Genomic DNA, 270,987 nt, shown 5'->3' on the forward strand with positions numbered 1-270,987 from the left:
TTTATACTTTGCTTCTGCCTGGCATATAATGATAAAAGAGGATGAGGAGGGAGTGAGCGGGGAATGCAAATGGTATGTCTGAACACGAATGCAAGAACAAAGCAAAAGCCTTAATGCACAAGTCTAGGAGATAGGCTGCTTTTCCCAAGAACTCACTGCTTTTTGTTGGCTTTTTCTTTCTCAGAATTCAAGCTCCTTTTCCTTCCCCTCTTGCCAGCGAGACTCCAGCTGCACAAACAGGAGGAGAAGAAAAGGGCTATTCTTGTTTGCTGCGTTCAGGAGGAGGAGACCAATGTTCACGGCCTGTCTTTCTGCATAAACTCATTCCACAAAGGTCCTGAAGCCGTCCTCTGTCTCCAGCTCTCCGCTCTGAACAGCAGGTGCTTGTTTCTACCAAATACTTCTCTCTTTTTTTGCCAGTCTTTTGAAAGATAGAGCTTGAAAGGAGGTATTGGGTGCACTGCTTTTGTAGCTCAGCTCTCCACCATCTACTCGAGCACCACATTCCGTTCTTCTACTCTCTCCATAGTGTATGATGTTGACAGAGGAATCTAAAACATTTTGATTTTGAGATTGGCTGCTTTTTATAAGCAAGAAGTTGAACTCTCGGCCCTCCCTCTGATGCAGAGAATGAAATCTAGCTAATTTAACTTGCAACTAAGATGCTAATAATTATTCTGCGAAGCATTTTTCAGCTGAGGGGTGCGAGTTGTCCCTGGCATTCGTTGTGTTCTGTGTGGTTCTTGCCGCTTCCTTGAGCAGCAATGTCCGGTATTACTGTTGTATCTTGTGATCCACTGGTGTCACAACCCTGTGCAGGACACAGCCCGGCTGCGCTGGAAAGGGACACTTGCGTTTTTGTCTAGAGCGAGTAAAGCTGGAAACTGCTGCTTTTGAAGCCTGGGGAGGCTTTGAAATTCGAATGGGCTGGCTTGGGACCCACCTCCTTTTGACTCTTGCTTTCTTTCCTATTTTGTGTGTGTGCTTTTTTTAAAAAATTTGGATCCTTTGCCTTTTTTTGCCTGCTCTGATCTCTGCTTTCCACTATTTTTTGACTGTCCAGGATGCCTTTCAGTCTTTAAGCAGATCTCTTACCCTGAACTTCCCTGTCCAACCTGTGCCTTCTTAGCGCCCACATATCATAGCTCCTCCTTTCTGCAGATCAGTGAAGTTTAGCTCTGTAACCCCTCTCTTGAGGTCTTTAAGTCAGCTGGAGCCCAGTCTAACTAAATCTTGGCACTGCTTCTTGGGACAAACACCTTTTCAATAGGCTTTTGTATGTGGCAGGCTCCCCCCTCCTCTCTGGCTGAAAGCAAACGAAATGCCAGGGGTGCTGTTGAGTCTTGTTGCGGTCTTTGTGCCAATCATTTCCATTGTTTCTTTGTGTCGCTTTCCCATTTTCCGTGGCCCCAGCTCCCTCCACAATGCAGCCCACAGACCAGGGCTCTGTACTACACAGTATCTTGTTCTTGCAAATGTGAGATCAGCCGCAGCTTTCAAAACAAGTGATGCCATAAATGAACTGAGCTGCATTTATTCGTGTGGGTTCCTTAAAAACCTCTCTGTGTTGTTAATCTTCTGTGCCTGCTTTGATGATTGAGTGCTGTTTGGGCTGCTGTATCCGCCCATCTTCGTGTGCCACTGGCCGGCTTGTGTGACTTTTAGAAAACGCTTGGAACTCAAGACTAGGTAGACATTTAAGCAGAAATTGAGGATTGTCAGCCTAGCTAAGATCTCAAAGTTCCATGAGTGTGGTGTGTGAGTTAAAAATGATTTCTTGATTAGCTGTTATTTGGTGGAGTCTTGAAACCAAGTACTGCACAGCTTATCTTCTAAACCAAAGTCCTCCTTCCCCAGGCTCTGCTGGATGCTCCCCCAGCCCTGTCGCACTGCAGTGCTTTGCTAAAACGGAGCCCAAGAGGGGAGTGAGAGCAAGGGGGTGTAAGGAATGGAGGGAGAGGGGGGTCTCAAGCTCAGCTTCTCCACAAAACATCTCTTGCTGCTCTAAGTGCCGCCCTGGGGATTAGAGCACCCCGGCACTGCTTACCTCCCGATTCCTCCGGAGTTCAATTACTTTCCCATAAATAGTTCCCTTCCTTATTGTTTCTTAGTGACTGAATAAAAATAGAAAACAGTGTCAGCTCCGAGGCGTGGGGAGCACGCTGCAGACCTTGCGTTTCACAGGGTGCCGTCTGGGGGATTCTTCGGTCTCACTCGAGATCCCACGCTGCCCTGAAATCCACGTGTCTGGCCCAGCTGCTTCACAGAGGCTCAACTGATATTTTGCAAGGTTTAAAACATCCTCAGCTTGTTTCTTGTCCATAATTGGCTAAAAGATGTCCCTGACAAGGACCAGAAGGGACCGTCTGCTCTGCTGCTGTCCCGTTCCTGCCAATACCGAGGAGCCTGACGAGCAGATGTCTGTGGGAGCGTGGCTCTGCACCAGACTCCTGGCCACTGGGATGGACTGGGAGCCACGACATTTGCCCCCTGCGTGCGATGCCAAGCACAAGCAACACTGCTCCAGTGTGAAAACCCTCAGACTAAAGGCTGAGAATAGGCTCTGCAGAATGGTGAAGAGCATCTCCCTGTTCCTGCAGAGGGTGTCCTGCAGCACCATTTCCCCAGGCGCACAATGAGCGCAAGGACTTTTACTCCAACTGCAGCAGCATTAATTCCGTATCTAATTTTCCTTAGACCTTCAGACAGCATGGTGCCTGGACAGAGCTCCTGCCTGCAAGGATGCTAATGGGATCAAGGCGAGCACGTTTGCATCAGGTAACATTCCTGTAAGGAAAGTTCCTATTTCTACCCATGTCTACTTGAACACAAACCCAGCTCCTTTTCACGCACCACAGCACAAGGGCTCTGTCAAACCCAGCCTGTTTTTCTTTCACGTGTTGCCTCCTGCATGTGAGCATTGGCAGTTGCTCTTGTCATTCTCTTTCCAGGCTGTTTACTGCCTAGATTTGTGCAATAGCTTGTGAAATGTTCATGTGCTTGCTGAGCCACAGCCCACGAGTTGCAAAGCTCAACTGACTTCACGGAAACAGAGCTTTGTGTTTGAGGGTGGTCACGGCTCAGGCACAGACTGCTGAGCGAAAGGGCAGCCCCCAGCCTCAGAGAAACACCCTGATCTGGGAAAATGTCATGAAATTTTGAGAGAGGAGCATCTGCTCCACAATAGCCCCATCCCCAGGGCAGGAGCACCCAGGTGTGTGCGGGGCAGAGATTTTGCTGGGTGTAGTTTTGGCTGAGGAGCATTAGCAATAGATGGCTTGTGTAAGAACACGGCAGAAATGGTCCTGCATAACAACCCGGGAGGAACTTTCAAATAATCCCCTTGTGTTACTTAGAACAAGTTGCAGCAAGACTATTTTTAACTGGAACGAGCCCAGCCTTGTCTCGGCTCCTTTCCCTGCTCTTTTTTTTTTTGGCTTGTTTCCCCCACGAGCGCTATATCAAAGTTAATTTGACTGTCCTGGCCAGGCTATTCCTGTTGCCTGTTCTGCCTCCTCCCAAACACCAACTGCAGCCAGTTTTCCTTCACCGACTTGTCTCCCCCCGGCACCACGCTCTGCGCTCAGCCAGTTCATGTGCTCTGCAGGGGAAAACCGACGGGTGAAGCTTCCCCGTGTCAATGACCTTCCTTAGATAAGCAACCCCGACGGGGACTTTGCCCCCACCCCGAGTTCTCAGGAAATACGTTTCTCTACTTGCACAACCTGCTGCTCTTCCCACCCCCGCAGGGCACCAGCAGCTTTTGCGAGCAACGAGCGCTGCTGCAGCGGAGCCGCCGGGAGCGGGGAAGGAGCATCCCGGCCGTGCGGAGCCAGGTACGGGCTGCGTGGATCCAGGTACGGGCAGTGCAGCCGCGGCCCTGGGTTCACGTTCCTTATCCGCCTCTGCTCTTTCGTTCTTTCCTCTTTCCACTTACGCTCTTCCCAAACTCCCTGATCTCCCGCCTGCAGCTTTCGTGCTCCGGCCACTTCCACCCGCTGCCGCGACTCGCACCGCGCTCTGCTCCCCCGGGCAGCGATCGCTGAACCGGGACCGAGCGTTAACCCGCGCCCGCAGCGGCGGATTCGCGCCCCCCAGCCCCGGCCGCTTCCATTCTGCTCCAGCCCAGGGGGGGACGGGGGAGTGTGGGCGGAGCGTGGCCTTGCGGCCTCTCCCATTCCACCTCGGGCGGCGTCACGTGGGCGGAAAGCGGAAGCGGCTGAGGCAGCGAGGACCCGGGTGGGCGGAGGGGCGGCGGGCGCTTCCCGGGAAGCGGGGGCTGAGGGGCCCGGTTTGCAATGGGGGGACCATAGGGTTCCTCGGAGGGGCCGCCACCCCCCGGCCACGCCGCCCTTGGGGCCCCTGCGCTCGCCGCGGCCTTGCTGGGTGATGCCGGGACGCGGGGGAGGCGGCCGGTGTGGCAGCCCGGCTGTGGCGCTGGGGTTCGCTCCCCGCGCTGCTCCTTCTCAAACTTTTCTAAATGAAACAGCAGGAAATTGTTTAAGACTTCAGAAGCATTACGGCTGCATGATAGTGGGTATTGGGAGGTGGGGTTATGGGTGGGGGTGAGAGTGACCAGGCCTGTGGGGCAATGGCAGCTCCTGCCTGCGGGAGGGACCCCGGGCTGAGCTGGGTCTGTGTGTCCCCGCAGCGTGAGCGGCCATGGAGAGGATGCAGCAGGTCGTCGGGCGGGCCAGAGCCGCCTTCAGGTCTGGCCGGTGCCGCTCGCTGGAGTTCAGGTTGCAGCAGCTGAAGGGCCTGGAGCGGATGGTGCGGGAGAGGGAGCAGGAGATCCTGGCAGCCATCCATGCGGATCTGCACAAGGTCAGGGGCGGCGGGAGGTTTCTCCCTTCTGTGTGTGGATCATGGTCAGCCCTGAGGAACATGGAAACCCCAGGGGCTGCCTTTGCGGTGCCAGGTGGCTGTTGCTGATGTTCCCCTTTGTCTTGGATGATTTTGCCCTGCCGTGGTGGGTGCAAGAGGTGAGTGTCTTTGCTGTCCTCTTCCCAAGCTCCCTGTCATTGCAGAGCGGGCCCAACGCATTCAGCCATGAGATCCTGGGCTTGCTGGGGGAGCTGGCCCTGACTATGGACAAGCTGAAGTCCTGGGCAGCCCCCCAGACCGTGAAGAAGAACCTGCTGACACTGCGGGACGAGGCGTACATCTGCCCCGAGCCGCTGGGGGTGGTGCTGATCATCGGCGCCTGGAACTACCCCTTTGTCCTGGTCATGCAGCCTTTGGTGGGGGCCATCGCAGCAGGTGGGGACCCAGGGCAACCCCATCTTTCATGGGGTCATGGGTGGGCGCTCCAGAAAGCGGTGTGTGAGGGCTCAGGGGCTGCGCTGGGTTTGTCTTTCAGGCAATGCCGTGGTGGTGAAGCCGTCAGAGATCAGTGAGAACACGGCTCGGCTGTTGGCCGATCTCCTCCCCCAGTACCTTGACCCGGTGAGTGCAGCCCCATGATTGTCTTGGCACCTGTTGTGTTTTCAAAGGGTTCCTGCTTGTTGGAGTCAAATCAGTTGCCCATTCTCTCCAAAGGAGCATCAGGAGGAGATACGGAAGGGATTGAATTACTCTTAGAGTACAGAGACATGTTGATATGTTCTTCCTGTGTTTGTGTAACCTAACGTGCTTATGTAACATTACTGCAACGTGACAGTGTTTGGACATACGTAACCCTGTGAAGAGGTGTGTGTGTGTGTGCTGCAATAGTTGTTCTCTTGGACACTGTGCTGGGGTTACCTCTAGGTAAGCACAAATTTGCATTGGATGCAGCTGTGCTCGGCCCTTCCTGAGAACCGGCTGCTGTTTGCTCAGTGACGCTGTGTCCTGGGTTTTCATGTCCTGCCGAACCACCATCATAGCAGGAGGGGTTGTTTCTCTTCGGTTTGTCTGGCAGTTGTGTCGTCTGTCGCACTGTGTTGCTGAGGCTGTGGCTCTGACAGCAGAGTCCCGCTGTGGGGTTCCCTCCGGGGAGTTAGTGCTGTCTCTAAGCGAGGGGCAAGAGCTGAGGAAGGAGGTGGCCTTTGTTAGAGCCCAGTGGTTGTGTGTGCCCTTGGTCTTAAAGTGTGGGAGAAACTCTCCAGCCCTGGCCTCAACTTTATTTCTTTTAGTTCATGAGGCTCAATACAGCAAGTGAAATGTCATTTCAGGGGAAGGAGCAGAAATTCCCTCTGTTAGCATTCTTTTTTGTCCAGATCCTAGTGTAGCTCACAAGAGAGTGCCCCGCGCAGAGCTGATCCCATAATGTATTTGCTTTAAATCAAGGTAACTATAAGGCTCTTGTTTGTCGTGCAGGAGCTGTACCCCGTGGTCACTGGAGGAGTACCCGAGACCACCGAGCTGCTCAAGGAGCGCTTTGATCACATCCTCTACACCGGCAGCTCCGCCGTGGGCAAAATCGTGATGGCAGCGGCCGCCAAGCACCTGACGCCCGTCACCCTGGAGCTGGGCGGGAAGAGCCCCTGCTACATCGACAAGGACTGTGACCTGACCGTCGCCTGCAGGTCAGGCTGGTGGAGCCCTCAGTGGGCTCTTGTCCCCAGACCGTGGGTGTTGCTCAGGGACGCTCAGCTGGGCTGTGGGGTCTGGAAGGGGCTGACTGCAGAGAAACCATCTCCCTTTGTCCGGCAGGCGGATAACGTGGGGGAAATACATGAACTGTGGGCAAACGTGCATCGCCCCAGACTACATCCTCTGCGACCCGTCCATCCAGAGCAAGGTGGTGGAGAACATCAAGGCGACTCTGCAGGTGAGCGTGGAGTCCCTCGTGCTGCGGGAGTTGTCCCCGTTGCAGCCCGGGCCTGAGTTCGGTGTCTGCAGCCCTGGAGCTGTGGCTGTGGGGAAGTTGTTGAGGGGTTTGGTTCTGCTGTGCCCTTTGGCAGGAATTCTATGGGGAAGATGTGAAGTCGTCTCCGGATTACGAAAGGATCGTGAACAAGCGTCACTTCCAGAGGATCGTGGGCCTGCTGAAGGGGCAGAAGATCGCTCACGGGGGAGAGGCTGATGAGGCCACCTGCTTCATAGGTGCTTCTGGCAGCTGTTGGGGGGCAGGTGGCAGCGGGTGCCTTTGGGGGCTGCGTGTGTCTGTGACTTGGTGGGTGTTGCATGCAAGCAGTGCCCAGGACAAGGTTCTGTGATGGGCCACGTTCTTCTGTCCTGCTCACACCATCTCTTGCCCTTGTTTGCCTCAGCACCGACCATCCTCACCGACGTTTCTCCAGAGTCAAAGGTGATGGAAGAGGAAATCTTTGGACCGGTCCTTCCCATTCTGACTGTGAAGAGCGTGGAGGAAGCCATTGAGTTCATCAACTGTCGGGAGAAGCCCCTTGCCCTGTACGTCTTCTCCAACAACAAGAAGGTGGGTCTGAGCTGTGCTCCCCTGCGGAGGTGTCTCTGTGCTGTTCCTTCCTGAACGTGGCCGGTCCCGGTCACAGCTCCATGCAGGGACCATATTCGCCCGTTTTTGCTTCTGAATCACAGCATTTGGCTCATGGGGATGCTGAGCATCCCCAGAGCTGCTGGAGGCTCCCTGGCTCCTGCTGAAGTGCTTTGCATTTGCGTTATTTGTGAAGTAGAAGGCTAAAAGGCTAAATTTCCTCTTTGGTGCCTCGTAGTCTTTTTTGATTAGTTTAGTTCATTTTAATGCATTGCTGGGGAGGCAAACTCCTGGGCTTCCAACTTTCCCCTCCTTCCTCTGAGCTTTCCCACTGTCTTTGTGTTGAGGTTTCATGGAGAGGGCTCGTCTGGGTTGTCACTTGGAGGAGATGAACCCAATGGGCCATCCTGCACGGTTAGTGTTCTGGTCTCTTCTGGGAACTCTAATGTTCTGTTTGGTTTTGTCTTTCTTTTGTCAGTTAATCAAAAGAGTCATCTCAGAAACCTCCAGTGGGGGTGTTACTGGCAACGATGTCATCATGCATTTCTTCCTCTCAACCTTACCCTTTGGTGGTGTCGGTAAGTTACTGCTGCTCCTGAAATGTTGTCACTTGATTCACAGAGTGAGCAGGGAACGGCAGCAGCTGGTTTGTGTCCAGGTCGCCCTGCGCCTGTCGCAGCCGCAGGGTCTCTGTCTCACAGCTCTCGATAATAAATGCTGGGGGTACATTAGGAAAGGGGCCAAAAGAGAAAAACCCTTGGGTGTGTTTTTGGGAAGAGATGGAAGCGTTTAGTGCATACTGATGTGAAAGATGCATTGGTTGCGATGGGACTGATCAGCAGTAATTGCAGGAGGAAGGGTGGGAGCTTGGAGAGAGGTGGAACAGGTTACGGAACAGCTTGCAGGATCTTTGCAGAGAGGGTTTGGGTGTTGCAGTGCTCACAACCTGACTGAACCAGCAGAATGAGCTGTCCTGGAATTGTTAAACAGAGGCATAACTACGGGGCTCCTCAGGAAACCCTCTCACACAGCACTGGTGGGATCTCAGAGCCTTGGCGTGGTGCTTGGAGAGGGAGCTAAGCCCAGGGAGGAGCTGGAGACAGCTCTGCGGCACAGGGAACAGCACGCACAGGGACACAACAGAGTACTGGAGAATATGAAGTGAAACTGGGATGGGGAAGAAGAAGGACGGAGGACAGACGGACATCTTAGAGACTGAGAAATGCTGCAGAGAGGAAGCAGCAGTTGTCCTCTCTGAAGGAATATAGAGGAGAAGTTGTGCTTTAACCTGTAGCGAGGCAGATGCAAGAGAGGCAACAGGCACGGCTGCTGACAAGCAACTGGAATTTTCCTGTGTTGCTTCTTGCCCTGCTGGTGGCCTCCAGTGGCCAAAGGTTTGACTGACCGAGCCCCTGGGTTGTGTCCCTCAGGGAACAGCGGGATGGGCGCCTACCACGGCAAGCACAGCTTTGACACCTTCTCCCACCGCCGCGCCTGCCTGATCAAGGACCTGAAGATGGAGAGTACGAACAAACTGCGGTACCCACCTGGCAGCCAGAAGAAGGTGGATTTGGCCAAGTTCTTCCTCCTGAAGCAGTTTAACAAGTGCCGAGCGGGACTGGTGACCTTCGCCGTGCTCATCTCGGTCCTGCTGGGGATCGCAACAGTGGTGGTGGCGAAGGTGAGCTCTGGCCCTTTGCTCTCTGCATGAGCATGCGTGCAATTCCCTGAACTTTGGCAAGTTCCCTCTTGCCAGCTGCAGTCCTTTCTTAGAGCCCGGCCTGGTTTATCTGTCTTGAGACTCAATATCTGTCCCGCCTGAAATTACCAAGATCTGCTTCTCACTCTTGCAAGTGCTGTCTAGACTAGAAATGTCCTCACAGAAGTGTCCCTGGCTGCTGTGCTGTTGTTGCTCTGCCTTGGTGCGTGACACCACTGGGGAGCTCCCTCCAGAGGCAGAACTCGGGACGTTTTGGGCAGGTCTTGAGAGCAATTCCTGATTCCTGGTCTTTCTTCAACGGTGTTCTGCGCTGCTCCACAGCCTGGCGGGTCTGTGCCGCAGGGCTGTCCCCCAAACTCCAGGGAGGTGTCAGGGTGGATCAGGACTCTGCCCCTCGGTCTGCTCGGTGCTGTCAGTGCTGTGAGGTGACGTGCTGGAGTCCCGCAAGCTGGGGGAATAACCTGCTGTGTGTCTGAGCCCAGGAGAGGGTGCAAGAGCCGACAACTGGCTCAGGCCTTGAAGCCCCAGCCAGGGAGGGAGCCAGGCCCTGTGTAGCTGAACGCCTTCTCAGCAAAGTGGGGAAACTCGCGGCATCGTGAAATCCTTTGGGTTTTCTCAGAACCACCAGTCTGTGCTGAAGAGCAAAGCCCTCTTGCTGGTGCTGGCGGTTCAGAGCCTGGGCAGGCGCAGGCTGTGGTAAGGAGGAGCAGGTTTCAGAGCTCTGCTGTGGCTGTCACGCTGAGGTAGGAGCCTTTTTCTTCTCCTGTGTGTAGACCTGAGTAGAGATTGGGCAAAGCTTAATTAGAGTATTAACGTGGGGCTTGTTTTCCCTGAAGCCAGAGCGCGATGCTTTCCCTGTCCACAATAACCAGCAGTCAGTGCATGCCGAGGGGGCAGGAGAAGGGCGAACTGGACCCTGGGGACGTCACCCTGAGCGGAAGGGCTTTGCTTCAGGCTGCTCTACAGAGTTGGTTTTCCTTTTTTCAGCAAATCCTTCACAGGACATTGGTGTTGTGTTTTGCTTTCACAGATGGTTTACTTCTGAAGTGAGGAAAAGGCACCATATACAAGTCATACCCTGAGCGCTCGCCTTGGGTCTGTTTCCTTAAGCTGAGAAGTCACTTTTTCTTTTGTGCTGGGTTATTTCAGTGGGCTGTCGAGCGCAAGGAGTAGCCTGAGAGAGACACTAACCAAGCGAAGGCTCGGACTCCTTTACTAAAACGCTGCGCTGAAACAGAGGGACCAGTGGGCACCAGCTCTCCAAAGGAGGACGCAGAGCAAGAAATAGCATCCCTACCTCCACCCTGTGCCGCGGCTCCCAGAGATACACGCACTGTGTCTGGCACCAAACTGCTCCCCACCCTTCAGCGACAAACAGGAGCTCGAGTCTCGGCCATGACTCTTGACGGTGTTTTCCCTGCAGTTTTTGGGATGGTCGGTTGTGCTGCGAACAGCCACACTCTTGGTGATGAGCCTGAGACAGACCTGTGCTGGTTTTTACCAATCGTGTTAGTTGTGAATCAACCTCGCGAGGTTCCCACTTGCTGTTTAATTGAGGTGAAATATTCGTGGATCCCTATGAGCCAGGATCATCCGTGGCTGGTCAGGAGATGCAGCTGACAGCCTTTTTGAGGCTCTGGGTTTCATCGTGTGCCTGTAACAGTTAGAAAATGACAAAGATGGTACCTGCACTGCCTGTATTTTGCTGATAAAGGTGTTTTATGCTCATCCAAAAGAATTTCCAGACCTGTTTAGAGAAGTGGGAATTGCAAAGTGCCTTCTTGTGGGTTCATCCACGTGGACGCCCAAGCCCTGCACAGCCACCCACTTGGTCCCCTACTGGGACCAGGGAGAAAATCAGAACAGTAAAAGTGACAAAACTTGTAGGTTGAGATAAAGTTTCATAGGTAAAGTGAAACCTGGGCGCACGAGCGAGCAAATTAAGGGATTTATTCGCTGCTTCCCCTCGTTGGGCGGATGTTCAGCCATCCCCGGGAATGCTGGGCTCCATCACATGTGACAGCACCACCCTGCGATGAAGAAACTTAGCGACTATGATGAAAATTAACTCCATCCCAGCCAAAACCAGTACAAACCCATTCTGGTCCAAGGGAAAACGATTGATGAAAGAGTGTGTCCTCCTGTGTGTTTGAGCTGCTGGGTCTGCTGTAATCTTGCATTGGGAGATAATATGGGGCTTGGGGCAAGGATGCTGGAGAAATTTAAGGGGAAAGTAACTTAGAAGTATTAATGTTTAAGTAAGACAAAATTTAAAATTATTAAATGCAATTACTCACTATAGAGTAGAAAGTTATATTTACTGTGCAATTGGTGGGATTTCATCATGTCTGGTGAAAATCCATGTGCTAAGCCTTTTTAATAATGATGCATTTTGCAAGTACTAAATAAACAATTTAAATAACAGAGCACGGTGACTCCCTGCAGTCTCCTGGGAATCCTGCCCGTCCTTCGCCTCTCTCGGCTCTGGCCACAACGTCACACACGTTGCCAGGTGCCTCCGTCCCGCACAAGGCTGCGTGTCCCCAGTGCGGTGACCCCTGCTCGTGGGGTGGGATCCCCCGGAGCCAGGCAAGGCTGGGGCTGCTTCTCCTCTGCAAATCCACCCCCCAGCTGCCTCTCATCTGCTGGCACCACCATCCTGGGGTTTGTTCAGATCTGGATGACAACGGGGGCTGTGTTGGGCTGCAGCCGGGTTTTGGACGCGCTGCCCCGGCCTTGTGTGCCCAACTTGGGCAAAGCCACGTGGCCTCTTGCAATCCCGTGTGGGTGGCTGAGTCCCTACCCCATCTGAATGCAGGATGGTGGATACATCTGGATGTCTCTGGGTAAAGGGCAGTTTGTATTTGGCAAGAGCCCTGGGTCTGGGCCAGCTCTGTGCTCGTGGGAGGAGAGATGGCTCCGAGCCGTGTCAGGGGAAGGGCTTGCGCCTGCTCACACTCGCTGCAGGAGAACAGCGGAGAGAGAGGCTCCTCTGAAGGTAACTTGCTTCTTTACCTTCTTTTTTAATGAGTCATCTGTTTCTCGGTCAGGATCGGGGCAGTCGCGCCGCTGTGTCAGGGGGCAGGGGAGGGCAGAGTTTAATGCTTGCGAGGGGTCCTTGGTGTCTCCTTTGGTCAGGCAGGTCTCTCGTCCTCACCGAAAGCGAGAGGCGGCTCCCTGGAAGCAAAATGAAACCTCTGCGATGTTTTGTCATGTTTGTGCCAAGCCACATGAGGATCTTGTGGTTATGGGGAAGACGGGTGGAGGCTGAATCTGGGCACGCAGCTCTGCTTCCAGCCCAGCCCGCGGTTATCTCCGTGTTTTGGCGCCTTGAGAGCAGAGGGTGGGGTGGCTGGTGGGTTTAAGGGTGTCCCTGAGCTAGGAGAAAATCTACAAGCCATCTGGTTGCCATGGGAGGTGCCCAATGCTGGGGCATGGGAGGGGGTGGTCCCCAAGCAGGCAACCACAGAAGGAGGAGAACATCTCCCAGCCTTGCTCCAGGTGCAACATCTCTTAGTGGTGGCCCCATGTTGAGTGTTCCCAGGCCTGAGCAGCCCTTGATGGCCCCATAGTGACCTGGGTCTGTGTGTCCCCGCAGCGTGAGCGGCCATGGAGAGGATGCAGCAGGTCGTCGGGCGGGCCAGAGCCGCCTTCAGGTCTGGCCGGTGCCGCTCGCTGGAGTTCAGGTTGCAGCAGCTGAAGGGCCTGGAGCGGATGGTGCGGGAGAGGGAGCAGGAGATCCTGGCAGCCATCCATGCGGATCTGCACAAGGTCAGGGGCGGCGGGAGGTTTCTCCCTTCTGTGTGTGGATCATGGTCAGCCCTGAGGAACATGGAAACCCCAGGGGCTGCCTTTGCGGTGCCAGGTGGCTGTTGCTGATGTTCCCCTTTGTCTTGGATGATTTTGCCCTGCCGTGGCGGGTGCAAGAGGTGAGTGTCTTTGCTGTCCTCTTCCCAAGCTCCCTGTCATTGCAGAGCGGGCCCAACGCATTCAGCCATGAGATCCTGGGCTTGCTGGGGGAGCTGGCCCTGGCCATGGACAAGCTGAAGTCCTGGGCAGCCCCCCAGCCCGTGAAGAAGAACCTGCTGACACTGCGGGACGAGGCGTACATCTGCCCCGAGCCGCTGGGGGTGGTGCTGATCATCGGCGCCTGGAACTACCCCTTTGTCCTGGTCATGCAGCCTTTGGTGGGGGCCATCGCAGCAGGTGGGGACCCGCCACATCCCGTCCTTCGTGGGGCCGTGGGCAGAAACTGTGGCAGCGGCGAGTGAGGAGCTTCAGGGGCTTCAGTGGGTTTGTCTTGCAGGCAACGCCGCAGTGGTGAAGCCGTCAGAGATCAGCGAGAACACGGCTCGGCTGGTGGCCGATCTCCTCCCCCAGTACCTTGACCCAGTGAGTGCGGCCCCATGTCGGTCCCCAGGTTTCTCTGCTGCAGTGATGCGCTGGGTTCGGGTGACCCAGACACCCTGGTCCCACAGGAGCTGTACCCCGTGGTCACTGGAGGAGTACCCGAGACCACCGAGCTGCTCAAGGAGCGCTTTGATCACATCCTCTACACCGGCAACTCCGCTGTGGGCAAAATCGTGATGGCAGCGGCCGCCAAGCACCTGACGCCCGTCACCCTGGAGCTGGGCGGGAAGAGCCCCTGCTACATCGACAAGGACTGTGACCTGACCGTCGCCTGCAGGTCAGGCTGGTGGAGCCCTCAGTGGGCTCTTGTCCCCAGACCGTGGGTGTTGCTCAGGGACGCTCAGCTGGGCTGTGGGGTCTGGAAGGGGCTGACTGCAGAGAAACCATCTCCCTTTGTCCGGCAGGCGGATAACGTGGGGGAAATACATGAACTGTGGGCAAACGTGCATCGCCCCAGACTACATCCTCTGCGACCCGTCCATCCAGAGCAAGGTGGTGGAGAACATCAAGGCGACTCTGCAGGTGAGCGTGGAGTCCCTCGTGCTGCGGGAGTTGTCCCCGTTGCAGCCCGGGCCTGAGTTCGGTGTCTGCAGCCCTGGAGCTGTGGCTGTGGGGAGGTGTGTTGAGGGGTTTGGTTCTGCTGTGCCCTTTGGCAGGAATTCTATGGGGAAGATGTGAAGTCGTCTCCGGATTACGAAAGGATCGTGAACAAGCGTCACTTCCAGAGGATCGTGGGCCTGCTGAAGGGGCAGAAGATCGCTCACGGGGGAGAGGCTGATGAGGCCACCTGCTTCATAGGTGCTTCTGGCAGCTGTTGGGGGGCAGGTGGCAGCGGGTGCCTTTGGGGGCTGCGTGTGTCTGTGACTTGGTGGGTGTTGCATGCAAGCAGTGCCCAGGACAAGGTTCTGTGATGGGCCACGTTCTTCTGTCCTGCTCACACCATCTCTTGCCCTTGTTTGCCTCAGCACCGACCATCCTCACCGACGTTTCTCCAGAGTCAAAGGTGATGGAAGAGGAAATCTTTGGACCGGTCCTTCCCATTCTGACCGTGAAGAGCGTGGAGGAAGCCATTGAGTTCATCAACTGTCGGGAGAAGCCCCTTGCCCTGTACGTCTTCTCCAACAACAAGAAGGTGGGTCTGGGCTGTGCTCCCCTGCGGAGGTGTCTCTGTGCTGTTCCTTCCTGAATGTGGCCGGTCCCGGTCACAGCTCCATGCAGGGACCATATTGGCCCGTTTTTGCTTCTGAATCACAGCATTTGGCTCGGGGGATGCCGAGTGTCCCCAGAGCTGCTGGAGGCTCCCAGGTTCTGCTGAAAGCCCCTGGGTTTGCAGAGCTCCCGTGTGTCTCCCACCCACACTGGTGATTGCTGGTTCCTTGCACATCTCCTGCCCCTGCTCCAGGCTCTGTTGTGCCAGCTTAGGAATTTAGGTCAGGCCTTTGCCCCCACACAACTGCCCTCAGCGCGGGTGGGAGGGCTGAGGAGCACCCAGGCTCTGGCCAATGCGCTACCACCTCCAGCCCATCCTGCTGAGATGGAGCCTTTTCATTTCATGGCTGTTCCAGCTGGACAGATCTTGTCCTTAAGTGATATAAACCTGCCCTGTCTCAGGGAACAAGGCACAGCCTGCTTCCAGAAAGGTGGACACGGGCCTCACCCTGACACCCCCATCTCTTGTGGACAGCATGGTGTTGGTGGCCTCTCTTGATTTCCCTCTGTTCTGTGCCAGCTGATCAGACGGGTGATATCGGAGACCTCCAGTGGTGGCATGACGGCCAACGACGTCCTCGTGCACTCCTTTGTTCTGCACATGCCCTTCGGTGGCGTGGGTGAGTCCCTACCCGTCCCTTATGCTTGGCCTCAGCCTTCCCACAGCAGGTCCCCTCCATCTGGAAATTCAGGAAATTTCGGCTGTGCTTTCTCATTAATACTATTTGCACTGGTGGCTTCCGTTGCAAAAAGGCTCATTAGTCATGGAAGCAGTGTGGTGGTCCATCTGTCCACAGCTCTGGTTCTGCTGTGGGATGAAGTTGCCCATGGCCAAGTGGCTGGTTGAGTTTCCACGGTCACTGCAGAGCAGCTGCTCTAGGTGTGAGAAGCACCACGACCAAGCTTTACGTGTGTCCTGGGGGCCGCTAAACAGAATTTAAGAGATGCAGCTGTCACCGTGCACGGTGTGACCCGCCTGGGTTGTGTCCCTCAGGGAACAGCGGGATGGGCGCCTACCACGGCAAGCACAGCTTTGACACCTTCTCCCACCGCCGCGCCTGCCTGATCAAGGACCTGAAGATGGAGAGTACGAACAAACTGCGGTACCCACCTGGCAGCCAGAAGAAGGTGGATTTGGCCAAGTTCTTCCTCCTGAAGCGGTTTAACAAGGGCCGAGTGGGACTGGTGATCTTGGCCGTGCTGGGGATTGTGGCAGCGGTGGTGGCAAAGGTGAGCCCTGGCTCTGTCCCCTGCGCCCCACCTGGTCTCAGCTTCCATCACCCTGTTCCCTCTGGCTCTGCTCCCTCCCTGTGCGACTCATCCTGATTTCTGTGCTTCTCCAGATGGTGTCCGCTGGATGAGAGGGGTGACCAGCACCCAGCAGCACACCGGACCCGTAACCCATCACTCACGCCTTGCAGTCCTCCTGCTGAACGTTCTTTTCTGCAATTTCTTTTCTTCCAAAGCAGCCAACGCACTGAAGAGGTAGAAGCAAATATAACACACCTAAAGCAGAGAAGCTCTGACCTGGGCGTTCCAGTTGCTGCTGAAACTCCAGAATTGATGCAGACATACAGCCGGTCATGCAGCAGCAGGTGGAAGGAGGCAGAATCTGCCCCGCTCTGCAAACAGGAGCCCAGCTGAAAGCTCTTGGGGAATCATTTGCCACAAGGATATCAAAACAAAGCCAGTTGTTACTGAGCCGGTTGTCTACGTAACGTCTCACATGATCCCTATCAAAAGGTTTTTCACAACAGCAATAAGCCTAACAAAGTGTGGGTCTTATTGGTGGGGACAGTCGAGACTGGTTGTCCCCAGCAGAGAGGGAAAGAGCCTCTGGGAACCTGCAGCATCCCGGCCTTGAAAGGACTCGCGACAGGGTGATGTCTCGTTGTAGGGGAACACACCTTCAGCCACCGAGGTGTGCGGAGGCTCCCAGAGGTGACAACCAAAGTTTTCTGAGTGGTGGCCACACTCTGCCCAAGGACTCAAGGAGCATCAGGGACTGTGGCACTGCTGGTGCACTGTTTGGGGCTGCTGGGGACAACAACAGGGACATGAGTGTGATCAGAGCCCCAGGTCTGGGAAGTCCTTGGTCTGAGCAGCCAGCATTCTCGTCTGTAATTTGATTTTGATTTTTTTACTGATTTACTGATGAGCTTTTACCTCTGAACGTGTAAGTGACAGCTGACCTCGAGCCTTGCTGAATAAACCCCGTGTGTTACTGTGGCGGCCGCCTCGGGCAGGGCAAGACCTGCGTGTCCTGGGTTCCCATAGGGGCTGCAGCCCCCAGGTTGGACTGCGCTGACCTGAGCCCGGCCCTCAACCCCCTCCTAAAGGAGCAGCCCCGGTCCAGCAGGGTTTATTCTTTATTTGACGTTTGTCACGGAGCAGCAGTGTGAGCCGGGCTGTGCTCGGCTCCGGTCGGGGGGTGATAGCAGCAGCGTGGGCTGGATGGGGTCACTCCCCAACTCGGGGTGCCCAAAGCAGCGTTTTGGGTGTTGGAGCAGCCACAGGGCCCGTTCCCATGTCTGAGCAGATGCTGCCGAATGTGCTGACCCTTTGGCTGCCGTGGGATAGGCGTGTGCTGGGTTCTTGCGCTGGCCAGGCTGTGCTTTGTACATCCATCTGTCAGGAGGGGGTTTGTCCCAAAAACAAAGTCCGCAGCGTCCCTGTTGTCAGTCAGTGTTTGCTGGTTGTCAGCTTTATGGCAATGCTGAGCACGAGGACGGCGATGGCAGCAGCTGCCGCCAGCCCACGCCGGACGAGCAGCTCCTTGGTGACCACGGCGGTGACCGGAGGGGACGTGGCTGGTGTGGCTTCCTGGGCCTCCAGCTGGTACGTCGGTCCCTCCGTCCTGGTGATGCCCGTGAGCACGACACCGTTCTGTGCATCCACTCCCGCTGCAAGGAGAGGGGGCAGTGTCACCGAGGGCTTTTCGGGGATTGAGGGGTTTCTTGGGAGGGTTTTGTCTGAGGTCTGAAAGCACTTTATGCGCAGCACAGAGATCTCCAGCCCTCGGCAGAGCTTCGGTGGGACAGGGTGTCTGCAAGGTGAGACCTACCCAAGGTGCCCCAGGTTGTCCCCGTGCCACATCCCATCACCCTCCCAAGCCCACCCTTGTGATCACTGTTTTCCCAATAACTGAAGGCATCCCTGGTGTTATGCTGCACCCCCACTTCATGGGCTTGTTCCTGGCTTATGTGACTCCTTGGGGACCCTCCTGGACCCAAACCCCCCACCCCGCGCAGTGCCCAGCTCCTGGCCGTACCTACGCACCCCCGCAGCGCCGTGGCAGGGGGGTAAGTGTGGGCTGGGGCGTCTGGCCCCACACTGGGAGGGGCCTTGCAGGAGGATTCGGGGCCTGGGCTTGGCTCCTCCAGCGATGGTCGGGTCACTCCTGCACGGCGCTGAGCCTGGGGAGGGAACACGGTGGGTTTATTCAGCAGTTCGTGGTGCAAGAAAACCCCACCCGGCAAAGCCAACTTGTCATCTCTCGTGAGGTTCATCTGGCTGGAAATGGCACAGGCGGCTGAAAGATGCCTGAGATGAGAGATGGAAACCTCAGAGCTGGGGCACAAGGCGATGCTCAGGACTGTAGGGTTGATGTACACCTCTGTCACCCTGTCTGCTTTGAGCTTCATGTCCCCAGCCCAGGGTGGCACAGGGTGCACAGGGACACTTTGAGGCTGTCGAGTGCACATATGGGGAGGAGCTGAATCCATGGACATGGCCACAGTCCCAAACACGGGAGTGCTGTGTTTTGCTGGGGACCCAGGGCAGCCTGCAGGGTTGAGCCCGTGGTGCTGTCTGATCCCGCTGTGATCCCAGCCACAGCTCCAAGGACCTTTCCCCTGGTGGGGCACAGTGCCGCGGGTGCGTGTGTTACCTCCTCGGCCACCTTCCTCCAGTCCATGCGGGAGATGTAGACGACGAAGCAGGTGCAGAGGATGGAGACGCAGACCAGCATGCTGAGCCACAGGCCTGCGGGTGGCACACAGGTGTCAGCCGGGCACCACGGCTGCACCAGACCCAGCCAAGATGGCATGTCGGGACGGCGAGCCAGGAAAGGGGACGTCACCGAGGTCAGCGGGGACATGGGGACGGGGTGGCGGTGGGTGCGTGCTGTGTGGCTGCCTGGCAGACTTGGCAGCGGTTGCTTTATCCCAGCAAAATTAAAAGCTCTCAGCAGTTGTAGGGACCATCCCAGTCCACCCCAGTGTGCCCAGTCCCCAGGCGGGAGGGTCATGGGAAGCCATCGGTGGGGCTGGGGGTGACCTGCATCTACCTGCGGGGGGTTTTGGGGAATGCAGAGGCTGGGGGTTGGTACCTATGACACCGATCCTGGCCACGAAGAGCAGCACGGCTGCCAGGGGCAGGCCCACGCCGTAGTAGCTCACGGCGTTGAGGATGGCACCGAATTTCTGCTTGCCTACGCCGCGGAGCACCCCGCTGCAGGCACCCTGCGGAGACAGGGAGAGCAGCTGGGGCCAGGGCCGGGACCCCCACCTGCGCCAAATTCGGGGCTCTGCCAGGTGGACCAGCTCCCCATCTCTGCCCAGTTATTTCTGTGTCCCTGCCCAGTCCTATGGGTCATTGTTTTTTTAATGCATTTGGTGTTCTCCAAGGGGTGACCCCAGGAGCTCTGCAGGGTCCTAGTGCCCACCCTCGACCAACCAACCTGTCACTCAGCACTGAGGTCCCCTCCTGAAAATAGCAGCATCCCCAGGACTTACACACATGGCCTCAAACAAGTGGAAGACAACGTAGACTGGCATGACCCAGGCCACCAAGTCAACGATCTCCCTGGGGACAGAGACAAGACAATGATGGCTTTTGGGAACCGACCTCTGTGCACTGAGGCTGGGACAGGGGCACTCACTTGTCACTGGTGAAGATGTATCCCAGCACATCCTTCGTGGCCGCTAAAGTGGCCCCAATGGCTACGCAAAACCCCCCTGAAAAACAGCAAAGTGCTGCTCCCAGCCCAGCTGTGATGGGGAACTGGGGGGCAGCTGAAGGGAGAAGAGGGGACACGGACAGGGGACACAGGCAGGGGATTGCGAACGCTCCCTGCTCTTGCTCTGGAGCCTTGGTGAAGGCTCCTTTGCGCGGGCAGCCTGACCTGTGCAGAGGAGGCTGATGGAGGACGATCTCTTGGCCGTCTGGACGTCGCCAGCACCCAGCGCGTTCCCCACCTGCACGCTGGCGGCCATGCCCAGCCCCAGCGGGATCTGTAACCACAGAGCTGGGGCTCGCGTGTGCGTCCGGGCGATGGGGACATCGCAGTGACAGCGGAATAACCACCCGGCAGAGAGGGGGACCGAGTTCGGGATTTAGTTTGATGGGACAAGGGGTGATGGTTTTAAACTAAAGGAGGGGAGATTCAGGCTGGACACAAGGAAGAAATTGTTCCCCCTGAGGGTGGTGAGAGCCTGGCCCTGGTTGGGCAGGGAGGTGGTGGATGAACCATCCCTGGAGACATCCCAGGCCAGGCTGGACGGGGCTCTGAGCAACCTGAGCTGGTGAAGATGTCCCTGCAGGGGTGGCACTGGGGGAGCTTTGAAGGTCCCTTCAACCCAAACTATTCAGTGATTTTATGATTCTAATTTAAAGCACCTCAGCAGGAGGGATCGGCAGGAGCAGGGATGGGCTTAAGTGCAGAGGAGTAAGACTGAGGTTTGGTGGAGCTGATTTTTGCTGGGTGTCTGGTCTGAAATAACAACCCTCAACCCTTACCATGAACGCGACCACGGACACCTCATAGATGATGGACTGGGCAGAGAGCTCGACGACGCTCAGCAGGCCTAGGGGAACGGAGAGGGTCAGCACTGGGCTTGGGTGCCCAGCGAGAGCTGCTTTTGGCCCCCACGACTGCCGTGGACACCCCTCTGGCTCACACCCTGTCCAGCTCCTTGTGGTTTCCCCTCTCCACTGACCTATCAAGAAGCTCCCGATTTCGTAGGTCCACCACTCGATGCACATCATGAGCATGCTGGGGATCGCCAGGGAGGTGAAGCTGTCCCACTCCAGCAGGCACTCGCTGGACCAGCCTGCAGAGAGGAGGAATGTCACCTGGAGGATGACCAGACCGGCCACGTGTTACCTCCTCGAGAGCCCCTGAGGCAGCTGGAGGTGCCGTTCCTGTTTGCAGAGCCACCAGGGCAACGCTCCTTAGCTCCATAGCACCTGAGCAGCAGAACACGAACATACGAGCTCTGCTAATGCCATCCTGTGGGCCACAGAGCAGTGCAACCCTCAGCCCATCCCTCCCGGAGAGGAGCACCTAAGAACAACCTCGTGCTTATGTCTGTGCTCATCCGGCTCTGGGGCTGAGCACCACAGAGCCTCAGCAGAAAGTTTCATTTCTGCAGAGTTAATGTTCACTGCCCGTCAGGATGCTCTGCCAGCGCCTCGCGCATGACGTGCTGCCACCGAAGCAGCACCACGTTCCCGGGGTGGACTGGGCTGAGGTTAATATTTCACCACCAGGACTAACAGAATTCACTTGATAGAACTGGTGGAAAATTCACGAACGTTCAGGTAAAGCGGAAACCGGAGGGAGCTGCAGAGATGCTCTTACCTCCCCAGGTCTTCACATGGAGCTTCTTGCCTATAATGTACAGGAACAAGAAAATGGTTTGTGAATATTGAGCAACGGTGTTGGCCCAGGCAGAGCCCCTGCAAAGGGAAGGAGAAAGGTGGTTGGCACGCTGCTCACACCTCTCTGGCCTCGCAGAACCGGAGCATAAGGTCCCACTGTGCCCCTGCGAGCGCAGGTGGTGCCAACGTCCCATAGAAGCCCTTCCCAGTGCCAGGTGTCACGTTTTCCCCTCCATGGGATGCAGGCACTACTCACGTGATGCCAAAGTGAAGCACATAGAGGAAGATGCAGTTTGCGATCACATTGACGATGTTGCCAACAATCCCGCTCAGCACCACCGGCCACATGATCATCTGCAAAGAGGAGGAGATGGGGCTGCAGTGGCTCCGCAAAAGCTTCAGGACGCGCAAAGGTCCCCACTAGACCTGTGCTCAGCAGCTTTCCCATCAAAAAATAATCTTCCAGTGGTGTTTCCCACTTGGAAAATGAGTGTATTAGAGGTAAATCCCTGGCGTTGGGAAGTGGGAAGGGAGGACCATCAGGCAGATGGATACAGCTGGCTGTGAGTTGGGGTGATCTCCAGGGTCAGAGCTGCTCTGGGGCACCTGGGCTGTGGTGGGATTAACGCTGCCTCTCCTCAAGGAACAGCACAAAAACCCCAGGTGTGTGTCAAGGGGAGCCCGGAGCCGCCTGTCCGTGGGTGCGAGGGCTGCAGGACACACCTGGTTCTGCAGGTATCGTGTCTCCAGGTTATACAGAAAAACTGCCTGAAAAGGAAATTGGTGGATGTGGTGAGGCCAGCACCGAGCAGGGGCTGTGCTGCTGCGGTGGAGAACAGAGTCATAGAATAGTTTGGGTTGGAAGGGACCTTCCAAGCTCATCCAGTGCCACCCCTGCCATGAACAGGGACATCTTCACCAGCTCAGGTTGCTCAGAGCCCCATCCAGCCTGGCCTGGGATGTCTCCAGGAATGGGGCATCCACCACCCCTCTGAACAACCTGGGCTGGTGTTTCACCATTTTAATTGTAAAAACTTCCTTTCTGTTGTCTAGGAGCAGGATGGCTGGTCCCCATGCACAGCCAGCATCCAGGGTTCCCGCAGGGACTCACCGGCAGAGCGGGGACAAACGCCATCACGTAGCGCTGGGTCAACCTGGGGGGACACAAGCGGTGCAGTCAGTGCGGAGCCACCGTCCCCCAAGCTGTGTTGTGCAGGGAGGGATGACGTGATGGTGTCTGGGCCACGGGACCACCCGACCTGGAGACCTCGGGGTCCTGGCGGATGAGGAGCAGGAGCTGCTCGATGTTGATGAGGATGGCGCAGCAGGGGAAGCAGCAGAGCAGGAGGATGAGGATGGCGCGCTGCAGGATCACCCCCACGCGCAGCAGGTTCTTGCTGCCGTACGTCTGCAAGGTGAGAGGGGGGTGAGCCCTGCACGGAGCAGCCCTGACCACCCTGGGGACCACCCGGGGAAGGATTTGGTGTTATATTTCAAGGGGATATGGAGCTCCCTGTTCTGGGATGGCTGCCTGGGGATGAGTTTTCCCCATTCACAGGCATAGCCAGGGATCTGGGCAGTGTCTGGGCAGCATCAGCTGATGCTGGAAAATCCCGTGTCTCCAGGATGAGTGCCAGCATCTCTTACCCACCTGTGATATCAAGGTGTCACATGCTGAAGACAAACCGTAACCTACAGAGATGGCAGTGACGTTTATAACCTGGAAGCAGGAGTTAAAAAAAAAGCAGCAGATGTAAGCGTTTAAAAATTTTAGGTGGGGAGAGGGGCCAAAAGGAAAAATGGGAGTCTGAAATCTCTGTCCCTGTCTGCCTTCGTTCCCATATCTCGTCCCAGTGTCAGCGGGTGAGAGCTGGTGCCGGGAATGCTTACAGCGATGGCCAGCGTGACGGACGCCAGCTCGACCTTGCCCAGGTGGCCACAGAATATGGAGCTGATGAGGTGTATCAGGAAGATCAGCAGCTGGATCAGGATCTAAGTGCAGGGAAGAGGAGAGAGGGAGGTTAGCAGAGCAGGCTGTGCTGGAGGGACCTTTGGGATAGAGAGCAGGATGGGAAGGTAGCTGTGTGCCTACAGCGGGGTGCATATAACCAGCCAAGCTCCCCAATCTCCCCAGCACATCAGGTGAAGCTGCCCTGAGGTTTTGAGCCCTTTGCCAGGTGTTTAGCAGCCCTCTGTCTCTTCCAGGAGGTGTTGGGCTGCGCTGCCCGAAAATCCCACTCCCCAGGGTCCCTGTGCCATCGGGCTGTGGTCACAGCCCCCCAGCACACCATCCTCCCAGGCTCCTTACCAGCGGCCCCGCCAGCACCAGCAGCTTCTTTGCCTCCTCCCAGAAGTTGTCCGGGACCAGGCGCTGCAGCCAGCGGCGTTTCTTCCCGGCTGTGATCTCCTGCTGGCTGGTGGCCATTGCCGCACCAAAGCCCTTCTCCTCGGGGACACTCGCCTGCTTCGTGCCGCCGCTCTGCCAGGGGAGTGACACAACCCTCTTCCTCCGTGCTGGGTTAAACCCCCCAGGGTGAGCAATGTGTAACCATGGTGGGGTGAACTTCAGCCGGGACCGGACGAGCTGACCGCCCACTCCTTGCTGCTGCGACGGGGATGGGGAGCACCAGCAGTGGGTCAGGGCAGGACAATAAGGGTCTGTGCACCGTGGAGGAGCTAGGACGTGCAATGCAAGGGATTGAGCCTTCCCAAATTGCCCCCACCAGCCCTCATACCTCTCTTCTGCTTTGCCATGGCTCTGCCAGCCATGGGGCTGGACGGTCATCCTCTTCTTCCAGCAGTGACGGAGGGTTCATGGGTCCGTGTGTGGTGTCCCGTGAGCTGCTGCCGGCAGTGACGGGGCTGCTGCCTGTCCCGGCCCCTCTCATCACAACACGGAGGTGGCCAAGACAAGCGCCTCCAGTTGTCAGCCTCGCACAGCGTCAGGTTTCACCGGCACTGCTCGACCAGGACAAATATAGCGGTGTGCCTCGTCCCAGCGCGGGGCAGGGAGGTGGAGAGGAGCTGCCACCGTGAGACCCTCTCCTGCAGGGCAGAAGGTGGTCTGCAGTGGGATGGGGCAGCCCATGGGGCAGAGCAAGGCGGGCTTCCTCTTATCCCAAGCTCCCATCCCAAAACTAGTGAGACTCTGAGTCTGCCACATCCTCCCCACATCTGGGCAGAGGCTGCTGAGACAGAGGTTGACAGCTGGTTCAAGCTCACTTGTGTCACATCTTTTCATTCCCAGCCCACAGGTAACCAACACCATGTGCCAGGAGAGCTGTGGGGTGGCAGGGAGATGCTGTGCAGATTGTACGTGGTTTCATCTCCAACAACTGAACGTGTGCCACACCACGGTGGCTTCACTGCTGTCACACAGCTGCAGGTAAGAGCGTGGGATGGCTCCCAGGGGCTGGGGTGGGCAGGCAGCGCTGGGGTGTTTGCATTAAGCCATATGGCAGTTCCTTGATGGCTCTGTAGGGCTGTGCATCCAATCACCCTCCTGTGCAGCTCATTAATGGTGTGGGAGCAACCCAGGACCACAAACCCTGCTTTTGTACGTGAGGGGAGCAGCGTGCTCTGTCAGTCCAGCTAAAAACAAGCCCCTGGTTGATGCTGCACCCAGACCCAACCCCAAACAGTGGGGCTGGGAGGCTGAAGCTGAGCCCTGTGTGAGCCCATCACGCTGCACAAACCAGGCACATATTTCCCTCTCACAGCTCAGTTGTGCCAATGACCGGGGTCATGTTCACACCACAGTAACAGCCCAACATTTACTCAGAAAACTTTATTGTATCAAAAATCCCACCCTACGAAAGTGCAAAGAAGAATTGCTTTAGGCCCTGCGCCGACCACGCTGCAGGGAGAGCAGGGCCAGCACCCAGCACCCGGTGCAGGCAGAGCAGCCGGCCATCTCCCGGCAAAACTGGCATCTGTCTGCGCTGCCGCAGCAGTAACCAGTGCGCTCTGCCACACTGAGATACTGGCACAGATTGGTGTGTGAGGGAATGTGCTGTGGGCAGCAGGAGCCTCTGCCATTAGCAAATGACATGGACAAACACCCCCAGACAGCAGGACAGCAGCACAAGGTCCTTGTCTCCTTCCTGGGCCAGTCCCAGGACACAAATGGCAACCCAGTGCAGGAGAGGGACCAGCAGGACAGCAGCACAAGGTCCTTGTCTCCTTCCTGGGCCAGTGCCAGGACACAAGTGACAACCCAGTGCAGGAGAGGGACCAGCTCTCAAGCACTTTCTTCCCAGGTGCTGCATCCTCACTCCCTTCAAGGGCTCTGCGTCTGGGATAAAACATTGTGAGCTAACCAAAAACCGAGCAAAGTGACTCTTTCCAAGGACCCGAGGGGGAATTCCTTCCCCCGCACCGTCCTCGTGGGACATCACCACACGTGTCCTGCTCTGCGCACAGCTCCCCAGTGCCACTGGCTCTACCCATTGCCGCTCAGGACCCGCACCAGTACGCCCAGCAGCAGGACAGCCACGGCGGCGGTGGCAGCCAGAGCACGGCGGATGATCAGGGCCCTCCATGGCACGACGGGAGCAGCAGGGACGACAACGGACTCCTCCTGCATGATGAGCTGGACATCAGGTTGCCTCTCGCCCCCCGCCATGCTCGCAGGCAGGACCGCGGTGTCCGCGGTGTCCGTGTCAACCGAGACGTAATCTGTGGGACACGGAGGTGAGCGCTGCAGTGTTAGGATCTCAGTCTGGCGCTGCGCTAGTGACAGTCCTAAGGGTCCCTTCCCAAGGCTCAAGGACATGGGGACATGCCCAGAGCAGATGTTCCTAGGTAAGGCAAACAGGCTCTTCCGTGGCACAGCAATGGTAGTGACAGGGCGACCAGGGTATCTTGTAGCCCATTGCTAAGTACAGAAGTGCCACTGGCCTGGGACCAGCACCAGACCCTGTCCTTTTTCCAGCCATCTGGGCCAGCAGGACAGACACAGCTGCCATGCTACAAAGGAAAGGAAGGGTTGGGTGGAGAATTTGGGCTCCCTCCCTGTTCTCAGCCCTGGTTACATACCCACAGCAGATGTTTTGGTAGCAGCTGTGCCATTGGAGTTCACGTCTTCCAGCTGTTTTTTCAGCCCAGCTCGCACTTGAGCCTAAAAACACACAGAAAAATGGCTTTTCTCAGAGCAAAGGTGTCCTGCCCAGCCAAGCAAACCTGAGCCTCCTCCCAAAGCAAACGGGCTCAGCACCGAACTGCTCCTCTGCTACAGGAGAGGGACAGATCCCATTTCACTTTTGCCTTCCCAGAGGCCTGTGGCACTGTCCTGGGACAGGAACTCGCCTATAACGCTGTTTAAGAGCTACTAGAGAGATGCACAAGTCTCACCTCATCTGCAGCTTTCTTCCAATCAATGCGCACGACAAAAGTGAAGAAGGACAGGGCTTGCAGAGAGATGCAAACGATCATCCCTACCCACAGACCTGCAGCGATGGAGAGTTGTTTCAGGGGGAGCTTGAAGAGATCCTGGTTTTACCAGATGCTGCCAAAACACCCAAGGACTCCATGGGGTCAGATATTGCCCCATGTCTAACCCAGACTTGATGTTCCCGAGACAAAACAGCTCCTGGGAGGTCCTATGCTGGGACCAAGCTTGGATTTACTGGAACATCTCAGCCTCGATTTGAAGGAGGCTACTGAGCCTCTGCTAGACACTTTAGTGTGCAACTCAGCCCCACCGACACAAAGGAAGAGCTGATCACAATTCCAGGCTCAAGACAGAGGGTTTGGCCCAACAGAAGCAGCACCAGCAGCTCATATGATGTCAAACAGAAGTCACACGTACCCAGCACCCCCATCTTGGCTGCAAACATCAGGGAGATGCCAATGGGGAGGCCGACGGCGTAATAGCCGACGGCATTGGCAATAGCACCCATCTTCTGCTTCCCTGTGCCCCGCAACACACCGCCACAGGTCGCCTAGGAGAGCAGGCAGAGGGGTCAATCCACGGGAAAGCACGTGCTATGGAAGGTAACGCCACAGGAACTCTGGGGTACGACCTGGGGATCCCACAGCACTGTCCCGCAGAGCCAAGAGGGGCTTTGTGCTCTCCATTGCACCCCAACCTGCAGGGATGCGGGGATACTCACTGCTGCTGCATCAAACAAGTGGAATGGAGCAAAGATGGTCACCACTTTGGACACCAGGATAACGATCTCCCTGTTGGGAAGATGGATGTGCTGGTCAGTGAAAGCAGCACAGGCTGGTCCCAAGGGACTCTGGTTCTGCCACATCTCCCTCAGACAGCAAAGCCGGATCCCAGCTCATGAGACCCACGGGGACCCGGGCAGCTTGGGTACCACCATGTTAGTGTCCCAGTGCCAGCCCCAGTGCCACCATTATCTGTGCTGCCCAGCGACACTGGGCAGTGGGGAGGAACCCTTGAGGAACACGGTTGCCAGATGGAGGTTTATGAACTCTTGTCAGCAGCTTCTGGGATATAAATCACATCCCCTGAGAAGGTAACAATACTCAAAAGAAAGCTGTTAACCCACTTGTCATTGGTGAAGATGTATCCCACCACGCCCTTTAGGGTTCCCAGTAACGTTGCAACCACCACAGCAAAAACTTCTGAAAGAAAAAGAAGTAAGTCATATTGCTTCGCCACAAGGGCAGCAAGTCCTGCTCCTTTTCCCCTCCTCATGCCCTGGCTGACCTGCGCACAGCAGCGCGGTGATGCAGGAGGTCTTGGCTTGCACCATGTCCCCCGATCCCAAGGCATTGCCCACTCTGACGCTCACGGCCACACTGAAGCCCAGAGGCACCTGAGAAGCAGGAGACAAGGAGGAGGTGAGTGGCGACAGAGCCTGCATCAACGTTGTTCCTCCCCAGTAGGGACTTAAATTTGTATTGCTGCAGGAAAGGGATTTCCCGTGTGCAGCACAGCCCTGGATGAGCACAGCAGGTCCGAGAGTCATCACCTGCCTGGGACCAACACCTGCATCCCTCCCCAGCCCTGGTCCACCGGGCCATTGCTTGGGGGATCCTCCCAAGCTGACCTTGGTTTAATTCACCCAGCCCTTACCATGTACGCCGCAGAGGAGAGCTCGTAGATGACAGACTGTGCGCCCAGCTCCACCACACTGAGCAGCCCTGCGAAAAATCCACCACATCCTTTGTTATGACAGAATTAAACTCCTCCTCTGCTGACAAGGAGGCAGCAACTACAGGGTCCCCAGCAGAACCAACCCTGCAGTGAGGAGGCTGCTGGCAGGAGGTGCTCTGGGGACACAGGCGCAGCCACCAGAGCAGGGATGGCTGGAACGTGACCTGCTGAACCGGAGGAAACAGAAGATTTGGACTCGCCTGCCAAGAAGCTCCCAATCTCAAAGGTCCACCACTCAATACACATCATGAGCATGCCAGGTACCGCCAGCCGGATGAAGGAGCCCCAGTCCAGGAGACAGTCCCCGGTCCAACCTGCAGTGAGGAGCAGTAAAATGAATGCTTGCTGTCCCTCCCCTCCTCCACAGACCTGCACTGCGGCTGCTGGTGACAGTGCCAGAACCCCAGCACCAGCCACTGGTATTATAAAGGATGAAGATGTGACCAGTACCTCCCCACGTCTCTACATGGATCTTCTTCCACCACACATAAAGGAAGAGGAGAATGGCCTGGGTGTACTGAGAAACAGTGTTGGCCCAGGCGGAGCCCCTGGGGAGACAGACAGACACATTTCAAACATCCTCCTCCACCATCTCAGCTACAGCAGGAGGAACCCGGTGGCACCCATACACGCCTTGCTGCAGATATGGGGCAGATCCCTCCAGCTTCATCCTCCCAGGTGGGTTGGCTGGGGGCACAGGACAGCAGAACTGAGCCCTCAGGACACCCCCAGCGCCCTGAGCAAAGCCTGTCACCACCTCCGCTCACACTTACACCATGCCCAGCTTCAGCACGTACAGGAACAAGGCGTTCATGGCCAGATTGAGGATGTTGGCTGCGATCCCTGTCAAAATCTGAGGCAAAATGATGGCCTGGAAGCCAAGGAGAGATTTTTGGAGTTTGTTTCCCCAGCACTGCCCAAGCTCCCATGCAGTGAACACAGGGGACACCTTCATCACCACCCAGGGAGAAAGCCAAGGCGGCAGCTCCTGTTCCAGGCAAAGCTGGACCGGGTTAGACATGCAGATGGCAGCGTGCAGGGCTCAGTGCTGCTGCAATCAACCCAGTGCAGAGTTGGGAGGCAGTAGTGGGGAAATGCAGCAAGCTAAGGGTGATTCCCACGAGTTCTCCAGGCCCAGCTGAGGGTTGTGCATCACATATCACCCAGCACAGCTCTCCCCAGAACAGGATGAACTTAGATGCCCAACTTTATCCGTGTTCCTGGGAATATCTTTAACCTATTGCCCAGAACCTGGTTAGTTATACAATACCTGACTTAGCAAATATCTTGTCTGCAGCTGGTACAGAAACGCCGCCTGCAAAAGTCAGGATTCATTTCATCAGCATTGCTGCACTGTGGTTCAACAGCCAGCTACCGTTCAACACACAGGTAGGTCCTTCCCTCAGCTCCTTCCCCCAGCTTCTTGGGGTGCCTGACACCCCATTCCTGAGTTCTGTTTGAACTGTGGTATCAGCCAGGAGCATCCCCAAGCCAGGATTAACCACAGGCACCTCCCGTTCCCACTGGGAAGAGACCAGTTTCCCAATAAGCAATCTCCCACGCTTCCTTATCAGCATGAGGGAGCCTGGAAACCTTGGAAACAAGTATTAACTTGTACTTATTCCCCAGGGAAGTCCCTCCAGAGGCAGAGCGACCAGCCAGGGCCCAGCAGCTCTGAGTGTTTGCAACAAGCAGCTGGGAGGTAAGAACAAGGCCTGGAGCACCCAGTTCCAATGTCCATCCCCAGTTACTTGTGCAGAGACATGCCCTGCAGTAAAAGCCTTTGCACAGCAAGATGAACAAGGGCATGTTTGCTGGTCCAGCAGCTGCTGGCCAGTGCACACCTGTTAAAGTCCAAGAGCAAGGGGCAGGTTGTAAAACCCTAAACCATGCTGTTCTGTGATCTCCAGAGCAAAGAACCTCCCTCCTTTCCCCAAATGTCACTGGGGGATATGGAGCTTCTAATAGTTTTAGCAGCAACTTACAGGAAGCGCTGGGATAAAGATCATCACGTAGATCTGAGTTAACCTGGAAAGAGAGTTGTTTCCCCAGTTAATGACACAGCAGAGCCAAGCCAAGCAGCCTCATACCCAAGCTCCACAGAGCCTTGATTCCAACACAACACGGCAAACCAGCCCCAGCCAAACGCCTGGTCCAGAAGGGCTCGACCGCATCCCTGACCTGGAGACCTCGGGGTCCTGTCGGAGGAGCAGGAGGATCCGCTCGGTGTTGACGAAGAGCGCCCAGCACGGGAAGCAGCACAGCAGCAGGATGAGGATCCCCCGCTGCAGGATGGTGCCCACCTGCTTCAGGTTCTTGCCACCGTACGTCTGAGTCGGGAAAGAGGACCAAGGTGAGCATCACAAGGAACCAGAGGGGCCGGGGCGGCGATGGGCTGGTTCAGTGCATTTCCCATGCCCTACAGTGACTCGTGACAGGCTGGTTGGGTACAACTGGCCCTCAGGGGGATTGCACATCCCTTTTCTACCTAGGCACAACCTGGGAAAGCCACAGGGAGGGAGCAGGCTCCATCCAGGACATCTGTAGCCCTGTGTTGGCTGGAAGTTGCCACTGTCCCACCCTTTGTGCACAGATCACAGGAGAGACGCCATCAACCTAGCCCTGCTAGACACGAGAAAGGGGGAGCTGCTACTGACCTGGGACATCAGCGTGTCGCATGCTGAGGCTAAACCAGAGCCGATGGAGATGCCCGTCACGTTGATAACCTGGAGGAGAGACAAAGGACGTGGGTTGCAAGGGAGGGTGACAGGGGACCTGGCTCAAAGCATCGTGTTCCTCCCATCTGGGTGGGGACACAGTTCTGCTGTGAGTTTTTGGGAGGTTTCCAGCCCTTCTCTATTTCTCAGAATAACATGTTCTTGTTACCTAAACAGCCTCGTCTCTGGTGTGGAAAAGAATCCTCTGGCAAGGGCTGAATATCTAAAGGACCACAAACAGTGCTGATCCTGGCCACACGCTAGGTCTGGTGGGTTCTAAGAGCTTGTCCTAGGCTCCAGCTCCCTGCCCAGGTCTGGCCTTGCACTGGCACAGCCACTGACTGCTCAGTTCCCATCTCCTGCCTGCGCTCAGGGCAAAAGAAAGAGCAGTTTGCTGGATGAGATGTTCACCTCCCATCAGGCTCTGCTTACACACAGGGTCCTCACATATGCATTCCTACAAGTTTGGGGTTTTTTTTCTTCCTTTTTTTATTTTTTTTGGTGATGTGTAACTTACATGTTCTAGATCAGAGGGGAACCAGAGCAATACGTACGGACACGGCCAGCGTCACAGCATCCAGCTCGGCTTTCCCCAGGTGGCCACAGAAGATGGAGCTGACTACACTGATCAGGAACCCCAGCAGCTGGGCGACAAACTAGGATGAGAGGAGGAGGAGACGGTGAGATGAGGACTGGTTAGGACTGCAGGAACACCGCTCCTCCCTCTGACCTTGGACTATGCACATTCGGGGTTCCTGGTGTCACCGCGGCTCTGCTGTCCTGGGAACCCATCCCTGCTCCCCACGGCTGCTGCTCCAGAACTTGCACAGGCTTTCGGTGATTTTGTCTTTCAAAGCAAGCCTCTATCTGCCCTGTGGTGTTTTGGTGCCACACAGCCAATCTCCCACATGACCTTGTTTATGTGTGGCTTAACAGCTTCACTAGAAGTCCTCTTTTCCAGGATGAAAGATGCATAGAGAGGGAAAAATCAAAAATCCTTATGTCTTTCTGCACTTCTGTGCATCTAGGAAATCTCCCCTCCCAAACCACAATGTCTTCTCTTCCTAGAGAGATGCCAAGTCTAGTCTGCTTGTTGCTTAGCTTAGCGATGCTGTAGCAGAGATTACACTCCAGACCTCATTTCCCCTTGGCAAGGGGACAGCTCCTCTACAGGCATCTGAGGCACGGATCATGGCACAGCTAGAAGCAGATGGTAGGAGTTAGAGACATTAATACCCACGGAAGGGTGGGCATGGTTGGGGACCATGCCCGGGGTCTGTTCACACTCCTTTCCACCCAGCAGCTGGCAAGCCAAGAGCACAGCGCTGCTGGAGAACCAGCTCCTGCAGGGTCAGAGGAAGAACTGAATAAAAACCTCCTCTCCAGCCCTCCCACCGCTGCCTGCAGATGCAGTTCATCTCCTGCCAGGCCTGGGCATGCTCGACCTGCTGCTGGGAGTAATTCCCGCTCGAAGGATCTGTACCTCCACAATCGTTCAGTGCAGGGTTTGCCATGAAATGAGCATTAGCTAATGACAGCTGTAGGTTTTGTTATGAGGTTATCTGTGCACATGGAGAACCAGGCTGTGCTGCAGATGGAAAGGTTGAGGGCACCGAGCTAGGAGTGATGTATTCAGCTACAGAAACCGAAACCCATCTATACTTCCTCTGCTGCCCATTCACAGCAGGTTGGTGCTTTGATGTCAGGGAGGGCATCTCTGAGTTCATCAGTTGGTACTTATTTACCAGATAGATTAGAAAATGCAAAGCACAAAGCTTTACGTGTAATGGATTTAGACCAGGGCTGTGGTGCACGCTCCCCTCTGCAAAATGTGACTCCCATGGGATGTGTGCCCTGGCAGACAAACAGCAGCCTGGGGAGGATTTTGGGACAGCAGGCTGTAAGGTACCTTTGTACCCAGAGTCTGCTGGAAGGCCTGCCCAAGGAGCTGGTGTCCAGCTAACCGACCTGCTTGTCACCCAAGGGGTAAGGGGCAGTGCTGGAGCCACAGACTCATTCCTCAGAGCAATTTAACAACTTATCCCCCCCTCCCCAAATCCACTGCTCTTCTTTCAGAGCCACGTTGGAGCAAAGCACATGGACCGAGCTGGACAGCAACAGGAATTGCTGTGGTAAGGAATAAGCTCTTGGATGACAATTAAGGAACAAATGGTGGAGGTTAAAGTCTGGCTGTGCCTCCGGCAGGCACGGCCGGCGGGAGGGAGCGGAGCCATGTGCAGGGGAGCTGGAACCCCGTGCGGAACGGCGATCCGGGGCCTGATGGCTTCTCCCAGCCCGGGATACGCTGCCAGGCTCCCGGTGCCCGAGCGCCGCGGTGCTCGCCGTGCCGGGGCGATCCCCGGCTCTCACCTCCGCACCGCCGCCGTTCCCCCCCGGGGCTGCCGCCGCTCCGGCGGGGAGTGGGGTCCTGTCCCCATCCCCTGTGTCCCCCCGCCCGCTCCCGGCTCTCACCACGGGCCCCGCCAGCCGGGCCAGCTCGCAGCTCTCCCGCCGTGCGCCCGCGGGCAGGAGGCGCCGGGCGCCCCGCAGGCACCGCGCTGCTGCTCCCGCCGCCGCCATGGGCCGCTCCGCCCGCCGCCTCCGCACACGCCTTATGGGCACGGCCGGGGCCGCTCCCGCCCCCGGGGCTACCGGCGGTGGGCGGTGCGGGCCGGCACGGTGGGACAGGGGTCGCCCCGGGCGCCGGCTTAGGGCTGGGGACCCGCCGCCGGCCGAGGAGCGGCAGCCCCAGCCCCGTGCGCCGGCCCTGGGTCGGGGGGCGCTCCGAGGGAGGAAGGAGCAGGGGATTCCGCACACACAGAGCGCACAGTGGGGATTTGGGGGGTTGGGGACCCCCCTATTTGTTAAACATAGAATCATAGGATCTAGCCCTAAACTATGTCCCTAAGAGCCTCATCTACACATCTGTTCAACCCCTCCAGGGATGGTGACTCCACCACTGCCCTGGTCAGCCTGTTCCAATGCTTCACAGCCCTTTCCACGAAGAAAAGTGTCTTAATATTCACTCTGAACCTTCCTTGGCACAACTTGAGGCCATTTCCCCTCTTCCTATCACTTGGGAGAACAGGCCAACACCCTCCATGCTACAACCTCCTTTCCAATAGCTCTAGAGAGCACAGAATCACAGCATCATTTTGTTTGGAAGGAGCTTGTAACCAACATCTAGAGCACCCCTACATGTTGGCTGAGGGGTGGGGACCCCCCGGGGATCCCACACACACTGACCAGGGGGTCACCAGCAAGAGTGCAGGAGCTTGTAACCAAGTAGCTGTAATCAAACCTATTTCTGATGCACAGAAAATTACAGCGCCAAGTGGGGCTTGGTTTTACAGCTGTTCAAACGTTGCCTCGGTGCCTTATAGCTGCAGTGTCACCATGCAGAAATGTCAAGTCTCGTTAATATTTCACTTACCCCCTTGCTCCTTCAGGTATAAGCTGACATAATGAAAAATTGTGCAGTAGTAGTGATGAGTCATAGCTGCTCTGATTTTATTAATATGAGCCGTGATGGAATCAGTGTATTCCAGGACAAAAGAGTGCCTGATGCTGCTGCGTTCTGGTCTGAGCTCCTCCTGATGTTGCTGGTAGTCAAGGGGGAAAGAACAACTTGCAACATCCACCTGGAGTTGTTTCTTCAAGAACTGCGAGTACAAGTGTAGCCAGAGGATTCCGTTCGCAGATCACCAAAACCTTTTCACAAATGGGTAAGGAACAACGTGAAGTTCAATGTAAAGTTTGGGAGTGTATTTTAACTTTGGAACAGTTTCTTCTTCCTTTGGTGCTGTTCACATCACCGTGACCCACGGCTGGGCTCCGGGAAACACTCTGCTCCTCTCTATCGGGGCAAAGGAGAGGAACAAACTGACTTGCAGAATGCACACATGCAGGGCCAACGTTTTCAGACACAGATACTTCAAGTCAGATTCTTATATTAATGTTTCAGAGACTTAAGGCCTTTCTTGCCCTGGGTGCTGAGTGCTCACACCACCCGGCGTGCGCAGTTGCAGATGAGACTGCTCACCACTGAAAAGAGGCTAAATAGAGAATTTGCAAGCTGGTGTTAAGACAGCTAGTGTGTAAACCTCAGACACATCTTCTGAGGGTGGAAAATGGACAGAACAAATGATAGATAAGGTGTCACTCCAATCTTGGGCTATAGAAAAAGCAGCAAATTTTGCTGGCGGTTGCTCCGAAGTGCATGAGTTTGTGCAGGGCTCAGTGAACCAGGGCTGCGTGTTTTCTCCGTGATCCTTCCATCCCTGTGGCTGACAGAGCAGCGGGACGGTTGGGTGCTGGTGCTGTGCTGCCTGTGGGACAGCACTTTATCAGCAGTGATGAAGAAATACAAGTAGTTAGCGGCAAACAATGTGTGTCCTGGCTGGTAGTGTGACCGCGGCCGCCAGCCTGGCTGCGAGAAGGCCAGCGGGTTCCTGCAGTGCTGTTATCTCACGGGGAGGCAGGAGGGGCAGTGATAAGGCTCAGACGGTGCCTTCATGTTCCTCGACAAGCAGTGTGAGCATGAGCCCCTTTGAAGTTTACTTGTGACCCTGCTGAGATCAATACCCTGGGCTGGCAAAGAGGAGGTAGAGAATCAGGCAGAAACCTGGGGGAAAGGGCTTTGAAAAGAATAGTGGGAACTTTAAAAAGGCTTAGGGGAGAAATGTTACCTCCTGGCTACAGGAGCCAGGTAGTGGACTGGTGCCTGGAGAGCCAAACACATAAGATGGTCTGTGGTTGAAACCCTCTTGTGTTTTGCTGCTGCTGTCTGAAATAAAGTATATTTGCTTTCAGAAGAGCTGTTTTCTGTGATCATGTTTGGATCCCAGTCTTGCTGGGAAGGAGCATGGGCACTCCAGGACCTGGCCTGATGAGCGGGGGTGCCCTGAGGTCGCCCCCATTGCCAGCACACCCCTGGCTCTGCCTGAGCCTCCCCGCTCTCAGATGAGCCTGTGAGCCACCGAGGGGAACGTGGGTCGGTGCGAACTTGCAGGCAGAGCCTCGCACTGGATGCCGGCACGTTTGGTCCTTCACCTTCTGTGATGGGGACAAGGACCTTGCCAGCTGCCCGGTGAAATTCAGTGAGGCTCATGTGCTAGAGCCCCCAGACAGGTGGGGAGGGTCAAAGGTACCCCTGGCCTCACACCGAACTGCCCTCAGCCAGCGGATATTAACAACATTGCAACACCGGCTAGAGGAATTCAAAGGGTCAAATTCCTTTGGAGTGGAACATCATTGAACTCGGTCATTTTAGACCTCCAGTGAATTTGGAGCAGGGCTGGGGAAGGCTGATCCCTCACCACAGACCTGTTTGAAGGAGTTAATGTGTGACGGCTACGAACCATCTGGAGCAGGCGGCTGGTCCTGCTGGAGCTGGTTTCAGCAGCCGGGACCTGTGCAGTTCTCAGCGATGCTGATGGGAATCCAGAAGAAAGCAGCTGACGGGAGGAGGATTTCAGTTTCTTGCATCATCTGTAGAGCAGAATTAGACCATTTTTTTTCTGCAGATTCCCAGCAGGATGACTACCCAGGGCTTTCTCTAGATATGTATGGCCATATTGTGAAATGCAGCCAACATCCTGTTAATAAAATGTACCCCACAAATATACCGTGTCTGGAACCATTGCAATTAAGAGCTACCAAATCAGAAAAATGTCAGAACACAATGGATTTATGTCAAATGCCCAACTATATTAAGAGCGTCCCTTTCTTTTAAGAGACATTGCTGCTGGCTGATGTCCAGATACCGTGGAAAATCCATTCTCCTCCATGCTATCTGGAGTTCTGAATACAGCTAAATTAAAAACTAAAGAGCCTTTTGCAATCAAATTAGTTTTTATTTAAGCACCACAGCATAGGATCAGATGATCAAAGCCCTCATGGATACAGCACATGAATTTGGGCCTTTTCAACGGGGAGAATGAACCAGAACACCCGTCTTTAAATAGCTCCCCTTGTGTGATGGTCTGACAGCAAAGGAAGTTACTGTATTCTAGAGCAGTGAGTGCATCAGCAAAACATGCAAATGATTTTAGACTATAGTGACCCTTACTGCAGGGCAGCCTCTCTACTGGGTGCACAGGGATCCTTTTTTTCTGTTTAACCCCATGTAAATGCTCTGAGGTCCATCCTACAGATCAACGAGGCTTCCTTGGACCCAGGAGAATTCACATTCCACCACTGCCTGCATCTCCAAGGTATAATTAATGTTGAATAACGTCAAGAACCGTAATGCCTAATATTGTTTTAAATGCTGCTGGCTGGGGATGCAGCTGCTGCACTGAAGCGCTAACAGGACTTGCAGTGACATGGTGACCAGAAAGGTTGAACTCTTGCCTGTGAAGCAGGACAGCGGGCAGCTCTCAGTGGTTTCTAATAATCCCGGGTGTTGTTCTTACTGCTAGTTTTTGGCATAGACAGTCACACAAACGGGTCTGTTCACACCACTACTTGTCCTAGCTTGCTCGTGCAGACATGCCTCTGTAAGAGAAGCTCGACACCGACGTTTACAACGGCTGGAATTTGTCCAAAAGGCAATTACCTGTTTAAAAAGAAAAGCAATGAGAAATTCAGTGTCTCGCTGGCAGCCGCACGCTTTGCACGGTCCCTGTGCCTGCACTGCTGCGCGGCCACCGCTGTGTGCTGCTGCCTGCCCGCGGTCTCTGCCGCCTGCGCTGGGATCGACCTGGAAGATCCACGGTAACCGCGATGGGGTTTCTTTCTGCTGTTGGTAAATCGGATTTTTCTGCTGTTTAAAAAGCGCGCTGAGCGCATCTTTCTTTTCTTCTTTTTGCTGCCATGGGTTTAATTTGCTTGAGCTGATTGATGAGTGTATATCGCACAGCTTGGGGTCATCGAGGGGTGGGAACGGGCCCCCTTTTCCGGCCGCTTTTCCGGGCTCGGCACTTTCACCCTGACGCATTTCCCCAGTTTTTATCCTAATAAACACTGCTTGTTGGGGAAACAAACCCAGGCAAACAAATATTTGGCAGATGCTTTGGCAAAATATTTGCTAATTATTTAGCGAAAAATACAACATATAGTAGTCAAAGGGGACGCAGTGTGAAAAACAGTACTTAGGAGAAATGAATCGGAGTCAGGGATGTGCAGATTGGCAGCCCTGCAAGGGTTCACATGGTTTAACCTCAGCTTAGTCCCCTCTCATTGTGATGTTGTTCGCTAAGAACAGCTGTTTTCTCATTTTATTTTGCTGTTGTTTAAGAAAGATAAACGCTTTTTACTTGCTCTGTATTCCAGAGCATCTTAGTTCAGCTTTGTTCACTAAAAAAAGGGGCCAGACAAATTGACTGCAGCCACAAGTATTATTTTTACAACAGAATATTTATATTGCCACATGGGTTGGTTGAGTTCAGGGGTGCGGACTAAAAAAACAGCTTCCCTGCCCTGAAGAGCCCAAATACTTAATTAAGGCAGATAAGGCAGGACAAATAAAAACAAGACAAAACTCCTCTTGCTTTGATCCAGCTCTAGGGAGCAGGTCCTGGCGAAAGAAAAGAGAGATTGTAAAGCTGTAATAACAATAATAAGGATAATTAATTGTATTTATAAAGCATCCCCTAATGGCTCTGGATGCCGTACAACAATTTTAAATACAACTGAACGCAGCAAGAAGAAGCAGCCGAATGAGAAGGCAAATAAGGAAGTGTCGTAAAAGTACAGGTGTCTTTTGCAGTAGCTAGCAAGATTTCGGAGTGCTGCTTTGGGGCTTTTTCGAAAGGAAAAACGGAGGCGGTGTCCAACCTGCGTGCACACGTTGTGTCCGTGCAGCTGCGGGGCTGCAGAGGAGACCAAAAGGCTCCAAATTCAGCCCCCAGCTCCTAATTTGTACCCAGCCTTGCACATCCTTACACATTTATTTTGTTTTTACTGGTGTGTGTGTGCGTGCAGAGCTGTTTGCGAGCAGGGTCAGTGGGTCAGGCTGTGCCGGATGGACACACAGACATCAGCCTAAAGTGCCCAAGGATCCGTTCTGCAGTAAATTCTGCAGGCTTGCAGATGACAGGCTTTGATTACAAAGAGCAAATCCATTTTAAAGCCTGGTTTGCATGTCACCGTTTATGCTTTATTTCCTTTCTGTATTCCAGCCAGCTAGACAGTGTAATTCAACGCAGCCGAATTTACTTGTGTTTACACTTCTGGATTGGCTTTCAGTTGTTTTTCCGCCTGCCATTGATAAGGGTAAACACGTATTTACATTAGATTTTGGAAACAAAGAAGGGAAGAGCTCTTTGTAAAGCTTGCTCGGGCCGGCTGGGCGCTGTGATTTACGGACGGGTGTCCCAGCCAGGGGAGGGTGTTTGTACCGGGAGCGGGGACTCAGGGTGGGTGACGCGGGGCTGTGACCGGGACAGAGCCGAGGCTGGAGACCCCTCCTTGGGCTGTCGGTACCGGTTCACCCCCCGGGGCAAACGGGCCCTGCGGGGGGGCTGAGGCGCGGGGAGGCTCCCCCGGGGCTTTACCCACGGCCGAGCCCGGCGCCCACCGGCGCGTGGGAAGCCGCGAGGTGTTCGTGGGTGACCCCGGGGTGCTCGTGGGTGACCTCAGCGGGTCCCGGGGCGGAGGGGCCGGGCCGGGCGCTGGGCGGTGCTGCCGGAGGCGGGGGCGGGCGCGGGGGGCAGCGCGTCGCGGCAGCGCCCCCTGGCGGGGCGGGGCTGGGCTCGGCCGGCGCGGGCTGCGGCGGCTGCGGGCGGAGCGGGGAGCGGAGCGGGGAACGGAGCGGGGCGGGATGGCGGGCGCCCTGTCGGAGGTGCTGGGCGAGGTGCTGGTGACCGCGGATGGGGAGGAGGTGGCCGTGTCGGCGCTGGCCGCCCGGGGGGTCTCGCTGGTGGGGCTTTACTTCGGCTGCAGCCTCGGCGGCCCCTGCGCGCAGCTCGGCGCCAGCCTGGCCGCCTTCTACGGGCGCTTCAGGGGGGAGGCGGCGGCGGCCGGCGGGCAGCGCCTCGAGATCGTCTTCGTGTCGGCCGAGCAGGAGCAGCAGCAGTGGCAGGAGGCCGTGCGGGCCATGCCCTGGCTGGCGCTGCCCTTCGCCGACAAGCACCGCAAGGTGAGACCGCGGGGTGGGTGTTTGCGGGGGGAGCCCCCGGGCTTTGTCTGTGGCCGGCGGGGCTCGGCCGGGCCCCCCCGCGCCGCCGGGGCGGGTCCCGCGTGGCGGCGGGCGCGTGGCGCGGGGTGGGCGCCTTCCAGAAAGTTCCCGGGGGGAGCGGGTGTGGGTGTATAGGGGGGGCGCTCAGCCGGTGTCCCGCGGGGCGACGCCGCCTCGCCCGGTGTCCCCGGTGCCCCGCAGGCTCCGTGCTCCGCGGGTGGGAGCTGAGCGGGGGAGCCCCCGCCTGGGGGTCGCGGTTTCGGGGAAGCGGGGGGCGCTCGGGTCCCTTTGGGCAGCGGGGCGGCCCCCGCGGGACGTGGCTCCTACGAGTCCAAATTTGGGACCGCACTCTGCCCCTCCGCCCGAGGGAAGGAGGCCTCGGGAAGGGCTCCCGTGGGCTGCGGGCACAGAAGGGGCCGTGGGCTCCACCAGCCGTGCGAGGGCATCGGGTGCTGGGGAGTGAACTGGAGCCGCTGTCGAGGCTGCCAGGTGAGCTGGTGCGATGGTGTTAATTATTTGTCTTCATCGAGCAGCCGGTGCGTTCAGTGCTCTACAAGTTGCAGCCTCTTTATCTGAAGAGTTTAATCCGAAAGGCAGAGATATGGGACAAAAAGCGCTCCGTGAGCCCCAGCCAGGGCCGGCGGGGAGGGACAGGAAGACAAGGGCTGGGCTTTCCATCCCAGCGAGCTCACAGCCTTGGGAGCTTTAAAAAAAGAAGTCTTTACGGCTCTAATCTCTGGAAGCTATTGAGGAAGAATTCAGAAGATGGTGCCCCACAGTGCCGTTTCTAAACATCTTTCGGGCGAGTGATTGCGCAGCCGGTCTGAAAGCCGCTCCCCGTGACAGCAGGGACTGGGGGACCCCGGTACCCGTGGGGCTGGCTGGGCCCCCTCCGGCACATTTGGGCTCTGCGAGGCTGTGTGGTGACAGGAGGGACCATTCCTCCCTGAACCAGGGTCTGGACCATCCATGCTGGCACGTTCGTTAAGCAGAGGAGTCGTTTAAGGGAAAGCTGGCTGTGCTGTGTGATCTTCCCTCTGCTCAGAAGAGCTGTAGCTGGTTTGAAACCTACATTTGGCTTGGTTTTTTTGCTCGTTTGCTGTGGGTTTTGGTTGCTAAGCCCCCAGTTATGCAAAGGCTCTTGTGTGTTTAACGCCGTGCACATGGATGGTGCTGCCAAAGGGCCCCAGTTTGCCCCTTTGGAGTCCAGACACTTCTAACTGGGAGCCTGCATGAGTGGTCACAGCTTGGGCTCTGAGGTCAGTTTCATTATCGTGGGGATTTGTGACAGAAGCTTCATCCTTCAGAGAAATCACAGTTTCATTCCGGTTTCCTTAAAACCCTTTTCCTACAGGGATGTGAAAATATTGTGGTTGCTGTTAGTAGCTGGTCATTTCCCTACAGAATATCTCAGATTATTTAGGTGGTGGGATTTTTGCATGCTGTATTTGCCTTAAAAATTCTGCTGCAATGTGGTTTACATGGTTGGGAAATCATAGAAGAGGAAGGTGGCGTTAATTTCACATGCCAGCCAATGCTTCCATCTATTAGCTTGCAAGAAAACATGAAATAAAAAGATTATGGGGTCTTAAACTCTTATTCCAAGAAGCCCTGAGTTAAATTCAGGATTATTTTTGTGCAGAGTGTAAAGTAATTGAAGCTTGTGCTGTATATTTTCAAAACTAAGCAGATGTGATGTGGCTTTGGAGGAAGCTTAATCTGTGGATAACAGAGAACCTATTTGTAAGTTATAAGGGCAATTATGTCAGGATATCAGATTTCTAAACAGGAGATTTATAACCTGAAGTGCAGGCAGTTGGAAGTTTCCTTGTATAATAGGCTGATTTTTAAATAGTTGGGTTAATGACCGGACTCTCCAGAAAAGAACAAACTTTCTGTTTTTCAGAAACATGCCAGCAAAAGCTGTGAGTGTCCAGCATATGTTCGATACCTCGCAGGCTTAATTTGTTCAGAAACAAAAAGCATTAGAAAAACGTAGGCAGTCCTTTTGAGTTATGGTTCCTTTGCACTAAGGGCTGCTCCTCAACCCGATGTGAGACAAGCCCCACAGAATTATATAGATTTATGGGAAGAAAGGGATCTTGCAGATGCAGAGCAGAGATAACAGAGAGATGGGAGCGCTGGGCTGGGAGCTGAGCTCTGATCTGAGCTCTCAGCCCATGGAAAGGCTGGGGACCCTCTGTCCTTGAAGGTTCAGGGCTTGCCTGCGTGAAACTGCGGCCGACGGGGTCTCATATTGGTGATTATTGGGCTCCAAGAGCTCCAGAGGTCCCTTCCAGTCCCTTCCCATTGCGACTTGGTTCATTTATTTACTGAGGTTATGAAAGCTTTGGGGAGAGGTGTTTTCCCATCCCATATTGGCTGTAGCATCATTATTGCCCAGAATTATTCAATAATATGGTTATTACGGTCCTGATTTCCCACTGAAACATTTATCAGTGTGCACCTTGTCTTTTCTCCAGCGTTCTCTGGGATTTTTTCGTGTTTCTCCCTCTTCTGAAGCCCAGGCATGGAATGCTGATCGATCTTGAAAACCAGGCTCCTTTCTGGGCATGCAGTTAAAATTCCCACAGTCTTAAAAGTCAAATAGCATCTTGCTCTCAGGGTTATTGGTGTAAGTAGTTTGGGTTGTCAGAGCAAACAGCCACTCTTCTTTGGATGCCTCAGTAACTCAATAATGCCGGGGTGCAGTTACCAAGGGCATTACAGCCTGTGCGTCTTGCTACGACCGGTTGAATTTGGGTAACTTTAGCATACGGCAATTTCTGTCTCCAAACCAGTAATAAAAGAGAGCAGCACAAGTCAGCAAACATCTGGATGTGGGGAAAGCCTTTGATTAATGAGGAGGATGGCGTTGTGCCTCCGTCTGAGCCCCAGCCAGCCGGATTATTGGGTTTTATTTTCAAGAACAAAACCATAACGCGCCAAATGGGATTGGAGGATTTTAACGCGTGATGCACATCCCTCAATTAAGCCGTCGGGCCCCGGATTCGGATAGCTACACGCAGCTGTCGATAATTGATTTGCCTTCCGATAACGCCTGGTGTTGCTGAGCCGAACTGGGGGGAGGGATGTTGCCCTGTGTCTTTTGTTTCGTTTGGGGTTTGGGTTTAACATCACCCTGTTGTTATCTGTTGGCGTGAACAGCTGCTCGAGTTCTGGCGGGTTGATTTAATAACAGCTTTAATTCCCCATTGCTACCGAGAAGCTCGGGAATGTAAACAGCCCCCATCTGCCTACGTGCCCTTGTGTTGCCATCACCCATAATGGGGCAGCCCCCAGCTATTGGGGGGACCCCAGACTTCTGGTGAGCTCCAGACCCCCACGCTCGGGGTGATTTTTGGGTCACATTTAAGGGCTTTCGGCACACAGGCTTTTGGAGCAGAACGGGAGGGTGTTGTGCTGCGTTGCTGTGGGGCATCTTGGTAATTTCTGCCAAAAACGCCTAAATTTGGCCACGTTCTATGTGGAGCAGGTCCTGTCACACGGGCCCATGTGCGAGAGGGAGGAAGGAAGGTCCAGGTGCTGATGGAGAAAGGGTTGATACATGGGTCTGCACCGGGAGAGAAGCGGTTTCTCTTTTGCTGTTATTTGCCTTTGCTTTTGTTTTTACGTGTTACTTGGCCCAGTCGTCTTCCTCATTCCTTTTAAGCTTGACTTTCCCACTTAGTCGCTGTGCTTTGCTTCTCGTTTTGGGTTTACTTTCCGCGGTATTTACACATCTGCTTGAGTGTTGCCCTTCTTGAGAACGCAAAGATGCTGCTCTGCTTTTAAATAAATGCAAAACTTGTTGAATATCTTTCTCTGATACCCAAAAAAGGGGCATTTTCTTTCCCTCTGCTTAAAAACATTGTCTACTGCAGGAGCCTCCCCTAATAAGGTACCAGGTTTTTTGGTAGGGTTTGTGCAAGAAATGGTGGGGAGGAGGTAGAAATGTCGTTAAATTAGACTGTGCACATTTTTGGGGGGAGGAAAAACCCTTGATTGCTGTTTAAGACGTACCCTTTTTTTACAGGGAATTGTAACTTTTCTTTTTGAAATCACCATCTGCTGAGATCTGGGAGGCAAGTGGTCAGCACAGATGTGGGATTTGTCTGACAGAGAATTTAGTAAATCACTTGAAGCAGCTTTTGAGTTTCATCATATAAAAATATCTAGGTAATCACTTTCAGCTGTATTCCCGACTTCGCGTTTCTGGGGTGGGAATGTATACGAAATCTTTGGCTCACGGAGATGCAGATTTGAAAAATATGGTCTTTTTATGACATAAGGCTATTGAGTAAGAAGCAAGGCATTAGCAGCACCAACTGCTTCTTTGTTTGCTTTGAAACTCGCTGGTTCTGAAACATAAGAAAGGGAGATGTATGAAAGGAGCGGAGAGAAGCCTCTGTGCTGTTTTTCATTGTGGCATCTTAATCCAGATGTTGAAATGAAAACGCTCATTTAAAAATGCGTGCTTGACAATTTCATTTGTTACTCTCAGGTTGCAGAATCAAGCCAAGCAACTTTGCTTTTTAAAGTAATCAGCGCGTGGTTCTTCTCCAAAAATGCATTCTTTTAGGAGCTGAACGTGTGAGAGCTTTACAAAAGAAGGTACAAAATACTGGAGTGTTTTTCTGTGTGATTTTGGAGAAGTACAGCAGTGGACTTCGGTTATGACTGAGGAATAAGCTGTTCAGTATTTCCACATTGTGCGGATGCCATAGGAGCCAAAACGTCCTCAAATTCTTGGTTTTGATGCTGCTTTTCAGAATTACTTCTGAGTATATTTTGCAGCTTTGCAGTGACCCTCCATGCAATTAGCAATCACCTCTCCTGCCTCATCCTTCAGTGAAACCCTGGGAAGCATCCATTGCTATCAGGAAACTGCAAACCTGGGGCTGTGGTTTAAATCCAGGTCCTGCAATAATTGCAAAACCCACTGACGCCCTCCAAGGATGGATTTTCCTGTATATCTGAACTGTGGCCTGCCCAAGTGCTTTCCTTGGAGAATTAGTGTTTTAGATGTCTTGCTGATGTGTCATCTGCTGTGCTGTTCATGCTTCAGTCAGTGATTGCCCACGTTTGAAGGCCAGCTCTGAAAGTCCTTGGGCATCTTGTAATCATCAGATGCCCCTTTGGAGGTCTTTCCATCATCAGGTGCCCCCTTGGAGGTCTTTCCACCATCAGGTGCCCCCTCGGACATCTTTCCACCATCAGGTGCCCCCTTGGAGATCTTTCCACCATCAGGTGCCCCCTTGGAGATCTTTCCACCATCAGGTGCCCCCTTGGAGATCTTTCCATCATCAGGTGCCCCCTTGGAGATCTTTCCATCATCAGATGCCCCCTTGGACATCTTTCCATCATCAGGTGCCCCCTTGGAGATCTTTCCATCATCAGGTGCCCTTTGGAGATCTTTCCATCATCAGATGCCCCCTTGGACATCTTTCCATCATCAGATCCTCCCGACTCTGCAATGGGGAGAAGCAGCCAGACCTTTTGCTGCTCGTACACGGTTGGGTCTTGGACTGGGCTCTGCAAGTCCTGTCCTAAAAACTGCCATCAGGATTGCAACGCCTTTGGACAGTGCCTTCTTCAAACAGTTTGATAACGCTTTAGTTTGGAATGCATTAAGCTGCCTTGTTTAATACTATAAACAATCCTTTTGTACCATTGCCTATAGGTACTTGCTGTAGGTATTTCTTACTATGGGGAAAGTTCGGGTGGAATTCATGGTGAGTTCATTGTACGGGCTTTGAGAGTCCAGGGGGTTTGGAGTGTTTCAGTCCTCTCTCATGGACTCTATTGAATGTTCCAAAGCGGGGTTGGCTCATGCGCTGGGGTAGGGTTTCACTTCTGAATTGCATCTGGGTAGAGCTCTCTGGTTTGCATTCCTGTTGCGGTATGGTTTTAATCTAAGTCAAGGCAGAAGATATTGCACTTTTTGGCGATCAGGCTGGGGGATTCTTGCCCCAGTCCCATGCACCCTGCTCCCCGACGAGGTGGATTCGACGTAGCGATCGCCTGCTCCTCGTTGCTGGAATTTTGATGTGAAATGTAGGGATGTAGAGAAACTGAGGGCGCACGGGAGGCTCTGGTGCAGCGGGCTGAGCTCTGAATTCAGGAAAACAAGTTGGAGCAGCGCTTGTCTGAGCGTTTGCTTGATGAGAGCCCGGTGCTGTGTGTGGGTTGCTGCTGCCTCCTCTCCTTCCCCTCCCACTTTTTATCAGGGAAACAAGTTCCAAGCAAAATATTCCAAAGTGATATTTAATTACTCTTTAAAATGCAACTATTTGTCTTATCAGCCATGTGGATTTCTCTCCGCTGCTTTGATTTGACAGTTAGTAGTTTGTCATTTTTAAGAAGCTTACGCACTGCAGGAATCTGTGATATTTTTCTTTTAATGCTTTTGAAAGTAGAGATGTTGAATTAACTGCGGCTTTGAACTATTCACGGATAATTTCAGGCCCCCTGCTTTCAACAAATAACAAGCTGACTCCTGAGCTTTCGGGATGGGTTGAATGCTGAATTATCACGACTTTTTAGCTGCGTGTCTTCTCTAAGCCGGTTCCATGGCACATCAGAGCGTAATGCACGATGGATGTGAAACATTTTTCTAGACGGATCGCTTTGTGCTCCTGCCATCTCCAGATAAGAACGATTAGGAAGCGGGGAGTGATGCCAGCGTGGGGAGGGCGCTTGGATTCGTTACGACTTGGGCTTCTTGCACATTAATTACCCGGTTCCTGGGGTGGGAGCGCCCGGGTGTTCAGCAGGGGACGGGGTTTTGTCCCTGGTGCTCTCTGCAGTGTCCTCTGTGCTGGCCGGGGCTGCTGCTTCTCTGCTGGGGCTCTGTAGGTAAAATACAACACAATCAGAGTTAAATCTATAGGTTGTAAGGTAAAGACATGGCCAGTGGAGAAATGGGTAGCAGGACGAGTTGACAAGTAAGCAAACAGGTGTATTAAATTCTCTCGTGGGAAAGCGAATTATACAAGTATTTCAGATTACGACACGAGCGTCTCGTGTGATGGCTGGTCGCGTTTTCATCATCTCGGTTTTCCAAAGAAAATGTGGTGTCGTATTGATTTGGCTTAGAGAACACACAGTTAACGGAAGGGTGGAACTAAAAAGATGCGAGAATGTTTTCTGCATACTCTCACATCTGCCTTTCAACGCCGTGAACAATTGCAACCGACAATTAATATGTAGAGAATTTGTGGTCTTTATTCAGTGTGACTGACTGCTTCGGTTGCGTCAGGGCTTTGGCTGAGCTTTTGCAATCCGATCAGCCCCCTGCTTGGAGCCCAGCAAGTCCTTCTGGCCTCCAAACAGAGCGATGGAGCCCCCGGTGGGGAGCGGGGAGGTGGGTCCTGGGGGGGGTGAGGAGCATCAACGCCAAGTAGAACCTGGTTCATAAAGGATGCGCTTCACATGAGAGGTGCAGAGACCAGGGGTGGTGCAGGGAGGCAGAGCATCTTCAGTGGGGGGAAGCGAAGTCGGGGCGAGCAAACCGGGAAGCCTGGAGCAGCAGGGAGACGTTGCTGTGTGTACTTTGCACCCTGTGAAGATCTTGCAGCAGTTTTCTGCCCAGCCAAGGAGAGAAACTCCAGGGTCCTCCGACAACATTTTGCAACTGTGGCTAAATCCAGCTTAACTTTAAAATACTTCAACAGAGAAAAGATGCAAAGATCCCTATTTAAAATGGATTTGCCAAGGGTTACCAGGTTGCTGTTTGGTGTCTGTGGCATAGAAAACAGCTGGTGGCATCTTCAGGTGCAGGTGGGGGCTCAGTGTGGCTGGTCCTGGGGTCCCACTGGAGGGGTCTCTGCGAGGCTGCGCTTTGGCAGCAAAGGGAGCGTTGTGTTATGTTTCAGTGCGAGGATTTAACAATCTGGGTGAGAATTACGTAATGTTTGCAGAAGAGAGTAGAAGGCAACTGGAATGAATCGCAACCACGCCGGAGAGAGAAATTCTAGTTCTCCCTCCTCCCCAAGAGGTTCCCACCGGAGAGGTGAAGTCATCGCCATTACTTCATTAGCGTTAATTCAGGATGCTGACAAACGGGCCCTCTTGATTTGTGCCGGCCCGATTGAAGGGACCGCGGCACGGCTCTCGCCCCGTGCCCGGGCAGCGCCGCGGGGTTGGCAGGAGCTGCCGCCGCGCTGATTCAGCTCAGCCTTTCCCTCTGAACCGCCTGCCAGCTCCGAGGTGGCTTTTATATAAATCCCGCTGTGCAGAAGCTGCTGGTAGATGGACCAGCGAGTGCAAGCAGCAGCTTCTGCTCGCCAGGACCTCTCCATCAACACCGCGGTTGTTAATGGTACCCGGCGGCGTGAGCCCGGCTTCCAGAGCACACGCACGGGTGGAGAATCTCGCCCTCGCGCCATCGCTGCGCGAGTCCCCTTTGGAAAGAGTGTGAAATTTATTGTAATACGCGCCGAGGATCTTGCGGCGGGATCCGAGCCGCTAAACCCTCTAAACCTGAGCCCGCGGCTTCATTGACAGGGCCTCTCGCTTTCCGCGGCTCCAAGCTTATGGTTTCACTGCTCCAATATTTTTCCATACATGGAAGCATTCCTGCCCCAGCCTGGGCTAATCCTGACATGCCACTGCATCTGGATGTTAGCTCGTTTCTCGCAGCTGACACCATGCAAAGGCAGATGTCTGAAGTTACTTTTGTTTAAATAGACTTAATTCAACCAGCAAAAGTGCCACCCCATAGGTAACGTGGGAGAAAAAGAAAAAAATGGAGTGTTTTTCCATTTTAAATGTGTGTAAGGTGCTCTGCGATGCTCTGCTGAAAGGCCCTGCGTGAGGGCCATGCCTTTGAATAAAAAAGCTGGAGACCTTTGCCACCTGTGGGGAAGGAATTGGAGCTGAAACAGTGAGACCCAGGCAATTGAACCTGAACAGATGTCGGCTCTCCGCCACTTTGATGGTTCAAAAGGATTATTCTGCCTCTCCAAAAAAAAAGGAACACAGTGATTTTATTAGCGTTGCCAGGGATCTCGGCTCCATCCCCTCCTGCTTGTTAGGAGTTTGCATGCTGGGCTGTTGATGTGCGTGGAGCTTTGGTCCTGGGCTGTGCTGTTGTGTTTGCAGTTCAGTGTCCCCTTGTCTGGTCCTCCCTGGGCTACTGGACACACCATCAGTCCCAGTTTGTCCTCCCTTCGCTTGGCTGCTGCTGTGTGCAGGAATAAGGTGACTTGAGCGCAACAGGGAGCAACGCAGCAAAGGTAAAACTGGTTTTAAACGAGCCCAGTTGTGTTATGGCACGGCGAGGAGAGTACAATTTCCAGGTTTGCTCGTGGAGCTTTGAGGCAGCTGAAACCTCCTTTGCATGGCTTTTTCAGCCCCCAAGAAGAGCTGTTGGGGTTTGTGATGTCCCCAGCCCCACCGAGGGACCCTCAGCCCCTCTGTTTGCCCCTCCATGTGCAGGCCAGGGTCTGGGCGACAGCAGCACCGTGGTCCTCGTCCTTGCACACGTACTGGGCTCTGATGGGATTTCAGCATCAGACGGGTCACCAGGGTCCTCGTCCTTGCACATGTACTGGGCTCTGATGGGATTTCAGCATCAGACGGGTCACCAGGGTGTTACAAGTGTCTTCCCCACCCTGTTTTCCTGGCTGCTGTTCTGTCGCTCTCGAGTGAGTCAAATCGAAGGGCACCAGGCGACAAATCCTGCCTTGCAAGTACAGCCTGGGTGCTCAGCTTGCAGGAATGCACTCCTTTTATCAACTGATAGCTGGTGATTTGAGAGGGCAGGGAGCTGTGCTTATTTCCTTCTGAGATGTTGATGACTCTACAAGCTTATTTTTTAGGGTGCTTTTTGATTTGGGTTTGTGGCTGTAAGGCAGAGGTTGCATTGCTGTAATGTTTGAGGCTACTTCTAATGAGCTTTTCCCTGTAATCTCGGTGCTCGGGAGCTTTGCAGATGGCTTCATGCATTACAGAGGAGTCCTGATGTCTTCATCGGATGGGTAGGGAAACTGAAGCAAGAGGGGTTTGGGGACTGGATGCCCCAGACACATGAATTTGAGCTCTGAGTTGTGCTTTATTTCCCCGCCGCAGCCATTGCCCCCCGCTGCTGCCGCCGCCGTGCCGCACGCTTCCAAAATCGCTTCGTTCCAGCCTTAGAAAAGACCCATTTTTGTGTCCTGGGCGCTGGATTTCACAGATACAGAAGGGGAAGGTCTTAATGCCTGCAGCTTGATCTGCTAATCGGAAAGCATGGGACGTTTTTCCTAGCGAGGTTTGCTACCCGGGTTTCTCAATGCAAGTTTGCACAAGTGTGTTTTGTTCCTACGATGGGTCGTGGCAGCTGGATACCTCCCACCAAGATTACTGATAGTTAGGTCTGATTTTGGCGGAGACACACAGCAATAAATAAATTAAATAAGCGGGGGAGTTTCAGAGAGTAGTGCAGATGGTGGGAAACTGAGGGCAGGGACTGTTTAAGCGCTAACGTATGGCACAGCTTTGACTCCTTTCCTTTTTAGAGGTATGGAAGTAGCTATGGGCTGCTGTACAGGCGATTTTACCTCCACCTTGTCTTCAAAGACCTGCAGGCCACCATTATCATGATGTTTTCTGGGGATCCCCTTCTCTGTGTTAATTCACTGTGTCTCCTGACTGATGGTTCAATTATTGTGGGTGACGGGAACGTCCAGATCCCCACTTAGCAGAAGGTGTTTATCACTGGGGTGGTGCACCCAGGTGATGTCTGCCACCCCGGCTGCCCCCAGGGTGGGTTTTTGCCTAGAGAGGCAGTTTTTAAGGCAGATAATTGCCACCTTGTGAAGCAGAAGGGCTGGGAAGGGCTGTGTTGGGAAGAGCTGTCTCGGCAGAAGGACGGTGAGCGTGGGAGGAGTGGATGGATGGATGGATGGATGGATGGATGGATGGATGGATGGATGGATGGAGATGTGAGCACCAGGCTGGAGCAAAGAGCTTTGTCTCACCTGCACTTTGCTCCAGACAGCCTGGATTTGAATTGCAGGAAGGCTCCAGATTTTAATCCGTTTTAAAAATTAAGCACCCTGGGAGCCCTGCGTGTTTTATGTTGCTTTTTGGCTGCCCCGCGTTGGGCTGCGTCCAACCTCCTCTTCTTGATGTTCTTCTCTGCAAGGATTTGCAGTCTTCACAGCTGAAAAAGTGGAGTTGTCTACCCACTGACTCTCTAGATAAAGAGACCACAGAAAACTACCTCTGTCTGTGGCCATCCCTCTAATTATTCAAATAATTACCCCAGGCAGAGCCTGCAGCCCCACCGGTGGCTCAGGGTCTGTTCTGTTCAGGACAGGAGTGCCCCATGGGACGTAAATCATGTCACTGTTTGCAGATGATGTAACTGGCAAAGATCAGGGATTTTTAGGATTTCTTTGCCAGAAAGTGGCGGTGGTGATTGCCAGGCTTAGTAATGAGGAATTTGAAGTTGTGATTCACCCCTCAATCTGTGTCTTAAGTATGCGGTGGTAAAGCTAGGAAAATCTGTGTATGTACAAAGCGTTTCCTCTTAGGGAGCTGAGAAACCCTAAAGGTACAGCAATTGTTTAATTGAGATTGATATATGCTCAGAACGTGCCAACTCATGTCTTTTGTGGGGAAAACTCAATCGCTCAATAGAAATGTCTTCTCATCCTGACACACTGAAGAGAAAATGAGGTCAAATCCATTGAAAAGAAAAATTCCCGACATTTTTTTTGGTGATCTGCTCCAATGGCTGTTCGGGCCGGTGGAGATGGCTCTTGGTGGGGAAGGTCATTGGTGAGAAGCAGCTCCTGGGAAGGAACGTGGTTCTTTGCTGATGCTCAGGCTTCTGGCATTTAGTTTGCTCTTTTGCTTTTTAATTACCCCAACAATTAGCACAGTTACAGATTGCGCGTCTTGCCTTTGCTGTTGTGTGTGCGCACAGCTTTGCTGGCCCCGAGGATAAACAGCCCCGTGCAGAAGCGCATGGGCGCTGCGGAGACGTCGCTGTGCATCCATCCGTGAATCGCCGTGCGTGTGGATGTTCGCTCTCAGCATCCGCAGCCGCTGGGACGCTGCCCTGAGCAGCTCGTGCACAGCACCGTGCTTTGCTTTGCAACGGAGAAATAAACTTACCAGCAGAGTCAATTATCCTGTTAAACATCATTCTCTATTTTATCAGCGCTGGGAAGCTCTGGGATCATCCTCCATAAGTGCTGGATGCTCTTGCGTTGCTTATATTCACATAGTTATTATACATGCGTTACAATTATTGAAAATTTTGACATACTAAGAAATAATTGATGTTATAATTTTTTAGTTTCTTACTTACATCTACTAATTATTAGTTAAATAGAAACTAAGCACTCTGCTTCTAAACAATGTGTTACTCCGTCTTCTCTCTCCCTCTTGGCTTGCGGAAGGATCTAAAACTTTAAAACTATCCCCTTGGTTTGCAGGTGGTTAGAAAGCATTTGTCACATCCGTTGGTTAACGATGGATACGTCATTTATAACTCAATCACAGCATACATTAATTTAGCAGCTTCTCTTCAGCTTGTGCTGCCTGAGTGCACCTACAAACACGCAAACGATGGGCAAAGGAAAGCTGTGCCCGCTGCTTTCCTCCACTTGATAAATGATTATAATCAACCTCGTGATGTTTGAAGGTGAATCAAAGCCAATGGGTGACCCTGGGGTGTTGGTGCTTCGTTCAGAGCTTCCAGCCATAGGAACCGGTGTGTAGTTCCCGTGGTTGTCATGCCACGCTGGCACTTGGTTTCAAAGTTAGGAACTACCATTTACTCGCACGTTTTCGGCGTTTCTCGTACCTGCTGGTGAAAGCACCGACCGGCAGGGAGGTGGATATTGATGGGAGCAGCAGCGCAGAGCCTGTTGTTGAGGTGAATGAACAATCTCGCTCCAGCTTCCCCGGTGGGAGCCGCCAAAGAGCACTGCAGGGCTTTTCCCCCCTTGCTTAACTAAATATTACTAAAGAAAATAAGTTTAATCAAGTCCAGACCTTTTCGCAGGAATTGCCGTGCTCTTTCCCCACCCCGTGCTCTCCTTCCCCTCGCCTGTTGTGTTGGAAGAGCCTCGTTCGCTTGGTGGGGTTTAAAGATCCTGTAGTGATTGAAGAGAGGAGCCAAATCCCCGGGGTTTTGCTGCTGTTCCTCCTCTTTCCTGCCTGTCCCAGCCCGTCCGAGCCTGATTTCTGCTCAGGTACGAGCTCTTTCCCATCCTGTTCACGCTCCACTTACTGAAAGAGGTTGGAGCCAGATGTTTTTTCTGCAGAAAATACAATTTCATTGGAGAGAAGCAGGAGTTTGTAAAACAATCTGTGGCATTAGTAGCACCTCAACTCCTGCACAACCTCCCTGCCCCCTTCTCAAGTCTGATTTCTGTTCTTTGTGGGGTGGTCAGTAGGTCAGAGAGGTTCTCCTGCCCCTCTGCTCTGCCCTGATGAGACCACACCTGGAATATTGTGTCCAGTTGTGGCCCCTCAGTTCCAGAAGGACAGGGAACTGCTGGAGAGAGTCCAGCGCAGGGCAACAAAGATGCTGAAGGGAGTGGAGCATCTCCCGTGTGAGGAAAGGCTGAGGGAGCTGGGGCTCTGGAGCTGGAGAAGAGGAGACTGAGGGGTGACCTCATTAATGTTTACAGATATCTAAAGGGTGAGTGTCAGGAGGATGGAGCCAGGCTCTTCTCGGTGACAACCAACGGTAGGACAAGGAGTAATGGGTTCAAACTGGAACACAAAAGGTTCCGCTTAAATTTGAGAAGAAACTTCTTCCTGGTGAGGGTGGCAGAGCCTGACCCAGGCTGCCCAGGGAGGTTGTGGAGTCTCCTTCTGTGCAGACATTCAAACCCGCCTGGACACCTTCCTGTGGAACCTCAGCTGGGTGTTCCTGCTCCATGGGGGGATTGCACTGGGTGAGCTTTTGAGGTCCCTTCCAATCCCTGACGTTCTGTGATTCTTTGAAAGCTGAAATTTCCATTGCTTCTGATGCCAGGCACTCTAGCAGGGTTGCTTGCCCTTGGATGCAGTTCAAGAAAGCATCGTTCCTTTTCTCTATTGTCATCAGAGGGAGGGGAAGACCTTCCCTGCACAGCCCTGCTGCCAAGAGAAGGTGCCCATGGATGCTCCTCAGACCCACCGCGCTAGAAATGTGGATTAGGAAAGATCTTGGTGGTAGGGAAGCTGAAGCATTTGTGTCCTCAAGAAAACATACTTCAACTTGGGAAAAAAAAACAACAACACAAAAACCCCAAAACAAAACAAAAAAATCCCCTCCAGACCAACAACAAACCGAACAAAACCAAACAAAAATAATAAAAAAGCCCCAAACCAAAACCAACCAAACCAACCCAAAGCAGTGATCTGAAGTTGAAAGCATCTTTGTCCTGTGCTTTAGGTTTGTACATTTGTACGTTTAGTGGCATAAGGACTTCCAAGAGACTCGTACCGTGATGGTTTTATTTTAGTAAACGCTGCTGAAGTCAGGGGTTTTAGTTAAAAACCTCCTGGGCCCAAGAGCGGCTTAAAAACTGGGGTGATTTGGGGTCTGCCTTGGGCTGTTCTGCTCTGCCAGGTACCGACACACGGGTGCAGTTACCAAGGGGACAGACGGGAGAGGAAATCCAATTATAGTGTGTAGATTTTAAAAAATATGTTCTTTTAGAACTAAAATGGGAAAAAGCGAAAGCAAAATATGTCTAAGAAGAAGAAGAAGAAGAAAGCCCAGACATAACTTTCTGCTGCTTGCAGGAGAAGCTGGACCGGGTGTTTTCTGGGTGCTCTCCGTGCATGTCTGTGGGATCTCTTCAGTCTTGGTGGTGATCTCTTCAATCTTGGTGATGATCTCTTCAGTCTTGGTGATGATATCTTTAACCTTCGTGATGTGCATCATATAAGTAGATTCTGTTGGGCAAACTGAAGTGTCTCTACTTCCTAGATCTCCACCTGATTTACCTGACCTCTCCTTATCCCCTGCCTTGCCTTGGCATAATGAAACTACAACAGGTTGTTGGGGGAAAACTCGTTTTCCTAGAGAGAATATAGAGGCTCGCTACATTTTTAGAGAAAATGTTTGAGCTTTACTGGCAGAGGAACCGGCCGAGCAAGTTAGCTGTGGCTTTGAGATGTTAGCTTTGTGGCTTTTGTCTACCAGAGCCCAGGCAGTATTTGATGTGCAAACATGTTTTCAGACATTTCTCATAGAGAAGGTGTTGGCAGGTCTGTTGTTAACACCCTTGCCTTTAGGCTCAAACTATTGAAAATTCAAGTTCAGCTTGAATCTCATTTCAATGGCTTGGAAGACTGCAATCTGATGGGCTGAAAAATCTTGTCCAACTCCAACCCTTATTAGGAGCTTAATCTGAAGTGCAGCCAAAGCCAAATAAGGGGGAGGGGAAAGGAAAAAAAAGGACAGTAAAATGGAACAAGAAATGTGCATCCAATTTACAGTACTCCTCTGCAACCTTAATTCAGCCCCCTGTATGCGTTATGATGCAGTTTCTAATTACGGGATCACGCATGGTTTTTTTCCATGGCACCCCTGCCCTCGCTGCTCGGGGAGGGCAGCTGGGGTGGTTTGGTGAGGGATGGGGTTGTATGCATAGGAAAACCAGCAAGGGTAAAGCGATGGTTAAGGAGACGGGATTCCTGCTCTGCTCTGCCGCAGGGCTCGTGTATGGCGCCGGGTAAATTGCTTTTCATGCACAACGAGGGACTCGATTTCCTGGGTCCCCAGGCTGAGCTACACAAGTGCCAAGTGCTCCTGCTGCAGATGATCTCATGGGGAGTCGGTACGTCAAACACTTAAAATGCTGCTCGGTGCCATTTATTTTTTAGAAAGGGAGCTGCAGGCTGATTCTGGAACAGGGTGCCCAGAGCTTCTCTGTGCTTCTTTTCTTTGGCTGTAAACCGGAGGTGTTGTGAACGTAGGACTTTATGAAAATAAATACATGGTAGTTTGAGAAGTATCCCAGTCTGCAGCGGCAAGACGCCTTCATTTTTGCCTTGGAGCGGCACATGAAACATGTGAAGTGAGGAGGGCTGAGTGCCGCGCGTTAACAACTGCTCGGAATCCAAAACTGAATAATTCCTCGCTTGTCGAGCATCTTCTGTTCTCGGTACGAGCTGCGTCAGGGCTGCGCACACGTGGTACGTGGCCATGCTTGGAGAGACCCTACGCAAGCGGGCCAGATTAGAGCTGCAGAGAAAACTCATTCCCAGCACATCCTCGCTTTTCAGGGCTTGGCAACGGGAGTATTTTCTTAATGCAGCCATTCAGATGTAATATGGTATAAATTACAGGGCTGGGCGAATAAGGATTTGTGTGCGGAGGGTACAGGCGTCGCCGTGTAGCAAACCTTACAACGAGGAGGAGGTCGAACGCCTTGATCCTGAAGGTTGTCGTTAATTTGCTTTTCTGTAGCAGAAAGTGGGAAGTTTTTGCGTCATCCAGGGAGGACGTGGTGTGTAGTTCAGGCTGCTGACACCACGTGTCTGCTTTTGGCTTATCTGACCGTGGGTTTCATTTGATCTTTGGGTTGGACCGCTGTTGTGCGTTGGAGCCTCGCTTGCAAAATAGCTCCTGTGTCCATCGAAGAAAGAGGTTTTGAGGAAGTTTTTTTTTCCTGTGGTTTTATGGAAGTCTATACCGTCGTCTGTCTCTAAGGAAGATGTGACGCACGATGGCTTTGCAGCTGTGCAGCTCGAGAGAGGTGCGTAGCTGTCCCAGGGATGCTCCTTACACGAGGTTTGTGAAGTCGAGAGGTGGCCAGCGTGCCTCCCCCTTCTCCAGCACCCCTTGGACTTGGTTCCAGCGTATCTCCTTCCCCTCAACACACAGATGAGGACCTGCAAAGCTCTCTGCAGGAGGAGCAGCACGTTTCGTACCAGCCTGGCAAGAAGAGCCCGTCAGCCGTGGCGCTGGGAGGACGGGCTGCGCTCCGCCGGGCTCTTCAGGGCTCCGCGAGGTTCTGAACGCAGCTCGCTTAAATCAGCAGATGCTGTCAGGCATGCACAGGCTAAATCTTGCTCTAATTCACTAATTATAAAAATTCCTGGCAGGAGCTCCGTGTGAGTCAGCTACCAAAAAAAAACCTACTTATGAAAAAAAAAAAAGAAGTTTATGGTAGAAGGCTGATTTTAGCATGCAAAAAGAAGGAAGCTGAAGCTCTCTGTAAACCACTTGGTTACTTGGCGTTTGCCCAGCGTGGCTGTGTCTGGAGAGTGTGGCGAGGGGACAGGCAGAGCGGTGAGAGCCAAGGGCTTGTCCCTCCCTGCCCGCGGGTCTCTGAAGCTGGTGGTGCTGCAGGGCATTTATGGACGGATGGACGGATGGACGGACGGACAGGTTCCTTTCCCCTGCCTCAGGACAGGCAGTGCCCACCGCGGGAGCTGGTGTGGGGACATGGCAGCCCCGTCCCTGCCAGCCCTGGGGACGGGAGGGAGATGCTGCTTGCCCGCTCAGGCTTTACCTTTCATTGGGGAACCGAGGAGGCCCGGGATCTGGGCAGGTCTTGAATTATCTGCAGAAGATGTTCGCAGCGCTGTCTCCTATGGGAGCTGCCTTTTTTTTTAGCTTTATAAATGTTAGGTTTTCTTTTACTGTTGTTGTAAAACCCACATAACTAATTTCCCTTGGAATCTTTTGCAGGCGTCTGCTCTGAGTGTGTTTTGGCCTCGCCGCCCAGTGCTGGTTTTGAATCCCAGTCTCAGTGGTGGGAAGATTTTAGAATTAATGCCAGTTGTATTTTTTTTTAAATAGAATCACAGCGTCCGCCTGCGGGTTTTAAACAAATATCATTGGCTTTATGTTTTTCTTGCAAGTAGCCGGTGTCCAAAGGGTGTGTAGCCAACAACAGCAGTTCGGCAAGGATGCAGCTTTTCCCCTTTGTCAAGAACGACTTTGTATTTATTTTGGTGACCTCGTGTGCGCCTCCCCGACCCCACTGCCGTGCCGATGTTCTGATCCACCGCAGTAGGAGCGATACCTGGCTTTGCGTGGAGCTGAGCTGGGTGGCAGCCTGTCGAGGGTTTAGATTGCGGGGTGACAATAAAACCCTGGCAGATATATTGTTAACCCCCTCTCCCCCCCCACTTCCCCATTTTGCCCCTCCCTCTCCCCCCTTCCCACTCAGGACAGGGGATTGGGAGGGGAAGAAGGACAGAGAGAAGAGAGTTGGAAAAATTAGAAATGTTTTACTAATGCTACTAATAAGAATAGAGAAAATAACACAAAATATACAAAACCAATCTTGAAAGTCTCAGCAACTGCAGAGCCGGCACCCAAACTCCTGGACTGGATTCTGCAGCCAGCCGGAGCTGGATTCAGTCTCTCACTGGGCCTCAGTTCGCAGGGACGACTCGCAAGGTCCTCTCCTAATGTCGGCCATAAGCAGAAGGGACGAAGAAGGAAAAAGGGGATGAGATCCTCGTGATCTCCCACTTTTATATGAAGTATTCACGTGAATGGGATGTTATACACAGTTGGTCAGTGTCTTGGTCACCAGTTGCCCCTCTCCCGAGGTGTCCATCCATGCTTAGCAATAACTTTGCATTCCATTGCTATGTTTACCAAAACATGTATCTGGTTCTCCAGGAAAATGCAGCTAATATGAAGCTTTAGCTGACAGGCAAATTCACTAAAAGAGAAACTTGGTTTTTAACAAAACCAGGACACAGCCTCAGCAGCGAGTGATTTCAAATCACACCTGGGGAATATGGAGTGGGAAACCACCCTGGCCGGTGCCTCTGGGGATGGATGCGTCTTTACAGGATTGACTTCTCAGCTGGGCAAAATGTCTTTACTTGCGCTGAATTTTGTGCCTGTGCTGGCTCCCTTCTCGCTCTTGCATTAGTAGAGGAATGAGGAGCGAGCAGGAGGGCTCTGTGGTGGTTGCACCGGCAGGAACACCCGGCAGTTGATTTTGGTGGGTTAAGGTTGGTATAAACGTGCCTTTCACCTGGGATGGGAGAGGGAGGCAGAAATCCTGAAAACACATTTGTATCTGCATGAAGCTTCTGTACCTGAAGAGCTGTGGGTATTCTAGAAGAGGTTTTTATTTATTCCTTGGAGTCTGGAGTCTAGAAAGCACGTGTTGGCCACGTAAACCCTCAGCTTTGCCATAAATCTGTGTTTTGGCAGTGCTTGTCCAAATGCCGTATTATCCAGATAGGAATAGATAGGGGATTAAAGCAGAATCCTTTGCTATTTATGGACTCCTTTGGGGAATACGTTGTAATATTCTTTCGAATTGACAAAGAGGTAACCACAACAACCCAGTGCCGCACATGCTAAATCTTCCCTTGGCCCCCCTGTGGACCTGCTGAGGGGAAGGGGGGATGCGGGGAGACATTTCAGCTTCTCGATCTGAAAGAGCGTTGCTCTTCAACCATCTGCCACCTGACGATTCCCCGGCATTCACAACAGAATGTGGGACACGTGCGTATTTTGTTTTCCACAAATGGGCTGGATTTGGAGCTTTAAATCTCTCATAAACAAGTGCAGACTTGGAAAATATTAGTTATTTTGTACTGTCTGTTGCAGCATCTTTCTGTAGAAGTAGAAGTAGCTGAGTCCTTCCCCCCCATTTCCTAAGTGTCTTGGCAAACCAAAGTCCTGCGCATCCCAACGTTGTCCCCGTTGGTGTGGTGGTGGAGGAGCCCGAGCCTGGAAGGGCTCAGTGGAGCTCAGACCATCCTGACACCCTTCAGTGAACTGAGCGGCAAGAAGTTACCCAAAGAAAGGCTTTTCTCCTCTTTTTGAGGTTGTCCATAATCCAGAACGTTGTGTATTTGTGCGCGGGATTTACCTTTCGGTCTCCAGCTCCGCTCAATGGAGCGAGTGGGTCGTCAACCCTCCTGGAGAAAACACAAAGACCCGGTCCAGCTGTGTTTGAGTTTTACGCTGCTGTATATTGGGGCCCTGTAGAGGGGTCTGTGCAGGTTGGACCTTGTCCCTCGGCTGTGTCCTGGCAAGCACAGAACAGCCGGGCCCTTGGACATCCCATGGTTTGCCCACCGCCTTGCAAAACCGTGTGTAGTTCATAACGTGCAGAACGAACGCCGCAAACTTCATAAACTGCAGACAAGCAAAGTTTTAGCGTAGGGATGCATCTTTACAGACCAGCTGGCTCTGGTTTGGTTTCTCCAGGCTTGGGAGTTTCCCAATTTTGGGTGTTTTTTCCAACTGCCCAACCCCTGGGTTGTGTGTTCCAGGGGGGTCGGGGTTTGCTTGTTGTGCTCCGCGGTGGAGAGAGCAATGCAGAGACTCCGAAATGCTGGTTTCCCTTACAAAACCCTCTCACTTTTTATCCAGGAGCAGCAGGTTTGCTCTCGGGGATGGAGCACCCCTCGCTCCGCAGGGCTCAACGCAGCCCGTTCTTGTCTGTCTGCACTGAGAAACACCAAAAATCAGGAGCAAGTGGATGACCGGTGCTCTCTCTCCTTTACGTGCCCATTTAATTGGGCAATACGCATGGCCTTGCCTTTCTGTTTACCTTAGGGTTTGTTATGACAAAGGAGATGGATTTTTCCTGGCTCTTGCACATATATAATAGTGTGTAAACCAGGGTGTTGCAGTACACGGTGTGAATCCCGCCATGACCTGGGAGCTCGGGCTCTTTGGTGCAGCCCCCAGTGTCAACTCGTCTACCTGCACCTTCAGCCCTTCTTGTCCTCTCCTCTTAGTACAAACAAATTGCCCTCTAATCTTGGGATGATTCTTTTCCCAGATTTTTCCCAGAGTCTCCGAGCTCTTATTTGCCACCTGGGGAACTGGAATTTTTCCCCTGTGCATCCTAATTCCCCGGGTGATTTCTGTGATTTATCAGTGCTAGCTTGTCAACAGAGACTTGGAATAAAAGGCTTTGTAGTGTGCTGCTTAGCTGGCTGTATAAACATGAAAGCACCGAGTTTTTAACTAGCTCGCTCGCATGGCTTTCCTCTGCAAAGCTTCAGCCAAAACACTCCGCTAGATAAAAGAGATGCTGAGAAAGTCCAGGTCAGCTGGAGATTGTCTGAGAAGGGCTGTAACATTGATCTTTGTTTTGGTTTTACTTTTATTTCTTGTAACTTCTCAGTAAGAGCGGGGAAAGAGGATAAATTGTTTTCATCTTTCGGTGGTCAAAGATGAAGATGGATGAGGCAGTGGGCTGCCTGGAAGGAGCTGTTAAGTAGGAGCCCAGCTGTGTCCCTCCCCTCCTGCATCTCGGGTGATGTTGGCTCCGCGGTTCCTGCGTCCCAGCTGCCCTTCCCCACACCCCTCCTCAAATATCTGAGCTGGTGAGTGATTGCCTTGAGTTTTCTGAGCTCTTTGAACTCGAATAAATGAGGAGGGCCCTGGGGATGAGGCCTCTCATCAGCCGCTCGCCTTTCACCTCCGAGGGCAGGGCTTGGCGTCAGGTGTGGCATTAAACGCAGAGGCTTTGCTGCCCCTTAGGTCGCGTCTTGCTAAGCCTGACCGAGTCACCGGGTGTTCGCCATCGCCTGTGCAAACCCAGGACACCAGAGTTTTAGATCTGAGCATCATCCCGTAAGGTAAGCCTGGAAGGAAAAGAGATGGGCAAAAGTAGTAGTAGAATGACAGAAAAAAATGATATCCTGATTATCAAGTAGAGAAATAATCGGATATGGTGAGCAGTGATTTGTGTACTGAAGACAACACTTAGAAGCAGACAGAATGGCATGTTTTGCCGATTTTACTTGTGACCTTATTTGGGAGGTCGATAAAGATGCATTTAAAAAGTGTGAAACAGTTCCCAATACAGTCTGCGATTGGGTCCATAGCTTGTTCTGCTGATGTTGGAAACCAGCTTGGAGTTACAAATAGATTAGGGAAGGTTCTGGAGGAGCATATTGTTTAGAAAGCCGTTTCAAAGTTGAGAAACATTGGAAGAAGTAGCATGGGATGTTATTAGTGGTTTTTGCTCTCAGACTGACAGTAGTCTTAATAGCAAATAAAGGGTAAAGGAGGCTTTGGGGAGAAGGCAGCGTGGTGTTTGGGTTCAGGCTCTGGGATTTCAGGGTCTTCGTTTGCCGTTCTTTGTGCAAGTTTGCACGCTCAGGAATGTGTCTCATCTGCGTCCCAGGTTCAGGTCTGCGGGGAGAAGTTTGTGGTAAGCTTTGGACACTATTCACCCCTTTTTGGGCGGGCACGGGAGGGGTGTCCCGCTGGGAAGTGGGATTTTGGGGCTGGCATCTGTGAGAGCAAAGGCACGGTGCTCGTGGTCGGGGGTGCACTGTGAATTCTGCTTGTAAAAGTGGAGTCGGTTCATCAGCACGCGGTGTTGAAAATGCGAGACCCTCCGAAATGGTTGTGTCAGAGCCCCAATATTGTGTCCTGGCCGTGAGAAAAACGCTGTATTTGAGGCAGGGGGAAGGTGCTGCTGTTTGGCACCCACGCAGGTGTAATTAGGACAACTTCACATGGCGGATGTGAAGCTGCCGCGCTGGGGCAGAGCAGGAGCGGGGCTGGATGTGCCCCAAAACCCGGGGCAGCAAGTCCTGCGTCCTCTGGATGATTGAGAGGCTCCCAGCACCCTGTCCTCGCACAACACTCTCTTCACGCTGTCATTTGGTTAACGAGCCACTGAAGAAGGTGCAGGCGAGGATTTCCGGGCCCTTGTGTTTGTTATGGCACCGCTGGGGAGGGAGCATCGGGGAAACGCTCAGCTTTCCACCCAACAGATGGGGCTCCCTGTGGTGCTGCAGTGGCTGGACTTGAGTTTTGAAGCAGCCAGAATATTCCCTACAAAACCACGCTACTGCTGGAATAGCCCTGGCTGGTGTCCGTAGTGTCAGTAAGAGGGGCCTGAAGCTTGAGTAGGCCAATGTACTCACCCTAAGCCAAAATGTTTGGGGTGGGGAGGAGGCGGTGGGTGCATGGCGGAGCGGCTGCCTTCCTCCCTTTGATGTGCTGTGGGGTACGTAACGAGCATCTGCCCTCTAAGAGAAAACAGATTTGAGTTACAAAGTTGGGAAAAAAGGAAAAAAAGAGGGAGCAATTTTGCTTAATCATTTTCACACAGATCCAGAGGCGTTTGTGTCAGAGCGGGCGGCATCTGCTGCAAGGGCGGCCTTGGCCGCTCCGAGTTCTCCTGCAGTCCAGGCAGAGATGGGTGTTCCAGATGCTGTTCCCAGCAATTGGATCAATGACATGCTTATTCAGACCTTTCATCTTTTTAAAGAAAGAAAGTAGATCGTATTTCTTAAGATCATCTAAAGCATCAAGGATCTGTGATCCCTTTTTTGCCGGGGTAGATGTCACAGGTTAATTTTTCCCCATTCAGGGTCTGGACGCTGCATGAGATGCAGAACAAAATTCCACAAAGCGAACCGGAATTAAGTTGCAGGTTTAGTTCTCATTAGTGTAAAATCATAAAATCTGGTGTTTCTGATGTCTGCAAGGAGAGAAGGAGAATTAACTCCTGGAGAATGTAACTGGAGGATACTTAAAAGGCAAATTGTTCGCGTACTTTCTTTAAAATTTGCATGAGTGTAGTAAAAGGTCAGCGTAACTGCGGAGTCTTCTCCTCAGATCCTGGCTGGCTGGTGGCTGATTGCAGGAGCCTGTTGCTAAGTGTTCCTGGAAACGGAATAGAGATGAAGCAAGATAATTGTACAAGAAGGAGGTGGGGGGGGAATCTTGGAGCTCGCGGCCGAACCGCAGAGCTGCCAAACGAGATGAGTATGTTGGAGTTCGACTTGGTGGCTGAATTGAATCAGTTCTGACCCAAGGGTGGAGAAAGGGGTGACCGAGCTTGAAATTCCGTGGCAGATCCTTGGAAAAATTTGCTTGGGCGAGAGCGGGTGATTTTGTTGCGTTTCCCATGGCCGGTCCAGCTCCAAACCCGTCGGTTCCTCGGGATGGGGAGGCAGATCCTGCTCCTCGGCGCTTTGTGCTCTTTCCCTGGATAAAATCTCTGTTCTGCAGTGTGGGTTTTGTTAGCCTGGGTTCTTCTGGAGGGTCGGTAGTCACGGAAAGGAGTGGGCTAAAAGAAGAACGCAAACAAATAAATCCAGGTCTTGAGTAATGCAGAAAGCCCTCAACTCCAGATGATGTAGAACAGTATTTTCTACCCGTCTCTGGCCAGCCTCCCCTCTGAAGAACAAACTGCTGGTTGTTCTGGATGCTGCAGAATCGGATAAACCCCCATGCAGTTCCTTTTTATTGCTGAGAAGACAAGGAAGCAAAAATTCCTCCCTAACTTTGGTCGTCCTCTATTTGAAGGTCTTGTAAAAACACCACAGACTTTCCCTGTCTCCATGGATCGATTTCCTGGAAACAGTTTTAATAACTGTTTCTGGAGTGATTTCCACCATCCCAGAGCTTTTTACAAACTCTGAATATAGTAACAACTGAAACGCAGCCACATCAGAGGGAGGTCGCTGCCAGCACACAGCAGCCTTCGGCGTTTTATGAAAGAGCACACGACCGGCTCTTCATTTTGCACAGAACCTCCCTCTTGCCCCGAAAAAGCAGGGTGACCATGAGCCAGCACTGGGCCCTTGTGGCCAGGAAGGCCAATGGTACCTGGGGTGGGTTAGAAGGGGGTGGTCAGTAGGTCAGAGAGGTTCTCCTGCCCCACTACTCTGCCCTAGTGAGACCACATCTGGAATATTGTGTCCAGTTGTGGCCCCTCAGTTCCAGAAGGACAGGGAACTGCTGGAGAGAGTCCAGCACAGGGCAGCAAAGATGCTGAAGGGAGTGGAGCATCTCCCGTGTGAGGAAAGGCTGAGGGAGCGGGGGCTCTGGAGCTGGAGAAGAGGAGACTGAGGGGTGACCTCATTGATGTTTACAGATATCTAAAGGGTGAGTGTCAGGAGGATGGAGCCAGGCTCTTCTTGGTGACAACCAATGAGAGGACATGGGGTAATGGGTTCAAACTGGAACACAGGAGGTTCCACTTAAATTTGAGAAGAAACTTCTTCTCAGTGAGGGTGACAGAGCCTGGCCCAGGCTGCCCAGGGAGGCTGTGGAGTCTCCTTCTCTGCAGACATTCAAACCCGCCTGGACCCCTTCCTGTGGAACCTCAGCTGGGTGTTCCTGCTCCATGGGGGGATTGCACTGGATGAGCTTTCCAGGTCCCTTCCAATCTGTGATTCTGTGTGATTCTGTGAAAAGATGAGGTAGCACCCCCGCCATCCAGCCCTCTACATCTCCTCCTTGAAGCCTGCGATCCCCGGCTCCAGCCAGGGGGAATTAATACCCCGCGTCTTATCTGACATTTTCAACACCCCCGTGGGATTCGCGGTGTCACCGGCTCCTGGCACCAGCCCCTGGTTGTGACAAGGGGGACGCAGTGCCCGAGCTCCTGCCTTCCCGGTGCCGTATTTCACCCGTGGGCTCTTGCCTTGCTGTGAGACTGTATATTTTGTAACTTCCATCAAAGTCAGGATGTAGCTGGAGCTTTTTGACCTTGCTACTGATTTATCGCTGTCACTGTTTGTCTTTTTAATTGGTTTGTCGGTACAAGACGTACCGCCCAGGGTTTGAAATAGAAGAGGAAGCCCCAGCCTCCTATCTTCTTGTTTCTCCCTGGTTGGTGGCTCTGGATCCAGGACCCTCTTGTGTCTCGGTGCTGGGTTTTGCGGGGCAAATCGGGTTCCCCTGTGTGTCCTGCACCTGCCCACTGTGTATTTCACAAATCCCCCATCCCCTCAGACCCCTCGGGCTCACCCAGCGCTGGTTGTTGGTCCGATTGTGCAAGGTTCCCTTTCAGATTAACCACTGAAAACAAACCAGAAACCACGCTAATACAGCGTTGTGTGTATTAAACAACAACAAAAAAAATAATCCAAATTTTTCCCTGCGGGTTTAAAAGGGTTTTGTGTTTGGTGGGAACTCTGTCTAAACTCAGGGCTTTTCAGAAGCGCTTGTTTCTTAATGACCAGGGATTGCAAGGTGCTCAAGATTGCTACCAGTGCTCGGTGCCTTGGAGCCAACGGTAGCGGCACAAAGGAAGGAGACCTGGTGGAGCGTGTGGTGGTGCTGGCAGCCGTCCCGCTCCCGGTGACGGATGAGCCCGGGGACCGAGAGACACCCTGAACTTCAATTCTACGTCCCAGGCTGCCACCCCTCCCCATAAACAGATGGGAAAAATATCCCTTCCCTGTAGAGAGAGGGAAATCATTATTTTTTCTTATTACCTTTGTGTTTACATAGCTGTTTCTTACTCAGTGCTAGTCATTTGCAGGTGTAATTTATAGGGGCCACGTATGATACACTTCTAACATGTGTCTTAAATTTTTCCCACAAACTCCCTCCGTCCTCATTGCTTTTTATGTGTTTGTCTTGCTGTCTTACCTACTAGGAAAGAGTGGAAAAAATGCCAGTGAAAACAGGTAACAGAAAGTGGGTTTGAGGTGCTGGCAGAGCCGCTGGGTTCTGCACCCACCTTTGTGGGAGAACAGTTCTTTATGATGTATCTTGAGATGCTCACATGCAAGCCTGATTTTAAGAGGTAAAGCAAGGTGTGCACATGGAGAGGAAAAATAATATATATTTGAAATGCACGGAGGTGTATTTCCTAGTTCTGGGTATGATGCTTACATTGTGGATTGTGTTTTGAATGCAATTTGAGGAACACCTGGGAAAAAAGAGGTTTCTAAAAGACATCCTCGTTGTGTTGATAGACCAGCCTGTCTTGTAGCATCCTCCCTGCATGATTTGCTGCCTGCCTTATTATCTGTATGCTTAGACAAATGCTCCTTCACCCTGATCGTGGGATCAAATCAAGCTGCCAAGCCCAGCGCCGCTTTGAAACTTGCACGTACAAACCAACCAGGTCACCTTGTGTGTCAGCTCCGGGCCCTGGGGCTTCGCTCTCCATAGATCACGTTAACCGCTCTTCAGTCCTGCTCAAATTAAATGTTTTCTTATCAGACGGGGGCTGCGGAGCATCCAACCTGTCAGCCAGCGTGTGCGTCCGGACGGAGGCGGCTCGTGCTGTGTGCCAACCGTATGCTGCGTCACCCCAAATCAAACGCTCAGCTCGCAGTCGGTTGGATGGGAAATAACAAAGAGCGACGGTGCCAGGTGACCAGGACGATAAGAGGAAGATGAAGGGCTGGGATGTGAGGTTGGGCTGGCCCGGGTCCCTCACCCCGGGGCTTTGGCCGCGGAACTTTTCAGGGGAACAAAGCGCAGCCCACGGCTGCCAGAAAACCCCGCGGAGAGGATTTCCTCCTGTTTCGGCTCCAGAGCTTTCGCTGTCGTGTTTTCACGGCTGGGAAGAACAAAAGCTGAGGGGTCAGCTCCTGCCAGGGGCTCCGCAGGCCGGGCCGTGCTGTGCTGGGCTCCCACCATGGAGCCAAAAGCAAGGAGAGGGTGGAGGTGACAAACAGGACTTCGGGTTTGTTGTATATTGTGCTTGCGCTGTAACATGAGTGGTGAGGGGACCCTGCAGCAGCTGAGTACTGCGGGAAACTGGTCCTAAGGTTGGTTTTAACTGGGTTTTATCCCACCACAGGCAGCGTGGGGACCGATAACGCAGCAGCTTGGCTGTCACCGGTCCATCCGTGCCAGCAGCCCCGGTGCCCTGCGCTGTCAATCTTGTTTATTGCAATTCCAAATCCTCCTTCCTCAGCTCATTAACGTTCTCAGAGCAGACGTCTCTCACCATTGTGTTTTGTAATTAGGTTTTGATTTGCTTTCAGAGAGAAACAGCAGCACAATAGATGCTAATTCATCCCAAGCCTTGCTCCATCTCCTCCGCGTCGCAAGGTCAGACCTTGACGTGCACCATCTGCCCCCGGCGCGTCCCTCGCGGTTGGGCTGCGTGTCATTCCTGCTCCGCATCCCCTTCGGTTAAGGGGGTTCCCTTACGGACGAAGGGAAAGAAGCAGCTAAAGAGACCTGGAAGAGCAGCCTTCGCTTGAGCTGAGTTTGAATCACAGAGACAGGCGTGACCTGGGTTTAAATCTCTGGGGCAGCCTGCTCTCTGCAGAGCCTGGGTGGCCCCTGGTGCTTGTAAACCCTTTAAGGCACGATGTAAAAGCCTCAATTTAACATTGCAAGCGAGCGAGGACAGAGAGGTTCCCCGCAGTGCCGGGCTGTGGGAGCGGGGCGGTGGGAATGGCCGTGGCTGTCTGTCCAGCCCGGAGCCGCTCTGTGCGGTGGAGATGGGCTCTGCCGGTCACAAGGGTGCTTTACCACCCAAATCCTGCTTGTGGATTCCTCGGGCAGCCTTCGTGTTCCAGCCTATGGCTCTGGAAGGAGAGAGAGACAAGAGCTGAGCTCGTGTCTGTAATGGAAACCCTGCTGTGTTTTCGTGGGGCTGCTGGAGAATGGGGTCTGTCCAACACCTCCCCGGAGGAACTGCCCAGACCCTGGAGTTAGATTTCTAGAAGAAAATTAGCTTTGTGTTTCGTTTAGGAGAAAGCCGCAGCCATCTGTGTTAGGAACATGTTCATTATTGCTGAGGGACCTGCTTTTGAGCTTTGTCTGGGTGTCCCTGGTCAGGGGGACCCAGGGGGTGCAGGGGCAGGTGCCTCCGAATCCTCTGCATCTCCTGACCAGAGCCAGCTCCATATCCTATGGAGGATGGATGTACAGGACCTTTTACAGTCCAGGCTCAAACAACGGGGCAGAAACGCATCCCCCAGCGAGGGTGGGGGGACCACCTTCCCACCCGCCCGGGCTCATTTCACCGCAAGCAATTTGCTTTATCTTTGGCAGCGTTAACCGCTGCGCCTCAGGATTTATGTTAGCAAGCGAATGCGACCAAGGGCTGATAAATCAGTCAGCACAACCAAAAATAGCGCCTGGCAGCTGTTGGGAGACGGGGATCCCTTCCCCGTCAGTACGCGGCGGAGCAGGAGGGGGTTTCATCCCTCGGCCGGGTGCCAGCCCTGCGCAGAAACAGCCCTGGGCTCCTGGGGACACCTCTCGTCTGACACCTTTATCTGGAAAAATTACTGCGGCTGCCTGCAGACTTCTCCATAACGTGCCTCTTGGACAGACCTTTCCAAGTCACCAGGGTGGGGGATATAACCAAACCGCCTGCCGGTGTGGGGAGCGGCTTTGCGAGCGATGCTGCGTGGCCTGACGACTTGGGATCGCAGGTCCTAAGTGATCATTTTCAAGCCTCTCGTGACCGGTCATGGGTGGAGTCGCAGAGGGAGCCCAGGCTGTGGTTTCCAGGTCCTCCAGCACCGCGTGGTGATGCTTTGCGCAGGGATAAGGTTACCGGAGGAATCTGGTGACTCTGGTTTTTCCACTGGACTGCGGCACTTAACCACCTGCACAGGAGCCAGGGAGGTTTCTGTGAAGCTGATCAGCCCATACGATCTTTATTTCCTTGCTCCTTCTCCAGCGGCCGTTCTGGGGTGAGGATGGAGTTTAGCAGGCGTGCGGCTTGAACCAGGAGCGAAGGGCGCTCCGAGAGGATCAGCTGCTTTTGGGCTGAATAGTCCGTAGATTATTTCCACATCTGTGTTAGCTTTGGCTTGATCCCGCAGATTTGCAACAGCTGTTGGGAAGCGGAGCAGAGATCCCCTCTTTAAATGGATGATCAAATCCTTGGAGTGCGGACTGTGTTATTTCTATGTCATCCTCTTCACGGCAGGAAAAACATCTTTTCAAAGTTGCTGAGGCAGCACTCTGCCCTGCAGCCTGAGCTATCATCCCGTCATCCTGCGGTTTCGGAGCAAGTCGTAATTTGCTTTCCGCATCCCACGCCCAGCCCGACGCGGGACCCTTTGCGAGGTGGGCGGTTGTGCAGGTACGTGTACCAAAAGTGCCTGTTTTATTTTCTCTGGGCTCCCTTTCCTGCCTGGACCACAACGAGCGGAGTGGGACCAAGGAGGAGCTCATCTGCTTTCCAGAGTCCGCGTGTCTGCAAAGCCTCGGTGTTTTACACTGAGAAAAAGCAAGCGGTGTGATAGTTTACCACAAGACGGATTAGGTCATCCTGGTGTTCAGAGGCTTTAGGTGGAGATGGGATGTTATTGCTCAGCTGCAAAAAAAGTGGCGTGGTGTGGGAATCCCACAGCGAGCTGTCTTATCCAAAAAGCCCAGCTAAAATGAGCCAGGCTTATTTCCTATCAAGGTTCTGCTCTTTCAAGGTCCTAGGAGATGGAGATTAATAAAATCTTCCTAGATGGGCGTTAGCGCTTTCCGTCAGACCCAGGAGGGTTTTGTGAACGCCCTGTTGAAAGCCGGCTGGCTCACACCACTCATTTGGGTTTATCTTTTGTAAAAAGGTATTGGAAGAAATATTTAATACAGTGCTGTTAAAACCTGAGTGTGGACGTGACTTTCTCCCTCAGCTCCATCTCTGGTGAGCAAACTAAGGGCTCTGGACGTTGCCTCCCATTCCTGCTCTCATTTGCCTGGTGCCCAGATCGTTGCCTCTTTGGAAATCGGGGATGGGGATACACAGAGCTGCAGCCTCTTCTTCTGGGGGGGAATCTGGGTCCATTTTCCATACTGATGGAAGCAGCAATACGTTGTGTGAGGGTTTCTCCAGCTCTCGTGGGTGGGATTGTCCGTCCCCTCCTGCCTTTTGCTGGGTTTTATTCTCCAAACGCCAACGAGTTGTAACTGCCTGGAGCCCGAGGGGCTTTGCAGAGCAGAGCTTAGGGGAAGGAAGGTTGTGATTCATTTCCTTCCTTTCTGGCTCTCGGCTGTGGTTTGGCTTTTGTTTAAGAGTTTGATCATTTACTGCTTGAAATTCTTGGAGAAATGTAAGTAAAGGTGGCGATGGCAGCAGCGCAGCAGGGAGACTGGAGCCAGCCAACATCTGCAGCCTTTGTCACCTCGTTCCTCCCCATCCCCGGGAGCTTCTGTACGTGAGTTAAGCTCCAGACTGCCCTGTGCCAGCAGCACGTGCTGAGAAACGTCAGCCCAGGAGTGTGTGACACCCAGAGCATCGGTCACCGCCATCGCTGCAAAACACAGCGACCATCAGACAGCAACATCTGGAGCGGGACATCCAAAATGTGGCCGTCGTGGCAGCGTGGGATGGACGAGTTGGGCTCCGTGGCCCCTGGGCTGGTGTCAAACCCGTCAGTCGGCTCCAGGGAACAAACCCGGGAAGCCTCATTTGCAGAGGAATTGTGTTTCTGTGTATTGGCCTTGTTTTCAGCGCGGCTGTGTCTTGGCAGGGATTGCTGGTTTGTTTAATTAACATTGAAATGGGAGGGGAGGAAACAGCCAGGGAAGTGTTACAAATTACTTCAGAACAGTGGCGTTAAAGATATTTGTGCTTACCAATGTCTTCTAAACAAAGACCTCAAAGTATTGTAAATATTTAGCTCCATTTCACTTGCAAAGAGGCGAGTGCAACAGGAGGAGAAGCTTTTCTGGTGCTCATGGGTAAGGCCATGAGACAAACGCTGGTCTTGCCCGTGGCACCGAGGGGACAGTGGTGACAGATTGTGTCTGTGTGGGCACTGGGGGTCCAGACTGGCCCAGCAGCTCTGCAGAGATGTCCTCACATGCCTTCGGATCCCTTGCTGAAGCACCAACTCTACCCCTTTGCTTAGTTCCTATCTGAAAGATGCTAACGCCCCAAAATCTTCCTCTTTGCGCTGCCAAGTTCACCTTTCTTCTCTCCCCTCCGATCTCTTTTACAGCTGAAGCTGTGGAACAAGTACAGAGTCTCCAATGTTCCTTCCCTGATATTTATCGATGCCACCACCGGGAAGGTGGTTTGCAGGAACGGCCTCCTGGTCATCCGAGATGACCCCGAAGGTAAGAATGGAGTCCTCTCTGACAGAGAAACGTGGGCACATGGCTGCCCATTCATTTTAATTGCCTTGGGGGGGGAAAGGAAACAAACAACTGTTGTTATACTTAACTAATCAAGGCACTGTATTATTTTCAGCATAAAATTTTCTGCATTATTCCTGCCAGATCTTGTGTTTTGGTTTTGCCTGTTGAAAAGAACAAAGATTTCCCCTCCAGGTTTTTTTGTCTGAAGTGCTAATGAGGAAAAAGTCAGAATAACCGAAACATTAGGTTTGGATTTTTCCCTGCTGGAGGCACATGGACAGAGAGACCCAGGGCCCAGAGTTGCCATACCTTGGGAGCAGAATCCTTCCAGGATACTGAGCACGACTTTATCACTGACATCACACTTTAAGGATAACAAATTCCCCGTTATTTACAAATGCAACAGAAAAATGTTACTGTTCTCCATTTCGGAGGTTTACTGTGCTGGGGGTTGATGTTAAATCCACGTTCTTCCGATCTGCAAAAGCAAACCGAGTAAAATGTGTGCCCGTACTCACAGCCTCATCATTCATCCATGGACATGTATAACCCCTCCATCGTTTCTTCACGCGGTAGACACCGAGTGCGGTGCCTGAGTGTTTAATTCAGGTGGCAGGAACTGTGCAGCGAGTGCAACCGTGGCCTGAGCCATCTGGGACGTTTCCTCCTGTCTGGCTGAGCAGGGATGTGCTGCTCGGGGAGCTGGCAGCAGACGGTGCCGAGCATGTGGCTGTGTGTACGCACACATGCTTGCGTTGGGGTGCAGAGGGTTAGTCTAAGTTTAGTTTGTATGTATAAAAATCTATATATAAACCACCTTTTATATATAAGGTTTTATAAATAAATAAGTATATATATATATAAATGAGGGTAGTATCGCTACAAGGCGAATAGTCTGACTGCATTCCTGAGCACGTACCACCTTGCCTTATGAAAACAAACGCTGTAGATAAGGAAAAGGTGCCTCACCAGGCACAGAACCAGAGCAGGCTTGGTCAAGCCAAAGGTGCCTGTTTGAAAGAGGTGGCCCTGGCTCTGCTGCAGATCGTGGCTTCCCCGGCTCCCCCATACCTTTGCAGAATGCGGGTGGGGGTTTTTTTTGGTGGTACTTTTTGAAATTGTGAATACTGCTTGTGCATCTTGCTGTTTTGTGTCTCCTCTCCACTCCCATCCCAACCACTCCCCAGGTCTGGAGTTCCCCTGGGGGCCAAAACCCTTCAGTGAAGTTGTTGCTGGGCCTCTGCTAAGGAACAACGGCCAGACGCTAGACAGCAGCGCCCTGGAGGGCTCACACGTTGGCGTCTATTTCTCTGCACACTGGGTGAGTGTAGATGCTTGGAAGAGCAGTTGGAGTGAGCTTGGGGTGCCCTGGGGATCCCCCTGTGGCCTTGGGATAATAAAGACCTCGGGCCGGTTGGCGTTGAAGCAGTTGAACCTCCAGTCATTCTGGTAGAAGCCGCACCATTGTGGTGGCCTGTCACCCTCAGCTGGCCTTTCCAAAGGGGAAAAGTGGCCAGATTTTAAAAATGGATGAGGTTTTGTGGGCACCTTATGGGCCATAAGCCTCAGCCACAGCCAGGGCTGCTGCTCCAGCACAGACGAGGTGACATCTGGCTTTTCCTGGTCACTGGAGACAATGTCCTTATACACGTGTTGTGTTTTGCAGTGCCCGCCGTGCCGGAGCCTCACCAGGGTGCTGGTGGAGTCCTACCAAAAAATCAAGGAGGCGGGACAGAAGTTTGAGATCCTCTTCGTTAGTGCGGACAGGTAGGGAAGGCATTGACGCCCCGTGCAGGCAGAGCTGGCTCTTCCCCAACCGGGAAGCTCTGGGCATTGCTGGAGATTTGATTTGAGGAGGAAATTTGATTTGAGGAGGAAATTTGATTCGGGGTATCACAGATTGGCCGTGATATCAGAAAGGCTGCCTGAATCTTTGCCTTCTGCCCAGCAGCAAAGCGCAACAGGAGGCTATAACGCAAGGAGCAGCTCTGTGTTTCACTTTGTGGCTTGTGGGTCTGAAGGATGCTTGAGCTGCTGCTCTCACCATGAGCTGACATTCAGAGTTTGGAATATTTCTGGGGGGGAAGAATGCACCATGGATGCCTTCTTGAGGCCCTAGGGGATTTAAAATTGGTCTAGCGCTCCCCAGGTTGTGTCTGCCAGCAGCCCTCGCTGGTGGGCTTTGGTGGAAGGGATTAAGGGCTTTGCGGGCCAGGTATTTAATGAAGAAAGAGCCTTGCGAGACAGATCCCGTGCCCTGTTCCCCTCGCACAGGTCAGAGGACTCCTTCAAGCAGTATTTCAGCGAGATGCCCTGGGTAGCCGTGCCCTACGCCGACGAGGCCAGGCGGTCGCGCCTGAATCGACTCTACGGCATACAAGGTAGGACGGGCCGTGCCGCCGCACAGTTCTGCTCCTCTCAGTGAATATTTGTAACGTCTCCTTTTGTTTAACTAAAACACAAAAGCAGCAAAGCACAGCACAGTGCCCTAGGCAGAGCCGCTTCGTGTTCCTGCTCTCCACAAACTCACATTCCTACCACCTGCCAGGCAGGCTGTTAGTTGAAACAGGACTTCCATAAACAACCTAATTCTTCCTGGAAACTTGGAAACTGTTTTTGGCTTGGATGTTTTTTTGCCTAATTACGGATTTATTTATTTTGCTTTTTCTTGGAGGTTTGAATTTCTTTTTCTTGCTGTTTTATGTATCGCAAAGGCAGGCCATCGTTCTCTGCAGGGGCTGAGGGAGATGGCATCTGGTTTGTGTTAGTGACATGAGTTACAGAGGAGCGTGTGTTTGATGTAAACCATGGCTGCGCCTTTACTGTACGTGCCAGTGCCAGAATTCCAGCAGCCCCGGCTGCTCGGAGGGGCAGGGGAGGGCTCTGGCTGTCTGGGTGGCTTCAAAGGGTCCCAAAGGCTGTAAAAACTCGCAGCAGCCCCCCGGGGACTGGCACCTTGTTCCTGCAGGGCACAAACTGCCGTGCAGGGACGTGCGAGGTGAACAGCTCGCAAGGAGCTCTTCGGTACGCACGTGTGGGTTCTCCCTGTGGTTAAAAGGTCTTTTTGCAACTTAACGGTTTCTTACCCGTTTCAGTGTGGCGTTGGTGAGGTGGGCACAGGCTGGTTTGTGAGGTCTGCAGGTGGGGAAGGGACAGAGGAGGAGGGGGAGTGTTGCCAGAGGTGGCCCAGGGCTTGGGGACAGTGGCAGGGCAAATAATCCCTCCTCGGAGTCCCCTCCGAACCCCCCTTCTGGGTGAGCTCAGGTGCCGTCGCTCAGCTCCTTTCCCTGACCTTAAACCGAGAATAACCATTCACCTGCTTTAAATAGCCATCAGTTTGCTGCTTAATTACCTTCCCATGAGGGAAGAGCTTTCCAAGTTCATCCGTCTTTTCCCCAGCCCTCTCACAAACCTCTCCAGCGCCGGTTTCAGCTGCAGGACTGCTGCCCGTCTTGCTGTAAATAAGGTGTCGAGCCCTGGAAACCGGAGCAGCAGGCATGCTGTAGCCAGGGAAACAGCGACAACAGCTTTCCCTCTGACTCCAGCCGCTGGCTCCTTAAATGTCTCTCTTCATTGTGTGCTGACGTGAAAATGTCAATATTTGCTGTCACCCAGGCCCTGACCCCTTCCCCTGCCAGGGAGTTCCCATGCTACCCCCCGTTTCAGCTGCTCTCTCAAGGATGCCGACCCTGGGATTTGGGCATTTTGGAGTGCAAACCCTTCTGCGTATCTGTCGTGGTTTTCCTCTGGGAACCTCTGTCCAAGGAGGATTCCACAGAGTCACATCAAACTGTGCAGACGGGCTGAGCGGCACCTTGTCCGTGGCGTTGCTGTCCCACCTCCTTCCCCGCCCGGGAGCTGTGCAGGCTTTGCAAAGCTGGGCTTGTGTCTCTGCACCACGGTCTGGAGCAGGGTGCTGGGACCCCTGCTCTGCTCCCCAGGGGGTCTGCGTTGTCATTGACCCCCGCACGGGCAGCAATTGAGGATCCTCCGCACCGGTGTTGGGGTTGCCCACCTGTTTGCGGTCAGGCTGCCGCACCGCCGGGGGCGAAATCTTTCTACAAACACAGCGAGACGTCGCGGGCTCAGCTCATCGCCACTGGTGGTTATTCCACCTATGTGGAAAACAGGATCTGTGTAGTCTCACTTGTGTTTCCCCACATCCGTGGCTCTGATGCTGCGAAGCATCTTCGTAGCCCATTGAGCTGCAGCTCTGAGCCAGCGAGAGCACGTAGCTCATTCAGCATCCCGGTTACGGTCCCGGTGCTGCGTTGGGTGGTGAGCAGTGTGCACGTGGGGTGGTTTTCCTACTGTTTTTTGTAAGGCTGGGAGCTGAAACAACAGCAGAGCTTGTCTTCTCCAACTGCTTTAAGTTCCCGAGTGGTGGAAAGTAGCAAGAGAGTCAAATCTCGTGTTGTTTTAGTGCTGCGTTGGCCCCTACAGCACTCAAAAACTCAGTGTAAAATGCAAGTTGAGTTATTGGCCTTTATTTGGGTTTACTTGAATGCCTCTATTCATAACCCCTGCGCAGTCAGTGGGCTGGACCGTACCCACCTATATTAAATTGCCTCTGGGTGCAGCACTATCTCGAAGAGACTCATGTCTTGCGTCCTGGCTGCTTAGAAATAATTCTCCGTTTTGTTTGCTGCTCCTGGGCTGCGTGGTCCTGCCTCGGGTGCAATCCCCTGACAGATGAGATTTCCGTGTCAGATATGAGTTTTAATATATAAATAAGTAGAAATATCGCCAGGTTCAGTAACAAATCATTTGGCCTCCGTGTTTTCATAAAATGCTGGCCCCGTGGGAACCGAATCCATTTTCTAATGCGTAAAATCAAACTGAGCCCGTCTATGCTAATTCTCATCCAAAGCTTATACAATATTCATTGCAGAGTGTGTGATCCGTGATTCTTCTTGATAAGTAAATTCTGGTGTTATGACTCATGGCAATTACCAGGGCCCCCAAAAGGCACTAAAATAACGTGTAGTGGCTGGGATGAGCAGGAATGGGGGAAGTATTGAGGTTAGTGGGTGTGCGTGAGGTTACAGAGGGTTCCCCAGTGCTGCTGCTCTGCGTCCTGTGCAAAAAGGATGCGTTTGCCAGGGGAGCAGTAACAAGGTTCACCATGCTAAATCCAGCATGAATTATCTTAAAAATCTTTGTTTTCCGAGTCACTTTTGTGTTTGCAGTTGGAGGTTGGGCTGGGTGCTCTGGGGGATGTGTGTGAGTCCACATACAAAAATCAGGTAAAGTCTGAATGGTTTGAATAGCGGCTCTGGGATCGCACAGCGATCTGTATCTAAATCAGGCGCTTAATTTTCTCAGATCAGCAAAGCTCATTTGAAATCCCTGCCTTGGAATGAGCTGCATTGTTCGGGCGACGGGGAGGGGTCTGGAGAGGATGGAAAAGGCGGCATTTGGAATCGTAAATGGATAAAGACCTGAATCCTGTGGGATGCCAATGGCTGCGCTTCTCCTGGCTTCAGTAGCACTTTGTGCCTCGAAGGGCAGGGCCGGGGTGTGATTTCCCAATTCCTTCCACGCTGTTTAACCCATCCCTGCCCTAGAGCTATTTGGAATACCAGCAGGTAATGAATAAGCCTTTTTTGTGATACAAAAAGGTTTTCTTGGCATACCCTTAGGATTTGCAAGCCCAGCCGTCCCCTGCACCAGCCCCGGCACACCGGCAGGAATGTGAGCGGCGCTGCCGGGCTGGAATGAGGGGAATGCGGCTGCTCGCCCGGACCTGCAGGCAGGCTGGGACAGACAGACATGTATTTCCTAGAGAAATGCCTAGAATTCAGGGCACTTGTGAGTAACCCACTGTCGGACAAACACGGGAGCACATGAACGCTGGTCGCTTGACCCATCTCTTGGGTTCTGATCCCAAACTCCCACCTCGTCCTTCCTCGTGGGATGTCTCTTTGCTTCCTTGAAGAGAGAGGAATGGTGTGCTTTCCAGATGAAGACACCAACCTGAGCCACGTGTGTTGACTCTCCCGGGTCTGTTTGGTGGCCAGAAAGCATCACTGGTGCTTTATCAGATGGGGCAGTCAGCAGCTGGTGTCCACCCGGCCAGGTTCGAACAGGGGACTTGGGCTAAATCTCTGCTGCGAGCACGTTCGCCCCTCTTTTCCAACAGCAGCGGCCAAGCGAGGTGGGTGCCCCGTTCATTTGCGAGCGTTGGATGCGGTTTACGTGTGACAATTCTGCTGCGTTAGTCTGCAGGATCCCACTCCGCCTCCCCTCGCAGAGGCCTCTGCTTTCTTCTGTGTTTTTTGGGGGGATCCATGGCCCTGAGCACTAAATCAGTGCTGGTCTGGGGGCCTTCCCTCCACCATTGGTGTCAGATGCCTATGTGGTGCAAAAAGCATCCGAACCAGGTAATACTGTTTGTGACTGGTCAGACACAGCCCTGTGCTCTGGAAATGGATGGGTGGTTAGCGCTGAGGAGGGGCGTGGGGGTTCACGGAGGAGTTCATGGCTGCAAAATATATGGTGTTGGTTCTGGGAAGGAACACACCCTGCTTCTGGCTGCCATTGTCTGCAGTCTGCCCTGCAGAAAGGTTTGTGTGTTCCTGTGGACCGGAGCTGGGCTGTTCCAGCGGCAGCCGCGTCTCAGCACGAGGGCGACGGTGCCTGCGGGGCAGCGCCGGTCCCACTGCGCTCAGAGGCGCCTGTCCCGTGCTTCGAAAGAGGGGATGTGTGAGGAGGGTCTCTGCCTGGTCCCTTTGCATCCAGGAGCATCAGCGTCCGATGGCGGTGACGTCTGCCTGCGCTCGGGCAGGGACAGGCAATGCCAGAGCCTGAATTCCAGCGCTCTGCAAGGATGGAAACAGGATCCCAGGACCCCAGTTGTGCACCGGTGCAAGCTGCGGAGAGGCAGCGGCTCGCTGGGCTCCCGCGAGAGCTGGGGCAATAGGAAAGGGCTTTTCTCCCCGCGCCCTGGTTTGTATTTTGTCTGATCCTCCCCATTTTTTCCCATCGCAGGCATCCCGACCCTCATCGTGCTGGACCCCAAGGGGGAGGTGATCACGCGGCAGGGCCGGGTGGAGGTGCTGAACGACGTCGAATGCCGCGAGTTCCCCTGGCACCCCAAGCCCGTGCTGGAGCTGACGGACTCCAACGCCGTGCAGCTCAACGAGGGGCCCTGCCTCGTCCTCTTCGTAGGTACGGAGCATCCTGGGGGAGCACAGCTGTCCCGTGGTGGGGTTTGCTGGAGAACCCCCCAGTCCCCGAGCCTGCCGGGATGGCGGGGGGCCTGGCTTGGGGCAGCGCTCTGCCCCGCTTCCTCGCACACCCTTTGTGAGCAGCGCACCCTCCTCCGCAGCGCTGATAACGCGGCTCTCGCTCTTTCCCTTCTTCCCTTTCAGATTTCCTTTTGACCCTGACTATTTATTCAGCGGAGCCCAGCGGGGAACGTAAGCACAGAGCCAAAAATACTCCCCTGGCGCGGGGCGGACCGGCCGGCCACGCCAAGCGTGATTGATTGGGGCCGGCGCTGCAGGCCTCTGGCAAGAGTTATTTTTATCTTGCTCTGAGCAAAGTTTTTCTATCACCTTGTTGCGAACCGGGGCTCTCGCTCAGCGCTGGAGGGGATGCCCGGCCTTGGTGAGATGTGCCGGGGCTGAGATGAAGCTGGTGCTGCACCGAGGCAGGAATTGGGGATGGGAGCTCCTGTTGGCCCATGTCCTGCTGGGAGACCCCCCCAGCAGAGCGGTGCCCACGCTGTGCGAGTGGCAGCACCCCCAGGAGAAGAGAGGCTGAGCAAGAGCCGGTTGGGAGTAAATCCTGACCGATCTCCATCTGTCCCCGGAGAGGCTGGGGCTGGGTTAGCCAGAGTGTGCAGGGCTGCCTGGAGCGCTGCCAGCAGCGCTTGTTTGGAGAAGAATCAATCCTTGCAGGCACTCCACAGCTCTGAGGGTTTCTCACTGTGGCAGGCAGGGGACAGACCCCAAAATACAACGTCTCTGGTGTCCCCCGCTTTGCTTTGAGAAGCCAGAGAGGAGTGCAGAGCAGGGACAGAGAGCGCGTCGGGTGGTGACACTGGGGACGACCAGAGCAGCACGAGCCGGATGTGACTGGGAGACCAGGGGCTGCTCTTCTGCCTTTTTTTAATGCCAAAAGTTGTCCCTGAATTGAAATGGTTTCATTTCGATGCTGCTCAAGGACGCAGTCTTTCCTCTTCCCAGCTCGGTATTTGAACTTCAGTGGTGGCTGGTGTTTGATTGATGTTGCCATCTCTTTCTGCTCTACCTCTGTCAAATCAAAGCTGCCTTCAGAGCGCTGCTGCCGCAGAGACTCGAGCAGAAAAGCTGCTGAGCAGCCGTCCCGAGGCGGAGGGATGGTGGGTGGCGGGCAGAGGTGGCAGGCAGCCTCAGATCAGCACGTTCGTTTGGTCTTCAAAACATCCCGACGCTTCTCAAACTGCAAAGCGGCTTTTTTGTGCCTGTTTGTCCCTTCGCTTCATTGGCGGCACCAGGGAGTGAGCAGGGAAGTATTTCGGGAGCAGGAGCTGCTCTTCTGTTACGTGTTTCCCTGTCTCACATGAAAAGCGCGTTTCAGTTGCTCCCTAATTGCTACAGAGCCGCGCGGCTTTGAAGTTTGGCGCTGCGCATCCGGGCTCTGGTTTCCTGCGCGGGGCTGCTGTGGGACAGAGCTGCCAGTGCCCGCCCGCTTTGCATGCCTTTGATCCTAACCTCCTTTTTGACTCGCCTCTTTTGTTTTGCTTCCCCACCTCTGTGCCCTGCAGATTCAGAGGATGACGGGGAGTCAGAGGCAGCGAAACAACTGATTCAACCCATAGCTGAAAAAATCATCGCCAAGTACAAAGCCAAAGAGGAGGAGGCACCGTTGCTCTTCTTCGTGGCGGGCGAGGTAAGCGGAGGAGAGCACAGGGCTGCATCCTGCTGTGTCTTTGTACGAGGACGGACTTTAGTTGGGTACTGCTATCGCCACCTTTCAGGTGGGTATACTGAGGCACGGAGCTATTGCAGGTGGTTGGGGATGGCAGAGCAGAGCTGGACCTGAGTCCTTGCTCAGTCCCCGTGCTCAGGGCTGGATATTAGTGCTGGTGAAGGGGTCCAGCTGTGTTTGCTCAGAGGTGGAAATGCCTGATGGAGGGTGAGGGAGCGCTGGGGATGGGCAGAGCAGCACTGGGTGGGGCAGGAGGGAGCAGGAGCTGCCACGCTGGGGCTACCAGCCCCACGCTGCACTGCGCCCTCAAACCCTGCGGCCGTGCGGGCAGGAGTCGTGGCTGGGCAGGGGGAGAGAAGCCAAGGTTTGGGGTTTGGGTTCAGCCTGGCCCCAGCAGTGCTGCCCTTGGGTGCTGCCGCCTCCTTCTTCCTCAGGAGGAAGGCAGGGATGGGTGCTCCAGCCTCCCAGCCTGCCAGAGAAAATGGGACATGAGAAAATTGGGCTCTCCTGGCCTCCCTTTCCCCCACACAGGCACTGCAGCAGGTTTGACTGTGAGGAAGGTTTTAGTGTAAGGGTCAACAAAAATCTCCCGGTCCCCGCTAGCCCCGTGGTTCCCTCCCACGGCACCGCTCGGGTCTGCGCAGGTGGCGGCCGCTGCGTGGCCGTGCGGCTGCTCCGTCCCCCGCGCCCACGTCACAGCCGCAGTGCGCAGCGAGCGGGGCCCTCCAAAGCCACCCTGTGCACAAAAGGGTCCCCACGCTGCACCCCAGCCCCCCGCCAGGCAAACCGCCGCCTCCCGCAGCCCTGTCACCCCCTCCAAGCAGGTCCCGCTCCCGCCGCAGTAACGGGTCTCTGAGCATCCCAGCTCAGCCTCGCGCCCCTGAATGAGCCCCTTGTTGGAAAGGCTGGTTTGGGAGGGTCCATGACCTGCCCCCCTCCCCCAGAGCCTGTGAAGCATTTTGCTCCCTCTCGCCGGCTGTAGCTGAAACATTGCTGCTATTCATCCGGCTCCCGACGTCCCTGTGGCGGCCGGGCCGAAGAATGGGGAGCGTCCAGCACGTCCCATTCATCCGTCACCTCAATAGCCGGGAGCGCTGGCCCCGGGTCTCGCTGGCCCCTGTGCACAAAGCAGCTCGGCCGGAGCAGGCGCCTCCCATTCGTCTCCCGATGCCGTCTGGGCTGGTTTCGCATTGATTAAAGATAGGTTTTGGTCCCCTTGCAGCAATCGGAGAAAGGATGAGGCATCCCAACACCTGGCAGGAAGGGTGGGGGCAGCTGAGCACCCCGGCCCCGCTCGTCCTTCCCTGCCACGTGGTCCGGCTGCGCCAGAAACCCCTGCAATGGAAGGGGAGGCGCGACAGCCGCCGCAGAGCCACCAGCCTGATTGATTCCTGTCACTGCCCTCGGAAGGGGGCTCAGAGAAACGCCCCATTTGCGATGCTGCGCATTGTGCACTTGGCCGGGAGCGAGAGCTCAATCGCGCCGGCTTTGGGTTTTGCACCACACAGCCTTGGTAGAGCCAGATGGGTCTTTCCCTGTTGCCCGGTGTGGTGTCTGGCCGAAAGGAGGGCACCCCCGCCCCTGTGCAGCCTGCTGCTGGGGGGCCTGTGCCTCTGTGTGCCCTCAGACGCTGGAGTCTGCTGGGGGTGTTCAGCGTTGGCTCAAAGCCCGGCCTTTCAGCCCATTCCCCTTTTCTGCTTTGCTCCGGTGTGCACCTGGGTCTGTTCAGCCTCCACCATGGTGCACGGTGAGGCTGCGGCTGTGCCGGCAGAGAGCTGCCGAGTCCCCGCGTTTGGCGCTTGTCCCCAGCTCCTGAGCTGTGGATGCTGAAATCTCTTCTGCCCCAGAGGCTCTGGGGTGGCCTGGGGAAGCAGCTCAGTCTGGGGGTGCTGGGAGCTGCGCCGGGTGCGGAAAGGGTGGGAAGAGCGCACGATCCCATCCTGCCCTTTGTCTCTTCCGACCAAAATGATTCTGTGATGGGACAAGAGGAAATGGCCTCAAGTTGAACCAGGGGAGGTTGAGGTTGGATCTTGGGAACAATTTCTTCCCGGAAAGGGCTGTTGGGTGTTGGAACAGGCTGCCCAGGGCAGTGCTGGAGTCACCGTCCCTGGAGGGGTTGAACAGATGTAGAGATGAGATTCTTAGGGACATGGGTCAGTGCTGGTGTTGGGTGAGCAGTTGGGCTCGATCTTGAGGGCCTTTGCCAACCACAATGATTCTGTGATAGCACAAGAGGAAATGAGCCCAGTTTGGTTTTGACACAAACCGCAGGCAGCAAGGCGGGTGCTGCCCGCTGTACCCGGGTTCTGCAGCACTGGGGCAAGGCCCAGGCTCTCGGGAGGAATTTCTGGGCTGGACAGTGGTGTGGAAGCAGCAAACTGCTCCTGGTTGTCCCGGTACTGCTGACAGCTCCTCCCTCCCTCTTGTTTTGGCCTCCAGGACGACATGACCGACTCCCTGCGGGATTACACCAACCTGCCCGAGGCTGCGCCCCTGCTCACCATCCTGGACATGTCGGCCCGGGCCAAGTACGTGATGGATGTGGAGGAGATCACACCTGAGATCGTGGAAGCCTTTGTCAGCGACTTTCTAGCAGACAAGCTAAAACCTGAGCCCATCTAAGGGGGCTTCTGCACCAACAGACGTTATTTAAAACTAGGTCTCTCTTCGGCCGCTCGTGGATTCTCCAGCGTGTCCTCACGCCCGACCCAGTATCCAACCTCCTTGTGGTGCCTTGTTTTACGCAGTGAATCCTTCTCCTAAGCAAACTCCTTGAGATGCACTTTCAGCAGGGAGTCGTTGGCGTTTGGAGACTTCGCTTGTGCTTCATGGTGATATATTCTCTAATAACCAGGCCAGAACTGTTCCCGTATCGTTATTTTATAGACGGCACTAGCTAGCAGGCAGATCTTTTTTGCATGGTGTTCTTCCCAACGTATGCATCAGGCAGTGGATGGGTTTCTCGGGGCTCTTTTCTTTTTCTTCCCCTTCTTTCCTTTCCCACCGCCCCTGCTGACTAAATGACTTTAAGGAAGCAATAAGGAAACTGTCCCCTTTGGCCCCGGCCTGTCCTCCTTTTCCCCATGCCCAGTGCCCTGTTGAGGCCAAGACAAAGTCTTAACTGCTGACAACCTCTGAAAGGCCACGGCGCAGCCGAGCTCTTCCTCCTGGGGTGGGACCTTTCTGGGTGTGATTCCCACCTCCCACCCCGAGCACTGGTGGTTGTGCATGTTGGGGGGACATTCCCGTCCCCCTTTTTGGAGTCAGGAGGAAATCCAGCACCCCCGGGCTGCCCTCGCCTCTCCCTTGTGCTCTCCCCATCCCCTCTCTCCTCTGGTATGGATTGTCCTGTCCTCTCTATGTTAGTTGATTGAGCTGTTTTTCATAGGTGTGTCCCAAACCCAACGTTAATGGTGCTGTTCTTTTAAAAAATAACCAAAAAAAAAAAAAAATCCTTCCCTAACCCAAGCAGCACAGCCAAGCCCCCCAAAAGTGACATTGTAAAAACTGTACATGGTGATTGGAACTTTGTAATAAAAACCGTTATAATAAGCTCGTCCCCGGAGGTGCCGCTTGCTGTGTCCCGCCGTGGGGAGAGGGGGCCGTCCTGAGACCTCCGTGGAAAGAGAGGAGCCCCCAGCCCACCCAGGGTAGGTGTCGGTTCCCCTCATGGCGTTTCACTGCACATCACCCAGGGCTGGTGACACCCATGAGCTGTTTGGGGACACCATGGAGCAGCAGCATGGCCTTGCTGCCCCACACTGTGCCCACGTACTCCCTGGGCTCTGCTCACCCCCAGCCAAGGGTCCCTGGGATGGGGGCATCCAGAGGGGTGTGTGAAGAGCTGGTGTTGTGTGAGGCTCCGCTTTTCCTTGCAGCTTGTCAGGCAGCAGTGGCGGGATTGTGGCCACTCCGCTTTTATTGCTGTTGCAGGAACCCACCTGGGCTGGGAAAAAGAACCACACAAATCCTCATGTGTGTGGGTTTCAGAGGCTCCTGTGTTCAGTGGCGATTCACTGACCTGTGGGGTCACCTGTCCCAGGGAGGACAGAAGCAGAATTTGGGCAGTGAGCAACCTACCCTTAATTAATCTATATCCCCTTTACTGGAGATTTTTGAGGAAATACTCTTTTCAGTGAGTCACCTGCACCGCAGGGTGAAGGTCTCCGCAGTGAGCTCTGTGGGGCTGGACTTGGTGGTGGCGTTGCCCAGGTGGGGACAGACACCAGGGACAGACACCATCACGTGTGCTGGAGCTCAGAGACCCCAAATGGCAGCCAGCTCAGTGTGGGGCAGGCACCCTGGCAGGGTCACAGAGCATGGGGGTTTGGGTAAGCACAGGCAGCTATTATTTGGCCTTTCTCACCCCAAAACCAGTAGCGGTGAGGCCGTGCAGCCCAGGGCTGGGAGAGGAAGGACACATGCGCTGTCAGGGGCATCCGGGCCAGGCCGGGACAAACGCTGCTGCGGCAGCTGTGCCCTGACCCCGCGGGGGGAGCCGAGACCCCCCCCCAGATCTGCTGGGTGGGCCTGGAGGGGCTGCGACAGGAGGGAGGGAGAAAAGCTGAAGAGCCGGGCAGTGGGAGGTGGCTGCTGGCGAGGGCCACCCCGCCGCCCATTCCCTTCTCTCTAGCATCACCGTGCGGCCACAGCGCCGTGGGCTGGCCCGGGAGCCCAGCGCTCGTCAGGCACAGCTCCAACCCTGCCAGAGCTGTTTAACATCCACTTACTGCAAACCAAACAGCACGAGCTGCTCTTTTATTAACAACACAGCGTGCCAAAGGGAAGAGATGCTTCTTCAGCACCCGATCCTCAGCGGTTTATCCCACTACAGGGAGCGTCTGCCTTTCGTCCTCCCGCTGGTGCCTCCGCAGCAGCTGTCTCTTCCCCTCAAACAGCAGGATGCCCGCGGCAATGGCAGAGTTCAGGCTGTCAATGCCTGGCACCACGGAAATGACCAGTCTCTTCCCCCCGGTGCTGGCTGCGAGGTGAAGCGCCTCCAGACTCAGGCCGTGGGTCTCCCCACCGATCACCACGGCCACTGGAGTCTGCGTCCAGTCCTCATAGTAACACTGCGTGGCCAGGTTTGGGACAGAGACATTGTCCGCTCCCTCCTCATCCTCGTGCTCCGGAGCACACGTGGGTTTGGATTTCCCGGGAGCAGAGCCGGCCCTGCCAGCTGCCCTCGGCACAGACGCGGCCTCGTCCCGAGCACCTGGGTCCTTGTTGTCAGCCACGCAGACCCGGATGCCGGCAGGAAGGTTGCTGGGAACAGATTCCCAGTCCAGGTTGGCGAGGACGGGCAGACGGAAGTGAGCGCCCATCCCTGCGCGGAGCACCTTGGGCTCCCATGGATCCACGCAGCCTGCAGTGGATGGGAGAGAAACAGCCACGCTGCGGCAGCTCCCACAAAGCTGGATCCAGCAGCAAATCACATCTGGGCTCTCTCATCACCTTCCAGCGCCTCTTATTCCCTGCATTACCCCCAAATGACTCAAACTAAAATTTTCCCCCCAAGGAAAGGCTCTTACCTTTGGTGAGCAGCACCCTCTCACAGCCAGCGCCTGCTGCAGATCTCAGAATAGTCCCCAGGTTCCCTGGATCTCGGATGTTGTCACAGATGAGGAGCAGTGGCAAGGAGCAGCTCAGCTGGGCGGCAGGGTAAGACATCTTGGTGTGGTCGGGCTTGGAGAAGATCCCTGAGGAGACAAAGCGCCAACAGGCTCTGGCTGACACACCCAGAGGAGAGGCTGTCTCCGATTTAGTTGGCCCAAATGTCACTGAAGACTAAGAACGTCGCTTAAAAGAAGTTTGAGAAGAGTTTGTCACTTTACAAGATAATATCCCAGCAGAGCTGGAGCAACGCACTATTAACAATGAGCATCAGCACCTTCAGTGCCCTCTGGGCGCCACTTTCCCTGCTACCAGGCCAAAGCAAAGGGAATTCTCTCAAATTATGCCACTCTCAACAAGCTGCCAGAACGTCTACAGCAGGCTTATGAAGAGACTCATTATCCACTTATTAAGTGTGAAATAAGTTTCCCTTTGAGCAATGTTGTGACTGTTTCTAAGGCAACTCACCTATAAGCCCCTGAGGAGTCACAAGGTCAGACCAGCTCTTAATCTCCTCAAATTTCACCTTAACTAAGTTGGCTCGTTTTAGTGCTGCCTCGGGCAGCTCCTTCAGGTGCCCCACAGTGCTGAAGAAGAGAGTCTGCAGCACTGCTCCTGCCTCCAGAGCATCCTTGATCAGCCTCTGACCCTCCAGCAGAACCTTCCCGTGATGATCCCGAAACTTCTTCGACTTGGCGATGGTCACCACTTTTCTGCAGAGGAGTTAATGAGAGAAAACGGCTGTGACAGTGGCAAAACCTTCAGTCTGATGTTTGCCCGTCACTGAATCATAGAATCATTGTGGTTGGAAAAGGCCCTCAAGATCACTGAGTGTCGAAACATTACCCCACCCTGGCACTGCCCCATGTCCTTGAGAACCTCATGTCCGTCTGTCCAGCCCTCCAGGGATGGTGACTCCAGCACTGCCCTGGGCAGCCTGTTCCAATGCCCCACAGCCCTTTGGGGAAGAAATTGTTCCCCACATCCAACCTCAACCTCCCCTGGCACAACTTGAGGCCGTTACTTCTGCTCCTGGCGCTTGTTCCTGGGGAGCAGAGCCCAACCCCTCTTGGCTCCAACATCCTTTCAGGCAGTTGTAGATTTGTCTGCTCCAAGTCTCCAGAGCAGCGGTAACAGGCACCGCGGTGCCAGTCCCACCCAGAGCCCCCAGTAATCGGCGTTTGCCTCAAATTCCGAAGACCCGACACGGGCGGTTCCGCGGGCCCAGGCGGACACACGCACCCGCCCGGTGGGTCGCAGCCTCACCCCAGCCTCTTGTCACCGGGCGCCGCCTTCTCGTACCACAGCCCCGGCCCGGCCGCGCTCCGCTCCACCGCTGGAGGAGGAGGTGGCGGCGGCGGCTCCCGGGAGCTCCGCTGCGCCTCGGCCGCTGCATTCCGCTCCTTCTGCGGCGGCAGCACCCGCACGGGGCTCCTCCGCAGCGCCCGCACCCCGCGCCGCCCCAGCGCGGCCTCCCCGGCCCGGCCCAGCACCAGCACCGGCACCACCCGCCGCAGCGCCGCCATCTTGGCGCGACAGGCGCGCCGCGCGTGACGTCATCTCCCGGCGCCAGAGGGCGAACCGGGGCGGCTCGCGACCATGGCGGGGCGGCGCGCGCTGCACTTCGTGTTCAAAGTCGGGGATCGCGCGCGGACCGCGCGTTTTTTCCGCGAGCTGCTGGGCATGAGCGTGAGCACGAGCGCGGGGCGGGGCCTGAGCGGCGGGGGTGGGTCCCCTCCCCTCGGCCCCGCTGTCCCGGAGCGGCGGCTCCTCCGCGGTCCCGGTGGCCCTGAGGGGTGAGAGGCGGCTCCGCCACCGCCTCCGGGGCCGCCAGCGCGGGGTGGGGCGGGTGTGGCGGCTGCCGAGGGGCCCGGGACGCGTTGACCCGATTCTCGCCCAATTCGGCAGGTGCTGCGGCACGAGGAGTTCTCGGAGGGCTGCAAGGCGACCTGCAACGGGTGAGTCACGGAACCGCGGGATGGCAGGGGTTAAAGGGCCCTGGAAAGCTCATCCAGTGCAATCCCCCCGGAGCAGGAACACCCAGCTGAGGTTCCACAGGAAGGTGTCCAGGCGGGTTTGAATGTCTGCAGAGAAGGAGACTCCACAGCCTCCCTGGGCAGCCTGGGCCAGGCTCTGCCACCCTCACCATGAAGAAGTTTCTTCTCATATTTAAGTTGAACCTCCTGTGTTCCAGTTGGTATCCAGTATTCCAGTTTGTCCCCCTCCTCACCCGCCACCCCAGTGCCCGTATTTACACCTGGCACGGGCCCGTTTGGGTTTGGTTTGGTTTTTCTTCAGTACTTCCCTTGAAATCAAAACCTTCCCTTTTTGTGCAGGTACGGCGTTTACACCGAATCACAAGTATTGCTGTATGACACCTATAGGCTTCATAAAATTATTTATAAACCTTCCTTCAGTTACGTTGTTTTTGTTCCAGGCCTTATGATGGAAAATGGAGCAAAACGATGGTGGGGTATGGGCCAGAAGACAATCACTTTGTTGCGGAACTGACTTACAATTACGGTGTTGGAGAATATCGCCTGGGCAATGACTTTCTGGTAAGGACCACACTCGGCAGCGAAATCTTCCTTCGTACAATCACCTTTTTTACTTTCATGGTTAGGAGTCTGTTCAACATATAGGTTATACCAGTAGCTTTTTTATGCTGTTTGGCCCCTTAAATACTTTTTGGTTTTGTATTTGTCTCCAAGTTGGAAGGGCAAAGACTGGAGCAGCTTTGTGCTCACTTGGGATGTAGGAAATGCTTCCTCGAGCTGCTGTGTGTATAGGACACTGGTATTTGCTGCCACACCTGAGGTGGAGTGGTTGACCAAGAAGGGTTCACTGTAGGAAAACAACTCTTTTATGTGTTATTACTTAGCTCTTTGTTTTTTACTAACTGACAGCCAATGAAGATATTGTGTTTCGTCTATGAATACGTGTAATTGTGTTTTCTCATTGTTGCCCCTGAGCTAATATTGCTCCCCCAGTTTTTGGGGTGTCGGGGAACAGCCGCACGCAGCCACAGACCCAGCAGGACAGCGAGGAACTCGCTTTTCCATTTCTGTACAGTGCATTGAATCAGAGTTTTAAGTTCCTTTTGGTGTGAAATGTGTAGATGAATGCATCCCTAATCTATGTGGGTTGCCCCCTAAGACTGTTTCATAGGAGCAAGATACCTGGTTCTCAGGAGATCGTATGGTTCATCAAAACTAATTTGGTTTATTTCTGCTTGTTTGTAGAGGCAAGTTATTGAAAAGTAGGACTTGGGCACCATCCACCCTGTGAATTCTGTGTGTCCATTCTGTTCTCCCCAGGGCATAACGCTGGTGTCCAGCCGGGCTGTGAGCAACGCTAAGAAGCTGGGGTGGCCCCTCAAAGAAGTTACAACCGGTATTTTTGAAGCTGAAGCCCCAGGGGGATACAAGTTCTACTTGGAAGACAAGGAACAGCTCAAGCAAGGTGAAACATGCGCCTTTGCTCCTGTTGGTGTTCAAGAGAGATTTACCGGTGGGATGTTGGAATGGGCTGTGCGTTTGTCTCTGTGGAATTTTACAAAACAGAGCGGGCTTTTGTTATTTCCCTTCTCAAGAATGTAGAACTGAGTTTAAAACTATAATATATTTGTAACTGACTTCACATTATTGCAATTTTATAGATCCTGTGCTGAAGGTAACGTTGGGTGTTTCCGATCTGCAGAAGTCTGTTAACTACTGGTCCGGTTTGCTCGGGATGAAAATATATGAGAAGGATGAGGCAAAACAAAGGGCTCTGCTGGGCTATGCAGATAACCAGGTTTGTCCTTAGAAAACTTCCTAGGTCTGATTTTTAAGAGTTGTATCTCATGATAGAAACCTCTCCTTTCTTTGGAACAAAAACTCTTAATTAAAAGTAACCGTGCACTTAATTCTGTGCACGTTAATTAAAGCTTGTGTACGTTTAACTGCATTTTTTTAAAACAAAAGCTGTGGTTTGCTCTAGTAATTCTGGCTTGTTGGGAAATATGCATATGGGTGGTTTTGAAATCATCCGCACAAGTGAAAAGGGGGAGTGAATGTAACGCTGAGAGCAGCGTCCTTGCAAGTCAGGTTTTCTTTCCTGTTTCAGTGCAAGCTGGAGCTGAAGACCGTTGGAGGAGCGGTGGATCACGGGACGGCGTTTGGGCGGATTGCCTTCTCCTGCCCAAAGGACGAGGTAGCAATCATATTTCCCTTACCCCTTTCCTTATGCAGAGCTGCCTAGCAGGAGCTTAATTTCTAGTACCAGCAAAGTATCTCAGATGTGAACAAAATAATACTGAGAAGATACTTTGGTTAAATTTCTCGCAGTGGGAGCGCGATGGCGTTGTGGGTAGCGGGGAACTGTAAATGAGAACAATCAGAAGGCATCCGGTCTTCATCTGGCTAGGGTTCATTTTTGCTTGTTTTCTCTTCAAGTTGCCAAACATTGAAACACTGATGAAAAAGGAGAATCAGAGAATTTTAACACCTCTGGTTAGCTTGGACACACCTGGCAAAGCCACAGTGCAAGTGATTATATTGGCTGATCCTGTGAGTAATATTGGAAATAGCGATTAAATTAGATTGAAATTTCTCTCTCCCGGGTATCTAACTTGCCTGCTCTTACATTTCCTTTAGGATGGCCATGAAATCTGTTTTGTGGGAGATGAAGCATTTAGAGATCTGTCCAAGGTGGATCCTAACGGTGACAAATTGTTAGACGATGTAAGTGATGCCGTCTGCACGTTCCTTGTCTTCCCGATGATAACTACCTGTAGAATCTGATTTTCGCTCCACGTGGAGTTTTTCTGAGAAGCAAGTCCTACAGTCTCATAGCTCAGGTTGCGTTCTTGCTAAGAAAACCAAATCAAGTTTTAAAATTCACTCCTGGCTGGCGTTTTCCAGCCTCGCTGTTGGGGATGTGTCTTGTTGGATGCATCAACAAAGCCTTGGTGTAAGTTCCTACGGGAGCGGTTTGTGAGCTGCAGTAACACCAGCGCAGAGGCTCCGGTGTGGAGCGTGAGCTCTGTGGGAAGGCTGTGTTTCAACTATGCAGTTTTACTATTGTATTACCATCTCTTTATTTGCTGCGGCGGAAAGAATTGATTTTCAGCGCCTGCTTTCCTTACTAGTATGTAAGAAAATTGAGTTATCCATCAGAACAGCTTTCCTCCAAATTAGAAAGTGTCCTTGTGATTGGTTTGGGTTTGTGGGCAAGGCTGGTGAGCGTGAGCAGCTGGGTGTGCGGCGACTCAGTTGCCGTTCTGAACATGTGGACGCTTTTCTTTGTGCAGGCCATGGCAGCGGACAACAGCGACAAGTGGTTTGCTGCGCAAAAAAAGAAGAAGGCTGCCGCTTAGCTGGAGAAGAGGACTAGACTGCGCGTTCGTGCCTTGCTTTTCATCTGAGAAAAACGTTAATCCTGTGTAATCTGTTGCGTTACCCCTTCCTGTAAGAGGGGGCCGTAATGTCTCATGCTGGTTTGTTTGATTTACGCTTGTGTCTCTTGCTGCACGTCTCTCCTTTCAAGCAAAGGTCACGTTCTCCTGCAGAAAAATGAGGCTGTGCCGTAAGGAGCTGGTTGAGCACGTGGCTTCAAAAACGGGCCATCCGTTAAGGGGAAAACCTGACATTCCTGTGTTATGCTTGAAAAATAGGTTGCTAGATTAATCACAGCGTCTAATTATCTAATTGGCTTTAGCCGTCTGGGGTTTGCAGCTTGGAGAGATTTTCAGGTGGCCGTGGCTGTATCGCAGGAAGGGCTGTGCATGGAGACCTCGAGCAGCTCAACTCTCAGTGCACGCCTGATTCTTGGGAACAGAAAAATTATCTCGCTAAAACACGTGAATATTCTAGTTGGGAACAAACCCCCTTTCCATTCCAAGGTGTTTCCCCAACGTCTGGGGTGAAGTATTCACCGGAGAAGCCCGTGGTGTGTTTCTCACTGGGCACACGTCATTGATACGGAGGTATCGTGCCTGTCTCCTGATGGCAGCACACGGGCCGTGTCCTGGGGTGCATGGCAGCGCTGCGCTGGCTGCTGAGGTGCTGGGAGGTGATTTGGAATTAACTAATCATGGTTTTGCAATTAAGCTTTTGATGAGAAATTGCCTTTGGAAGTAACAGTTCGGGGTTCGTTCCGTTGGAATGAAGTCACTCTGCTTTTGCTAGCGGAATAAGGGCTGGGAATTCAGGGAGTGAGTGGCAGCGCTGTCCGTGTCAGGCACGCCGCCGGCTGTGTCATCATGCTTGATGAAAACCTGGAATAACTCGCAGGGAAAGGAGGCAAAATCAGCAGCGTTGGCGGTTCCCCAGGCGTGTCCGCACATGCAGTCGACGTTGTGAGTTCCAACAGCAAAAAGTTCCTCACTGCGGTTTTGTTGTTGGAGCTTTTTGGTTCAAGTTCCTCACTGTGATTTTGTTGTTCGAGATGTTTTGGTTCAAGTTCAGTGATGATTTTTCAGTCGTGTACCGTTGCGGTTGCAAATGTCACGTGTGAGCTGCCGCTCGCCAGTGTCACCCTGAACCCAATAAAAGCGATGTGGAAGGACGCTCTGAGTGCCCGCCTTCATTCCAGCCCCCCGCCACGGCGCCGCACTCCCGTTTCTCTCCCGTCTAATTACGTTCTCGGTTTTCCTGCGCACTAATTAATCCCGCGATGGGCAGGCAACGCCACCCCCCCGGGCCGCCAGGGGGCGCTGCGGAGAGGGAGGGGGGCGTGGCCTCCAGCATGGCGTCAGAGCGCGCCGAGGCGCACTGCGGAGAGGGGCGTGGCTTCCCGCATGACGTCAGAGCGCGCCAAGGCGCGGGCCGGTCACGCCGCCATGGAGCCCGGTGGGTGCGGGAGAGGGGCCGGGGGCGGCGGGGGGAGCCGGGGCGGGCCGGGCCGCGGTAACGGTGTCTCCACGCAGGGCCGTGGGGCGTGTGCGAGGAGACGGCGATCCTGCAGGGCGGGTTCCTGCTGGCCGCCCGGCTCAGCCAGCGGCCGCTGCGGGAGCTGCGCAAAGCCGAGTGGCCACGCGTGGGACCCCCCATCACCGACGCGCTGGGGGAGATCGGGGCCCGCTGTCCTTCGCCGCTGCAGCACAACGCCTGGAAGAAGGAGGCCGTGGCCATGGTCTGGGCTAAAGTCCTGCTGCCGGGCTCTGCCGCCGACTCGCTGGACGAGGGCTGGAAGGAGGACGGGTTCTTCTCCGTGGGCAGGATGATCCCCGACGTTAACCGCACCATCCTCTTCGAGCTGGTCAAGGCCCTCGGTGCGCCCCGGCTCTTCGTGCAGCTGCTGCTGGCGCTGCCCCGCGACATGTGCCAGAGCGAGCTGGAGCACATGGTGGAGTACATCGCCAGCGAGACATCCCCGTCGGACATCACGTTCTTCTTGGACGTGTGGTGGGAGGTGATGAAACACAAGGAGGGACAGGAAGATGCAACGGTCTCTGCATTCAGTGCTCTCATACACCAGCACGGGTGCGAGTCCTCTCTGGATGATGGTCTCCACCCTGCAAAGAGGTTCAAGGGTGACCCTGCCTCTCTGAATGACCCCCCCGCTGCCACCAGCCTGCTCACAATCCTGATGGAAGGGTTAAAGCAAACCTATGGGAGCATCACCCTGCCCCGCATGAGGTCCTACGCCTTGGCCAACCTGGTGGAGCTGCTGTCGGTGTTCGCTGAGCTGGAGCCGGAGCGCAGCCCCGTCCCCATCGCAGAGTACCTGGACAAGGTGAGCTCTGTGGTCAGCCTCTGGAGCAGAGACACTGAGAGCCAGTTCCACCACAACAGAATGGATGAGAAGGTGAAGGAAGCAGAGAGGAGCATGAGCCTCTTGTCCACCACCAAGCTGTCTCGTGAGGAGCTCGTTGTTGGCTTGGAATTTCTCTGCAGCTTGTTGCGTGCCTGGGGAGAGGAGCTGCAGGGCACCCTGAGCAGCCCTGAGGGGCTCTGCTATGAGAGCTACCGGCTCCTGGACACTCTCACTGCTTTTGGGAAGAACCTGGTTTGCTTCTCAGAGTGTAGAGACCTGGGTGAGGATGAGACACGAGTAGTGTTGGACCTGACACGGATCACCAAGGACTTCCTCAGGGAAGTCAGCGCCAGCCTGAAGAACAAGGCTTTGGACGCCAACCTTGTGCCTTCAGTTGCCATGACAATCATTGAGCACAAGCTGGACCGACACATGGAGATGTGCTCTGTTTTTGCATCGCAAACAACCTGGGCCTTTTCGAAGGATTGGCTCGACTGCCTTGTGAAAAACAAAGCTCTCTTCCAGAAACCAGAGCTGGTTTTGAAGTTGCTGGAGACACTGGTGAACTTTGCCATGTCCCGCCAAGACAAAGAGGCCCGAGAGCTGCAGATACAGGTGACCCAAGCCATTGTGGAGTGTTACACCGAGCTTTCGTTAACTGACAAAAACAACGTGATCTCGGGCGTCCTGACGTCCTGGGGTGGGCCAGGTCTGTCCCGCAACTTGCAGGTTGTCCTGGAAGGTTTCCAGGATGATCTGAATGTGACATTCAACCAGATCGTGTCAGATCAAGGCCTGACCGGGGCCGTGGCTTCTGTGGCCAGGCTTGCGCTGCTGTACCCCGAGGCCACGGTGAAGCAGGTTTGTAATCTTGCTGTCGTCAACCTGGGGGCTCACCGGTTCCTCGCACAGATCCTCTGCTCCTTCCCAGCGCTGAGCTTCCCGGAGCCCCACGGCGAGCCGGGCCGACCGTGCACCCTGGTGGTGAGGGCTCTGGAGGAGGCGGTGTGGGGCAGGCTTTCCTCTGCGAGGGAGGAGCAGCAGTTCCTCGAATTCCTGGCCTTTCTCATGCAGCCAAACTCAGCTGTCCCGCTGGTGTCACCTGCAGAGGTGACCAAAGCCTTTGTCCTTCCCTATTTGACATCAGACTCTGCTCAAATTGAGCTGAGCCTGCAGATCCTCGGTAAGGTTTTGGGGATACAGTCCTGTTCGGAAGAGCACTGGATCAAGTCCTGTCACCCGTTCCCACTTCTCCTCAGCCTCTGCAAGCTTCTAGATGGTTACACGAGGTATTGGCATCGGAATAGGGACCAGCCCTTCCCTTCGCTGGAGACCAAGGACCTGCTGCTGGACGTTCTGTGCCAGCTCTGCGAGGTGCTGGGACCAGAAGCCGCCCCCTCCCCTGAGCTGTGGGTCCAGTCGCTGGCTTGGCTTCACAGGAGGGTGTCATCGCTGGACTGGACTGTTGGTCTCCGTCTGAAAAAGCTTTACGGAGACCACTTCAAGAATGAGGTCCCGGCAACGCTGTTTGAGATCTGCAGGCTTCCTGAGGACGAGTGGACATCCCGGCCTTTGCCAGCTTACGGGCTGGGCAGTGGGCTCCTGGCGTGGATGGAGTGCTGCTGCGTGTCCACAGCGCTCAGGGACACGATGCTGGAGCTCCTCACGGTCAACGTGGACAACCCTGAAGAAGTGAATCTCTTCAGCAAAGGCTTCCTGGTGGCCCTCGTTCAGGTCCTCCCTTGGTGCAGCCGCAGCGAATGGAAGAGGCTCACGCACGTGGTGGAAAACCTGCTGCAGAGGCAAGTCCTGCACGTGCCCTACACGCTGGAGTACGTGCAGTATATGCCCTTGCTCAACCTCCGCCCGTTTGCCGGCCACCTCCAGCTCTCCGTGCTCCTCCTGAGGGGTTTCCAGCTCCTCTGCAGCTCCAGCTGTTCCACCTGGCTGCCGGCAGACGCTTGGCTGCACGTGGTCCAGCTCTACTGCAGCAGCCTCACGGACCTGCTGGGCTCCCTCAAGAGCATCGCGGGGTCCCCATCACACCCCACCGAGGACAAGGTGTCCTTCGCGCAGGAGGTGTCCTTCGTCTGCATCCAGATGTTCTGTCACCTGCTGCACGTCGCTGCCATGCTGCCGGAGAAGGGCTGCGGCGAGCCACTGGTGGTGGTGGCTTTGGAGATCCTCTCGCAGTACGAGACGTTCAGCAGCGCAGACACGTCCCCCAGCAACGCGCTGCGGAGAGCCAACGAGAGGCACTTTCTGGAGTCCATCACGGACAACGGCAGCGACGCCGCCCTGCGCAGCACCCTCCTGCAGAAGCTCAGCAAGATGGGAGCCCGCTCGGCGGAGGAGCTGGCGTGAGAACCGCAGAGGAGAGCATGGACCCTGCTGCAGGGGCCCTGTGCCTGGAAAGGTGTAAGATCTGTAATAAACCGTATCTGTTTTTCTCTTTTGAACTCATTTCCTCCCACTGTGTTTTCTTCCAAGCAGCGAAGGGGCTGCGTAAGGATGGGGAGGAGCAGCCACTCTGATTTTCCAGCTGTGCAAACAGCTGCTGGCCGCGCAGCTCCAGCTGTGCCTGCTGGCGCTCTGGGTTTATACAGAGACTCCCGGCAGCCTCCGGCATCAGGGAAATCATCTCCCTCCGCCTGCCCCGTGCTGCTCTGTCCCCGTCCCGGGCGCGTCGCTGGGTTCACACGTGGAGGTGCGTGGGGTGAGCTCAGGGCTCACAGGTGTCTGTCAGTCCCCGAGCGCTGCTCCCAATCCTTCCCGCAGGCGGGGGTGCAGCGGGAACCCGCGTGGTCACACCCGCACCCCGAAACGAATGGCACGTGTGGGAGACGGCCCGTGGCGTGACTCAGAGAGGAAATCTTTATTGGTCTCCTGATAGGTGCAGTGGTAAATAGGGCAGTGTTAGTGCAAAATGAGATGCCTCATTGGCTTTTTTTTTTTTTGACCTTACATAAGGCACATTACTTGCAATGAAAACAGCGAGATACAAACATTTTTAACAGGTAGCAAGCGTTTTATAACATCTGCTGGTCTCGATCGTTAGTGCGACAGTAATGTTTCTGCACGGTGGAGAAGGCCCTTTTATTTTATTCTTTCCAGAACACATCCGTGGCTGGGACATCTGACACCTAGAAGACCTCAGCCCTTCCAGCTGTGGTTTGTAGACAGAACGAAAGGCACCAAGTGGCCACAGGTCTCTGGGCACAGGGGTGCAGGGGCTGTGCTGGTGTGGTACCTGCCCCGGGACAGGGACCCCGGAGGCTGCAGGGAAGGGACCGAACTGCTGCTGTCTGACCTGCCCACACCTGCGAGGCTTGGGGACCCCATTTCGCTGTGACCGAAGGTGGAAATGGGCTGATCTGGTGAAGGACACAGCTCGGTCCCCTGCTCTGGGGTTGCTGGTTCCTCCTGCAGATGACTTTAAATACCCGTTGGGGGGATGCAGGGCAGATAAAAGCCACTGCAGTTTGGGGAGGGGGTTGGAAGCTGCATCCCCTGCCACGAAGGGCTCTGCGTAGTGCCCGTGTGTTGGTGGGATGAGGACTCGGCAGTCTCCTGTCCCCATCCTGCCCGTCAGCCGTGGGCACTTTGCCCTGCACATGTTCTAGGATAGCAGAACCGTCCCTCTGTCCTGGTGTAAACTTCTCTCCCCTCCAGCCCCACTGGGGACACTGGAGCCCCCCAACGCTGGGACCACCAGCCACAGACACCAGCCAGTTGTAGTGAAAAGCACCTTTGGGTAAGTGGAGTCTGAAAAGCCTGGAGCCCAGCAGCGGGAGGCGAGCGGCCGAACGCGGCTGTGGTGTGGAGGCGAAGTCGGGAAAGGTCAGAACGGGCTGTGCAGCACTTTGCCGCGGCTCTGCTCAAAGCTGGAGGCTGTAAACCAGAACCGGAATGAGCTGGAGCTGCGGTGGGTCCGGCCCACGGCTCCCCTGGTCCCCAGTGCCGCTGCCCGGGGCTGGGCGCGCTCCAGCATCACCTCCAGGCTCCTTCACAGCCCCCTCGGTGCTGGGGTCAGCCCTGAAAGATGGGGGGTGTAACAAACCCCTCTCATGTGACCATCAGTTCAGTGCCACGGTGTTTAATCCCAGGCGGAATGTTGTGCTGATGGGCAGATCTCCTCCTCGCTGGCTCTGGCTCCCGCATGGGGACACACACCAGGCACTGGTGCAGTGTGGGGACAAATCCTTCCCAGCCCTCGGGCACGGCAGTGGGGAGGGCAAAGCTGCTTCCAGCGGTGACAGCCCAGTGGTATGGCTGCGTCCACCGCTCTGCTGCTGCACAGTCCCCGCAGTGCCGACGGTGAGGGTGGAAGAGCCGGGGGGTTCTGACCCATCTCCAGCCCCCGCGCTGGGCCGCCGCTGCCATTATCTGCTCTTGTGGGCGGGCGAGCTGCCGTAGAGCTGGGCGGCTTTGCGGCAGATGAGCCTGAACCAGTAGAGCTGGGGGGCGATGAGGGAGGCGTTGGCGATGTTGCAGTGCATGGGGATGCGGAAAGGCACCAGGTAAACGGGGATCCCCGCCTGCCTGGCGTAGGCCGCGTACATGAAAGGGAAGAGGAGGATACGGCAGAGGAAGAAGGTCACCAGGATGAGGATCCCGTTCACCTTGTGCAGGAGCGTGTCCTGCATTTTGAGCTGGGGGAGCAACGAAGAAGGCAAAAGTGAGGTGAGCAGCACCCCAAGGCCCCTCAGGCACCGAGCACCCAGCCGGGGTGGATGGGGGAGCAGGAGTGCGGGGTGGGAAGGGATGGAGGGGGGCAGAGGGCTGGGGCAGGAGGGTGCGTGGTGGAGGGGGTACAGACAACACCAGGACATGGCACAGCCCCCAGTTTGGGGATGCCCCTGGGCTTGCTGCTTACTGGGGAAAAGGGATGGGACCCTAACAGGAGGAAGGCAGCTCTGTGGGGTAGCTTGGGGTTACAGCTATGGGGCTACCCCCATTTTGAGATCCCCCCCCAGCCCAGCTCTGTGAACAGGGGCTGATGGAGAAGGGCAGCCTGGGGCAGGGAAGGGGCACAAACTGCTGTAGGCTTCCCAGCCCCGAGCCCCGTCCCTCCTCACCCACCTGCATGAGGATTTTGCCCAGCGATACGAAAGGTGTGCTCAGCTCTGCTGTGAAGATGCAGCCCACGAAGAAGTCCCCCAGCTCTCCCCTGAAGTGCTGGAAATAAAGACAGCAGGGAACACGGGGTCCTCCCGGAGGGGTGGCCGGGAGCTCACACTGAGCATCTCCATGGGATCAGGGGCGCCCGACTGGCAGAGATGCTTTGCCAGACACAGCATTGACCGTGAGCACTTGCAGATGGGTGTCACAGCCGCCATGCCCGGCCCTTACCTGGGTGATGGGGGTGAGGACGATGAGGATGAAGAGGTGGTGGGTCACCATCAGCCGTTCCTGCAGGAGGAAGCTCCGGATGCTGGCCAGAGAGTGCTTCTTCTCAGCAATTCCCTTGTCCCGGCTCTTGTGCCAGTGGCAGAGGTACATGACGTAAATGTCGTAGGTCATGTAGGGAACCAGGACCCAGATGTACTCGACCGCCAGCCAGTGCCTGGGGAGGAGCAGCACACACGGGCATCGCGACGGCTCGGAGCACCTCGCGATGCTCTAGAGGCTGGAAGAGAACCTTTAGGTTTGAAATAGCAGCAGCGGATTTGGGAGCCGATGGTAAGCTGCGAGGTTTTAACGCGATTTGGCTCTGCAGGGAGCAGGTACCTGGTACGGGGAGGACGGCTCCGTGCCAGGCGCCGAGCTGGGCTGAGTGCAAACACGGCGCTAACGGGAGGATGGTGATTAGCCCTGCGGCCGGGTGTTTGCGGTGGGGACGGGGGGCACAGCACCACTGGGATCCTGCACTAATCCAACGCCTCTGCTGCAGGGAATCCCCTCCCTTAAGCCCTGGGACACCCAGAGCTGACCCTGGTAGGAATAAAACCCAGGTGCCAGCCGCAACTGCCTAACCCCAGGGGACATTTGGGAAGCACCCGGAGACCTCAGAGTTAATTAGAGATGCCTGGCCCAGACTTTGGAGTGTGAAGTGCAAAATATCCAATAGAGGCAATAAACCCCCATGAGACGTTTTTGTCTGTTGGGAAATAATTGCAGGCAGCTGCCTGTTCCCAAAGCATGTCGGAATCCCGGTTGCACAACCCGGGCAGCAGCAAGCGCTGCTCCGCGGGGAGACCGGGCTCCTGAAAGAGTCCTGAGTGAAATCACACTCAAAAAAAAAAAGAATACATAGCTTGGGGCCCAAATAAATCTGCTTTTGCTCTCCTGCCGACTCACAAAAAATGTTGTTGCCCGTGTTCCTGTTTTGGATAGAAAGACGTAAGTGATGTAAAGCAGGGAGGGGAAGTGACCAGCTATTGTGTTTGCAAAACCTGCCCAGGGCTTTGGAGGGAAATTATAGTGCCAGCAATAAAATGATTGTCTGCTTGTGTAAATAAATTGGCAATTTTTGCTGCAACCTTTGTGATGCTTCCTGGCTCTGTGTCTTGCTGTCATTCTCCAAAGCCTTCCCTGCTGAGCACTGGGCTGTGTTTCCTCCAGATTCAAAGAAAATCTGGGTCTCTGACCACAAAGTGTTTTAGAGCAAAAAGGTAACACATTGGACTGCAATTTGGATAGACCTTGCTAGCTAGAGCAAGGCAGGACATTTCACATCTGTGTATTAAGAAGTCTGCAATGACCGAGAGGGCAGCCCTCCCTGAAATCTGGTGGGATGGTCAAATTCCAGCTCAGCATAATTATATTCTTCCCTCCGACAATTTTCTCTGCTGTTCTGGATAACAGCTCTGGTTTGAAGTCTTCTGACCCAGATTGCGCTATCACTGCTGCCCAGAGCTGCTTCTGGGGCAGTTTGTCTCAGAGCACTGAGGACAAGGTGATGTGATTTTCCTCCAGAGCCAAATCCATACTGATCGTCTTGTTTCTGGACTCCTTCAGAATCCATTGAGCACAGAGAAGGCGATGCACCTCTAAAATCCATTCTCATTAGGCCTGCTTGACTCATTAGCAATTTCAGCTTCCAGCAAGGGTATTCCCTACCCCTTTAGAAGCAATGATGTCTTCATTTTTTGCTTGTATATTGCCCATGTTAGAGCCCATCCCCAGGAGACCCTCAATGCTGGCAGAGCAGCCCCAGCTCTGAGAGCGCTGAACAAACCGGCGCCTTTTGGGGGTGCACAGCAGCCCATTGCCCCACCCGACGCTGAGGAAAAGGGAACATGAAACTGGTTTCTGTTTTTTTCTCTCCCCTTTTCACGTGTGAGCCTTTGGCATAAAACAGGCACAATGTCCACGTGCTGCCCACAGGACAGCGAAGCTATCGGACAATTACCTGTCGTGCACCACGTCCTTGCAGTTAAGGACAACTATGATCCCCGATACCGTAGCCATCGTGGCTTGGACCGTTGACACCAACCTGAAACCAAGAGAGAGGAAATGGGTCACCCCAAATGTCACCCCAGCAGGGCCGCGGAGCAGGAGTGGCCCCAGCGCGGTTGCACCAGCAGAGCTGTTGGCACCAGACGCCCACTCCGTGCACACCCCGAACGCCTCGTCGCGGCGAGGAGCAGCTCTGTCCCCAGCCCAGGCAGCGTGGGACGGGACGGGGTGGCTGTGCCAGGCGCTGTCACCCGGGGACACGGAGCGGGGGATGTTTCCAAGGTCTCGTCCCTTCCACGCCCGTGGATCAGCGGTAACTCTGCCCGGTTCCTCACGAGCAGAGGGGGAGCAGCACCGGAGCATCCCCGCTCCCCGGGAGGGTACCGAGGGTTCGGCCGGGCAGAACCACCCCCGGCTCCTGCTCCCCGCGGGGGTCTGGGCTCGGCACTGCTCGGGCTCCGGCCTCCCCGCTCGCAGCTCCCCCCGCCGGGGCTCGGAGCTCTTGGCCCGCCCGGATCGCTCCCGGTCCCGGCCCGGTGGCGATGGCGAACCGCCGCTCTCCGGGTCGCCTCCCGCCGATCCCGCCCGTACCTGCCGCTGAGGAGGATGCGGTCCTTGAGGCTCCATCCCGGGGCGGCCCAGCGCAGCAACCGGATGCAGAAGGCGAAGAGCCCCGGGAAGAAGGCGGAGGCGAGGGCCAGCGTCCGCCACATGGGGACGACCGCCGCCGCGCTGCCGACCGCCGCCGCTTGTCAACGGCGGGCCAGGCGGCAGGAGGGTCGGGCTCGGCACGGAGCGGCACGGCTCGGCTCGGTACCGACCAGGCTCGGTAAGGACCGGGCTCACCACGAATCGGGCTCGGCACGAACCGGCCCCGCCGCGCCCGCTCCCGCCGCCGGGACGCGCCCCGCTCCGCCGGGCGGCAGGCCCCGCCCCCGCCGCATGGAAACCCCGCCCCCGCACCAGACCACGCCCACGAAGAACCCCGCCCACCCTCTAGACCCCGCCCCTTCGGCCGGCGCGGCGGAGGGGGTGTGTCCTTCCGCATCCCGGCATGCCCCGCGGCCCGGAAGCGGCGGCCGCCATGGAGGAGGACGAGCCGGAGCTGGAGGGTGGGCTGGAGGCGCTGGAGCTGGCGCCCGCCGTGCAGGCCGCCATCGAGCAGGTGCGCCGGGGCCGCCGCCGCGGGACGGGCGGGGTCGGCTGGTTCTCGGTGGGGCAGGGCCCTCCCGGTGAGGGGCCGGGTGCGGGCGCGGCCCGGTGCCCGCTCTGTGAGGGTCCCAGCGGGCTCTGCCCCCCAGCGAGCTCCGGGCCTTCCGTTGCTGGGCCCCGCGGAGCCCCAGGATGGATGGTCCTGGGGGCAGAGCCCATTGAGCCCGGTTGCCGCCACTCGGCATCCCCGGGTCACCTCAGTGCCGGGGGTGTCACCGTCCCCGCAGTGCCAGCCTGGGCCTGCGCTGCCCGCAGCCGAGCACATCGCACCCCATCGCTTCCCCGTGGCTGAGGGACACGGGACATGTCTGTTCAGGCTCCTCTTTGTGCCCTCGGTGTGTAAAGCATCTCAGTGGTGTCAAGCGGTGCTTGACTTGCCTGGAGTCAGGGTAACCTGAATGTCTCGGCTTTTGTGATCATTATTATGTTCCAGCCCATGTTGTCCAGTGTTCTCTGAAACCCTGTGTGGCACTTGGAGCCCAGCAAAGTCCATGAGAACTCAGGGTAAAATCGTGTGTTGGTTGGAACCCGTGGCAGAGCTTGTGCCGACTTTGGCCAACCCTTCAGCATGAGGAGCTCTGTCCCATAGCAGGGCTGCAGGCAGACACAGGAGCTGGCTCGCTAAGTATCACTCAAGAAAGTTTTCTCACTCTCTTTGAGTCTTGCAGATCACTTTTGGTGGCTCTACCGAGAGAACTAGGGCAGAGCCAGTAAGCGCAGCACCAGAAGGTGAGGAAGGTTTCAGTTTCTTTGTGGGGGCTGTGCCAGATTTGGAATATTGTTGCTTCAAAGAGACACCGCACACAGTCCGTCTTTGCACGGATTTGGCGCACCTGAGTAATTTTTGCTGAAACCTTGAGAATTGCTAAATTAAATGCCAGCTTCTAAAGGAGACCTGGACCTCGTCTGGAAAAAAAAGAATCCTCTGCCTGTATGTTTGAAAGCCAGAGAAGCCTGGTGTGCTTTCTGGCATTGTACAACAAAATGGCTTTTTAATCAAGCAGGAAATGCCTCTTCAAAGTAAAACACATCTCTTAGAGACAGTCTTGACTTGAGGTTGTGAGCAATGGAGAATCCACCATATCCCTGGCTGAGTTCTTGTAACAGGCAGTAAGACTGTAGGCAGATATTCCCATCCTGAGCAAGGGGAGGTGTTGAGGGTGGCACTGCCTCCTGCCTCTCATCACTTCCCAACCCAATAATCATCTTGTTCCCCTGAGTGTTCCTTCGTCAGCTTTGGGCAGAACCTGCCAGTTTCTGGTTAAATGAGCAGAACTGGCTGAGCTGACTGCTGCCCGGAGCGATGTCAGAGCACACACAGCCTTGTTGCTCCACCAAACCTGGGGTGGTTGTTTCTGATTAACAACTAGGACAAAGACCTGGGAGTAGCAACCTCTTGAGCCGGTACAGCTGCCTGCAGCCTTGATCTCTATCTGCAGTTTGGGAGAGGAGTTCCTGACTGGCCTTTATCTTCCACACCCCTTGCATCAGCTACTCGTAATGCTGGTGAGATCTGGGGTTAATGGAACCTGCAGGATCTGAGAGCCCAGAGCAGGACAGGCTGGTTGTGGTGCTGTGGGGTGATGTCGGAGTGGCCTCATGCATATTGAGCTGCTGCCTGCTTCTTGGCCGCAGGAGTAGCTTTGGGAAAGCTGCCAAAGAGGCCTCTTTCAGGGAGAGGTTTCTCTCATTTAAATGATCTGGAAAAAAACACTGCTTTTACACTGTGAAATGTGTTGAATGGTGTAAATGCTGAGTGTGCCCAGGTCACGCAGGTTTCTGTGAGGGCTTTCGGTGACCGGGGTGACGTGTGGAGGTGATGCTGCGGGGTGAGCTATACTTTACTGGCCAGGGTTTGACCATGGATCACAGAGCTAGTGGCTGTATAAATACAGAGTGAATATGGTAGCAGAGAAGGGAACGCAGCATATTTTAGTCTGCGAGGACAAAAAGCAAAGCCTGGCAGGCACGCTTGTATCGTTTGATCAACTTCTGAGGAGAGATGAGATCTGTTGGCACCACAGCTGCTCTTTTCTGTTTCCCGTGGGCAGGAAGAATCATTCAGCAGATTCTGTTTCTCTCCTTCTTTTTCATGTGAAAGTGGCAAACCCAAGTCTCCGGGGAACTTGTGCAACCATTTCTTAATTCATCGTGTTTCATGTGACACGGCTGTGAAAAGCAAATCCTCCGTCTGTCACCACGGGGCCTTGCAAAGCCCAGGCAGAGAGAAGGGAGCTGCCTTGGTGGGAGGGTTTCATTTCCAGACACCAGCAGAAGCATCGCAATGGTTTGGGATGCATAATTAATGCCTTGCATGTCACAGGAATTCCTTGCACATGATGGGTTATGCTGGGGCTGTATGTGGAATCTATATGTATATTATCTGCCTTTACCCAGGCTGATACCCGCAGGAATTTTAATAGATCAGAGATCTCCAAACCACGGAACTGCTGCACTCCTGGCCGCTCTCTTTGCACACTTGTTAGAACAACGCTGGGTGACGCCATCGGAACTGGGTGCTGAAGTAATTAAAGCAGGAGATACTGCTTTAAGTTACAGAAGTTCACCGTGATGGATTGCTGATTGTATTTGTTTTGCTCCCTTTCTCCAGGTGTTTCCCAGCCAAGATCCCCTGGACAGAGCAGATTTTAATGCTGTGGAGTACATTAACACTCTCTTTCCCACTGAGCAAGTAAGTAATTCCTGCAATGTGGCCCTCTCAGAGCGAGGGGTAACTTGATAGTAAGTGACAGAAGGCGTGCTTAAACCTGCACCCAAACCGTTTCTTTCAAACGGTAGCACAGGTAATAAGACTATAACAATAATCACTTCTTAAATTTGCGTCTCACAAGCTTCTCTGTCATGATGTAGTTTCTTTCTACCCAAAGTGCTTGCTGCAGTAAAAGTCCTGCTTTGATCTGTAGAAATAAGTTTTCTGTATAGAGGTTTCTCTTGCAGTAAATTTCATAACTTCCCTTATATTCATCATTGACCCCTCAGCGGTTTCAACCAAATAAGACAAGTGTTGCCTGTGAAATGTCACTCGAGGGACATCCGTGTCTGAAACATCTTGTTTCTTTTGCGGTGCGAAGACTGAGGTTGCCGTGGGCTCATATCTGTACTTTATGTGCCCCATATCAGCTCCAGGGGCAGTTTTGGACTAAGCTATCGCAAAAAGCAGGTGTTTCTGCAGCTGGAGGTTGGGTTGTGTGCAGCTCTGACATTTACCATGGTTAAGATCCTCTGCAGCATTGGCTTTTTTGGCTTTCAGCTGTTTCTAGGCAGTTTGCTGGTGGTGCTGGCTTGGCTCTTTTCCCTCTGCCGGTACTGGAGTCATTTCCCTGCCATAGCTCCAGCAGCAGCTGTGTCTCCATGCCTGTGCTGGACGTCTGGGCTCTGCAGGAGGGTTTTTTGCCCAGGGAAGGTCCCCATTGCCACTGGAGGTCACTGTCACCACGTCTGCTGACAGGGCCGGGCTCAGGGCACCCTGTGTGCCTGGTGCTGGGTGGGCACTGGGAGCCCTGGGACCCATGGAGTTGCACCCTGTCCCATCTCTTGAAGCTCTTCATTAGAGACGTGATTGTCCCCCTGTGCTGGGTGCTGCTGAGGCCTCACCTCAAATTCTGGGGTCAGTTTTGGGCCCCTAACACCAAGAAAGCTTTTGAGGTGCTGGAGCGAGTTGAGAGAAGGGAACGGAGCTGGTGAGGGGCTGGAGCACAAGTGTGATGGGAGCGGCTGAGGGACCTGGGGGGTTCAGCTGGAGAACAGGAGCTGAGGGGAGACCTTCTGATCTCTGAACTGCCTGAAAGGAGCTTGGAGCCAGGGGGGGTCGGGCTCTGCTCCCCAGGAACAAGCGCCAGGAGCAGAGGAAACGGCCTCAAGTTGCGCCAGGGGAGGTTGAGGTTGGATCTGGGGAACAATTTCTTCCCCAAAGGGCTGTGGGGCATTGGAACAGGCTGCCCAGGGCAGTGCTGGAGTCACCATCCCTGGAGGGTTGGACAGACGGACATGAGGTTCTCAGGGACATGGGGCAGTGCCAGGGTTGGGTGTCACAGTAAAGGTTCCTCATTTCCCTTCTCTCTTTTTTTTGTTCTTCATCTTGTAGTCTTTGGCAAACATTGATGAAGTTGTGAACAAAATCAGATTGAAAATAAGGTAAATATTTCTGCATTTCATTGCATCTCAAGTGGCGAATAGTCTGATTGTCACCGCGGCTTCATAAATACAACATTTGCACTATAGCTGGTAGGAATTAATTTGCTTAAAAGGCTTGAATAGGGTCACTCACAAATCTAACAGTGAGACAGAGACAAAAATTACTCACTGTAACTATAATTCTCTTTTTATACCTTGTCCGTGTTGTATAATACGTGCCTTTCGGGTTATTTTAGCTGATGGTTTGCAAAGTAGAGCTTTGAAAAAACCAATAAACTAAGAATGAACAAGTATGACATTTTAATACAGTTTTAAGGCTCAGAGAACAAGCTACCCAGAAGATTGTGTTGCTGACAATTTAATCTGTTTGTGAGGTCAAAGTAGCAATTGTAAAAGCTCTCATTATGTATATTTTTATTGCCGTTATTGGTACTAAAAATACAAAATAAATATAAGTAAGTGTACAGGAAATACTTACATTTTCTGTGCCGTCTGGCATTACCAACCTGAAATGATTGAGACAGTACTTTAATATGTGGAAAGTCAAAATGGAAACGGACGAGGGATAACTGACAATATTACTTAAGGGAAGAGAAATGCAGCAAGCCCTGATTAAATTAGGAAATGGGTGGTTATTTTTGCAGCAGGACTTTTAAATTATGGAAGATAGCAATGCCCTACAGAGAGAGAAAGGGAAAAACCCGGTGAGTTTAGCATTGGCAGCACCAGCTTTTTTATTTTAAATCAGTTCTGTCGCTCTCAGGGTTCCCACAAATCGTTTGGGTCAGGCACACAGGGAATGAGTTTGACATCTTAGATTCTTTTCTCCAGGAGGCTGGATGACAACATTCGAACTGTCGTGCGAGGACAGACCAACGTGGGACAGGATGGCAGGCAGGTGTGTGTGTCTCGTCTCCGGTAATGCCGAGGGTTCTCGTCTGGCAGCTCTAAATTGGGGCAGAAACCCGCTTGCATAGTCAGGGAGGTGTTTCTGGGTCCTGACTGTGCGAGCCGCTCACTGAACAGCTGCTGTAACCCGCCTCTGATCGCCCTGCAAAGGGAAGTGAATGAGAAATTGATTTAAAAATCAAAAGCAAAACCAGGAGGCTTGCGGTTGTGCCGCTAATGATAAAATGAACGGGATTAAATAGGTACAAGCACATTTGCTACTGAGTAAGGATCAATAAAAGGATACTTAGCCTTTTAACGAGGTTGTTTGCTGAAGTATCCCAGGTTGCCTGTGACTAAGCCTGATGACCAGCTGCCAGTTCATCTTGCACATCTCATTCAGCTGTCAGGTTTTCGCTTGTATTTTGCTTGACAGATGTGTTTGCTCAGGGTGCAGTATTGAACAGCACGGCCACGGCTGCAGCGTTTGTGAACACTGAGCTTGCTCTGTTGCAGAATATGCCTAATCAAACTAACTTTTAAGTTGCGTTCTCATCTTCTAGCTGTATTCTTTTGTTTGAATAACCTGTTTTAGCATGAGTAGCCCAACTTGGCCTGAGTGGCGGTCAGGCGTTATCTGATTTTGGGGTAACACCCAGCGCTGCTGCATTTCCTGTACCTGTTCTGGTTTAGAACAGGAACATTGATGTCTTGAGTCATCAGCCATTCTGCTTCCCTTGTTGTCAACATTGACTCATCTTCTTAATACCAGATTTAAGACTAGGTTGCTGGGATGGGATCATCATTCCCTCACCAGCGTGGCTGTATTTTCCCAGTAGCCACTGGTTACTAATCCCACCTCTGCCACAGAGTCCATGGCCCTGAGTGAACTATTTAACTGCTCTGTGCCTTCGTATTGCTTGCAAAAAATGCAAGAATTGAGTGTTTTTGTGGTTCCCTCACTGCTGCTGTTAAACTGGGGATGTGCTTGGGATGTGGTGTAACCACGAGTGGAGCTGCCCATAATCACCATGTGGGCATGAGATCCAGAATCAAGTGGGGAGGCAATTACACAAATTGAGAAGGGAGTGGAAACTTGTGCGGTACTTGGCGAGTTTGGGTATGATTGGGAAGCTGTTTGGGCCCATTTTGGGTGACAAATTTAGAGCAGACTGCAAAAAAGCAGGATCACAAAGAGCTCTGGCTGAGAATTGCCTGAATTGCCTCAGGATCGCAGGTACTGAGGATGAACGTGGTGAGAGATGAGCAAGCAGTACCATGGTCAGTTGTGCTTGCAGGATAATAAAAGTCTCTCTGTGCTGTGAGTGTTCGGGGAACTTTGTTTAGAGCTTTGCTTTATGTCTGTGCTTTCTCACTCTTTAATCCCTTCGAAGTTCTCCAAAGCACGTACAACCGGACTTGGACAAAATCCTGCTCTGAACCACAGGGGAGGCAGATCTGGCCGTGCAGCCCTTCGGTTAATTTGGTTGCAAAGGAGCCAATTAAACTTCTATCCAAGTAAAAACCTTCAAGCATGCATGTGTGTGTGATGTGTCTGTGCAGGGCTGCTTTCACGTGGCCTGGAGCTGCAGTTAATCACCCATATTCCTGTATGTAGCTGTGAATTTTCCCATTTTCCATCACTTTACTGCTTTTCACGGTAGAAATGGACTTGAAGAGACACCTGAGCTTGTGGTTGCACAACATGGGCTAAGACCCAAGAGTCTCCCAGAATGTCACAGTTGTTTCTTTCTTTCAGAGGTCCTAATAAGTACTGAAACCATTCAGTTATTGAAAGTGTTCATTCTCTGGTAAGAAAAATTGTTTGAATCTGAAATGCTGAAGTCTTTCGCACCGTTTCGCACTTGCAGTTTGAGTGCGAATTGCTAGAATATGAGTGTTAAGAGTGGCAGGACTTGGCTTGGCCTCAAGGTTTGAAGGAATAAAGGAGTGTCAGCGAGCTCAGGCCTTGTGTGTGGGCTGGTTGGAGGCACCCGCAGCACAGGAGTCATTTACAGTGCTGGGGAATGCTTGGGTTGCACTGCAGTTTGAGACAGAATCTTGTATTTGTTTGCCCAGAAGCAGACAGAGGAAGCGTAGAGGAAGCATCTCCTGCCACCCCCTGCGCTGTTTCTCTGAGTAGTTTATCTTGTGTGTAGGCGGGGACTGAGGCAGCCTTTTGGTATGCTAAGAAATTCTTTTGAAACAACTGAAAACAAGGTGCCTTTAAGACAGCTCAGTGCTGGGAGCTGGTGCTACTGAAAGGGGCTTTTCTTCTTATTTACCTTTTCTGGTAGTAGTTTGTAGTTTGGTCCCACAATAAAAATAGTTTATTCCTTCTAGTGATCTTATTAAATTTGTCAGAAATTTGTATCCTCAAGACCAATATCTCCTTGCAAAGTTTGGTAAGTGTACACAGGGATAGGTATTGTCATCTTGCAAAGCCCAAGATCGTTATTGCATTTTATCATATTAACCACAACTGCAAACCACTCTTGATGAATAAACGGTTGGCAACCAGCTTCTGCAATAGGCTTGAAACAGCAAAATGTTTAATCTTCAGATACCTTGTCCCATTTATAACTCTTTCTTGCCATGTGAGGTGTCTATAGCCTGTAATAAGCAGCCAACCAGCTTTTGAAGAAGCTGTTCCTGGCTTTTGACTTATTTTCACCCCTTGACACGCTGAGAATGATGCAATCCATCATGCCCTTGAAAACACACGCTGTAAATAAAAACGCATCTGAACTGTGATGTTGCAGCCACTTGGATTTCAGTGGGAGCTCAGGGTCTTTGTGTGTTTATTGCAAGGTTGGACATGGAAGGTGTTTTGCAAAAGCCTCTTTGGTCACGTTCTCTCGTAACAACTCACGATGCAAACTGTGATCAGCGATTCCCAGAACTGCCTGGTGTTGGAACTGGATGTGATGTTCTTGCCTGGAGAGTGAAGAATGGTTTTCATAAACATCCTTTCAGTCTCTGCCTTCCTTCCAAAGGAAACATAAACCTCAGATACAGCGGTAGGAGAAAAAACAAATTCTTGTTGAAGTCAAAGCAAGGCAGGGGGGGTTTCCCTGCTGAGCTCTGTTCTCAGTTGTCCTGGGGCTGTGGAGCTGCTCATCTCCTTTACCGATAGCATGTTCAGAGGCTGATGATACCAGGCAGGTTGCTAGAAGACAAACTGAGGGTATTAAACCTTTAGCAGCTTGGTTTTTCTTTGGGGAAGGGGTCAGTTGAGCCCAGCAAAGCAGCTTTCCCGCTGTGGAGGAGCTGGGCTTTGCTGGGCCTTGTTGGGAGCTGCAGCTTCGCGGCCGTCCAGGAGAGGGGAGCCCAGCCTTGGTTTTGAGACCAGAGCGATGTTTTGCTGATAATTGATGGTGAGGGAGCGCTGCCAGGGGAGACATGGCTGAATAGTGTTATTCACCCAGTTAGAACGATCTAAATCCCAGTTGGACCCAGCGGGGAATGCGCAGTATGCAGCTGTGGAAATGTGCGCTCCGTGCTCCGTGAGGAAGAGGAGGCCTTGGGCACAGCACATTCAAAATGTTGATTGCAGATCCAGCCCTGGTGTCCCTGTGATCGAGTCTCTCGTCCTGTCTGGCTGATTGGGTAGCAGTGGTGACGCTGGGGACACTTTTGTGCTCCACTGGGTGCTGAGATGATCGAACGGGTCTTCAAAGTGAATTGTAGATACGACAAAGATGTAACAGCAGCATTTTATGGTCAGTTTTTAACTTAACTGTTTCCCAAATAGTCTTGATCACACACACTTTTGTATAAAATAGTATTTAGGTGTCTGAACAAGGGGATTCTAAGTCTGAAAATGGTCGATCAAATAGACGTGGCCCCAAAAGAGTTATTTCGACATCTCTAAGGACAGGAACGCTCCCTTCTCCACGGAGCGTAACGTTTCCCAGTTCAAAGCATCTGCCTATTTGAAATTTTGCCCTAGAATTTCCTCCAAATGCAAAAGGCTTAAAATAGTCTGGCTCATTTGGCTTCCCCTTCCTGGTGCGATATTTCAGCAAAATCTGTAGACAATACCGCGAACTTCAGAAATTGTCTCACTAATGATCCTTTTATGGAAGGAAACGACAGTCGTGGGTGGAACATTCCTCTGCAGGGCGTAACGGAGCTTTTCCTTGGGAGTCCCAGACTCGGGCTGTTTCGGATGCCTTGGGAGAGGCTGGGAATGCAGGAGCTGCCGAGGTTCAGCTGTAACAATACACGGGTCCAGCTGTGCCTGCAGCTTCTGGGGAGCCAGAACGACCTGGTTTTTCCTCCGTTAGGTTTTTCTCAGAGCTGCTGCTGAGCGGGACTCTGGGCTGACCTTGCGAAGAGCCACAGTCCAGTTGTGGCATCATTTCCCCTCTGCCCCAGGGTGTCGTATAAAAAGTTCCCATAGGTTTTTCCACTGAGCGTTTAACACGCTCTGTATGGTTTCATTTGTCACTCTTCAGTTGTGTTTATTGCTGAACCTTCTGCATGGGCTGGCTGTAATTTTTTTGACAGTTGCTGACATGTCTGTACTGGTTGTTTGGCTGAAGCTGCTTCACCTACCAGGGTTTTGTCCTTGGAATGAAGTGGCCTCTGCATTTTCGGTCTAATTTAACCCTTGATGGTACCTGTGTGACCAGGATGTGGGTGCTTGGGTCAGGAAAGGTGAGGCAGCTTTATACGAAATCTATTTTGGAAGGAATATAGAATTAAAGAGGAATCCCAAGGTGGATTGTGGATCCCAAATGGATTTGTGATTTCATAGTTTGAATCTTAAATATATTTTTGTTATCTCTGGTCCATTTTTCCTGCCCTGTGCACGCACATGCATAAAGTAAATGACTAGAACTGAATGAGTAAAGATTGTGCTTTAAAGAAAAGCTTGGTTTATTGCTTAGTATCTCCTACTTTGTTAGGGCCTGACTCAGTTAGTGCTAGAACAAAGTTAAGCGTTAAGGAGGAGAGGGATGTTTTCTGGGCTGGGAAAAGCTTTGCATGTTTCTCACGGCTGAAGATGCTGCTTGATAACTGGGGTTGCTTTGCTTGGCTCCTGCTTCTTTGCTCTGTGAGAACAGTAACAGTATATTTTTTTCATGACTACAGCAGTGCAAGAAGAGCGATGGCAGCTGCCGTGGCTAAAGAATACAGATATAATCTCACTGCCCAGCCTGAACCCAGCACAGCAGCAGAGTTCAATTAACCATCCCCTCCTCTGGTAACCGGTGCCGTCCTTCCTCGTTGCGTGTAAAAATAAACATCCGAGCTCCGCAGCTGTGGGGAGCTGTGCCTGCCCTGCCCTGCGCGCGCTGCGGTGTCTGTGGAAGGAGGAGGATGTGTCTGGCGTAGAAAAATACCCCCAGGTTATTGGGTTTGACAAGGTCATAGATGGAAATATGTGAAATACTTTTTTTAAAAATTTCTTTAAATAGAGATCACGAAACGCTTTGCAGAATCGCTATAGGGAGGAAGAGAGAGGAGGGTGGGCGGTGAGCAGAGGACAGTGATGTGGGTGCCCGTGGTGGTGAGCAGGGCACGGTCCTCTCCTGCTCGCGGGTCATCCCAGCTCCTCCAGTGCCCTGAGCTGTGGGGCAGCTGGGGATGGTGCATTGGGCTCGGTGGTTTGTCCTCTCCTCAGCTCTGGGTGCTTCAGCCTCTTCTGACCTTCACCGGTTTGCGTGGAGGCGGCTTTGCTGACTGCAGGTTCTGTTTCACGCTAAACTGAGATAGTGTCTTCAGCTGTCCCACCATAGGCACTTTTATTTCCTTTTATTTATTAATTTAAATGTGTCTTTACTTCCTTTGCGTCCTCGGCTGCAGTGCCCAGGCAGGGCTCACACAGTTGGCATTGATGTGTCTCTGCTGTATCACCAACCTCAGCCTTCAGAGCAGCCGGGGAAAATCACCGCAAGCTCTCAACTAGTGAAGTCTAAGCCTATAAAATATTTGGAGGCTTTTTTGTGACACAATCCCCGATGTTGTAGGTACCATCTTTCACTTGCATTAATTCTCTCTTGCATGGCTACGCTTTATCTCCTGTTGTTTTGATGAATGGGCCATTATTCTGAAATATGAGCAGACTGGTGTTAGATCTCAGGGCATTTCAAGATGGTGAGTGGATGAGGGTTAAATATTATGTCTTAAGCTGTGTAATTTTATATATTTAAAAAAAAAGGTCATGACACAGACTCTGTAAGACTCCAGTCGAGTGATTAAAGTCCCATAATATTCTTTTGTAACCAATGAATAATAAACAGAAGTTGAGCTGCCAAAATAAATCAAAAGTGAGTTTCATTTAGTCATTTCCCTAGTGAATTATGACAGTTGGACAATGCCCTTCCCATCTAAGAGACGCAGTGAGCTTTTTTTTCTAGCCTAGCACATATTTATTGCAAAGGGTTTCAGGTGAATGGCATGCCAAGAAGAAATAGTGCTGTTTGTTATCCCGCTGGCTACCGGGCATGAAAACTGGCATCTGCAAGTGTATGAAGAGGTCAGGCATAACTTTTACCACCTGCTGCAAAGCCTGGCTCAATGCAGAAGCAAGTCTGAGCTTGACCTTGCCTTGTGCTTCTGTGTGTTGAGGCGGTGGATGCTCCTTGTCGCTGTCCTGAGGCTGGAGACCGGGTCTCATTTTGGGCTGGTGAAAGGAAACGTTCTTGTGCTGGTGGCTTTGAAGGCAGCGCAAGTTGCAAAATAAGAGCGAGCTGTTCCCAGCCAGTGCCGTTTGGTTTTCATGCCAGCAAAGCGAGAAGCCCAGCCTGAAAATAGAAACGCTGACAACAGGCAGGAGATTTTGTCTCGGGTCTCTTTTTTTAGTATTTTCTTTCTCTTAGGCTTTGCTTAGAGGTTTGTACAACTTACACAATTTACGTTGAAATGGCCGTGGCACTCTGGTGCACATTACATGCGTGACTAAAGGCTGGGCAGTGAGATACAACCCGACAGCTCATGGGGCGTTGGAGCAGCACGGGAACACAGCTCAGGAGTTAAATTGCAGGGTTTCAACCAGCAAACCTGGAAATCACCTCTCACTTCACCTCCCAGTGTTCATGGAGATGTTCAGCACCGGGGGGTTGATTTCTAAGCACCATGTGGGGGGTTAAGTGAAGGGGCAATAGGAGCAATTTTAAGCTTGTTGCAGTGCTGGACATAATCTGCTTTGCTGATTTAAAGTGCAGCCTTAGTGGTGAGGCCTGGAGCTGGTAACAGAAAACTCTGTTCTTTGGTGACAATGGCAGTGGTTATGTAGCATTTGATGAACTCCTCGGATAGAGGAGTATGAGCCCTTGGGCTCTGTGTGCCCAGGGCCATCGCTGGCGCGGCCGCGGTGCCGCGTCACCCTGAGCTGTAAAACCAAAGAGTTTTCTCTAAAATGAAATCACACAAAGAATCAGGGTGTATTTCCACCCTTTCTCAACCTGGAGGGACTCATTTGTGGCAGAAATTGTGAGGCTGGTCACAGCGCACAAGGCTTGCTTTGAAATCTCTGCAGCTGAGACTCCGTGGGGAATTGGGGATGGGAACTTATTTTTAGTCGTGGTCTAGGTTCTCATTGATCTGGGTTACGAGTGTGGCAGCAAATGAAAGAAGCATTAACGCTCTGTATTCAAGAGTGGGGACCGATCCAGGAGCATTAAATTCTCAGCATCCTGACCACAGCCCAATTTGTAACATTAAAAATACATTTGGATGCTGTGAATTTGGCAGATGTGCCAAGTGTCTATAAAATCCTTAGTAGAGGGCAGCTTTCTGATGTGAGCAATAACATCCAATTGAAACGTATATTGGCTAGAATCAAATAAAACTAGCACATTTCTAGCACAACACCAGTCAGCATATGGAAACTATCGAGGTATTTTAACCATAACTGGGGACAGAATAGTTGTTAATTCAGTCCCCAAGCAAGCAAACTCTGAACATTTGCTTTTTACCCCAGTCTTGTAGTGATACACAGGCCTCTCTCAATTCCTCTCTTTCCATATTTCCAACTACCTCAAAATTTGCTTGCACGAGGTTCCTGATAAAGAGAATAAAGAGATATTTAGAAATCAGCACACCCACTAATGAGGAGGAGGCTCCATCCGCCCGCAGTGGCCGTGAGGATTCGGACAGACCCACTGTAACTCACTGAATTGTTTTCTTGGCTTGACTATTGTTGCTAATGCTGGTTTTGTGAGTGTTAATGTCAGCCTGGTGCTGTAAATCCCTGGAACGTAACCTTTTGAGAGGACGCATCGCTTCAAAATGGGATGAATTAGATGTGGTCTCGTCACACCTCTTACTTGGGTTATTTTCTTTCCTCTTTTTGCTGCTTGGAAGATCCGGTGTGAAAAGGTGGCAGGAGTGATGACTGCAGGCTGACCTGGGAAGTTGCTCGGGGTAATGCCAAGTAAAGCGGTTTTTTTAGGCCGTCTTTTTCTTAGTGATTCACGCTTTACCTTTACTCCTGATGGTTTTTCACTGGCGTGTTCGGACTTTCCCTGTAGCATCTGGAGGTGAAGAAGGTTGGAGACCCGCAGCTGATACAAGTGCTGTGTTTTTTCCCTCTGGCTTTGGAGAATTTGATTGAAACCCGCGTAGCGGAGAATCAGACACACTACACCAGCAGAGGAGGAAGGTGATACGGAGCCGAAACCCGCCTTGTATTGAGTGTTCTGTCTGGAGTCTCTCGCTGGTCCTGCCCTCTGCTAAATTTACTGGTTGGGGAGCAGCCGGGTGCCCTGGGGACAAACGTTAGGGACTGACGGACGGGGTGAGCGATGGCTCTGCCTCTCTCGGGCGGTCGAGTCCTCCCCGTGCCGGGCATTCAGGGACCTCGGAGATTGCATAAAGTTTAATAAATAATGCTGATGGGTTAATTGTAGCTTGCAGGCTCAGTCATTAATTAGAGTCATATGGTGTTTTTCCAGTACATCGCAACCTTAATTTCAACACCCTCATTTCATATAACCACGACGGATTCTGTCTCTGGTCTCTCTTATTTATTTGGGCTCCTCTGCCCCCGAAATGAACTGTTCTTGTAGGAGAGGAAACACAATAACTTTTGTGCTCGTTTGGGGTGCATACATTTACATGTTTCCCAGTTGCACTGGCGAGGAGATCAATAAATTAGTGATGCGAGGTGAAGGCCGCGTCGAGCCGCAGATGTGAGATTGCTGGATGTCGTTCATCACCTAAACCAGTTTTGCTGGAATAAAAGCAATTCTGAGTCTCTCTGTTGTTTTGCTTTGAGAATTTCTGTCCAAAATTAACCATCTATTTATAAAATAATAACGAATGCGCTAAGAAAATTCCTTTAAAATTCAGGATTAACTGTCTTACTGGGAGCAGAGTGTGAAATGAATTCTCCCCAGTGCAGCTACGGTTTCCCCTCCACCATTTTACAGGTGAAAGAAGGATCGTTAGATACATTAATAAACTTCTGTATTAGACCTACTTTCATGCCCTAGATGCTGGTTTATAATCCCTTAATAATGAACACCATTGATCAAATACAAGGTGTTTTCTCAAAAGTCAAATTTACATTTCCTTGGGTTTGCTCTTTGCTTTACTCCATCTTTACAGCAACCAGGATGGTGATTTGTTCCATTATTGGTTAGTTTTCTTTATTTCCTTCCTCTACATTCAATATTTTACTTTCAGGTGTTACAGTTGGAGTGTTACAGCCCACGAGGGTTCATTGTTTTATTTAAAAAGAACCATAGGAAAGTTTAATTGGGGTTTTATGTAAGAAGTAACACTTCTAATTTGGTTCTGAACTTCCCATCAGGTCGACTTTGACAGTGCCCTCTTGACTTTTCACACAGTGTTACTTTCAGCAAATCTATGTAAGTTTGAAGAGATGTTTTAATCTCTAAATGTAGACTATATAAAAACCAAGCAGGCTGATGAATTAGTGTGTCCTGACTCAAATAAGGAATAGGCAGCTCTTTTTTGGGAGGGCAGCTAAAGATTTATGTCTTAATGGCTGAGCAAGTATTTGGAAGCAAGTTTTGCGACGTAAAACGAGTGTTTATGAGCAACCCGGATTTGCTCAGGTCTGAGTTTGCTCTCGAGTTCCGTGCGTGTTTATCTCAAATATCCAGTGAGTCCTGTGAGATGGCCTTGGCCGTGGGGGTGAAGGGGGGTAACGGCTCTTGTTGGGGAATGGTTTTGTCGGCTGCTGAAATCCTCATCTCTTCTGGGGATCGAGCAGCTCTGCCTTCCCTGGGACGGCGCGCAGCAATCAGCGTCTCACATTAGTGCTGAAGCAAAGGGAAAAGCAGCAATTGGCCTCTGTGAAGAATTTTGGTTGGGCTTTATTTTTCGCAGAGCTCTCCAAATTGCAGAATATGCGGGACGGTTACTTGCTTAATAACCCACTTGAGTAACGTGCTGCAGCCACGGGCCCGGGTACAGAGACGTAGTGAAATCTGTCGAAAGGAGCATTCTTTAGTCCTTTGGTTTGCACTTAATCCGCATGCCTTTCGATGGAAGAGAAGGGAAATTCTTACTCTGAAACGTGGCTGAAGGAGAAGGTAGGTGGTGGTTGTTTCTGATCTGGTTTCCCCTGCAGCACATTAGTGTGTCCCTCATCACTACACGATGGTGGTGTGACGCTAACAAAGCGTTAACTTTCACATCATTCAGAAGATATTTCAGAGTTTTTTTGTTTTTCCCCCTCTGGAAAATGAATTATAAAACGTTTCCAACTCTTCTACTTTTATTATAACGCAGCTATGTTCCAGCAAAAGCTCCTGGCAGATTGTTCGCTTGTACGTTTCCAAATGAAGATGTGTTAAATTTATTGGCTGAAGGAGCTTGTAGCTTGTGCTGTAACCTTGGTCATGGGACTGGATATAAACCCAGAGGGACGGGAGCCCATTTAACAGCGGGAAACAAAGCGGAGCTGGAAATATTATCAGACTGGGAAGGCAAAACGTGTTGAATTACTCCATAAGTCGAATTTTGGACACGTGATTTGGGACACGCGGCTTCGCTCGTGGAGTCCACGTGTGGTTCACGCTGGTTGTGTGAGGTCGGGATGCACCGCGGTTCTATAAAGGGGAGCAGGTGCCCCAAGAAGCTTTCAGAAAATAGCACAGAAATCCAGGCAAGGTCCGTTTCCCATGCTCGACCCCCTTCGCCTGCTGAACCCAAGGATAATATCCCGCTAATTCAGTGAGAGCTTTAGACAAGCACTCAGTGTCCTATATGTAATGTTGCGTATTTTTTATTTAGATTTAACGGTGAGCATAGAGGTTTTGCGAAGGTTTCATTTTCCTTCTCTAAATACATGTCGATCGACAGTAAGTTCTATGTGTTTTTCCACACTGAGAGAATCCAAATTTATTGCAGTAACCTTAAACCTATTCATAGTTCATATTACAGAAGGGCTTTCAGAGAATATATTGATCAGCTTTTGCCAGAGCGTTATTGTAAAATGGATGCTGAAAATCTCGCCTACTCAGGTTAAAAATCCCAACGTGCTACATTGACTTTTGATGTGCTGACCGTAATTTCTTTGTAAAAAATCAGCTCCCAGCCCAGGGGCTGTAGGTGCAACCGTGTGTTTCTGAGAAGGTGAAAACCGAATGCAGGTTTTCTTCCCACTCCGATCTTGTTTCTTTTCCAGGCCCTGGAAGAAGCCCAGGCGGCCATTCAACAGCTCTTTGGGAAGATTAAGGATATTAAAGACAAGGCTGAAAAATCTGAACAAATGGTGAGCGGCAGTTTCTTTCTTGTCTTTGAAAGGGGGGACACTGACTTTTGCTTCCAATTCTCATTAAGAAGGGGACATTTTTGTCTTTGGTTCTGCTGACTGGTGGGTAATTTGCTGTCAAGCGTGTGTTGAACCTGCACCCGTGTCCACGTGTTAACGTGGCTGTAGAGCTAACGCATCTCTAATCCCAAAAAGAGGAGAGCATGTTCCTTATCTCCTTAGTATTTTGTTGCTGTGGCTTGATATTTAACCAGAATCTTGGTGTTTTTGTTTTCATTCATTAGGTTAAAGAAATCACACGAGATATCAAGCAGCTGGATCACGCCAAGCGGCATCTGACCACCTCCATCACCACCCTCAACCACCTGCACATGCTGGCGGGGGGTGTGGATTCACTCGAGTAAGTAACGCCAATTTGTGGTGGTACTCGGGTGGCACAGCTGAGTTCTCCAGTTTGGTGCAGTGCTCTGAATGGGTCTGTAACAGCTGCTTGTTGTTCTGGAGGGAAGTTTGCTTAAGGGGTTCCAGTCTTGATTTTTGCTGGCAGATGTTGCTCTGAGTGACCTGCAACCTGTGTTGCTGTATTTAGCGGTTTGCGGCCATTGATTGCTCGAATTGCTGTGTTGATCCTTGGCGATAAGGACTCCGGCCTTATTAAAGAGTAAGCTAGCCTGTCAAGTTTAGTGTCTTCATTGCGATGTTCTCTTCAGGGATTTGGGGGATTTTTATCAGTTTTATGTCTTAAACTGAAGTGAGCTTACTATTTCAGCAAGGTCTACTCTAGTTCTGAGAATGAATTCAAAGCAGCCTTACAGCTTGTACTGTGCATGAAGTGGGGTTAGATGTGTCTCATAATCCTTCATGGTTTTCTTTAATGTGCTTGAGGAACACACAAGCTAAGGAAATTCAGTTTTTTACATATTGCATCTGTGAAGCATTGTAGCAAATCCTGCATGAACGCTGGGTTGTTTGGAATAGAATTTTACTTAGCCTCTATTGGAATGGTCCTAAAGGATGAAGTAAAAATAAACAAACTTGATATTTTTTTCCGCCGGTTCCCTGTGAAAGTTATTAACAGAAAAGTCAAGGCTAACAGCTTTCCAGCATAATGATTCTCCTCCCTGTGAAGCCTTAACTCGCACTTTGTGTGTGATGACGAATGGCTTAACTCGGGTCATTATAGTGAAATAACATTCACTGCCTCCGGCCCCACGCTGGGAAGCGGATGCATTCAGTAGTTTACATGTTCTTTGCCAAGTGTTGCTTTTGACATTTCTGCTCTTTGAGGCATTGTTAGATGTGCGCTGGATTGGTTTATTTTAGCGTAGGTTAAGTGAAATTTTAAGGCTGCGTTGGAATGTTAATGAAGAGTTGTGTATTTTAGAAAAATAAAGGCCGATAGGGACTGGCATGACGCAGCGTGGATGAGGTAACCCGTGGAATTACCACCCAGGATTTTTGTTGAACCTGCCTTTGTAAATGTTCCATTTCCTCTGCAGGGCTATGACCAGGAGGAGACAATACGGGGAAGTTGCCAACCTCCTCCAAGGTGTCGTGAATGTGTTAGAGCACTTCAACAAATACATGGGGATTCCTCAGATTCGACAGCTTTCCGAAAGGTAAAGTGATCGAACCCTGAGCGCTCGCATGCCTGCTGTGAAGGAGGGACAGAAAATGCATTAGGTAGAACGGGTTTCTCAAGGATGTAAAGGCTGGACATGGTCCTTTGAGCTTCTTTCCAGCCAAAACAAACAAGTTAAAATTGGACAGAGTTTGCTCAAGTCTTGAGCAGCCTATTCTGTTAAATATCAGTAATCAGTACAGATGTAATCCATGAATGATATGCGCTTCTAGTTGATGAGGTTTGTAATTTACCTACCTGGAGTCATTTGTGGAAGTGCAAATTCTTTTGAGATCTTCACGTACAGGAGTTTGTGGTGAACCCTAAGGCGATGCTCTCTCCTGCCTTCTTAACAGCGCAGTGATGCGGTTCAGCAGCATGGCATGAAGCAGAAATATATACGTTAACATCGTGGTGCTCGGGGCCCCTTTCAGCCCAGCCTTGCTGCTGTCGAATTGCTGTCAGAGCACAGAGCTGCCCCAGGCTTTGGGCAGTCAGGGTTTCTTTTGGTGCATTTGCCACACTCAGTTATTCTGAGCACCTTGAGTTTCTTCTGAGCACCTTGAGTTTCTTCTGCCAAACCCGCTCCCATTGCCCAGTTCTGCTGAGATTTGAGGTTTACAACAGATCTTCCCAAAACCACCTGCAGCGCTGCTCTAAACATTTGTGCTGAGCATATATAGGCTTGATTTTGTGAAGTTACATGTTGGAATTTGATGAGTTTAGGTGCAGCTCCAGCAGCCGGTGCCCACCGTTCTCAGCAGCAGGTGGGGGCTCAGCGGTCACTGAGCCACACATCTCCTGGGGTCTTGATTTTGTTTGGGATGTGACTGTTGGGTGTCACCCCTGTTCTAGGGGCCAAAACCTCCTGTTCCTGCATTACAGCTGGCCTGATTTCTCTCACATCACCCATGTTGTTTGCTTTACAGTCCGTCGTGGTGCTGAGCGCAGCTCAGAGGCGAAAACAGCCTAATAACATTAGGGATGAACCTTCTTAATGACAGGACCATACCTGATAGTGTTTGTTTTCAGTGTGAGAATTGCAGATCTGTCAGCACCATCCCCTTGATGCCAAAGATGACTTTGCTCGTTACAGAGGAGCCTTCCAGGCACAGTCATTAATGAATTTTTCTGGTGACTCCCTGTGCTAAGACAGCAGCTGGCTGCCTGTGCTGTTTAGTGATGGAAACAGTGTTTGAGTGATTTGTTTGTAATATTTTCATGTAAATCTGTTGGACTTTTCTTTACGGTATAGATCCCTCTTCCAAAAAACCCAGATGGAATCCATGAGACGGAGCGAAAGAAAAATCCACCCTCAATCTAGAGAGAGAGATGGGGCTTTGTTTCAACAAAGCGTTTGACTATAAGCATTTGCTTAAATGAACACGAACATCAAGGAAATATAAACATATGTCAGTGCTTTTCTGAGTGTAGGCTGTTGTCTATTCCAACCTCGTGCTCAGAAAGATAACTTGCTTCATTTTCTTCCAGAGTGGTAATGCCCTTGGGCAGAAACCTGCTGTCATTTGGCCATTTTAAGGCCAAATATAATTTAAGCCTTAGTGCAGAATTCTGGCTGGGTTTCCCTTTCTGATGGATGATTATTTAATACTTTTGCAGTTGCTGATAACTGGAGAAAACAATTCATGCTGCTGCTAAAAAGCCCAGTGGTTTCGAGTCACGCCAGAGAGACTGGCAAGGACACGGAGGAAAACTTCTTTTGTTTTATTCTCCCTCTGAGATAAGGATCTGAAAAGCTCAAGAAAGTCTGTTCCTCCTATTTTTAGCATTGCCTCGACAGGGTTTTCCTTCCAGTGTTTACACAGGGAGAGTTGCACCATCTGGTAGCGATAGAAGCGGCTGCTTGTGGGGCGAAAGGAGAGCTGCGCGGGGCGGTGTGGGACGGCTTTCCTGCTCTGACAGTCGCTCCAGGGAGGTCTACGGCTCGGGAATATCTGCTCTGCAGTTTGACTACTACACGTGTACGTATTAGGGCCCAATTTGGAGTTGGCTTTTCCTCTCTCTGTGCTTGGAAATGCTTCCACGATTCGTGCAAAATCAAAGGGATTTTGCCTCTCTGTGGAACTGCTGGGGTTTGATATCTCCTGAATTGGGTTTAATGGGACAAGTGAAGCCTCTTGGATGTTTGCAAAGGCAAGAAATGCTTTACTAGGTGTTGGCACAGACCCGTGACAGTAACCAAAGTCTGTTATATACAATAACTCTATTATATACACTGCTAAACAAGCAGATTCTGTTGCTTTCTTTAATAAAGAGCCTCTTTTTCTTGGTGTGAATGGCGTGAAGCCAAATACGAATGGGACACCATGAGAAGTTCCTGCCTGGTGGTGTTGGATGTGCTCTTTGTCATGGGCTGTTCCATTTACGTTCCTGCTCCTAGATGCTGTGAAAAGTGAAAACTAGTAATGTGTTTTTCCTGCTGTTTTCCTGTCCTGTCCCTTTTAAAATAACCAGACAAAACCCCACTGCAAGGATTCATTGGAAACCTGACCGAACTCTCAATTAATTGACTTCTTGTGCGAATCCCACTGAGTGTTGACATAAAAATGTCACAGCTCACATCCAAATGTAGATATTTTCCTAATCGTGTTCCTAAAACAACTTCTCATATGGCGCATTGGAAGTTGTTTGTTGTAGTAAACAAGAATATGCTGTTATCTCTTGATCCTCTTCTGTTTTCTGCCTGTGGAGGGGAGGGTACAATTAGTGGTCACAAACCCACTCATGAAAGTGGTCGTGAAAGCTTAGCAGATAGTGGAAAAAAGCCTGGAGAGTATTTAGGAGAAAGATGATTACAAGTTTGCCACAGAAAAACAGGCTTGCTCAGCCTCTTTTTATCTCAGCAAGCTGCCAGGCGTAGCTCAAGATTTCTAGTAGCTTTGGCTGAAGGAATTGTGGTTTCTAGTGATTTAATGTCATTTGAAACATAACAGTGGGTTTTCTTTGGTTTTTGTTTTTAAAGGCGGGGGAAACAGAGAACAAAAGCCACTAATAATAAAACAAAAGTCGGAGGAACAGAAATGGCTGATGCGGGGGTCAGCAAAGGTTTTGGCACATGCGAGCAGCCCCAGCACGAGGCGGTTCCTGCTGCGGCGGGAGGGATAGCGCTCATCAAACCCACCTGAGAAGAGATCCCACGTCTGCTATCAGAGATCCCACATCTGCTATCAGAGATCCCAAATCCACATCTCAGAGATCCCACATCTGCTATCAGAGATCCCAAATCCACATCTCAGAGATCCCAAATCTGCTATCAGAGATCCCAAATCCACATCTCAGAGATCCCACATCTCAGAGATCCCAAAGCTGGTATCAGAGATTCCACATCTGGTATCAGAGATCCCACATCTCAGAGATCCCAGATCCATATCTCAGAGATCCCAAATCTGCTATCAGAGATCTCACATCTGGTATCAGAGATTCCAAACCTGGTATCAGAGATCCCACATCTCAGAGATCCCAAATCCGCTATCAGAGATCCCAAATCTGCTATCAGAGATCCCAAATCCACATCTCAGAGATCCCAAATCTACTATCAGAGATCTCACATCTGGTATCAGAGATCCCACATCTGCTATCAGAGATCCCACATCTCAGAGATCCCACATCTGCTATCAGAGATCCCACATCTCAGAGATCCCAAATCTGCTATCAGAGATCTCACATGTGGTATCAGAGATCCCACAGAGATCCCACATCTGCTATCAGAGATCACACATCTCAGAGGTCCCAAATCTGCTATCAGAGGTCCCACATCTCAGAGATCCCAAATCTGCTATTAGAGATCACACATCTCAGAGATCCCAAACCTGTTACCAGATCCCCAACGTGTTACCAGCCCAGAGCGCCCGAGGCTGCTGAGCCTTAGCAGTTAATTCACTCTCCACGAGTGGTTAAACACGCTCTGTACATGTGCAGAACTGGTCCTTCAGGAGTGAATCCAGCCGCAGGTCGAGGCTTTTTCCGCTGCGTTTTCCACCCCGTGAGGATTATTCTGCATTACGGCGGGGCTCACGGCTTTCCACAGGGAGCGAGGTGCCTTCCCGTGTTCTCTGCCTAAAGCGACCGCTCTCGGAAGAGGCAGCACAAAGGTTTCCATGTTTCTAAGTGGGTTCCTATGTAAAGAGCGATAGTTCGTGGGAGGGCGGTGAGGCTCCTTGTTGTTGCTCACACCTTCCTAAACATTTGGCTACTTTGATGCCTATTCCCTATCCTTATCTTATAAAGAAAAGACTAAATCTCATTTTGCTGGTTTGCTTTTGAGAGATTTTAAAGCAGGACATATTTTTTTTTTTAATATATATTTTAACATGCCACTTCAGCGAGGCGTTCCTGCAAGTTTCTTAAATTAAGGATATGAGAATCCCCGTTAAGACTGTCCGTAAGTACTTTTCTGAATCAGAGCCTAAACCAACAAAGCCCGCGGACAGGGCTTTTAACTGCCTGACAGTGCCTGTGTTACGTTTGTTCAGTCTTTAGGAATCCAGCTGCTGCTCTTTCTTCAGTGCCTCCCTGTGCTCGTGCAGCTGTCGTCGAACGGGAAGGTCCCTATAGCTGGTTGTAAGGAGAGAAAAACCACTAACACATCCAGTTTATACAAACTCATTCATTTCTGCGACTCCTAATACTAAAGGCTTCTTGTTTCTCTGTTATTTAAAAGATACAAGTTTTCAGTCCATGTTTAGTGTCTTGTTTTCTTCTTTGTTTCCTAAGGTTGGAAGGGTTTGGTTCTGTGATGGCTTCTCACATGAATTACTGGTGTTTATGCAATTTAGGCAGGATTATACCTGTAGTTGTGGCTGCTGGGCTGAGTTTCTCCTTAATGCTTAAGTTTCCCACTCTTATTTCAACATATTAGTGAATCCCTTTTGTTTTACGGTTCCGAAGGTGTTAACTGGGGATCTGTTACACCTGGAGGGGTAGAGGAGTTTCTAAAGGTTCCTGTGAAGCAAAGAGCTTAAGTGAGAATGAAGTTTGACATTGCAGGCAGGAAGCTTTTCCAGCAAAATCCCTATCAATAAATCCTGGATAAGGCAGCTCATACATCCAGTTAAATCACAGATATAAAGTTATATTTCAACCGTTGCTTTTAAAGGACTAGAATTTGCATTTGGCACCATTAAAGATCATTCCTTGATAAGGTGGAGGAGTCTTAAACAAAAAAAAATGTCCACATTCTTCTCCTCACAGTCTGAACAAACATTTTCAGAAAGTAAATGTAGCCGCTCTTTGTAACAAATCAATCTAATGGAAAAACCCACTGCTTTGAATGATCATTTTAGACCTTAAGGCATTTCCAGTATAATAAAAAGTGATGGAAGAATTCAAGGGCTGCAGTGGGGTTTAAGTGCTTAACTGTTTATTTTGGCTCTTTCTAGCACGTGTAGGCATTTCCATTTCCCTAGAAGTACCAATTAAGCCATATTGACTTTTATTTCTGGAAATTGGAAGCTTTATTCTCTCAGCTAAATAAAGAGCAAGATTGTGGTTTGTTCAGAACTTTTTCACCCATTTCGTACCTTCGCTCTTTTGTGCTGCTTAAGACGTGGAGGATTTATAGGGTAAAACCGCTGCCAACAACGTTCACGTGGATGCATTTAAAAGTGGGTCAGTGCACCTGGAGCCGCGAAAGGTTCGCGGCGAAGATTGAGACATCGTGGAGCTTTTTCCGTGTCAGAAATGTACTTATGTTGAAATGCGATCAACACGTGTAAAGATCAGTTGATCACGTTGGCATTAAAGGAACCCTACTGATCTCTCAGCTGATTAACTGGGCCTTATTCACACACCAAACTGCAGCAAGGACGGTTCTGCCGGAGCTCAGGCTGTAGAGCTGGAGTTGTCATCCCGGCATGGTTCAGGGAGCAAACTCTCCCAGTTTGACATACAGACCTTATTGTGGAGATTTTTCTTTAGCTTGCTCTCTTTTTTGTCCCTTTAAAACCTTTGTGTAGCTGTGTTTCAGTCTGCTCTGTAGGAAAGTTTGCAGCCGTGGCACAAGTTGTTGTCCCCTCCGCAGGGTGAAGGCGGCGCAGAACGAGCTGGGCCAGCAGATCCTGGCTGACTTTGAGGAGGCTTTTCCTTCCCAAGGTACAAAGGTAAAGTTCTCACTTCCCCTCTTCCTCCCATTGAAAAGTGTTGCTGAAAACCATTCAATGTAATCGTCATCGGGTTTAATCCCATTTTACTTATAGCTTGGATCTCTCTCTGTTTCAGGAGTTATTTTAGAAAGCAAATGAGAATCCCGGACTGAAGGTCTAAGGCACCAAATGTGCTTCCCCAAAATTATGCATCCAGATGTTTGCAAACAATTTTGGGGGAGGTGTGAATTTGAATTTATTTCAAAGCCAATACTAGTTCTGTCTTCCTCTGCTGGTTTCTTCATCAAACTAACGAGTTCAGGAATGAGGGAACTATTTGGAGAACAGAGCTTTGATGAAGGGCAAATCCATGTCCACATGGAGCAACATCAAAAGAGCATTTTTTTAAAAATGCTTCTAAATTTTCTGCCTTCTCCACTAACGTCATGATATGCACCAAACAGACCAGCAGATGCTACTCTAAGTGTAGCAAACTGATCATCTCTAGGCTGCTTTTTTCCCCCATTAAAATGACCTTCAGGTTTGCAAACAAGAGGTTTGCTTGTCCCACTTGTCAGCTGCTTCTTTTAACTGTTCTTCAGAATATGTGCACTGATGAAAAGCTTTGTAAGAAGTGATGGGGCAGCAGTTCTTTCTGTAGACGGAGCAGCTGCCCTTCTGCAGTGAGGAGCTTCCTGGCTCTTGAGCTCCAGAACAGTTTTACAGCCAGTGGAATGGAGGCTGCTCAGTTTTCATCCAACAGAGCATAAAGAATTGATAATAAAGGGTAACAGCAGAAGCATCGAAAAAGAGCGATGGGAAAGGATAAAAACAAGAGAACCTGGATGCAGTACAATTTACAATCACCGGTTCAGCTATTTAACCTTAAATCATTTGTTCCTGTTTATTTCGACAGAGGCCTGGTGGACCCAGCAATGTCCTGCGTGATGCGTGTCTGGTCGCCAACGTCCTGGATCCCAGAATCAAACAGGAAATCATCAAGAAATTTATTAAACAACACCTCTCGGAGTACCTGGTCCTTTTCCAGGAAAACCAAGATGTAAGGGAAGCTTGGCAAGCGACATTTGGATGTTGCCTTTTGCTCCGTTGGTGTTCACAAAGTTCCCGTTTCCCCGGGTTGCTGTGGTGAAGAGTTCTGAGCTGGTGGCTCTCGGCTGTGACGTGGCCTGAGGAGCTGGGAGGCAACGTCCCCTCTGCCAGGGTGATTTCCTCCCCAGCTCTGCAAGTGTTTTCTCCTCCTATCATAAATATATACATTCAAGGGAGATATATATTGTTTACCCTGGAAAGGGTTAAAAAATCAGACTCTGAAAATTGCAAACCCCAAAACGTTTAAAAACAACACCACCTCCCATCAAACAAACAAAAATACCCAAAATGCATAAGAAGGCGGGGAAGGATTTCGAGGAAGTGGGTTAATCTTTGTAGTTAATTTTTAAACTTCCTGTCTTGATGCTAACAGCTCTTTTAAAATTTACTGTAATCATCTTGGACTTGGGGAAAAAAAATCCCCAATAACCAAACAAAACCCACTTTGGTTCAAAACGATTTTGAAATTTTGACATTTTGTGACAGAGAGGAGAAAAAGGCTAAAATGCTTCATTTTAAATAGCATTTTCCATCAAAGATTTTTGGTTTGATCTTTCTCCTTAATGATGAGAAAACACTAATATTAGGGGGGAAATAATCACATCCTGCTCAGGTAGTATCAATTCTTGTAGAAGTTTGTGAGTCCACAGTCCCCAGAGTGTGAAAAACAGCTGAACGTGAGAATCCAGGAATTCCTGCGTTCCCATCCCACTGTTAACTTTGATTTCTCTGTCTGCGAAACAAGGAGGGTGGGAAGAAATAAATTATTACTGAGTTTTCAATAGTACCCCCATGATTTAGGAGTCGTGCTATCCTCATTATCAACAGGACTTGCTCTCTTAATTGGCACAAGATGATGTTTGCAGTCTGGCATGTGTTTAAGCGCTTTGAAGAACGACTGTTAGCATTCAAAGTATTATTAATAGTGGTCAAGCCGGCTTTGATCGATCGCCCAAGCCGCTCCGCGGAGCTGCGGCAGCGCCGTTAAGCAGCCAGGCTGGATGTGAGCAGCTGCCGTTGCTAAGGATGCTGTTCTCCGTCTTCTTTCAGGTGGCGTGGCTGGATAAGATCGACAGGCGCTACGCTTGGATCAAGCGTCAGCTGGTGGACTACGAGGAGAAGTACGGGCGCATGTTCCCGCAGGAGTGGTGCATGACGGAGCGCATCGCCGTGGAGTTCTGCCACGTCACCAGGTGAGCGCCTTAAACACAGCAGGTTGGCTCGTCTGCCGCCTGATTGATCGGATATCCATTTGTCCATAGACAAGTATCTGTGTAGAGTTGTCTGTGGTTAAAAGCGAGTGGAGAGTGAGGACCCTATGAAGTGTCACTACAACAGCAAGTGCTGTTTGTTGAGAGAGTGAGGTGATGTGGAAATCAGTTTTCAGCGTAACAAAGGTAAAAATCAGTTGTATTAGAAGCCAAGTGAAGTAGCGTGAGCTGACCGCGCTGTGACCGCCTCTCCCCAAGCTCTTTGCTCACCAGCTGCGTCGCAGTAGCACCATCGCCTTTGTTCTGGGACCCCAACAGGGACACTGCGCTTCCCGAGCTTTGGTGCTGCGGGGTGCACTGGGTGTCAGGAGATGGGGTCCTGTTACCCACAAAGCTATAAACATCTGTGGTTTTGTTCAGAGTGTGATCCATAAAGCAGTTTTATGCCAGAGAGCATCTTAGGAATTAGCTTGAATTTTGTGGTGAAAATGTCGCTAGGGAATAGACTAAACTACAAAGTTAGGTTTCAGACCTTTCTATTTATCGAAAACCACATCTCTTTTTTTCCTGTTTTCACCCTCTCTCTTTCAGGACAGAGCTGGCTAAGATAATGCGCACAAGAGCAAAGGAGATTGAGGTGAAATTGCTTTTGTTTGCAATTCAGAGGACAACCAACTTTGAAGGACTTCTAGCAAAACGCTTCTCAGGTTGCACCCTCGCCGATGGGACAGCGGTAAGGGGATTTCTAAAGAGTCCACAGCTGCTTCGGGTGGAAAAAGCTCCCTCTCACACGTGGCTGTGGCAATGGGAAGTGGCAGGTTAGACCAGGCTCAGTGGGTTGTAGTTGGGAAGGTGACTCTTGATCTTGCAGAGTGTGGTAAAGAAGATGGCATAAAGCTCAAAAAACTACACTGTTTATATGCTTTTTTGATTCTCCTGGGCACTGTGCTGTTTGCTATGGAGAACCACCAAGTAATATGGCATGGTGACTGCATTATAATGTTTGTTCTCTGCGTGTCGATGACACATTAGAACTAAAAGTCCCTTCTTCTCTTCATTTCCAGTTACCACACGTTCACCACACGGTACCAGCTCTCAATCCCACACTGTCTGCTGGGTTAGTCTTATTTTCAGGGGCATTGGTAGCTTCTACTTTTCAGTGTCTCATTTGGTAGATCGTAAAGGCAGAGCCAAGAGAAACAGCTCAGTGAGTATCTCTGGGCTTTTTCTGCCTGCAGTCTCAGCCAAAAGCTCTGCCAGCCAAGTGTCCTGGGAGCACAGAGTCCACGTGTGGCTCAGAAGCCACTGGTTTGAGGTTGGCTTCTCTGTCCAGCTGGTGTCTTCAAGCCTTCTTGGATGTGCTAATTCAGCCTACCAGGCAATCCTGCTGAAGCTGTTTGCAATTTACTGCGGATCAGTAGGTGCTGCTAATTAAAAAGAGGAGTCCTGTAAGGTTTTCCTTCTGACTGAATTTAGATCTCTCAAGGATATGGCTTTATTTTTTTGACAAATTTCATACGAAATTTGCAGCTTTAATTAAATTGGCTTCGCTGGGTTGTTATCCCTTTGGAGAAAGTAGGTACAGAAATTGTTATCACTGAGAATAACAAAAGTGGAACGCGTGGCTTGAAATGAAAGAAAATCCTCTTTGTCCCTCTTTGTGAGCTGCCTAGAGGCTATGACAGTCTGGATGTCACCATCTGACCTGTTTTGTATACAAAATGAAGGCCATAATTATAAATAGCTGTCTGGGGAGTGCACAGCGAGGACAAGCAGTGATGCAGGATTCACCGCAATAGCAGTTTTGGGATCTGCTGTCGCGGGTCCTCTTGGCAGAGACCACTTGCTTTGGCATGTGTGGTTTGAGAGAGTGGAAATCCAGCACTGGTCAGAACGCACTTTCCAGGGACGGTTCAGGCGGGGTGGGTGATTGTGTGTGCAAGAAGAGGAGGCTGCAAGAGGGTGCTGAAGGTGAAGGGTGCTGGTGGAGCGATGGAGAGGGAGCCAGACCCCGCGGTAATGTGCTCTGGTCTTTTTGGAGAGGCGCAGCCTCTGCAGTCACCTCCATGCTTGAAGGGCTTAGTAAAGCAAAACTGTGTGTTAGAGGGGTCAAAACGGACCATTCTCTGAGGAGATTCCTCTTTTTTTTAACAGAAGAAACCAGAAGTGCCACCTCCCTCCACCAACCCATTTCTAGAGGATGAAACTGGGACAGAGACAGATGAAATTGTGATTGAGAAAAGTGATACAGACAAAGTAAGTCTTTGAAGTTCTCCAGTTGTCAGGGGGGCCGTCTCTGTGTCAAAATCTCTGGTGGTGCCTAAGCTTTTCCCATCTCATTGATTTGAAAGGTTTGTTTTTCGCAGCAATTAATTTAGCGCAGTTTTGGTCCTTTGTGCAGCGTACAGGCTCCCAGTACGACCATGGTTTGCTCTGGCTCACTTCCCTGAAACCAAAGCAATCTTTATTTCAGTTAATAATGTGGAGACAACCGTGCCACGTGAGAGTGAGTTGGATCCTGTTCTAACCCGTGCAGCAACAGCTCAAAAGTAACTATAGGATTTCTGTCAAAGAAAGATGAACTAGCGTAGTTGGGTTTTCAGACCCCAGGAGAAGCTCCCACTGCAAGGAGTTGCGATTTGTATTTTGCTTTGTCAGCCAAACAAACAAAGTCTGGAATCACCAGGCAACTCATTGAACTTTCAAGTGTCAGTTTCAGATTTTCGCTCCTAATATATTACTTCTGGGATTTTTTATCTCTATAGCGTTTTTCAATCCAGTACCTCTGCAAAGCAGGCAACATCTCACTGCTTGTAAAAGCTCTGCTTTCCAAAGCCCTCTGCAAACATTAAAGGACTGAATAGCAAAAGCAATTGTTTTAATTGGCACCAGTATCAAAGCCTGTAAGGCCCGTAGTTTTTACTCACCAGACAGACGTTTTCTAAGTGCTCAGTTGTGCGTTGCTCAGGGCAGGTACCTCTTTGTTTGGGGAGTTCATAGCCCTGTCAATGGGCCACTTACGGGTGGTACCTGATGGGTGACCAGGGCCCCAGGACCCACTCCTGTCTGTGTTTTTGGGGTGGTAGGTGCTCACCAGCACAGCTGGGTGCAGCACATCCCCTCCAGATTAGCACACAAGCAGGGCAGCTCCCTTCTCCTGGATGGGAAAGGTTGAAGATGAAGAGTTTCGAGTGGTAAAGTTCTTCCGAGACACTAGTCCTGAGAATTTGAGACACTTGGGAGTGTAAGAGGGAGCACAAGAGTTGGGGGAAGGGGGATCCATGTTAAAAAAGAACCTCTTTTAGTGATCCTAACAGTTCATTTTAATCTGTTTACTTTGGATAGTAATGAAAGGAAACTGGGCCAGCTGCAGACCTCCTTACTGTGACAACAGTAACCTTTTATTATTTCCATCAAACTCGAGGAGGAAATAGCTTAAACATCTGCAGCTTTTGGACAGGATCGCACACTCAAAAATACAGCTTCGCTGCTACTGTTAAAAGATTTAGTATTCTCTCCACCAGACATGCTGGGAGCAGCGCGGTGCAAAGACACCCAGAAAACCAGTCCTGCAGTAGGAGCTGGCTGTTCCAGCCTGGTAAATCGTAAACATCATGAATCTGCAACCTTTGCCATCCTGGGGACTTGGCGACCAGCAGGTTTCTGTAATTCCCACCTATTGTTTTCCTCCTGGCTCCGGTGAGCAGAGGGGCTGGGGCACCGGGCAGTGGCTCTGTCCCAAAGCTGTAAAAACACACATTCTCCAGCCGTGCTGTTGTGAGAAGGTTAATGAAGGCAGCCTCATAGAGGTGGTCTGCCATCCATAAAACCACTTGCTCGTTTTTGGCTTGCGCTTCCCTTGTCATTCTGCGCTATTTTCGCAAGTGACTTTGCGCCACCTCCTCTGTCACTTAGGAGAGCGTGTCCTTTAGGTTCTCTTGTTTTGCTTTTCTTATTCTAAAAAACAGCTGGAAAAATTCATCTCCTCGTTGGCTGGGAGCTGCTCCTGGCTTTTTGCGGAGAGGCAGGAATTCCATTGCCGATCACCGCAGCCCTCTTCGCAGGCTTTGCAGTGAAAAATCGCCGGCATGCCGGGAAGCAACAAGAAAAATTGTCTATCAGTGAAAACAAAATCAAGCTGTGGGGTGAAAATGAGCTTAAAGGCACTGCCCAACCTGATACTTAAACGTGCACAAATTTAAGCATGCGAGTAGTCCCGGTAGCTTCAGTGTGATGTGTTTGGCCACTGTGTAGAGTGCAGCACTAAAGTAAAATGAGAGTAAACCGGATGACTCCCCAATGGCGTATGTGCTTAATGCTCTAAATGTGATTTTAAAATAGAAGTCTCTGCATCCTCAGAAACTTGTTTCACAGTGAAAGCAGTCCTGTAATGTTGCCTGTATAATTCCAGTTCCTCCGGTAATTGTGTTCTGTTTATCTAAATAAAATTCGTCCAGATGAAATCTGGAACTTTGAGTTATTAATGTTCTAAAATGTAGGGATTTTTTCAGTGCTGCTTCCAAATGACTGCTGCATTTCATTTCAGAGGTGGCTAGTGGAGTCCTGTTAGTGTTCAAAGGGTATGGCAAAGTTTTATTTACCAACTGCATTAAGATTCTTCTACTGAAATCTGTTATCATGCAGCAGGCTTCTCTTTAATGATAAGAATATTTTACAAGTGAAAAGATATTTCCTTGGAACAATAACAGCTCCGTAAGAGCAAGGGGAGACTTGGACACGCTGGGGCTGTGTATACTGTCCATTACATACTGTCAATGATTTGATAGTAGATTTATGTGTTGTGGTGTTTCTAAAGATTTAGATCCTTCTGGGCTGTTACGTTAATATTTCTCCTAGGTCTTAAACCAACACTCTGAATGTTTCCTTACAGCCAAAGAAGCCAAAGGTCCCTGACAATCCTTTCCATGGCATTGTTTCCAAGTGCTTTGAGCCTCACCTTTATGTGTATATCGAGTCCCAGGACAAGTGAGTAACCAGCACGCTCTTTTGGGTTTGTTTTTGAGTGTGCATTGCAATTGGATTGAGCTGAAGTCTGTACTCAAGCTGCAGAAAATTAATTTATTGCAAGTGTGTTTTCTGATCTCAGCAGGAGCAGTTTTTGTGGTTCGAGAAAGAACAAGTGGGGCCTTTTCTTGGGCAGAAATGAGCGTCCGGAGCGCTGTGGGTGTCGGGTTGTCTGTAATTGCGAAGGCCGGCAGGAGCGGTGCCCGTTGCTGTTCTGCGGAAGAGGCTTTAGTGCTTCTGAAATTGCTTCTGTTCCCTCTGCAATTCCCACTGCAGACAAATGCTTTTCTTTCGTCTCATGTCTTCCACAAATAGCAGGTTTGCTTCTTCTGTAAAATACACATGTGGCTTCGTGGCAGAGGAGTTTGAAGATTTGCTTTGTAGAAATAAGTTATTTGAGATCCTTAGATGAAAGCTGCTGTAGATGAGCTGGCGGTACGATAACATTATCATCGCTCACAGATTGGGCTTTAATCCACAGAACCCTTCTTCATCTTCCTCTTTGACTTGCGGCAAAATAACTGGAATGAAAGCAGCTTTCAGCTTAGAGCTCTGAGAAGTTTTGAGAGCTATCACCTTGTTTTTCTTGTGCACCTCGATTCATACCATGGTTTAAATAACAACTGCAGAGCCAGTGGGGAAAGGGCATAGTTGAAAAAGGTTTACTATGGTCTTTTAGTGCAGGTTAGTGGCTGGGAAGGAGAAAGAGGAGCCGGTTGCATGTAACTCGTCTGTCTATGCCCTTCTATTTTCCAAGGACTTACACATGAGAGAGTGAACAACTCGAGGCTCATACTGCCCTGATTTTTCCATCTTGAAAATGGTTTCCTATGTCGCATCAACATTTTATGCTTAAAAAGAAAAGAAACAATAAAATTAAACCTTGCACAAGGTCTGTCGTGCTGGGTTTAGGTTCCGCTCTGCAGTTTAACAAAGGGAACAGATATTTTCTCTGAGCACTAACTTGTATGAATATTTCTTCCCTTCTCACTGGGGGCTGTTTTATTCACCATTTCCATAATTCTACCCCACTGTTCTCCTGGCCCTTTCTGTTGATTTCTTTTTGTCCTTTTCTTTTCCAATCTTGAGATGTTTTATATTAGCTTTATAGCCACGGGCTGCAAGGAGTTCAAAGAGAAACTGCCATAGTATTCCCCATGCTGACCCTGCCTACCGAAAATTGCGCTCCTTCATTATTTTCTGTCTTCTTCCTCCTTTGATTGAACTTTTGGGGAATCTGTTGCTGATGTCTGAAAGTGAGGAGTTGCTTAGGTAATTAATTGTATATTTGGGCTCTGAATAGTGTGACGGTTTTGTTCGTCATTGCCTCAGGTCTGTGGCAGAAAGCAGCCCAGACCTTTTCTCCTGAAAAATTGTTTCCATACCCATTTAAAGAAGCACATTGCCAAAATCTGCAGCGATTCAAGAGGAGACACCTGAAAGAAACACTTTGAAGACGCTGCTGTCTGCCCTTAGCTGCGGTGTAAATAGCAGATTTCTGAGCAGCGAAGCAGGTTTCATTTCTGCCCCTTTGGGATCGGTGTCTTGAGCTCTTTGTGATGTGTTGGAGCCGGATTTGCAGCCCTGGGAGGACGCAGAGCTGTGCTTAAACCTGAGAAAATGCACATGTGCATTCGGATGGTTTGGAAAACGGGCTCTTTGTGCCCCTGGAAACTGTCCTACCAGGTGTCTCAGTGCTGTTGTCCTTCCCGTACCCACCGGATACCGACTGTTCACAGCCTGACTTAGCGAGCACCGTGTTCTTCTCTTGTGCTGCTCAGGAGTTGCCTGGTTCCTCTCGTTGCCAGAGATGCAGGAAAAACACTGAGTAGGTTGAGTGAAAGCAAAAAGCAAGAGGAATATAGGAATTAAAGGACTTAAGACGCAGAGTAACATTCCCTTTATATGATTTCATATTTTCTCGTGGTTATATTTGGAGAGTTCTTGCTCCCAATAAATACACTACTGTTAGGAAATACCACATCTGCGTTACCAGAGAATCTGCTGTGAGCTTTTTTGCAGAGCCTATGTAGAGAAAATGTCCATTTTCTGTAGCTCTCCCACCTTCTCCGTGCTTCATCTCCTGCCAAATTCTTTGTGCTTCCGTTGTACCACGCACCGGTTGTAAGAATTCGTGTTGTATTTGGGCCAACTGAGACTGATGTGTAAGTGATTGACATCGACTGAGGTGTTCATTAATAATATATTAGTTCCGTTAGCACACAATATCCTGAATTTTTGCTTGTATCGGAAGAGCAATCCTTTGACAGGCCGTTTGTCCAGGTTGGGATCAGAACACAGCACTGTTCCCCCAGCTATTCTGGACAGCTGCGTTTGCTCCCGCATCCCAGTCAACAAGACCTTGGGGAACCAGGAAAATGTAGATACATTTCATTTTGTTCATCCGGGAAAACGTAGATACATTTCACTTTGCCTCGAAGAAGAGGAGAACATGTGGATAAGCATAAAGACACAAAACCCGCTGACATTCCTCGCCGCGTCTTGAGACTGAGAGAATGCAACAAAAGGAAAAGCGGCTGGTGAATGCTACAAAAGCTCCACTTTTTCTCAGATGGAGCAGCGCAGAGGTGGAAATGCAACTGGTTGATTTGGTGGGGCTTTTGATGAGGACCGAGCTGCGGCCGCTTTGCTGGAGAAGCCGATGGGACGTGCAGCACGTGGAGCCCCCGGCAGCAGCGGCTGCTGGGGTCCTGCAGCTCCAGAGGGACATTTTCCTTCTCTGTGGCCGAACACGATCAGTGCTTCGGTTCAGCCTTCAATTGCTCGTGCCAGGGTAGAGATTTATCACGTCGGTTGAGCAGCCTGATGTTTTTACAGTTCTTGTAACAAAGCCGAGGAACTGTGTGTATCTGTGGAATCGGAGCTATGTAAAGTGCTCACAGCAGCAAGCAATAAGCATGAAAAAAGGGGCTACTTATCTTTGCAATAGCCTTTGAGCCTAGCTTAAGCCAAGGCTTAAGGTTAAGCTTCATGATTTAAAGCCCTGATATTGCAAGCACATGTCTGTAGGTGAGTTTGGCGCAGCGGATCATCCAGGGTAGGAGCTGGTCCCTTTGCAGCAATCTGTCAGGGAAGAGCCAGGTCACCTTTTCTACTTGTGTCGAGCTGGAATCAGTGGTTTTTTGTTCCACAAGACTAAAAGAAAGAAAGGGGCAAGTGGAGCCGAGACTGGTGTTAAACAGGAGTATAAAATCCAGGAACTTCTTGACTCCTTTTGGTCAGCAGAGTTGCCATCCTGTCATCTGAAATGTCTTTATATTCCTCAAAAGACTTCCTTGTGGAAGTTTGTGTGCATTAGTGTGTCTGGGGGAGGAGGTTTATTGCTGTAATTTAGTTCGTCTGTGCTGAGCTCCGATGTCGGGAGGGCTGCTCTTGGTTCCTGACACGGATGTGCTGTCTCTGGGGGAGTAGGAGCAGAGGAACACCCCAGGATCAGGAGGCTTCTCTGGTCCTGTGGTGATGGTTCTGGCCCTCTGCCATGCTAAAAAGCCTTTTTGTCATGATGAAATGGTGGAGTGGAGTTTATTGTTGCTTAAAACTCAAAATATTTGAGTGAGGACCAGGTTATAATGAATCACTTGAGACAACAGGAGGGCTTTTTGTGCTTTTAAAAGGAGTTTGAGTCGGAAGCGCGCTTTGCGCTCACGCTAAATAAAACCTCTTTAAAGGATGTGTGAGGTTCTGCAAAACCAGGTGGTATCCAAATGGGACCAAGAAATGGCCAATTGCAGACACCATTCTGAACACATCCCTTGAAAAGCCGTATTCCCCGGGCTCTGCGCCGGAGGCCGGTGATTTGGGAAGCCCGACTGTTACATTTGCCGGTGCCAGGAATGAAACTCGAGCGTACGCTTTATGCACTTGCATCAAATGTGCTGAACCCAGCCCTGGCAGGTTTGTGAGCTTTTATGTGCGACTGGAGAACAGATTGAAGCTGCCACTAAAACTCTGGAGTACAAAAGGTCGTTGCTCATCGGTCCCATTGCATTATTGCGTGAGCTTTGTGCTGAGAGGGTGGAGATAAGAAAGGGCTGGAAAACCCAGCTGCTAAAACCTAAATGCATTTGATGGTGTGTCACAAGCATCTGGTTTGAAGCGTTATTCTCTCTCTTCCCCCCATTTCCTCCTCTAACATACTAAAATATCTTTCTGTTGTTCCCCTACATCAGGAATCTCGGCGAGCTGATCGACAGGTTTGTGGCTGATTTCAAGGCTCAGGGTCCCCCCAAGCCCAACGTGGACGAAGGAGGCGCCGTCCTGCCCAGCTGCGCCGACCTCTTTGTGTACTACAAGAAGTGCATGGTGCAGTGCTCCCAGCTCAGCACCGGCGAGCCCATGATCGCCCTCACCACCATCTTCCAGAAGTACCTTCGGGAATACGCCTGGAAAATTCTCTCTGGAAACCTGCCCAAGTGAGTTTCCCTTCCCAAACGGTCTCAGCCGTCTGGCGAGACACCCCAGGGAGGAGCGGATGCTTTGTAGAAATAATGAATAAATACCTCCTGGTGGACTCTTGTGTTTCAGTGTCAAAGCAACATGACTGCATTTACTTCACTATTTCCTCAAAAGTTCAAATCATTGCACTGAGAAACAGGGAGAGACCGAATGGACAGTCACGGTATTGTTTTTCTTCTCATGGTCCCTGGCAAATAGCTTCATATTTCGCTTTGATTAGCAGTCAGATTTGCAGTTTCTTGAGGTTCCTTTTGAAACACCAGCCCACGTCTCTTCAGAGAGGTCTGGCTTTCAGAATTGCACTTGCCCTGCCACTCGAGCAACAAAGTCGTGCTGTCTTAGCTCAGCATTATACGTATCATAATTTACAATCAAGGTGGTTTATTTGCGTGATGCTAAAGTGCTTCTTGTAACTCCCTCTGCTCTGTAACTTCTTCCATATGTATGAATAAAATACGTAGATGTAAATCCAGTGCAAGTAAAGGAAATCGTTACGGGTTTACACCGATATGGGTAAGTTTGCGGGCTAAAGGAGCTCCCTGAGATATTGCCAACCTTAGCTACAGATATTTTATATGCTATTTACCGTCTCCAGTTTGTTTCCCTGGTAAACCTGGGAGCAGCAGAATGAATTTCTGAGACCAGTAAAATCTTTTACAGATGGAAGGGGAAAGGGTTCTATCCAGACAAGTGGAAAGATAAATTTAATGTGCGTTCTCCATCAGACCTCAGTTGCATTCTTTGTACACATTTTTTTGTGTGCTCCATTTTTGCTGTCCAAGATAAATATCACTGTCCTATTTTTTTTAATGGATTTGGATTATAGAGTTGAGAGGTAGGGAATTTCCTGACTCTAAACTGTTCTGAGTCCTTCTTTGTTGATACGCAGCCATTAATCACTTGAAGATGGTGGAAAGAAGCCGTATCTTTTCTAATTTACTGTGTCGATATCATCAGTTTTTAAAACAGGTTACCAAAGTTTCAAATGCATGTTGACATCTGTTTAGGACGGAGAAGATAAATATGACAATGTGCCTGATAGCTACTGAGATTTTTCTGTAATCTTTAATTGGTTTTGAGTAACCGGCGATGAAGGTGAAGGTAACCGGGGCAAGCTGTTCCACTCGCATCCTGATCCACCGTGTTGTGAATGATGGAGTTGTCCTTTGCCTGAAGACTTGACACAAAGTTCTGTTTGTCTTTCTAAAAGGTATTCCTCGACAAATATAGCAGCTGTGGTTTGATGTAGAGCGGCGCTGACCTGTGTTGCACAGCGCGTTGGACTTTGTGGTCATCAGGGCTTTTTATGGCGTTGAAACCTTGCGGTAATTCTGCACCCCTCAAGCCTTATGGGTTTTGTCTATTTTCTGTTTCTTTTTCCAGGACGACCAGCAGCAGCGGCGGGCTCACCATCACTAGTTTGCTGAAAGAAAAGGAAGGCTCCGAAGTGGCCAAGTTTACTTTAGAAGAGCTCTGCCTCATCTGCAGCATCCTCAGCACCGCTGAGTACTGTTTGGCCACCACCCAGCAGGTGAGCACCCCTGGGGGGCACCCAGCAGCACCCTCCTCTATCACAAGGTGCTGGGGGAGTCAGAAATACTAAAATATCCCTGGTGGTGTCTGCTGCACGTAGCATCCCGTTGATTATTGAGCTCTGCATTATTAAACCTATATTTCAAAGAAAGAAAAGTATTGATTTTTGCTCTTTCTACCCGAGAAAAGTAATTTGCTTGTAATCCTGCTTTGCAACGTAAGTTTTGGATTCAATCCTTTTGTACTTGTTATGTAATTTGTTTTGGATTGGGGACCAATTGTTTTTAAAGACTCTTCTCGCAGTTCGTGATCCCTTTTTTATAAAAAGAAGAAAACCAGTAATTCAAAATAGGTTTGGGAAAATGCTTGCATGAAATATTGGGGCAAAGTGAAGAGAGGCGATATTGATGCTGATATGGTTTGCAGCCGCAATGCTTCTTCCATCCAGGTGCTTTCAAAATGCGGTGGGTTAGTAGATGAGCTGCGATGTTTGGCCGTACCAAGGCCTCTCCACCACGAGAACTGGCAATCCTCCTCCTCTGCAGTTTGGGCACAGACAGGGTGTTGGAAAACATCTTTATTAGCAGGACAGGTGCCACGGTGTTAAGCTGGGACATTAGCATGTCAGACTAGAGTTACACAGATGACCTTGGAGGTGACTCCTCTGAGGACGCGGTGCCGCCGTAGCCCATCCTGGCAGATCCGTTTGGGGTGTCCAACAAGGAGAGACATCCACCATTCACTGCCGGAGTTTGGGATATAGTCTGGGCTTAGATTAGGTTTTAAGAAGCTGACTTTTCCAGGACATAATTTTTCAAAAATCGTAATTTCAAATAAGAAATCTGACCTTTCTGTTGCTTGTTTTGTTTCTTAACAGCTGGAAGAGAAACTCAAAGAAAAAGTGGACGCAAGTCTAGTGGAGAGAATCAACCTGACGGGAGAGATGGACACGTTCAGCATGTACGTTCAGCAGGTGCATCCTCCCAGAATATCTCAAACATCCCAGTTTGTCAGCCAGATGGTGCTGGAGTAATACAAGCCCAAGATCCCGGTGTGGTAGGACCCACCCAGACACGAAGCCTTAGGCGCAAGCGTTTCCCTGGTGAAGGAATGGTCGCACTCTGGCCAGTCCCAGAGCAGCAGGACAGACTTCAGATGTAGTTGTTCCCCATCGTCCTCGCCAAAGGAGCGAGAGCACTGGAAAGGGGAAAGGAAATAGTGAGTTTCCATTTGAAACATCATTTGCATCTTGGCAGCTCAGGGAGGTGGCTGTTACATTTCAAGAAAGGAAGCTATTTCGGTACATTCCTTCCTGCTTTAACTTCCTACTGTTAATCAGCAGCCTTGTCAGTATGATCAAACCCCATTTCAGATGACATAAAAGACCGATCCAATCTTATATTTGGGGATTATAATTGAGAGAAGATTATGACTCATTAAAATAACTTTTCACGTAACGATGCTAAAAATACTCCCCTCTAACATCCTCTCCTCTCCACCACTGACAAACAGATTGAATATTCTTTGAGAGGAAAAAAATAATAGTTTTGCTTCACATCAGACAAACTAAAACCTTGGCAAAGCTGGGAAAATAGTCCCTATCACCAGCTCTCCTTCTCCCTGAAACTGAGAGTCAGCCCAGGCAGCAGAAAGACCTTTTAGAGACTTCCTTCCCGCTGTTCCTCCTCTCTTGCTCCAGTGGGCAGGATCCCGCTGAATCCCCATCCAGGTTTTTCACGTGGTCTCGGGCTCCGTTCCAGGCTGCAGAGACTCCCTTCCTTTAGATATTTCTCAGAGCTGTTTAAGAGCGAATCCTTGACCAAAACCTGGGGTTGCCATGTCCACTAAGCCAAAGCAAGCAAGGTAGCTGGGGACTAGAAATAAAATACGCCATATGATGGGTTTTTCCCAAGTCAAGGGTAAGTTCTGTGTTTTCTTGTGGCGTCTCTGGCAGGAGCCACCTCCCCTGTGCCGCTGCTCTGTTTGCACAGTGCCCGTCTCACGAGGTGGTCGATCATAGGAGGCCAATATGACACGTTTTGGGAATTGTTTAAATGTATAGTTCACGTCTGCCTTTTTGGACAGCTTTAAAGTTAAACTGACAGGCCTGATGTATCTTGTAACAAAGGCTTTTTAATTGACTTTCAGTCTGTTCCAGGATAGTGCTTTGTCCAGCCTTCTGTCAGTGTAAGTCAGAGCTATAAACCTCTCTGGCGTTTGCTCATTCAACATCAAACAAGTTGTTTCTTCTGGGATTTGATGTCTTGTTAACCAAGGTCATAAAGAAAGTGATAAAACGTTGCTGCTGAAGCCTGGAAAGTGCTGCTTCCTTCGCAGAAAGGATGTGCAGAGCCACCCCAATGTATATAAAGGGATCAGCCCTGGGGGGGTTTTACCCTTGGGGTGATGAAGCATTTTCTTTGGGAAATGTGGAAAAGATAATGAGCTCTTCTTGGAGCTCAACAGGTGGAAAGATTTGCTGTGTAAATCCAGAAATCCACGGTTCCCACCCCCCTCGCCCTATTGATCTGTAGTGAGATTATGGGCAGCGTTCAGAGACCCCCTGAAGGTCTGAAGTGTTGAGTTTACTATAGTAAGAACTTACTATACTACAACTTTACTACTGCTTCCCAATCCATCGGCTTCTGTGTGTCTGTCAGGGATTGCGTGGGGATTCATTAACAGCCACTGAATTCCTGTTCTGTGCTGCCCGAGGCGAAGGCTCAAAGTGGCTTCTAGCAGCACCAGGATCCAAACCCTCCTGCATGTCACGGTGCTTTGCGTTTGCAACACGCTTCTTGCTGCACCGTTACCCATCTACAGCAGGTATTTATTTGAAAACACAGACAAACAGGTTTCTCTCCCTATTTGTAGTTTTGTGGCTTTTAGACGAGAGCCCGTAGTTGGTGACGCAGCTTGGGACAGACTCCTGACGTGCGGAGACTGGTGATGAAATCGCTTGCTTTCCCCTGCGAGGGTTGTGTTTCATTTTGGTGCTGAACCACAGCTCTTTCCTCCGAGTGGCTGCCAGCTGTGCAGCACTCAGCTGTGCCCAGGGGACGGTGGTTTCACTCCGGCTCCCTTGGCATCGCTCGAGCTGGTGGAATCCCCCAAGGGAGTAAATCCCGTAGCGCCCAGCAGAAGCACCAGCAGAAACAATCACAGGCTTTTTTCTATCCCAGTGCACGTTTCAGATCATGTAACTTGGAGCCAGTGGTCACTTCATCTCCCTATTAATTTTTCCAACTGATTTTGGATGAGTTTGCCTTTACGAACAAATTATTGCTCTGAAGGAACAGGCTTTGCTTGGCATCCTGTGCCAGTCTTTGTGTGCTCTAGGAAGGGGAGCAGCCAACTTCTGCGGCTTGTGAAGAACACCACCCAGACCCCGGCAGCGCTTATACCGTATCTCAATGAGGATGCTTAAAAATATTTGAAATAGTGAATTCCAGAGTTGTACCCAGAACTGCACAAAGAAAACGAGGGGGAGGAAAGATGATTTGAGGAAGCGCTGGTCACATTTCTTACAGGTCTGTGATTCCCATCTGTGCTTCCATCATGAGAAGAGTAAAGGGAAAATCCAGTTCTTACCTATCTAATCCTGAAGTTGTAAACAGGCATGTGTGGCAGATTTAAAGTTTACACTGGTTTTTAAACTGTACTTAGTGAAACGGTCACTTATTGCTTCTAGCAGAAGTTGTCTGTAATGTGGGTGCTGGGTTACATGCCCCTGAGTGTGGCCTGTTGGTTTAGGATCAGTTGCACCTTTGTGCACGTTGTAATATAGTGGCATCAAATACGTCTCTAAGCAATATCAAGCTGTTTAAAACAGGAGGAGGGAGGGAAATGTGTTTGCCTAATTTGGCCTTTAGCCTGGTGTATGTCTCTGCGAAACCCCAGCGATGGATGGCGGCAGTCCTAGACATAGTGTAAATAAGACATCTGCCTGCTCTGCTCAAACGGGAGGCACGTTCAGAACTCACACAGATGTACTTTGTAAAATCCTCTTTGCAAGTTTTCGTAAGTGGAGAGATGATAAAATGTTAGTTTTATGCAGACTGGATTAAATTTGAAGCCAAGTCCCGCTCTGGGCTCAGTACTCGGGGGGTTTTCCTCTTTCTGGTGCGTGGGTGGGGGGGTTACCCCATCTGACACCCTTGATCTCCAGCTCCTTCGATGTGTCAGCGCAGAGAAAGGTCAACTATAAAAATGTCGTGTCCACACTAAAGCTGGTTGTGCAGCTCCCTGATGAACAAACAGCGTGCAGAGCTTCCCGGGTTCTATTCCGTACGAGTTTTATCGGTGTGTGATCACAGCCCAACGCTACTGTCAGCTTGGAGGTGATTTCCCTGCTCTCACAGTCAGACCCGCCGGTTCTGGCGCTGTGCTGCTGAGCACTCGTCTCAAACTCCTGCTTGACGTTGATTTTCTTTTGCAGTGTGATCTCCAACAGCATCCAGCTGTTAGTGCAGGACCTGGACGCAGCCTGCGACCCTGCCCTGACCGCCATGAGCAAGGTAGGGGATGGATTTGCTTCGGGAACGGGGACTCTTGTTTGCGTTGATCGCTTGATTTCACTATTGACCTGTCCTTTCATGCTGCCTTGAGACTAAGCCATATATTGATTTCTTGCTTTTTAGAGCAGCAATTGCTGTATTTATATATATATCCTTCACTCCAAAACCTCTTATTATTCAGATTAGAGCTTTTGGTCTTTTGCAGCGCAGCAAAACACACAGACAATTAAATACTTTCTGTAAGTACATAAGACTTTCTCTTTCCTCTCCTAATGCTACTGAGAGCCTTTAAAATTGGGAAAACTTTTGTTAGTGTGAAATCTCAAATGCACCTTCTGGTTTGCTATCCGCTTTGTGTTCTTTTTGATTTGACTAGCCTGCTTGTTTGTGGCTGTTAAATGGAGGTACTCAAAGGGGAGTATGGAACTGAGATTGAGCCCCGTTGCTTCTGTGATCCTCTCAGGGACATATGGAGCCGTTCCTAGAGAGGCCCATGTGATTAGTGCTTAAGGATTTTGTTGCAGTTACACTGCTGGCTTCTATACATTTGAAATGCAGAGCGGGGTTTTCTTGCCAAAGTATTGTGAAAACCCAGACTGCTTCAGGCAGAGGTGAAGACAACAAAAGTGGATTGAACTTTTTTTCTTTTTAATTAGAAATATTAAACAGAGAGCTCCATTTTTGTAGGATCAACACACTGTCTCGCTGCCATGAATTTTAATAGCTTTCTGCTCTATGATGTATTCCAGCTGTAACCAGCCCCGCCACCCCCAGCTAATATTGGAAGTGGAATGCAGCTGGTAATAAAGCTTGTACGTGTTCCAAAGGAAAAGAGGATTTCTTTTTCCCCAGTAAAATAACAGGGTTAGGAAGGGCTCGGCGCTTCAGGTGGTGCGTGTGCTGTGTCGGTCCCTCAGATCTCAACCTACGCGGCGCAGCAGTAGTTGAATCACTTCGCTCTGACTGTTTATACCCAAGTAAACCACAACCTTGAGAAAGCAGCAGCTGGTAGGCCATTTATTTTTGTCTTTGGAGCACTGGTAAAATGCAGCACATGTGATGGGGCTGATGATATATAAACAAGTTAAGTGTTATGAAATTAGCTAAATAAATACTTGTCACTCGTGCACACATTCCTCTATTTGCATCAGACAGAGTTGCTTCTATGTGATTTTTACTAGACCTGGGTTTGGTGCAAGGTTTTTTTCCTTCACCCTCCTCCTCCTTTTCCTTCAAGGCTGGGTTATTCTCACAGTTGAATAGGAAACGCATATAATTACTTAAAAGCAGAGTTAGTATTTGGAATTGTAAAATTTCAGGCTGTATGAAAGGCGAAAAGACTGTGTGGCAGATCCATTCCAATTTTCCTGTACTGGGAAGGCACGTCCCTGCTCCATTAGGGCTCTTCCTTTGTTTAGCTGCTTTTCATTTACTTCATTCTAGTGTCCTCCAAGATTGAACATTCCCAGTCCTTTGGATTCTGGAGCTTTTTTCCCCTTGCAAAAATGTTCAGTAAATACAGAGGTAAATTAAGAAATACTTAAAGCTCTAAATCCACTTTGGCTGCAGGCCACTTTGAGAGATTTAACACAGAAAATGGCATCATGGAAATTGCTTTCAGCTGGGAATGGTGCTCAGTTTCCCCGATTCTTTACCTTGTGTGTTCTGGAAGAAATGGAAAATGACAAGAAGGCCCCATATTACCCAATTTGTAGGCAGTAATCTTTCCTCAAACTCTACAGCAGGTGTAGAATGCTGAGACAAAGCTGTAGATGGGGAGCTGGGATGTGGGGTGGGAGAGGAATTGGCCCTGAACTCCTGTTGTCATATTCTGGATAACAAAGCGCTGTGAATGTGTTGTGCTGATCTGTAGCGGGCACTTAAATTGCTTGATGTGCTTTATTTTTAATTGCTGGGATGAGGGAACCGCTCATCTACATGGGATGTTTTCGTCCCAATTAAGTTTATGGATTGCGCTGGGTAAGGTTTGATTTACTGCTGAATTAAGCATCGATTTATATGCAAAACTGTGCTTGTAAGTGGGGCTGGGGGACATTTTAGTGACTCATGTCGATCACTTGCTGGCTTTTTATATTTTGCTAAAACATTCTGGCACAGCTGCAATTTCCTCACAACTCAGTGGACAACAGCGAGCGCTTGAAGACGGAGCTCTAATAATCACTCCAGTACATACAAGAAGAGCCCCGAGAGCAGAGCAATCAGAGCTGCCAGCTGCTAATTAACAGTCAGCATGAGGGCGTTTTAACCATCGCACAAGGTGCGGTGGGCGATGGCGCAAACCAGAACTCGTGTCGGAAAACAAGGGTGGTGGTTTCAGAGGCGGCAGCACCGCTGGTTCCCCTTCCCTCCCACCTCCTGCCCGAGCACACGAGGTCGAGGGAGGAGATGCTGGTTTCGGATGCTCCCCGTGCCCAGTCTGGAACCAGTGACGACCCCGGCAATGGGATAAGACTGGGCATGGGGAGACTCAGAGATCAATTAATCCTCCGTTAAATCACGAAGCAGCTCCTGTTGCTGGAGACCCATATCAGTGCTGGACGCGGAGAAGGGACCTGCTGGTTCCTTTTTTGGCTTGGCCACCCCCCTCCCAGCTCTCTGGGGACACAGAGACACGTGGGGACATGGGGACCCACAGCCGGGCACCCTTGAGCCCCCGCCGTGCCCAGAAGGTAACGCAGCCCTTGCGATGTGCAAACCTCCCCAGTCCTGCTCAGGGTTTCTCTCCTCCTCTCCCTTTTAAGAGAACACCCTAAAATCTTGACAATCCTGTGTTTCTGTTGTGAAAACCAGCTCTGGTCCTGCCGTGTCCCCCACGTCCTCGCGGGGTGCGGGTGCCTTTTGGCTGTGCCGGGGCACCCTGAGCGCGGGGCTTCGCTGCTCCTGCTTTGGGCTCCTTTTCAGCGTGTGTATGTAGTCTGTGTGGATATCCCAAGAAAAACATAGGACGAGGGAAAAAGAGGAATAAATTTAAAATGACAGGAGCAAAGCTTTACCAGAAGAGTTGGGCTCGTGTTTCTTTTGATGGCTTTTCAGTATGTGTACTACGTCTTTCATTGCAGCTACTGGTCTCCTTCTTTTTCCTTGGGTGAAACACACCCACATGCACACACAAAGGGCTATTTTTGCTGTTCATGCTTTAAAGGTTTGGTTGTAAAGTATTACTTTTGGAACGAATACCAACAAAATGAAAAAGCTACTGTTTTATTGTTGTTGCAATAACTCATCTCGGCAGTTCCTTCCCACTTTCTGGCCGTTCCTCCCGTATGGGGATGGTCTGTTTGTTGAGGATCGCGCTCTGTCGAGAAGCGCCAGCCCTGGGAGTGTGTGAGTCCATCGGGGAGACAGGCACAAAGTGTTTTCTTCCAATGCAACAGGTACCACGAGCAGCAGAAAAGCAGTTTTCTCTTGAGCAGTCTTCTGTACGAAAGTAAAATGGAATGAAAGCTGTAGAGCAGGAGGTGAGAGCGCTGGCCCTTCCAGCCAGCCGGGTATTGCAAGATGAGCAGCTGGGGGTTGGTTGGGTTGGTTTAAATGAGGACAGCTTTGGTAGGACACATGGGCACTCTCTCAGACACTGCGGTTTTGCAGAGAATTTGGCTTTTCTTGCCCGTTAAGTCACTTATGCTGCGCGTTGTTTGGGTGGAATCGAATCAGCTGCGTTGCAGGGGACAAGGTAACCGTCATTAAATTAAAACCTTACATGCAAAATCCAGAACTTGAGAAGACAAGTTTGAGGAAAAACACCCCTTTGAGATGAAAAGCTCATCTCCTGCATGTGCCCCATCTCCTGTCCCAATTTCACATCCATTTGCTTCCTGTTTCATCTCCAGCACGAGGAACAGCATCTCCAAACAGCTTGTGGGAGCACATTGCAGAGCGCGCGGCCTGTGAACAATAGCAGAGCTCAAGCACTTCTCAGGATGCTCCTGTTGCTCCTCAGCCGCTGGTATATACACAGGCACTTGGCCAGGCCTTACCCAGTTACCTCTTGAGCTTTTCTTCATGTGTCTTATCCCATGTACTCCCCATATTCTGCAAATCAGGCTCAGAGAAATTCAAGACAGTCGCACATCTGGCTCACAGGGGCTATTCGGTTGCGTTTCTGCTGACGGTAAATGAAAGCAAAATGGGAGGTTGAGTAACTCTTCTTGTTTTGTTGGGTTTTTTGGGGTTTTTTTTACATGCATTTGGGCTGAGCTGAAGTTGGCACCCCAGCTTGTACTGTTTTCAGTGTGAGCTACACTGGTGTAGAGCGCTTTGGACTTTAAGACTGTTTCTACCTCTTCCATCTATCTGTCATCAGTCTCACCAGTATTAAAGTCTTGGCTGCTATACAGGAGTCCAGACTTTGCAAGCTTGCAGATATTTTCTCAAATGCCTGTAATCAGGATTTATATGGGCACTTCATCCCAGCAAACTGGAAACTGTTAAATATTAAGGCAGTCTGGCGTGCTCCGAAAGCTTTTTTAATCCTCGTGGTCCCTGTTTGTGGAGGTTGCTGGTCCCGATCTCTCTCTGCTCTGTTGCAGAAAGGACCGTTGTGGGTTTTCTTTGTATTTTGTCATGGAAGGGTTTTGCTCAATCACTATCGTGACCTTGGTGGTGAATTGCGGGGGCGTCTCTTGATGATTCCTTAGAGATCTTTAGGCAGGAAGTTTGTCCAGTTTTCCTTACCTATTGCTTGAATCTTAATGAATTAAACAGTCTTCTCGGTTGTTTTTTCCCCTTTGTGCAGATGCAGTGGCAGAACGTGGAACACGTTGGTGACCAGAGTCCTTATGTCACCTCGGTGATTCTCCACATCAAACAGAACGTCCCCATCATCCGCGACAATCTGGCCTCCACGAGAAAGTATTTCACTCAGTTCTGTATAAAATTTGCAAAGTAAGTTACCAACAGGGCACAGAGTTTATCTTGGTCTCTGGTTCTCGGTGGTCTGTCCGTAGATGTTAAATTTGCTTTCCAGCTGCCTCGCCATCCAGGTGGGGTGGGACAGCAAACACCAGCAGCTGGAGAGGTTAAAAGATACTTGAATTTCTTGCCTTGAGCTTCCTGCTGAGACTGATTTTCTCAGACGTTTGTATTGATTGGTTCCTTTTCACGTGCCTAAACCATCCCATGAAATATTGTGATGATCACTGTCCGCTCTTTGCCAAGTACAGGTTTGGGGTTGGATGTCTGAAAAAGGCTTTGAACGTCTGAGTGTGGACACGACTCTTGCTATGGGAACCTATTTTCCTCCCAGTGATAAGAGGCTGTGGTGCTTCCACATTCTGAGAAATGCGCTTCATCATTTGCCTCAAAATGACTTTTATAATAGGTATAGCACTGTAAGGAGGGCTTGTGTGACGAGTATGTTCTACTTTCACAGTCTAAAAGCTGCTTTTCTGTGCCAAAATAGTTCAGTAAGGGAGGGGAAGCAGACATTCTGATTTTGGGGAATATTATGAGCGTCTTCCTGGCAAGTCACTTAATGTTTGTGGAGCAATAGAGAACTGGAGGGTGAAACAGAAATTCCCCTTGCTGCTGGATCCAGGGTTGAGGGTGCAACTCTCCGGCATCTCTTGGACATCCAAACTTTGAAGCTGTGTGTATCCGAAACAAAAATTCAGTTCTTTGGGAAGATACTTTGGACTCTTCCCTGCTTGCCTGTGGCCAGCTGAGCTCTGCGTGCCAACGGCCCCAGAAAAACCCTCGGGAGGGCTCTGCCAGTTGTAGCTGCTGCTTTTGGTGCTGCATGTGACTGTGCTGGTGGACTTGGGAGCAGCACCGTGCGGATCATGTGTCACTCTAAAATACCTTAACGTTTCATTCATCTCTAATAAGCTAATCATCCTGAAATAAACCGTGTGGCCTGGCAGTGACTGTGTGGGTTGGAGAGCGGAGCTTCAGCAGGGAGGATGCAGGAGGCTCCCGAAACCACGAGCTGTCGCAGCAGGGAGCCCGGCTGGAGAGTTTCGTTCCCTCTCGCTATCTCAGGGTACTCGTTAGTTTGCATTAAGGAGCAGTTACTGATAAATCATATTATAACGTTGCCCGTAATCACCGTTTGAAATGGTGTCTCAGTGAAAATTTATTGCACTTAAGCCTTCTATGTGGTTACGCTTGAATTTTATATCACTAACACAGTGATAAATAAAAAACCCCATTTACTCAGCTGTTCACAGAACGCTCTTAATACCTCAGCTTAGTTGCCTGCCTTTTAACTTTATTGCTGAGCACATACCAAATAAACTCCGGATAAAATACTCAGCTCTCACATTTGAGAAAAATTCACATGTGAGCCGAGTGCCTTCATCCCAATTTGTGCTGTAGAGCAGCACAGAGACCCACAAAACTACCACTCTGCTCCAAAGCCTTTTTAGCACAGCTACAGCTCCCATCCCAGCGCAGTAACATTAAGACACAGTCCTGCGTTCGCTGTGCTTTGGATCAAATGCAGAAATGAAAATTTGCTTCCTGAAGATTGTTTTTGCAAGATACATAGAGCCTTTCTGTACAACTTGGTTTTAAGGAGAACTAGCCCGGTGCTAAGGGTGCGCTCATCTACTTAAAACGCTGGTGCCATTTCAATGCATACAAACGTTTATATTTTGAAAGGTCTGAATTCTTATGGAATACGCTGGCCTGCCCAATATAAATACCTGGCTTTTAGTGTGCTCCACGCTGAAAATCCTTGTAACAGGCATTGTGCTTGTCTGCATACTGATGCCTGTATCTTTTTGAACCGCCAGCCACTTCTCAGCTCTAATGGGTTGTGTAAAGCGCTCGTGTTGAGTTACAGGACCACGGGGGAGAAGGCATCTAAAGTCACTAAATTTAAAACTGAGGGATCTGAGCCAAGTCTGGAAAGAAGAAAAACGGCCATCAGAAATCGCATCAATCCTCAAACCCAATTTGTCATTTTTGCTTTGTTTTGACCGAGACGTAACTCTGACTGCCTTGAAACGGCGAGGAGCAGGAGGCACCGCGGGCAGGGTGAGGGGCTCTGTTCTCACCGCACCTCGCTCCTTATCCTTTGAAATCAAAAACCACAGCGGTGGAGCCGTAGCCGCTACGCCGGGATGTGTTTGGAAAGTCTGTGACCTGACCTCAGCGAGGAAGAGATTAGAACCAGGAGGCAGGAAAAACAAACAGCTCTGCCCCTCGCCAAGAAGCGGCCGGTCCGTCACGCAGGGCCAGGCGTGGTGGGTGACGGGAGCAGCGTCCTCCCAGCTCTGCAGCGTGATCTTAGCGAGCTGGGTGGAAGAAGATGGTGATGAGGAGGCTCCTGGGGGTTTAGAGCTGAGCTCAGCCTGGGCGAGCCTGCGAGGGCTGGTCCCGCCTGGGAGGAGGGCGTAAAGCAAAACCCGTCTCAGCTGCGGTGACACCAGGATGCTTTGGATGGTGGCCTGGAGGAGCTCGTGTCCCGCCAGATGGACAGACAGACAGTGGTTACATCTGTCTGCCGTGCTTGGGAAGGTGTTGTGTTTGATGCATCGTCGGTGCAGGGGATTAGGAAAACCCAGGCTTTGGCAGAGCTGGGGACGGGAGCCGCTCAGATGCCGTGGTTGCTGGGTTTGTGATCTGTCTTGTGCTGCATTATTGTTTCACTGGGGACTTGTCTGCTTCCCTGGAGGCTTTGCTGCATTCAGTTTTATAGCCACAAATGAATTCTGGCATCCAATCTAGCTGTGTGAATGTGCAGGTAGTCGAGGCATTTAGAGTACAAACACGCGTACAGAGCGTTACCATTGAATGCACGCATATTATTCACCTCAGGATTGCTGCTGCGTGCTCAGAGAGCCAAGCGTTGAGTCCAGCCCAGGCAGGAGGCTCTGGTGAATTTTCCAGTTGAGTGCAACTGCTCTCGATGGTCTCTGCTAGTTAAATAAAAAAGAAAAAAGGGAAAAATATACCAGAGCAGCCCTTAGATCTTATGGTTTGTCTTGTCTATCCTGCTGGAGTTGGGAAGCTGTTTCTAATAAGGCAGCGTGAAATAACAGGCATGTGGGGATAGAGGGTCGCTTTACCCTCTGCATTGCTCGTGGGTGGCCTGGGAATTGTTTCATGCAAGACAGAATGCTGTCTATGGCAGACCATGTGGTTATATAGAAAATAGGATTTAAAAAAAAAGAGGGGAGGGGGTCCTTTGGTGGCTGGTCTGCCACCCTGCAGAAAGGAAGGGTTGTTGCCCTGTTCTCATACGCATCAGCTCCACGCCTGACCTTACAGGGTGAGGGAGGCTTGGACCTACGTGCAAGATCAAAGGTACAATTAATCTCTTCTGCTCTTCCGCTGGTAGCAAGCTGCTGCATCCAGAGCACATTGATCATGTTATAGGATTGCCTGAGCTCCAGCTGTGCTTGGCGCTCGCTAATTGCCCTCTGGGAATTAGTTGTGCACCCGAAAAATGGACTTCTAAACCAGATAAGTTACATCTCTGCTGCAATGCTTTCGTGCAAGAGGAGACAGGGCTTGATTTCCTCTTCTAATTTATATTTTGTTGCCAAGGTCGTTTCTCTGGTGGTGGCCAAATTCAGAGCTGTTTGGGGCAGCCCAGTAGCTGGTTCTCAAGAGTAGTTTGAAATTGTTCTCCAGGAAAAGATGATTCACTTAGAGAGGTCGTGGCTGTGTCTGAGGGAAGGGAAGGAGCCTTCACTTGGACGGACTCTTCCTCGAACCATTTCTTTCGATTTGCTCAGCAGCTTGGCATGCTCTGTGCCTGAGTTACACTTTTGTCATTCTTCCATGAGAAAGGGCAAAAAATAAATGTCCTGACTCGGAAAACAGGTGGCAGGACAAACAAGTTGCTGTCCATGCTCCTTGCTTTGCGGGAAGGAAACAGATGCAAAGGGGAAACCACCCGCTTAGATCATCACCGTAAACAGCACCTCGTTCAAAAGGAGAGAAAGCAGACTGACTTACCTGAACTTGAGATAAAGTCATTAAATTCTAAGACCTGCCACCAGGTCGCAGATAAGGTCCTGGAAATGTGAGCCTGGTAGGCGCTCAGCCAAAGGCGTGAAAGAAGCAGAGCACGTGAAAAAATAAGGCAGCAGGAGGAAGACAAGAGGACGAGCGGTGTGGTCCTAAGGACGCGGTTTGTGTTGCTCACACTGGTCCCTCTCCTCGTGTCCGGCCCCTGGTTTGTCCTGGGGCCGCGGCTCGACGGGGTCGGTGGGGCAGGAGCTTGTCTTGCAGGTTCTCAGCCTGCACTTCTCCAAAAGGGAGGTTCTGCTTCTCCACCAAGAGAATGAAACTACTGCAAAGCCTAAAATCAACAAGCCAAGGGGGACACTCTGGAGTACATGGGCTAAGATGATGAATATTGGGCTTCTGTCCTTCCCAAATTCTCCCCGGTTTAGTGCATGTTCCTTTCTGAGTCTGAAGTCCATGTCAGTGAAATCGGGTGTTGGTGTTTTTCTTTTCACTAAACTTTTTCTTGTGTTGATTGTGTTGGCAAGAAGTGCTCTGGAAAAGTGCCTTTGTGTGAACGTCCGGGGCCCGGCAAACCTCCCGCCTTGGCTGGACCTCGAGTTCAGTGTGGAACATGCACGTTATGGAATTACTGGTGTGCGGTAAAATGTAGGGTCTGGATACAATCAGGATACTTCCACTCCGTGAACAGCTGTGCTAATCCTGGAGTGTTGCTGGTTTTATTACGTACCATAGTTTGTTTGCTTGTTCTCAACCTTCTACTGGAATACTTCATGTATAGTTTACAGCAATTTATTTACATAGAGTATGTGTGCAACTTATCAGTTAACTTAGAGATTGGTATGGATTAAAGCAAAAGCATCATACCTCAGGTTGGTTTGTTTGTTATTTAGTGGATTTAACGTGGTTGGAGTCAGCTTGAGAACGAGGCACTCACAGTGTCTGGAAAGCCATCCCGGTTGGTTTTTGCACGCTGTGTTACCCAGAGGACTGTATGACTCCAAATCTCTGTAGTTGTATCATTTTCTCTCTCTCCTCTGCAGCTCCTTCATCCCCAAGTTCATTAACCACCTCTTCAAGTGCAAACCTATCAGCATGGTGGGTGCAGAACAGGTAAGAAAAAGTAATTGCACTGGCTGTGATTCAGTTCCGAAGTGTTTGTTACCGTCAGACTGTGGGTGCAGCTGCAGGGTGACCCCCCATCTCCCACCCTGCCCATGGGCTGGGACCCCACTGCTCTGCGAGGATGAGGCCTGGATGAGGCAGCTTTCAGCTGTCCCCACACATACAGCTGCTCCCCCGTGGGATGATTCAGAATAATAAAAGCAGGATCGTCCCTAATGGGACTGCTGTGAACTTCAAATCGGTGCCTTAAAAGCCGCTTGGGTTTTAGGGATCAAAGATGGGTTCTGAGCGGTGTGTGTCTGCAAAATGAAACAGGAGCTTTACGTCAAACCTTTCCTCTTTCTTAATGGAAAGCAAATGAGTGAAGCGCAGTTTCTGCTCATCTTGTGCGATGAGCAATAACCTGAGAGTGATTAAATGAAGTCTTTTCTTAAATAAGCATCTAAAGTGATGAACCGGTTGCCAGCATTGGGATTGTGTCTGATGTTAAAAGGTTTTGATATTACCGTATTGGAATAACAGGCCCAGTTCGGTTCTTTAAGGCAGACTGGGAACATTTTTATTAGCCCGATTCACAGCGAGTGTGTCTGATGAAAGTGGGACATCCCTTCGGGGTTCGGTGTGCAGAGATCTTCACAAGCTGCTCTCCTCTCTCTGCACCATGTAGGTCCTCAGTTGCTTCAGCATCTTTTGAACGCTGCCCTGGTCACTCACCAGCATCTTTCTGCACGTGTTTCTCTCCCCTGGTGCAAATGTTACTGTAGAATTCGCTTTCCCGGTCCTACATACGGCTTTTCCTGCTCTTTGCTAATTATCACATTGGAAAACTGGGCACTGGGGTCGTATTTATGGAGGTGTCTGCTGCCGGGAACAAGACCTCTGGGGTTTTTCACTTTCTGTGGGTTTGTGTCTCTGACTTAACAACAATTCTCCATCTCGGCGAGCTTTGGCAGCGAATTGGCAACGCCTGGGACAGGTGATGGGGAAACGGGTGATGGGACAGAGCCTGCGAGTGCTATGGCTGCGGAATGCGCAGAGCTCCTGCTACACATGAGAGGGTTCGTGTGGGAAAGATGTGAATTCCTGGGAGAATCTCCCGTCTGTGGGGTCCCTGGTAGACACGCAGGATCCAGCTGTGACAGCGGGGCTGGCGCCGGGCTGCAGCAGCTCCAGGGCGCACAGACCTGCTGGTTGTGCTGTGGTTTCCTGGCTCCCCAGGGTGAGATTGATGCCATCGGTTCATCTCACACAAACCGCGGAACAGGCAGCGCATGGCGATGAGACGCTGCCCCAGATAACGGGGTCCAGATTGGAGCCGACGCGACCCAGCGCTCCCTCCTCGGCTCAGTCCTTTGCATTTGAGATGAATTCCCACGTGTCCGAAAGCCGTAAATAATTCATGTTGTGATGGCTGGAGGTTCTACGGTGCCCGTCACGTTGTGTGTTGCTCCAGAACAAGCTTCCACCTGCTTCTGGGAGCCCTTTGGCAGCAACTGTGCCGGCAGCCCGGCGAGTTTTCACGCTCGCTGCTGTGTCAATAAATTGTGCTCCTCGTCATCTAGTTTGATTTCAGGTTTCTGCCCTTCACTGGTTTTGTCTCACCTCTTCAAACATACCTTGTGCAATCAGAAGAGTGCAGTATTTAGGGTGATTTTGCTCTAAGAAACCTTAACCCACAGCATTTTGTTCATCAGACAGTGCTTGTCTGTCTGAGCTAAATTTCATGGCTGCTGCTTATTTAGCTGCTGATCTGGTAAAAAGCAACATGCAGGTTGTGAGTTTCAGTGTACCCGTGAGCACAGGGTATTGAGCAGTTCTTCATGTAGCTGTATTGTGTTGCAGTTTTCTTATTAGAGAAAAAGAATCAAGTGGTTAAGTAAATGCAGCAAACTTGCCCTAATGGGTGGCTGGGAGCAGGAGGAAGCATGACGTTAATTCATTTGGCATCAGTATCTAAGTAACGATATGGCTACAGGTGATGGATATGGTTTCACTTTATCCTGTGGAGGGGAAGAGGGCTGGAAATCCGTGCCTAATGTGCCAGATGTTGAGCTGCCATAAGTCATTTCAAGCCAGCAGAGCAGCGCTTGGTTAAAATCAACGAATGGTGCCGATCTGTAGCCGCGGGTGATCGTGTGTCCTTGAGCATCATTATGTGGGTCAGTCCCTCCCGCTCCTGCAGCCCCGTTACCAGGATTCCGTTCAATGCGGGAAGTGTTAAACTCGTAAGGATGTTGGGTTATTATAGTGGCTAATGGAGCTTGGTGCAAGGGGCCTGAATAACAGGGTGTGATGAACTCTTGCAGCTGCTGCTGGACACTCACTCGCTGAAGATGGTTCTCCTGGATCTGCCCTCCATCGGGTCCCAGGTGGTGAGGAAGGCTCCTGCCAGCTACACGAAGATAGTGGTGAAAGGCATGACTCGGGCTGAAATGATCCTGAAGGTAACTCAAGACTTTTGATAACCTGCCAGCCAGACTGCTGGACTGGGAATCGGAGCGAGCGAATTCCAGGGGGCCCTTCCTTTGAACGCGGCAAAATCTGCAATCGCACATGAACGTACGCGAGCTCGTCCGGGTGTGCTGCCAGCTGTTCTATAGAACTGGCTCGTTTGCCTTGGGTTTGCCCCCACGCTCTTTTAGCATCACATTTGAGTTTTCATCCTCATTTTTCAAGGTAACCAAGGGCTCAGTTTCTGCTTACTAGGAGATGTGGGGCACCAGATTCCCTCAGGAGCTTGTGAAAATCAGAGCTAGCATCTGTAAGTGTCTGCTGCGGGGCAAACCCTCCAGTTCAGGTTACTCCAGGCCTTTGTGCAGACTCCCATCGCGCCGGGGAGCCAAGCCGGGCTTGAGTCACCTGTTTACTGTCTAGTGTAACAGCCAGTGCAAACATGTCTGGGTTACTGTATTCACCAGAGTCCTTTTTCATTTTCCAGACCTGGTGCCTGGAAAATGACCCAAAAGCGATGTGTTGTCTTCGTAAAAAGTAACAAGCAAAGCAGTGTCCCTTTCCCCGCTGTTGCTGGAGTAAGAAGTGAGGTTTGATCCCAGTGTAACCCTCAGGGGCGATGGGATTGTCCCCTGCTCCCCACCAGTGCTGGGAAAATGTTCCTGTGGGTGACTTAGAGGGACATGGGGACAGGTGGGACAGAAATGAGTTCTGTGGTTCCATGCTTTTGGAGTAAGGTGACTGAGATGTTAGTAGATACATTAAAGCAAGTCTAAGTTTTCTTAGGAATGACCTGAAGACAAATACCCTGGTACTGCTAACAGAGGAACAGGGCAGACTGGTGCCTGTCACATACTGAAACAGATCTTTCCTTGGGTTTTGTGTAAGAATTGGAAAAGTCAGGGACTTAATTTGTCTGCCCTTAACATCACGTTGGCTTCACAGGGCAGGGGGCACAGGCTGGGGGTGCTGCTGGTCCCTGTCAGTGCTATTTCAGACGTCCCTGCTGCACAAAGCACTTCTGGCCCCAGGTGAGAGCTTGTGTCGGTGTAACAAGTAATTAAACAGCGATACCAGGCACATAGCGGTGCGGCTCATTCCATAGGAGCATCCCTGAGCCTGTCGATGGCACAAACAAATTCATTCAGCCCCACAGCGCAGCTACAGGCGGGGAGGAGGGTGCTGGGGTCCGCACGTCCTGCAGAGCTCTTTCCTTGCTGCGCTGTCTGAAGTTCCAGCTTTTCATCTTGGCAGAAGATTTTTACAAGGGTTGTAAATTAAGGCTTTATAAGTGTATACATGGCTATGATGTTTCATTGGTCTGAAGTGCAGGGAAAGAAAGAAATGTCTCGGTGACAGAATACAGTGTGGGGTGAGCTGGGTCAGTGGAAACATATGGAAATGTTTTCAGAGACGGGGCAGAACGGTGTGCACACACGTTCACACACACACGGCTCCCCAGGGAGATGGGTTTGCTGCCCGGCGTTATCAAAAGATGTGTTCTCTGTGGAGCCTGCTGCTTATGTAATGAGAATATAACAATGAATAATCATCTTTCCAGCTTCAAGGCCATTTGAATTTTTTTCCGTGGCTTGCCTGGGACTAAGAGGGTGTGAGCTCCGGGGCAGGTGTCAGCGGGGGGGTCACAGCCTCTTCCTTATTGCTTAAGCATTATATTTTAGGAGAAGCCAGTCCTGCTGTCACTCATGTACTTGAGTTGACTCAGTGCTGGTTTTAACTCGTAGACTTTGCCCGATCTCTTTTATTTCTTGTCTTGGCAGGTGGTTATGGCCCCACATGAGCCGCCGGTTGTGTTTGTCGACAATTACATCAAGCTCCTCGCTGACTGCAGCACAGACACTTTCCAGAAGATACTAGACATGAAGGTTAGAACCAGTCCTACAAAATTTCTGCTCCTCCGCTAGCGCTGCTTTAAGATAGTTGGGGATGTTTTTCTGTAGAAATATAGAGGGGTTTGGGAGTGGGAAGAGCACTCTAAGGCCAGAGTATCCTCTGTGCTCTGAGACAAACAGTTTTTCAGTTCATTTAGTGTGCTCAGAGCTGCTCTGACTCCCAGGGCTGGGTTCAGTGGTCTTGGGATCACCCAGAGATCTACACACAGCTCTTGGGTGAATGAAAGGCTGTGGTTTGAAACGGGCTTTCCCGCAGCTGTTCCCGTGCACGCCCGTTCCCAGATGGATGGAGTCCAGCCTGATTTCTCTCTCCTTTGCTCCCGCAGGGCCTGAAGCGGAGCGAGCAGAGCAGCATGCTGGATCTGTTCCGCCTGCGCCTACCCGCTCCCCCCTCGGGCACCGAGAACTCCGGCTCCCTGTCGCTGAGCGCACCCACGCCCGAGCAGGAGTCCTCGCGGATACGGAAACTGGAGAAACTCATCAAAAAAAGACTCTGAGTGAGCAGAAGGAAACTCTGTTGCTCAGGACTGGCTGCAGTGATCGGGGGTGAAGCTCGTCAGATTTATGATTTATGGCGTGCAGCTGAAAAATCTGTGTCCGTCACTCCCATGCCCTGTGATCTTTTAACCATTCAGACCAGGGGAGGATCTGACCAAGGTGTTTGCCCTTAGCTTAGCAGGAATGAAACCCAGGACATGCCTGGGGCCACGTGGTGGAGAAAGCAGAGGTATTGGGAAGTCAGCAGCTATAAAAACGGTTTAGGTGGATTCAAAGAATATCTGGCTGTGATTCACTCGTGTCCCAGCCTTCAGCCTGGCTGAGCTCCTGCAGCAGCGCCGAGGATTTGGCCTGAGAGTTTGGTGTTTCTGCTCACTCCCTGCTGCAGAGTTGTTGCTCTGTTTCATTATTTATTGGGGAGGGGGGACCAACCCCAAACCGTCACCACCACCAAAAAACCCCCAACCCTTTAATAGCTGGGATCCAGGCATCTGCAGCTCAGCTGCATTAACGAGATGCCCAGGAGAGAATCCCAGAGCAGGTTTCTCCTCTGCTCCCAGGACAGGCACGTACATAAACCACCAGTCAGACAGCACGGCAAATCCTTTTCAAAAGAGGAGGAAAGGGCTGAATTAATGCTTGCTGCACCTTGGCAAACCTCCTGCCAACCAGCCGGCAGCCTCGGTCGCTGTAGAGCTTAAAGGCCAAACCAGACATGTGCAGAGTTCGTCTCCAGCTGCTTGTTACTGCTCTCGCGTGTGCTGGACTCGCCCGCTGTCCTTGCCCTGCAAAGAGAGATGCTGGAAATGTTGAACCGTTTCCCAGGACAGGCTGCTCACACCAGCCTCAGCCTTTGAGAGCCTTCCTCTCCTTCTCCTCCTCTGAGCCTCAGCTTGCAGCAGTACGGAGAGGAGGAGAACCAGAGGTGAGGTATTTTGGATAACACAGCCCCCCTTCCTGGGGGAAGGCAGCTGTCGAGAGCCGGAGCGGCGACGTCCGTCGTAGAGCAGCAGTAACAACGCTGGTGGGGAGCGACGGCAGTTTCTCATCGCTCCAATCGCACAAATCTTCCCAAGTCTGCTGTTGCTTTCCTTTCCCGATTTCACGTCAGGTGACAAGAGAAGGAGCAGTGGCCGAAAACACGTTGGGATGACGAAGGGCCGTTCCCCCAGGATGGATTATCTCAAGATGCACGTGCAGGATGGTTCACACGTTATCAAACGCGATAGCCGGGGAGGAGGGAACATGGGTTTGCACAGATTCATTATTCCCATGGAGGGATGAATAATTTATTTGAGATTAATTTTTCTTTGCTCTGTCTATGGCTGACTCTCTTAACTAAATTAGGAATAGCTGAAGATGATGTTCGAGTTATCGTCGCGTGTCTTTCCCCGAAGGCTTCCCCCGTTTCATTCTCTACATTTCATTCTGGAGATAAGAGGAAATAAAAGACAAAATGAAGTTTTAGTTTCAGCCTTTGAAGAATGCGACAGGTCTGGGTGTTTGGAATTCCACTTTCAGAGGGAAGTCTGTGTTTTTCTGCTTATGGTATAAGGGTTTTGTCCCCCGGCTCTTGGGGATTTATCAGATTTGGCACGTCTGTATGCGTATGTTAACTGTTTGGGGTTTGTGTGTCCGGGGAATAAAGGATGATTTTTTTTTTTCTGTGCAAAATGCTACTTTTTACAGTTTTTGGCTGAAGTGTAATTCTGGCTGTATGTCGGAGCGTGACATTAAAATGAATTCAGTGATGATCGATGTTCATGGGCTGGGTGTTTTCTGTATGACCGCCACGCTGCAAACCCCCCGGGGCCGGACCTGACCCCAGTCCCACAGTTCCCAGGGCTCCTCCTGTCCCTCTCCTTCCATTCCTTCTGCAGCTTCTCTTTTCTGGCTTTTCCACCTTCCGCTGCTCCAACTCAGCACTGGCAGTGTCTGCGTTCGCAGCAGCTCCCACACCATGCGGGCGATTCAGCAGAGCCGACTTTGTCCCCCTAAATAATCAGATCATTTCTGATGACTTCAACAGCTGGAGAGATTTCTGAAAGATCCTAAATTTTTCCTTTGAAAATTAATTAAGAGGTAGCGCCTTCTTTTCTTCCACTATTCATGACGTAGGAGGAGTTTCTTTCACTTGGAGAATTAGTGACTCATTTGCTTTTCTCCTGCCAGTCCTGCCCCCTCCGCCCTTGGGCAGGAGCAGCCCACGCAGGGCGATGTGGGTGTTTATTTCTTTTGCCAGATTTACAGCCGCGGCTTCCAGTGTCGGAGCCGCGATGGCCAGGTCTCCACCAGCCTTTCCTTGGCCACGGGCAGCAGACGCGGATGCGCACGGCTCTGCTGAGCTGAGGGCAATGAGCTGAAACATTTGTCTGTGTCAGGAAAGGCTTTGGCAAAAGGCGTTTCTCTGTGCGCCTGCTCCGCTGGGGTCGGTTACAGCAGCTCGTGCTGCCCTCACCCAAAATTTCCAGGTTACAGCCTGCGCTCGTTCCCTTCTCCCAGCCAGGGCAGCTCCAAGCCGGAGTCCAGGTGGGCTCAAGGACTTTGCTGGCCTTGTCCTTGAGAGATCAGGGGTGGCAGGGGCCTGGGGCTGGGCTATAAAACTGATCAGAATTCAGCAACTGAGCGATGTGCCGTCAGAGTTCACCCTGCAGCCAGACCCCTCTTCATTCCCACCAATCCCCCTGCTCAGAACTGCGTGACTCCCACGCCCCACGGGTCCATGGTGGTCCAGGGACCAGCCTGGCGTTCCCATCGTTTGGAAATAATTTTCCATCGTTATCAAATAACACAGGGTCCTTCTGATTTGTTTCCCCCCCACCCACAGCAATGACCCCCACACCACATCAATGTGCCTATTGTTACTTGCTGATTCAGCTGAGCGCACCCTGCCCTGGTGGAGAGTCCTTTATGGAAGGAGGATCCTGATAAGACACCGGTATCTGCTCTGTCCTGGCTGTGCGTAGGCAGTTGAAATGTAAATAACGTGGACAAACAGGCTGTGATGTACAGGGAAAAGATTTCCAGTGCCATTGGGGATTGCACAGATTGGTATGGTTTGAGAGGTTTACAAAGAGGATTTCCGAGGGGACAGAGTACACACACCTTAAAAGCAGGGCCGCTGTGTACAGTGGCTATCGATAGTACTTTAGTTATCCAGTAGTTAAAACTGGTTAAACGCTTCCTTTTCATGCTAGCAGGCGAATCTGCAGCTCTGGATGTCGGTGCTGCAGGGGCTCCTCATGTCCAAGCCAGGTGTGAGGCAGGACGGGCTGTGGGGCCCCTGGGCTGCTCCATTTCACCTGCCAAGCCCAGAAACGAGAGCCTGTAAGGGCACAAAAAAATTGTCGTTTGTGTTAAGCCACACACCTAAGTGAGAGGTTTTTTGCTGGTAAATAAAGAGCAGCAAGATTTCCAGCTCTGCCCACCCCGGCAGGGCCGGCTGCAGCCCCCGTAGCTCCCCGGGCACCGAGACCCCTGGCACTCGGACCCTGCTCCCCACAGAGCAGCCCTGGGGACACCCACAGCCCCCGGAGGCGGCTGCTGGGGGGTGCCACAGGTGTCCCCCCCGCTAAATTGCACCAACACGGTTATTGGCGGTGTGGTTTTTAGCCCAGGAGCTGCACGGCAGCTCTGAAATAAGGATCGCGTTCATCTGGAAACTGCTCCAGCGCCTTCTGAGGCGTCTAATTTCATAAAGGGCTTTTATGGGAGATTTTGGAGTGGGGAGCGATCAGCTTTCCCATCGCTTGCAGAGACCAGAACCTCTCTTTTTTTTGGGATGCATTTAAATCAAAAGGAAGCAAACACCTGTCCAGCACATTTGCCCAGACCCCAAAGATTTCAATCAAAATTTTTAATGTTCTTTTTCTTTCCATCTGCATTTTTCAGCGAAGACAAACAGCCTCATAGTATTTCTTCAAAGGAATGTAAATTCCTTGAGGAAGTCTCCGGAGTTCCCAGCACCACATAGCTGCAAACCACAGACGCCTACGGCTGAAAGCTCTGCTCTGCTTTTAATTTTGGGGCAGGGAAGGAATTCTTTTCAGGGCTCTGGGCTCACTTGTGCCGGGCCCATCAGGCCAGACTGCTTGTTGCTGCACAGGGAGTGTTGACTTTGGCCACTGCAGGCAGTTGCTTTCCCTCCGCCAGAGTATTCCCCCACCGAATCTGATGACACGGCGCAATTATTTCATTAGGATTTTCCAAAAAACGTTCCCTCAGTCTCCTCTAGTGCTAGAAAAACCTTTTCCCTCTGTTTTCTTGTTTCAGCTTCAGCAGCTTGGCCTGAAGAGTGCAATTAAGTGTGGTAGCGCTGCTGCCCAAGTCTGAATCCTTGGCGGAGGGGTGATGAGAAAGAGCAGCCTGGGGGGGGGAACTGTGAATTTGAAGGGTGTTGTTAAACATCCAGGGGTGAGGGAAGCCTGAAAGCTGCTGCTTTGCAGCCCAAACAAGGCCCCTGTTTCTGCTGCGAGCTGCCTGCTGAGAAAGCCCGGGCAGCTGCTGCAGGGGCTGAGCAATGGGACAGGGCAGCCGAACCGCAGAGGGACCAGTGTCCCCCTGCTCCCACCCCAGTCCTGCCCCAGTGCCCTGTACTTGTGCCAGCATCAACCACTGTGGTCTGTCCCAGGCCAAACTGCCCCTTGCTTTGGGCAGAGAGGGGGTCAGGCCTGGTCTCAGTGAAAATGCTTTGCTTAATAAATCTGGTGACACTATTAATAATTCCCCGTTGCTTTTCTGTACCCTCCAGCCCAGGCAGCTGTGGGGCTGGGAGCGGGGGTGCAGGGATGGTGGCACTGGGATGATGGGGTGCTGGGGTGATGGAGCACTGGTGGGAGATGGGACGGCGCTGGGAGGAGGTGGGGGGATCAGGCTCCGCCCCTGCTTTCCCCGCCCCTCGCCCCGCCCCTCCGCGGTTGGCCCCGCCCCTCCCGCCGCCGCCCGGGGCAGCCGGCGCAGGGCGCGGAGCGGCGGTGGGCGCGGGTTCCGCCATGGTCGGGCGGCTCAGCCTGCGGGAGGTTCCCGACCTCCCGGACATGAGGAAACGGGGCGACGCGGGGCTCGACAGCCCCGACTCCGGGCTGCCCCCCAGCCCTGGGCCCGCCCCCTCTCCCTGGCTTCTCTCCTCGGGCAGCCCCGACCGCGTCGCGACCAACGGTGTACCGGAGCCTGACCCGCCCGCGCCCGCCGCCGCGGTGAGTACCGGCCCCCTCACCCCTTCTGCCGCCGAAGTGCGGGACCCTCCGCCCAGGGCTGCAGCCCGGGGCAGCCGCCCGTCCCAGGCTCGGTCCCACCGCAGCAGGTGCTGGGCCCGGTGTCCCGGGGGCTCCCGGTGGCGGGGGGAGCGGAGCTGCCGCTCGGAGCCCGCCGCGATCATCCCTCGGGAACCGCTTCTCCCCGGCCCTCCCGCCCCGGCAGCGCTCCGGGCACCGCAGCGTCCTGCGGGGAGGAGAGGGTGGAAGACCGGCCCGGCGGTGCCGCGGGTACGGAGGGGGCGGCAGCGGGGCGGACAGGTGGGAAACAACCGGCCCCCGTTTATCCCTTAACGGCCCCGTAGCGGGAGGGACCCCCTTGGGGCATCGGGGCCATGGGGGGTAAAGGGGACCCGGCGGTGATTTCTAAAGCCTCCGGCTTTGGGGTGGCTCCTGCTGCTGCACGGGGAGCCCGTGTCGCTCCTGCCCCAGGTTGGGACATCGTCGCAGCACGTCTTTGGAAATCCCAGTGGAAAATGAGCTCACGTTATTCCAGAGACTGACCGGAGTAGGAAGTTTGTATGTTGAACTATGGTTTCAGTTAATAGTATCAGATAGAGCTGTGCTAGTTTTTGCAAAATGATGTTTGAATGTTGGTGCTGAGCTGTTGATACAAATACTTTGGGAACTACAGGTCTAGAGGAAAGATCCCTTTCCTACAGGAGTGCTGCTGTGAAATTGGAAAAGGCCATAGGGGAAGCGTGTGTTGAACAGCAGAGATTGCCACAGCCCACTCGTCCCTGGATAGTAAAGCACATGGGCAGAGGTGGCTTCAAAGATGTGGGTTACTTTCCTTTGGGGCCACTTTGGCTTCCTCTGGCTGTGGGATGTTGCTGGGCTGGTGTCGGCTCACGGCGCTGCCCATCCAGGACAGGAGCACCAGGGCGCTCCACGAATCACTGCTCGGCAGGAATGAGTTAGTCCTTCCCAACGGATCGTGAGTGAATTAGGTTGGATTTAATGCCTTTGAGTAGTCGCCGTGGCGAGAAAGGAGGAGGTTGCTCACGGTGAGACGCCCTGCAATAATTTCCTACTGTGATCCGCCCATGTGGATATCTGATGAACCAGCAAGGAGAGCTCTTTTATACGCTTTTATAATGTTCCCTATAAATTGAATGTGAGCTCAGCAAATGAGCTGTAGTTCATGCTGTAGGAAGCTGTCCTGCACCAAGGGACTGTATTTCTCTCCCATTTCCCAGGGTGGCTCCTCTGAATTAAGCTCCCTGAGTTAGGACTTGGAAAAATAGACGTTGCCACATCCTTGGCCAGACCCGCGGGTTGCACCTGTAGGCATGTCTCAACTAGCAGATCCTCTTGTGCGTAATGTGAACCTGGGCAGCTCTGTCCCAAGGGCTGCATAAATGCATTTTCTTGAAAGTATACCGGATTGTGACATAAGTGGGATTATTTTTTGCATTTTTTGCAGAATTGCGTGTTCTCTCCCAGCCCTGTTCTTTCCAGCTGCCCTCCAAGGTTGTGTCCTTTATCCTTTGGCGAAGGAGTTGAGTTCGACCCTTTACCACCAAAGGAAATAAGGTAAATATTGCGTTCCAGTCACCTAGTTTTGAAGGACTTAGCATGTCAATGAGTAGTTAGGCCTTATCAGTGCCTGTGAGTCAAGTTAATTTATTTGCAGAGCTATTGTTCCTTGCAGCTGTACATTCCTGGACCTGGACATTTGTACAGCCTGAAGGAGTGTTCTGCCTCTTTTAATCCTATATGGTTTTTTTCCAGGAAGACTTTCCTGTGTTTTACTCTCCCTCTTCTACTTCTTTGCACTGCTCCAAAATGTTGCCTTTCAACTGATTAACTAGAAGGTAATCATGAGGGAAGATCTTCAAAGCAGCCATCTTTCTAGGACTGTTTTATTAGTGGAAAGGAATTTTGCTCTCGTAACCTCATGGTTTTATAATAAGCACTTTCTGTCTTATCAGCTGTGGCTGGTTGTGTGAACTAAGAGAAAAGTTAATATTCAGAGAGTGCATAATTATTTTTTTTTAATGCGCTGCATCACTTCACAGCCTGTGAATTATTCCTTTGAACATCGTGATTTGCAGTAATGAGAAATGAAGGCTCCCAGGTGATTACTGCGCAAGCAGAGGTAGGCTGATGCTATCAAAGAGAAGCATTAGTGGGGAGGGTATGAAGAGCTGCTGGTGAAGGGCAGGAGCCTGCACCGTGGCTGGGATTGAAGACAGCGCCGTGGGAAAGCAAACACAGAGTTGTCACAGTGTGCAGGAGATGAAAACTTTCTTTTGCGATCCATGCACAGAGGATTTTCTTACCAGCAGAGTTTGATGTGCACATTGTAGTATTTTCCTGCCAGCTGAATCTTCTGAAGTTTGCCTTCAGAGAGAGCCCCATGCCAGGAGCGATAGCAGCGAACGCTTATGTGACTCTTGGCGGAGAAGAAATGAGAAAATAACGTGTCCTTCCATGGACTTGGTATTCCAAGGAATTAGGATGCTTATGTGCAAAGCCTAAATGTGGTTCTAGGCCTCTGGGTTTAGACATGGGAGTTTGAAGGAGGTTCTTAGGTTCACAGAGCTCAGGCTTCACATGATGGGCATGAGGACGGAGAAGGTGTTTGGTAGCACTGGCAGCTGGACAAAATACTGACAGTGTTGCGCGTGTTGCTGACATAAAGCTTTTCCTTCTTCCCATAAATGAGCAAGACACCAGCAGCAGCGTTTTTGTGATGCGGCTGTGCCTGTGCTGAGGTGGCAAATGCAGGGCTGAAGAGCCACCCAGGTACCCAACAGCTCTGCTTTCCAAAAAATTGAGCCTGCTGCTCCGGAGCAGAGCTCACACGCATCTCTGTTGTATTTCAGGTACACGTCCTCGGTTAAATATGAGTCAGAGAAGCACTTCATCGATGACATCTACATGCCAGTGGGCTTAAGCGTTTCCTCTTGCAGTCAGACGGTCATCTGTGTCCCCAACTGCACGTGGCGCAATTACAAAGCAGAGGTCCGCTTTGAGCCCCGTAACAAGCCCCAGCGTTTCACCAGCACCACCATCATCTACCCGAAGCACGCCAAGACTGTGTACACTACCACGCTGGATTACAACTGCCGTAAGGCCGTGCGGCGGTTCCTCTCCAGCATAGAGCTGGAAACGTCGGAGAACCTTGGGAACGACTGTGTCCTGGATGGTTGCTGACTGACAGCTGTCTCTCTTGCTCCGATCCATCCAGTCCTGTGCTAACCCTCCACTAGCTAAAGCGGGTGCAGACCCCAACTTTCCGGTCAGGCTAAGGGAACCTTACCTGTCGCCACCTCTTTCTCAGCTCTTAATTTCTGCTTTAAGCATCAGAGTGGCCTGAATGCAGTTTTCTGTGGGAACATAACTTAGTAAGGAACCTTGTTTCTTTGCCTTTGAAGTTGTGAGTTCCCTCCCCTTCCCTGCAGTGCCGTTATCAGATAAAAATAAAGGGAAGTATTTTCCCAGGAAAAAACAAAATTGGCAGGTAAGAAAGAATGTGGGGTAGTGCCTGGCAGGTGGAAATCCATTTGGTGCTTTGTGGTGATGTGCAAAAATAAGGGTGGTTCACTCTCTTGCAGAGAATCTACCAGGTCATTTGGTTACAGATCGCCAGAGCTGTCATTCATTTCAGTTTAGATTGCGAGACTGTTTTCTCTAGAAGAACCATCTCTTGGAAATTGCTGGAAAAAGCTAAGAGAGAAAAATCTCAAATTCTGCATTCAGCAGGTAGAAAAATTTTACCCTATGGCATTCGTGTGTGGTTTGAAAGTTTTGAGTTGGAAAGAAGAGAGATTCTGAGTGGAGCAGGAGATAAACTCCTTTGCAGCTCCAGGCAGCAGAGAAGGGGTCAGGTAGATCAAGTTCTTTAGATGAATGGCACGATGTGTCTTCTGTACCTATAATGACTTGTATAGCGCTGCAGTCTGACGCACTAGCATTTGTGTGCGTGTGGTAGGACTTGGAATGAAGAATATCAGGCCAAAAATTATCCCTGTATTGTTGGAAAGTCAGGACTTGACAGTGCAGTGGTGGAAAAATACCACCAGTGTCTATTTTTTACCGATGTTGTCCTGTCTGCACTAAGGGAGTTGTAACTGGGCAAGTTTCAGAAAATGTGCCATGTATACAGGGACCTGGAGTTGAAAAGGAGATGCTGGGATCTGGTGGGAGAGACACTGTTGTAGAGGTTGTGAAGAGGTAGATGGTGCAAGGGATGGGCAAATTTTTATTGCGTAGCAAAGTCCACAGCTGCAGCTCTGCTTCTCTGTCATTGCAAAGGTCCGTGTCCTCTCTGGATGTAATATTCAGGACGTTGCTGGGATGGGGCAGTATTTGCCTGTCTGTAGGCTGCTGTATAACCCCTCCAGTCCCAAGCAGCTGATGAGTTTGGGGACCAAAGGGAATAATTTCAGATACTATGAAAGGCCACCTGGATGTTACGTGCATTAATTTGTCATGCGCTTTGATGAAAATAAGACTGAGAGGTTTATTACTTAACCTATATGATTTTTTCTGTATTGATGGAGAGCAGCGTAGTATGGAGAGCACCTACTTTGGGGAACGTGGCTTACACTGGCGGCGAGCATGGTGTAGCAGCTCAGAAACACTTTGTAGACTTGACTTAGCTGGCCACAGCTTTTCCATGTATTCCAAAACTCCTCTGAGGTGCAGGTCGCCTTCTGGTGCAACTTCAGCCCTGGACCTGCTTTTAAAGAGGACTTTTCTAGTGCACAGCCTCGAGGGTGGATTTTGTCAGGGGCGAGTTAGAAACTCTAGAGCCTGTTCTTGAGCTGTACTTAACGTGTGTTTGTGCAAGTGTGATGAACGGTGTGGAAGTGTGTTCTGGTGTGAACTGAAATGATGTGGGGGACTGAAAACGCAGCAGGAAGGAAAGCTTGAGTTTGTGTGCTTTGGGGTTTTTTGTTGTTTTGGTTTTTTACTTATTTATTGGCTCAAAACAAAATGTCCTTAATCTTTGGTGCTTGCCTCAGAAAACCAGGGTGACAGAGGATGCCAAAGTCAAGTGGGTGTTGCTCCAGAGTTGTTAAGAGCAGCACAGTCTTCACTGACTACAGTATTTAGGACATGTGCCTTAAATATATGTCGCGATTCTCCCCCAAACATTGCCCCAAGACATACTTGTTGTATAACGCAAGGCACAACTCGGCCCCTTGGTGCGTGGGGTTTCAAAAGGACAGAACTCTTGTTTTGGGGAGGCTGTTCCATCACGGCGCGCTTTGCAGTTTCGTGTACCTTGCTCCTGAAGCACCTGGTGCTGGTCACTGTTGGACACAGGACACTGGAAGAACTCGGACCCTGGATCGCTCCGGCAATGCTCTTCCAATTAATTCGTTTGCAGGAGACCTGAGAGATTATTTTAAGTTGTAACCATTAATTGTCTCTAGTTAAATTAGAAATTAAATGACCCTTACACTATGGTTTTAAGATAAAGCACCTGATTTTTATAAAGCAAACAAAATGATGTGCCTCTTAAACATGTTTTAATTGGTAGAGATACCTTTTAAATTATTGATGTTTCAACATTTGCAAAGCTCTGATTGGCTCTGTGCAAGTGTTCTGATGTCTGTGACGTTTCCCACCCCCTCCCTTCTAATTTTCATTTTGTCTTTTACTTTATTGGTAATAAATGATCTGAAAACCATTATGTAGGGAAGTCTCTTTATTTTTAATTCAAAGCTTTTGGGTGTTTATTATGGTGTTTACTTAGTAATAAATACATAATATATCCTGCCAATCCCAGCTCCCCTCTTGTTTCTCTTGTATCACGTGTTGCTGTTGTTTACATGATCAAGGAAGGTGTTTCCTATATAAAACTGTGTATTTTAAAAAGATAAAGCGGTTTTATCGGTTTAGTAAGACACTTGAAAAAGTGCCTTGAAAACAGCTGAAAATCCTCTCCAGTGTGTATTGGAGTCTTTAATCTGCTATAGTTTTATTTTTAAAGAGAGTTTCTGGTATGAATTTCTGCATATCCTGCAAGTGAAGCCCTTATTCTTTTCAAATACAACAAATATTTAACCAGACAGGAATTTATTTTAAATTTTGGTTACAAATGTGGATGCTAAAATTCTACTTTAGTAAATACAGCATAAAAATATGACTAGAATGTGTTATGCATTAAAATTATTAAAATAGATGGTTACAACGGTTGTTCTGAGAGAAACGCTGTGGTGTTTTTCTGGATGCTTAATCTGTTCTTTCAACCCTTCCCAATTTGCAGGCGTGCTGATTTTGTTAGTATCTCTGGCCGAGTAGAAATGGATGCAACTGAACATCAATTAATTAATTCATAATGGGATTTTTTGCTTACTTTTTATTGTTCATCTGGTTATCTGCTTGCAAGAGCTCTAGATTTGCATGTAATGACATTATTGGAATCTGGGGAGCTGTGAAGCTATTCTAAAGCACGCCGCTGCTCCTGTGAAAGTCTGTGCAAGCATTTCAGTGTCGTGCAGTGTTTAAAGTATTAAACAGGAGAAAAGCCATATACGCACATCAGTTGCTGTATAATAACCAGTCTATTTGAAGAGCCATTAAGAAAAAACTTCAAAAATCATACCAGTATGTTTCAGGAGAACTGCAGGAAAAACTTTTGCTCCTTTCAGATGTGCCATCCAACTTGCAAATAGTTCCTTTAGTCTGGCCTGGGCTGGTTTCCTTTAGTATTGTAGAGACACTTTGTATGAAGTTCCTTTACTATGAGTAGTTGAAGTAGGGGAGTACAAGGCTTGATTTTTAATTCATACTGGCCAAAGGGGCTTCTGGTTGGTAAGTACCACAACAAGGATAACCCCACTGTTCTAAATGTGTTCACGTTTCCTTGTGTGTGTGCTGCGCTTCTCCAGAATGTCAAATCTGAGGGTTTGATACAATTCATTTTTATAACAAAATAAAATACCTAGCAATTAGATCACAAGCCAAGACACAAGTGCTGGATTCCAATCCCGCTTGGGCAGATGGCGCAGTTTCATGTACCAGGTAAGTTTGTGTGCCTGTGAATCATTTCAGCCTTGTTCAGCTGCCCACACTCCATGTCCCCACCTGCCACAGGGCTGTGCTGATTTCAGGACCAGCAATTCACCAGGCAGACACCTGAAAAGTTCAAGTGCAATGCAGTGCATATAATTTTGAAATAAACCAACAGCAATAACTAGGGATACTCCAGAACAAAGGGGCAGTGCGGAAAGGAGTGCTTTTAATTGCTGAAGTAGTCTGAGGTGCACCCATACTTTAACTAACAGGTTGGTTTGGTTTTAAAATACAAATGTCCTGTTTTCCACGCAGATATAGGACGGTGAGCAATTAGTACTAATCTATAGAACTCGTGAGATTTTGGGTGACACCACTGGTTGCAGCTTTGAGGCTCTGCTGGCTCGTTCAGCATTCAGGACCAGTTCACACTTGCTCCCCCCGGAAAACAACTGCAGAAATCTTCTTTACGTGCTGTGTGAGCGCGGCTTGTGCGTGACGGCCTGCGGGGAAGCAACGGGGAGCGTCTGACAGTTGGGCACGGCTCAGCGGGCAGATGTTGTCGGATATACGACTCGTACCGAGCCCGTCTGTTCATCTTGTAGATCCGCAGCCTTTCTTCCTCTGCTGCAGGATCTTCGAGAATCCCGTCCCATCGAAGGCTTTTGTTAAGCTGAGCAGAAAGACCTTGATCTGTTTGTTTAGAGTCCGAAGTGGTGGAAGTTGATACCGCAGCCTTGTTTATTACTTCTGCATCCTCCTGATTGTTGTCTGCGTTATTTTGGGCTGAGTTAGGGTTCCTCCCAGGATCTGGGGTTGCAAGCGATGGAGGGGAGCGGGACTGCTGCTTTCTGGTTTTGCGGTGCTGTTTATCTGTTAAAAAGATAAACGCTGTTAGCAAAAATGTCTGCGTTGCCTCTGAGGCTTTCCTGCCTATTTCACAAAGAGGATGATGAGACAAGTTCTTGCTGTGCCTTCACGTGCCCATTAATAAGAAGCCAAATCGATAAGGAAATATCAATGGCCTGAAAGTCTTATTTTTAAGTGGGAAACATATTTATCTGAATGGCTAACATAATGATTCTCACACCTGTAAAATGTATTTATTGAGGCTGTTAATGCATTAATAGCACTTCTACACTGGCATCAGGTTCGCTCTGCTTGCCTAACTCAATTGAGGCAGGAAATTGATTCTTAGTTGTTGGGGATTTTTTTAAGCTGTTATCCATTAATACTGCAAGCAATGTGATGTTTGCTTTTTTTTTTTAATTGTACAATTTCTGGAAACACTCATGCACCTTCTGTACTAAGATACTGGAAGTGAACAGCTCTTCCTTTGCATGGAAGATTTTTTGAAATGAACCTCCCCTTTCTGTAGCTATAACTGATGGGAAGTTAGATCAGTGCCGTGACTCATGCCCATGGAATGTCAAATATTTAAACTGTAACACTGTAGCTCACCAAAAGAAAACCACTAAATATTTACAGCATCCCAAATCTTAGGCAGTTCAGGAAATTTCCTACTTCTTGACAGCTGTCTTATGCCTCCTACTGCTTATGCTGTGTAGTTACATGTACTCCATCTTTTCCTTTTTTTGGACAGATTTGTGGCTATATGTGGCAGCATACGTATGAACAGGCTGTAGGTTCAGTGAAAGGTTTTAAAGTGCAAAGATGATTTCCTAGGGAACCTGTTTCTTTCTCTCTGCGGCAGGATGGAGGGAGAGCCCAGCACCACGTCCTCCGGCCGACACAACCGTGAATCCCAGCTGCACGCACTGCGCGTCCCTTCATGTCAACTGCACAAACGCCACGTTGAGCAGTGATCAGGTACCACCCTGGTGCACATGTGGCTTTGCCCAATCACCCCTTCCTTCCTCGGGACCCCTGGACCCTGTGTGGGGTGTTTGGGGACAGCTGCGGGGAGCGTGGCGGCTTTGTGGGGGACGGTGGCCTTTGCCCGCGGCTGCTGTGGCAGCCAGCCCAGCTCACCTGCCCGCACAGTGGTGGTTGCACTTCTACATGGTGGCTGCTGCTTCTTCTTTCCCCGTGGTGGCTTCACGCTGCGCGGTGGAGGGGGGCACGGGCAGCCCTTCGTCCCCCGCCGCCTGCCCGCCACAGCAGGGCTGGCATGGCCCCCCACGGCTGTCCCCGGGCCTGGCAAGGAGCGAGGGGAGAAGATCAGCAGCCCAGCCAAGCCTCCCTCCTTGTCTATCACCCCCTCCATCTTCCCTCACTGCCTGTCCCCTCCACCTCTCCTCAGCACCTCCTTTCCCTTCAGCACCTTCCCCCTCCACTTCCCCCCAGTGCTTCACACCCCCTCAGTGCCTTCCCCCTCCATCTCCCCTCAGGTTTTGCCCTTCCAGCTCCTGTCCCCACTACACCTTCCACCTCCCCTCAGCTCTTCCCCTCAGTGCCTTCCCCCTCCACCTCCCCTCCCCTCAGTGCCTTCCCCCTCTACCTCTCCTCTGCTCAGTGCCTTCCCCCTCCATCTCCCCTCCGCTCCTTCCCTTCCACCTCACCTTCCCCCTTCACCTCTCCTCCCTTCAGTGCCTTCTCCTCCATCTCACCGCCACCTTCCTCCATCCTTCCCCCCTCAGCTCCCGCCCTTCAGCGAGGTCTCCAGGGCAGCCATGGTGCAGCAAGCCTGGACCTGCCCACTTGGCCAGGGGCCCAGCGCCATTGCTCCGTGTGAACCGCCCTGTCCGGCACAGGTTTCCTCCCCTGTGTCATCTGCATGTGGCAATATTGGGGCTTGCCTGAGGTAATATGGCCACACCAGAAAGTATTGGCTTGTGAAACATTGCAGGGCTGCGGGATTTGCAGCGCAAAACACAAAAATCAAACCTGAATCCATTGCAGGGAGAGCAGCTCTCAGGGCCCTGCCCGCCCTTTCCTCAGCCCCCAGCTCTGCAAATGAAGGCACTGAAGGAAACTCCCCTCTCCCTGCCCTCCACCCTTTCCCACACCAGAGCAGCAAATGTACATGTGAAACAGCTTTCTGAGGTGGCAATAGCCCTCCTGAGTGTTTTGGGACGGGGCAACGCTCAAATCTCCAGCCCTTGCTGCTGCATTGTGGTGTCTGTGTGTTTTGTTGGCCCCAGCACCAAGGGAGATGAGTACATCGCATTCTGAGGTGAGCCTGGACAAAAACATTCACGAGAACTCTAGCAACAGTCACTGAAGCAACGCACTGCTTATTTATCCTCCTCTCCCTGGAAATAGAGTGGAGGTTTAACCCTGGTTTGGTGGCTTTCTTCCCCCTCCCTGCCTGTTTCTTTCCTCCTCTCCTTCTGATCTATTTAGACGTGAAATTCGGCAGACGCCGGCGGTTGCGTTCAGACAGGTTGTGATGAAATCAGGCTCCCGGGAGGCTGCTCCCGCGGCGGCTCCCGGGGCTGCAGGCAGCACTTCTCCGGCTGCCGCTAATGGGCTGATTTCAAAGTGTCAACAGCAGGGTTTCGCCGTGATGGTTATTACTAATGCTGTACAGCAGCCAGCAGGTCTCCAAAGCCCGCGTGTAGATGAAAGGGACGGTGACACAGGGCAAAAAGGCAAGGAAAACAGGAACGGCAGCGATGGGATGTAAATAATTCATCCAGACTGAAGAGTATAGTATTTTTAGAGAACAGCTGAGGGGATTACTTGTAGCTGCTGGTGGTTGTAGTTAATTTTATTATCATAAAACCTGACTTGCCAGCCAAAATTAGAGCCCAGTAGTAGGGCTGGCCTGAGCTACACGGAAAGAAAATCGGCTGCTGCAGCTGGGTGGGTGCTGAGGTGCCCCCCAGCAGCAGATAATTTTATTCAGAAAGGGCATAATCCCCAGGCAAATGCTTTACACTCTCACTGCTTTCTGTTGCTTTTCTCCTTGTCCCATATTTCTGTTTAAACCGAGTCTAAAACTCTGCTGTGCCCGGCACCACCAGGCTCCAGTCCCAGTGGATGTTCTATGGGCAATTCACAGTGAAAATACTGAGAACAAACTTTCCACAATCCTCCGAAGGTTTCTCTTTGTCTTGACAGCCGGCATCTTTTAAAAATAAGCATATTGTGATTTCATAAAACCGAAGTTCAATTTGTAAACCCTTGCCAGGCAGGGTAATTGCATTCAAGCAGTAGATCTAACAGCCCTTATACATGTGGATTAGATTTGTCTTTCAATTTGCTTGAATATTCTTACTGCCCTCTTTAATTTTAGCTTGAATGTAAAATGAAGTAAAGGTACCACTGTACTTGTTTTCTTTGGTGAGACAGGGGTCTTATGGTGACCCCCAATTTAGTATAAAATCTGGGTAATGCAACAGGCAGGTGCCTCTGAGAAGAGATTTGTGAACATGCCTTATATACTGACTGGAAAAATTAGTAATTTCATAAGCAACTATGTAGATCTGGTGACATGAGGAAGAATGGGGAGTTTGTCTTTAAAACAGGTTAAAAAGCAGCTATGAATCATCGGTATTCTTTAAACGTTTCCTTTGTCTTATATATTCTTGAGCAGGCATACTCAAAGAAGCAAGATTTATTTTGTTCAGATTAGGGAGTGGATCATTGACCTTTTTCTCGAGGAATGAACTTAGAGGGACGAGTGAAAATGGAATCACTGAGGACCAAACAGGAGAGAATTGTGCTGAGAGTAACAGCTTGGAGAGCAATCCTGGCCCTGCTGCGGGCTGCAGAGCAGCTGGACTGAGCTGGGGCGGTCAGGGCGATGCGAAGTGACAGGGCTGCCAAATGTCACCTGGCCAATTTTGAGCCTGTGTCCCTAGGAAACGGTCTTTCAGAGATAACCAAAGGGCAAACTGCCTGGTTGCTTATTCTATGTGTTTAAAATAGCTCATACTAAATACTCATTATTATTCGTGTATTGAAACACCAACTGTCCACCTCAAATTCTTGTGTCAAATGCTGAAGGGAGAGATGATGAGAATCCTTACCTGTGATCTAACCAGAAGCAAGGGCCGAGCTGTGGAAAGCAGAGCAGCAACACAACATCTCAGCTTTGACTGCCTGGCAGGACAGGGCTGAGAGCAGGAGCCCAGACCCCTGGGTACCAGTCTGGTGTCCAAACTGGGAATCATTTGCTGCAGTTTGGGCTGCTTTTAAGCATCCTGAGTTCTTCTGGAGGACATGGCCATGAGTTTAACATCTCTCCAAAAATGGTGGTCTTTATTTTTCGTTCCTTGAGAAGTGTGCCTGTCCAAGGGTGATAGAGAAAGGCTGCTCCCCAGCAAGCAATTATGTGCAGTGCTGGAAGGAGCCTGGATCAGCTCAGGGCATCAGCACTGCAACTGTCAGCCTCCCAGCTCGGCCTGCGGGAGAAGGCGGCTCTCTGTTACGGTCCTTGTCATGTGTATATTTAAAATCTCTGGCAGCTGTGATCTGGTGAATAATTCAGTGGAACCCATCATCGATAAAAGAGAAATTTTGAAGGGTTCTATGGGTGGAATTGGAAGTGCCTGCTTTCTGAGAAACGAGTATATTAAAAATTGACTTCCCGCTATCAAGCTAAAAGTCATATTTAGCCTTTTAAAATTTTTAATGTAATGTCATATTTATTCTCTGTGACTTCCAGCTATCAAGGCTCAGCCTTGCAGTCGGACTCTGAAGCATCTGTGGTTCTGTGGGGAACCTGACGAGCAAATTCAACAGCAGAATGGATAGAGGCTCTGAGATGTGTGTCGTTCCCTGTGCCTATTGCTCCCACCAGCACAGCTGGTTAAATAAGGTAATTTATCTTTTTCCTGAAGTCGTTTGAACCATGTGCTTAATTTATTTATATTATTGACTGTGTGGAGAATTACCCTGGTGCGAAATGTCATCTTCGAGTGCTTTCTTCCCCAGGAATACAGGCTCTGTATTAATGCAAGCACTGTTTCCTCTGATGAATTTTTCAACACTTGCCTAAACCAAAAAGCAAAACATATACTCAGACTTGAATTAGATTTAGGTAAAAAGTGGCTCAGGGTTCCTAAGATCATCCTGTGAGGTCGGTGGGTGTGTGTAAATGACAGGGCTTGCAGGGCCGCCGCGTTTCTCAAGAGCCTGCTCTGAACAGGCAGTAAAAGCACCAGCGGAGGATCTCTCTTCTCTTCCTTTCTGTTTTCTTTCTCCCATGTTCTCTCCCTCCCTTCCTGTCACATGGCAAATTTACTCCCTGCATCCACTGGACGTTTAGACAGTAATGAGCCCTAATTTCTGCGTTCACAGGCTTGTGCAAAGGAATAATTGTTTTCCTGTGATTTTCTGGTGACTCACTGTGTGATCCCAGGCTGTCACCTCTTCCCTGTCCCCACCCTCTCTGTGCTGCATCGGACAGTAATGAGCATTTGTACAGCTCTCCAACATGCAAAATGAGACCTATTTTATTATGATAAACCGTGAGGGAGTGGGCTACAAGCGGTTGCTGGAAGTGGAAGAAAAGCCCCGCCAGCCTCCCGGTCCATCCCTCACTGCGCAGCCAGTTGGTGGAAGGAGCTTGGCCGGGTTTATCTTGGCATGTTGTGTCCATGTTGTGTCCACACTGTGCAAAAGCGACACCGAATTTTGCTGCTGATCCCAGACATCCTTCTGTAGCTGGTGTCTGCTGTTAGGATCGCTCTGCACATTTGGGCCCTTAATTTTTGTAAGTTATGAGCTCCCTGCGGTGTTCCCAGGCCCAGCAGCTCATCTGGCTTTGCTACAGGGTGTTCCTGTTCTGAAGTTTCTTTTTCCTTCAAAATGTTTGTTTCAGGGCTGGTGTTTGCTGTGATTTGTTTGTTTTGTGCAGTTGTGGTTTATTTTATTTTATTTTATTTTATTTTATTTTATTTTATTTTATTTTATTTTATTTTGCTTTGGGGTTTTGCATTTGGGTTTTTTTCTTGTTGTGGTTGTTGTTGTTGCTGTTGTTTTGGGAGGATTTGTTTTGTTTGGGTTTGTTCTGTTGTTGGGGCTTGTGTTTGGCTCTTTCTGTTTTGTTTTTAGATGTGTGTTGTCTGTTTGCTGCTGTTTTTTTTCCTTCTACCGGCTTTCCTTGTTTGTAGATTGTGTTTCTTTTTTTTTCAGTGAGTTTTGATTCTGCTCTGGGGGTTCCGGGCCGCTCCCAGCCCACACCTGCCCGCACTCCCGCCGGGCGGCTCCGCTCCGACCCCCGGAACTCCGGACCGGGCCTTGGCGGCGGCCGGCGGGGCGTGTGCAGCGCGGCGCCGCCAGGGGGTGCCCGGGCCCGCGGGGGGGCGCGGAGCGGAACCCGGAGCGGAGCAGCCCGGGGCGCGGAGCGGGCGGCGCCGCCGGGGCTGGAGGCGGCGGAGCGGCGCAGGTGCGCTCCGTTTCCGCGTTGTCCCGGCGTGGGGTGCGCGGAGGGGGGGACGGTGGCTCCGCGTCCCGGCGTGGCCCGTGGCGGAGCCGGCAGCGAGGCCGGGCCGGAGGGCAGGTGGGTGCGCGGGGGGCCGGCGCGGCGGGAGGCGGGCGGTGCTCAGCCCGCTGCGCTCTGCCCGGGGGACGCACGGAGGCTTCGTGCGGAGTTTGGAGCAGAGTTTCAGGTGTTTGTGCTCGCTGGCTGCCTGCACACCTCACTGTGTCCGGGGCCGGGGGGGTATGGCCCCTTCTGGCGAGCTGGGACAGGGGAGCAGCTTTGCGGGTGCCTGGGGCACCCAGAGTCGGAGCTCCACTGGTGGGAGAATCTTACCTAAAATGCTGCAGAAATGACTCTGGAAATACAGCCAGGTGAACTGCACAAGGCTGGATTTAGGTGGAATTCAGCCTCCTGCAGGTAACTGAATAATGTGACACAGGTGTGGGGGGAAACAAGCCAGAAGTGGGAGGCAGAAGGCAACGCACTCCATCGAGAAGTGATCAGCCCCAATGTACTTTTGAGAGCTGTTGAGCTTGTGCAGGTCATTGTGTGGTGGGAGCAGCCACGTGCATCCCATGCAGGATGGATTGTCGTGATCCTTTTGGGTGCTCTGACATGGGGTGATGGGTGCCCTTGTATGTGCAGGTAAGAATGCTGTGCCCGCTCCCAGGATTTTCAGTTTGCTGCAGCTTGCGTCAGGTACTCCCCCGGGCATGGTCAAAGTCCATGGATTTCTTTTTGCACATACTGACGACCTTCAAGGTGATAAAGGTCTTGGTGTTGCTACTGCCTGTGCTTGTCTGTTGTTCAAAGATGCCTAAAAGATCCTCAGATGCCTAAAACCAATGCTGTAGTTTAAGGATGCTGAGAAAGGATATTTCATCCCCCATGAGATGCGATGGCAGGCCTGTGGCTCGGAGCTGTGCTGGATAAGTTTTTGGCGAGGTCTGGGGTCAGACTGCTCGGCAGAGTTTCTCCACCAGCTCTGAAATGGTGCTTTTCCTGGTTCAGTTGAGGTTACCTGCAAAATAGGCTGGCATGTGGTTCTCCTGTGAGGATTCCTTGACAAACGCTGGCCCGTGCTCAGTATTTCCTATGTCCAAGTCTTTCTAAGAAACTCGATGCTTCTCTGCGGGCTGGGAGGTGCCACCCTGCCAACCTCCACCCAGGAGGCCTCCTGAGCTTTTTAGCATATCAGAATAGTGAAATGAGTCTCTCTAATTGGCCATTTAGATGCTAATTTACTTCTCCTAGGCCTATGCCAGATCAACCTGCCCCAGAATGTGAGTCAGAAAGAGCCTGCTGTCTTCATGAATTATTCACTTTGCACAACGCACCTGCCTGGCTGGGGATCAGAAGGAAATAGGGCCAAAGCCTGATAAATAAAGATACACCTTGGCAGGTGGAACAGTGCTGGCTTTCCTCCCCAGCATTGCAGGGTGCTGGGGAGCCGGCAGACTGGCTTTGCTTGGGCAAAAACTGGTTCTTTATAGCTTACCATATATCAAGTAGCCACGCTAATAAGTGCCTCTCATTAATACAGGATTGTTGGTACCGTGTGTTGGTTTTCCTGTGGAGCTGATTTTATCTTCCTGCTCACAGGACTGGCATGGACCTCCAGGGTATTGTATTTTATAAGCTTTTTAACAAGCTCAGTCTTAAAAGCAGTGAGGCTTCTTGCCACTGCTGCTAGGTTTGTGAAGCAGCTCTCATGCGTGGGGAACCTTCTTTGTTTCACCCCCCTCATCTTCACTCGTTCCTTTTCCGACTTGGCCTTTTGTGATAATGACACCTCTCGCTTTTCTATGTGCTGTGTTTAGTTTGGGCTGGGCCAACCACATCCGAGTACACGGCTCTGAATTATGTTTTCCCTATTTTGCTGGCACTGGTACTGCTTAGATTGAGCTTTCCTGGTGAGACAGACTGGAGAAAGTCTGTCTGATTGAGTTCTTAAGTTGTTGTCCCAAAGCTTGCCAAGGCTTTGTGGTGTTTGTTTGGACATTGTGTTTTCCTTGTCTCTGTTGGCCCAAGCCGCAGAACTGCAAGTCGAGTCTGATCATATTGAATTCCTTGTGTCGCTTGGCTCCCCATCTGCTGCTGAGGCTTTGCGCTCTGGTGGGGATTTGTCACAGGAAGAAACGGCAAAAGGCCGTTTCTCAGCTGGGTGCTGTGCACCAGCCAGCTCCCTCCCTTCCTGAGAACGAGGAGCAGGAAGGCGATGAGAATCCTTCGGCTCCACGTGTGCCTCCTGCCCTCATAGCCCCTCTGAAATGTCGATGCCCACAGCAGGCGCTTTGCTGATGGAGGAGCTGACAAACTGCTAGAGATGGGTGTGAAGAGGCAGTTCTAAGTGCTTAGTGTGTGAAAGAACTCTTATAAAGCCCTGACTGCGGCCAGCGCTTACACAGGCACAGTTCCTGCCCTTCGCTGGCTCCGAGACTTGGCTGGATCTTCAAAGTCAAGTGTGTGTCTTCTGCCACGCTTCTACAGCCCCGAGGGTTATTCTGTCACTTTAAAGTTGTCGTGTGCTTTGAAATACAACTGTGGCACTAGGATCTTTAAAACATGAGGGAAAGGCTTGTGTCTGGACTAAATAGCATTTCTCTCCCTGCTGTGACTGGGAGGAAAAGGGACTGGCCGGCGGTGGGTGGGAGGCTGCGTCTGGGTTAACCTTATCCATCTCCACTAGTCATTTATCCTCTGTCATAGCAACAAGAGCAAACACTCCCTTAGTTGCTAAGGTTTCCCAGGCATAATGGGGTCTGGTGCACGGAGCAGAGAGTAATTACTCTGCCTCTTTGAGGGAGCAGCAGCAAAAAGGGAAAACAGGGCAGCACGGTACCTGGTGCAGGCTGGGAGTCCTGGGGGAGGTGACGCCCTCAAAGCAGGCGAGTTAATTACACCGGCACAGCTCGGCTGGGAATTGGGAACTCGTCTCCGGCCAAATGTTTAATTTTTATTTTTTAAATGAAGTATTTAAAAAAAAATTGCCTAATTAATTTCCTATAAAACCAAATTAATATAGACACCAAGTGCTTAGCTGAAATAACCAGGCAAATGAAAGCTGACTGGAGAGCTCCTTGTGGGCCCGTATAGGACATTTTTGTATTTGCAGGGCTCCGAGGAATTCGTGCTTTATGGGCACCTGTAATCAGCCCCGCTGCAGGAGGGCTCGTGCAGGCTGTGCCTTCGCTGCCATGAGGAGGTGTTTCTGCTGCAATCACTACCTCAATGTCAACAAGACCCTTCACTTGTAACTTTGATGTAGTCAAGGTAAAGTCAAAATGTTTTTGAGGTGGAGGAGTGGGGAGGGGATTTTGTGTAGTGAGATGATGCTGGAAGGGCACATGAGCTGAAAAAGCAAGCTGATAAATTTGGGACAGAAGGATGCTGAGGGTGTTAAGTAGAGTGCTACAGCCTGGCTCAGGGAGTGCGCGATCCAGGACTCTCCGGAGGCTGGGAGGATGTTCTGGAAAAGCATTACTGTGTTGTGCTCTGTTCTTATGCTCCTCTTTAGGATCTGCTCTTGGAGCTGGTCTGATAGCAGGTACCGTGCTTGCTGGAGCATTGACGTGACCCACTATGACTGTGCTCCGCGTGAAGATACGTGATACTCATGTTGCTATTCTGCTGATAAAACTGGCCTTCTTTCATAGGAAAGCCTGAAATTGTTGGAAGAGTGTCACGTCAAAGGGCCATGTCCACATGCTGCTGTTAGCAGGGGCTAGATATGGGACATGACAACAGCGCAACCTGCTGCCATCGCAGTCACCGGTGATGGTGCCGAATGTGCTGGGTGTTGGAGTGGAGATTGGGAGTATGTTCAGAAACACCTCCCGCTGCTGTTGTGCTGCTTTGGGATGATGTGCTGGCCGCAGGACCCATGGCTGTGTGGCTCGGTGAGGGGAGTGTAAGAGTGTTCGCCTGTCTCCTGCCTGTGCCCATGGGATGTGCACCCCACCTTCATCTTCCAGGCCCAGGGTGAAGGGTCCTGCTCCCTTTGCCATCTTGTGGTCACCCTGCAGGGACGTGGGACCAGTCAGCAGTGTCACCCTGTGCTGTTCCCTTTGCTTAGACCCCACTGGGAGACTTCTCCTTTGCAGACTGAAGCCCTGTTCTCAGGTGTCTTGTTCGGTGGCTGCAGAGCCCACATCTCATCACGGAGACGGCAGAAGCAGCGTGATGTCAGGGCTGCAGGCAGAGATGTGCTCAGCTGTGCGTCCTCCCAAATGCCCTGGCCCCATGCAAAGGGCTGGCTCGCTGCAGGGCAGCTCCTTCCTCGTAGTGCTCCCCAGGCTTCTGTGCCAAGGGCAGCCAGGTGGACGCAGATTTAATGAGCTTTTGTTTCACATGACTTCCTCCATCATAGGAAAGGAACAAACAGGTGGAGGGCTTTTAAAGCAGGTCATAGAGTATTGATAAGAGCTCCCTTTTAATTAATTCAGGTAAAAAGCAGGATCTCGGAGTGGGAGGTTTTTCTTCTGTAACACTGAGTACTTGTGCTTCCCCTTTATTCTGGATGCAGTGTACCTGCAGCTGGCCCAAGAGCTGGGGGTTTCTCTTGTGCTCTCGCTGCTGGAGACCAGCTGCCTCTGCCCTTCGTTAGCTTGGAGAGAGGTGCAGAGGGCAGGGAGGAGACGGCTCGGTCAGGTAGGTGCTAACTGGGGTATTTTTGAGAGAGAATGCAGTGAAGCCTGACTGCAAGAGAGGGATGTTCCACCACCGCCCTGGCTGGCGTGGCTTTGCTATCTTGGTGTTTCTGATTAGGCTGATTTCACGGTACTTCTTGTCCTGTACAGAGATAAGAGGGAGGATGCTTCATGCCTTCCAGATACTGGTGCCATTTCTCTGGCATCGTTCCAGTGGCCATGCAAGATATTCCTTTCCCTCCAGTCCTGCTAGTGCTCCTGTTTCTGTCCCAGCAGACCGTGTACTGCAGTCCCATGTCATTCTTCTTTCCTGTTATGAGGTAGTTGTGTCAAACCACAGCGGGGTTTTTTCAGAGGCAAAGGTGCAAAACCCCCTGCAATGCCAGTTTACATCAGAGGGAGCAGCAGACACCCAGTGCTGCGGGAAGAAAATGCTCCTATAAATGTTTTAGGGAATAATCTATCAGAAAACCATTTTGGGATATGATGGATCTCTAGGCTGCATTTTGTTTTCCTTCTGTCTTGGCAGATGCTACTCAGGCAATGGTGGAGAACAGAAAGCGTATGCTGAGTAACAAGAGGCAAAAGAGCATGACACTGCTTGTTTTTGTTCAGTCATGCTGAGAAAAGCGCAGTGTGGTAGGAGGCTGGAGAATGTGTTCAGGTCTCTCCTGAGAAAAACGCTCAGCTGATGTGCTCTATTCTAACTTGCCTTCAGCTCTGTTAGAGCAGATAAAGCTCCGCAGAGGGGGGACAGATGTATTCAGTGCTTCTTTCCACCCTGAAAGCACAGCTGCTGGCAGAGCAAACTCCTCTGCCCTGACTGTGGTATGGGGCTCATCTCCAGCTCTGGCTTTTATGCTAAACATGGCACAGCTGCCAAGCGCCCGTCGTGTCGGTGCGGCTGTGTGCGTTCGGCCGCGCCAGCGGACGCGGAGTGTGTGGGCTGTGCTGCTCTTCAGGTGTGCATGAGTGGGAGGGAAGAGTACGTGGTATATCTCCAGAGTAATTTAATATATGCATTTGTGTGGGGAGGTACATGTGCGTATAATCCTGTTAACAACACATCACAGGCTTGGAAAATCTCTGGAAAATCCAAGGTTAGCAATTCTGCGTGAAACTGTAGCTTCTTCTCTGTTTCTAACGCTGGCATGGGGGCGGGAGCCTCCGTATTCTTTTGCTGTTAATTCTTGATTGCTCCCCTGTGAGCGAGCTGCTGTGGGATGTGTGTGGGGACTGCGTTATTGCCTCGCTTGAGATCGTGAAGAAGATGAAAAGTGCAGGTGTTCTGGGACAGAATGGAAATGCAAACCCACAGCTTGTGGGGTACTGAGCAGAGCAGGGAAAGTAGTTGGTAAACTGAAGATGCCAGGGTTCATGGGTTTCTTCTAAGTGTGATGCCTTTCAAAAATGATCGCCTTAACTAATGCAGTAAAAGTTTAAAAAATGATGTGTGACACTTCTGCCTGTCCTACCTGTCTCAACTCTGTGCTGAACCTTCCTTGCAGCCTCCCATCTCTGTGCCTCCCTTTGCTGTATGCTCAGACTGTGCTGCTGAACATTGTAATGAATTGTTAGAGCCTTCACCCTTTTTATACATCTGTCCTTCTGCGCTGAAAGAAGTCTGTGCTTTGTGTGGAATTCCTCCTCTTCTCTCCTACCTGTTGTGTAAGCGCTGAGTTTTCAGACTCTCTCCAGAAACTGGATGGTCAGAGTGGAGGGAACTGATTCATTGCTGGTCACCGCTGTGGCTCTCAAGGCTGGTGTGGGGTTTGGCAGGAGACAGCTGCCAGTTCTCTGACACAGGTTAGTGTTTGGGTATGGGAGGGTGTGTGTGACACATGTGAGCTCAGCCTAGGGAGAGAGGGTGGATTTGCGCAAGCTGAGCGCCTGCCTAAGAGGCCAAGACCGCGCAGCCTGCGATGCCGCCGTGCCTGGCACGGCAACAGAAAGCTCGGTGTGGCAGCCGCAGATAGCGAGCTCGGTGCGGCACGCTGAACCGCGGCACCGCTGGGGTGAGCGTGCTGCGGGCTGAGACTGGGACACATGTTTTCTTGGGAACCGCTGCACGGTTTGCAGGTGATATGCCCTGCGTGCTGTTGTACCTGATTGGTGTTTGCCAAACAGCATTAAACACCTTATCTCTGCCCAGCAGGTATGGTTTCAAAGCCAGCAAGTGTCTCTTCTGGGGAAGGTAAGGATTATTATGCATTAGGGCTTGTGAGATGCTTGCTGTGCTGGAGAGCAAGGCCAGCACAGGGCCCCAGTGGCCTGATGGATAAGATGGTGGGTTTGAGTCCCAGCTGCGGTGACTCACCACCTCCCAACAGGTGCCTATGAGAACCTGGATGGGGAATGCAGGAACTGAGGAGCAGGGGGCAGCCTTATGCTCAGCCGAGAAGGAGGAGGGTCCATTCCGCAATGGGAATGGACCGGACTGAACCTTCCGAATAGGGCAAGCAAAACCAAACTACAACATTGTGGAAGGCGGTTAGAGGTGACTCGGTCACCCTCCATCAAAACAGCCACTGCAAATCAAAAGCGGTGGTGGCAAGAGCCTCCTTCCTTAAGGCAACAAGAAGGGTCAATGTGATATGCAACCCCGCACACGTTCAGAGCTGCCTTTACTGATCACGGTGAAATTGTTGTTGATCACAAGGAACCGCTGGTGTGATCGTGCCTGTTACAGGAGCTGCAGTAGGAGATGTGCTGCAAGAGATGCTGTCTTAGACATCAGAGAATGCAAACAAGCTGCTATTGTAGGCTGTAGTTATAAATATCAGGCTATTATGGAGGCAGTTTTAATGAACGAACTGACTTGCCGCTATTCATGCTGATTGTCATGTGGGTTTTTGTTTGTTACCCCATTAAGAGGTTAAAAGAAAAGGCAACTGTAGCTTCTTTGTGTCCTTTAGGGTGGCATTGCCTGTCTGTGCCGCAGTGTTGGGGTTCTGGACGTGATGAGGCGGAGATTATTCTTACAAGCAATGCTTTTCTCTAGTTTGAAATGAAAAATCAGAACTGACAAAGAGTCTCTGGCTTTTTTTTCAGAGCACCATAAAATCTAAACTTCCAGCCTTGTCTTCAAGGTATTTGAAGATGCTTATTGGCTTATGTTTTATGAGGATGATGGTATGTTTTTATGGCTGTCTGTGGGTGACAGTCTGTCTGCTTCCGCTGTGTGTGACACCAGCAGATCACTGCTGTTTTGCTTGCCCGAGCAGTGGCCCTTTGGGATGGTTAATAAGGCTGTGCCAAGCGCTGCCTTGTGCTTTCTTGAGGCTGGAGTGGCAGCTGTGCTCAGTGCTGGCATTTGCTTCTTACAGGTGTGATCCTGCGGCTCCTCCCCAGCCCGGTGCCATGGCCGACACGATTTTCAGCAGCGGGACGGGACAGTGGGTATGTCCCAACGACCGGCAGCTCGCGCTGCGCGCCAAGTGAGTCCTCACCCCCCTCCTCCCCTTCCAGCCTCATCTCTGCCCTGAATGGTTTCCCGGCATCACTGCGGAGTGCTGACCCACCAGCCTCATCCACAGCCTGAATATAATTGATCGCATCCCTCAGCTGCCAGCGTTCTTTTGTTTTAGGGACTTGTCATTTGATCTCATTTTCTCCTGAAGTTAAATTACTGCATAACCTAAGTACAAAAGGGATGGAGATGAGTCAACCACAGGAATTGCATTTATTTTTTTGGATGTTTTCCTTCTCTGGCAGCCAGTACTCTGCCACTTCTTGTCTGAACGTCTGGGGTCAGCTTGCTGTGGAGTGTTAGAAAATAGGGGATCAACCTGTGTCTGAGGAGAGTGCCCGAGTGTGAACAGTGAGCGCTGCTGCCACTTCTCCAGCCTTCACCTGAAAGCCTTGTTAAAACAGCTGTGTCTGATAGCGCCCTGCGTTCTGCTCGCAGCTGTGACTTTATCCAGTGACCTCTAAAGCCATGCTGAATGGTAATTAATTGAGCTGTGAAAGCTTCTGCCTGTCCCCAAGTGAGCTGAGGAGAAATGTCAGCTGCTGGTGTGAGGCACAGAAAGTGGCTTGCTAAAGTCCTCATGCAGGCCTGGGTTAGACCAATGGAGGACGTTGCCAAATTTATATTTCTAAACATGCCTGGTGATTTGTGTTTGAACTGAGGACCTTAGAAATATGTGATCTGGAGGGAGGAAGGTGCAGATAATCCCTGTGTTCTGGAGTCTGCTGTTGGCATTTGTGGTGTCTGGTGTCAGATCCCACCTCTGCAAGAGTTCCCCCAGGACAGCCAGCCCCAGGGACATCGGTTGTTTTTACGAGTGGTAAAATACAAACTGGAGCAGAAGGGGGAATGAGAGGGCAGGGAGAGATGGCACAGCGCTTGGTGCTGCTGGAGGAGTGACATGGTGAGAAGACATTCTCACTTTGGACATTAGCCAGGGAAGGCTGATGCAGGCTCTGTGTGCCTGGCAGGTTGGGCCTGTGGGGCAGGTCAAGGGTTTCGTGCTTTCCTTTCACAGCTCAGTTCTTCCCTCTTCTCCCTCCCACAGGCTCCAGACGGGTTGGTCAGTGCACACATTCCAGACTGAGAAGCAGAGGAAGATGCAGGCTCTGAGCCCACAAGAACTTGAGGTCATTCTGGAAGTCATCCGCAAGGCAGAGAGGTTGGACATCATTGAGCAGCAGCGCATCGGGTATGGTCACGTTCATTTGTCCGCTTTCCTCTGAAGGAAAGGTCAGTGCAGACAGAGGAGCGGCTCTCCTGGCTGCTTGAGCTCAGCCTGCATCAGTCTGAGCATATCTTAGGTCAGTTATTTTCCCCTCCCACGTTGCTTGTTTGGAGGAGATGAACATTGGGAAAGATGTGATTTTTCCTTCTCTTCATGTTTTCTTTGAGCCTTGGCGCTTGCTGTGGTTGCAGCCACTGGCACAGTCCCTGGTAAATGCCGCCTGTGTGATGGCAGCTGGGCCAGCGGCTCTGGAAGAGGCTGGGGAAGATGCTGAGGTGTGCCCACGGCTAGTGGACGGCACGGCTCAGAAACCACTGCTGGCAGCCCAGTTAGGCTTTCCCTTGTCTGCAGCAGCCCCCTGGGATTTTTCCTGAAGTAGGGAATGAGTTTATGTTCTAGTTGGCTGAGCCCTCTGGAAGGGGGTTGCTAGCTTGCATTATTTAATTTACAGGCATCCTTTTGCTGCTGTAGATTTCCATTTGCTTTCAGTCCTGCTGGAGGTCTGGCCTCCGCTGTGTCTGTGGTCGTCCTACGCTGACTGCCTTTCAGGCTGGGGAGCTGTTTCCCAGCAGCGTTATGTGTTTGTGAGACAGGAAACCCCAGTGACTCCCATCCTGCGTCCAGCAGGCCCAGCTTCCCACCCCTGCGCTTCGCTCTGTGCCTGTGCAGTGCACAGGAGTGTTAACGAGAACTGGCAGTGACGTTTGTGTGATATGTGGGAGGCCCCAGCAGCGCCAGGAGCAGCTGGTGACCCTGAGGGGCTGTTCCTTCCTGTGGGGTTCTTGGTGTAGCTGCAGAAAGCGATGGCCTCGCAGTTTCCCTGCTGAAGCGTTCTCTGAAATGCCTTGGTTAACTCCTGGGAGTTCTCTTGTGCTGAAGTCAAGGCTCATAAATCCACTAATGACGGCTCAGCCCGGCTGTGCTGTCTGACCTCATCACCACAGGCTGTACCTCTTTCAAACAGACCTTGCCTGCCTCTCAGTACAGGACTTGGTTGATGGGACATCAGCACTAATGAGAAAGGGGGTTGCATGGGTAGCAGGACTGTGTTTTCTCCCTGAGCTGCATGCACGTGTGTGGCTGCAGCTGGTCACTGCTTCTGATGAATGGCCCGGCTGTTATCGTCCCCATCTACAAATGGATGCCTGAGCATTGCCAAGCAGCGATCGCATGACAGCAGCCTCGCTCTGCATGCTCTCCACATCCTGCATCCTAATTGCTTATCCCGCCTTCCTTCCCTTTCGGAGTCCTGCTGCTATGGACATTGTGCATACATATGTGCTTCTGTCTTCTAAGCAGGCTGTCGAGCAAAGCAGGGAGCAGTTACTGGCATTCCTGTGCTGCAGTCAGGCTCATTTTGGTCTGATGGCTTCAGTCTGGCCTTTCTGCCTGCAGTGCTGTTTTCAGGGAGTATATGTAAAAACAGAGCAGGGCTTGGCAGTTCTGAGCCCTTTCCCGGTGCTGTCTGACTTTCCCTGAGCTGAGCACTGAATGCTTTTCTTGCTCTCCAAGCAAGAAGTCCTTGTACTGAGACTGTGTGGCCTCGGTGACACTGAGCTCCTGGAGGGTGTGGGACCAGTCCCCACTTGTGAGCTGTTTGCCCTGCACCCACCATCTGAGTCAGACTTGTCAGTGGTATTTGCAGTTTTGATTATTCTGAGCTTGGTGAGCGTTGGTAGATGGATTTTACAGAGGTTTGTATCCCCTGAAGACCAAGAGCCAGCTGATAGGAAACACTGATTGCAGAGGCTGAAGTGAAAGTCCATGTTGGTCCCAGCAAGGAGCCCAGAACCACACAGAAGCAAAGGCAGCTGAGTCTGGAGCACATCTGTATGTTTTAGGCCTTGGTGCCATGGGCTTCAGTTCCCAAGGTGAGTCCTGTGACCTCTGCTCTGTCCCATTCCCCGCAGGCGCCTGGTGGAGCGGCTGGAGAACATGAGGAAGAATGCGATGGGGAACGGCCTCTCCCAGTGTCTGCTCTGCAGTGAACTGCTTGGGCTGCTGGGCAGCACCTCGGTCTTTTGTCAGGATTGCAAAAAGGTGGGTTTGGTCACACAGATTCTGCCTGTTCCCAGTAGCAAATCTGTCTAGAAAAGATCACTAGGCCTCTGGGGAGCTGGATAGCTCTTCAGAGTTAACTTATCTTAGCCTGCTTGTCTAGGTTGGTGCTGTCAAATCATCAGGTTTTCTTTTCCACACTGATTATCTTATTCTTTGGGATCCTAAAGTCCCTAAACTGCACTGCATCCAGGAATGTGTCTCTTCAGAGGACTCAAGTCTATGTTCAAGTTCCAAAGCAGTGTCAGGTTTCCAGCCTGTGTTTGTGTATGTTGTTGGCAGGACATGCGGGTGCTGTTTGAGAGGCAGCATCGGTTTGCAGGGGAACTCCTGTTCTACCAGTGCCCCGTGGGACGATCATTTCTTGTCTAGACTCTGCATCCAAGGGGTTAATCTGGATTGCTGTGGAGATGATGATCTCCAAGGCAACCACCTTATCCTCTCTCTGCTGGGAGGCTGTTTTTCCTGCACTTGAAGCCCATCTTTCCTTGGGGAGGTACCTCTGTGAGTGACTTTGCCTCAGCGTGTTGCCTTCGGAGAGCTGAGGGTACTTGCTGGGTGCAGGAGTGTTTCTGAGCTGCTGCTGGCAGGGTGGAAGGGAACAGCCTGTGCTGGCTCTGTCCCTTGCCCGTGTCACCCAGCTCATCACTGAGGAGAAGCACTGGGCAGGGAGCTGCTGGGAGCTGCGCTGCCTTTGCTATCGAGTGAGATCCTCCACTGGATCCAAGTTGCAGAAGGCACTTGACTGAGGCAGGGGTTGCACAGAAAATTGCTTGTAAGGCAGTGACTGAGAAAATCAACACAAATCTTTAAACCTCTGGGTTCAAAGCAGGGAGAAAGTAGTTTTGTAGGAAGGGCTGGGGAAGGAAGCAGCAGGGAGGTCTGTGCCATACAAGGTCTGTTTGAAATGGGAGCTCCAGGGCAGCTCTTGGGGAGCAGCGTGGGCTCTGCACACACACGTCTGCAGAACTCGGGCTGGGTGGCAGACAGGAGGCGGCTGGCCGCTTCCTGCATTTCAAGCACGCAGAATAACAGGATGTGCTGTGCTCTTGCTGCCTTCCCTTGGCAGTTCTGCCCTCACCTTGTCAGAAGCCAGCGAGGTCACGTTGCTACAGCACTCTCTGACCTCCTCCTCGTGAGCTTTGTACAGTCGTGAGGAGGCACGAGCTGCACAGACACTTCCGTGCCCTGTACGTTTGTGGTTGCGGGTGACAACCCCCGGCTGGTGGGGCTGTGTGAGCCCAGCGCTCTGGGACGGCTCTCACAATTTTTTTTATTTTGTGGTTATTCCCTTTTTCCCTGTAGTCTGTTGGGCAGTTCAGGAGGATTCATAGCAAGGGCGATTTAAGGTGAGACCCTACTTTCGCAGTGTGTGTTTTGCAGCTGCTTTCAGCTTGGCTGCACTTTTCAGGTGCGTGTGAGCTCAGGGTGATGCTGATGGGGTGCCCTGGGCTTCTCCCCTTGCTGCGTTTTGACGTCGGGGGCTCGGGGAACAGTCAACCCTTCGGCAGAGCACACAGGGTGGGCTGTTACTTTAAGCTTGTTCCCTCTTGTCCAGGGGTATCCATCATTTGTGCAGTGTTGTATGCAATAAGCAATGACTTGTCAGGGAATTATGGATTTTTAAAGTTCATATTTTTCCTTGCTAGTTTTGCTCTGTTAGCATCTCGTTGCAGCCTGTTTAATTCAATAACAGGAGTTGTTTGTAATGATGCATCTGAAATGTAGCAAAGAACTTACCTTCAGCAAGTCCCTTCTACTGCATAGGACTTCTATATTTCCTGTAGCTTGGTGGATTTTTGAAGCACCATCTTCTGGTTTATGGAGAATATTTTTGATATTAGTATTTATTACCTTAGAAATAAGTGCATTATGGCAAGACAAAGATGTATGCAAATCCAGGTGTGTTAACAATAGCGGTAGATAAAGCGCAATGTGTCATTTGCCATGCAGGAGGTATCAGTATAATCTATAAAAGGTGAAGTATAAGCGGGAGAAGAAAGTGCTTTATCGTGTACTTAGTGAGGAATGGGGCTGCGTTTAATGTCCTTGATTTTTATGTCTTCTTCTGAGGGATTGTGAGCGATGCTCAATTTTCCTGCTAGTCTGCAGAGAAGGGGAGGAGGAAAGCCCATTTTTATATTGGAACTTTCAAAATTTATGGCCGGCGATAAAATCTCTTGGAAGCTTCCACTAGAGGGAGTGATTGAATGTGCTATACGTGTGGGGATTGGGATCTTTGAGGGTATTTAAGGTGAGTTGCTCCATCAGGGTTTGGTTGGAAGGAAGGAGAATTTGGGGTAGCTCAGGTGGTGTCTGCTAATTGCATCTGCAGTCCCCCTTGGCTTGGGTAGCGCCATGTTGAGTATCAATGCACTAGACCCAAGAGGTTGTTCCTTATTTCTCTGGGGGGATGAGGATGAGGACAAGAACAGAGATGGAGAGGGGCACCAACCTCTGTGGGGCTGCTGCTGCTGCCTCTGCTCTTTGTGCAGCAGGAGTTGGGGACAGAACTGTCTCCAGACTATGCTGGCCAGAAGAGTTGGGTACCTTTATTTGTGTGATGAAGCCATTGCCTCGGGTACCATTTTTCTGCCACTCTCCTTCTCCAGGGCTGAGTGAGCCGCTGTGACTTTTGTCGCTGGACACAGATCTCCTGGCTCAGAGGAGCAGCCTGGTTAGGGGGATATGTTAAACCTTAGCTGGGGGGATTAAGTTCACATGTCTCTCTAAGCAAGGTTTTGCTCTCCAGGGCTCTTTTGTGAGTGGCTTTTGCTCTGTGAGGATCAAAGAACTCATTCCATTTCTCATTCAAGCTGTAAGCCAAGCCTGATACACATCAGCTTCATTATATAATATTAGGTGATTCAGGTTGTAAATGGCTTGTAATGCCAGCGGAGACGTGAAATTTCCCTCGTGGAGCAACAGAGGCCGTGCGGCGCTATCAGGCGTTCTGCTCGGGAAACGTGCACGTTGGCACGGCCGTGCCCGCATCCTGAGCAGCCACAAATCCACAGCTGCCCAGCGTGTGCCAAAAGGGAGGGGAGACCATGGGGTGAGGGGAGGAGAGGCTTTCCAGTCCTGCACAAACTCACGCTCGTTTTGTCCTTGGTTACAGCTGCTTTCTGTGCCACACTGATTTGGTTTTAGGATTTAGATGAATAAAAGAAATGCTCTAGAGCCTGTTGCTCACGGGTTTGATTTGCCCTGTCCAGTTCTCACCCTGCAGTCAAGGACTGCACTGTAGATTTGCCGTTGCCTCATGTCACTATGGTCCTGAAGCAGCTTCCTGCAATTGTGCCATGTTTAGGTTTTTAAAGCAAGAAAACCAGAACTGTTGGGACAGATGCTTCTTAACCTTCTCTCTCGCATGGACTCTGTGGCTGTGGGCAGCTGCTAACGCCACCTTTTTTCTTCTTTTTTTCTTCTCTACTTGTTTCAGAAAGTTTGTACCAAGTGTGGAATAGAAACCTTTGGAGCTCAGAAACGTCATCTTTGGTTGTGCAAGATCTGCAGTGAACAGAGAGAGGTAAAATGCAGCTGTGGAGAGATGGGGCTCAGTAGCATGTGCCTACCTGCCCCACGTCTGTGCTGGGTGTGTGTGCTCGTCCCTGTCCCTTCTCTTCCATGGGGAGAGGAGCTTGGGATGGGCTTTGGGAGGCTTGGCTGGAGGCCAAGCAGGGTCAATGAATACACACAGTGATGGCAACTTTGCTTTTTGAGGGGGTGGAGGGGAAAAAATCCACCAGTCCCTACAGCCTGTGTGGCTTTGTGGGGATTTTCTATTTGTGGTCATAAAGAGACTGTTAACTTCTGCTGCTGAGCTCTTTCCCTTCTAGCTCTGTGGCAAATAAACTTGGCTAACACTGGTTCTTTAATACAACTGGGGACTTCTAGAGCATAGCTGCAATGTTTGTCCCTCTAAAAATAACTAGGATTGCAGCTTTTAAGTCTGTTTGCCTCCCTGCCTGCGAAATCCCATAACTTGCCAGCATGTGAGGCTTCCAGTGCAGGTCCCTACGTTTTTGTATCCTTCATCCTTGACTTTACACTGCAAAAGTAATAGCCTGCTTCAATTTCTGTCTGCCAGCCAGCATCCACCAACATCAGGCTTGCTGCTCTACAGTGAAGTCAGTGAATTTGTTCTGTGGTTGCAGAAGGATTTTCAGTTGTTCCCATCAATTTATTTTGGGCTTTTGCTTGTGGTCCTTGAACATCAGTCCAGTACAGGTACTTCTGACCACTGCAACCAACTGTGAAGCCGGGGTGCTTTACTAAATCAAGTTTTGAAGTGTCATGAGAGCATTTCTGTGAGTGTTTGAGACACTGATTTTTTTTTTATACTGGTTGTGGAGACTTAGCATTGCTAAGGTTTTATGTAGGAGAGGTTTGTCTGTGTGGGAGCACTGGCAAAGTTCTTGTTCAGGTAAGATGAGAGGTACATAGATGCTGCTGGGCTTTAACTTCTGAACAGCAGTCTGGGTAGGACAGGCAGAAAGCATTCTAGCTCCTTGGATATTGCTAATAATTTCATATACCGAATCATCCAGGTGTTTTGAATTCCAAATGAAGGTCCCAAAATGGAGAGCGAGGAAGGCCAGGATATACTCTGTGTTCTGCAGGGAGATGGGTGTGGGGCTAAAATTGACTTTATTTCTTTTATTTTATTATTTCTGTATATTTCACATCCCACACTGTATAATTGGGTTTTTCCCTATTTCTTATAAAAATGAGGAGCTGTGGTCACTGGGCAGAGAACATTGACCTGTCCAGTAAGTGTTATGAGTGGCCAGTGTGTGTGAGGGTACGGTCACCTTCAGAGCTCGCTCTCTCCGTGAAACCTGAGATAACAGCCAAAGTGCTCCCCTAATGAAAATGAATGAAACTTGCCCTCTTAGACTAACTAAAAAATTGCCTCATCTTACCTCCCTGCCCTAAGCTTCCTCCTTTTATTTTAATTCTCTTTAAGGATGGTTCAGGTCCATCTCCTTTTCTATTTGTGGTGATGCTGGTGCCCTGACTAGGAGAAGGTTGGAAGAGTCACAGTGTGGACACGCAGACAGTCATCGAGTCATATATCCTGTCTTTCCACATGCTCTACTTTTTATCCAGGGGGAAGGCAGGGAAGCATTGAGAATTAGCAGAAGCCTTGAGGCATGTCGGCCAGGGCAGGGAAGCTGAAGCAATATCAGAATAAATGCCTGGAAAGTGGCTTTGATCAGCTCCTCTGTCAGAGTCTGTGTGAGGAGGAGATGGGGCTCTTAGGCTGCTGGCTGGTACCAGTGCAGTTCTTGGAGCTGGTTCAGGTGTCATGATATTACAGGGTATGCACTAAACTACCAGGTTTCTTTTAAGGGCTTGTGTTCGCAACCAGTTCCTTGTTGCCATCTGTTTCTGTGGTCTGGATCTGTCTTGTGTTGCCATCTGCTCTGGACCAAACCCATTTGGCCATGCTCTTTGCTGAAGGTTGCTTTTGCTATCGATGAGCACAGATGGATGTCTGCTCTTTGGTTCAGGTATTCCCATTTCTGCCTAACCTGCATGGTGAATTGGTATCGGCACCATTTCATTTCCCGGGATGAAGGCAGGGAGCTTCAGGAACCCACTGAAGCACTTTGGGTTGTGCGATGTAGTAACAAGCCAATATCACCCTCCTCTCCCCTTCCTCGTGCACAGTGTCTGAGAAAGGTTCTTTAGCCCATGCCAACAAAGCACATGCTTAAGTAGGCTTGTCCTAAGCCACAGAGCTCTGGCAACATCTCCCAACTTGTTGGGCTGTGCTCAGACCACTAAATGTGGCTGTCTCCATTAGGTGAATGTTTGGTGCTGGTCAGGAGTGCCCCCCACAGCAGATGTGTTGAGATGTGGTGTTTCCAAGCAAGGTGATTCCCTCCACATCAGCGCTTTGATCACCACCTAATTTTCTGAGCCACTGCTCAAGCTATTTGGGGGTGATATTTGTGAAGCTCTCAGCTCTGTTAGTGAGTCTGTCAGGCACTGAAATAAGAAAGTGCGGTCATTTGGAAACCTGGGTGGACAAAATAATGTCGTCTGGAGTTAATAAGTGTCATCTGGCTGTGACAAGAGCCTAGGACTAGAATTGTCCCCTTTAGCCTTTGGCAGGCACTGAGCGAGCACGTGAGTCTTGTGGCCCACCAGGATCCCGAGCCAGGATGGTGAGGTTGGACATTCACACACACCAGCTAACGTGTGCAGCATTGTTCACACATCCTGAAGCTTTCACCCCTCCATCTTCCATGTTATTATTTGTCCCTGTAGGCTTGATTTAAGCCAGCGTAAGTTCAGTGACACATAGTAGTCGTCGTCTTGCTGTGTGGACAGAGTCTGTGCTGGCTTCAGTTATGATTAAATCATCAGTATGCCGGGGTCAAAATGAAGACCAAAGTAACAGTCTCTTGTTTACATCAGTTTTTCAGCTGGAGTAGAATGTTTGATGCCCACAGGTCCCTTTCAGCCTCAGCCACTCAGAAGTGTTCTTTGCTGCTTTTGGTTTCCTTGAAAACCTCCTCTGGGAAGGCTGTGCTGCGTAGCGATGAGGAACAAGTTGCTCTGACACTGTCTTATTTCTGGAGAGTGGAGCTGATTAATGGATTCTGCCTGCTGCTTGCGTCCCAGTGCTCCAGAAGCGAAACAGCGTGTTCGGCAGCACTTGAGCTGCTGAGCATGATGGGTGCACATGGGGTGAGGGTCTCCAAGGTACCAGAGAGGTGCTGGGAGGAAAGTACTGTGTTCTGACAGAGCCTGGATGATCCTGATGGCAAAGAGAACATCTCTAAGGACCAGCAGACACCCCTGTGCTGTATGCACATCTCTTCTTCCTGGAGTAAGGTAGACATCATCTGCTCTAGGCCAGAACTGGCCTGTTGGAGATACCGCTTGTCCCAGTTGTTTGCAAAAGTGTGTACTAAAATCACCCTTTTCTTCTGGGATTCCAGGGATATTTTCCTTTGCCATGTCTTCTGAGGGTGGTAGAATTAAACCAGGTGTGGATTGTGTTCTCTTGTCCCTGCAAACAAGGGTAGAAGCAGATTTAGTCAAGCTCACATGCCCTTTTGGGGGCAAAAATCTCTTCTTCCCTCCTCCATGTGCTGATCCCTGACTGCAGCAAACGTTGGCCACGGGTTTGCAGTGAGCCTCTTTGCTAATTTGGCAGTAAAGCAGTGATGCACCCACGGGAATGAGAGTGCAAGGCAGGAAGGGAGCAGGTCCTCCAGCAAAACAAGCTTATTGCAGCGGCTGTCAGAGGAGCAAAACTGCCTGGGAGGAGCTGCGGTGCAGCTGGAACGATTCCCTGCTGCCAGGCCTCTGGCAGAGCACGTGAGCTGGAGAACAGCTTGGGCAGCAATGCCCGTGTTGAATTGGTCGCGTGTCGCTGAGATCCGCCCGTCACCTCCTGGCCTGAAGGGGACATGGGACCTGCTGCGTTTTGTCAAATCCCTGCCCAGCCATTCAACACAGCCTTGTTTGGACTGATACGGCCAGGTTCTGCAAAGAACCTTCCTGAATTACCACTTTATAGCTATATATGTTTTTTTATATCCGTAATTAGCGATGCTATCATCGTAATTAAAATCCTCTTGGAAGCGTTTGTGCGCATTTACATTTGAATTGACACATCCAAAATTGTAGCGATAATGAAAACAGTTTAAGTAGGGTGGGGGGAGATAGCTTTTTTTTTTAAACCCCATCAAATAGGAAAGAGAGTGTCAGCTATCGGGGACCTGTTAAAGTTTTAATTTGCCCCTTCTGCTTCCCTTTCCCTTTAATTTCTTCTCCTTCACTAAATGGCATTTTCATGGCTGGCTGCATTTCGTGGTTTATCACAATAAACCATGCAGAGGAAGATTATTGGGCTGAAGGAACAGAGTCGTCTCCTCCCTTTTTGCCCCAAGGGCTTCCCTTTTCACAGACTCATACCCTTTTGGACATTAGAAACCGACATAGCCCAGGGTTATTCCTGCCTGACATGGTGATTTCTTGACAAAATACCATGGTGATGGAGGGGAGTGTTTATTTTGGGTGACTCTGGATGGAATCGAAGTGATGTGCACCTGTTTGCAATTCAAAGAACTCATCAATAGCCTGCCGTATGATTTTAGGGGGTGGTAGCGAGTGGTTAGACTCAAAATAGTGTCCTCTAGAATAGAGCCACAGGAAAAAAGAGGCTTGATTGAGAGGGGAATGATAAATGGTTGGAGGCTGGCAGCCATTGCAGCTCGAGAAACGTTGGGGTCAGAGGTGCAATAGATTTTGCTATTCCAGAAACAAAGCTCCAAATAGCAATTTCACTGCCTTTTAATTTTCTTCATCCTCAAGTGCTGAATGTGGGAGTCGACAACAGATTGCTGTAAATAATGTAATTGGAAATCTCTGTGTTATGGAAAAGCAGATGAATGCAAGTAACGAAGCTGAAGAGCGCTCGCTCTTTCTCCCCGACAGCGGTTTGCAACGTGCTGGAGTCCCGGGGCCAGGACAAAGTGAGTGTGTGGGCACACGGGCTGCGTGAGGACGATGGCAACCACGTCCTCCCGGGGTGGTGGCATTTGCAGGTGCCTTTCTCTCCATTTAAGCATTGTAGCCCACGAAAACCTGCTCCCTTGCCTTTCAGCTGCTGGGGGCTCGAGGCATTAATGCTGGTTATCAGCATGGGATGCTAAAGCTGCCTGTTTTCCTCCCGCCCAGCCCGCACTGCTGCGAAGGAAGGGGCTGCAGGAGAACAGCTACAGCCTGGTGAACAGAACGTGACTTTGCAGCAAAGAGCCTCTCTAAGCATCTCTGCCTGGGGAGCTCGTGGCTTGGTGAAGCAAATTCTAGGGTGACTGCAAGTATTTGTTGTGATTCCTTCAGCTGTGACCCCATCCCTTCAGCAGCAAGTCCTAATGTTTTCTCTGTTTAGGAGCTTGTTTTAGCACTTGTCTGTTCAGAGGAGAAGGGTGAAGCCTGAGCAATAATAACACGCATCTCACCGGGGCCCAGTGATTCTCCGTTAGGTCCCATTTACAGGCTGCACTTGAATGTGCTAGGTAAAAATACGCATCTGTTTCTGACTGTCTCATCCTGTAGCTGTAATGATGGCTTGATGCAACTTTAATAGGTATATTATCAGGGTTATAAAAGGCATTGAGCTCTCTGGACTTGTCATGGCCATGGCTGTTAAATTGGTTTGAAGTAATAAAAAGAGGAGTCTGTTGCTAAAGTAGCTCTTTGCCTCCATGTCCTCCCCTGCTTTGCTTTAAGGTAGTTCAGGTGTCAGGGGATGCAGAGGGACAGGAGCTTGAAGGGTGTCAATATTTAGCGCAGATTTGGTTGTTTTTGGCTGGCCCAGGTGCTGTGGCTGCTCTGTCCCAAACTGGGATAATGCAGATCCTGATCTTTACCCCTCTCTGTCAAGCACTCAGAGTGAGGGATGATGAATTTACTTAAAATGGGATTGTTGTAAGAGACTGGCTGGCGGTTCCTCTCCGTGATGAAGTTCCAGCTCCACCCAAGCTCAGGCTGCCGTGGGGGCAGAATTTCACCTTATGTGCCAACGGGACTGCTGGGAGCAAAACTCTCTTTTCCTTGGAAGGAGCAAACTCCTGCTAATAAATAAGAGTATTATTCTTTAATCACTGTCATAGATTTATTAATTTAAAAGCAAGCAAGAGCTTTGCTGTCGGGCCACTCTTGCAATCAATGAAACTACCATCAATAGCAGTCAGCAGCATCGATTTGTTTTGATGCATGAATGCTAAAGCTAACCTGTGTGCCCATGTGCAGAGCAGAATGTGAACCACGGCGCTTTTGGAGGGAGCGCGCTGCTGCCCCGGGGGGAGCAGAGGTACTGAATTAATATAGCAGAGAGCATCTTGCTGCAGCTGTTTCAGAGCTGATCTCAAAACAATTTCATTGCTGCTGTAACGAGACCGAACTCTATTAGAAGCACCAATTTATAGTGAATATATATGCATAGGATCAATTTTATACTAGTATTGCTGCATCAGAGCCGGGTGTATTATATCATTAACTCTTTCTGTAACTGGACTTGCTTTGGGGTAGTGAGAAACCTTGGGGTGACCAGCCTTTTCTTACAGCAAGTCTTGCTGTGTCTGATTGGTTTTATGGTGTGCCTAAATTGTAGTTCGCCTGAAGATAATAGGTCTCTCCAGTGCTTCAAATTAAATTACAGATGTTGCAAGGTCTGTTCAGAGAAGGACTGCGAGAAAGAGTTGTTTCCTGCCCAGTGCTTTGTGCAGGGAAGCTCTATGTGTCTCCCGGCTGCCCGGTGTGCGCAGGGGATGGACCCCCAGCCCTCCTCGAGCCGTGGTGCTGATCGGGGCGCAGACCTTGTGGCCACGGCTGTCCCTGGTCTGCCCACAGTTGTCCCCGTTCTGCCCGCGGTGTCCTGCACGTGCAGCTGTGCCCAGCGCCTCCTGCTTTCCAGAGACTGGGGCTGGTGGCTCCTGCATCGTGCATCTGCACCTGAGTTGTGGTGAGCTTCACTTCGCGTAGAGACATCCATCCCAGATTTTAAAAGTATATTGAAGTCCCCGATTCTGGGGTTTGTGGTGATAACAGAGCATGTTCTTCCAGGTCTGTGTGGTACACTGACGAGTGCTGTTGTACAAGCTGTACCAAATGCTCTGCAGTCCCTATGTGCTAGCAGAGGGGACAGAAGCAGCCGTGTCAGCTTGTGCCTCAACTGGCTGGGTCACAGGTTTTGCTGTTTGCACATCGGTGAAGGAGCTGGGAAAGTGTCCTGCCTGCCAAGGCCCCCGCTGTAGAAGAGCTTGCAGCCATCTCTCCTTTGGGGAATCGACTTCCCAGCAGGAAAACGTTGGTGTAATTACAGGGTGCTCTCACTTCCTTGTTTCTAGCTCCTTCTGTGGTGCACACAAGCATCTCTTGCACTCTTACAGTAACTGGTGTGTGTGCTGGATCACGGTGATGCTGTGCTTTCTTCTGCTGGCTGCTCTTCTTTTAAAAAGCAAACTAGCAGGTTCCCCTCCAAATTCAAAGCACTTGGTGTCCAAGACCCCGAACACAGAGATTTTAGCTCTCTGTGTTGATGACTCTGGACTAGGAACCAGGCAACCTGCTGAGTAATCTCCTCCCATCAGTGGCATGGTGATGGTGGTGTCCTGCTTTTTGTGCCTGCATGAGAAGAATTTCTCGTGAGTGCCAGATGTTGTCACTGCCCTCTGCTTTGATTAAGCCCTAAATGCAAATTTCAAACTGATTACTGTAATTAGGGATATCTGCATATTCACCCTTTGCCATCATGGTGATACTATTATGCAAAATGCTTTGGGAACTTAGAGTAGAACACTGATGATCTCCTTCACTCTGAACAGAAGCTCAAGGTTTCTACCCTACTGCATGAAATAGAAAATTATATTTTTACTATATTAACTTATTTTTGCCCTGACTGTCTCATTAGCTCATTATTAGACTGCTGGAAGGCACAAAAGAATTAGGTTTTGAGAGGCCATTTCTCCTTGTCTGAGCTGCCATCCTTTTGCCTTCCTCTGGCTCACAGCAGGCTTTATATTAAATATACTTAATAGAGCTCCTTCATCATAACCTGCATTAAAACTAAATTGGAGAGTAGAGGGTGTTCTTACAGGAAATACTGTAGTTTAGCGCTTGTGGTCTGTTTCCTGCTGCAGGTTCAGGTTATTTGAGAGTCATTCTTCTCGTTCTGGGATTTTCAGGCACACTCGTTAAAGGATCTGGCTTAGCCTAAATGGGTCTGTGAAACCAACAACTTCAAGGTTGTGCCATTTGGTGCCACAGGAGATGGTGTTGCTGCTGTCCTGGCATTGCTGCCCGCGTCCCTCAGCTGCTGTTGCTTGGTGACCCTGCAAAGTGATGTGACCCAGGCTGAGGGACCTGGCCCAGGAGGAGACTAGTCGGAACTCGCTGCCCTGAAAGGCTTGTTTTACTCTATGTACAGCACGTGCTTTTGCTATTGCCACCCATGGCACCTGCCTGCTCTCTCCAGGAAGCTCTTTTTGTGGATTCCATATGGGAAAGCAACAGATGCGGAATCTGAACTGCTCACTGCTTAGTGCAGGCCAGGGAACTGCATCCCAGTGTCCTTGTAGTGAGCCTGGGAATGTGGGTTTGGCTCAAACGTGGCATCAGAGAAACATCTAGTTTTGAGCTGGAGAACACAAGAAGCTCCGTGGTTTGCATGGTCAGTCTGTGCCTGTTGCTCATTCAGAGTCGTGGTTTTTAGTGGTGGAAGGAGGATGGAGGTGAAGCTTGGCTGATGGCATGGAGGGATTTGGGATGCTGTGGTGGTTGCCCGGTGCAGGGGACCCGGTGTGCTGTGTGAGCTGGAAGGTGACGTGACCGCAGGCTGTGTTTGAGCGGGGTCGAGATAGCTCAGAGGGGATGGCTGGGCTGGGGAGCTCATGTGGGGCTGGTTGTGCTCTTTTGCTGTAAAAACCCAGGCTTGAGGTGTTGTGTCTCCATCTCCAACAGGTTTGGAAGAGGTCTGGTGCGTGGTTCTACAAAGGGCTGCCCAAGTACATCAAGCCTTTGAAGAGCAGCGGCAAATCCAGTGAGCCGCCTTCGCAGCCGTGGCAAAGCGAGCCAGCCGTGCCGGAGGCAGAGAGCATGGGGACCAACCGATCCTTCAGCTGGGCCAGGGGAAAAGGTTGGTTGTCTGCTCCATGCTCAGAAAGCGAGTAGGGAGGAGGGGAGAAGGACCTGCTGTTGCTAGCAGGATTCAGCTAACAGGGGAGGCTCTCTGTTAGAAATAAGGCATAGTCGAGAGAATGTAACATGTTTCCCATGTGGGCAGTGGCGAGTTTTGTTTGCTCTAGTATATTTGTCTTGTTTCAGTGTTATTTAAGTGCACATTGGTGGCCCAGACCAATCCCAGTCCTCCTGGACTCCCTGTGCGATGCCTGGAGCCTACAGGGGGTGAAACAGCAGCTCGGCGTTGAGGAGCTGGGCACTTGGGGTCGTTAGCACAGCAGTGGATGGATGCTGCAGAATTAAAGCTGCTGGTGGTCTGCTTTGATTTCCCTTTGTTCCTTTCTGGTGTGGATTAGCAGAACTATCTGGCCTCTGTCGCCTTCTGTCTTTTCCTATTAGACCCTTTCAATTGGAGAAGACCTCTTCAGTGTACCAGCAGCATACGCTCTTCCACAGCAAGTTAAATCTTATCAGCAGTGCAAGGGGAAATAACGTTTTAATAGAGGACTCAGGAGGGTCAGGTTTACAAGCCTCTTCAGGCCCCAGCTAGGAGAGCAGTCCCAGGCCTACTGTAACTTTTGTAATTAAAGACAAATTAGATCAACAATAGATGGTTGTGCTTCCCTCCAGGAGATGCTTGGAAGGAGGTGTCTTAGCAAATGAATTGATTGATGAGGTATTTTGTGTTCACACGATACAAAAACCATGATAAGTCAGAGATGTTGAGCCCAGACCTGACCTACATTTTAGTTCAGCTTTATAGCTGAGTTTTGTTTTGACAGAAGGCCTCCCCCCAGATACTGGCAGGAGCAGGGGGAGAACAGCAGCGTGGCCTTTGGTCAGCTTTGGTGTGGGTGGTGAACTGCCTTTCTCCCTCTGCTCTGCTTTTTGGCTGTCTGTTGTTTTGTGGGTTGGATAATATTAACTTACAGTTTTATTTTCTGGTGCTTTCTTGTTACCCTTCTCTCTTTGGCCGCCTGTCCTCTGGACATCTGTCTGTGCGCACTACGGGCTGTAATTCATCCCTGAGACTGGGAACTTGAACACCTCACCCCTCTGATCAATTCTTTGTCACCTGCCAGTTCTGGGACTTCTGCTGTTTGTCACTGAAACCTCAGCACCGTGCAGGGCAGCCGCCTTCCCCCGTGGAGATGATGTAGCTGTGATATTGCCGACGTAAATCTGCAGCCGGCCGTAGTCTGAGCTTTATGAGGCCGTGGCTGACGAGGCCGCCTGTCTAACCTCTGCGTGGCTGATAGCGTGTGTCAGCTCACGCCTCGTACGCCTTCGTCTGAGCGCGTCCTCTCGGCACTGAGTAAAGCCCTGTTGCGTGTTTGGCAGGATGTTCTCGGGAATGAGCTCTGGCATTTAATGTGCCTGATGCTGACAGGCTGCTCTCAGTGGGGTTTCTGTTATCTTGGCCAGCCCTGTCTAACCGCACCGCTCGCCTCCCGAGGTGATGGAGGAGCCGACTCTCAGCTATTAAGGGATTCAAGTCAGGTGGGACCAGCTCAGGTGTAGCCGTGTCCCAGCACAGCCCCTGCAGAGCTTGGGAAAGAGGAGCCAGGGCTGTCCTTTGGACATCCTCCATGCCAGGAGCTGCCTTCCCGCAGGGATGTGACAAACCTTGAGTGTCCTTTTTTCCCCCTCAAAAAGAAGGGATCAGAGCCAGGCCCTGGGTACCGGCCGCCCCTCCTGCAGGAGGGTGGGAAGGCAGCGGGACCGCAGGAACGTGCCTCTTGGAAGAAAAGCCAAACCCACCAGGAAGAAGTTTTATTTTTACATACCCATTATTTCTCTTCTGCTCACTGACACTGGGATTTGCCATTGCCTTTAGTTTTTCTGTAATAAACAAGCAGTTGCCATGGGAACCCTGCTATTAGTTAAGGCACAAATGTATTGTCACGGGGAGAATAGCAGTAATATTTCTCGTGCTGGGGAGCAGCTCTGCTCCGTGTGGCGGAATGTGGGTGGGTTTCTGCACCGGGTCAGGTGGGATGGGGCCGTCGGGGTGGGGAGCAACACTCAGCAGGGCTTTCCTTCCCTTGAACTCCGAGTTCTGCAGCAAAAAAATGTAAAGCATCTGGGTGGAGAAAAAAATAGAGAAGTGTGATCCCTGAGCTGTTGCACTGTTTGGGATGGGGGCTGCTCTGCTTGGTCTCTGGTGGTTTCTCCTGTTGCAATGGACTCTGGTCCTCTTGCGACGTGCTGAGCTCGGCGCTATAGAGACACAGGAGCAGCGGGTTTGTCTGGATGCCAAATCCCCGAGTGATGGAGCAAAGGGGAGTGTGCTGGGGCAGGCCGAGCATGTTGCTGGTCACTGAGGGCTCATCCAACGAGTTTGGGCAGTGCCGAAGCTGTACGTGTGCTGTTTCTGTAGGGGAAAGCAGGTGGGTCTGGTCCCATCCTACTGCTTGTAGATGTCCCTCAGTCACTCAGTGAGAAGCTTGGGTTGCAATTAAATGCTTCATCTTCAACTCTTCCTCCCGCAGTGACCGGGAGCTGTTGGTCTCACGGTGTTTGCAAAGGCTGATGATACGGGTGCCACGGGGGAAGCTCTTTGCCCAAGGGCATGTGTGGCAGTCCAGAGCTGTTGCTGCAGGACGCCTGTGTGTGCCCATGGGGGTTTTTTCCTGTATTTTTGGCATCTTCAAGAAATGCCAAGCTTGATGTGTGCAGGGACTGAGCTCTGTGCTGCGATGGGCAAAACACATGCATTAATAGTAGAGCACAACCCCAGCAATTTATCCCTTCCCTTGGCCTCGGCACAGCCTCCCCGCATCTGCTGCTGGGGTTAAGTGCAGCCCGGCAATTCTCTGCCATTCCCGGTGTCTCTCTGTGCCATGAGGCTCCGGTACCTCTGGCTCGGAGGTTGAACCACGTGTCGGAGGGATCGCTGGCTCCGGCAGCAGCCGCGGGGGTTCAGGCCCTTGATGACTGACCCATTCCCTGTGGCAATAGTGCTTTTCTTGCAAGTTTTATCTCAGCATATTTTTTTTATGAGCTTTTTTTCAGTCAGCTGGAGATGGAGAGGGATAAATCTGTTACGTTCTCTGAGAGTACAGCCATCCAACGGCTCTTATTGATATATCAGCAACTGCTGGAACACCAGATTTATGACTTCTGGGCTCTGGAAAGTGCCAGCAGAAGGTCTGGGAGCTTTGGGAGAAAAATTGCCTTAAAGGGAAACATTGGTGCAATGGGTAGAATACATTCTTATTGGCAGCAGAGGGAATGAAAGCAGACAGGACTGCTCCTGTGGTGCCAGTGCCTTTGTGTCATTAATAATTTCCTCCTCTTGCACTGGTCCTCTCTGAGCTGCTGAATGGTAGAAGGGAAGGCAGCTAAAGTCACCCCCACTGAGTCACTGGGGCCTTCTCCAAATAAATCCTGACTTCCAGCATTTTTAAAGGATTCATGCAGGAAGGAGCTGTTCTAAAGCGATGGGTTTTATGAATCCAGGAGGCCAAAAGAAGATGATGCCCAAGGGGGACAGGAGTGCATTTGCTGAGGGAATTGGGCAATGGAATGGTCAGAATGATTCTCACAGCTGAGATTTGGATTTTGTAGCAAAGAGCCTGGTGTGGATGGGTTGTTGTTAACAGTATTTGTGTAGACCCCACCTCTCCTGAAGAGCTCTTGGAAGCAGTGAAGCTGCCATTAAGATGGCAAAGCCCAAAGCCAAACCTTTGCTCTGAGGACTTTCAGCCAGAAGCGCAACCCCCCTGTTCATAATGGGGCTTCGCTCTGCCCGGCTCAGCTCGCAGCCCCTTTCACCGCAGGTCTCAAGTCCCATTTGTGACGGTGCCCAGGGGACACTGGTGCCTGGGGGTGCAGCATGGGCAGCCCCCCCTCTGCACAGCGCTTCCCAGCAGCGCAGCAGCTGCCCGGGCAGCTCCAATAACACTGCAATAACACTGACAGCCAGCTTTAATATCCTCAGAGATGTTAACTCCAGAAAAGCACTGTTTCAGATAATAATTTTTTTATTTTTTAATAAATATTTCGTGTAGTACAGAGCGCTACGTGAATACAGGAGTGTCTGCAGAGGTCCTTGGCAGAAATGTTTGGCAACTTGTGCTCGTCTGTGTGGGCGCAGGGACACCCCATCCTCCCGCCCTGGGCAGCGTTAAAGGGTTTGCAGCTCTGCGAACCTCGTGTAGTGAATTTTAGCGCTGATGCAGAGAGGTGAGCTGACAGATCTCTTTGCAGCCCCACGGTTGTCACCTTGTGCCACGTGCTTCGCCCCTGCGCCCCACAGCACAGTGGGGCCAGACACCATGGATGACGGGAAAAGGGTTTGATCAGCAGCAGGATGGGGAACTCATCTCTTATAGAGCTTACAAGTACATGCTGGTGAATGTAAAGAAATAGTTGGGGCTTTTTCTGCAGCAGAGACTGTAGGTCGCAGTGTTGTCTGCCCTGTGCCCCACTGGAGCCAATATTGTACACTTCTACCAGGAGTTGTGACCCACTGTTTGAAATGACTTCTGGGCTGCCAGGAGAGCTGATACTTGCCTTGGTCAGACGAACAAATGCTGTGGGTGCAATCCCTCAAACAAAAACCAGCTGTTTTCTCATTGCTTTCCTCCTCACCCCGATCATTTCTGTTCTGAGACCAGGTCATTACAAAAACCCAGGAGATGTAAGAACACCCTTCTCATTTTACCCAGAGCAGCTGGCAGTCGAGTTATCTTTTACACTGGTGTAAGCAGGAGAGGTACTTGCATAATTGCCTGGAAAAGTGGAAATAACCTGCCAATTTGGGAAATTGTGGCTGGCAAAGTGAGGCTCCTTCAGCTCTTGTGGAAACTGTGGAGGGTGGAAAGCATCAGGATTAGGGCCGGAATTCAGGGAGGGAAAAAAGAGAAGAAAAAAAAGCAACCTTGAAATGGGGCAACAGTCTCCTTGAGGAAGAGGAGCGACCCTTGTTTTTATGCCGTGGGGGCATGGGAATAATACAGTGCTGGGCCGTGTGCTGATGGGGATGTGTCTGCTGAATGGACAATGAGCTAATAAAGCTGGTTCTTTGTGTAATCGCTGCAGGGTTTTTTATTTAATGTGCTTGGTATTTATTTGGTGGTTTCCTTGTAGATCCTGGAGCCTCTACAGAGACCCTGCTGCACTTGCAATGCAGTTTGGAGCCAGCCAGCCCCCTCCTCACGTTACCCACGCCAGCCAAGCCGTGGGGCTCTGGGGCTGGGAGCTTTGAGCAGCAAAGAACAGCACAGGAATGGTGTGGTCCCTGTGGTCCCAGTCAGGTTTAGGAGAAAAGCACCGATGGTGTGTGCATCTGCTTCAGCTGCTGGCACCACCAGAAGTGTGTGTGATGGAGTTATAAATCATCTGTGAAAAGTAAAAGCACATCATGTTTGAGAGGAAGGGCGAACAGCTGTGGGGGAACTGCAGGTAGGGCTCCTTTTGGAGAGGGAGACCATGATCAGCGAGTCAGCATTTGCTTGTGTTTTATTTGGATCCATCTGGCACCCTCTTCGGTAAGTGTTATGAACATTGTGAATAACTGTCTCTCTCCTCCCCCCGATCTTTTCTGCAGTGGTTTCTAGCGACAGCGAGAGTGACTCGGAGTTCAGTTCCTCCAGCCTGGACGACAAGTCGTTACCTGCTGGGTCAAAAGGCTCGCAAGGCAGAAAGCACCGACCAGGACTGGGTGAGGAGTTGCTGTTCCTCGTGGCTGGAGGGTGGGAAGTGTAAAGTGCTTGAACGTCTGGCTCATGGTATGGTGGGTTTTGGCTCAGCCACCTGCCTGCCCCACGCTGGTCCAGCCCACTGGCTTTAGCTGTGCCAAGTGAGGATCTGGTCCCTTCTCACTGGAACAGGAGCAATGGTCAAACTGGTGGTGGGTCACCCCATTCCTTGCAGCCTTTCAGGATCTGGCACTTGGCAGCATGTCTCTGCTCAGCTCCTTGCTCCTGACTTCATAGCACCAGCATTGATGGTGCCTTTTTAGGAGCAAAACAGAGGAATTGGGCTTAGACCCTGTTCCAAGGGTCCCTGGCTGGGAGCGGGGAGGCTGCTACACTCTTAGAACCTGGCCCAGCATCTGCATCCTCCTCTCCCTCCCACAGCAGCATCTCTGTTGTGTCCCCGCAGCACCCATCAGGGAGCCCAGCCCAGCCGTGGGCAGCGTGCTGGGGAGCACCCACTCCCCAACGCTCTCGGGGAGCTGCAGCAGCCTGAGCAGCGAGCAGGGGGCTGCCCCCAGCGCCATGGAGAGCTGCCAGAGCAACCAGCCAGCAGATGGGCGCAACAGCGACGCTGTCAGCAGGGCCCCTGGTAAGCTGAACCTTCTTTCTGAGCAGATCTGTGATTCTGGGACCAAATTGCCCAAAAGCACAGCTTTCTCCAAGGCACACCTGGCAAAGCCGCGGCCTGGGATCACCTTTCCCTGCTGCTTTTCTCATGGCAGGTGCTGTCACAGTGTTACAGCTCATTCCTTCCCTCTTCCCTGAGTGCAGAATCTGTTCTGCGATGTGAGTAACTGTCTGGGGTGGGAGCTGCCTACACCACCCCCACAAGCAGCCGTAGCCAGGTCTGTCCCCCTGCAAAGGCCCTGAGCTCTGATCTGCCCTGCAGCACAACAGATTGAGCTTTCACTGGAGCAAAGCAGAAGTCCAGCAGCTTTATGAGACTGAATAAAAACTGTCCTCATGTTAGATGGCTCTTAAAGCCAAACATGGCTCTTCCCAGAACTCTGCAGTGCAAAAAAAAAAAAACACCAAAAAAGATACTTTTTCCCCCTCAACAACCTTGGAACAATTAAGTGACTGTGAGAGCAGAGGCTGCTATCACATCTGATCTGGAGCAGCTGAAAGAGATGCAAATGTGTTCTCTCTGCAGTTCCCGCTAATCTATTCAATAACCCCTTAAGTTATCGTTTAGCGCCGCTCCCTCCAGAGCGTTCCTGCCGCCCTGTGAACCACCACTCCTTTTGTTCCTGAGCCTGTTTTGTGCTGTGCATATTGAGGCGTAAATTGGATTAGAGGGAGCAGGTTTATCCCTTAGTGCAACATGGAGCCATAGTCCCTCTCCCCATGCTTCCCGCTAGAAATACCCAACATAAAATTGCTTCTCTGTTCTTCCATCACTTCCCAAGTTTGAGGGATTTGCAGTTTTCTTTAATTTTACTTTTTGCAAAGTAACTCAGATGAGTGATACTTCTGCTCTGTCTCTCTCTGGATTATAGTGCTGCCCCAGGCTGGGAGGTTTGTTTTAAGCCCCTACTGGCTGTGGCGTTAGAGACGGCTGAGCCCCGATGTGTGTTGGCTCTGGTGCCTACGGGAACTGCACAGCAGGTTCTGCAAGATCGTTGCAATAGGACAAGGGGTAATGCCTTTAACTAAAAGAGAGAAGATTCAGGCGAGACATGAGGAAGAAATTGTTGCCCCTGAGGGTGGTGAGAGCCTGGCCCAGGTTGCCCAGAGAGGTGGTGGATGAACCATCCCTGGAGACATCCCAGGCCAGGCAGGACGGGGCTCTGAGCAACCTGAGCTGGTGAAGGTGTCCCTACTCATAGCCGGGGTGGCACTGGATGAGCTTTGAAGGTCCCTTAACCCGAGCCGTTCTGTGATTTTATGATTCTAGACTTGAAGCAGGTGGTGCTGGACAGTGGGTGTGACCCCTTGGGTGCTTTTTCTGCTGGTGCTCCGTGGCCATGCTGAGGTCCGATGGGTACACACCTGGACAGTGTGTTTGTGCAGCACTCAACACTTAGAGCTTTCCTACCAGCTGTTTGAACTAACTGCTGCCTGGCCATGACAGCACAAACAATATCTCAGAGGCAGAAAATGCCTTTTTCCTGCTAAAAAACTTGCATGCAAAGCTTGGCACAAGGAGTTAATGCTTTCCAGTGAGATCTCTCCTTGCTAGGCAGGGGAAAGCTAGAAATGACATGTATTTAAAAAATGAAAACCAGAATAATCTCATGAGCCCTGTTAAAACAGTCCCTGAGATGCAGAGAGGATCCTGCTAAGGAAAAGGTTAAGCCAGATTGGCTGGCTAGAGAATATCTGTAAAGATCTTCATTATGTTTGGGGTCATTTATTATATTTCCCAGTTCCTGCAGAAGGGGCTGCTCTGCTCTGCTCAGCCGCGGTGCCTCGGTAGGAGGGTTCCACGGCCCCAGGAGCTGGGGAGGGAGTCGGGGTGGCAGCGACAAGTGTTTCTGGTGGGGGAATGGAGCTGGTGGTGGTTGCAGTCGGCAGGGGCGGCCTTGGGAGCTGCTGGAGGGTGGCAACAAGGGTTCTGTGTCATGTCCCATCAGGGAACCAGCCACCAGCTCTGCCAAAGGTCTCGGCGAGGAGGTGAGGCTGGAAGCTGAGCGTGTGGTGTGAGGCAGGTGACGTGCCTACGTTGGGTTTGCTGTGGCTGTGTGCTCTGCCCCACGGTGTGGGTCGTCTTCAGCACCTCGAGGTGGGGAGGGGAGAAGGAAAGTGAGGTCGTTTTCCCTCTCCACAGGGGTGAGCATGGTCGGTGTTTGTTTATTCCTACAGCACTTAACGTGCCCAGCTGGAGAGACACTGCCACAATGTGATCTGTGCAGCGAACTATTGGCAATCACAATCTATTACATATGAATTTAGTAATCAGCATTTCACAGTGATATGAGTTGTGTGGCCTCATGTTCTGTGCAGCTCCGTAGCCAGTGGTTTGAGCAGATCAGACATCCAGGAGGCTGCAATAGCGAATGGCCTGTGCTTTGCCAGCAGAAAATAAAGAGAAAAGCAAAACCAGTGCTGTAGCCCCTTAGGAAGTGTCCTACTGTCCAGAGGGGCTCTGCCAAAGAGCAGAGGCCGCTCCGGCTGTTCATGTCTTTAGAGGGTGCTGGAGGTGATGGATGCTCTGTGTCAAAAGTGGCAAAACTCTTGGCTGCATCCACCTGCCCTTGGGACAGTCCCTGTGCTCCACTCTGACCCGAAACCAGAGCAAGGGGCAAAGATCCTTTCTCATTTAAATTGCTGATCCCCCAGCTGCAGACTGAGGACATTAAAAGGAGATTTTGCTATAGTTTTTCTGAAAGACTCTGCAACTTTATAACACTGCATTGGGAGCAAATTTGTGCTTTGTATTAGCACCTCAGGTGTTGTTCTACCGGTGACTTTCTTTTCGCTTCTTTTTCTCACCTCTGCTCTAATTCTGCTCTCAAGTGCGACTTTGCAGAACACTTTAGCATCCTTAAATCCCAGGCTACAGCTAGAACAGGGAATTAGGGAGTGGTACTGCAAATGCAGCTGCCCTGATAGTCCACAGCCCTTTAAGCCTGAAGGCCAAGATGACAGCGTGGTTGTGCGGTCAAGGGAAAACAAGCAGCTATTAAGCAGAGGGTGTAGGTTTCCAGTGTGTTGCTCTGGCTCCGGCTGGGGTTTGGTGAGGCAGATAATGAAGCCTGGGGTTTGTCATAAAATGACTCATTGTCAGAGCTGCATTGGGATTTAGGCAACCTTAGCCCACGAGCCAAAGTTGCAGAAGAGAGTGGTGAGTTGAGAGGCTGCCATTTTTTTATATATGTATATATATATATGTATATATATATGTATTTACCACCTATTTTCAAGCCCTTTCAAAAGCAGCATCATTTCTGAGTGTCTGGTGTTTCTTCTTCTTCTGAAGCTCTGGTTCCTGAAGGTGCCCGCTCTGACCTGATACCTGTTAAGAAGAAGGTCATGCTCTGGTTTTCCTGGAGAATATTTTATCCTAAGGAGAATGAAATTTGCACACAGAAAAGAAACACAATCTTTCTTTTTCCCCTCACTTGCCCCCAGCTAGGGACGTGACTCACCTTGTTCTGGCCGTAGAGCTAAATATGTTAAGAGGTTCCTCAGTTTCAAAAGAGCAAAATGCTCCCTATTGTTAATTATGACATCTTTATTAAAGAAAAGGGAATATTAAACAGAATTAATCAGTATCGTACAGTGGTTTTCATAAGCCCATGGAGAGCTTTTAATGGAGACAACATCTTTAAGCTTGGACCTGGCTGCTGCAGGGGGTAAATGAAGAGCAAAAGGCATCTCAGATGAGTACCAAGTTCTGCTTTGGTGGGTCCCACTTAATAGCACTGTCCTCAGTGTCTTCTGAGGAACAGGTCAGTCCCGTTTGGTATTTTGTGGATCACCTGAGCAACTCGCTGGTAGGGAACGGTGAGTGAGCTCGGCGTGGGCTGTGGGGCTGGAGAAAGCTGTGATTTGTGCTTCAAAGAGGAGGTTTGAGGAACAGCCACAAGATAAGCTAATGAACGAGTAGTCTACATCTGAGTGCAAATCCCAGTCTCCACATCTCTGCTTGTTTGCCAGTGCGCTGTCTAAATCATTAATACTTCAAGAGTGGCACAGCAGCTGGCAGTTAAACAGAGCCATGTTAAATAGCGGTGGTGCTGATCTGGGAGCTGAGGCGATGATGGCAGCACGTGGTGGGGCGTAGGAACCGCTGTGGCTCGTGGTGATGGGGTGAGACCGGCTGGAAGGACCAGGAGGTCAGCAGGTCCGTCCTGGACCCTTCTCCCAGGGTGCTGGAGCTTCTGGATACCTGCCCGTGGCTGCTGCTTGGCAGCTGTCACGGGAGAGGCTGCGGAGAGCTGAGCAAAGGGCCTGGAGCTGAGAGATGGGCAGGAAACACTGCTTCCAGCTCTCCTCATTTGGGGAGATTTATGCCCTGTCTTTCAGGAATTCACTGGATTTAGAAATGAGGTGGTGTCACTCTCTCCGTGCCTCCCTGGCTGGGGTAGACATCAACTTTTGCTCATAAATATGCAAGCTGTTAATACATGAGACAGGCAGAGCCATTCTGCATTATTCTCAGGGCATCTTTGAAGTTAAAGCATTAACAACTTCGTTTTTTTCATTCCCTTCTGTTTCTCAGATGTCTGCTTTGCTCCCTCAGGGACGATGAGTAGGTAACATTTTGCTTCAGCGGGTCTAACTACTCCATTCCACGTAGGAAAAAAAATTGTCCTAACAGTAATTAGGCTCCGAATGGGATAGTAATTTCTTTAATGACTTTTCTTCACGGCAGTCTTTGGGGAGGTGACTTTTGTTTTCCTGCGCTTGGTGAGAAAGTCGCTTAAATGTTTTCAGGCTGCTCGCTCCCTCATCTGTGCGATCTGCAGCCAAACAGCGTAGTCTCGCAGGGCTGGCTTTGCAGTGAAATAGGTGGGTATTTGGCTGCATTTATACATAAAATGTGTTTTCGGGTAGTGGCAGCATTAGGAAGTGATTCAAGGTTTGCATTCTCGATACAATGCGTATGTAAATATGAACCTCAGAAGAAGCACAGGCCTCGTTCCATGTTTTAAGGAATTAAAGTATTTTTGTCCTCGAGTGGTAGAACCAAAACGTTTTCATCTCTTTTGAGCCCGCCTTGGAGTTAAGTGAATAAAGGCTTGAGGACGTAAAAAATAAATTACTTTCACTATTTCTGTAATTCTTTATGGAGTTTTAAATTGAAGACTTTTTCCTTGAAAATAGAGGAATGACAAAGACTCATTCTCTTGCCACTTTCACTCAATATATCTGGAAACAAGTCTGCTGCTGAAGATGAAACTCCTATTTTTGTGCCTTTTTTCACATTACAGAGGTCTGTGCTTTGGTCTTTGATCAAACAGCCTGTCTGGCCTCCTGCCCCCATGTCCTCAGACTTATTCTCTGCCATTTGCAATACATTTACTCCTTGCGCTTCCAACTTTCTATTCAGCGTTTTGCACAAGGCACTGAGGGCGATAGTTGATGTAATCTTTCAAAACAAAGCATAGGGGAAGGAGCATGGGAGGTCAGTAACACAGAAGTTAAAAGTCTGGATTTTGGAGTCTTTGTAAGTATGTTGAGAGGTTTGATGGCACGGGAGGTTATCTTTCAGCTGGAACGTCGGCCAGGAGCGGGTGGGAGGAATTTGCAGGACTCCCTGTGCCTTCTGCATGAACATAGTGGCTGGAAATACCTCCTGTCCTTTCTCCAGGAGTCAAGGTAATTTGTGGCCTCTTCAGTTCAGGGTGGGACAAATTCGTACCAGCCCACCACCACCTTAGAGCCTCCCCATTGCCAGCCCTACCTGTCACCCCCTGCACGTCCCAGCACACCCCGAGTTTCATCAGGGGCTGCTGGAGTGATGAGCTCAGGACCGTTTAGTCGTGAGCCAGGGTGTCTTGTGCAGCAGAACATCGCTCTCCTGTGCCCGTCCCCAGACATGGGCGACATTCTGCTGTGGCTCCTGTCCACGGCCTGGGCATGTGGGGACAAGGGGGTCACAGGGAAGCCCTGTTGTGTGGCATATAGGTGCTGTCACCTGGTTTGGAAACCTCTGAGAGCTGAGGCTTGGCTTTCTGACTTGGCCCTCTGAGTGAAGTGTGTAGCAGAGGACTAGTTCTAGCAGTACAACTCCTTTCTCCTTCTTTCCTCATTTCTTTCCCCTGTCTTTTCTTTAATAAAGTTTAATGGGCCCTGACTGCTGACAGAGTGTGGAGTAATGATGCACAGACGTTCTCTTCATTATTATTTTTAGGAAGCATTTAAAGTGGCACTGAGCGTGGAAAAGCAACCTAAAATAACTTTGGCAAGTCTCTCACTTCTTTCCAATCAAAACTTTTGTCTTTGTATATTTTGAAGGCAAACGGTCCGTCCACACCAGAATGCGATGCTGATGAAGGTGAAGACGGAGCTGCTTTGTGTGGATCCACCACTCGCCCCTTGCCAACTCCTGTAGACCTCATTCCAGATGACAGTTGCTGCTGGTGGTGACTTTATGATGCCGGCTCTTGCACAGGCGTCAGCAACACGATGGCACCTGGGAAAGCGCCTGCCTGTCCTCGCTGCCTCGCTGACCTGCTCTGTGGTTCGGTCTGGTCTCCCCTTCCGACTGACACACACTTTGGGGTGCTGCTCGGAGAGGGGTGCGGTGCTGCCGTGTGGTCCAGAGCCGTGTTTGGGGAAAGGGCCACACAAAGTGCTCACGGGAGCTGCAGAAAGGTGCATCACCTCTCCTGTCTCTGGCTTGCCCAGCCCAGCGCTGCATTCAGCTCCTGGCTTTGCCGTCCTCAGAAGAAGGGGAAATTCACCCCAATGCCCACGAAGTGGGGTGTGAGGAGACCACAGCCCTTCTGCTGCGTCTCAGTCCAGGGGTGTCTTTCCCTCTGGGAATCCCAAGGGTGAGACCAGGGCTTCGATTTGCACTTGATGCCCAGGGTGCCACCTCTTGTGTTTCTTGTCGTCGTCATTCTGGTTTGAGTCGGTATGTGTTTGCTGGTGGCATCCCAAACGAGCTGGTGAAGTTGTCTTCTCGTTCACTTCCCCTGAGGTCTCTGTCTGCTCAGGGAGACACTTTAGTTCATGAAGAAGCTCTTAAAGAAGTTTGCTATGAATTTTCAGTCTCCTGGCTCTGTGTGTGTCCTGTGGTGAGGGTGATGCTTTGGTAGGGGGGTCATGGGGACTGTGTGTGCTGCAGCTCCTGAGAACGCCCACCACCCCATGACCCAGCCACCTGCCTTTGTGCACCCAAATTGGATAAAAGCTTTCAAATTACTTCATCTTGTTAAGCTGTGCAGATTTCTTCTCCCACATACACACCTCTTACATGAGCAGAGGCCTTTGGTGTCATCGTGAGTCAGACCATAGAAAGCTGTGTGCCCCAGTCCTGTTTATTCTCTGGGATGGTCAATTTTCTTATCTGTCAGGCCTTGGAGGGAAAATGAAATTACTTGACACATCTAGAGCCATTAAATCTTTGAAGGCCTGAACAAAACCCACACTAGGCAAGTAGGAGTCTCTGGATTTTTATTAAATGCTTTGGATTTGACCCGTCTTTTGCTGAAAAAACAAAGGATTTCAGAAAGTTCCCCCTGAAATCATAGCTTTAAAGGCAATTTGTGTCTGTTAATGTCAGCCTTTCCCTTGGTTATTACTCTTTTGTTCTGTTCTTTGCTGCCGGGCGCTTTGTGTGCATGTAGTATATACTCTTACAAATGGCTGCAGTATGAAGATAAATGAGATTGGGTGCTGAAACGCTCTAACAGGAGATCGGAAATCAATCCTTGGCTTTCTTGCTAAATGAGCATGGTCCAACAGAGGACCATTCTCCTACTGCTGTTCCATCTAACATGCTGTGGCTGGTTGCTGGGGAAATCCTTCTAGCTCTTCCTCCGTGATCTGTTTCTGCCCTTTTAAAAAGGAAAATGAAACCTGTGGGTGATGTGGACTCTTTGAGATGACGTGAAGAGGAACCACTCAACATGAGCTTCACAACATCAGCGGTGGAGAGAGCAGGGGATGAAGGTGAGGGATCCACTGAGGGATACTTCATGTCGTGGTCTGTGTTGTTTAAACCTGGCCATTGAGACTCCGCCAGCTGCATTTCTGAAAGGGGAAATGCCAAAATTATTAGCTGTTTCTGGACAAGTAAATCCAGAAGTCGGCTTTTGCTGGAATACCGGTATGATTTCAGAGCTGAAGTCCCGCTGTTTCTTCTGAGAGCTGTAGGGTCTTCAATTTCAGAAGCGTTTTTCCACCAAAAAAAGTCCTGTCTTGCCTTGGAGCTCTTGACAGCCCCGCTGAGGCTGCCTTGCTCACACTGTCATTACCGTGGTGCCTCAGACAGCCTGGCCTGCCAGCCCGAGTTAATGCCTTAGAAGAAGGAAAAGGAAAAAAGACGCTTAAAAAATGACTCAATTTCCTTTAAACCCGTTACTTTCCCATCAAAAACTCGATGCCAAGTTGGAAAGAGTTTTTAAAATTGAGCATGGCATTTCTAACTCTCTTGATTTTCTCGTGCTTCATTCCAGGGCAGGTCAGGCATGTTTTCCCCCCCACCTCGTGTCCCAGTGCTGCAGATTGTCAGCTCTGCACAGGGACCTGCTCATGCTTGCTGGCTTACTGTGCCCCTTTGAGGCATGAATTTGGTTTTTAAATGAGACTGGGTTTTGTAAAACACTCTCAGAGAGAAATTTGGGACTGCCTTTGTACCGGTGAGACTGGAAACTTTTCTTTCTTACCTCTGTATTTCACCTCCATGGAGTAATTCCACCTGGGTTCGAACCAGAGCTGTTCAGTCATCTGTGGAAAGAGTCCTCTTGGATCTAGCCCAGGAGAATGCGATCTAGTCACGTTTGAATGGGATAGAGGAACATCCTCAGCTCTGTGCACGTATTTTTTGTTAAAGATCACTTTCTCCTTTGTTGCATCTCTCTTGGTTGTGTTTTGTAGCTTTGGTTGGAATATTATCCGAAACCTGTACCCGTTGACTGCCTTTTGAGGTGGCTCAAGGTGCGCAAGAAGGTCTCAGTGAATGGTGTTCAGTCTGCTCTGGTCGTTTGTGTTTCTTTTATTATTTTGTTGTTCTTGTCTCGATCCCTTGTAACTTTTATGTAGTGTTTTACTACTGGAAACAATAAAGCTTTGGCTCAGAAACAACTGCTTGCCGTTCTTGAAACAGTAAGAAGTTCTTTTTCCATTCCCAGGTTGCAGATACTCTCCAAATCCTTGGGCGGGCTCCAGCGAGGAAAGAAAATAATCCAGCCGGTGGAATGGTGATTCACACGGCTGGAGCGTAATTGAATTCTGCATTTGAAAGTCATCTTTTGTCTTGCCCCTCTTTGGTACCTTGTGCTGGCAATGGCACAAGGCACAGGTCTGCTCCTCAACCCCTGTGTGGAAGGTTTTGAGTGTTGTAACCACTAAGCATAAAGCAGCACCGATTGTCATTTTGTCAAGTGCCGTCCCCATGGCCTCCCAAGGCTTGTCACTCGCTCCGGTTTGACAATTGGGGTCCATTTAGCTTTGCCGACAGAGAAGCGTCTCCGCATTGTTCGCCAAGCGTGTGCGGCCCTGGCTGCTCCACGTTCCCTTCCACTTGGCATTCAGCTTCAAGGTTTCAAATGGCTTTTTAATCTGTTTTTGCTTTTCCCATTTTAAAAGCGCCTCGATAATTGCTGTTGGGATTGTTTTGCTGGGGAACTGCCATTAGTCCAAGGATGGAGTGTCTCAAGGACTATCCACCTCTGTTGTTCCTTCCCCGCTCCGCTTGCCATGACAACAACCAGTAGATGGGAAAGTTGACTGCAGGATCTCTCTGAGTCAAAAACACTGGCCGTGAACTGCCAAGTTTCCATGTTTGGTTTTCACAGCGATAGTTTGAGGGGAAGGGGGATGTTTTCTCTGTGGGAACAGTGTGTAGTAGTGCAACGTGGCTGAAGGAAACGATCTCCCATTGTTTAGACAATGTGTTTCTGCCATTACTGAATCAGACGGGCGTCCTGGACTCTCAGCTGGAGTGTCTGGACAGTGGCACTAAATGGCAGGTAATCTGTTCAGATGGCTGAAGTTTATGTGTGAAATAAAACTTCCCAGCAGTTGTTCTTCTCCCTTCCTCCCCAGCCCTCCCAGAAGACGTTTTGCTCCAGGGAAGGCGTTTGGCAGCAGCGATGTCTCACCAGCCCACCTCTCTCATTTCTCCTGCCACCGCTCCCATCGCTTTGTCATCTCCGTGATGCAGACTGCTCTTCCGCTCAAAGCGCCTCGTTTCCTCAGGTGGGTGCGATTGAAGGAGAGTTCAGGGAAGTTCTTCTGAAGGGCTGATGCTGCTATCAAATAATGAGACTTCCAGCAAGCGACAGGTAAGAGTCTTGTGGGAAACCTTTGTCTTGAGCTGCTCATTCAGATTCCTTCCTGACCATTGCCTCTCATTAGCAGTATATTCAGGTAGTGCTAGAAACACCTGCCGTGCTTGAGAGGCACGAGATGAGGATCTTGCTGTGTAGCTTTGTGGCAGCGCGAGGACTGGAGCACGATGGATGCTGCCTGTCAGCGACGTGTGTCCAGCGCACAGCGGCACCAGGCACAGCCTCATACGCCCCTTCCCTGTGCCTCCCTCCCTACAGACATGATTTCTTTCATTATCTGCATGGCTGAACACAAAAGCCGGTGCGGTGCTGCGGCCGCCTGCACCCCACTGCCCAGCGGTCCCCATGCAGCACCCAAGGGTGCTCTGACCCGTGGCTGGGAGCTGCACTTTTGAGGGGGGAATTCAGACCCTTTGAGGCAGAGGGATGTGCACTCTCACCTCTGTGCTTTGCAGAGGTTCTGTGGGTTGGTTTGAAGGCACCCGTTGCGTTTCTTTTCCCTTCCGCTCGTTTCTGTCTGGCACTAGGCGCTGTTTGTAAAATCTTGGAGGGATTATTGCTCGTGTTTTCCCTCTCTGGAATGAGTGGCTCTACATCATGTATTTATGTTTTGCCAGGAAAGATGGATTGTGGCTTTAAAGTATTTTTGTTGTGGACTGTATCAGTTGAACAGCAACTGCTCTGAGCCCTCTCTCAGCCCCCACCTCTCCCAGGTGCTTCCCTGTCACTCAGTAGCTGACCCAGTGCAGCAAACAGGCGTCACCACCTCTCTTCCTCATCAGCTCTCCTACCAGCCTAATCAGCGTAAGCAGTTATTATCTGGGGCTGGAGACTGGCTGCTAATCAGGGCCTTATCAGCACCATCTGGGCAAGGGGTGCTGGCAGGGACACCTGCCCCCTCCTGAGCGCCACTGGCTTCTGCTTTCAGAGGTGCCCTTGAGTGAGTATCACAGGACTGTGGATGCTTTTAATTGTCTGCAATTAAACATCCCACTCTGGCTGTCCTATCCCATCCCATCGGAGCAGCCCCTCGCGTGTGGGAGCTGCCCTGGAGCAGCTGCCTTCTGTGCTCTGTTATGGGAGCTGGATGGAGTGATCACATCTCAAGACAAGGCTGCTCTGCTCTGTGGTGACAACCCTGCCCAGCGTCCCCCAGCTCAGCTGCTGGTGCTGGCTCTGTGGTGGGTGTTTCTGAGGCACATTCACCCCCAAAACAAACCGATGCACACCTGGCCCCTGCACAGGGACAGCAGCTGGATCACTGAGAGTGACTGAGCCCAGCGTTATTTATTTTTCTGCTGGTGAAGCCGGGCTCAGGAGACCAAGAAAATCTCAATGAACAGCTGAGCCCCACTGCAAGAGAGCAGGGGTGAGCGATCGTCAAGCCACTGACGGGACAGACCTTCATCTTCAAATGACACTCATGCAAAATTAAACTCCTCCAAGCAATCATACCATGATCATTAAAATGGTGCCTCGGAGGACAGAAAAATAAACTGAGAAACGCAAATTAGGGATATAAATCTTTCTGGCTATGTCTGGGAGGTACCTTTTTAATTAGCATCATTGAACAGCCTTGATGTAGTAAGTGCTAAGTAGGAAACTTGCCAAAATTCCTCTGTTTTGATAGCAGGTGACTTGTGTTCTGTTTGAATTTCCACCTTGTGATTGTTTTTCTGTACTTGCCGGAGTTGCTGTGTTGTCTGTAGCATGAGGAATTAGCTGCTGTCACCCGGGCTTATCCGATGCCACCGCACCGGGGACGAGCTGCCTGCGCCCTCCTGCCCCGGCCCTCTGCGCCTGCGGACGGCTTTGCAGCTGAGGCCCGAGGGATTGCAACGCTATTTCAACTAAGTCTTGTGTGCTGGAGTTAATAGGTTTAATCGTGTTTTTTGGTCGCTCGTACAGAGCCACACGCCTCAGTCCTGTGCGAGGGACCCTGCTCGGGGCATGGAGGAGCCTCCTGCCCCGTGTGCCCCCTCTGCACAGCTCTGCTCTGCGCTCTGGGGATGTATTGCGTGATGAATGAGAGTATCTGTGTGAGGATTTGGGTTAGGGAGTTACTGAGCCTTTGTGTTTATACCACCCCTGTGCATTCCAGCGCTTTGACGCTAATTGCTGCCATCATAGCATGAGTCTTTTTAATGCTGATAATGTTTGTGAGTTATTGGATGCTTGGCCTGGACCTGCCTGGGGATTGCAGGCGAGATGTCCAGAGGTGCTGCCGTCTCCCAGGCGTTGCATGGTTTGCATCCTGCTGTATTTATTCCGGCTGCCTTTGTATCACCCTGTTTAGCAGATCACTGTTCCTGACCTGTCACTGTGGGAGACGGTGGGATTAGGATGATGGAGTGGTTGGAGAGGATAAACAATCATGATGCTACATCGGTGCAGCCCAAACAATGCTTTGCTCTTTCATATTTTCTTCTTCTGTCGGTTTGCTATTCAAGTGTAATAAGATCAGCGCAGATAATTTGTGTATTCATACAAAACATAATTTTCCCTCCTGTGCTTTACCAGCTGCACTGCAGTCAGAAAGGCAAATATGCACTTTCTTTTGCATGGCTATGAATGAGTGCATCTGTTCCTCGAAGACAGGGAAAGAAGGCCGAAATGTTTGGAAAGGAAAGGAAGAAGTCAGGCAGCCTGTTTCATTGCCTGTGTGGGGAGGGAAGTGGACAGGAATTGGACTTCTGCAGCATGGACTTGGTCCCACACTGGAGTCTTGGGGAGGTGGGTGAGACACCAGCATGTGGGGAAGGCAGAGAAAGGGGGTTTGTTTGGTGGGGGAGCAGCCTGTGGAGGCACAGCCACTCTGCTGCAGGGTGGGGATGCTCAAGGGAGCTCAGCCCCCTCGGTCGGGGTCTGCAAAGCACCATGCGTGGGCACCAGAGCCGGGCACGGGGCTGGTCCAGCTGCCTGCTCGCCACATTGACTCCGCTCTCGCTGTGCTGCTTCGCTTTGCCTCTGTAGGACTTGTCTGGGAATATCAGAACGCAGACTGGAGCCGAGCTGGGCTGTGCTTGGTCCTTCCTAGCTGGAAATCACAGTTTCCATGCTCCCTGGGCTCTTTCTCTTCCTGCACCAGTGGCTGCATCCCTGAGCTTTCATCTCTGCATCCTTGAGCCTTCATCTCTGCATCCCCCAGGCTCTGCCTGATGGTCCAACGTCCCCAGCGATGGCAGGAGGAGGTGCAGGGCTAGAGGTTATATGGCAGTGGACCTAATTTACTGGGCTGTCCTCCCTCCTTTTTCTTTTCTGAGAGAGGTCCACTAGAGAGGCGAGGGGAGGGAGGAAAAGGGGTTTAATTTTCTCCTGTTATCTGGTGTCTCCAGCTGTGAGCCATGCTGACAGCCCTGGCCTGATCAAACACTTGAGCAGCCTTGATTCAGTGTCCCATCTACATGGTCATAAATAATGTATGTGCTGTGCCTGTGCCCCTGCCTGAGCCCAGATCCTGGCAGTGATGTCCCAGCACGTTCCCTCCTCCTGTTGCCACAATGTTGGGCTCCCGCCTTCATTGCTTGTGACACGGAGTCATTAGGCATTAACAGCTGGCATCAGCGCCTAATGACACAATCATGTGCAAATGTGTTCTCCCTCCAAGCAGGATTTTTTCAGCCAGAAATGCTGGTTCTCTCCCTCCAATTGAGATGGAGCCTCTCCGACCCCTCTGCCAGGCTTGTCTCTATTTCTCTTGTGCTTTGTGAGTCCAAAAGGTTCTAGATATGGGAACTGAGCACTGCTTCGGAGTGAAGTACAATGCACACTACTTAAAATAGAGGATAAAAGTTTACCAAAGCCACTGGGAGCTTCTCAGCTGCCTTCCAGCCAAGGGTCTTGACATGGTTTTTAGAAGTCTTTAAATGTCCCCATTTAATAGGCAGGTGGTTAGAGCAGAGGGATGCTAAATGCCACGCTTTGAAGCTGTACGAGGCGGGTGGTGCTGGGAGCTGTGCAGGGCAGGGACCAGGTCTGGTCTGTGCTGTGCTGGGGAGATGCTGTGCAGCCCAGCTGGTGAGTGAGACTGGTCACATTCCCCCAAGTGTGCAGCTTCTTAATGCTGCTTCTTTTCTTTCCAGTTCCTTCAACTGCTGGAAGTGGTAAGAAACCAAGTGGACATCAGTTGACTTGGGTGAACAGACCCCCAAAATATCAGATGGTCTTGTCTGAGCAGTGCTTTGATTTCCGTGGCAGCATTGTTACCTGCACTAGTTAAGGGGAGCAAGGGCATCCCAGCAAACTTCGCACCCAGCTCCCCGCAGGATTTGCTGCTCTCGTTGCTGTTGATTAGTTCAGGCATGTTTAATCCCAAGGGCGCTTCGACGTTTAGCTCTTTGCATCTTGCAGGCCAGTGCATGGATATAAGTCACTGTAATTTGCAAGCTTTCAGTGGTGGCCAGGCTTGTGCTTACTCCAAGTCTTGATGGAAATGGTTTGTCTGTTTTCTTGTCAACAGCAATTTCTGGGGCTGGAGATGCTCAGGGAGTGAGTGGGCGCCTCCTGGTCACTCCTGACTTGTAATTGCCGGGTCTGCGAAGGGATTTGGTGACTCCCTGTGCAGCTCTACATTCAAAAAGCACTCAGGGACGTTTCGTCAGGCTGGACGCCTTGTGCCCTGTAATTGTGTGGGTGGGCTGCAGGACTCTGTGCTCAGATATTACTGCTCTGCTTCAGTGCTGGAGCAGGTTCGGCTGAGGAGGACGGGGGGAAACTGCTTCTTTCTTACAGCCCTATTGATGTGGTGTTGCCACCAAATTGTTGCAATGCGTCTTTGAAGGGATTTTTGCCTTTCTGTTGTCTGTGGTTGCAGAGTCCATCTTTCTATGTTAAGAAATCAGGAATCAAGTAATTGAATCTCTCTCCCCCTTCCTGTACAATCAAGTAATTGAATCAAAGATCATGTGATTTTGAAAAAAAAAAAAAAAAAAAAGACAGAAAAGAGTTCATTTTGGATTCGCTTTATTTGCCTCTTAAATCCTGAGCTTTGCAGCCTGCTGGGGGTGTTTTACTGAGCTCTTTCCACAGCCGTGAGTAGAATGGACTTAACTGTCCATTGTCCTGGGAGCTGGGCTCTCCGGAGGTGACGAGTCCATGGGGATTGGGAAGGGGACAGTTTTAGCCTGGGTGACCCCAGTGCTGGGGCTGTGTTGCTCCTGAGCCCTACCTATCCCAGATGAGGTATAACCTGTGTAAGACCCTGAGGAGGAGAAATGCTGCTGTGTTGTTGGCATCTGAGTGGCCTGGGCTTGTGCCTGACAGCAGGAGACGATCCCTGGGGTTGAGCTGCCAATGGCCATGACTGGTCACCCAGAAAGCTGCCGAGGATGCAGTTGGACCAGCTTCATTGGGATGCAAATGGATGTAAATTCATGTAAACATATGTCTCGGTGCAGGTAGTGGCTCGTGCCCAAATTATGCAAATGTTCTAATCCAATAATGCTAATGTCATGATTATCCAGCAACACGATGTTCATTAATATGGTTCCCTGGCTCTTACACCCATCACTGTCAACATGATTACGCTGAGGCAGAGACTTGCAGTGTCTGTGGCAAGTGGAGCTGGTCCCAGCGAGGGAAGGGGACGGCGGAGTCGTGATGGGACCAGGAAGGATCATTCACCTGCCTGGTGAGGCCCAGAGGTGCCACATGTCCTGGGGAGTCCCCTCTGTGTGCCTGGCTGTGGTACCACCCAGCTGCTGCCCTCTCCCCTTAGGCCTTTCCTCCCAGCACCAGGCTGGGAGCAGACTTTGCAGTCCCCAAAAGCCTGCAGAAGAGCTAAACGAGCTTTTCCTAATATCCATCGGTGTGATCAGATGAACAGGACTAGCAGGGCCATCTAGTGACTCCTCTTGCTGCTTAATGACCTGGGAGGTGGCCCCCTTACATGGGTATAATTCTAATGTTTGCAGTTTGAACCATGATGTGTCCACTTCATCCTCCATCTCCCCACTTTTTTCGCTGGTGGTTAGCCCTTTGCAGTTTCGTTTTCCCTTGTTCGCTACAGGGCTAGAAAATGTTTAGGCTTCCCCATAGTGGAATGGAAATTTGTCCTGCATTGCCTTGGGTTGGGTGGCATAAGGTCAGACAGCTAAACAGCCCATAACTCGGAGAGGAGCGGGATCCTGCAGGCTGCCTTGCCTTCCTCAGTGCCGCTGCTAAAGCTGCTGTCTGGGCAGAGCCTGCTCATCTCGGCTGTGGCCTCAATTTCTCTGCTGCGAGCCCGCAGGTGTCGGTGTAGCCGCTTGCCGGGGCACGGCGGGGCGTCCTCGTCACCGGCTGCTCCTGCAGCGTCGTGCCGGCTGACGGCCGCGGAGCTCGGAGCTGCCGGCCCCGGGGAAGGGCTCAGCGCATCACCCCGCTGCCTCCCCAGCCGGCAGGATTGCTCCCAGGGCACCTCCGGTGGGTACGTCCACGGGGCTTTTTGCAGTCCCAAAAAGAGCAAGTTTGTCTCCGTGGTGCAAATGTGGGCAGCCCTGCATGGTTCAGGGAAGCTGGAGCTGTTTTCCCCTCCAGCAGCCAGACCCCATAATAGAAAATTTCCCTTTCTTACACAACTCCAGGGTTTTTCATTTTGCTCTTTTATTTGTGTTGCATTTTGCATTGCTGGCATGATACTGGGATTTGTGGATGGGGCCAGGAAAATGGTCTGGCAGTGCTGGTGGATGATTCCCTTGCAGTTCAGCGAGGTTGAGCCTCATGATCCAGGGATGGGCAGGAGAAGTCCCAGCTGCACCGGGAGGAGCAGCAGCCGGGGCAGAGCTCCACCAGCCATCGCAGGGCTGTGACAGGTACATTTACTGTATCAGCTCAAACCGGGGGCTTTGGTTGGATTGCTTTTGACAGGATGTCGTTAGCCTGATGTGTATGTGGGAGAGGAGCAGCTCTAATGCTCTCTTAATGCAGCCAAATTGCTCTTTAATTCTGCAAAACCAAGATGTTATTTCGTGAATCCCCGGAGCTCGCTGTGCAGCATCTTGATGCTGCCGGTTATCGGTGGCCTTTTCCCTCTGCATGCAACTCCAGCTTCTGGGAGTGTGGGGTGGGAGCAGCCCTCCCCTTGCCCCCCCAAAGCTCGGCCGCTTTCTGCCCTCGCTTGGCTTCACATGTGTTAACTCTGGAAGCCAGTGGTGACTCCTGCAATGCCTCCTCCCACCAAAATGTGAGCAGAAAGCCTACCAATTTCCATGGCAACGGGGCCAGGCCCTAAATGCTGATGTTCACTCCGTTTCTGGACATGTGTGGGGTCTGCAGAGCCGGGTGTGCAGGAGGCAGCAGTGCCCGGCCAGCGCGCAGCTCCTCGGGCCAACACTTGTGCTTGTCCCAGCTGCCATAGCGTAACGCGCTGCTGCAGAATCAACATCAAGTTCTGCTCTTGGCTGCCTGGAAAGTCTTGAGAAGTGATGTTGTCATCCACCTGCAGCTGAGAGACAGTCGGGAAGAGGTAAGAGCAGGATAAAACTACTAAGACACGTCAGTTGGATAATCTCAGAGGACGTTGACTCCAGCTTGGTAAGGCACTGAGAGCAGATAAAATTAGCGTAATAAGAGTTGATGCTACGCAGAACTCTCCCCTCCCTAGAGTGCAGGAGATTGGGTCTGCATTTAGCTTACAGGCACATAACGAAAAGAGCCAGCACAATGAAATGTGGCTTTGCCTGATCTCGCAGTGGCAAAGCCCTGCTGAGGCTCTGGGCTTAGCGGGAACCCAAAGACCATGAGGGAGATTAGTGGAAAAAAGTCAAAGGAGGCTCATTCCTAAGAAGATATCCCTGAGGACTGTCCCTGGACAGTGAGGTGGGATGTCAGTGTGGGTGAAGCAAGACAAAGGCAGTTCAGGGAGGGTTTGTGCAGGAAGGTGTTTTGGGTCATTGGGCTCAGGGCCCTGCTTTGCCCAGGGCTGCCCTGGTCCCCTTCTCACTGTGCATGGATTTCCCCCTAGCAAACTGGTGTGTATTTAATATGTGCTCCATATAACCCGTATTTACAACAACTGATTATCCACTCTGGTTGATTTGCAGGTGAACAGCATGTTGGGAATGGTATGTGAGGGTGCAGAGACACAACGTGTTCCCTCCCTGAGCAGGAGAGTAGACATTTCACAGGACTCCAAAAACCAGTGCATTAAAATGACAAAACAAACCACCAACTATTTTGGGATTCACATCGAAATGGCAACATATGCTACACATTGAACATCAGCCTCTACGAAAAGTTTAGCTATTCTGGGCCCATCCTGACTGGTGCAGAAGATGCACAGAGAGCAGATGCCTCCCAGCCTCCTCCTGGCCTGTTGGAACCTCCTTTGCAAGTCAATCTACAGGTGCCAAAGTGCTGGTAAGGAGAACACCATCCCCCCTTGCCATAATTTGGGTGTTTCATGAGATCTCTGGGAACCTTAAGCAATATTTTGAGGGGAGAGGGCTCTGTCTTGCTGGCATTTGCCCTTTGCCTGGCGTTCTGAAAGGGTTTGTTTGTGTTTGGTTTGTAATAGAGTGTGGGCTGTATTTTACCACAGTGATTTTATTCGCAGCTAGTAATTGCTAGTTAAATCTGGTCAAATGATGGTTGTTAGCAGGGCCTGTTTGAGCACAGATAACCTCGAATATTATTCGTGCAGGGGAGCGGTGGAGGCCAGGGTGCACCGGGATATCGGCGCTGCTGGGGAGCCTTAATCTGCACAGCCTGGAGTAAGCCTCTTAGGATTATTTAGCCAAGTTTCCTAGTTATCATTATTATTATTGCTTTATTTAGCAAATGCAAAGTGTTTTTAACCAGGTAGGGTCTGCAGTGCCCTCGTCGGGCTCAGCCAAGCCCGCCCAGCAATCGAGGGCAGAGATCTTTTGGGGGAATCAGCCTTGTTGCCGGGCTCTGCACATCAACCAGAAGACAGCGTTTGTGTGAGCCAAGGAGCAAGGCACATGTTGCTTTTCAATTAACCCCCTTCCCATGCGCACAGCCATGCCAGGGCTAAGCTCGTTTGAAGAAGAAATAAATATGTTTCATACCTAACAGTGGGGTGGACTGAAGATAACGTAGGTCCTGAGTAACCCCACGGGGACAGAGAGGTTGGGGATCCCCTGGTCCTGCCCTGCAGCCAGGCTGAGCTGGCACTACCTACTGGCACCTTCCTATGCCTAAGGCTGTGGGTACTTGCTGTGGCTTAAAAATGGTTGAGAATAAGCAAAAAGAAAGCCAGGGCTGGTGCAGCCTGGTGTCACCTCCCTGGATGACGGTCAAACCTCCCTGCTCCCAACCTGCAGTGGGTCCCCTGAGTTCAAGGCTGAGTGAGATCCAGAAGTAGTTCTTCCAAACGGAGGCTTTAATTTGGCATCAGCTCTCCCTGCACTTTTCAGGCTTGTGTCTTCTTCAGCAGCAGAGCAGAGGGTTTTCATGAGATCATTTGGGTTTGAGCTGACAACATATTAAATAAAGAACCAGTGGGTCAGTCATTGAATATCTGGTAAGCGATGGGGATGTGCAGTTCTGCTGCTACATTTTTCATTTGGAAAGGAATTGATTAAACTGGCATCAACCATCGTTCTTGTCGATTTAAACCAGGAGTAACTAACAGTAGAATTTGATGCTTAGTGTTTGAATGAAATTTAGTTGAACAGTGTCCTGAGGACAGCCTGTATTTTTGGATGTGTTTAATCTACAAGCTACTGTTCTGTTTGCTGCAGGAATGCTCCTTGGCCAGACGGCTCCCTACTGGCATAAGGAAGCCAGGCTGATGTGTGGCACCGCTCAGGGCACGGGGTGAGTTAGTGGCACAGGCTTTGTTTGGGATGTGCTTCAGTCTCTGCTTGTGCCCCTTGTTTAAAGATAACTCCTGCATCCCACATCCCAGCTCTCGATATTGGATGCTTTTGGCACACCAGCCCGTGCCTCCTCCTGGTGTGAGCAGCTGAACCAGTTTGTTGCACTTCAGAACAAGCTGCTGAAGTGCGATGTCGCTTGCGCTGAGCTCAGGACATTGTCACGACTTGCGGGTGCCACTGGGAGGAATCACGGCTGTTGACAGGGGCGATGTGTTCTTCTCCATCATCCTGTTCATGCATTGATGTTGACCCTGTGATGATGATCTTCACCTTCTCCAAAAGAGGTCATCCCTTCTTCCAGGGATGGAGCATCCCCCTGCAGAGTGGTTCTGCTCCCTGCCAGGCAGTGCGGTCCATCCCATTGCTGAAAGTAGCCTTGAGATGTTTAAATTCTCTCTCTCTCCCTTCTTCTTGGCCTGGCGAGGAAGGCAGTGTCCCCCTTTTTGGGGAAGCGAAGGCCATGTACGTGGGCAGTGCAGTAGCTCTGAATCACCCCAGCAGAGTAAGGGATCAAATCAAGTCGCATTCCAGGGCATTAGACAGACGGTGGGAATTAAAAGCTTTACCTGGAAACTGGCTTTGTACCTCCAAGCCCTGCTTTTGTCTCCCAGCCCAACTCTATTTTTGTCCCTTTTACCTTCTGTGTTGTCAGTGTCATGGATGTGAGCGCCTGGTTGAACAGCCAGCCCCAGCCACATTTGGGGAGCCCTTGGTAAATATTGGGCCGTGCAGCCAAGGAGGAAACATTCAGATAGTGTGAGATGGTAGGAAAAGTGCTGTTTGTCAAGAACAAGATGCTTTGGGACTCATTAAAATCTAAGGAAAGGCTCCAGCTGCTTTCAGTAGGCTTGGGATCGGTCAGAGACTAGAAAGTCCCATCTGGGCTATTAGCAGTAAGTCTTGTTTTTATTTCTTTCAGTCTTTGGGGCCTGGGGATGGCGCTTCCCTTGGGGACCGCTCCTGCCCTGGAAGCAGGGAGATTTGCCTGCTTTGGCTTTGCTTTGCCCTCAGTCTGGCCCCACGTGCACCCTGGCCCATCATCACCCGTTGCTCTCTGCATCCCGGGCTGAGCTGAGCGTCTCCCCTGGGTGCTGCTGCACCTTGATCCCAGCCGGGGCAGATCACTGAATCACAGGGGCTGGGATGCTGCACCCCACGGGAGGAGGCAGAGTGCAGGGGTTCGCCTTCATTCCCAAAGCCTTGATTTTCTGACCTGAAAAACAATCCTTTTCTATTTGAGTCCTGTGCTCTTTGAGGAAACATTGGAAATAATGATGCTTCTGTAACAACACTAACGACATTAGGCTCTCATATATAACTTGATTTTATTTATTTATTTGTTTGCCCTTTCTCAGAGGGAATTGCTGCTATTTTCTGGGCATCAGGCCCAATTTTTGCTTCGTTCTGTCTCAGTCCACAGCGCATCCTGGATGCTGCACCCAAAGATGGAGCCTGTGTGGATGAGCACACCCAGGCTGCTCCAAACCCGGCGGCAGCTCTTTGTGTCGCCTCATCTCCCGACCCATCGTCTTGCCATCGAGGTTTTCAGCCTCGACCGCAAGAATGCGAAGCAGGTGACATTTCTATCTGAATTAATATACCAAGGCCTCGTATTTCTTCTGGAATTGTTTTGTTTTCGGGGAATACTGTTTAATTTAGTTGTATGGATGCAGGGTACGGGGGCTGGACTGTCTCAGGCTGGGTCCCCAGTTTGCAGCACAGATCACCCCATGCAGGACGCGGGAGCCACCTCGAAATGAAAATACAGCAGAAGGTGGCAGGAGCGGCTGAGCAGTCTCCTGTCCTCCCAGGTCATTAGAGCATCCGTGTGCATCGTGCCCAGGTACAGAGCGATGACAGGTTTAGATGCTTCAGGAGAGAAACGTTTGCTTCCCAGCGAGAGGCAAATTAGGTTAGTTTGCCTAGTGTCAGTATGTTGTGAGTCAGGGACGTTCATTAACATTTACCGAAACCTGAATGAAAATTGAATTCTTCATTCGACAGAAAGGTTGGGTGTCATTTTGCTGGGTTCTGGGGAAAATCCTCTGAAGAAGGAAGCTTTATTTTTGATAGACATCTGCATGCCAGCCTGCAGGAGACTGCAGTTTGCTGTGCATTGCTACGGGATCTGTGTGTTGTCAGGTTACCTGGCGGTACCGGCTGTGATTGGTGGACATGGTGGTGGGTGACCAGTGTACACAGGGTGTCCCAGCTTCGCGCCTGAGCCAGCAGAAAGTGTGCACTGGGGGAGTTGCCCCTACAAAATATTTCAGACACGTTTTCTTGGGGAGGGTGAGTTTCTGTGCAGCATTTTGCACCGTCTTCTCACGGTATTTCTTTTCTGGCACTCCTTGCTGAAAAGTCCACTGCCAGTAGCTTGTGGAACCACAGATTTGTTCGTTTGAACACAGGAGGAGATCAGGTAAAAACACCAGTTTGAGACCAGCTCCCTGAGCAAACCAGAGCTCAGCATTTACCATGGAGCCTGTGGCAGGCTGTGGGGAGCCTGTCCCCTTCCCAACTGCTGACAGGGTTCTGTCCCTGCCCGGAAAGGTTTGACAGGGGGATGCTGAGTGTGTCCATACTGGCTGTGGGCCCTGACCCAGCCCATCGCTCGCTCCTCTGCGATGCTTTACCTGCTGCGTTGCTCTGTGCTGGCTGTGGGAGGCTGTGCCGGCCGGGCTGTGAGCGAGTGCCATGTGTTGCTTCAGTCCCCGGTGCGTTCCCAGCCCCAGAAGCTGCGTGCAGCTCGTGCTGCGCTCCGGTGGGGACGTTGCTGCGGGCTGGGGCCAGCTACAGCAGGAGGACACGAGATCTGGGCTGTTCCCAGGAGCAGCGGTGCGGCTGGAGCCAGGAACGGGCAGCGTGCCACCCGCGCCCCTGCTCAGTATGCGCGAGAGCATCTCCCAGCACGGCCCCACAGCCAGCGGGGTGGCACGGGGGCTGCCATGGTCCCCAGGGGCTGGGACAGCCCCACGTCCCACTCTGGACATGTGACACAACAGGACAGCGCCTTCCGACCCTACACCGTGACCTTCCCGCTCTGGAGTGGCTTGGTGGGGACAGACCCCGCTTTGGCAGGGAGATGGGGGAGCGGGTGCGGAGAGCTGGGCTGCCACCCAACTTCTGCGTGGCTCCCCCCGGGCATGATGGGGCTTTGCTTGGGGAGGGGCGGGGGGCTGGTTGCCCACGCTGGTGGCCGTGTGGCCAGGACGGCGGGCTGGCCACAGCCCTCATTCCTCCGCTGCTGGGTACCGCTTTGTTGCTAGCTGGTGACATCACCCGAGAGCCCACCCCCTGCCTCTTATCCGTCTCTCTGTCTCGCTCACTTATTCACAGGCAGCACTGGCAGGAGCAGGGGCTGTGCGAGAGCCGGCGGCAGCAGCATGCGTGCGGCGTCTGGGGCTCAGGGCGCGAGAACCACGTAAGGTGCCCGCCGGAGCCTCCTCCCTCGCCTGCCTCCACTTCCCCCAGCAGAAACTTCACGGCTCCCTCCTGCGTGGTCCAGGCTTCTCCGGGGGGGCTTGACGCCGACAGCCGCATGCATGACACTCCGAAAAGGAGAGAAAATGACCATAAGTATCCAGGAACACATGGCTATTGACGTCTGCCCCGGCCCCATCAAACCCATCAAGCAGATCTCCGACTACTTCCCCCGCTTCCCCCGCGGGCTCCCCGCCGCCGTTGGCCGCAGCAGCTCCCTGCGCTCCGCTGTCAGCCAGCCCTCCGTCAGCCCCGCCGAGGCCCCCCGCGAAGAGGACGAGGACGTGGACCAGCTTTTCGGGGCGTATGGCACGACACCCGCCGAGCAGCCAGCCAAGTGCCCAGCGCCTGAGGAAGTGGTGGACCCTGAGGGCTACGAGTCAGACGACTGCAGTGAGTTTCTAAGTTTCCCTGGGAGTTTGGTGGGTGCTGGAAGCAAGGGTGGGTCTTGGGACTGGTTCCCCATCTTGCTGCCTGAGCCGTGCGCCCTTCCTGGCCACGCTCTCCATCCTTGGGGTTACACTGCAGCAGTGAGAAGCCCTCGGCTGCAGCCAGGGAGGATGTCACAGCACCGCGGGTGCTGCCCCTGGGTGGAGGGAGGCCCTGGGAGTGTCCCTGCTGCAGCCAGACTGGCCGCTGAACCCAAACTGGGGAAGTCTCCCAAGAGCCACCAGTTGCTGTGCTTTGCCGTTGTGGTTGATGCACTTCTCTGCCTCGTCCCTGCTCAGCTCTGTGCCTCCAAAGGCTGCCAGCTGGGCTCAGCCCCTGTGGTTAATCCCTCGCGGTGGTACAGCCTGCTCCAGCCACCCCGCTGATTAGCTGGCGATACGCTCCAGCATCGCCCAGCTCCAGATTGGCGAGATATGTTTGGAATGACAAATTTCGCCCGGAAAAAATCTCTGCCCTCTCCCTCGGCAAACTCCGTCGTGTCATTCCTCACCCTCCAGCTGCAGACAGAGCCCTGCACAATACCACGGGGCTGGAATTTTGAACGGAAGGTTTTGGTTCTGGTCGATGCAGGTGTTTGCAGTGAGGTTTAACCCCTCCCCACCCAAAACGTCCTTCCCACCCGGCTTGGTGGAGCTCACAGGCTGCACAGCAGCTGCTGTCTGGCTCTGCCAGCCCCGCTGGCTGGGATAGCATTGCTTTCCTGGAGGTCGGTTGAAAACCAAGGTCTGTGTTCAGCCCAGCCCTTGGGAGCCAGACCCTGCAAGGGGCTGAGCACCAAGTGTGAAGGCAGGAGAAGCCATGGAAGTGAGCCGGTGCTGCTGAGCCGTGCTGGTCCTGGGGAAGGGGGAGACTGAGCTGTTTACGGCCCAGGGCCGGGCAGGCGGTGGCTTTCCCTGTGCAGAATGTCACAGCCCTGTCTCGGCATCACTCCCTGGCTGCCGGGCACTGGGCTGGCCCGGGCTGCTGCCAGCAATGCCGGCAATGCCGGACTCTGGAGTGTGACCCCAGGGAGAGCTCCGCGAAGGGCTGCGCTTGCTGGAAGGCAGCACAGCCACCCCCGTGTCCCCTGTGCCGAGCCCAGCCGTGGCTCCGGGAGAGGCTGTGGCTCTGGGTGTGAGCCCCAAACAGATGCTTCCTCTCTCCCCATCCCGGTGCTGGGGTCACACTCTCTTTGGAGGAGACGAGAGCCGCTGCGCTCCCAGGGAGAGCATCTCCGCTAAGCTGCGTGTGTCCCAGCCAGGCAGTTAACAGTGACTTTAACCAGATTTAGGCTATTTGCTGCTATAATTATTAGATCGTGTTTGCTCATCCTGGCAATAGAAATGGGAGCAACTGGGCTTCAAGGCCAGAGGTGTGTGTGGGAGCCGAAGCGCTTGGGAACAGCACTTCCCCTGGGTGGCTGGCGGGGAGCTCACCCAGGGTGCTGCTGTTTGCATTCAGACCCACCAGTGATACTGGAAGTGGCTCAGCTCGGTGCCAGGAGCTGACGGGTGTTTGTCTCGCCCTGGCTGGTGGTAGGAAGAGTGTTTCTTGCAGCGTAACAGGTGTCAGGCAAACTGCTGCGGCTGTTTTGCCAGATGCGATGGGTTTTTCTGGGAGATGGGATTGCCGGTACCACATCTCTGGGGACAGCACGGGATGGTCCCAGCTGCTCCCAGGGCCCCGGTTGGCATAAATGTGCAGGATGAGACTGTCTCTCCTCCATGTTTAGCAGCCAAGTTGCAAAGCTGGATAAGGGCTCTCTGGCCCTATTTCCCAGGCGGGGAGCTTGGAGGGGGTTTGTGCAGCCTGACTCGAGCCATCGGCTACACTGGGGAGAGTCTCTCAGCTCCCACATGGCCCCAGCGATTGATTCAGGGCTGCTGCATTAGTCACCTGCACTAAATTTCCCCTGGGAGACCTGTCTCTGCCTGTATGGCAGGACAGCGTTGGGGTTTAGGTGGTGTCAGTTCCCTCTGGTGACAGAGAGGGTTTGGGGAGTTGACTGAGGTCTCTGGGGACAGTGGTGTCGGAGCCTGGGTGCAGCAGCCGCAAGTCGAGGGCTCCCTGGGCAGGAGCGTGTCTTGCCCAGAGATGCTCCCAGCGCAGCCCCCGGAGAGGTGCAGGCAGAGGGATTTGGCCATGGCAGGTCCATCAGGAGGAGGGGATGGCTCCTTCCCGTTTGTCCCACCTGCCTGCAGGTTTCCCTTCTCCAACACCAGAGCAATGGTGTTGGCTGGGAGGAGCAAAGCTGCCCCTGCCTGGGGAAATGCAGCATTTGTCTGGGTTTCCCCTGCCTAGGGTCACTTGTCCACCTTGGTGTTACCAGCAGCACCAGGCTGGCGGGTGACAGGGGTGGGGGACATTGCTCAGCCCCCGCAGCACTGCCGGGTGGCATCGGGCAGGGGCTGGACCGGAGCTGCTGCCGTCTCTGCCCGACCTCAGTGCTGCAGGGTGGGTCCTGCCTGCCCCTGCTGCAGCTCACCCGGGCTGGCTCCAGGCACCGCATTCCTCAGTCCTTTGCTGAATGGTTTTACTGACCCCACCAGCAACCCCGGGAGGTGCCTGCGGAGCCGCAGGAGCTCCTGTCCTCCCGACAACCTCTGCCTGGGGTGGGGGCAACCCTGGGAGAAGCATCAGTGGCTGCTCCCATCCAAGTAAAGCGGCCTGACCCAGCACTTTGACATACAGAGGGAGCAGGGACATGTGTGTGTGTGTGTGTGTGCATGCGTGTGTTTGGTGCTTTGGAAAGCCAAGAGCTGCAGGAGGCAGGTGTAATCCCTCCAGAGATGGGCAGGGACCCGGCCAAGGTGCAATGGGAGGGCACCCGCTCCAATGGGTGGGTGGCACTGGTTGCTGGGAGGCTGATACAGAGGCTTGGGTTGGTGGCTCTGGGACATGTGGGGCACCACAATGCAGCCCTGCAGAGCTCGGGAGCTGCGGAGATGCCGAGGAAAACAAGCGTGGTCTCTGTGGGGCAGCCATAACCAGCCTGTTGCATGCAGCGAGAGGCAGGGAGCAGGCAGGGCCAGGGAGCTAACAGAGCAGATAATGAGCAGACATGAGGGCTGGCTCTGGGAGCACTGGGAATCATGCGGAGCCAGCCCTTCCCATCAGACCCACCAGCAGAACGGCTGCAAGGGTTTGCAGGGTTGTGATTGGCATCGTCTGCTGTCCCAGGGCCCTTGGGAGAGGGACCCATCGCTGCTCTGTGCCTCCTCTGTGCCCCCTCTGCAGGGATACTCCAGGACCCAGCCCAAGCCGCACAGAGCAGGACTTGTCCCCAGTGGAGCTGCTGAGGAGGGGGAATGGGGCAGGAGAGCTGAGAAAACACACGTTTGGTGCAAACGCCATGGAAGGGCAGTTGGGTGCCCTTGGACCAGCACTGACATCTGCTGCGAGCTGAGAGCACCAGCCCAGATTTAGGGCTGGAAAGGGAAGTATTCACTCCTACTGTCTCAGGACACCCGACTCTTACCTCGCCTTTGGTTCCCCGGCACTGCCCTGTCCCCTGGGTTCCCCAGTCACCAGGGATGTGTCCCACCTGCTGCCAAGGGAACTTGCTTCACAAGGAAAATCAGCAAATGCCAGCTAGGTGGCAATGTGCCACCTGTGAGGAGCTGGGTCTCGCCTCCCATCACCCCAGTTCCACATAAGTCGCTGCCCCTCGAGTGGCTGTGATCTCCTGTGATCTCCCGGCTGCAGCACCAGCAGGAATTTGTACCCGAGAGATTTTTAAAGGTCTCTGAAATCTTGCGCAAGGTAGTTTCTAGCCCTTGACAAAATGTTCTGTTCCCCAGAGCTGCTGTTTCGTTTTGGAGCGAGGCTGCGGTGCTGGAATTTCCTCCCTCCTCTGTCCGGGTTTGGCTCTGGGTTTTCGGATGGGGAGGCAGCTCGAGAGCAGGGGTTGCAGCAGGAGCTGGCGTTTCTGGCAGAGCCGCCCCATACTGTTCCTGTCAGTGCTCCGGGGCTGGTTATACATGTACAAACCCAGCCAATTGTACAGTGTGCCCAGCTGTATTCATGGGAGGAGCGGGCTCGTGAGCTCCTGAGCTGCAGCAGCATAAAAACAACTTCTCCAAACTACAGCTGAGAGGCCTGTCCTGGTGCACAGCCGCTCGTGACGCCTGCTGCAAGCAATGCCACAGAAGTTATTTAGGAAGACTCTTATTTTGAGCAAAGAAGGTAATTAGGCAAGCAAAGCCGTCATGCAGATATTAATTACTGGCTGCCTGAAGATGTAAAAAGGAATGAAGGTCTTAAGGGGTGCAGGGTTTGCAAGTCACCTGGTGATGCTTTTGGCCAGCCGGGAGGAGGCAGGAGAGACGACAAGGGGAAATGTGCATTGAGACGATGAGGATATTTACTTCTGAAACACAGCTCCTTAGCATATGCTGCTACTGCTATTTATAACCTTTGAATCGTCTTTTCAATCCAGATAAGACCAGAACAAGTGTTTTTTACTCAGGAAACTAAACAAGCCACCGCTGATTTCAGCAGAGCCTGGAGCGTGGCTTTGCCAGCCACACCACGACTGGAGCTGCCCGCACCAAGGACGTGTGTTTAGGTACTGGGTGGTGTCGGACCCGGGTTTAAGGGCATCAGGGAGCTTGTAGCCCTCCCAAGGGAGATGTGCGTGTTAATTGGGGTGATTTGGATTAGCTCCTGTCTGGTTTCCCACGGGATACGCAGGTATCGGGATGGTGCTGGCATGGGGCGAGCTCTCACCCTCTCCTGCCCCATCAGTGATGTGGGCAGAGGCTGCACATACTCCTGGTCCACTGAGGAGCCTTCAGCCCCCAGATGGCTGATGAAGAGCCCCTCTGCTAATGAAGGAGCCACATGGCTCCTGATTAATGAGGGGCCTTGCTCCTGCCTGGCTCCCTCCCTCCCAGCAGTGTCCCCAGCCCTTCACTGTCCCCTGGTCCCCACGTGCAGGACGATACTTGGCTGGAGGAGGATCCTCCCTTCCCTGCTGCTGCCCTCGTCCCTTCACTGACACCTCTCGCTCCAACGCGCTCGAGCCCAGGGGGTTCCCGAATCTTTCATCTTTGTATTTAACACTGAAGGCAATTTTGGGGGGTTGTTAATTGCAATACCGTATTTCATTAAAGGGAGAGAGAGGAAGAGATTTGAAGGCCATCTCTAAATTGAAATTGCGGAAAGTCTAATTGCTGCTGACATCAGGGACCATTTAGTGCTGTAAAACATAATTGCATCTCTGAACTGTTCCGAGCAGATAAGTGTTCATCTGAACACTCCTCCTGGAGAAGACAGAAGAGCTGATGAGCATCCATCAACCAGCCTCACAAAGAAGCATCTCTCTGCTCCAGAGCTTGCCAGGGGCTGGCGCTGTGTCGCCAAAATGAAAAACTATTAATTGCTGTAGATTTTAAGTGAAAAATCCACAACAAGGCAGGGAGCAGTTAGAAGAAAGAGGAGTTGTACTCATTCCTCACTCATGGTCACGTTGAATTCAAGCACATCCGTGGAGCTCCTGAGGAAGGGGGTTCTCCTGCCCGTGTGCTGGTCCCCACTGGGTTTTTGTGCAGGACTGGGAATGTCCTGCCCTGACCAGAGTCCAGCTGGCACCATGTGGTCCAGGTGCCGATGGGGATGTCTGTGTCCCAGTGTGGTGTGCTCCCCCTGGACGCATCCCAGAACCTTCCACAGGACACGGTTTTCATGGAGTAGCTGCTGGTGATGCTGACTTTCAGAAGTGTCCTGTTTCCACCTGCCTCCACCACCTTCCCTGGCCGATGCCAAACCCTCAGCGATGCCTGTGGCTGTGGGTTTGTGCCACAGGTCGGTGCTACTGTCAGACCTGGGGACTCGCAGCCGTCAGGGTCTGCAGCACCTCGACTCAGCACATTGCAGGATCCATGGCTGAAAAGACCCGTAAAGGAACGCAAGTCTTGAGCATCAGCCCAAAGAGGTCTGTGCAGGGAGCGGGAGCGCTGCGGGTGCTGGGCAAACTCAGGAGGCTGCTGGGGCTGCTGGTGCTGTTTTCTGGGGGTGACCCTGGGGGCTTTCGGGGCTCCCCCATGGCCCAAGCATTCGGTCCTTGAATTGTCCTGGTGCCGATGGGCTGGGATGAGGTGCTGCCGCAGGCGGGAAGGCAGGAGCGCACACAGCCACCCGGCAAAGCGATTTCAGGAGCCCTGCTTGGAAATGGCAAGAAATAATTTCTGTTCCTCTTGAGGAGTCATTTACCGGCATTTTACATGGGGCTGTAAGTGCACGGAATTACTTGCTGCCTTTCAGGACCTTTAAAATTATCTCCATTGCAGAGGAAAATTAAAGCAATGGAAGAATAGGGACCTATCTTTTATAGTGCATTAAAAAATACCCAGCCTGAAGGTTACTGAACCTGTGCTTTCTGTAAGGGAGAGCTAATCCAGACAATCCCCAGCAGTCTTTTTACTGCTCCACTCTGATCTCCCTGGCACAAAATCCATGAGCAGATTATCTTGGGAGCAGCAATGCTGATAAGCAGAGGGACTTAAGGCTTTTGGACTTCTTTTTAATTAGTTCTATAGTGGGTTTCTTTGTGCACACCTCAATTTCTGCCAGTGTGGAGCCTTGCTGGGTTTCCTAATGGCAGTCACGATGCGAAAGCTTCCTGGACTTTCGAAGGTAAGGAGCCCACTCAATCATCGCTTCCTTCTTTGCCAAAGCTTTTGGGTCTGTTCTGCGAATGTTGGTGCCTCTTCCATGTCTTGAGCATCTCTTGGGCTGAGCAGCTCTTCTCCCTGGGGTGTCCCAGGCCACCGAGGGGGCGCATCTACCGCCCTGCGTGGACCAGACAAGGGCACATCGCCCGCAAGGACAGGGGCTGGCTAAGGGAGCAGAGCGCAGATTTATCGCCGCCTTTTGCCTTTCATCCCGCAGGTATAAATAGAAGCTACTTCAGCCTCCCCATCACCCTGGGCGCTGATGGGAAACGTCAGTTAATAAACAATTTCTGCCGACTCCACCAAGAAGGGGGGTAGCGGTGCTGTGCCAGGACGCGGCGCTGCCCTCCGGCACGCTCGCCATATCCCACGGCTCAGCCCAGAGACACATCTGCCGGTTATGCTGGCCTCTCATAATTTCGTGGCCCACTGAATTAATCAAAATGCCCAAAGGTCAGTGGGAGAAGAGACTGCATTCCTGTGCAAGTCAGATTTATCTTCCTTTTTAGAGCCCGTGTTAAATGCCAGACCCTGGTCGGCATCTTCCCATCAATCTCTCCCAATTCAGGGAGGGGAAGGAGGGTCAGAACCTGCTAATGAGTTCAGTTCTCCTAATGGTTATTTTATCATTGGAGCAGAATAATTGGAATAATAATGATACATCCTGCCTGCTGTCTGGAGAGTGCAAAGCTGCCTTTGTAATGCCTGACAAACACATTTATTTGTATTTTTTTATTTGCAGCCTGTGTGATTAGAGGGCAGCGTTCAGAATAGCCCAGTCGAGTTAAATACATCTAGGAACAGCGCTTGGAGTCTAATTGCTGCCGTTTTCTTTTTTAGGCACTCACTCCCCTAATTAAGAGCACAATCAAGTTGCATCTCAGCTGTGAGGACAGGTGGGAGGGGGAAAGCAAGTGGAGAAGGTTCGACTGCTTTGCGGGGGCTCTTTTCGGAGCTGGGTGCATCCCTGCAGCGTGGAGGCTTTGGGCTGGAGATGTTGGGTCTCCTGCAGCCGGGCTGGGTGCGCTGCTGGTGGGTTGCAGGAGCGGTGAGACCTGTGCTGGTGTTTTGGTGTTGTGTTGTGTGGCCGCTGGCTCGATGTGCTGCCCGCTCCAGAAGCCCAAGGCTGGCTCCCAGGGGGTTTACATGGAGCTGCTGTGAGCTGCGGGGAGGTTGAGGTTGGATATTGGGAACGATTTCTTCCCGGAAGGTGCTGTTGGGCATTGGAACAGGCTGCCCAGGGCAGTGGTGGAGTCGCCATCCCTGGAGGGGTTGAACAAACACAGAGATGAGGTTTTTAGAGACCTGGGGTAGTGTCAGTGTTGGGTTAATGGTCGGAGTCGATGATCTTGAGGCTCTTTTCCAACCAAGATGATTCTGCAATTCACGGCTGTGCTGATCCATCGCCCAGTGACACATCCCTGGGAGGTAACGGGGACCACAGGCGCTCTGCTCCGGCGGGGACGTGTCCTCAGCATCCGCTGCCCGCCGGGTCCTGGCTCGGGCAGCGCTCGCCCTCGGCACCGTCGTGGCACCTTGGCTGCCAAACCCCACGTTAGCCTGATCCCTCTTGTCATCTCCATACAGCCGCATTTTAAAGCAATTAACGCACGTTCTGCTGGTGTTCCCACATCCCTCTTTGGAATCAAGACTCACTATCAATGAAAAAATATCCCTGTGTAGAGGAAAGCCCCTCCAGGGCTGGAGGAGAGCTGGGGTGGGAGCCTGGCAGGGCTGGGGGAGCCACGCAGCCCCATCCGTGCCCTCCCATCTGCTGGCAGCTCCAAGATGAGTGGGAACTGCTCCAGGTTTGCTCGTGGACCACCAGGACTTTAGTCCCCAGCTGCAAAACAAGCATCTGCTACCATGTGATGGTGTTTTAGGGTTTTGCCTGTCTTGCCGGAGCGGGGCTCCCCGCTGCCCTCACCCCTGGGGCAGGTTGCAGTGCCGAGGGGACAGGAGGCTTTGTCACTATTTCCTGCCCGGAGCCTGTTTTCACGCCAAGCTTTTAATTTGTTTTATAAATTGCCAAATCCAGCAGGCTAAGCCACGGGCCCCCTTCTGTGATAAAAATAAAATAACAGCTTGAACTTGGGAGGGCCGGGCGGCGAGGCTGGGAAGCAGCTGATTGAAGGGCAGGTGGAAATGCTGAGGCTCCGAAACCGGCGGCTTCGTCTTCCGCTCTTGAGCAAAAATGCAGATTTGCTGAATTTCACTGACTTAGCACTCGCCCGTGTGCCACGGAGCCTCCTGCTACACGTTGGGCTGTGCTGGTCCCCGGGTTTGGGCTCCAGCGTTGTTGTACATGACCATGAGCTCCCGGTCGCCGGGACTCTGCTGTGCTTTCCTCCTCCTTGCATGATGTGGAGTGAGTTTGTTCAGTAATGGGTCTGGAAAGATCCATTTGGGCCAAACCCAGAGAAGACACACGAGGTGTTGCAGGTTTGGCCTCATGCTGTATTATTTCCATCTCCCCTGAGCCCTGGCAGGTAAACCCCACTGATTTATGACTTGCCTAAACTGATAACTAATGTGCCGTGAAATTACTCCAGAGCAAGGAGGGGTACATTATTCTGCCAGAAATCTCTGAATATTTACTCTGCTTTGAAGGCGAGGTATTTGCTCCGGCACAATGATTTTTATTTGCTAGCAGGCAAACCTGTAGCTCACTTGTGTTAGGGCTGGAAGATCGCTGTGAAATTGCAGCAGGAAGGTTTCAGCCCCCTGAATATCCACTGCCTCCCGGGGCACCTCGCTGTAGAGGCTATTTACACTGGAAAAAAGCACCTTATTTCCTGCCACAAAGTTCATCTAACTTACCTCCCAGGCAGCAAACTCTGCTTTGATATTAAGCAAAATTGTTCTGTTTTTTTATTTGGGTATTTTTTCCCCCTGCTCTGAACCCGTGTGTGCGGTGGGAAGGTGCAGTTACCTTGGAAACAGCGGTGGGATGCTGCGCAGGGCCGGGCAGACCCCTTTTGGGGAAGGTGGGCATGGAAAAGTGCGGGTTGTGGGGTCCAGAGCCACCCTGGAAGTTCCAGGCTGGTGGCAGGTGAAGCTGTGTCAGGGGGGATGCTGCTCCGCGTCCAGGCTTTGATGTGTGAATCAGATTCAGGAGCCTTTGAGAATGTTAAGTCATGTTTTTGGAAAGCCAGTCTTTTTAAGGCTTTTCCTCTGCTTTGCATTAGTGCGATTTGCTCAGGTTGTCCAAAGGGAAAGAATTTCTCAAGCCAAGTGCTCTTCTGCTGCTGAGACTCTTGTGGTTTGTTCTGGTCTCCTGCCCCTTCCCTGTGGTCCCGTCTCAGGAGCTTCCTGCCGTTCCCGGATTGCGGATGCCATGAGGGAATGCTGCTCTGGTTAAAAACTGTTGGTGTTTATCATTTTAACCATAAAGTTATTTCAGTTCTCACTGGGTTTAATTTACAGTTTGCAGCCAAACTGGAGCTGGGAAGGGATCCCATTGGTGGCTCATTTGTTTGAAGGTGTCGGTGTACAAATACATGTTCTGGGAATTGCAGTGGCACTGGATGGGGGAGATGTGCCAGCCGTGGGTCTTGGCCGTGTCCCAGCCGTGCCTGCATCTTCCCAGGGAAGATCCTTCAGGTCCTGGGGATGGGAAGCTGCTGATTGATGGGGTGAAGCCCAGCGAGGCAAAACCATGTGCTGCAGCCCTTCATCTCTCTGGCTCCTCTCCCAGGGCTGTGCCAACCCCCTCGACCACCAGCCTCCCAGCATGGAGCTGTGTTTCATAACAGGTGTGACAGGAGGATGCCCGATGTTTTACAACATCTGCAGCCATTCTCTAGCATCTTCATCCCCTCCTCCTCCTGTGCTCCGAGGGAGAAGAGGCAGTGTTTGCTGGGCCCCGCAGGTTAATCACATATTTTCTCCTTTGCAGCCACGCTGGGGACGCTGGATTTCAGCTTGCTCTACGATCAAGAAAACAACGCTCTGCACTGCACGATCAATAAAGCCAAGGTATGTGTGAGCGCTGGGCGAGGACCAAGTATACTCGGAGCTGCAACCTCTGCCACCTTTGTCCTGTGTTACGGAGCCACCAGAGCCCAACTAAATGCCACAGTGAGGGCAGCATGTGGGGACAGCTGGGTGTCCCCGTCCCTGGGCTGCGCTGGGGGCTCTGGTGTCCCCAGCTGCAACCATCCCTTTGCAGCTCCCCATTCATCCCAACACCCAGTGCCGCTGCCCTCTCCTTCCCCTCCAGCTCTGCCTTTCTGGGTGTTTCCAGCGGGACAGGGACGGCTGCTCATCCCCGTGACGAGAAGGTTGCAGCTATTGATGCTTTTTAGAATAGCTTTTTAGAATAGCACCCAACCCAGTGTTGTTATTTACTTGACCGGCTGTCAGTTTATAAATGGCTCTTTTAAATGCTGCTAATCATTGCCACAAAGTGTTCTGCCTCAGCGCCTTTGCCGTCTGCGTGATTGAAGCAATTAGGGGTATTTTTTGGCAGATTTTGGAGGAGAAACAGATAACTGAGGTCCTGATTCTGCCTCTAGGCCTGTGGAAGATGCCTCTGGGCACTGTTCAGCTCCTCTCTGCTTCACCAGCACCAGGTCTGGAGCAACGAGGGCTCCAGGTCATCTAAGTCCCTGTAGATGTTGGGAAGGGGTGGAGGGTTCTTACAGAAGCCAGGAGAACCTGCAGGAGAATGGGCCGTGAGCTGAGCCCCCAGAGGATCAGCCCACACCGTTTGCCTTTGTCGGATGCTCCTCTCCCCTCCAGCCGCAACTGGCTCATTTGCAGCCCCCACCCCAGAGCCCCCTGCGCTGGGGACTGGGACACACGTCCCCACCCCACTGTTCTCCCTGGCTGGAATAAGACCTTGAGCACAAAAGCTCGGTTTTGGGGCTGAGCGTGGAGGCTTCTGCCCCTGGAGCTGCTCCTGGCTGGGGGGCGAGTGCAGCAGCCCCAGCTCCCCGGGCAGGGATGGGACAGGGATGAGGCAGCCGCTGGGTTTTGCTTCCCTCCCTGTCGCCTGTGAATTCTCCACCGGCCTCTGGGTCAGGCTTCCCTCGGCGTGCTCGGGAGCAGTGCCAAGGAGGAGATCTCTAATTGGGTTTGCAGTGGGTGGAAGACAGGGAGGAAGGAGACCTGCGAGCGGGAAGTGATAGATCCAGCAGCAACGAGAGCAAAGGCAGGGGGGGCAAAGGGAAACCCCTGTGCCCACCTGGGTGCACAGGAATCGTGGTCACAGACCCCATCCCACGGGGCTGCGGGCACCCCGTGGCACTGGCATCGCCCCTGGTTATGGGGTGTGTAAAAAACCCCCTCACCGCTCTGACATTCAAGCGTTCGAATCCTGTTCATTTCCATTCTGCTCTCATTCTCCCATTTTTCTCTTTTATTTACATTGCCATCTGCTCGCTCTCATTTCATCTCTCGCCTGGGGAAAGCTGCCAAAACTTGACTACAAAAAGGTAAGGGCCAGGACCCCGGCTGCCGGCGCTGGGAGCCGGCGTTGGCTGTGTAGACATTAGAATTAGTGCAGACGTTGGAATTAGTGCTGTAGAGGAGGCGACACGGTGGCCGGGACGTGCTGGGGCCACGCACACGAACGCAGCACAGTCACGGTGCATGGCCCTTGGGTCTGGGCTGGGACTGGTGTGGCCGTAGGCTTTGGTACGATGTCTCAGGCCCCCAGAAGGTGCCCTCAGGATGTGTCCCAACTCCAGCAGCCCCCAGAGCCTCAGTCACTTCTGGATTATTTCTCTTTGATATCCCTCCCAGACCCCTCTTCCCATTTAGATCTTTTTGCTTCTGTTTATTTTATTCGCCAGCAGTTTTGTAGCAGCCCATGTCCCTCCTGAGGCACATTATTGGCTCCTGGGGAGCGGGAAGGGGGTTAGTGGGCTCTTAGAGGCACCAGTGACAGGTTAAATCCAATCAGTTATGCTCTGCCACCAATTTTCTGCTCTGCAGCCGTCAGCTCCTGCATTGTGCAGGAGGTCAGGACAACCGGCAGGGGTTTGTCCTGCTGCCTGGGGACAGCTGGGGTGCTTCTTGGTGGACGTTCCCAGTGGGATCTGCGAGATGCTGAGTGTTTCCAGACCCTCAGGTCAGCCTGTATCCCGGGTTTGGCTGGAGCAGGAATAGGGAATGAGAGAGGTTTGCTTTGTTGTGGGAGGTACGGAAGCTGGTAGGGGTGGGACTGTCCCCACGCTGTCTGCTTACACCAGGAGTGAAGCGCTTGGTGCCTCGGTTTCCCTAATAGCACACACAGATCTTCCCTGCTGATTTCGGAAGGCAGCAAGCACCCGGCATCTCTGCAGGCTCCAGCCGGGGCAGCGAGGGTCCCGGTTCCTCCAGGAGATGAGTGTATCGAGTGCAGGGCAGCTGTTAACCACATCTGGATGTGAGGCCAGTCCCTCCTCTGTGGGTTAGAGCTCAGGCACGTTGCAGCTCAGCTCTGATCAACGGGGGAATAAATCGGGGCGGTGTGGGAGGCCGTTTCGGGGTGGGAGCAGCCGCGTGGCAGGAGGGCTCTCCCCTCGCTGCTGGGTACGAGCACCGCGCGCTCCCCGGGTGATGGTGATCTGTGCTGTCATGTGTGAGAAACAGCCAGGCTGCCCTGGGCTGCGCTGGGCATCGCCCCCTCCTAGGAAATGTGACGATAGAAAATGATACGATGAATATGCCAACGCCAGGATCTGTGGCCTTGCACGCCCTGCTGCGGTGTGGGTGAGGGTTTCGTTTTCTGTTCCATCCTGCAAAGCCTGAGCTGCTGCATGGAGTAATATCATAACCTGCTACAGGGGACCTATAGGGGTGCAAGGTAGTGCAGATGCTGATAGGATAAGGGGTGATGGTTTTAAACCAAAATGTGAGAGATTTAGACAAGATATAAGGAAGGAATTGTTGGCCCTGAGGGCAGTGAGAGCCTGGCCCAGGTTGCCCAGAGAGGTGGTGGATGAACCATCCCTGGGGACATCCCAGGCTGGGCTGGATGGGGCTCTGAGCAACCTGAGCTGATGAAGATGTCCCTGCTCATGGCAGGGGTGGCACGGGGGGAGCTGGGAAGGTCCTTTAACCCAGGCCATTCTGTGGTTCTGTTCTATGATTCTATGAGGCTCTGCTGTCCTGTGTTGGTCAGGAGGAAGATGCCCTGGGTGAGCTTCAGGCAGTGCAGGCAGCTCCCTGGCCCCAGGCAGGGCAGGTGCTGCCCGTACGAGCATCCCTGGGCTGCAGCCACCGCTACAAAACACCCAGGAGTTTCCTTCTACCCTGCTGAGCGTTTGGATGCTCCCCCCTCCAAAGGAAGCCAAGCACTGGAGGTCTACGCTGAGCGTTGCTTATGAATTTGTTCATCAATATTTATCACTGCAGGGAAATTCCCGTCTGCATGCCTCCTCTCGGCTGTGCAGGGGGAAGCACAGAGTTTGCCCAATTTGGAATGGGATGCCCTGGCCTGGGAATAGGTGCTCAGGGTGGTTTTTGGGCAGCAGGGAGCCTGTTCACTGGGCAGGCAGCTCACCGTGGGGCAAATGATGGAATGAATCTGTCTCCTGCGATTTCTGTATGCCTCGAGCGTGGCATTAATCGGCAGCCCCATTAGCCTGACTCGTAATTAAATCCTATTGATTAGCTAAATGTCACTGGCACGGGGAGCAGCTGGCAGCGGCTGGGATGCAGCGGGGCTGTCGCTCTCTGTAGGATTTCGGCGGGGTTGGTGGGGTTAGGGGTAGAGGAAGGGAAAAGATGAAACTCGGGCTCAGCTCTATCACCCATGCCATGATGTGCGGTGCCATAAATTGGTCCCAGTAGGTGGACTGGTTCAAACTGGGACTGCACTGGTTGAAGCCAATGGGAGGTGCTGCCCCCACAAACGAGCCTTGGGATCCTCCTCTGTGTCTTGGCTTTCTTGAAGCAGCTTTAGGCTGAGGGTCCCTTCAAGCAGGGGACACAACAGCCCTGGTCCCTAGTGGGTCCCTGGGAGGGGTGACCTCCCACAGGAGCAGCTTTGGGGAGCAGAGCTGTCAGGGCTGTGCTCATATTAAACTCAGCTGTGTGCCAAATTTGTATCAAGAGACATGGGAGGGAGGTAGATGTGACTTTAGGAGCCATTTCCCAGGCTGCTCTCACTCTGTCTTCCACAGCACATCTGTTAAAAAAGCCTTTAATAGCCTCCTCAGAAGGTAATTTAATTGAACTGAATTGACGGGTGAATTACAGAGCTGCCTGTCTTTCTCCATCTATTTGCAGGGGAATTTGCTTGGTTGCTTCTGATTTCATTTGCCGTGCAGCAACAGGCCGCTGGAGCCTTTGCTTTGCCCGGCTGTGGCGGTTTTTGTGCCCAGTGGGTCCCTTCCAGAGCCGGGGGACAATCCCAGTCCCTGGCTGCCCATCCTGCCCATGGAGCCATGGCCAATGCCACCACCTTCCTCCTGTCCTCTGTACCCACTGCCTCCCTCTCTGGGCCAGGGACATCACTCCGGAGCACGGCAGCTGAAGCCGCTCAGCTTCCATTCGCTGCCGAGATTTTTATACTTTTGGCTCTGCTTTAGAAGCAAAATCCTCTTTGCTGTGCACCATTTGGCCTCCCTTGCCCCGGGGCAGCATGCTTGTCTCCTGACCAAGCCCTGACCAAGGTCAGGAGCAGCTCAGACCCTGGACTGAGTTGTAGAATAAGGGAGGGGGCCAGAGCTGTCCTGAGGGGCTGCCGTGGTGCCATCGGCTCAGCTGAATGTGTTATTTCTTACATGTAAGTAGGGAAGTGATTTGCCCCAGCGTTTCCCTCTCGGATTTGCCCAAGCCCAGGCCTTGCTGTTTGCATTTTCGTGGCACGCAGCCACTCCACCAGCAGCCCAGCCGAGCACTTTCCTGCCAGGTGGATCCCTGGCAGCTGCACATGCTCATTAATCCCGGGCACCGAATTCTCTGCTCGTCACGCAAAGGGAACGATGAATCTTTAGCATCACCCAGCCTGGTTTCTGTGCCTGGGTTGGGTGGGTACCTCTGCAGAGGACCGCTCCTCTGATCCAGGCAGAGCATTGCCTCCAGACAACGGAGAAATAACTCCTGTCAGGCTGGAAATGATCCAAGGACTTTTGTAGTGTAGCCATTATCATTTCCACTTAGGACCGATAAAAATTAGGCTCCGTTTTTCATGCTCCGGTGTTGTTTCCTTTCCCCATGAAGTTTATTCCATGTGGTCTGTGCCGTTACGGCTTTGGGCTGGGTTTGTGCATCACCCTTGGATGATTTTCAGCCCGTTCGTTGTTCAGAAGAAGAGAAGGTTTGTCTTCTCCCTCTGCCCAGAGCAGGATTAACTCAGAGCCTCTCTAACAAACACGATCCATGTCATCTTTTAAGAGCTGTGAGGGTCTAGTAGAAAATCCACCAGGAGTGGCCGCAGCGAGTGTTTCCTTGCGTTTGTGCTCCGTTACCCCCAGATTTCCCTGCAAATGCCACGACAGTCGGCTGGCACAGCCTCCCGCTGACCTGAAAGCTGTTCTGCCTTCAGCTGTGCCTTAATAGCGAGGAGTAGGTAGGTGCTATCGCACCCTCTGGGAGCGCTCAGAAGTAACCACAACAGCAGAGGTGTGTGTTTGCTCATAAGCAATTATTAAATGACAAAGCCCTGTAATTTTAAACCTTGAAAATCACTGTGTAAATCTACTTAACCCCCAAATTAATTGTGATCCGGGTGTCAGAGGCGGCTGCTGGAAGAGCAGGAGGTGCTTTGCGGCCGATGCCAAGTGTGGATGAGCAGCTTTCCCGCAGCTCCTTGTCGGCACAAACCGCAGACGGTGTTTGAACGCTGAGCGTGCTCGGCTTTCGCTGCACAGCCCGGATCCTGCACCAGCCGTATTCTCCTCGGGAAACTGTGCAATGGCTCCATGGACCGATGACATCCCGGGGAAAGGGGCATCAGTTGATGGGCTCCGTGACGCCACCTGCCCAGCATCTTGCCCTTGTCCTAACTCCTGCGTTTTGCTGTTTCCTCCCCAGGGCCTGAAGCCGATGGACCATAACGGTTTGGCCGATCCATACGTCAAATTGCACTTGCTCCCCGGAGCCAGTAAGGTGAGATACCTTTTTGCTTCTCCTTCCCTTCCTGGGGCTGCACCTTTCATTTTGGAATCGGACCAGGGAGCTTCCCTGGGGGAAGCTTTCACCAGGTGATACTGGTTGCTGCAGCTGGATCTCAGGTCCCTGCTGGCTCTCAGGTGAGCAGGAGGGAGTGGTGGTGGGAGGTAAGAATTGGGTAGCAAGTGCTGCCCAGGAACCAGGTGCCAGCCTGGCCCCTCGCCCTTGGAGCAGAGGGTGCGACCACGGCACTCAAGAACCACCAAGTGAAACGATCTGGTGCTATAAACAAACCAGCTCTTTTTTTTTTACCCCTTTCTCTTTTGCATTTAAAACCCCTCAGATCATAATAAAGCAGAGTATAAATTGTATAGGAAGTATTTCCATCTACTTAGGTTCAGCACTTGCTGGAGAGAAAAGTAATTAAAGATATTGATGTGTAGTGAGAGCTTGGTGTAACTGATGGGGATGTTGAATTTAAATGCTAAATGTATGTGTTGCGAATATTAATTGCACTCTTATTTTACGCTAAAGGAAAGACCTTTTTGGGGGAGGTATATTTACTTGTTATGGTTCAGTTGAAATAATTCATAACGTTCAGGGCGGTAGAGGGAGTTTTTAACCACATTTCAGGTTCTGCTGGAAACAGGAAAGCCAGGAGCGCTTTCATCAGCAATATTACCTTTCGTTGCCATGTTTTGCAAGTGCATTGATTAGCATTTCTGCCAGGGGTGATGGAGACCAGAGCGGCAGGAGGGAAGCTCAGAGCCAAGGGTGGTGTAGGAGCTGCAGACTCTACCAGCCCGGAGTAGCCGTGGGGACACCGTCTCCTAGTCCCTGCGTCCCTCTGCCTCTGTGGTTGCTTTGTCTCATTTCCCAACAGTGCTGCCCAAATCTGCTCCGGAGAGGTGAGCAGATCCGGGGTGATTGTGGATGTGCCCTGGGCTGGACGTTTCTGTACAATCATCCCAGCAGCAGGACAGTCCCCAGGTCACCTCGGGTGTTCGTGTCCCAGCCTGGGCTGGATGGCTTTGCAAATCTCTGCCCCTCTGCTCATCGCTGCGGTCGGGGTGGATTTGGGTCAGCCCATCAAGGACTGGCTGTGTTACAGGTTACAGCGCTGAGGCAGAAGGACAACGGCACCGATTATCCTTTTATCCCCAAACTGTGCTTCCTTTTCTGGAAGGTGCCCAGATGATTGCCGTCTCCTTTGCTTTTCCAGGCGAACAAGCTGAGAACCAAAACACTTCGCAACACGCTGAACCCCACCTGGAACGAGACGCTCACCTACTACGGCATCACTGACGAGGACATGATCCGCAAGACCCTGCGGTAGGGCCCGGGGTGGCGAACGGGTGCTGAGACTGGTGCTGGGGGAACGCGTGTCCCCTTCCCTCCCCTTGGGGCCACCTTGGGCATCCTCCCCATCCCAGTGATGATTTCCTGGGGGGTTCACGGGGCCCTCCATGCCCCAGCCCCCCGAATGGTCCTGGCAGCTACTTGTGGCAGAGTTATCGCCCACCAAAGCCTGTAACACCCACGTGCCCTGTGCGCATCCATCACCCCCGCAGTGACTGACGCTGGATTTACGGGAGCCTGGGCTGGAGCAGCCGGTGAGAGCGTGGTCCTGCTTTGTCATTAGCTTCATCACTCACTGGGCTTGGAGGTGGTGTGATTTGGTTTTAACCTCTCCTTGCCCAACACTCAGGCACACGTTAAGGCTTTGTGGTCGCATCTTGCTGAGCAAACCTCCCTGGGAAAGCTCCGGGTCCCTTTTGGGGCTGAGCTTTCTAAGAAAGCTGGAGGCATTGGTGAATAATTGTCAAACTGAATTAAGGGAGTTTGTATGAATGTATTGTATTCTCTCGGTTTGGTTCTGTCTCTGTGTGTTCAGCATCTCCCAGGGGCTGGGTTGCATTGCGTGGGGCTGGAGGTGGGGAGGGACAGTGCCATGGGGCCACACTTTGTGGGGAGCAAACTCCAGTGAATGCAAAGATTTCCATGTCTTGGCCACTGTCGCACATGGGTGAGGGCAGCGAGTGACCCAGCTCCTGTGTGGGGAGGATGTGGGGCAGCCTCGGTCGCTCCATCCCCGCTCTGCTCCGGGACCGCTACGCAGGAGGATTTGCTGTAAAATCTGCTGTCAAACAAAGGAGGATTTTGCATCCTGCTCTGAGGGCTCTGTCAGCTCCGTGGCTGGAATCCAACCCTCCTTATTTGCAGGTACTCTGGGAGTTTATTATTTTCCCCACGATGAGAACACTAAGTTGCCTTGTAAGAGGTGCTGCTCGGAGGTGAATTTGGGCAGAACCTACCTGTTGTCTGCAATGTGCATAGAGATGAGAAATTTAGCACCGTGGATTATTATTTCGCATGGAAAGTATTAGTCATGCTGAAAGTGCTGCAGGCTTGTCGGACTGGAAAGCCTCTGGTTTATTATTATTATTGGTGGATTTTTTTTCTTATTATTTGTTCACTCCGGGCTTTGAAATTTTCAGCCTCTTCAAGCGTGGAAATCGGTTTGTAGAGGGATGTTCGGCTGAGTTGTTTGCAGGAATGTGCCAGGGAGCGGAAGGGCTTGACCCCCCCACCTTTTGGGGGCTCTGGAGGGACTGCCATTCTACTCATTGGGTCTGGCAGCGTTTCAGGTGGGAACACAAACTCGCCCATCACCCAGCGAGTTCCTCTCCTTAAAAAAAGGCTTCTGAGCACCATGGTTCCATTTTATATCTTGCATGGGGCAGCCAGAGCCTAGAATTAAAGTGCTCTTCATTTTCCTTAAGAGCAATTCCCCAGCCCCCTGTTTTCTTTTCTCTGTCTTCATGGTTGAAGATATTGGCAAAGGAGATTTTGTTTATCCTGAGGCGGGTTTAGATGAGATGAGACTTCTCACAAACCAGCCACAAGGTTGAAAAATCCATGTTTTATTTTAATTCCTTGTTTGGATTCTTTTCAAACACTGGCTGTTAAATTGGGTAGAAGGATGCGAGGCTGGGAGATGTCGTGCCTCCTCATTTAGATACCTGGTAAATTGTGTCCTCGCTGCCTGGCCGGGGAGGGACCTTTGGTTCATATTAGGAAGGATGGATGGGCTGGGGACACCTGGCAGCTGGGGCCCACAAGTGACTTTTTATTTTGCTGTGGATTGCGCTGTTTCTCCTCCATAACACCAGTGACAAGCAACCTTTGCCCTCCTGGTGCCGCTTCTTGCAGGAATCATCTCTTGTGATGTGTATTGTCCTGCTGTCGCTTCTTCGCTTCACCCACACATCATCTTGGCAAAACATCTCTTTCTCTACCAGAAAAAACTGACTTCAAAGCTGCGGGGATGCTGGCGTTCCCTGCGCTGATCAGGCGAGGCTCCCGCGAGGCAGCGGCAGGTAGTTGAAAGAGCATCAGTGATGCTCCCCTCGGTCTGGGGGGTGATCATTCCCCGGCTGCTTCCTTGGTGCTGAAATTCATGGAGGGGCAGGGAACACGATTGCAAAGTCTCTTTAATGTAAAAATAATGGCAGAGATCAAAGCCGCCGCCAGCCTTCGCCTCCCCGCTGCCTGGAGAGCGAGTGATGCAGCGGAAAAGCTGGAGAAGGACCTGAAAATCTTCCCAACCCACCTGGGCTCTCGGGCAGGACGTGTCCAGCATGGGTTGGTGCGTCAGCTTTGCATGGGGCATCCGCTGCCTCCTGGAGAGCAGAGTGATGGATCTGAGACCCCCGGCCCCACACTGTACCCCAACAGGCTGCCCCAACCCAGCTGAGCTGGACAGGTGACTTTGCTGTGACAGCCCCAAGCCCCAGGAGCTGTCAGCGTTCACCTCCCCAGGCAGGGCCACCCCGAGGGAGATGCAGAGGTAAAGGCAACCCGGCTAATTGTGCTGGCAAGCAGGATTTTGTTAATGAACCAACCCCCTCAAAAAAACACCGGATACTTCAGATTTCATGAAACACAGCAGGTGGGAGGATCTTGAAAGGTCTCCTCTGTTCATTGAGTTAAATATCTTTGAGTCTAGCCCAAGCCTTAATTGCAATGAAAACACCCACCAGCAAATTCAGAGCTGCTTGGAAGATGCTGGACTCAGAGGGACGGGGTGTCTGGGCTTGGGGACAAGTTCCCTGTCAGCACCAGGGGTGAATTCCACCCTGCAGACCCCGTTCCTGTCCGTGGTTCAAGCACGGCCGTGCTGCTCAGCCATAGTCCCTGGTGGTGGGCAGCCGGGGTGCATGATGGGGGGAGGCAGAGAAATGCTGCAGAGGAAATTGGAATAGGCAGAATACAATCGCCTACATTTAAATAATACGTGTAATATGCAATAAATAGATTGTATTCATAATAAATATCAGAGCTGGCCAGATATTGGATACAATTATTCATACCCAGATATATTGGCGAAGTGATGCATTATTCATATGATGCTTAGCTAGCCCACGAATGCCAGGGATTCTTTGTTTAATCATGTGTTTGACAAACATCATGACTCATTAAATATATTATTCAGAAAATAGTATTTGATCAGGTCTAATAGACGTACCGCAGACACTTAGAGATTTGGGGTCCCAAATCGCTTTACTCCAGCAGCGCTGAACGAGGTTTGCTCTGGAACTGCAGGCGCACTCCTCGCTGCTTCTACCTTGTGCTGTGGTTTCTGTGCTCAGACTTGGAGGCGTTTTGTGATGGAGCCCAGCACTGCATCCTCCTTTTGGTTTTAGGAGAGCCAGACAGTCCCAGGATGCCGCCTTTTCCTATTTTCTCTCCTTGCCAGGTGTTTTCTGCCCTTCAGCCAAGCAGACATCACCTGCGCATCTGCTCCCCATCGAGAGCCTCCCAAGTTGCTATAGGGGCCGTAGGGGATCTTAGATGCAGGAGATGTGTCTTCAGGCTCCACTAGCTATCAAGTGCATGTGTGTTGTGTAAGCGGGTCCTCGCTGACCCCCATTTTCCCTTTTCCATGGTGGGAAAGGGGCCGGAGCAGCGTGTAAGAGCAGAAGCCGTGAGTCAGCAGCGCAGGGCTCGCGGTGACTCAGGGCTGGAACCCGGGAGCCTGGGCTGAGTAGGAGGGGGAATAAGTTTAACGAGCGGTGATTGCTCACTTGCTTCATTTTCTTCCAAGGTGGTTTTCACAGCCCTTAACTGAAAGATCGGGACCCCTCACTGGGAGTTGTCAAATCAAACACTGAGCTCGAGGGATTTGGTTTAATAAAGAGAGACAAGGGAGGGGGAGATGTTGGCGTTAAAGGGCTCGGGGTGGTGGGTGAATGTGGCTGCCAGAGGCATCTCTCGCTGTTTGCCATGGAGCTGATTTTCTAACCCAAGGCATAAAAATTCCATCACATCGATTTGTCATAATAAAATTCAAGCCGGTGTAATTGCATTACACCTGTTTCCAAAGGGAGGGCTGGAGCTGCCGGCTCCTCCGACTCCCGCTCGCTGCCTCCGTGCCAGCCTGCCCACTTACACACCCGTCCCGCTGACAACGACCCGCGGGCAGCCCGCGGGACCGGGAGGGCTGACACGGACCTCTGTGTCTGAACCACCTCTGAGCACCACACACACAGGCACAAAACATGGGGACCCACCTGGGCGGTGACCAGAGATGCTGGAGGGGAGATGGGGCAGAGGATGCGGGGTTGTGCACACCTGGCAAGCGCTGCCTCTTGTCTGGAGCTGCTGCTGCTGCTCCTTTTTTTGGGTTTGTTCTTTAAAAGAAAGAGGCGAGAGGAGGAAAGGAAATAGGAAATATTGCACTTGCATTTCAGATTCTTTTTGAGGATTTTACTGTTGCGGTGGGGTGTTTTTTTCATGGGTATCTATAGTAACGCTGCATCCAGCTATGGTTTTGTGGAAAGCAGCATTCCCGCTTTTCCTGCTTGTATTATTTTTTTCCGAACCCCTTTCCTCTGCCAGTCCCCAGCCCTGATGGTCCTTGTGCCATGCGGATCAGCCATCCCCATGGCTCCCTCACCACCTGCTTGTTCACTTGTGAGCATGAGGGTGGTCAAACATCCGTGGATAAACCACCCACAGATAAACCATCCATGGATAAACCATCCAGGCTGTGCACAGGCCAGAGGCGTGGTGTGCAATTAGTTACTCTGAGGTGGGATTGCAGGACGCTATTTATCCCTAATTACTTTAATTACCCCTCCTGAATAGGTCCTGTTTGTCAAAAGCCTGGCAAGGTGAAGCGCGGCCCCCAGAGGCAGAGGTGCTGCCTGTGAGAAATGGGCACCAAGGGGAGGGGATGGAAGAGAGGGGAAAAAGTCAAGCAGCAAAAGGACCGCAAGCTACTGTAGGAAAATTTAAAAAGAGGGGAAAAAAATGAGAGAATGGAAGGGAAACGCCTTTTCTTGATGGACGGAGAGCCCAGCGTGGCTGCGGTAGGGATGCAGTATACGGGATGCTCCCTTTGGAGGGGGACAAGAGGCTTTGGCTGTCCTTTTGGAGGGGAACAAGGGGCTTTGGCTGTCCCCATCTCCAGGCAGGGCTGCTGTGGGACGGCCGGTCCCTCACCGGGCAGCCAGTGCCCTCCTGGCCCCTCTCTGGGATTTCGGGAGCTGTGAGCAGAGGCTCCCTGCAAGCTCTAACTTCGCTCTTCTGTCGTCTCTCCTGATGCCCAGAGCGGGCTGGGAAGCGGCAGAGAAATGACTCACGAGCTGCCAGCTCAGGAAAAGGCATTTATAGCTCTCGCACGGAGAGCAGCCTTCGCTCGGCATCGCCGTCACTGCCCTCAGCTGCCATCGCAGGGCGCATCCCCGGACCCGGCCCCACGCGGGACCCCGGCCAGGGCTGGGAGAGCTTCACGTGGGCTGGGTCTGCAAATCCCTCCCGGCCTTGTCTGTGTGGTGGGAGGGGAGGTGGCAAACCCCTCGGTGTCCCAGACCAGACAGCCAGGTCCCCAGCGCTGGGGGACACACAGAAAAGTGCCCAGGCCCCTCGGGTGGGTGAGGAGGGAGCCCTGGGGGGAGGCACGTTCCCCCAAGTTGTGCCGTTGGAGACCATGTGTAGGAAGAGCCGCCTCGGCTGGGCAGGATGCAGCTGGGCTGGCAGCAGCTCGGAATAGTTTTGCTTCCGTCACTGATGACTTTGATGTTTTAATGGAAGAGCCATTAGGATGCTTGAGGCCCTGAGTTGCTTTTCCGACAGTGCCCAGGCTGGTGAGTGCGCTGGACGCAGACACTGCAGCACCGCGCTGCTGCTCGCGGTTCACGAGCATCTTCCCGGAGGGGGCCTGGTCCCCAGGGGCGTGACAGCTACCCCAGCCAGGATGGGGTATGAGCAGGAGAGGTGGCTGGGGGGCCTCGAGGTGTCCCCTTGCTCTGGGGACCTGCAGTGTGACAGGTCCCTCATGTCCTTCATTCCATCACCTCCCCTCTCCGCAGCAGCTCCGCTCACCCCGTGCTTTTTGCAGGATCTCGGTCTGCGACGAGGACAAGTTCCGCCACAACGAGTTCATCGGGGAGACGCGGATCCCGCTGAAGAAGCTGAAGCCCAACCAGACCAAAAACTTCAACATCTGCCTGGAGAAGCAGCTGCCGGTGAGTGGGGGGGTTCTGAGCAGCATCCCCTGCCGTGGGCCCATGGACGCGGCAGCTTCTCCCTGCAGCACATGGGAACGTGGGGTGGTTTGACCCCTCAGACGTGATTGGGGATGGGGAGAGCATCCACAACTGGGGCTGTGTCCCTGAGCAGCTCCCAGACTGGGTGCATTCCCTCCCCCAGATAGATAAAACAGAAGACAAGTCGCTGGAGGAGCGTGGCCGGATCCTCATCTCCCTCAAGTACAGCTCGCAGAAGCAGGGGCTGCTGGTGGGCATCATCCGCTGCGCCCACCTGGCCGCCATGGACGCCAACGGCTACTCCGACCCCTACGTCAAAACGTGAGTGCTGCTCCGCGCCGGCCCTCGTGCTGCCCCACTCGCCTCTCCCCGCAGTGGAAATTAATTGATCTCGTTAGGAGATGCAAATGAGGGCGCCACGGCAGCAGCTTGCGTTCGCCTGCAAGGATGTTATTCCCTGGTGATTATGTTACAGCACTTCAAAGTAAGGCGGGTGCAGCATCTGTCCCGTGACGTGTGGCCATGCTGGCACAGCCCATTGTCCCTGCCGGTTCGGCAGCGGCTGGGTGACCGTGGTGACCCGCTGCTGGGCTCAGCACCACCCACGGCCACCACCCTGCCCTGGGAGAGGGTCTGTGTCAGGGACATGGCCCCGGGTCAGAATTCGTGGTGTGAAGCAGATGGGTACAGGTGCGTTTTGCTGGTGGCGACCCAGCGGTTGGTGGGTCTCATTTGGCAGTGCGGGGACAGGGATGCCCCGAGCAGGATGGTGCCTGTGCCCAGCGGTCCTGTCAGCACCTGTGGGAGCCTTCGCTTTCCTTCCCCGTGATACCCCTGGACTTTTCACTCTCAAACCCAGCGCTAACCCTGCAGCATGCAGGTGGCTGCTGGGTCAGGTCTGGTCCTCCTGGCTGGTGGCACTGGGGTACAGGCACCCCCTGCCGGGGACGGGCAATTAATTGCTCCTTTCCCCAGGTCCTGAGGGAGAAGAGGCTCCCAGCCCAGCGTCGGGGCCACCACCCGCACTTTGGAAAGGCTCTAATTACAACATGCGTGTAATTAGGCCAGACAGCAGTTTAATTGCAACCCATGGCTCTGGTGGCTCGGGGGCCTGGTTAACAGAGCTGAGGGCACATCTGCAGGTCCCGCTGACGCTCTCCAGTGTAAATGACTGGGAGCACCTTCCTTATTTAGAGAAGAAAATAAAAAAGCCATTAAAATCACTGTAATGGGCCGCTGTGACGTGACCTCAGCCAAGTGATCCAGGGCAGCTGGTGGCACCCAAGGGCTGTTTGGGGTTGTAGGTGATGGTTTGCTGGCGCTGGGCCCTGTATCGCTGCAGCTCTTGCTGTGGTTTTTGGGGGGACAGCATTTTTCACTTGCTCTCTGCAGAGCAGGGGACATGGCGAGGAAGGGCTGGCAGACCCGCACCCCACACACCCCGCGTCCCTGGCCCCAGTGCGCTGGCACTTTCAGGGTGTTATTTGTTTTAAGGCAGATCTACCGGGATAAACTGCGCCTGGGAGGCCAGAAATGGAGTTTATCAGCAGCACAATTTCACCTTCCTAGTTAATCGTTCTTTTGGAGTGGAGGTGTTTGCATAAAAAGCCACTCTCTGCTTTTTTTAAATGCTCATGGGAGGCTCAGTCCCCAGGTAACATAGTTCCCTTTGCTGTGCACAGTCATTTTGTAGGTGCCTTTGTGCTCTCTGCAGTAAATTGTATCTGCGGGGCTTGAATCAGAGCAGATAGACAAGTGATGCTTCTTGCGGTACAAGCCCTAATTTTTTAATTATGAGCAGGATCTGGAAAGTGTAACAAAGAAGCAGAACTGATGTTTAAAGGAGCAGCACCGAGATGAAATGATGACGACTTTGACTTTGGCCTGGCCCAGATTTCGGGTGCTCTCTCTGCTCACAGGCACTTTAACCTCGTTTGCTTTCCAGCCCTGCTGCTGCAGAACATGGGTAGGAAACAGCCATGCACGGAGCTGTGGCCACTGCCCTTGTTCCTGCTCCCCCTCACACACCTGCCTGCGGTTTCTGTCTCCTGGCAAAGCTCTGGATGAGCAAACTGGTCCCAGTCTTGGGCGGACAGGGTTCGATTTCGGGAGCTGGGCGCATGTGTGCGGTGCCAGTGTCCCCTAGGGACTGGAGCTGGGATAATCCGCGCTCTCTGCTGGCAGCCGGCGACTCAGCTGGTGCCAATGCTGGGAAATGCGTTTTGGCAGGGGAGGGGAGCTGCAGGTCGGGGGCTCAGCACCCATCTCACCCCAGCTCAGGAGCTGGTCCTGCAGGTGCCCCCGCCCACACTGGGGTGCAAGGGGATCCCAGACAACGGGACGTGCGTGTGAACCTGCTGCGTTGGTTTCATTGCAGTTACTTGAAACCAGACGAGGACAAGAAATCAAAGCATAAGACAGCGGTAAAGAAGAAGACGCTGAACCCCGAGTTCAATGAGGTGGGTTTTTGCTGGTTGTGGTTCTTGCCGAGGGTCTTTTCTCAGTCCTCAGGCTTAGAAGGAGGAAAATAAAAACCCAACCTCAATCATTAGGTGAGGGATGGAGGTTGAGTTCCCTGGGGGTGGCAGAGGGCAGCAGCCCGAGGAGGAGGACGGACACCCCAGCCTCACCAGAACCCAGCACAGGTTTGTCCTGACTCTCTCTCTGCTCCCAACAGGAGTTTTGCTATGAGATCAAGCATGGTGACCTGGCAAAAAAGACCTTGGAAGTCACAGTGTGGGACTACGATATCGGGAAATCCAACGATTTCATAGGTGAGTGGGGCACTCCAGGAGGTCTCCTTGGCCTCTTTTTTTGTTTTATCTTCACCTTCTGTGCCTCTTCTTTTTTCATCTGCTGCTCTTCTGCACTTCTTTGTCCTCCCAGCTTTGTCCCCCCCATTCCTTCTTGCTGGGTTTCTGTTCTGCTTTTATCCCTCTCCTGGTCTCCCTCTTCCCTTCTGTCTTCAGATCTCTTATTCTGCATAAAAACCAGGTTTACTGGGGAGGTTTCATTTATCTCTGTTGGATGTCTATGCTTGTTGTGATTTTGTTACTGGTCACTGTGATTTATTGCCAACAAGTGCCTGGTGTCTCTGACAACCGCTGCGATCGCAATGAGCATCCAGCCCCTGGCACAAGAACAAGCTGCCCAGGGCAGATCCCAGACCGCAGCCAGGAGGGGCTGGGAAAACCGGGCTGTGATCGCCCGTGTGCCACATCAGGCCATGGCAACAGATGTGACAGAGGCTGCATGGTGTGGCTCCCTCCAGCATCCCCCAGCTTCCCCTGCAGGGCTGACGTTCACCCCCACCTCACCCTCTCTCTGTCCTCTCTCCAGGTGGAGTTGTGTTAGGAATCAACGCCAAGGGCGAGCGGCTGAAGCACTGGTTTGACTGCCTGAAAAACAAGGACAAGAAAATCGAGCGCTGGCACACGCTAACGAACGAGCTGCCGGGGGCCGTGCTGAGCGACTGAGCCCCGCGGGGCTGCTCCCTCGGGCACCGCTCTGCCGCCCGCGGCCTTTGGACTCCTCTCGGCTCCGGCTTTGGGTGCGGGGGCTCGCGGTGCCGGCGGCGGGGACACCCTGCCAGGGAACGCGGCAGCGGCCGTTTGCTCTGCTCGGCAGGTCTCGGCCCCCTAGGCTTTTCCAAAACGCCTCTTTGCACCCTGACGCACTCACGCACGCACTCACGAGCGTGCACACACACACACACACACGCGCGCGCGTGTGCTCACGCACACGGACACCACACGCCTGCATGCACTGCGGCTCCGGCTCCTCTCCCGACTCTTTGCTCTACTGAATTACCTTCTCGCTGCCTTGCAATTCAGTGACAAAAATGAATGCGTCCGCCTCCGTTTGCGTATCTAATATGAGCAAAAGGCGTCACTAAACCCGGAACTATTTTCTCAAGGCGATTGTATCATATTTCTGGTGGTTTGTCAGTCTCTGTGGTTTTGGGCCTAAACAGTCTTTTATGCATTTAAAGCTCCTCCGTCGGAATGATTGTGTCCCCTGATCACCTCGGAAGGCTGTTTGCTTTTCTTCCAGGGATGTTGTGCTCGTCCTCTCCGATAGCCCGTGTGACTTTGGCCAGCAAGCTGGCAGGGCTCTGCAGACCACGGCTTCCTTCTCATGGTCCCCATGTGCAGAAGTCTGGGACAAAACAAAAAGCTGAGCGAAGTCACTGACCAAGCAGCGAAGCCTCACGCTGCCCTCACATCAACTGCTCTCCCAGTAAAACCAGGCTTCGGCACAGGTATTTTTCCAGCAAAGCTGACTTTAAGGGTAAATTTTTGTAGCACTTTTCCTTTATTCATCCTTTTCCAATTCACGCCATTACCTAAAATCCTGCATTGGGGCCAGACTGGCATCGCACTTGCGGATGCTCAGCTGCAGCGTGGCCGTCGGGTTGGTCCATTTTCTGCCTCAAACAGCATCCAAAACAAATTTTTGTGTACAGCACAGTAATACTATAATAATATAATATAATTATAATAATTTGCATTCTCATCCTCCATGACCCATCACGGTTGGTTTCTGCATCCTCATCCCACTGGGCGCCAGCTCTTCTGCAAACACGACGTAGTCGGCAAGAGCCGATGCCCAGTGGGATGAGCTGAAATACCTGTTAACTGCTACATCTTGCCAGAAATTTATGAAGCCTTTAAACCACGTTTTCTTAGGAAGAGCTGCTGTTCGGTCTGAATTACCTCCAGCTTCTGAGCCCTGTAACTCTGTGTGTGTGTGTGTGTGTGTTGCCGACTTCTGGTTTGGTTTTGGGTTTTTTTTTTGGAAAGCAATTGGGTCTCTGGAAACCTACGTTTACTTTTTGAAGTGACGATCGTGTTACACCTTGTTTGATATGGGGAGGGGGGGAAATAAAACAACGTTCATAGGGTCTTTTTTAATAACTTGGTATTTGTAATGCATTCTACAGATATGCATGGATTTTATTTGAATGCCGGCAGCGTGTCATGTAGGATGTTCCTGATAATTTTCTCTCTCTTGTCACTGGTCCAGCACCTTAAAACCTGGTTTAGGTCTGAGCTTCCAGGAGAGCTATGGGAGCGCCGGGTCTCCTGTGCCTCCCTTTTCTTGCAAAGTTACTTTCAATCCATCACTTGTTTCAGCACATTTTGCCATAAAACTGGTTTATGCCTGAGGAGTAGGACATTGTTTGTGTGGGGGGTTCCTTCACTTTGTATCCCAGTCTTTTCTAAGCAGATGGTCCGTCTGTCCATCCGTCCCAGCTGCATGCAGAGTGGTGGCCTCGTGAAATGTTTGATACCGATGTTTTGCTACCATGTGAAGGCTGCAGAAACTGCCCTTACCTGCATCCTAAAAGACTTTTTGTATTTCAGTATTATCTGTGTACTTTTTGTCAGATTTGTTAATATTTATAATGAGAACCCCAAATAAAAAGGGGGACAAAAAACCAAAAAGTGCATTTTTTTGATCTCCTTGCGTCTCAAGCAGAGCAGCGAGTGACCCAGAGACACGAGATGAAGAGCTGGGTCCGGGCGCTGGTTTGGGAAGTGGGGTTTAAACCGGAGCACTGGGTGCTGCTCGGCTCTGTTCTCCACTTCAAAATCTCCTGCTGCAAAATAAAACAGAATCACCAAAACCAAAAAAACCCATAACTGCAGGGGCTCCATGTCTCCCCGTTTCTCTGGGGAGCCGCTCTGCCTCCGTGGGGGCTGGGAGGGAGACTATTCAAGGCAGGACTGAAAAATAAAATATAAAATAATCTGTTTTTTCCTGAAGTTTCCATTAATGTTGCCTCACTCAAGGCTCCGGTGGGTGGGTCAGCAACACCTCTACCTGGATTTTTGACATCTCGGACACTCTGAGCATCCTCCCCATGGCAAAGGGGCAGAGACCTCCCTGTGCTGTGCGCTGAGCCGAGGTGCCCCCGCGGCTGCTCCAGCTCTGCTGGTTAATGTATATTTTTTCAATCATTTTGGACTGATTGAATGGGCATTTTCAGAGGTTCACGCTCAGTGGGAGCAGCTGGGCTGCTCACTGGTGCCGAAGGTGATTCCCCCTCCCCGGGGAGCCCCGATGGTGGTAATTCACTTCGTTAGCACCGCTTGGCTGCACTGAAATTAAAACCCTGCCGCTGGTCCCCACCTGCGGGACACCTGCAGCTTCAGGGTGCAGCAGCACATGAAGATGGGCCGGGCAGATGTTGCACTTCCCTGCCCTTGGCCCAAATGTCTGCAAATATGGCCCAAACTGAGCTTCCCTCATAGACAGATATATAGATACAGACACACTTTACACACACACATTATGTGTGTGTGTGTGTGTGTGTGTGTGTGTGTGTGTGTGTGTGTGTATATATGTATATATTTATACATATATATACACACACACATATATATAGATATATATATATACACACACACACATATATACACACACACGTATACATACATATATACATATATATAAGCACACATATATACACATACACACATATATACACACACACATATACATACATATACATATATGTATATATATGTGTATATATGTATATATGTGTAGATATATATACACACACACGTATACATATGTGTGTGTGTATATATATATATACACACACACACACACACACACACACACAGGTGTACGTGTATATGTGTCTGTATATATATATATAGGTGTATATATAAATATATATATACACATATACAGGTGCGCGCACGCGTGTGTGTGTATATATATATGCGCGTGTGTGTATATATATACACACATACACACACATATATATATTTTATATATAAATATATATATATATAGAGAGAGAGAGGGAGAGGTGTGGGTGTGGGTGTGTATATATAGGTGTGCATATATACAGGTGTGTGTGTATGTATGCATATATACACACACCCCCCCCCCCCCCCCCCCGTGTATACACACACACACACACACACACACACACACACACACACACACATCTATATCTATATATCTATCTATCTATATCTCCCTACAGCGACACACACTATAGGTAGCTGGATACTCACACATATATGTGCATAGGCGCACATGTATGTGTGACAAGTTAATTAATTATATGCGGGCGTCTGTATATTTTCAAACATTAAAGGCAGGGTATCTCTGTACCATTTGGACCCATTGACAAGGTGTGGGAGCCAGACAAGCATCATGAATAGATATGCATTTATAAGTATATAAATGCAATTCTTGCATTATATTTATATGATCTCTATATTTGTTGTAGTTGAGCAGGCAGTTACACTCCACTCACAGCCATTCACTCACCAGTCCCCAAGCCCCTCACCAGCTACAAGGAGACAATTAATTCTATCCCAGCCAAAACCAGGACAGTATTATATATATGTATAAATATTTTATATAATTTATATATGTATGTGTATAAAATATTTACGCAGGCTATATTATATAATCTAGAAATACATGTTAAATATATACTATAATATATGCTGTATATATACACGTGCTGTAGATGTAACTCTACACACACACGTATATGTATAGCTATACATTCACTTTTATATCTTACAGTATTACAATAAATAAAATTAATTAGCATATCTGTTCATATATGTAAAATAAAAATTTTAAGTATCACCTTTATAAATATATATACGCAGGTATTTCTAGATACATGCCCTCATATGCTATATATTTATGCGTGTATATACAAATACACACACAGTCTATATGATTGTTATTATATATAAAAATACAATCACATGTATATAAATGTTTGTATTAATAAGTGTATACTACATACAACTTAAAATATGCATATATCAAATATGATATATATATATGAATGTATACATTATAGAGCAAGGTCCAGATATAGGTAGCTACAATTAAATGCACACACATGGGTGTGTATAGTAACTCTTTTATACTATAATATATAATATTTCTATATGGTTTATATAGTACAAGAATGTCTTTATGTAATTTAATGTGCATAAATAGGTATATAAAATATTTTTATATACTAGATTACATAAGTAGATATTACATGGCATCTGTGTAGCACATATTGTATTACAGATATGTGTGAATTAGTTACAGATATAGGTAACATGCTCTCTCCTACTCTTTCTTGCGTGCTCTCTCCACATACAATCTATTCCCCAAACATACACATGTACACGTATATACACACATCAATTATTCTATGGAATATTATAAATTATATTAAATGTATTTTCTATATTTTATGTTACATTTACTACCTATAATATATTAATCGATGTATTAATTCCACTGCTATATTTAATAGGCATTTATTGAGCACATTTAGAACCAGTGCAGCTGAATGAGATGGGACCAGCCACGGGGGAGGCAGGGGGGCAAAAAAAAGCTATTTGCTTAATTAAATGATGCACCCTTCAGATATATTTTTTTAAAGTCACTCTTTATCCCCTATGGAATAAAGAGCTGATTATAAAAAGCAGGGGGGCAGGAGGACAAACCTTTCAGATTAAACAAAAAGCTTAAGGTAGTTTAATGCAAAGCTCCTCTGGGTCACGTCAGCCCCTCCAGCTTTATAAAGAGGTTTTTCTTTGGGGAGGGTCCCCTGCACGGGCTCTGGTTCTCCAGCTCCCCATGGACCCCACCAGCAGCCCCCAGGAGCCCCCACACACCGGCACCCCGGGGCCTTTCGATGGCCCCCAGTGGCCCCACCAGGCCCCGCGGGGGATGTACCTGTCGGTGGCCGTGCTGATGGGCATCGTGGTGATCTCCGCCTCGGTTGTGAACGGCTTGGTCATCGTGGTTTCCATCAGGTACAAGAAGCTGCGGTCGCCCTTGAACTACATCCTGGTGAACCTGGCCGTGGCCGACCTGCTGGTGACGCTCTGCGGCAGCTCCGTCAGCTTCTCCAACAACATCAACGGCTTCTTTGTGTTCGGCAAGCGGCTGTGCGAGCTGGAGGGCTTCATGGTGTCCCTGACAGGTAAGGACACGACCCAGGAGACCTGTCCTGGTCTTTGGTTGGTGCTGTTGTGTTTAGCAAAGAGGCTTTGGGGAACATTTCATCAACTCGTGGCTTCTCCTAAACGTGATGCTGTCATGCATGACATAGAACTCACGTCCTGCAGCTGTTCTTTAGCACAAGGAGGGCTTGAGCAGGCAGCTGGCTGACACCAGGTCACCACACACTCCATCTTGGTCTCCATAGGGAGACAAATATCACTGGACACATCATTGTCCTTGCTTGGGATGTGCTTTGTGGGTGCTGTGTCAGCACACGGATGTTCCCCTGTGGACCACAAACATGAAATGCTGCACAAAACCTTTCATTGACCACACTCCAGGGCAGAAACTGTGGTCAGAACCACAAAGCATCCCAGACACCCCATTGCCAGCTTCATTTTTGAGGGCTAAATATCCTCCCAGCTCTTCCTGCTTTAAGAAAAACACCTGACTCTCGTTACATTTACTTCAGCAGCTCCTACTCACTGTCTGCAGGGCCCAAGCCCAGGCTGCTCCTCAGACACCAACCTCCTCCTCTCCCCAGGCATCGTGGGGCTGTGGTCCCTGGCCATCCTGGCTTTGGAGCGGTACCTCGTGGTCTGCAGACCCCTTGGGGACTTTCGGTTCCAGCACCGTCACGCCGTCACCGGCTGCGCCTTCACGTGGGGCTGGTCCCTGCTCTGGACCACCCCGCCGCTCCTGGGCTGGAGCAGCTACGTGCCTGAAGGTGGGGAGATGTGCTTTGGATATGAGCTCAACTCCACAGCTGCTTCTCGTGTTGTTTACAAGGGCAGGGTGGTTGGAGAGCGGCTATTCTGGTATTTAAAATGTTAACACCTGCTTGCTCAGTCAATAATCCTCTCTTGGAGGCTGTTCCTCTGAAGTTTCCCACTGCAGGACATGCTGCAGTTGATCTGACATGTCTGGTGGACATTGGAGCCACGAGCTGCTCTGGCTGCTATCGAGCTCATAGCTTTAGGTTTGTTTCACAGCTTACTTGTTCCAGGTCTGAGAACCTCTTGCGGGCCCAACTGGTACACGGGTGGCAGCAACAACAACAGCTACATCTTGGCCTTGTTCGTCACCTGCTTCGTGATGCCCCTCAGCCTGATCCTCTTCTCCTACGCCAACCTGCTGATGACCCTGCGAGCGGTAAGTGTGACAAGTACGGGTGAGTTATCATTCTTCTGCTCTCAAAACGCTGGCAAGACACATCTCCATCGGGAAGAAGAGCCTCATGGCAGCTTTTTCTGACAGTTGATGGTGCTGACATCTCCTGGCGCTGCTGTTGGGGCACCTGAGGGATGGAGATGCTGTTGGAAGTGGTTAAGAAGGGATCTCTCTCTCTTCAAAACTCCCCGCAGGCTGCAGCACAGCAGCAGGAGTCGGACACGACGCAGCAGGCGGAGCGGGAGGTGACGCGGATGGTGGTCACGATGGTCGTGGCTTTCCTCATCTGCTGGCTGCCCTACACCACCTTTGCGCTGGTGGTGGCCACCAACAAAGACATCGCCATCCAGCCGGCTCTCGCTTCCCTGCCCTCCTACTTCTCCAAGACCGCCACAGTTTACAATCCCATCATTTACGTCTTCATGAACAAACAGGTGAGAGAGAAAGCCACTAGGTAACGAAACCACAGCTTCACTGGGGCTTTGGAGAACAACTTAATGGCCTCATAAATCATGGAGGAACCATCTATCCTATCTGGAAGTTTAGATGCAGGTTTGATCTGGGAGTTACTGTGTAAGCAGTAGGGTTTTGGGGAATAAAATGGAAAGAGAGGGAGCAGCCTCCAAGCCCAAACAAGAGCTCATTTTCTGCTTCCAAGATTTTATGGGGTCAGGCAACTTAATTTTAGATCACAAACTCTCCATTGAACACACAAAATGCAATGTTTTTTGTCAATAAACTGCCAGGATCTGGGAAGAGTTGGGCTGGGAATTGATACAGATCTCACCCAAAATACACCGAGCACCCACCTCCAGCCTCTGTCTTCAAGTCTGGAGGCAGACACCAGGTTCCTTCCACAACACGTACCCTGTCCCTTCCCTTTCCAGTTCCAGAGCTGCCTGCTGAAGATGCTGTGCTGCGGTCACCACCCCCGGGGGACGGGCAGAACCGCTCCGGCTGCCCCCGGTTCCCCCGCAGACGGGCTGCGCAATAAGGTGACACCGTCTCACCCCGTCTGACCGCGGCCGGATCCAATTGTTAATATTAAAAAATAAAAAAATAGAGTAATATTTCCTTGATGCAAAACATCCCAAGTTGTCATTTGGCCCCAGACCAGGCTGAACACGCTCGGCTGTGCCACCAGCTCCAAAGCTGCCTGTGGGACAGGGCTGTATATTCACCACCCCAGATAGACCAAGCCCTGTTCGCATTCCAGATCTCACTGTGAAGTTCAAGGTCACACTCTGAAATCAGTAAAAATGCAGCAGGTATGTTTAAGTGCAGCCTGCGTTAATAAACATTAATAAACATTTATGAGCTCACATGCATCTGTTTTACCGGCTGATACCGACAGAAAACGCTTCACCTCCTGCTGCTACAATGGCTCTTCTCTCATGGAAAGTGCCACATAGGCCATTATAATGGATAGCAAGACATAAAGCAGTTTGAAGACACAATTACATATTTTATTTGTATTTAAGGCAATAAGGAAGGGTGTTAAATCTACTGATTTTGCAGCAAGCATGAAAACCCAGGCTGTGACCGACCCTGAGGATGAGGCAGAGCTGCCGCTACCCAACCAGCTGGGACCTTGGCAGAAAGGAAAAAACGCCAAAGCCCACGAGAAAAAATTAAAATACAAAAACCCTCCATGGGGTTCCACAGCTACACCCTGATCTTGCATCTAAAGACTGTTTATCTGCACCAGCTCCAATTACCCTTCTGGAAACAACGCTGGAAGTTGTTAATCTCCTCATTCAACTCCGTCACCAGGGTGTGGTCCACGACCCGTTAACAAGTGATCAGAAAGAGCGGTTGGACCAGCACAGATGATGAGATTTGGGGGACCAAAGGGTTCTTTTTTCCCCTGAGATTCTTTGCTCCAAAACAAGAACAAAACAACAATCCCAAACCCCAGAGCAGCACAATGACAGGTACAAGGGAGCTGAAACACGGCTGCTTAGACAATCAACACTTGCTTTTCTTGTGTGTCTTCACTCAAATTTACCACAGGGTCCTGCAAGGGCCTCCAGAAATTGAGAGAAATTCAGAGAAATTGAGAGAAATTGAGAGACATTCAGCCCCCAGAGGCGGGGGACAGGACACCCCCACTCACCCTCATCCCCATGTCTCAACCTCCTCCTCCTCCTCCCCGCTTGCTTTCCTCACATGCTGGCAGCTCAGAAAGGAATTAGAACAGCTCAGTATCACTGTTTTAATTTAATTAATTGGCCTTTAATTCTCAGGGAAGCTGAAAAGCATTAGATGGGCCTCCTCTGATCCTCTCTGCTGTCTTTCACTGGTCCTTGTTTAATTCTTCGTGTTAATTACAGCTTCTGTGTCCACGCTTTATGTTATCAGGATGATTTACATTCATGGTAAACTTAAAT

General features: G+C 51.5%; 15 protein-coding genes across 33 annotated transcripts; 10 read left to right on the plus strand and 5 right to left on the minus strand.

Moving 5' to 3' along the window:
* Positions 1-3,697: 3,697 nt before the first annotated feature.
* Positions 3,698-11,524, plus strand: LOC136110066 (aldehyde dehydrogenase family 3 member A2-like). 10 transcript variants are annotated; one of them, XR_011741983.1, is made up of 13 exons: positions 3,711-3,836; positions 4,652-4,824; positions 5,028-5,259; positions 5,360-5,445; positions 6,298-6,506; positions 6,634-6,751; positions 6,885-7,026; positions 7,194-7,360; positions 7,857-7,956; positions 8,809-9,059; positions 9,718-9,841; positions 10,129-10,144; positions 10,248-11,524. XR_011741983.1 is itself a non-coding variant. In XM_071817162.1 (12 exons), exons 2-11 carry the CDS (start codon positions 4,663-4,665, stop codon positions 9,796-9,798), a joined length of 1,548 nt encoding a protein of 515 aa, XP_071673263.1. In that variant the 5' UTR covers positions 3,698-3,857; positions 4,652-4,662; the 3' UTR covers positions 9,799-9,841; positions 10,129-11,524. The 10 variants fall into 10 exon arrangements, 9 of the variants coding, with proteins under 9 accessions (XP_071673263.1, XP_065709310.1, XP_065709308.2 ...); XM_071817162.1 differs by having other exon boundaries at positions 3,698-3,857; positions 10,129-11,524; XM_065853238.2 differs by having other exon boundaries at positions 10,129-11,524.
* A 465-nt stretch (positions 11,525-11,989) lies between these two features.
* Positions 11,990-16,946, plus strand: ALDH3A2 (aldehyde dehydrogenase 3 family member A2). The gene is made up of 11 exons (XM_065853416.2): positions 11,990-12,096; positions 12,697-12,869; positions 13,073-13,304; positions 13,405-13,490; positions 13,577-13,785; positions 13,913-14,030; positions 14,165-14,306; positions 14,474-14,640; positions 15,238-15,337; positions 15,712-15,947; positions 16,061-16,946. The coding sequence occupies exons 2-11, from the start codon at positions 12,708-12,710 to the stop codon at positions 16,076-16,078; spliced, it is 1,470 nt and encodes a 489-aa protein (XP_065709488.1). The 5' UTR covers positions 11,990-12,096; positions 12,697-12,707; the 3' UTR covers positions 16,079-16,946.
* A 122-nt stretch (positions 16,947-17,068) lies between these two features.
* Positions 17,069-24,223, minus strand: LOC136110090 (multidrug and toxin extrusion protein 2-like). Its single transcript, XM_065853276.2, has 18 exons — positions 24,056-24,223; positions 23,629-23,799; positions 23,211-23,312; positions 22,972-23,040; positions 22,580-22,728; positions 22,432-22,474; positions 22,044-22,088; positions 21,577-21,674; positions 21,301-21,398; positions 20,657-20,770; positions 20,457-20,524; positions 19,843-19,951; positions 19,600-19,675; positions 19,454-19,523; positions 19,048-19,180; positions 18,607-18,701; positions 17,989-18,133; positions 17,069-17,620 (listed from the first exon to the last, which is right to left on the minus strand). The coding sequence occupies exons 1-18, from the start codon at positions 24,206-24,208 to the stop codon at positions 17,400-17,402; spliced, it is 1,959 nt and encodes a 652-aa protein (XP_065709348.1). The 5' UTR covers positions 24,209-24,223; the 3' UTR covers positions 17,069-17,399.
* Positions 24,224-25,092: 869 nt separating this feature from the next.
* LOC136109906 (multidrug and toxin extrusion protein 2-like) lies at positions 25,093-31,884 on the minus strand. The gene is made up of 16 exons (XM_065852921.2): positions 31,721-31,884; positions 31,107-31,175; positions 30,631-30,779; positions 30,435-30,477; positions 29,720-29,764; positions 29,223-29,320; positions 28,900-28,997; positions 28,650-28,763; positions 28,369-28,436; positions 28,000-28,108; positions 27,839-27,914; positions 27,434-27,503; positions 27,130-27,262; positions 26,673-26,767; positions 26,358-26,439; positions 25,093-25,997 (listed from the first exon to the last, which is right to left on the minus strand). Exons 2-16 carry the CDS (start codon positions 31,113-31,115, stop codon positions 25,762-25,764), a joined length of 1,425 nt encoding a protein of 474 aa, XP_065708993.2. The 5' UTR covers positions 31,116-31,175; positions 31,721-31,884; the 3' UTR covers positions 25,093-25,761.
* Positions 31,885-39,904: 8,020 nt separating this feature from the next.
* On the plus strand, positions 39,905-84,457 carry NXN (nucleoredoxin). Of its 4 annotated transcripts, none has more exons than XM_071817120.1 (9): positions 39,905-40,248; positions 67,157-67,309; positions 71,851-71,968; positions 73,177-73,310; positions 73,656-73,756; positions 74,264-74,370; positions 78,980-79,159; positions 80,742-80,954; positions 83,345-84,457. In XM_071817120.1, exons 1-9 carry the CDS (start codon positions 39,931-39,933, stop codon positions 83,464-83,466), a joined length of 1,446 nt encoding a protein of 481 aa, XP_071673221.1. In that variant the 5' UTR covers positions 39,905-39,930; the 3' UTR covers positions 83,467-84,457. The 4 variants fall into 4 exon arrangements, with proteins under 4 accessions (XP_071673221.1, XP_071673222.1, XP_071673223.1 ...); XM_071817121.1 differs by having other exon boundaries at positions 39,910-40,248; positions 80,742-80,866; XM_071817122.1 differs by lacking the exon at positions 67,157-67,309 and having other exon boundaries at positions 39,910-40,248.
* Positions 84,458-85,631: 1,174 nt separating this feature from the next.
* On the minus strand, positions 85,632-88,050 carry MRM3 (mitochondrial rRNA methyltransferase 3). Its single transcript, XM_065853178.2, has 4 exons — positions 87,785-88,050; positions 86,987-87,231; positions 86,437-86,604; positions 85,632-86,270 (listed from the first exon to the last, which is right to left on the minus strand). Exons 1-4 carry the CDS (start codon positions 88,042-88,044, stop codon positions 85,726-85,728), a joined length of 1,218 nt encoding a protein of 405 aa, XP_065709250.1. The 5' UTR covers positions 88,045-88,050; the 3' UTR covers positions 85,632-85,725.
* Positions 88,051-88,079: 29 nt separating this feature from the next.
* GLOD4 (glyoxalase domain containing 4) lies at positions 88,080-93,068 on the plus strand. The gene is made up of 9 exons (XM_065853379.2): positions 88,080-88,207; positions 88,427-88,476; positions 88,956-89,076; positions 89,836-89,980; positions 90,177-90,313; positions 90,626-90,712; positions 90,955-91,068; positions 91,156-91,242; positions 91,812-93,068. The coding sequence occupies exons 1-9, from the start codon at positions 88,118-88,120 to the stop codon at positions 91,875-91,877; spliced, it is 897 nt and encodes a 298-aa protein (XP_065709451.1). The 5' UTR covers positions 88,080-88,117; the 3' UTR covers positions 91,878-93,068.
* A 179-nt stretch (positions 93,069-93,247) lies between these two features.
* On the plus strand, positions 93,248-96,717 carry GEMIN4 (gem nuclear organelle associated protein 4). Its single transcript, XM_065853412.2, is given in 3 exon segments — positions 93,248-93,277; positions 93,279-93,351; positions 93,429-96,717. Coding segments are annotated over 3 exon segments (3,297 nt in total). The 3' UTR covers positions 96,623-96,717.
* A 392-nt stretch (positions 96,718-97,109) lies between these two features.
* On the minus strand, positions 97,110-102,578 carry TLCD3A (TLC domain containing 3A). Its single transcript, XM_065853483.2, has 5 exons — positions 102,251-102,578; positions 101,613-101,696; positions 99,611-99,824; positions 99,341-99,436; positions 97,110-98,910 (listed from the first exon to the last, which is right to left on the minus strand). Exons 1-5 carry the CDS (start codon positions 102,370-102,372, stop codon positions 98,641-98,643), a joined length of 786 nt encoding a protein of 261 aa, XP_065709555.1. The 5' UTR covers positions 102,373-102,578; the 3' UTR covers positions 97,110-98,640.
* A 116-nt stretch (positions 102,579-102,694) lies between these two features.
* Positions 102,695-161,887, plus strand: VPS53 (VPS53 subunit of GARP complex). The gene is made up of 22 exons (XM_065852952.2): positions 102,695-102,824; positions 105,483-105,563; positions 106,977-107,026; positions 107,858-107,924; positions 119,526-119,612; positions 119,897-120,012; positions 121,112-121,231; positions 127,274-127,352; positions 128,251-128,394; positions 129,495-129,637; positions 130,247-130,388; positions 131,810-131,911; positions 134,547-134,641; positions 138,871-139,113; positions 140,540-140,687; positions 141,567-141,649; positions 145,128-145,206; positions 149,963-150,111; positions 155,190-155,259; positions 157,578-157,715; positions 159,504-159,608; positions 159,962-161,887. Exons 1-22 carry the CDS (start codon positions 102,714-102,716, stop codon positions 160,130-160,132), a joined length of 2,523 nt encoding a protein of 840 aa, XP_065709024.1. The 5' UTR covers positions 102,695-102,713; the 3' UTR covers positions 160,133-161,887.
* Positions 161,888-165,060: 3,173 nt separating this feature from the next.
* Positions 165,061-171,032, plus strand: RFLNB (refilin B). Its single transcript, XM_065853346.2, has 3 exons — positions 165,061-165,328; positions 166,812-166,921; positions 168,217-171,032. The coding sequence occupies exons 1-3, from the start codon at positions 165,125-165,127 to the stop codon at positions 168,545-168,547; spliced, it is 645 nt and encodes a 214-aa protein (XP_065709418.1). The 5' UTR covers positions 165,061-165,124; the 3' UTR covers positions 168,548-171,032.
* A 414-nt stretch (positions 171,033-171,446) lies between these two features.
* Positions 171,447-174,946, minus strand: LIAT1 (ligand of ATE1). The gene is made up of 3 exons (XM_065853489.2): positions 174,883-174,946; positions 174,353-174,517; positions 171,447-173,233 (listed from the first exon to the last, which is right to left on the minus strand). The coding sequence occupies exons 1-3, from the start codon at positions 174,944-174,946 to the stop codon at positions 172,776-172,778; spliced, it is 687 nt and encodes a 228-aa protein (XP_065709561.2). The 3' UTR covers positions 171,447-172,775.
* A 3,045-nt stretch (positions 174,947-177,991) lies between these two features.
* On the plus strand, positions 177,992-219,215 carry RPH3AL (rabphilin 3A like (without C2 domains)). Of its 6 annotated transcripts, none has more exons than XM_071816850.1 (10): positions 179,592-179,660; positions 182,812-182,969; positions 187,672-187,782; positions 188,863-189,006; positions 190,953-191,082; positions 194,543-194,629; positions 203,590-203,764; positions 209,363-209,476; positions 209,920-210,102; positions 216,420-219,215. In XM_071816850.1, exons 3-10 carry the CDS (start codon positions 187,706-187,708, stop codon positions 216,452-216,454), a joined length of 945 nt encoding a protein of 314 aa, XP_071672951.1. In that variant the 5' UTR covers positions 179,592-179,660; positions 182,812-182,969; positions 187,672-187,705; the 3' UTR covers positions 216,455-219,215. The 6 variants fall into 6 exon arrangements, with proteins under 6 accessions (XP_071672952.1, XP_071672949.1, XP_071672951.1 ...); XM_071816849.1 differs by lacking the exon at positions 179,592-179,660 and adding an exon at positions 179,700-179,774; XM_071816851.1 differs by lacking the exons at positions 179,592-179,660; positions 182,812-182,969 and adding an exon at positions 177,992-178,088.
* Positions 219,216-233,574: 14,359 nt separating this feature from the next.
* Positions 233,575-263,877, plus strand: DOC2B (double C2 domain beta). Of its 2 annotated transcripts, XM_065853190.2 has the most exons (10): positions 233,575-234,120; positions 244,729-244,808; positions 246,245-246,268; positions 250,800-250,874; positions 252,100-252,209; positions 258,283-258,409; positions 258,594-258,751; positions 260,808-260,889; positions 261,108-261,204; positions 261,770-263,877. In XM_065853190.2, the coding sequence occupies exons 1-10, from the start codon at positions 233,790-233,792 to the stop codon at positions 261,904-261,906; spliced, it is 1,221 nt and encodes a 406-aa protein (XP_065709262.1). In that variant the 5' UTR covers positions 233,575-233,789; the 3' UTR covers positions 261,907-263,877. The 2 variants fall into 2 exon arrangements, with proteins under 2 accessions (XP_065709262.1, XP_071672948.1); XM_071816847.1 differs by lacking the exon at positions 246,245-246,268.
* Positions 263,878-267,058: 3,181 nt separating this feature from the next.
* LOC136109955 (pinopsin) lies at positions 267,059-269,616 on the plus strand. Its single transcript, XM_065853035.1, has 5 exons — positions 267,059-267,407; positions 267,972-268,154; positions 268,434-268,579; positions 268,792-269,031; positions 269,485-269,616. The coding sequence occupies exons 1-5, from the start codon at positions 267,059-267,061 to the stop codon at positions 269,614-269,616; spliced, it is 1,050 nt and encodes a 349-aa protein (XP_065709107.1).
* The last annotated feature ends 1,371 nt before the right edge of the window (positions 269,617-270,987 follow it).

This window comes from Patagioenas fasciata, chromosome 19 (assembly GCF_037038585.1).
Source record: "Patagioenas fasciata isolate bPatFas1 chromosome 19, bPatFas1.hap1, whole genome shotgun sequence".
Taxonomy (NCBI): Eukaryota; Metazoa; Chordata; class Aves; order Columbiformes; family Columbidae; genus Patagioenas; species Patagioenas fasciata.

Coding starts and splice junctions, on each gene's coding strand:
- ALDH3A2 (XM_065853416.2), top strand. CDS start 12,708: ATGGAGAGGATGCAGCAGGTCGTCGGGCGGGCCAGAGCCGCCTTCAGG. Junction 14,031..14,164: donor ACATCAAGGCGACTCTGCAG/GTGAGCGTGGAG, acceptor GCCCTTTGGCAG/GAATTCTATGGGGAAGATGT. Junction 14,307..14,473: donor TGAGGCCACCTGCTTCATAG/GTGCTTCTGGCA, acceptor TGTTTGCCTCAG/CACCGACCATCCTCACCGAC.
- RFLNB (XM_065853346.2), top strand. CDS start 165,125: ATGGTCGGGCGGCTCAGCCTGCGGGAGGTTCCCGACCTCCCGGACATG. Junction 165,329..166,811: donor CGCCCGCGCCCGCCGCCGCG/GTGAGTACCGGC, acceptor CATTTTTTGCAG/AATTGCGTGTTCTCTCCCAG. Junction 166,922..168,216: donor TTACCACCAAAGGAAATAAG/GTAAATATTGCG, acceptor GTTGTATTTCAG/GTACACGTCCTCGGTTAAAT.
- MRM3 (XM_065853178.2), bottom strand. CDS start 88,044: ATGGCGGCGCTGCGGCGGGTGGTGCCGGTGCTGGTGCTGGGCCGGGCC. Junction 86,605..86,986: donor GACTCCTCAGGGGCTTATAG/GTGAGTTGCCTT, acceptor TTGTCTCCTCAG/GGATCTTCTCCAAGCCCGAC. Junction 86,271..86,436: donor GAGGGTGCTGCTCACCAAAG/GTAAGAGCCTTT, acceptor CATCCACTGCAG/GCTGCGTGGATCCATGGGAG.
- LOC136110066 (XM_071817162.1), top strand. CDS start 4,663: ATGGAGAGGATGCAGCAGGTCGTCGGGCGGGCCAGAGCCGCCTTCAGG. Junction 5,446..6,297: donor TCCCCCAGTACCTTGACCCG/GTGAGTGCAGCC, acceptor TTTGTCGTGCAG/GAGCTGTACCCCGTGGTCAC. Junction 6,507..6,633: donor GACCTGACCGTCGCCTGCAG/GTCAGGCTGGTG, acceptor TTTGTCCGGCAG/GCGGATAACGTGGGGGAAAT.
- LOC136109906 (XM_065852921.2), bottom strand. Junction 29,765..30,434: donor TCTTTATCCCAGCGCTTCCT/GTAAGTTGCTGC, acceptor TGACTTTTGCAG/GCGGCGTTTCTGTACCAGCT. Junction 26,768..27,129: donor AGCCAAGATGGGGGTGCTGG/GTACGTGTGACT, acceptor CCATCGCTGCAG/GTCTGTGGGTAGGGATGATC.
- LOC136109955 (XM_065853035.1), top strand. CDS start 267,059: ATGGACCCCACCAGCAGCCCCCAGGAGCCCCCACACACCGGCACCCCG. Junction 268,580..268,791: donor TGCTGATGACCCTGCGAGCG/GTAAGTGTGACA, acceptor AACTCCCCGCAG/GCTGCAGCACAGCAGCAGGA. Junction 269,032..269,484: donor ACGTCTTCATGAACAAACAG/GTGAGAGAGAAA, acceptor TTCCCTTTCCAG/TTCCAGAGCTGCCTGCTGAA.
- TLCD3A (XM_065853483.2), bottom strand. CDS start 102,372: ATGTGGCGGACGCTGGCCCTCGCCTCCGCCTTCTTCCCGGGGCTCTTC. Junction 101,697..102,250: donor CGCATCCTCCTCAGCGGCAG/GTACGGGCGGGA, acceptor TCTTGGTTTCAG/GTTGGTGTCAACGGTCCAAG. Junction 98,911..99,340: donor TGGGCAAAATCCTCATGCAG/GTGGGTGAGGAG, acceptor TTGCTCCCCCAG/CTCAAAATGCAGGACACGCT.
- LOC136110090 (XM_065853276.2), bottom strand. CDS start 24,208: ATGAGAGGGGCCGGGACAGGCAGCAGCCCCGTCACTGCCGGCAGCAGC. Junction 23,041..23,210: donor CCGTCACGCTGGCCATCGCT/GTAAGCATTCCC, acceptor TCCTGCTTCCAG/GTTATAAACGTCACTGCCAT. Junction 19,676..19,842: donor CATCAGCCTCCTCTGCACAG/GTCAGGCTGCCC, acceptor GCTGTTTTTCAG/GGGGGTTTTGCGTAGCCATT.
- GLOD4 (XM_065853379.2), top strand. CDS start 88,118: ATGGCGGGGCGGCGCGCGCTGCACTTCGTGTTCAAAGTCGGGGATCGC. Junction 89,077..89,835: donor GCCTGGGCAATGACTTTCTG/GTAAGGACCACA, acceptor TGTTCTCCCCAG/GGCATAACGCTGGTGTCCAG. Junction 90,713..90,954: donor TCTCCTGCCCAAAGGACGAG/GTAGCAATCATA, acceptor TTTCTCTTCAAG/TTGCCAAACATTGAAACACT.
- DOC2B (XM_065853190.2), top strand. CDS start 233,790: ATGACACTCCGAAAAGGAGAGAAAATGACCATAAGTATCCAGGAACAC. Junction 252,210..258,282: donor ATGATCCGCAAGACCCTGCG/GTAGGGCCCGGG, acceptor TGCTTTTTGCAG/GATCTCGGTCTGCGACGAGG. Junction 260,890..261,107: donor TGAACCCCGAGTTCAATGAG/GTGGGTTTTTGC, acceptor TGCTCCCAACAG/GAGTTTTGCTATGAGATCAA.
- VPS53 (XM_065852952.2), top strand. CDS start 102,714: ATGCCCCGCGGCCCGGAAGCGGCGGCCGCCATGGAGGAGGACGAGCCG. Junction 120,013..121,111: donor GGGGGTGTGGATTCACTCGA/GTAAGTAACGCC, acceptor TTTCCTCTGCAG/GGCTATGACCAGGAGGAGAC. Junction 121,232..127,273: donor ATTCGACAGCTTTCCGAAAG/GTAAAGTGATCG, acceptor TCCCCTCCGCAG/GGTGAAGGCGGCGCAGAACG.
- RPH3AL (XM_071816851.1), top strand. CDS start 187,706: ATGGCCGACACGATTTTCAGCAGCGGGACGGGACAGTGGGTATGTCCC. Junction 191,083..194,542: donor TTTGTCAGGATTGCAAAAAG/GTGGGTTTGGTC, acceptor TACTTGTTTCAG/AAAGTTTGTACCAAGTGTGG. Junction 210,103..216,419: donor CGCTGTCAGCAGGGCCCCTG/GTAAGCTGAACC, acceptor TATATTTTGAAG/GCAAACGGTCCGTCCACACC.
- LIAT1 (XM_065853489.2), bottom strand. CDS start 174,946: ATGGAGGAAGGTGGCGGTGAGATGGAGGAGAAGGCACTGAAGGGAGGA. Junction 174,518..174,882: donor AGGAGAGGTGAAGGGGGAAG/GTGAGGTGGAAG, acceptor GCTCCTTGCCAG/GCCCGGGGACAGCCGTGGGG. Junction 173,234..174,352: donor AACCACCACTGTGCGGGCAG/GTGAGCTGGGCT, acceptor TCTTTTTAACAG/ATAAACAGCACCGCAAAACC.
- NXN (XM_071817120.1), top strand. CDS start 39,931: ATGGCGGGCGCCCTGTCGGAGGTGCTGGGCGAGGTGCTGGTGACCGCG. Junction 67,310..71,850: donor ACAAAGAGCGACGGTGCCAG/GTGACCAGGACG, acceptor TCTCTTTTACAG/CTGAAGCTGTGGAACAAGTA. Junction 73,311..73,655: donor TCTATTTCTCTGCACACTGG/GTGAGTGTAGAT, acceptor TGTGTTTTGCAG/TGCCCGCCGTGCCGGAGCCT.